At 37.4% G+C, this 226,167-nt stretch overlaps 9 protein-coding genes across 14 annotated transcripts; 5 read left to right on the top strand and 4 right to left on the bottom strand.

Moving 5' to 3' along the window:
- Positions 1-43,769: 43,769 nt before the first annotated feature.
- Positions 43,770-56,062, top strand: LOC114240665 (very long chain fatty acid elongase 7). Its single transcript, XM_028171298.2, has 4 exons — positions 43,770-43,920; positions 46,251-46,319; positions 46,943-47,245; positions 55,708-56,062. Exons 1-4 carry the CDS (start codon positions 43,774-43,776, stop codon positions 55,903-55,905), a joined length of 717 nt encoding a protein of 238 aa, XP_028027099.2. The 5' UTR covers positions 43,770-43,773; the 3' UTR covers positions 55,906-56,062.
- A 17,454-nt stretch (positions 56,063-73,516) lies between these two features.
- On the bottom strand, positions 73,517-79,545 carry WDR79 (Telomerase Cajal body protein 1 homolog). Its single transcript, XM_028184790.2, has 5 exons — positions 78,982-79,545; positions 78,166-78,354; positions 77,659-77,819; positions 75,223-75,512; positions 73,517-75,001 (listed from the first exon to the last, which is right to left on the bottom strand). The coding sequence occupies exons 1-5, from the start codon at positions 79,416-79,418 to the stop codon at positions 74,738-74,740; spliced, it is 1,341 nt and encodes a 446-aa protein (XP_028040591.1). The 5' UTR covers positions 79,419-79,545; the 3' UTR covers positions 73,517-74,737.
- Positions 79,546-81,612: 2,067 nt separating this feature from the next.
- Positions 81,613-110,817, top strand: Hsl (hormone-sensitive lipase). 2 transcript variants are annotated; one of them, XM_089734580.1, is made up of 16 exons: positions 81,613-81,678; positions 81,940-82,224; positions 83,232-83,389; positions 87,276-87,462; positions 90,751-90,964; positions 92,933-93,123; positions 93,207-93,456; positions 94,842-95,051; positions 95,909-96,043; positions 98,095-98,244; positions 100,609-100,738; positions 101,788-101,889; positions 102,191-102,286; positions 104,923-105,067; positions 105,583-105,708; positions 106,492-110,817. In XM_089734580.1, the coding sequence occupies exons 1-16, from the start codon at positions 81,613-81,615 to the stop codon at positions 106,591-106,593; spliced, it is 2,547 nt and encodes an 848-aa protein (XP_089590706.1). In that variant the 3' UTR covers positions 106,594-110,817. The 2 variants fall into 2 exon arrangements, with proteins under 2 accessions (XP_089590706.1, XP_089590705.1); XM_089734579.1 differs by having other exon boundaries at positions 81,619-81,853.
- Positions 110,818-114,320: 3,503 nt separating this feature from the next.
- Positions 114,321-117,972, bottom strand: san (Probable N-acetyltransferase san). Its single transcript, XM_028186099.2, has 3 exons — positions 117,818-117,972; positions 117,374-117,697; positions 114,321-117,172 (listed from the first exon to the last, which is right to left on the bottom strand). Exons 1-3 carry the CDS (start codon positions 117,823-117,825, stop codon positions 116,941-116,943), a joined length of 564 nt encoding a protein of 187 aa, XP_028041900.1. The 5' UTR covers positions 117,826-117,972; the 3' UTR covers positions 114,321-116,940.
- A 462-nt stretch (positions 117,973-118,434) lies between these two features.
- Cyp339a1 (cytochrome P450 CYP339A1) lies at positions 118,435-126,965 on the top strand. The gene is made up of 10 exons (XM_089734578.1): positions 118,435-119,623; positions 120,245-120,482; positions 121,673-121,878; positions 122,829-123,027; positions 123,298-123,371; positions 124,175-124,281; positions 124,826-124,995; positions 125,290-125,355; positions 125,427-125,640; positions 125,960-126,965. The coding sequence occupies exons 1-10, from the start codon at positions 119,263-119,265 to the stop codon at positions 126,068-126,070; spliced, it is 1,746 nt and encodes a 581-aa protein (XP_089590704.1). The 5' UTR covers positions 118,435-119,262; the 3' UTR covers positions 126,071-126,965.
- lin-52 (DREAM core complex component lin-52) lies at positions 126,142-128,920 on the bottom strand. The gene is made up of 4 exons (XM_028183000.2): positions 128,842-128,920; positions 128,596-128,697; positions 128,254-128,346; positions 126,142-127,137 (listed from the first exon to the last, which is right to left on the bottom strand). The coding sequence occupies exons 1-4, from the start codon at positions 128,879-128,881 to the stop codon at positions 126,995-126,997; spliced, it is 378 nt and encodes a 125-aa protein (XP_028038801.1). The 5' UTR covers positions 128,882-128,920; the 3' UTR covers positions 126,142-126,994.
- A 3,290-nt stretch (positions 128,921-132,210) lies between these two features.
- On the top strand, positions 132,211-136,411 carry RpS19a (Ribosomal protein S19a). Of its 3 annotated transcripts, none has more exons than XM_089734575.1 (4): positions 132,211-132,296; positions 132,804-132,874; positions 133,901-134,110; positions 136,199-136,411. In XM_089734575.1, exons 2-4 carry the CDS (start codon positions 132,804-132,806, stop codon positions 136,377-136,379), a joined length of 462 nt encoding a protein of 153 aa, XP_089590701.1. In that variant the 5' UTR covers positions 132,211-132,296; the 3' UTR covers positions 136,380-136,411. The 3 variants fall into 3 exon arrangements, with proteins under 3 accessions (XP_089590701.1, XP_089590702.1, XP_089590703.1); XM_089734576.1 differs by having other exon boundaries at positions 132,250-132,398; XM_089734577.1 differs by having other exon boundaries at positions 132,293-132,411.
- A 4,080-nt stretch (positions 136,412-140,491) lies between these two features.
- LOC114239651 (sortilin-related receptor-like) lies at positions 140,492-191,289 on the top strand. 2 transcript variants are annotated; one of them, XM_089734572.1, is made up of 28 exons: positions 140,492-140,815; positions 141,365-141,619; positions 143,955-144,116; positions 145,288-145,536; positions 157,279-157,541; positions 158,698-158,885; positions 166,446-166,527; positions 167,904-167,936; positions 168,379-168,642; positions 168,721-170,245; positions 171,367-171,568; positions 172,281-172,405; positions 173,590-173,802; positions 175,265-175,583; positions 175,751-175,983; positions 176,816-176,968; positions 178,520-178,686; positions 179,816-179,931; positions 180,764-180,987; positions 182,529-182,766; positions 183,380-183,652; positions 184,316-184,451; positions 185,644-185,749; positions 186,121-186,246; positions 186,679-186,827; positions 187,304-187,512; positions 188,711-188,929; positions 189,950-191,289. In XM_089734572.1, the coding sequence occupies exons 1-28, from the start codon at positions 140,576-140,578 to the stop codon at positions 190,009-190,011; spliced, it is 6,531 nt and encodes a 2,176-aa protein (XP_089590698.1). In that variant the 5' UTR covers positions 140,492-140,575; the 3' UTR covers positions 190,012-191,289. The 2 variants fall into 2 exon arrangements, with proteins under 2 accessions (XP_089590698.1, XP_089590699.1); XM_089734573.1 differs by lacking the exon at positions 167,904-167,936.
- On the bottom strand, positions 190,368-203,362 carry LOC114240547 (uncharacterized). Of its 2 annotated transcripts, XM_089734574.1 has the most exons (15): positions 202,511-203,362; positions 202,000-202,380; positions 201,092-201,469; positions 199,637-200,182; positions 198,005-198,559; positions 197,595-197,918; positions 197,275-197,519; positions 195,916-196,473; positions 195,702-195,778; positions 195,449-195,599; positions 194,715-194,859; positions 194,297-194,435; positions 193,678-193,786; positions 193,020-193,144; positions 190,368-191,671 (listed from the first exon to the last, which is right to left on the bottom strand). In XM_089734574.1, exons 1-15 carry the CDS (start codon positions 203,185-203,187, stop codon positions 191,528-191,530), a joined length of 4,554 nt encoding a protein of 1,517 aa, XP_089590700.1. In that variant the 5' UTR covers positions 203,188-203,362; the 3' UTR covers positions 190,368-191,527. The 2 variants fall into 2 exon arrangements, with proteins under 2 accessions (XP_089590700.1, XP_028026938.2); XM_028171137.2 differs by having other exon boundaries at positions 195,449-195,778.
- Between the last annotated feature and the right edge of the window lie 22,805 nt (positions 203,363-226,167).

The following is a 226,167-nucleotide window of genomic DNA, read 5'->3' as shown; positions in this document are numbered from 1 at the left end:
CGAATGGCGTCGCCCAAAGCGTTAACGCGCTCAAAGTTGATCGACTGAAAGAAGTCGATCGCTAAAGCGAGATTGTCGGACGCGGTCGGAGGGCAAGTCGCGGGAGAGGGACGAGTTGCGGGGGCGGGACGAATCGCGGAGTTGGGAGTTGTAACCGTGTTCGTGTACGGCAGCGGTTTCGCCCAAGCCGAGACACTGGGCACCGGCGCCGGAACGAACGCTGGCTTAGCCTGCGACACAGAGGGCGCCGAGGCTTTGATGTCTGGGCCGGAAGCTCGGAGGCGGTTTTGGCGGGCGACGCGGCGATTTATTTTCGGGGCTCGGGGGCATCCGCGGTAATTTGCGGGGTGACCCTGTGTTTGACACAGGACGCAGCTAGGCGGTTCCGTCGCGGTTTTTTGATCGCGAGTGCATAAGGCCGTGGCGTGATCGCCTAAACACTTGACGCATCGGGGGCGCGCGTGACAGTTACGGGAAGAATGCCCGTATAATTGGCAGTTATGGCACTGGCTAGGTGTGCCTTTCTTGTGTGGGGTTTCGACGGCGATTCCGGAAAGGCTACATACCGCTCGGATGTTGAATATTTGCTTACCCTCGGGGGTAGGCTGGAGGGCGACGAGAACCATGTTATATGGCTCCCTTCCGCGACCTGTGTGCATGCGGTGTACGGAGTTAACCGGTAGGCCTTGTTCGAGAAGGTCGGCCTTGACGAGCTCGGCATCCAACTCTTTAGGGATGCCACGTATGACGGCAAGGAGTTCGCGCTCCTCCTGGAGCGTATACGTGTGAAAACTTATACGCTCCTTACGGAGGTAAGAAGAGAGGGCCCTATGGTCGTCGGGTGTTCGAACCTTAATTTGAATGCCGTTCGCGAGGTTACGGGCATTCGTGAAGTTGATATTTTTGGCCTTAAGGGCCAGGGAAACTCGATCCCAAGCTGCCTTCTCTTGGAGGATTACCGGGGGAGGGGTCTGGGTTTTATTTTGTGCCACCGGACGCGGCGACGGAGTGGCACGGGCTGGGGGCGCAACGGGAGTCTGAGGGCGGGGGCGCGACGCGTTCGCGGCTTTGCTAATTTTAGCGGCCGCGGGAGCTCGAGTCTCCGCGTCACGCTTCTTACCCTTTTGTACCAGGGTGAATCCATCCGTCGATGAGGCGGGAGCGAGGTCTACCTCCATCTCCGAGTCAGAGTCGGAGGACGAGGAGGCGGGCGCAGGTGACCTACGAGCAGGTGTTTTGGAGGGCACGACGGAGGCTGCGGATGATCGCGCTGCTGGAACGGTGGCCATGGCGGACGACGCAGCAGTTTTACTCGTCAGTATAGGCGACGCGGGAACGGCAGGCACGACGGAGGCTGCGGTGCTCGATGCAGAAGCTTTGCACGCAGGTACAGGCGACGCAGGAGCAGCGAGCTCGGCGGAGTCCACGAGAGGGCTCGCGATGTGATCGGCCTTGAAGGCCAGAAACTCTGAGGCGAGCTGTGGGTGGCGAAGTCGGAGGAATTCCGCGAATACAGCGTCCATGATCGCTGAGTGCCCAGGTGGGGCGGCCCCGGGTCTTCAAAACACTCGCCTTGCGGCGAGGTCCCAACTTCTCGGACCTGAGCGGTTCTATTGAACACAGGTGGCGATGCGGCACGATTACTACAGGACAAAGAAAAAACACAACAAAACGGAAATAACAAAAAGAAACAGAACAATTAACCACTTCCAGGAAAACAGTTTGTCGGCAGATGTACCACGAACACAGAAACAACAAAAGGAAACAAAACAAATAAAAACTTCCAGGAAGAGCACTTAGTCGGCAGATGTACCACGAACACAGGCCGCGCGAACAATGGCCGGGCTAACAAAAGCCGGGCGAACAAAGACCGGGCGATCGAGTGGTCGATGAGCACGTCCGCACGTGACGGGTGCCTCTATCGGAAAGGTACCTACTCGCGCGGACTCACAAGAGGTCCTACCACCAGTAATGCATGTAGAAGCAGCAGTGACGAGCTATTAATCAAGGCTGGCCGGAGAATCGCGAGCTTCTCCATCATGTGTGCTGTGTCCGGTTCCTCATAGTACACATCAATAGTAATGCTCATGGCACTTGATAAGAAGCCGTGATGAATTATACCGACACTAGACCACCGTCACGATCACGTCAATAATAATATGACCTATTTGCGGGTCATTGCTGCCGCTAGAGAATGCGTATTCCATAATTACTCGTATTTTCATTGTATCGATATTAAGGAAAAATATATGAATATAGTGAGAATAAAACAATTTTTAAAATATAATTTATTTAAATGCATTATTTATTGCCAGCCACAAACAAATTACGTTTGAAATGACAAGTATTGTATTGTAACGGAAACTTCATGGTTAAAAACGTATTATTAAGAATCATTCGGTAGCATCAAATCGTTACCGGCAAACACGTTACGATTATCTAAAGTTTTTTTTAATTTAGATTCAGGTACCTATTCAAACTTTGAAACATCCTTTCGACGCTATTTGAGCTACACATACGATAATATCACAAAATAGATTAGACAACAATCCCGACTGTATAAAAAAGACTAGCTTAAAATCGAAAAACAAAATTTTGTTGTTGAACAAAGCGACAAGTAAAGAAATAAAAAACACATTTATATCTTGCTTATTTCGCCAGTGGCGTAGCACTCGAAGCATCTTGTACACCAGCGAGCGCTACGGATCGCGATCTTAACATAAATGTAAATTGCGGGAATAATTAAAACTTGTTCAGTTTAGATCCGGTCTTTCAAAAACAGCAATGGCAACCCTGTCATTTAATTCTGAAATTCAAATTAGTAAAATATCTGGAAATAATTTTCCTAATTTGAACAGGGTTATTGAAAAGCGTTACGTCGAGAGATGCACGACAAAAGTTAATCTGTACGTTTTAATCTAAATAAATAATTTAAATTGAAATATATAATCTATTTCGAATTCACCCAGCCTGTTACTGTCGTGAAGCGGTAATGCGTTTCTGTTTGAAGAATGGGACAGCCGTTCGATTACAAAAAACGGAGACTTAGAATATATACATTTTATCGTCACAAGAAATATTCTATGGAGAGCTACAACTATAACGGATACCCAATTACAAATTTTATGAAGATAACATGCTGTACACAAAATGTTTAATATCTTCCAGTAAATAATGCAACCTTCTACCCAAGTTGTCTGTGTATGAAATTTGTATTTTTTTTTCTTTTTTCGAGTAGGGGACCTGACCTTATACGGAGTGTCCGCCCTTAGGGGACACATGGCGTATGTGGGACTTCACGGTCCGCAGATGTTGAGTGCAGACCGCGGACCTAAGCTTGTTTTACGGCTCTACCCACTAAGCAACTTGGACCCTTGGACTCCAGACAACAACCAGACTCATGGCGCCACCCCTAAGATACCCGACTGACGGTTCGTCGAGGTGACAGTCAACGATTTTACATCAACGGTCTCGGTGCGGCAATCAGGCAACCCCAGGTGGTTCCATTATTGTCCTGGAATATACATACAGCGCGATAGAGTGCAGGTAGCACACCGAACAGCCTTGCCCCCTTAGGTCGCCCCGTAAGCTTCACCGGAAGGAGGTCGGAGTCATACGAAAGCCCTTGTCCGGCCCCCAACTTGGCAGTGACGGATCAGAGGCATCACCATCCTGCCCAATACTGCCACGAAACAAACTTTCTAGTTAGCAAAAGCGAAACATCCACAATACAATGGAGGTTTCCACCTCATGTCACTAGATAGTTGTAGTAACGTTGCCACGTCAACGGGCTTCGGTGTCCGCTTTAAATCAGTAAGTAGGGCAGCTCGTTCAGCCATCTATGCAATAATATACTGTTCAATCACCAGGACAGAGACAATGAAGCAGGGTCTGCTAAATGTCAGGCAAAGTGACTTCATGGTACGAATTGAAAACCTGTCAGGTTCGACAAAAAGTTGAACTGCCCGGAACTTGGCGGGTTTATATAAAGGTAATGGTTGGACCCCAGGTATTTCGCTCGCTTCCTCTATCACGTGAGCATCCGGCAACGACCTCGTGCCCGTAAATGAAAACAATGAAAACCTGATTTTTACATCTATCTAACTGCCGTGATTCCTAATTTAAGGACTAGGTGTTGATTGATTGATGCGAGGATGCCCATTAAGATGTTACCATGCGGGGATGCCCTGTTTATTTATGCCACAAGTCCTATCCACGATTGAAATACAATTGAGACCTGTCATGTCTCAATACCTGTCACTACATGCACGTTACCGTAAATTGTACGTAAGCAGGAAAACACCAAAAATTGTGTAACCCCAAAAATTTAATTGATAACCTAATTAATTTTTCAAAAGTTGTTTGTTTGTTTCAAGTCAAATTTTATGATTTAGGAAGATTCCGACCGACATTTTTGTACAAAATATTTACATTCGAAAGTCTGAATTGGAATACCATCGTCTATGAATAATTTGAAGTTTTGGATAACAAGATGAACTGCGGTCTGTTTTTCTGGAACTTTACCTGGAAATCAGAAACTTATCTTTGAATATGTTAATGCGTTCTTAAATTTTATATAAATATACTCGTAACGTTTTTATTATATACTCCGTTTTAATTTTTTTATAGCATACGTTATTTTCATATGCATATATTGACGACTGGTAGGGCGTTTTAGATTAATAGACTGGTGGACGAGCTAACGGGTCATCTCCTCGGCCCACCACCATCGCCAGTTCACTGGAGTCCATAGACATCAACAATGTAAATGCCCCCTTCTATTTTGAGATATGAATTAGAAGTCTCAGTCATATAGTATAACGTCTGCCCCACCCTTCAAATCAAATCGCATCAAATGCCTCACGGCAGAAATAACCAAGTTCGTAGTTCTTTCCCGTTCTTTCTACTCATAAGGCGCCCTGCCATCGCAAATTATAATTTCTACCGGTTCGATTTTCATTACACAATGCTATTACTTCATCGTGCAAGTCATTCGTGAACAAGCTCTAAGCACGAATTTCCCCAAACAAAATTTGGTGCCTGTCTGCGAACTTAAACATCAGCATAGTCGCATGGCTTGATAAGATACACCACGCATCCTTTAGCCAACGATGAGTTCTGCTTCTATATCGTTTCCTCAATGCTGAGGATCGTGACCACATGTGACGTCCCTCCACTGTGTTCGATCATGGGTGGCATGGGCCGCATGGTACAGACTACCACCAAGTGCTTCTCTTACTACTTACTTAGCCTTGAGAGGCTATTTCAGCTTCTCTTTGACGTTTAGGTGAGGTGACTCAAACCGGGTGTGTTACTAGCACTGGCCTTAACAAGAGCAGTGCTTCTACCACCGAATCGGAAACGCGACCAACTGAGAAGATCCGGCGAGAAACTCAGTGGGCTGTGTCTATGGGTTAATTTACACGTCGAGCCCTTAGTCGCAAGCGACGGGTTCGGCGAGGACGATGACCGGTACTTGAGGTACCTAAAACCACCGTTAATGGATCGAGAGGATCCGTAATGACGGAATTTGCTAACAGGCGTGCGAGTTTTTGATGGAGATCTAACAGCACGAGAGTAGCTGCTTCGTGAATGCATCTACTACCGCGTCAGAATCTGGAGCCGCTGAGAAGATCTGATATTTCACTTTGAGCTCTGTGTCGATTCCGACGAATTCGGCAACCAGGGTCCCTATACAAGCTTTTAGTGCTTGAGCTGCAGACGTCTAATGACAGTGATAGTCGATCGGGTGGACGTGAAGCAAGTCATATAGAAGGCCTCCACATATTAAATTAAGCAGTACGTAACAATGAATGATAAAATGGACTGCTCACCGCACTAATGTATCCATCCTCAAAGAGCTCCAAATCAAACAAAGCCTTTCGACGATTGTGCAATTGCGAATCCTTAATATGTTTGGACATATCATTCGTAATGAAAGCTCATTGGAACGTTTAGTGGTTCAAGGAAGAGTAGACGGTCAACGTTCTCGCGGACGATCATCCACAAGGTGGACAGACTTGATTAAGTCATCGACGAAGTGTTCCCTTACTGAATGTACACGTACCGCCACAAATAGAGAGAGATGGAGAAGTCTCTCAAAAACCGCAACCCAGCAATAAGACATACGTAACCACGACGAAGAAGAAGAAGAAACAATGAACGTAATACAAACATAGAATTCACTATAGTCGGATTTTTAATTAGACGAAGCCAGCTGACAGTAGCTAATGTCACTTTGTGAAATAATGTTGCTATATTTAAAGTAATAGTGATGCGTTCAGTTCTCGTTCAATCACATAAATGAACAATGAGTGTGAAGAGTTAATCATTAATTTCAAACTATAAAAGAATATTATTTATATTTTACAATAAAATTGTATTAAAGTGATCCAATATAATAATATGTTACTAGTAGTATGTAACTACAATCAGTTTTTTTTATTTTCATTACCTATGTACCTATAATTGTTATATTTTATACATCTATAGTTTCAACTATATGATGCATTGGAAATAGGACAGTCTTACAAGCTTCCTCGCAATGTTTTTCTTAATGTTTAAAACACTCGGTATTCAGTACAGGTAGATACCATAGGAACATAATGTTTCGTCGAAAACTCGTTGGTATGTACAAAGCACGGCTAAAATTCGAACCCCGTGCCCGATATCGGCAGTTCGGCACAGTAACTATTCACTAGACAATCGAGGCAATTTCATTAATTCAGGAGTTTTTTCAATCGTTCACTTTGTCACAACACTATTTTTATTTCATCAAAAACTGACAACACAGTAAACGTCAGTTTACTTCGTCTAATAAAAAATCCGACTATAGATCATTCCAACCGTAGTAATTGATTAGACGAGGATGAAACAACATTCCGGAAAAAATGCCTTCTATATTACTTAAAGATGGTTACGTATAATTATATACAAAAATCTATAAACGACAACGTTAATGAATATATCATTCATCGAAATCCGTAAACATGAGCTCATTTTTCACAAAAAATTATTACCAGAGATGTAATCTGTGTGGATCACGCGAACTCTGAGCTATCGTTCAACATCGTGGATACCATGTGAATCAATTTTCCGAAACCCATTTTTCATTTAATTTAATTAGGTTATAATCGAATTAATTTTTCGAAGACATAAAATCTCCTGTTTCATTTTCAAATTTATAAGTGTGCTTGTAATTATTAATTGTATTTTTTTTTGTTAGGATTCCTTTGTTTCATTTCGCAGTAAGCTCTGGCTGTAAATACTTTGTACCATTTAACAAATCTTATTCTCGTGTGTCTTAAAAACCCTAGTACACAGTAGAATTGTCTAATGTCATTTATAATGGTACAACTTAGTCAAATTTTAATCAACAAACTATTTCGAAAGGCCCACAACTATAAAGCAGTTCCTAACTCTGGTAGCCCCATACAGGAAAGGATGCCTATCAAAACCCGCACGTCATGTTGGATTCATCGGGTCAGTGGAACTATAATTTATCAACGTCTCATGTACCAGACTTACAGCTTAATTACCCAAATAGCGAGATAGATATAAATGGGCAATCGGGATGCTGTACGCGAGATGAATTTCGACGTGTTAAACATTAATATTAAGTGGCGCAGCTCAATTTCACTCTGGCTAAAACTAATTAGAGGAGGTCTGGTTTCGACATTTTGTGGGTGAGCTTTTAACATCGACCTTGTAATGCGCGTATAAATTTGACATCGTCTTCTTCATGGAAATATAGACGTAAAACTGTGGTAATTAGATAAACAGCCTTCATTAATGTTAGCGCTACGCAAAATAAAATAAAAATATTTGTATTCAGCGGAAAAGCGGATATTCGAGTACATATTTGTCTATAGTGTAGTCTTGGCGAAATCTGTAACAATAGGACCATAATAATGTTGAAACTTATAATTTCAATTAATTATAGTCGAATTTCGACTACTGCGGGACCACTACTATATTATTAATACGTGAGGCAAAAACTTCGTACCCCGTTTTACGAAAATTGCGCGGACGGAGGAGTACGAAATTTCCCACACTTAAAAAGAATATAGAGAAGGAGTGCAGAATGACAATATTTTTTTAAATTATGCTTATAAAATACATTAAATCAACAAAAAACAATTACACACCCTTAATGTATTTGACACACACACACGCATGCATGCTGTTTGTATACTACTTTTTGTATAATACTTTTCTTATTGCTTATAGTCTGTGGTCAAATTGAGAATAGATTAAATGTTGTTTGTCTTTATTAATATTTGTCTAAAGTGTAGTCTTGGCGAAATCTGTGATTATAGAAGTATAATAGAATAGCGTGCAAAGTTATAACATTAATTAATTATAATCGAATTTCGACTACCGGGGGACCACGAGTTTAAATAAAATGTCATCCATCTCTCTTTTGCTCCATTTGTCTCTCACTCTCTCTCTCTCTCTTGCTTTCTTCGTTTCTAAAGCTGAAAAGTGAATAATTTAATATTCCAATAACAGAAAAATCTTAACAAACCATTCTTAAAATTACCAAAATTTCATTATCCCTTCATATTTTATACGTTTTTTTATGCAATAACTTTTTGCAACATATTTATAGATGAGTATCATTATTCAAATGAAAATATTAAAAATTCCAGACAAGTAAAACATTAGATTTTTCAAAAAAATCCCTCTATTTTTTTAAATATCCCATTACTTACTCTTAAATTACCCACCCTCATTTCGCTTTTATTAGATATTTCATTTTGTATGTATGAAAAGTAATCCTTCGAATGTCTTGAGAATAGAAACTGTAATACAATTTTTAGATGGAAAGTAAAGTACCTATAATTAGAACGTAATTATTTATGTCATATGATTTTTTTCTTCACCTTCATAAAATATGGCCCCTGAATTTCTTGTCAGGATAATGTTTTTTTTTAATTAACATTTTTAATTAAAATACCTCTAATGTCACATAACTATTACGACATGCGTTATAGAACCTGTTACCTAGAAAGAATGAAGCCTGCTCCCATTTCAAGGAGGTTGGCGGCATTTATGTTGTAGACGTCTATGGGCTCCGGTAACCACTGAACAAAGGATGGGCCGGGCCGTAAAGGCACATATCTAACCAAGATAAAAAAAAATAAACAATAACCGTAGCGGACAGTACAATTATAATACGATATAACAAATAAAACTTTGAGTGCAACTGACATTTTTTTTTGTGAAAAATGTATAATAATACATTTATAATGTACTATTTCATGGACGACAATAGAAATATTCTTAAATAGTAACATGATAATTGCGAACATAGTTTATCCTTTTTCAGTGAGCAACGAATCGTTTGATAGTTCAGTTATTCAGAGAGTTATTTTTTAAAGAATTATATTTCAAAGTGCAAAATTTGTGTTTGCTTTTGTAGCAAAGTCGTATTTTTTTTTTAGGTATGTGAATGAGCTCGTGGCGTTCAGTGGCTAGCCAAACCCACAGACATCACAACATGAATTCTATTACCCATCTCGAGACAAGAAATCAAAACTCATTAGGATAATAACTCTTCAGAGACTCTCACTTTCTTATAAAACATTCAGATGTTCTTGTAATTAATCTAGGATAGACGAATAGATCTTCGAATCCCTAAATTATAATCGGATTCCTAAGCACGACGGGCTCCTTTCGTAATAAAAACAAGATTGATTTCAGTGCTTCCAAGAATTCAACCAGATTTGATTCGTTGTGTTTTGGCTTGATCTCATTTATATCTTAATTAGGTCATGATTATCATACAGACTATGTAGACATTATCAATTTCAGAATCAAGTAAATTGCTGCCACAAAAATAACGTGAATTACTTTGTTTAGGATAGGCACCACCACCCTTCTTGTTTCTGTCGCGATGCAGTAATGCGTTTCGGTTTGAGGGGAATAGCCGAATACTAACCAATTGAGATTTAGGTCTTATGGCTCAGGTGGGCGACGCTCACCTAGTGATCCAGTAACCGCTTAATACCAGGTGGGACGTAAGCTCATTCACCAATTTAAGTACTAAAAAAAATACATTTAATTACTATTTTCTAATTTTTACAATGGTTTTAACACACTTCAAATGTAAATGAGAGTGAAAGCTAAACTAAAACTTCAGGTTAAATTTTCAAACCGTTTCCCGTGACATGTACTTTAGCTCTCTTTTGTGATATAAAACGGAATTATTTCTACTACATGATTACTGTATTAAGTGGTAATTAAATAAAAATAAAGAGTCAATAAAATCATTAAGCGAAATATAACATGTTAATAAATACGCGATAAATTACTGAAATAATAAAAAAAATTATCACTATATCATCATATTCTTATAATTGACGACACGCTGAATAGACAGAAAAAGGTTTCAGGTTCCTAGGTGATTGCGAAGAGCCTCAAAAATCACTGCAAAAATATGTCGGTTTTTGGTGGCGTTTTTAACATTATACTTTTTTCGACCTAGTTTCTGAGCCAAACAAAACGTGCGATAAGTTTCAAAAATCGAAGCGTAGGCAGTGGCTCAGCTGCACTGATTGATCTACATAAGAATCGATCACCACTCATCATTACATGGATCGTTTCAGAACCCGCCGTCTTTTCGACGTCGCAATAACAGTACATAAATCCGCCCTGTCATCCTGGAAGCCTTAATAATGCTGGGAATACACAAATGAGTAATGACTATCATCTACGTTTGCACCACACAAAGAGGACACAAGACGACCATTAGTGAAAATGATTGTATCACTTACTCTAAGAATTTCAAAGCCAGTAAAGTCTACTTTTAATTTTAAATCGTCTACTAAATAAAAGTTTACTTTTACTGGTGGTAGGACCTTTTGTGAGTCCGCACGGGTAGATACCACCACCCTGCCTATTTCTCCTGTGAAGCAGTAATGCGTTTCGGTTTGAAAGGTGGGGCAGCTGTTGTAACTATACTGAGACCTTAGATCTTTATATCAAGGTGGGCGACGCATTTACATCGTAGATGTCTATGGGCTCCAGTAACCACTTAACACCAGGTCGGCTGTGCGCTCGTCCATTGATGTAAGCAATAAAAAAAACCCTAATATCGATCAGCATTAGTTGGTTTTTAAGTAAGTTGAACGACTTTATTATTGGTATGGATAAGTAGATGAGCTCACGACGCAGCGAAGCAGTAGCGGAAACAATGGATAACACAAAGTCAATGCTGTCTTCTTCTTCGATTTCCTTTCTAGTAGTGTAAATCAGCCGTCAACAACGCAAACTCATCTTGACTTCTTCCCGTGGGAACACAAGGAACGTCTGGTCTACGTTCGCGAATCCCATCCACTCTCTTCTATTTCTCGGATAATTTTTGCGTATCATGTTGCGGCTACTATCTCCAACATCCATGATGATCGCTCGTCATTATTAGTAGAAGTAGTTGGGGCTTGTTGCTTCGAAGCAAGTGCCCGAGATATTCAACTTTTCGCTTTTTGGGTGATCTTCGTCAGTTCTCACGACATATTAACTCGGTGTTGATTGAATGCTCCCATTAGATTGAAATCCAATACATCCAGGCAACATCGCGATATATTTGAAAACCTGTTGTGCTTGGAAAAAATATAACGATGTAGCATGTATATAAAATGAGCGTAACGAACACATTATTTTCACAATAAAAATGCTCTAAAATATTGTTACATTAAGTTACGTAACTCGCTTTTGACTTCCGTAATAATTTTCATTAAATTGTCCCCCAACATTTCCGGCAGCAATTTGAGGAGAAAGTCGGTCAGTGAGGGCTTTCATGGCTATAATAACTGATGAAATTAAATACGCGAACCATTACAAAGGGAGTGCGACCTTTCACAGATACTTCGTGCATTTTATAACACGTTTTTACTGGTTATCAACGCGCGTTCTTAACGCACACGGGTAGGTATCATTTACACGTATCACCTATAACTTTGAAGAGCGGGCAAATTATTGTACAATGTAATTCAGATTTCGACCTCATGTCTCCGGTTGGATTACGGTAATCATGTCTATAGACTCCAGTAACCTCTTAACACCAGGAGGCGTGAGCAACGCTTTATAATCCAACCTAATCTGAAAGTTAGCACTCTAGACAACTATGACAAAGACTCCTGTGTAGCAACTAAAACGGCTTCACTAATATGCATTTACCAGACTTTACAAGTAATGAAAATATCTTCGTCGCGATCGTCAAGTACGTAGGTCATCTCCGTAAATAGCAATTATTGATTATTTACGAACGGCCCGTAGTACCAATAATGGTCCACCAGTGCTAATTAAACTTCTGAAACGTAGCAAATTATTCAGCCATTTTAGATCGAATAAATTTTCGGTAAAAACAGTTCGGTTCATTAGTCACACCAACGCCTGGGGCCTTTAAGTTTAGCGATTATACGGCTTGAGAAATTGCTCATTTTTTTGGTGCCTCGACAAGATAGCATTATTTATAGGTACTTTAAGATCGTTCGAGAGCACATTATGGATGCAATTCATCTCCTGAAGATTTTTTAAAGTCGTTTTTATAATAAACACCCTCTTCGTGTTGATTAAAAAATAACTATGATTTAGTATTATAACTCTAGTAATAAAGAAAACTAAATCCACAAAGTATGCATCATAAATTTATATCATTTTCAATAATGTATTTAAACCAAGGACTACGAAGTCGTAACAAACAGTTTAGATTTACCAGGAACCATATAAATTGAAATGCTAAGTGAATCAAATGGAAATTTCGCTCAAAAGTAAGTCCCTCTTTGTGTCGCTTGTTTGAATTCCTTTGTTGGCGCGATTTCGTTCGCCAAGTTTTTTTTTGCTCAAATTAGGCGCGAAAACGCTTACAATTTTTAGGTTAGATTAAAAAATGTTATACAAATTAAATATCAAAAACTTTAAAGGATTGATACCTGATAATTTATAAATGGGGTTAAAGTTAGGTATTAGTATAAAAAGGCCGATTTGTACTGAAAAATTGAAATTGTTTTTTTTTTCTCATTTAACATATTTATTTATCAAAATATCTACCATTATTATCTGTACATTGCTGCCATCTAATAGGAAGGTCATTTATGCATTTGCCATAGAACTCTGGTGATCTAGATTCTACAAACTCTGTGAAAGCATTTTGTACTGCCTCTTGGGAAGAAAACTTTTTATCTCGTAGAAAATTGTCCAATTCACGAAAAAATGGTAGTCCGTTGGAGCAAGGTTTGGCGAATACGGAGGGTGACGAATGGTTTCTAATTGCAGTTCCTGAAGTGTTTAAACGGTTTCTCATACTGTATGAGGTCTCGCGTTATCATTAAGCAATAACTCGTTTTTGTAATTAATTTTTATTTATTATTTATTTATTTATGTACACACAAAGAAGACATAGTACAGAGTAATAGGAAAATTATATACAAAGGCACTGCTATAATAATATATATATTTGTACAATAATTGTTCGGAGTTTGGCACAGTAGATGTCTGCCATTATTGCTTGACCAGATCGGAGAAAGCTATAGTGAATAACACCATGCTGAGACCACCAAACAGTTACCATTACCTTTTTATTGGTAATTAATTGTTTTAAGACACTGTTGCGGCGTTTGACCTGGGGTCAGCCATTGCATTTTTCGCTTACAGCTATCATAAAGAATCCATTTTTCATCACGTCACAATTCGATCCAATATTCCTTCATTTCTGTATCGATTCAACAAGGCAACACAAGGTTCAACATGCGTTTCTTTCTGCAGATCAGTCAAATCATAATGCACCCATTTTTCATAAAAAAAAATTATTTTACTTATTTATCGCAAATGAGTCAATATTGTTGGTAAGGTAACGTTAAGCCATGCCGCCAATTCCTGCCCGGAGGGAGCCGACGCCGAAGTGCCACCACTGCAGTGGCTACAACGAGGACACGGCGGAGCACACGCTCGCGTACTGCCCCGCTTTCGCGGAGCAGCGCCGCGTCCTCGTTGCAAAAATAGGACCGGACTTGACGCCTCCGACCATCGTGGCTACGATGCTCGGCAGCGACGAGTCCTGGCAGGCGATGCTCGACTTCTGCGAGTCCACCATCTCGCAGAAGGAGGCGACGGAACGGGAGATGGGGAACTCTTCCTTTCGGCGCCGTGCCGCCGCCGTCGAGCCGGGGGTTGGAGGAGGGCGTTTATTCAGCTACGGCCCCTATGAGGAGGCAGTCTCCTCCCGATGATGGTCACCGGGTGACCTAAGGGGGTTGAGACTGCGCTGCACGCTACCGTCACTCTAGCGCGCTGGCACCAGGAGGACTGGACGACGCGTCGGCGGCTGCGGACTGTGATGCGGTCCGCATTTTCGTCGTCGCTGTCGTCGCCGAACATACCACACATACGCCGCGTGCCCCCTAGGTGCGGAGACCTCGTAGGGGGTTCGGCATCCAGCCCGAAAAAAAAAAAATGCCGCTAATTCCTGGGTAGTTTGACTCGTATCGACTCTTTCAATTCATTGTTAGTCACATGTGTGGGCGGTCTTCCACTTGGTTCGTTCTTCAAATCAAAATTTCCATCACAAAAGGGTTTAAACCAATATCGCACAGTGCATTCATTAGCAGTCACCTCTCCAAATGCAACATTGAAACTGCGAGCAGTTTCTGTAGCGTTAGTTCCGCGTCGGAAGTAGTCGGAACTAGTATTCAACAATCACTCGAATTTTCGAAGTATCCATCTTTCTTGGCTAAGCTGAACAAAAAAAAAACAACTGAAAGTCGATAGTCGAATGTTGCACATTTAAAAAAAAAATTCACTCAAAAATATCAAACCATGAAGTTTAGTACAATAGAACGGCAATTTCATACTTTAACCTCTATTAATTTAATAGCCTCGCTCCTTTTGCAGTAGTACAATCGTCTGCTCATAAGGTTACAAATAATATTCGATACTTTTATAAACAATTAGCTCTCCGGTAACCGAAAACTTAACTACAATAAATAAATGATTAAGACTAACAACAAATAAAAAACGTGAGATTATATCGTAAAAGCCGTTTTATTTTTATCTTTTTATTGCTTAGATGGTTGGATGAGTTCACAGCCCACCCGGTGTTAAGTGGTTACCGGAGCCCATAGACATCTACAACGTAAATGCGCCACCCACTTTGAGATATAAGTTCTAAGGTCTCAGTATAGTTACAACGGCTGCCCCACCCTTAAAACCGAAACGCATTACTGCTTCACGGTAGAAATAGACAGAGTGGTGTTACCTACCCGCGCGGACTTCTAAGAGGTCCTACCACCAGTAAAAAAAAAAACGTGTTTCAACAAAACGATATTCTATTTATTACTATATCAGGCATGTCATAAGACAGTGATCGGCAACCTTGTTAACGAAAAGAGGCAAATATGTATATGTAAATAAAATTTGCATTTATTCAAAGATTAAATATATTTTAAATATATTTTTATAGCCATGTGTTTCAAAAATGTTTACTTCGTCTCTTAAAAAACACTACAATAAGCTATTAAAAAAAACTATAAATTTACAATGCGGTTAAAGTTATTTAATTATATAAAACATCGCTGTCATCCGCAACAAATCAACAGAGCTTTGAAATGAAACAACGCTACCTTCATTTTGAACACACAAAACATTTGAACAAACATCAAAGTTTTCATGTTTGTTCCTTTTTATTGATCCAACACTCCCGTGTCAAGCTCAAATCTATAATAATTCAAGACCGACTTGAAGTCAGATACAAAACAAATTTCTCCTCATTATAAACAAGTATTAAGTGTGATTATGAACGGCCCTCGAAAATATTCACGTTCAAATTAAATTATTGTCACGTCCGCAATGGAAATTACATTTTGAGATTTAATTTATTCAGTTTCGATACGAACAGATTCGTTCCGAGAAATAAAAATACGACAATATAAAAATTACGATTTCATAAATAAAAAAAACTAATTCTTGTCTGATTTTGAAAGTAAATTTAATATAAGAACTCCTTGAAAGAGAACATTGGTAATATTTAATATTGATAACTAAACTGCTATATTATATTTTAAACTAGTTGACCCGGTAGACTTCGTAGTGCCTCAATCGATCATTAAAAGACACATCAAGGGGACACATCAAAGGAAAAACAAAATTGTTTGCTTTTATATAATTCCGAGCTTTTTTATATTTTCTCACCTTTTAAATCTTCCCTGGACTTCCACAAATAATTCAAGACCAAAATTAGCCAAATCGGTCCAGCCGTTCTCGTGTTCTAGAGAGACTAACGAACAGCAATTCATTTTTATATATAGAGATTTATGATTCGATAAGGAACGAATTTAACATAGATTTAATTAGAACTACTTTTACGATTTAATCTTACTTTTACTATTGTCACATTGCTTCCGACGTTTTGAATCCTTTATAAATTTTGTGGTCGCGTTGTGACTAAAGTGTTATTCATCGATATTTGAATATTGTGCTAACTGGTGCGAGATTAAGTCGTAGAAGTAGTTTCTGTTTAGAGCAATTCTAAACATGAAGTTTTTATTACTATTTTTTGAATTTTGAAATAGAATAATAATTTTGACAACACAGTCATTGTATTATTCTAAGTCAATCAACAATTCAGGTCGTACGTGCACGTGTTGTAACTACATTAAAATAAAATAAAAATAACCTTATCTCTGAATATATCAAATTATTGAAGCGACCAGCACAAATTACAGTCCACGCTCTACACAGTTTCAGTTATGTCTACGAATTCCGAAAACTGAAAAATATAGAAAAAAAATCGGTTGTCTATAAAGTCGGTTTACTGACGATAGTTGAACGTGACAACGTCATAAGAAAATACTGACGGAATGGTTTCATTTTTCAAAAGAAAATTTTAATTTTATTTGTTTGATAGATATTTTGTATAGACAATTGACACCACATTCACTTTTCACTGAACTTCATACTTGACGAAAACATGTAAATGTATTATTGTATAGCAGCTGTCCACGCGGATGCATCGCTCACTCAAGTAGGAGAGAGAGTCGAACGCTTCCGAACGCGGAGCCCGATTGTGCCTCTTTGTCGCTCGTTGCGCGCTCTCGCTTGCACTTCAAGCCTTAAATGGAACGCCTCAATGAGTCATGTTTTTTTGTGCGTGCAGCCGGTTCCATCGAATTATAAGACGTTGTCACGTCAAAAAATAAATTGTTATTTTTATGTATGACTAATGCAACACTACCACACTACTGTCGTTAAAAGTATGAGGAAAACTCATTTGCTGCGACTGTATTTATGGTACTTACAAAAACCTTCCCTGAAATGCCTATAATAACCACAATGTTTCAACGTAATCGCTTTAATGACCCGAACAAAACATTAAAAAACAGAGCCACGAATGCTCATTTTATACTTTACATAAACGAATTGTGTTTACAAATATCTGCGACTTGACAAAGGAAGCGACACAAACAATCTCATCAATTTTACCTTTGTTACTAAAGAAACCCTTTGAATAAATAAATTAGTTGCTGCTCCTAGTGTTAGAGCTGAAGGCGTCTAATGCAAAGGTTATTTATTGGATCTGATGGATCCGTAAGGACGTGTTTAGGGCGTCGACGGCGACTGCCTCCTGCGTGATCAGGATTCGGGGAGTAGTCAGCGGCGGCAACGATAAGGTGATTGTTGTGACGCATTGTACACGCTTGTCTGGCGTTATCATCGGCCTTTATTTCTTCGAAGATGCGCAAGGAGCCGTGCTCACTGTCAATGGCGATCGATATCGACGGTGACAACAAACTTTTTGCGGCCTAGGATTCTCTAGTCTATGCAGACAAACCAGTCTATTGCCGCCCTGAAAGCCAACATAACTCGCGCTCTTCGTGAAATTAAGCCCCATTTTTTTTAATGCATAGATGGGTGGACCAGCTCACATTCCACCTGGTGTTAAGTGGTTACTGAAGCCCATAGACAGATAGAGCCCATAGATAAATAAAAATTGTGGCAATATCACTTAAACAGGTTTTTTATTTTATTTTTAAGTTCGAGCGCTCTTAATGAAAAACCGTTTAGTAATTAATCGATACAGCATTTACCTTAGAAAATTACCTTTTAAATATATGGGAGTACCAACGCGCGTACTTATAAGAGATTTTAGCCATATATAATGCCGACATGAAAATTTTACGAATGCCCGAAGTCTCAAGAACTGGGCTAAAAATAAAATATACTTCTTTCGAAACGAAATCTGAGTTGATGTTCATGATGAAAAATTCTTCCCACTAAGGTGGTATGGCGCCCGATAAAATCATATTCAAATATTACCGACGTATGAAACCACATCAATTTCACATTGAGAACGATAGCGAAATGGTTCGACAGCTTTTTAGAAAACGAGACTTGTGGAGTTCGTCAAATAAATCGGAAGTGCTTTTAATGTAAACTTAAACTTTGGTTTCAGGTTTGAACTTTCGCTGCCAAAGTTTATTTCTATGTAGTCTTTAATTTGTAATTAAAATACTTAAATTTCTTTCTTTGGCAAAAAATAAATCGTAAACTTTCCGAAAATCTAAGGGAAAACAAGTCCTAATGTGTTTACATTAAAACTAATCTATACAAAAGAACTGCTTAGTTGCGTTTAATAAAGTTGTAACATTTGCTTTACAACAGAACCAATACGATTATCTGTGCAGATCAAACTTTTCGGATTCTATTCGTTTTCACGTCACGTAAAGGTCGCAGGATCAAATTTCCCGGTAATAAATGCGGGTATTCATTCATACTAAATACGAGGGTGGACCAATTGCGGCCAAAGGACTATTTGTTTTTCTTACATGCAGTAAACCGAAAGTATAAAATGAAAATATCTTATGAAGACGAAGGTTTAAGTTATTTAGACAAAAATTTAAAAGTTGTTTTTTTGGAACCCTAACATCCGGTAAAAATCTCCTCTCAACGGACCCCAAAATTATTACTTCTATAAGAAACATTCACAATAATAATGAAATTCTAATCGCATACGTTCGGCCCCTTTAGGATTTTACCCTGCTAGAGCATGCTATAGATATATCACAATGTGAATTCAGCTTTAAACTAATCTCAGAAACCCTCCCGTGACCGCTTATCAACAGCTTGTTAGTCCACCTGCCCATTAATCCTTATGAAAAACACATTTATAATTAATGACCTAAGATTAGTGCAGAAATTGTAGAGAACAGAACTCGACTATTTTTTTCTTTTTATCGCTTGGTTTTTGTAGTCGCCGATTTGGTTTTAGTTCATAATACACAATAAAAAATAACGACAATCCCTAAAACCTTCGAAATGTTTCTACTTAAAGCTATCAAAATAATCATTAAGTTTATCTACAATCTCTTTGTTATTATGACATAAATTGAACGAATTATCAAGACACAAATCTTGCTAAAGTTCTCCTATTCATTCTTTTTAAATTCCAGCATTTAAATTCTTATCTTTCTGTGCATTATGCCAAACGAATGGTTTAAAGTTTTCTATTTAAATAGAGCACTTTATTTCGAAATAAATGTACCTACTAAATGCACATGGGATTCCAAAATGACTAATTTATATACCTTTATTCTTTTCAATTTATTTTAAGTTCATTTGAGAACCGAAATAAATCGTTGTATTCGTATTTTTTTTTGTTGAGCTTCTGTCTGTAAGCACATCGTTTATACGATTAATAGTCTAAGTTTGAGAATTTTTAATATTGCAATAGTCTATTGGAATATTAATCAAAATACATTAACGGTTTCCAACATTCGTTCTTGTAGCCAACGGTAAGAAATAATGATACGAATACTCCATTTTTTCGTGCAGCATTACACAGACTCACATTCCCATGGGTGGTAAACAGTTGCCGAAGGAACAGGCGAGAAATCAAAAAGTCTTCCAGTAGGCTTTCATAGGTTTTTATAAATCGTAATTACTTTACCACAGATTTGGAATCATCAGTTACACTACTGAAAAGAATCAGCAAGAAGATCGAGGCTTGTTCTCCTATAAATGTATGTATATCATACACAAATTTATTCAGGACATATAATGAGAATGACTTGAACTAGAAGAAACAGGTTTACGTTATCGAGAACCGATTAAAGATGCGTCTGTATTGCAGTGAGAAGCACAAATTCAAACACACGCGCCTTTGTCAGACGCATAACCGCAGATTGTATAACATAATATTTCTCCCACAAACCTTGAGAGATAAAGTCATAGTTCCAACAAAAGAATCCCATCCTAAAACCGGAACGTTTGTGAAATTATGAGCAGCAGAACCAATCAAATAATATGTAGATAGCTCAAACTATTTCCTGTACAATCGTTGAACTGTTTCCAAATAGAATAGAATGAATAACTTTAGTTCAATGACTATTTGTAGGGTTGGCAGTGGCGAGTTAACTGTATAGAAGAAGAGCATTAAATCAGTTCAAGTTGGCGGAATAATCCCCGGGAGGCCGTTTAGTGGGTTACTCGTTGATTTAGCTCGGGCAACTGCCCAAATAAGTTGCCATTGGCGTTTATGGCCCTCGATGTAAGTTTTAACGTCGTTTAGTCTGACCGAAGCAGTTCTGATCTCATTTAGGACCTTTGTATTTTGAAAAATCATTTTTATATATACTTTTGTTTGATTTTATTCACCGAAACAAATTTTCATCCAATTTTATTTAAGCTAATAATATTCTGGTACAGTATGGACGACATCATGATTCCCTTGTCACGCCACGCCGTTCCGACCGGCCTATAGACATGATAACATTAATGCTACCATGCTCCTTGAAACTGGAGGTCCAAGTCTGTATTGCATCTGGTTTCCCATCATTTAAATTGTAACGCATGGCAACAGTGAGCCTGATAGACGTACTTTGCTGGCTCGTGGTACGTCCTGCCACGAATATATTTATTTATTCAGTCTTATACACAAAGAGTGGTGGTGTAGAGAGTCCTGTGGTAGGTGCATTCCTTTTTGCATAATAAGAAAAATAATAATAATATTATATACAAATACACAAACACACTCAATATATGTACATACATAGACATAACGTACATCACCGTACATATTATAAATAATATTATACTAATAAAATTTACACACGTATCTATATTTATCTATATGTCCTTTTTTTTAAACTCAACAGGAGTTGTTCGATAAAAATATAATTTTATATTGTTGAGAAACCAAAGTAAAGTTAAAGATCTTTCTTTTACTCGAAAATAAATAATTAATAAAAACACATTCAATCAATATCTATCTACTTCTTGCGAAAGGGATTCAACTTTTCTTCTCAATGCTCATCAAAAATGATTATTTTATTAAAACTGTAGGTAGACGACCCATCGGCTGGAGGTGGCCGTCACTCATCTACGTCAGCAATGTCACAGAGATAACCAACTCTATGTTTTTTTTAATTTTTTTTTATTGCTTAGATGTGTGGACGAGCTCACAGCCCACCTGGTGTTAAGTAGTTACCTACTGTAGCCCATAGACATCTACAACGTAAATGCGCCACACACCTTGAGATATAAGTTCTAAGGTCTCATATAGTTACAACGGCTGCCCCACCCTTCAAACCGAAACGCATTACTGCTTCACGGCAGAAACAGGAGGGGCGGTGCTACCTACCCGTGCGGACTCACAAGAGGTCCTACCACCAGTAATTACGCAAATTATAATTTTGCGGGTTTGATTTTTATTACACGATGTTATTCCTTCACCGTGGAAGTCAATCGTGAACATTTATTAAGTACGTATTTCATTAGAAAAATTGGTACCGGCCTGCGGGATTCGAACACCGGTGCATCGCTAGATACGAATGCACCGGACGTCTAATCCTTTAGGCCACGAAGACTTCAAATGTCTACCGCTGAAGACTCTGCTGAGACAGCATTTGAAGTAGTACATATCAAAGACCTCGGGAAACAGCTCATTTTAGAACTACAAATTTATATTTTTTACTAGCTGACCCGGCAGACTTCGTAGTGCCGCAATCGATAAATAAAACAAACAAAAGGAATCCGTCCGACGGGGGACACATCAAAGGAAAAACAAAATTGTTATTTTTATTTAATTCCTAACAATTTTTAAATTAAAACGTTTTCTAGACTTCGACAAATAATTCAAGACCAAAATTAGCCAAATCGGTCCAGCCGCTCTCGAGTTTTAGCGAGACTAACGAACAGCAATTCATTATTAAATATATAGATTCAATACAAATAAAATAGCTTTGAGTACATTCCTCTCTATCCCTAATAAACATGACATCAATAATACGCACGGCTAACAGAAAACCTGACTGGCCAACCTCTCAATGAAATTTAATAATCAATTTATGCTCCGACGGATAATATAATTAGGCAAATACGATAATAGGCTTCCAAAACTTGGGACTTATACAATCTGAACGATTTGCAAACAAATATTTAAGTAGCCAACCAGTCTTTGTAAGAAGATTGCCATAATTGATGTTTCATATCATAATGAGGCCTATCCCTGATTAACGAAGCTTGGACTAATAAATATACTTTTATAGAAATGTTTTTTTCTAATATACGCTCACAAATTTCAGTATACTTATATTATGATACGAAAATGCCTTAATGAATAAAATATAATAGTACAATTTTGAATTTTTGTAAGGAAAATGTGTTCTCGTTTAGAATTCGTTCACTGGCGTTTTTTCTGAGATTTTTCCAAATCTACAGACATGATTAAGCGCTATTAAGTTGCCTTATTCTCGCAATTTATATTACTCGTTCATTTTCTTGTAATCATCCCATTCATACACATAAATAAGTATTCAATTTATATGACTTCAAATATAACCGTCAATTATATTATGTAATAATCAGATACAAGTAATATGTTATTATGATTTCTAGAGCGATAATTACAGACACCCACAACGTTCACTTAATAATCGTCATCGTCATCGTCAACAATAAGTCATAATACCTGTATTTACGATACATTAAAAAATTACGAAATGCGACTGACCCTTTGGGCAATAAGAATTTATACTTAAATTAGTAAATGAATAATGTTTTCCGTTTTCTTAAGCATTGGTTTATTCTACCAGCTTTTTTATTTTATTGGTTGGATGGGTGGACGAGCTCACAGCCCGCCTGATGTTAAGTGGTTACTGGAGCCCATAGACATCTACAACGTAAATGCGCCACCCCCCTTGAGATATAAGTTCTAAGATCTCAGTATAGTTACAACGGCTGCCCCGCCCTTCAAACCGAAACGCATTACCGATTTACGGCAGAAATAGGCAGGGTGGTGGCACCTACCCGTGCGGACTCACAAGAGGTCCTACCACCAGTAATAGCCTTCGAAAAGGGTCTTATCACAGCCTGTATACATTTTCCATTTTTTTTCATTCTGATTAAAATAATTCACTACAGGCTTTTCTTATAGGAACAAAACGCTATCACAAAATATACGAAATGGTCTCCCCATTATCACAGAATTCGTATCTTGGACGGTTAAATCAAATAAAAGTTTATTTCTAAGCAATAACAATACTTCATCATTACGTATAATGGTATCTTTTGAGGGACATTGTTAAGTTTTGCTAGAGTATAATAATATATTTTTTTACACCAAGGCGTTGAGGTGTCGGTCAACGGACCTTAAATTCCCTGATGAAAAGATACCACTGAAAAATGATATTTTTTTGTATTATTCGCATGCAAATAATCGTACTGAAGACAGAATTAAAGTCTTCAATTATTATTTTTCATTTAAATAATAGTATGCAAATTTAAGAAATAAAGACAGTAATACCAACTTAATTAACTTGCATTTTCGAAGGAGGTTGAAATAAATGAAAATCTTTGTATAATTCAGATCAACGGGTTTATTTGTTCATTAAAGGTAGTCGCGACTGGCTTATTCCATTCTTATCTTAATTAAAATAATATTCATTTACGAAATTAAGTCATTTTAATGGAATAAATGTCATATTAATAGACTCGGTAACGGGTCACAGAGCTTTAAAGCTAAGATAACTGACAGACACCTACCGTGCTCCGTTGATTCGTCACCTCATTATAGTTGTATTTTACTTTGTGTGATGTAAAAACACTTTCAATAATTGTATTTTACTTTATGTGATGTGAGAAGACTTTTGTAAAGTATATTTTTTGTAAAAATACTTTTTGGGTTGTAGATTTTGGATTATTGCGTAAAGGGGTAAACGAGTCTGTGGCGAACCTGGTGTTGAGTAGCTACCGAAGCCCATAGATCAGAACGTGAATGCTACAAACCTACATTCCAATAGGAGGTCGAAGTCACGAATGTATTGTATCAGGACGATCTTACTCGTCAAACCGAAACACATGAAGCACTTCGCGGCAGAAATTAACCGGGTGATTATGCTTATGCTTATTATGCTTAGTACTCACGGGAAACTGTTTTATTATCTTTGGAAAAATTACGTGATAATTTAGAGAAATGAATTAACACATTTCCTTACTGGCGAAGCCGTGGACAGCCGCCAGTATAATATTAACATTTGCTTTGTGATGTCTATCAAAACCTATAGCCACCTTATACCAGATGGACCACGAGCTCATTCTCACCCATTTGTCAACAACTATGTTGTTGTAAGTGACTGGATACAAAAGTTTTCCAAATAAAACTACATATAAACAAAAATCAAATATAATAAACATGCCAATATTTACCTAGCCCTATAATTCAGGCATACATTGTGAGGTTAGCTGTTTTCGTAAGAAATTATCTAATTTACCAAACCTTAAGTGCCTCCTTGTAATGTATAAGAAAATATATATGTCGTTCGAGTCGACTTTCAAAGGAATGATAGATGCTGTTTAGTCGCCAGTCCCCTAGGACCTTCCCTCTAGATAAGTAGTTTTCTATTTTCTTTTGAATAAAGAATAACTTGGAAAAGTTCATCAGCCTTCTATAACATAAAAAGAAATGTGGCTTTTTCAACTTAAATGTGAAAAAAAAACTAGTCAGAGTTTCATAGCCCTTGACGATTTGAAATTGATACAAGTTCGTAGAATTTGCTAGGTGAATAGATGATGTGTATGATATTACGTTTCTAAAAATATATACATAAAAAGGAAATCTCTCATCAGGGGAATCACGACTCTCGCTAATAAAGAAGATAAGACGAAAAAGTGAAGATGTAAATACACGTACATATGTATTTGTAGACATAAATGCAAATTTCATCAATATGAAAACAAATTATTACCATTATTAATGTCTGTGGTCTTTAGTTCGAGAAACTCGTTTCGCTCCTAAAGTTCGGAACAATCACAAATCACCCACCCTCAATTTGCTTATAGAATTTCACCGCATAAATAATCGAAATTCGAAAAAAGAAACAACAAAACGAATCTGTAACGTTACGAGTAATCATAAAATGAATTTGCGTTAAGTTTTTTAATAAAAACAACGGCGCGAGCTTTACTCAACGGCGACAATAAAAAAAGAAAAACTTAACAAATTTACTAAATAAAACCTCGAAATCTAAACAACATGAAATAAGGTCACTTGGGCTTAAGTAGTCCCCGTATACAATTTATTATACAATTCGCAGATGTCATTCCGCTGAGAAAATATCAACTTCACTGCGGTAAATAAATTTAAGACGATTTTCATTGTCTTATAGGTCGCGAATTTTGGAATTCATTCTTGAAATACATATTAAATTTAATATTTTCTTCGGTGCTCGTGAGTTGTGAATTTAATTAAAATGTATGTTTCTTGTTTACAAACGTCGGAATTTCTGATGATTTTTCGTGTTCACGCACAAGTAAATTATTATTAGTAAGCATTGTAATTTTTTAATAACGAATGTCTAAATATTATAGAGGTAAGTATTGATATTATGTAGTTTATTTGCAAAAAAAAACCAACAGCATCTTCAGATCTACAGTTGGTTTGACAGCGACCAATCTAACGAATGTCCAAATTTTAGATTTGGTTAATTTGGTTATTGGCAACGCTACAGCAATACGAAAGCACTTTCATAAATGTATATTCTATCTACTAATATTTTTGTCTCATAACGCATTATATTAATACAATAAAAAAATCAAAGCAAGCATGAGGTCAATAACCACGACCCGCGGCCGACTTTGCGTTACATTAAAAGCTTAAAATTATCCACCACACCAAAACGAAGAGATCTTTGTCTCAATGACGTTTGTCAGCTATATATCCGACGTGGTAACAGCACTGTTTCTCCCCTGGGATAATTCTCGTGCCCATACTTCGCATTTACTCGTCACCACAGTCTCGCGGGGACCTGTTCAAACTATTTTAATTGTTTTACGATTGCTTACCACAGCATTACGCAACAATCTAAGCGGAATGAAAGCGTGTTTTTGTACAACAGAAATAGGTTGCACCACCCTCGCGTTACCCTTCCGTTACGCTCTGAATCTCCCGGTATTTATGTGGATCTTTCGGCAAACCGATAATCAATTAATCCTGCAGAGAGAATTAACGTCACAGTGATAGATTGCTGAGAATGAGGGCGGAAAATACGCCTACACTTCATTTTATGTACCTTAATAGCTTTAGTAATTTCGCGGACCAAAATGGATTTGACAATCAAAAGTTTATTAACGGTTTTTACATTCACACTTTAATTACCTTGTTGGAGAGTTTTGGAACTATAATGTTTAATTTGTGTTGAAACTTATTTAAAGACGACGTATAAAGCTACCACTGACAAGACTGCCGAGTCTTTTTCCGCTCTTAACGCATTATTCATTTTATTCTTAAAAAATAAATTCATACTTATTTTTGTTGAGTTCTATTGTCCTAGAAATATAGGTAAAATTTCGACCGATATAGTGTTGAGTGGTTATTGAAGCACATTGATTTAAAGACATAGCCATCCACTTCAATACATGAGATCGAAATCCCAATTGCATTTTGAACAGTCATAAACGGTATTACTCTTCAAACCGTAACGCATAAACATTTCGTGGCAGATACAAATTTGGCAGGTTTCCCATAACTACTCAACCTGAATGACAAAACTATTGTATTTTTTTTTGGATTTGATTCTTATTACACGATTTTAATCCTTCATCGTGTAAGTCGTTCGTGATTAAGTGTGTTTCTTTATGAAGATTAGTCCGTGTCTGCAGCATTCGAAATTAACCTAAACTGGCTTAAGTGGGTGCTAGAAAGATTCGTTAACACCTTAATGATAATAGCGACGACTATTAGTATGACAATGCATTTACGCGACTCGTCCGTAAAATAACGGTGTCCTCACATATTCCTTATTTCTTAACCTAGTTCCTTTTTTCAATAGTAGTTGTTTCACATGTCGAATGCTTGAGAACATACTCTTACTATGTGTTCTAATTCGAAAAGTCGAGCAAACGTCATCATGTTGTGCTGGTAGCCGCGTGTTCAGTCTGACGACAATTGAAACTTCGATCGTAGTTCTCAAGGTAAGTTACTGCATGAATTTTGTAATTTGCTTTGTATACAATTAAAATACAAAGTAAAATATCAGCTCGTATGCTTCCATCATGTAGAATATTGCCATTTTATTTTGAATCATGGAATCGGTAAATATAGGCGTCCGTAATCTCTGGTGTAAACACGCGTGATGCTCTAACAACCTGAAAAAAATATGCAGAGAAAAATCTCAGCGTAAAATGTTATTTTAATAAAAAACGAAGTGATCCCTCAACACGTTACCGACGGCAACGTCGCCACTCTTGCATGAAAGTAATCCAATTCGTTATGTACATTTCAGACACCCACACATATATACATCAGCTTTCAAAGCGTGTGTTAAACCTTAAAATATCCAAAGAGAAAGTCAAGTGAATTAAGGGATTATATTACTCAAATATAAAATGTCTAATGGTTTAAAACAGTTTATAGATGAATGAAATGAAAAAATACATGTCAATCTCTACATTACCATCTATTGAAATATTATTTCTCCCAAATAACAGTTCAATGTGGAGCCTAAGTTTGAAATTTTGGTAATTGATGATTTTGATATTGTAAGCACCAAATAAGGTAAAACTTTTGGAAAAATCACCCAAACAATGGGTGACGTAAAATGGCTGCGTAAAATAAGGGGTGACTATGAAGTTCGTTATTTTAAAAGTAAAAAGCATGAAACTCATTGCCTACATCTTGTTAGAAATAAAAGCACCCGCAAATGGCCATTTTTCATAATATAGGTAACATTTAAGAAACCCTGAGAGGGTGAATAAGGGGTCGAAATTTTATATGGGTAAAGTTCGTCATTTATTGAGGGAAGAAATATGAAATTCAGAATTAAAGTTTTGAAAGAAGAATGTGACTAATAGATTTACTAATAGAAGTACTAATAGATAGATGGACTTTCTGCACAAGATCATGGTCTAGCTGTCAGTAGTCAGTCTAGTCAGCTGTAGGTATTTAGTTTATTTGAGTGAATTCACCCAAGTAACAAGTACTGGTGGTAGGACCTTTTATGAGTCCGCACGGGTAGGCACCACCACCCTTCCAATTTCAGCCGTGAAGCAGTAATGCGTTTCGCTTTGAAGGGTAGGGCAGCCGTTGTAACTATACTGAGACATTAGAAATCATTTCTCAAGGTGGGTGGCGCATTTACGTTGTAGATGTCTATGGGCTCCAATAACCACTTAAGACCAGGTGGGCTGTGAGCTCGTCCACCGATCTATGAAATAAATAAAAAATTAAAAAATAATAAGAATATATAAGGCATTTTACACTTAACAATATGTACACGTTAACGCTAAATAAATTATTTCTTTAACGAAACAGAAACCCTGTTGCATTAAAAATATCAACTGAAAAGCGATTTTTGTTTAGAAACACAAATAAAAATATGATATAAAAGTATTATCGTCGGGAGCATTTATCTTACTCTCAAACTTAGTTATTTATTTGCCGCGACCTGCAACCCCTGACTAACATTCAAGCTATGCTACGATTGTACTATTTTAGTTCGCATATTTATGCAGTGGTTTTTTTTTCGGTTTCTTTTAATAATCATTTCACTGTTTTTGGATATTTTTTTCTTTTTATTTACTACTTTTGGGCCATCACCATGTTGAAATAAAGTAGCACACATCACTCCCACAGCTGTGGGGAAACTAATGACATCATTTGTTGATCAATGCTTAGCAGTAGAAGTGCCTCAAAAAAAATCATCAAATAATAAGCAGATAATGACACTCACGCACACATGGATTAATGGCGAATGACAAAAGCTAAACGCTGACGTCATATACTCGTATCTATATATTAATACGTGAAGCAAAAACTTTGTATCCCTTTTTACGAAAATTGCGCGGACGGAGGAGTATGAAATTTTCCACACTTATAGAGAATTTAAAGAAGAAGTGTACAATGCTAATATTTTTTTTAAATAATGTATAAAAGATACATTAAATCAATAAAGAAAACATTACACACACTACATACCATGTATTTGACGCACACACGCATGCATACTATTTATTGTCAAACTTTTGTTCTTGACGTCTGTTGTCAAATTGAGAATAGATTAAATATTGTTTGTCTTTGTTAATATTTTTTATAGTGTAGTCTTTTTTCTGTATTCTGAGGTGTTGTAGTCATGGCGAAATTTGTGATTATAGAAGTATAAAATACAATCATATTAGTGTATAAACTTACAATTCCAATTAATTATAGTCGAATTTCGACTACTGGGGGACCACTAGTTTTTTATAAATCGCTGAACAGATGAGGATCGCTAAATACCTCTAACCCAAAAAGTAACGTTACTTAACAAAATTGAAGTAGGATTGACGGAACCGCAGAGTCGTGTGATTGAAGAGCATTAAGAGACTTTTCTAATTAGATGAAACAGAGATAAAATACCATTTACGAGTGTATATATCCCGGAGCGAAACAGTTTCCTGTTTTTGTTTTATTTGTCAACAGAAACCTTTACGAAGAACGCTTATATTGATTGTGGTGGTCCGTGTAGCAGGAGATACGGGGTTGTCCCGGCGTGTTCCAGAATATATCCCAAATTAAACACTCCACCAACAGTTTAATAGTTTGTATTTGGTAAGAAGCACAAGCACAGGAAAAGCAGAAAGAAGAAGTGGATAATTAATTATAAGTTCAAAATGATAAAATATATTTTACTGGCGGTAGAACGATTGTTTACAATATTATAGCAGTGTCACATGCGTCGCAAGCGAAAGCGTGGTGCGGACTGGCGGGCGGGAGGTGACGTGACCGGCCGTCGTACGAGTCGAGCTTTTTACGTTTTGTTTATGCACATTACACCGTACGATTTTTTTGCATGTCTGCCACTGTGTGGAGGACGCCACATTGATAAACAATAGTAGAAGTAAACGAAGAAATAGAGAGCAATTACTTTCTTTTTTTTAATTTTTACAAAGTTAAAAGTCTCAACCTCATACCTTAAGCCGTGTTCGTGTAGTACATCACATTAACCAAGATCATTTCTTCCTAATTTTATGCTTATTGTACACACGGGTAAACGAACTCGCGGCCCAGCTGGTGTTAAGTGGTTACTGGAGCCCATATACATCCCAACGTTATTACCGCCAACTATCTTGAGATATGAATGCGTAATATTAATTTGCAGTGTTACGGCAGTTCCATCCTTCAAGCATGAGGCATGAAAATGCTTCGTGGCAGAAATATGGTACTAATGGTACTAAAAGGATTGAGACTTCGACAAGACGTCTCAAGATGGGCGGCGGCATTCACGGCCTTACGTCTATGGACTTACGGCTTAAAACTGCTCGGTCTCTGCATTTGTTCACCTGTCCAAAAAAATGCACATCCAGTATCCTACATATTTCTGCCTTCACCTACGAGCAAGAGACAAGAATTTCGTAACTATAGTCAAAAAAATCATTTTTACTGGTACTGTGATGACATCGTACAGAAAGAAGGAACTGTATGTGATTGGATGAAATAACTTTTTATTTAAGTCGGATAACTCTTCGGCGATAAAAATAAAGAACATTTTATCTTTCGATTCACTCGCTTTCCCTTTCCTGTTCTCTTCCTTTATTCGAGAAACTTTAATAAAATAGATAAATACCAGTAATTTGAGATGACGCATTGTGCCGTTTCCGTATAATAGAAAGCAAATAGCTTTGTGAGCGTTGAAAAATGATCTTTTCGTGACGTTGATTCCGGGTTTCATAGAAATATCCGTGAAAGGACTATGGAGTAAAAAAGCGAGAAAAAAATTCTGAAGCCTTGCTCTAAAAACGTGTTATAACCTATTCTTGCCGTCTGAAAAACAAGGAAAAGAAAAACACTACGGATAAAACCCCTTGTTATTATGAAACAAAGTGAAAGAAATCTTTATTTCGTTCCTTTCTATCGCATTTATACATATTATAGATTACCAAAAAAGACAAAACATTCCGTGTTGATTCAGTTAAGTAAGTAAGTTTAAATCTGTGGCTTAAAAGAAAATGGCACAAAAATATTTATTGTTTCTCTAAAATGCATTTTTATGTATAGGCAATTTGAGATTCTGTGAAACATGCTTACTTATCTAATAGTAACGATAAGTACTATGAAGCTATCATCCGTAAGTATTTAGGTATGTTACCGAGGATTACAATGCACTGTTACTGGTGGTAAGACCTCTTGTGAGTCCGCACGGGTAGGTACCACCACCCTGCCCATTTCTGCCGTGAAGCAGTAATGAGTTTCAGTTTGAAGGGTGGGACAGCCGTCGTAACTATACTTGAGACCTTAGAAGTTATATCTCAAGGTGGGTGGCGCATTACGTTATAGATGTCTATGGGCTCCAGTAACCACTTAACACCAGATGGTCTGTGAGCTCGTCCATCTATGTAAGCAACAAAATCCTACTGAGCCACGAAAGATTTTTAGAAAGAAAAACAAAAAAAATCAAATACAATATGAAGATACCATAGCAGACAAACTGTAATTAATAGCTTCGAGAGACGACACCGACACTGCGAGTAAACAATAGCTCCTTCGAGTAAATACGCATGTACATCTAGATTATACTCATCGCTCACTCATATTGGTTTTAGTCTTCACAGGTCAATTATCGATGACCTTTAAGGCCAGCTATGACATGTTATTACGAGGTAATGAAAATTGGAAAACAAAAAACACATGGCCACATATAGCCTTTAGACAATGACTCTTTCAGAGTATTTATCATTCAAAGACCCCGATTCATATGTAAATTTGATGGCTATTAAAATGAAGTTGAACAAACAGCATTGTTTTTATTCAAATAGAATATTTGACATGATCACATGTCACTTGATCATCAAAATGTATTCCGTTAAAATAGTATACATATTTGGCAATATACTATTGAATATTTGGCAATAGAGCATGGCAGTACTTTTGAAGAGTAAACTCCAGTCGCATGTACATGGGAGCTGTACAGGCAAAGTTTTAGTGCCGTATGTAAGGGCGACCATCAGATTCAGCGCAGAATGATTAGCAGCGAGCAGTTTCTGACGATAGCTGGAGCAGACCGGTTCTCGAGTGAAGACCGCGGAGCGGAAGACGTAACGTGGGACGCCCCCTGGCTAGGTGATGCGATGACCTCCGAACGGAGGCCGGCCAGAACTGGATGAGGAGAGTCGTAGACCGGGCTCAGTGGTGTGGATTGGGAGAGGCCTATGTCCAGTAGTGGACGACTGTGGGCTGTTGATGATGATGATAATGATGATGATGACGATGATGATGAATTTCTATGTACTATACCAGAATACTAGGTTTTTGTTAATAGTTTAGATGGGTGGAGGAGATCACGGCCCGCCTGGTGTTAAGTGGTAACTGGAGCCCATAGACATCTACAACGTAAATGCCGCCGTCCCCCTCGAGATATGCGGTGCAAGGTCTCAATTTTTACAGTACAACGACTGCTCCACCTTTCAAACCAAAACGCATTACTGTTTCACGGCAAAAATAGGCAGGGTAGTGGTACCTACCGCACTCACAAGACGTCATACCATCAGTAATTACGCAAATTATAATTGCGTTTATAAGTTTGATTTTTATTACACGATGTTATTCCTTCGTGAAAGTCAATCGTGAATAATTGTTAAATACGTATTTTATTGGGAATATTGGTACCCGCCTGCGGGATTTGAACACCGTTACATCGCTCGACACGAATGTACCGGGCGTCTTATTGTTTAGGCCACGACGAACTTCAAACGTCCTGGTATATCTTGATGGTGGAGTGTGTCGTGAGCGTACCAGTATGCTATCTACGTCTGACGCGAAGCAATGGGGCGTTCCGCTTTGAATGGTGGAAGAGTCATTATACAATGTAATTCAACCCTTCTCTAACACATGATGGACCACGAGCTCGTCTACTCATTCAATAAATTATAACAGTACAATTTTATGAAATTATCGCGGTAGCCATAACAGAACACAAGACAAATAAATTTAATTACAAGATAATCGCATATCGCATATCGACGCTTGAAAGGCAAATGTGACTAAACGACAATGCGTGAACTTTACAGTAGACTAATTTAAAGTTGAAATACCTGAAAAAAAAAATATTTTAACGAATCTAGCTGTAGGATTGAAATGATTTTAATAGACCTAGAAATATTTTTTTTTTGCGCATCGAATATGGTTATTGCCTATAATTTACATATAAAGCAGTTATTGTCGCTTAGTCACGTTTGCCTTTCAAGCGTCGATATGTATATTATTATACAATTTTCGAACAAGGACATTCGGACCGTCGGTCTACAAAGAAATTTCACGTGCTCGGTGAAAGATCTTCCTTTAATTCTTACTCCCCCAAAAAAAATTTATAACTTTAAATAGAATAACATTGCGTCTTATCCAAATAGCCGAATTCCTTGCTGAGAATGAACGTTTCCCGGTAGTTTGGATTTTACTGAGAAACCTTCGTGAATGTTTCCGGAGACCCATCCGTCCTGGAACAAGCTAGGAAACTGACAAACTACAGATCCCGACAGCGGTAAACAAGCTGATAGTCGATATTTATTAAGTCGGAAATGAAATATACGCCTTCATACTTCAGTTGAAACATAGCTCAGACACATACACTATTAAATAAACTAGTGGTCCCGCAGTAGTCGAAATTCGACTATAATTAATTGAAATTATAAGTTTCAACATTATTATGGTCCTATTGTTACAGATTTCGCCAAGACTACACTATAGACTCGTAATATTATAATAAAGATAAACAATACTAACCTATTCTCAATTTGACTACAGACTTTAAGCAATAACAAAAGTGTAACAATAAACAAAGAGTATATGTGTGTGTGTGCCAAACACATGGTGGTGTGTGTAATGTTTTCTTTATTGATTTAATGTGCACTTCTTCTCTATATTCTCTATAAGTGTGGCAAATTTTATACTCCTCCGTCCGCGCAATAGTCGTAAAAAGGGGATACAAAGTTTTTGCTTCACTTATTAATATACATATAGATTACGATACAAATCTTAACTAACTAATTACATATTTTATGTAAAATTGTTATTTTAAACCGAAACAGGGGGTTCAATAAAATACTTCCGCGGCTAATGACGTTAACGATGTCAGAGCACTACTTACATAATATAATACAGAAGTTTTAACGCATCTATGGTCTAAAATTACTGGTGGTAGTACCTCTCTCAGTCCGCACGGGTAGGTACCACCTTCCTGCCTATTTCTGCCGTGAAGCAGTAATGCGCTTCGGTTTGAAGGGTGGAGTAGTAGCCATTGTAACTATACTGAGATCTTAGAACTCATATCTCAAGGTGGGTGGCGGCATTTACGTTGTAGATGTCTATGGGCTCCGGTAACCACTTAACATCGGGTGGACCGTGAGCTCGTCCATCCATCTATGCAATAAAAAATAAAAATTTTAAAAAATATAAGTCGCTCTCGTGGTTATCGGATAGTATAAAGATGAAGCACCAATTTTGTTGTTTATAACCATCTGCTTGACATGTATTCACCAATGGCTTGTACGACGAACGAACAATACAATATCGGTTAAACAAACCTATAATCTGCTGGTATAATTATTGTTTCGTGTGTAATTGAGATGTCTGAAACACTACAGACGAGGCTAGAATAGTCGTTAATACAAAGCAATTAAGAAGATTAACGCATCTAGTTCAAATCTTAAGATGGACGTTTACCAATATTTGTATTAATTGTTGCAAATGATGCGACAAAAAAACCAGCAGCGTAACAACAAGTTATTATATTTGTGCGAAAAAGCAGAAAGCAGGTAGAAATGGCTAGCATGGCTTGTTTTATTAACACTATCCCCCCTTCGTTGGCTTTGGCTAGTGGCATTGGAGAAGGGGGGGCGTGTTAGCATGGTTTGGCGGCATGGCTGGCGGTAGGGCATGGCAGCTGACGTCACGTCCGTTACATAATACAATTTCTTCGTAAATTAATTTACTTGCTGTGAGTTAAGAACAAATATTGCCATCATTAAAAACTTCATTCGTATTAATAACAAATTAACGGAAAGCCCCTGCATTTCATGAGTCGTAAAACTTAGCGGACTTCATTTTATTAACCAAGTTGTCTGGGTCCAAAACTGCTTTTTGAACTTAATTGTTTCACGCTGAATCTGAAACCGTATTGCCGAAAAAACGAATATTGTCACACGATATTTATATGTCGTGGATAACGACTTTTAGTTGTCGTGGATAACGACTTTTAGTAATATTAAGACGGTGGTTTTGATTATTATTTTAAATGATGAAATGTTGTTTTGATAAATATCACAAAATGAAGGGTAGACTACGTAACGCCACAGTATAAAATGGCGGTACGTGGACAGAGTCGTGGCATTCGTGTCAGACAGTGATTCCGTCCGTCTCAGCAGTGAGTCTCTGACAGTCAGTCAGTCAATCAGTCGGTCTGTCGGTATGTGCAACGAAACTGTCGGTTTATCCTGTCATTGTGAAAGTTGTGTGTGTTGAGTTTCAATAATTATTATTGAAAAGTTTTATTGACTAAACTGAGTTCAATCGAATACGAGTGATGACGAAACTACCGCTCAGCCATCCCTGACTTGTGCCAACATATATATTATTATTATATATTATATAAATAAGAGAGTGCAAGTTTGTTGATACGCGATACGGTAGGCACCGGCTTGGCTCTGCCCCTGGCATTGCTGACGTCCATGGGCGACGGTAACCACTCACCATCAGTTAGGCCGCATGCTCGTCTGCCTACGAGGGCAATAAAAATTAAAAACGATCATAGTAAAATCGTAAGGTAAAAGTGATAATTTAATTGAGATGTAAATTAGATACAGAGAAAAGGGAATTAATTATATGTAACAAATTTGAAACTTCATGTCAAACATGTCATTGTCTCAAAGTTGTTGGTAGCATTCACATTGTGACATTGGTCCGGATAAAATCTCCTACCACAGGTAGTAAGGTCGTTCACCCCTCCTTATTAAAAATATAGGGCAAGAAAAATATAGCTCCTTTTGATAAAATATAAGTTGGAAGAAGGGGTTTTTGGTGTTTAGCTAAAAGTCACTCATATTTTGACTCAAAGCTCAAAACTAATAATACGTTTTAGTTTGAAACTATTCTTTATTGCGCTTAATACTTCATTTACTGGTGGTAGGACCTCTTGTGAGTCCGCGCGGGTAGGTTTCACCGCCCTGCCTATTTCTGCCGTGAAGCAGTAATGCGTTTTTAACGCTTTGAAGGGTGGTACAGCCGTTGTAACTATATCAGTATAGATCTCAGGATCTTAGAACTTATATCTCAAGGTGGGTGGCGCATTTACGTTGTAGATGTCTATGGGCTCGTCCACCCGTCCAAGAAAAGAAAAAAAAACATTGTAATATGGTCATACCGTGGTATTATCAAAGCGAAGAGCAGGAAACAAATTGCGAGACAAGTCTTCAGAGATTTGAATATTCTAGAGGAACACTTATGAAGAACGGACAAGTACGAACAGCACTCGCGAACAGACTATTCTTTACAAATTTGATTATGTATGATGTGGATGTCATACATCCCAAGAATCGAGAGTCTCGCCAATTTTTTTGCCTGAACACAAAAGCAGTCCGTTTGAAGTAAGAATCCGAATATAAAAAAGTTTCCAATAGAAAAAAGTTTCTCTCATACTTCGATCCACAACAAGTTCGAACCAACTTCAAATGAAATTTTGGAATTCAGCATATCACTGTTTAAATCTATATATATAAAATAGAATTGATGTTCGTTAGTCTCGCTAAAACTCGAGAACGGCTGGACCGATTTGGCTAATTTTGGTCTTGAATTATTTGTGGAAGTCCAGAGAAGGTTTAAAAGGTATATAAACATGAAAGTGCTCGGAATTAAATAAAAATAACATTTTGTCTTTTCTTTGACTATCCCGCGTCGGATGGATTCCTTTTGTTTGTTTTAAGTTTATTTTATACAAAAGTTTAGGTATTTTATTTAACGATTGAGGCACTACGAAGTCTGCCGGGTCAGCTAGCAATTTCTAAAAATAACGAAGTCAAATTATGACTGAAATCTTTTCAGAATTACTTAGGCTGCAAAACTTACTGGTTACTAAATTCTACGAGGTGTCGAAGAGTGACTGTTTGTAAAGCCAATTCCCCATGAAGCGGTTCATAGGTATAGATGGGTGGAACTGCTATTCATAGTAATACTTTCTAGAAAAATAAAAATAAAACACGTGTGGCACTCGGGGACTGCCGCGGTAAGGCTATTGCATAGCATTTTTTATCAACTTATGCAGTTATAATTATACAATAATAATTTAATATTAAAACAATAACAAAATAAGACCACGCTATATTTATAAACATTAACAAAAGCAAAACATTAACTGTCCTCTTCACACTCATAAGCTAGAGCGCACGAGAGAGAGATGAGCAGACTTTTCATGAGTGTGACGTCACGCCGCGCGCTTATTCACAAACACTACACAACCTCAACGTGTGAATGTGTTGAACGCGAGCTACATGGTAGGCGGCGTGTTAGGTTTTATTTTCGTTACGGAATTTCTTGATTTGGTCGTTGCACTCAAAGCCCGATAAAGGTAATGCTATAGCTTAAAAACACAATAAAATGTATTTTTTTATCCTGTATACTCAAACTGTCAATAATATTTCTAGTACCACAATTTTCCGTAGTATGTTCGCAATAATAAAAACAAAAAAATACACTAATAACCATATTAAACTGAAACATATATTTCAATAATTGAGTTAAAATGCGCGCTATGACATGACGGTGCCCCTGCATGCCATAAAATCGTCATAATATCCTTATTTCAATATTTCTATGACAGAAATTAGAAAAAAGTTACATACGACAAATGGTATTCACAATAGCTTATAACATTTCTTAACTAGCAATGACGTTCACAAATTACATTGTAAAATATGTTACAGAACTCTCTAAGCCTTACCTCGCATTCTTATATAATATATTTTATAGACTGAAACTCCACAAATCGCTTTGACAGGCCTTTGATTCGGTTTACTTCCGTTTGCAAAGGAGTGTTTCCTGTTTACCTACCCATTTAATGTTCCTACAATCTTTACGCAGAGGCTATAAATTTACCTCATCCAAGCCCAGCGTACCATTAAATTGGACACTCACAACGAGACGATAAAAATCGAAAAGTAGAAACTGGTACATATTGAACCGTATTGATTTTCACCCTTCGCTAATTGTTAAGAAAGAAGAAATTTATTCGTAGGCGTTTTTTTTTTAATTATACAATTCACAAATTCAATACACAGAACATAGGTTTAAATTACTCATAATTGACTTTTCTGTGGCAGTCGCCATACCTATAATATGTGGACAAGTAAATTTAACATAAAAAAAATAATTGTACACTGGATGTTTTGAACTGTTCTCGAAGCAGTAATTTTGATTATTTATTACTTTGACATTCATAGAAAACTGAAACTGGTGGTCGAATTGATAAGTAAATATATACTTAGTACCTGTTTACGATAAAGGATGTTTGACGATAAAGGAATGACATCAATAAAATGAGACCTGCAATTTTTGGAGCATATAGGTAGTACGCATGGGTGGGTTCTAAAATTCTGGTTATTTCTGCAACATAGCAGTCATCCGTTCACTGTAAAGAGTGAAACAGTCGTTGAACAATTCACTTGACACTTCATTTTGAAGTCTCAAGGTGTTGGAAGCAATTATTATTCGATGCCTATGGACTCCGCTAACTATAAAAACATGTAGGTCGTGAGCTAATTTTTCAATCTTTAAAACGGTGTTTCCCAACGTGGGGCCCATACTCCACAAGGGGGCAATTTGATAATTAAGATAGGCAATCGCACTAAATTAATATAGAAAATATGTATTAAAATTATTTTGAATTTGAATTTTAGTTTTTTATTATATGTTTTGAAATGTTTCTTACTGTGTTTTGATAATAATTTCATAGTAATTTCTTCCTAAAACGTATCATTTATGTTTATGTATGGGGAGCTTAAAAAATTTAGAAATGTTACAGTGGGGATGGCACACAAAAAGGTTGAGAAACATTGCTCTAAAACAATTGAAACAAATTCAGTTATTCACAAGTATCAAAATTTTAGGAACTTCAAATCTGTAGCGCGGAATGTAAAATAAAGATGAATTGACCCGTTAAATCGTTGAACCCGCGTGTCAATGATAGGTTTCTACTAAAAACACTGCTATACACCTGTGTGTTTTTAAGCACAGAACTGATCTACCTGGTATTTTTATTGAATTTAAATATCAATTTGGCCTTTTCGTAATATTTGCAGAACCTATCTAGGCGTTTTGTAAGCCAGAAATAAATTATTCAACAATACAGTCTGGCACAATGCCAATATTGCGATATGATATTTTACTCTAACTAACATCATAATTCACTGTTCCTTGCTACTGTTATTTCACACAAAACATACAACACACTTTACCATTTCATTGTCATGTAGAATAGAAAATAGCTGAATCATTGGATTTTTGGTAATGATTACAGAGGGTAAATTTTAATTGCCATAATAAATAAATATATATATATATATATATATATATAAAATCATAGATTACGCCATAATAATAATAATAACAATAATATTTAAGAGATTACACTCAATATTTAAGATCATACATGCGGCCAAAATCCTTCCAGCCTGTTCAGAGTGCGTGTTTACCACGAAGATCATACACGTCACAAATATACCTAGTCTTGCCATAAATACTGAAACAAAGGAAAAAAAATCTATTGCAAATAACATTTATTACTTTTACAGTGTGTTAGTTTAATACATAAATATAAAACAATTTAAAGTATAAAAAGCTTATTCGAAGTGGTCCGCATTGGCTGCATTACAGTAACGTTGAGGCCAGTTATCAATAGAAGCACGCACTCTTTCCATGGGAAAATTTTTCACTGCCAATCGTACGGATTGTTTTAAGGACTCCAAATTATCATGGCGTTTAGAGCAAGCCGAACTCTCTAAAACTGACCATAAATCATAATCCAGCGGATTAAGATCGGGACTAGACGACGGCCAGTCTTCAGCTCTGATGAAGTCCGAAACGTTCGTTTCCAACCAAGACGTAGACCGAGCTTTATGACCTGGTGCCGAGTCTTGCTGGAAGGACCATTCTTGATTATTGAAAATGTTGTTGTTAAGGGGCTTCACTAGCTTCTCAAGAATGGTATCTTGATACACTTGTGCCGATGTTTTGATACCTTTTTCACAAAAATATGGCTCAGTCACTCTTTCATAGCTAATACCATACCAAACCATCACTGAAGTCGGATAGTGCCCGTTGCACTCTGTCGACTAATTGGGAAGCTTCCTTAGAGCTTTGAGCATAAATACGGTCATTTTGTTTGTTAAAATGTTGATCAATTGTAAAAATTTTCTCATCCGTAAGCAAAATTTTTCTATGATCTCCCTTTGCGTACCGCTTCAGTAGTTGTTTCGATTTTACCACCTTATTCTCTTTTAAATTATCAGTTAAGAAATGACAAGTACGTCTCTTATAGGTTGCAAGTCCTAAGTCATCTTTTAAAATATGGACATGGTTCTATCTTGATAGGTGCTAGGTGCAGTTGCTTGCTAGTTGCAAGGTGCTATCTTCATCTCCCGAGATAAAATCTTTTGCTTTCGGACAGGATTTCTTCGAATTCTTTCCCTTACTGCTTTGACCACCTTTTTCGTACGAACACTACGTGGACGGCTAGATCTTTTTCTGTCACAAACAGAGGAGGTCTCATTGCACCTATTAATAGCCCGGTACACAAATATTTTACTAATACCAAGCGTATGGAGAGTTTTAAAAATTGCATTTGGCTCCATACCTACTTTGTGTAATGCAATCACAGCGATTCGGTTCTCTTTATCACCCCACTCCATTTTAATATCTCAAAATATTGTACAATGTATTGGCGCCAAAATGAGAAAACTCAATGAGCAATCATATAAAAATGACAGATTCCAAATTCAAATGTAATATTTTGTTTATTTTTAATTGTAACAGTATTTATGGCCAGATTAAGTATAAATCGAAACAAATTATATAAACAACATCGTAAGTATTCGTGAAATCAATTTACCTTACTCAAAAGAAAGAGGAAATTTGAACGTAATGATTTGCGTTTAATAGTATTAAGTTTTTATAATAAAGGGTTTGAAAATATATTGGAAAATTTTACATAAAATTTCTGAATTGATTGCATGAAATATTGCGGAATCTTCTACATAGTCTCTGACATTAAGAAGCTTTAACTAGCGTAACATCAACAAAGATTCATCAAAAACCTAAATGACGCAAACGATATTTACACATACAATTTTTTTTTAAAGAAATACATATTCGAATACGTGCTCACAAACGACTTCATGAGAAAGGGAAAATATCGCCCAATAAATATTTTGTAGATTTTCGCGAATAGTAGGCATATAATCATTTTCTTGTTATTAAATCGTGTAATAAAACCCTTCAGAAAGGCCTCCGAGCAACCAGTGATCCTTTAATCATAAAAAAAATTAAGGTGAGATGCGTCTTTCACGTTTTATTTTTATGAGCTCCAGGTAGGCCGTGAAATAAATGATAATTAATTAAATGCTGTACAAATACTTCATACCAAACAATAGCCACAATTCGAGGTCATGATATAATTCTGTCACTTAAGAGTCGTGTTGAATACGCACACACGCCCTTATCTGTAAGCCCCTTAGAAATAATGTAGATATTCGGAACTATGTTAAAACAGAATTACTAGATATATCCTTGCCTTTGGATAAAGGAAGAAAAGGATATTATTTGGGTTATTTGAAATAAATTGAAACATTGAACGGGCCCGAGATGGGCTGATAAAAAGGCATAAAAAAGGACGAACACACCCAAACACCAAATATCTTAAACAAAGATAATGACTTCGAAATCGAGAGTGGTTCAAATTCTAGGCTAATAATTGCTAGAATAGGTAGAGAGAAAATAAATCTGATATAAAACCTCATTTGAATAAAGAACAAAAGAACTACACAATAAATGTCACTCTCTGAAGTCGACTAAAATAAATTTAAAACGTTTAAAAGGACTCGAAGAATTTTTTGTTGCGAAATATATATTGGCAATTCAAGTCAATAGCAGTATATTTCCATTTTGCAGTATAGATATTTGTAAGCAAAAGTTTTTACGTATACAAAATATAATGACTTGGTGTTTTCAAATACAGTTCAGTTTACCAAAAGGACAATGTAAGACATGAATCTTAACAGTAGCTTATTATACTTACGAGCTTTTATTAGCACTTAAATTTTCAAAACTTTATTATTATATACCAATGTATTGAAGTTTACTATAACAACCCCAAAACAGTGATAAAACCTCGCAGACAGTGGCGTAGATATATCATACGAGACCCTTCGCAAATTTATTACATAGGGCCCCACTAAAAAGCACCGCATTGTACCTCATTTAATTTCAATAGAGTATTGAAGTAATTACCCGACAGTATTATTAATATTGTGTGCATATTAGTTAAATAGATGCGTTCTAAAATGGTATCTGTTGTTATAAATTTTACTGCTTTTAAATCGTAATAATTAAATTTAATTTGTATATGATCTTCAGTTACATCTAATTTTAAGCTATATTAGGTACTTATCGTTTAAAGATGCTTATACTGCCACGCTATATTTACGTCAATATGACTGTTTGTTTCAAGCGATGCAAATCTGTCTTTATAGCCCTTTAGACTACGACGGCTTCAACGACAATTGTATTGTATTACGCTTAGCTAACTCTAAAAATTCGATCACATTGCTTTACGGCAGTAATAGACAGGACCGTGGTAGCGTGTGAGCTCACAAAGCGCCCTTCAGTAAAAAAGATCGCAGCCTACGGCTATAATTATCTGAGAAGAATTACGCCCATTTTCCAGTGAATCCCTTTGTCGCGTTTTACGACACCCACTGAATTAGACGGGTTGGTGGTGGCTCTATACCGTTAGCGCTTAGCTAATAATTTGAGCACACATCATGTTTTCAATAATCATTAGATTGATGGTTACCTATTTTTCAATTATTGACTAAAAGTTACTCATGTTATAAATTGTAACATAAACAAAAAGCACATTATTTTTACCCGGTGATTATTTATTTATGTGAATAAAACCATTTTTTTATCTAACAAGATGAAGTATTATTTTTCTATAATTATTTTTAGTGAGCTACGTCGAAAAATGGCCGCTTATGAAATCTAACGAAATGGCGTTCCTTTTGGCAATATATTTGGCGTTTATATTAAAAATAGGTCCAATGGTTATGGAGCACTTCAATGCTATACAAATGAGAACAATCTTGACAGTCTACAATGCAATTAAAGTTGCCAATTCGATAATGTTAACGTTTCAGGTAGGTAATTGGTTTTTCCGAAAAATTTCACAAATATATTCCATGTTTTCCAAGAATTTGCCGATTCAAGGAAAACTTTTAACAAGAGAAATTCAGATGAAGTACAATATTAAAATTGTCATTAAAATACAGATTAATATTTTCGAATAATCAAATTATAATCTTTTTTTTTATTGCTTAGATGGGTAGACGGCCTCACAGCCCACCTGGTGTTAAGTGGTTACTGGAGCCCATAGACATCTACGACGTAAATGCACCACCGACCTTGAGATATACGAGGGCGGCACTGAAAATTTCAGGAATTAACGAAGTGACACAACATTACTATTTAAAAATGTATTTATTGCTTTTCGAAGTATTCTCCGCGAAATTTGACACATTTTTCCATACGATGGAACCAATCATTGAAGCAACCATTCCATTCGGAAGTTGGGGTCTTCAAAATGGCCGTTTTGTAGGCGTCCACAGCTTCTTAAGGTGATGAATATCTCTGTCCACGCAATTTATTCTCTATTTTAGGGAAAGTATAGAAATCATTAGGGCTTAGGTCGGGGCTGTACGGCGGATGGTCTAATAATTCTATGTTTTCTTGCTCTAAAAACTCTTTTGCTCTGTGCGCGGTGTGAGAACTCGCATTGTCGTGATGGAGGATGATGCGGTGGTTGCAGTTCTCTTTACGGAGTTCAGAAACGACCTGTGGCAAACAAATGCTAGCATACCATTCTGCATTAACCGTTCTTTGTCCCTCAAGAGGAATAGTCGTAACATGGCCGGTTTTGGAGACAAACTTGGCCACCATTTTTTTTGCAACACTCCGTGAACGAACAATTTTTGTTGGCTTTAACTCATTTTCGAACACCCAAACTCATGACTGGTTTTTTGTTTCGGGTTCGTACGCGTATATCCAGGATTCGTCACCTGATACAATGTTGTATACAGCATTTGAGGATCCTGCGTGGAATCTTTCGAGAGTTCTAACGCACCAAGTAACGCGAGCCGCTTTTTGCTCTTCACAGAGCGAATGCGGTATCCATCGGGAAAACAACTTTTTTACACCTAATTGTTCATGCAAGATTATTTGTATTTGACTCATGCCAATGTCTAAAGTTGTCTGAATTTCGCGGTATGTCACATGTCGATCTTCCTCAATCAGCTTACGCACAGCATCAACGTTTTCTTGGGTGACTGCAGTTTTTGAACGACCTTGACGGGGATCATCACTGAGTTTGACACGTCCACGTTGAAACTCAGCAAACCAGAGATAAATTGTGGTTTTGGATGGGGCTTCATCACCAAATGCAGAAATCATCTGGTCAACACACTGTTTTTGTGTTAAACCACTTCGAAAGTCATAATAAATCATCGCTCTTGAATTTTCTCGAGTCCAGTCCAGTCCAATTCCATTTTCTCAACGACTAAACAAGTTTGACAAAACCTCGTGACAAGACCGAGAATCTTTTTTTAAATAAATAAATGGTATTCGATTTTTAAAACCAAGGAGTTTCCAATTAAAAAGATTTTAATATGACAGGAACAGTGGAAATATTCCATTCCCGATACTTTTAGTGCAGCCTAGTAAGTTCTAAGGTCTCAAGTATAGTTACAACGGCTGCCCCGCCCTTCAAACCGAAACGCATTACTGCTTCACGGCAGAAATAGGCAGGGCGGTAGTACCTACCCGCGCGGACTCACAAGAGGTCCTACCGCCAGTAATTACGCAAATTATAATTTTGCGGGTTTGATTTTTATTACACGATGTTATTCCTTCACCGTGGAAGTCAATCGTGAACATTTGTTGAGTACATATTTCATTAAAAAAATTGATACCTGCCTGGAATTCGAACACCGGTGCATCGCTCAACACGGACGGCTTATCCCTTAGGCCACGACGACTTCAAATGTCGATGTATTCACTAAACTTCTGATGTAGGACACATCATAAGCTCATTGTCGTCGGATATTTGTTGTGAGAAAGAGGCAACCCATATTGAAGACACAGATTTGCGCGTTCACTGCGAAAAAGGACCCTTTTGTAATGGCGCCGGAATTTCAAGGAGTATCCCTGCAGCTTTCCGCCAGTATCGGGATTCTGGGGGTCGATATTTCGAGCGATGTCCAGTTTCGGAGTCATTTGAAAGGTAAAGCCAAATTGGCCTCCAAAATGTTGGGTGTCCTCAACAGAGCGAAGCGGTATTTCACGCCTGGACGGTGACCACTTACCATCAGGTGGGCCGTATGCTCGTCTGCCTACAAAGGCAATAAAAAAATAAAAAAAGCCGGACCAAACCATTTTTTTTTTCATTAACGTATTCTGCGTTGCTTGGTTTTAGTTTCTCCGATATATTCAAGAACGCGGATTGTTTCCGAGAAATTGTGAATACGATGACGATGTTTTATACGTGAGTAATATATGTAGTTATCTATTTATTATAAAAAATTACATCGTATTTCAGTTTATTATGAATTTTGCTATGACTACCTAAAAATTAGAAGACTGCTTCAAATGTGTTGAATTTTCAATTCAATAGGTTAATAAACGATGCATTAACGCATTGATCATGTACCAAAAAGCCTAGAAATAAACATTTATATACAATATGTAAAAAAAAAGATTCATATTTTCAGTAACTTCTAAAATAAACATACCCAATCAAACGCATAGACTTGATAACCATCGCAGGAACCAACTGATTCTAAGCCATATTTGTCCACCCGTTTTGTCACTTTAGAAATAAAACGGATAATACTAAAATTCAATGTTAAACAAAAGACTAAAAGGATAATTGTTTATGATAAACTAAATACCATAAAGAAAGTAAAACATAGTAGAAGTACCACCAGATGAATCAACTGCCTTGTCATTTTGCTATTTACCAGTCTTCGCGTTGCCTGCACAGTTTTCATAAATAGGTACATAAAAGTGATCCACACAGTCTCGACATCAGTCGCTAAAAGGATCCGAGATTTATTGAAGATCTCACTCAATGTATCTAGCACTAGCATAAAGAATATTACGTTCCAGACAATCGCCGTTCTATACTGGAAGTACATGGTGACGAAAGTTCTAGACCTCTTCGATACGGTTTTCTTCGTACTCCGTAAGAAGTACAGTCAAATAACGTTTCTACACGTGTATCACCACGTGTTCATGGTAATGATTACTTGGTCCAGTTTGAAATACGACCCGTCCGACCACTGGGCGTTTATGGCCGTGTTAAATTGCACTATTCACGTTTTCATGTACGTGTATTATGGGATAGCGTCTTTTGGGCTGAAATACAGAAAGTACTTGTGGTGGAAAAAGTACTTGACTATAATGCAATTGGTAAGTGATTCATGATTGTTTTTTTTTATTGCTTAGATGGATGGACGAGCTCACAGCCCACCTGATGTTAAGTGGTTACTAGAGCCCATAGATATCTACAAAGTAAATGCGCCACCCACCTCGAGACCTAAGTTCTACGGTCTCAGTATAGTTACAACGGCTGCCCCGCCCTTTGAACCGAAATGCATTATTGCTTCACGGCGGAAATAGGCGGTGGTACCTACCCGTGCGGACTCCCAAAAGGTCCTACCACCAGTGATGAAACGTGATTGTAATTGTTCGTGATTTCTGCTAAAACTTTGCCTTCTAATTTAAATGGAAGCTAAGACAAACTACGATTTTCAATATGCATTTTTCAGCTACCCTTTTGTGGATGATTGAGTATTTTAATAGTTCTGCGTAAATCATGTTACGATTTGAAATTGCTATGAAAAAATCCAGTGAAAACATTCTATTATTATTAAATAACCAACACTGCTCAAACTTAATACCACACTACCCTAAGAAAAGCTCATTCAATGTGCTCATTAAAATTTTATGATTCTCCCTCTTTAATACAAAATACATAAGTTATTACGCATACTTGCCTTATACTTATGTATATCACATACACCAGCTATAAAATAATTTCTTAATAAGCTCGAAGATTGCTGAAGAAAGGAAATCATCACACCTCTAATTAGCACGTTTATCTGTATGACCAATAAAACTATGAAACAATCCTAGTTCGCATACAATTGAACATTGTCCAATTTATAAAAGAGCATTAAAGGAACAAATTAGCGTGCATGGCATACAAACGCCGTCATAAAGTGGTCACGTTATTTCGCGTAATGTTAAAAGTAATTTCACGAAATTTTACGATCAGTTAAGCGGTAGAGTTAATTTTAACGGCTACGTAGAACACTTTCATGCTTGATTACGAGTTTGAGTAAAGTAAAAGTATTTGTGAAAAGATACGTGAAAACTACATGCATATATTAATTATAGCACCGTATAATATATTTTTTTTTATTGCTTAGATGAGTGGATGAGCTGACAGCCCACCTGGTGCTAAGTGGTTACTGGAAGCCATAGACATTTACAACGTAAATGCACCACCCACCTTGAGATATAAGTTCAAAGGTCTCAGTATAGTTACAACGGCTGCCCCACCCTTCAAACCGAAACGCATTACTGCTTTACGGCAGAAATAGGCTGGGTGGTGGTACCTACCCGTGCGGACTCACAAGAGGTCCTGTCACCAGTAAAAAAAGATGGCTTTAACTTACGGTCTACTAAATGGCAATTTCATAAGTCAAGACCTAATAACAAGATTGTCTCATCACTGATTTCTATTATAAAAATTAATTTGAAGCCCTAAGGCTCCGTCTGATAGCAATTAGGACCAAATCAGGTCCCGAAAATACTACATCAAATTTGATAGTGCCCCTGACGTGGTCTTAAATTTGAGTTTACATTAAATTACCAGCTTAAATCACAAAATGGTGTCTAAATATTAATTCGTATCAAAATATGATAATATTATATTGTTAAATAGTTATGTACATTTATTATTAATATTATAATAATTTGTTTATTTAAGCCCGTAGATTTTTTAATACGGAATGTTTACTAATTATTTGCATCAAGAACAGAGTCGACTTTTGAAGCGCTCAGTCCAGTTCATATGTAGTAGCCTAAAGGATAAGACGTCCGGTGCATTCGTACATTCTCGCTCACGACTCGGTCGTGCGCGGACGTGCTTTCCGATCCGTGGCCCGCTTGCGAGCTGCGTCTCTGAACTCACAGCTGTGCTCGACAGTGTAGTGACCGTGAATACATCGTGCTTACAATTCGGTAGTGCGGACGTTCCGATCCGTTGGTTGCTTGCGATCTGCGTATCGGAGTCCATTTTTGTGCGCTAAAGTGTTGTAACCGCGAACCCACCCTTTACCAACTGCCTTTTTCAAGGCAAAACCAATCGCTACGATCAGGCTTCCTGTGGCACTCACAGGCTAGCGATTTCCTAACCCTTCCCAAAACAACAGTCTTTTTCAAGACTAGACCCCCGCTCGCGATTCTGCCTGCTGTAGCACTATACAGCCCGAGCGGGTTCCTTTCCTTTTCCCCGCCGATTGCCGTTTTCACGGCATAGGCATTCCCCCCCCCCTGCTCCTTGCTGTCCTGCAGCACAGGGGGGTTACAAATCCTATCCGGGGCCTCGCCTTTCGGCGAGTTCAACAAAAGTCCCGGGGCCGCCCCCCCCGGGCAAGAAGACCGAACGAAGAATGGAGCAAGAAGATGCTAGGGATATTGTCGGGTTCCTCCGGGATAGGTACCCGTCAATTAGGGCCGAGTACCTAGCTTATAGGGCCTCCCGTGGCAATCCCTCCCCCCCCGCGTCCGTCGCAGCGTATTTCAACCGTGCCTCGGAGGCACGCCGCGCACCCCCCGCCGCCGCGTCAAGTTCGAGCGCACGTTCCCACGATGCGACTCACGAAGCGCCTAGCGCTACCCCCACCCCCGCGCCCGCGTCGGTTACGTCATCACGCGCTACGTCCGCCGCGACCTCGATCGTTTCAAGTTCAGGCTCCGATACCGAATCGGAGATGGATTTCGAATCCGCGTCAAGCCCTCAGCCTGGAACTTCGGATGGGTTCCAAACCGTAACGCGCGGTAAAAAGCGTACTCGCGCCGTGGAGTTCCGGAGCTCCACGACGAAGCAGACCAAATCCGCGACCGCCTCCCGCCCGCAGGTAGTCGTGACACCGGAGTCGGACTCCGCTCGCCGCGTAACCCCACCGCCGCGTCCCAAACCCGCGCCCGCTCCTAAAGTAGCTGCCCCGCCCCCGCTGATTCTCCAGGAAAAAACTGCGTGGAACCGCGTTTCCCAGGCCCTTCAGGCAAATAAAATTAATTATACCCATGCGCGTAACGTCGCGCATGGGATTCAGATAAAGGTCGCAACGCCGGGCGACCATAGGGCCCTCTCAGCATACCTCCGAAAGGAGAACATAGGTTTCCACACCTATGCTCTTCAGGAGGACCGCGAGCTCCGCGTAGTAATACGCGGAGTCCCAAAAGAACTCGACATCGACTACATAAAGGAGGATCTGACCGCTCAGGCCCTCCCGATAGTTAGTGTGCACCGGATGCACAGCGGGCGGGGCAAACAGCCCTATAATATGATACTCGTGGCGTTAGAACCCACCCCGGAGGCCAAAAAGAAGATCGCATGTCTCACGACAATTTGCGGCCTATCCGGGATCTCGATCGAAGCCCCCCATAAGCGTGGCACTCCCGGGCAGTGCTACAGGTGCCAACTCTATGGCCACTCGGCGCGTAATTGCCACGCGCGCCCCCGCTGCGTGAAATGCCTCGGCGATCACGCTACGTTAGACTGCGTTAGAGATAGGGAAACCGCGACCGAACCTCCAAGCTGTGTCCTATGCCTTAAGCAAGGGCACCCCGCGAACTACCGTGGATGTCCCAGGGCTCCGCGAAAACGCCCAACCCACCCAGCTCCGCGAACCGTCGGCCCAAAGACTTCGGCACCTTCAGTGCCGAAACCCGCCTTCGTGCCGGCTGCAGTTCCCACGGTCTCGGCGTGGAAAAAGCCGCTGCCGTATACGAAGGCGGGAACGGAAACCGCACCCCCGCCCCCGCTCGTGACACGCCCCGCGCCCCAGCCCCTGCTCGCACCTCGCCCCGCGCCCGCGTTCCGTCCCCCGCAACCCTCTGCCGTCAACGACTTCGCGCTCGTGCGTGACTTCGTCACCGCGGTCAACTTCGACCGTCTGCGATCGTTCGCAGACGCGATACGTAGGTCGGTAACCCCCGAACAGCGGCTCGCGGCCGCTTTCGATCACATGGACGTCTACGAGTCCGTGTCGCGTACGTTATAAAATCTTTACCGGTAATCAATGGCGCAAAAAGGTAGAGAAAAACCGTATTCCCTTACGTTAGCATTCTATAATGCTAACGGACTCGCGCGGCAACGCGATCAAATTTTTGAATTCCTCCGCGATAATCTTGTAGATATTCTATTAGTGCAGGAAACCTGTCTGAAGCCCTCGCGTCGCGACCCGAAAGTCGCGAATTACGTCATGGTTAGGAATGACAGACTCACCGCCTCTAAAGGCGGGACTGCCATTTACTATAGACGGGCCCTGCACGTTGTTCCTCTCGATACTCCCTCGCTCTCACATATCGAGGCGTCAGTGTGCCGTATCTCGCTGACGGGACACCAGCCGATCGTCATCGCATCCGTTTATCTCCCCCCGGACAAGCCCCTTCTGAGCAGTGACATCGAGTCACTGTTCGGCATGGGAGACTCTGTCATCCTGGCAGGCGATCTAAATTGCCACCACACTAGGTGGAACTGCCATCGTACAAACGTCAACGGTAAGCTTCTCGACGCGTTTATAGACGACCTCACCTTTGAAATAGTCGGTCCCCCAACTCCAACATGTTATCCGTATAACATCGCGCTCCGTCCGAGCACTATAGACCTGGCATTGCTTAGGAACGTAACTCTGCGCTTGCGTTCCATCGAAGCAATGTCAGAGCTCGACTCAGACCACCGACCTGTCGTTATGCAGCTCGGTCGCCCTCACAACCCAGTCACTGTTACGAGGACCATGGTGGATTGGAATAAGCTGGGCACGTGCCTAGCCGACGCCGCTCCGCCAATCCTCCCTTGCGGCCCGGATTCGAATCCATCCCCCGAGGACACCGTCGAATCCATAAACATCATTACCGATCACATCTCTTCCGCGATCATTAGATCTTCAAAAGAAGTCGATGTGGAGGACAGCTTCCACCGCATCAGACTGTCCCCCGATCTTAGGAATCTCTTAAGAGTTAGGAACGCGGCAATCCGGGCCCACGATCGTCTTCCCACGCATTCAAACCGGATTCAGATGCGTCGTCTACAACGCGAAGTCCACTCCCGCTTAAGCGACGCGCGTAACGATAATTGGCATAGTTATCTAGAACAACTCGCGCCCTCCCACCAAGCATACTGGCGACTAGCTAGGACTCTCAAATCCGAAACTACCGCTACTATGCCTCCCCTCATACGCCCTTCAGGCCAACCACCGGCATTCGATGACGATGACAAGGCTGAGCTGCTGGCCGATGCACTGCAAGAGCAGTGCACCACCAGCACTCAACACGCGGACCCCGAACACACCGAGTTAGTCGACAGGGAGGTCGAGCGCAGAGCATCCCTGCCGCCCTCGGACGCGTTACCCCCCATTACCACTGACGAAGTTAGAGACGCGATCCACAACCTCCAACCTAGGAAGGCACCCGGCTCCGACGGCATCCACAACCGCGCGCTAAAACTCTTGCCAGTCCAACTGATAGCAATGTTGGCTACAATTTTAAATGCCGCTATGACGCACTGCATCTTCCCCGCGGTGTGGAAAGAAGCGGACGTTATCGGTATACATAAGCCGGGCAAACCGACAAACGAAACTTCTAGTTACCGTCCGATTAGTCTCCTCTCGACGATAGGAAAAATTTACGAACGGCTCCTTAGAAAACGCCTCTGGGATTTTGTTACCGCGAACAAAATTCTCATAGACGAACAGTTCGGATTCCGCTCTAAACACTCGTGCGTACAACAAGTGCACCGCCTCACGGAGCACATTCTGATAGGACTAAATAGGCGTAAACAAATCCCGACCGGCGCCCTCTTCTTCGACATCGCGAAGGCGTTCGACAAAGTCTGGCACAACGGTTTAATTTATAAACTGTACAACATGGGAGTGCCAGACAGACTCGTGCTCATCATACGAGACTTCTTGTCGAACCGTTCGTTTCGATATCGAGTAGAGGGAACTCGTTCTCGTCCCCGTCAACTGACCGCCGGAGTCCCGCAAGGCTCCGCGCTCTTCCCGTTATTATTTAGTTTGTATATCAATGATATACCCCGGTCTCCGGAGACCCATCTAGCGCTCTTCGCCGATGACACGGCTATCTACTACTCGTGTAGGAAGATGTCGCTGCTTCATCGGCGACTCCAGATCGCAGTAGCCACCATGGGACAGTGGTTCCGGAAGTGGCGAATAGACATCAACCCCACGAAAAGCGCAGCGGTGCTCTTCAAAAGGGGTCGCCCTCCGAACATCACTTCGAGCATCCCACTCCGTAGTAGGCGCGCAAACACCTCCGCCGTTAGTCCCATCACTCTCTTTGGCCAGCCCATACCGTGGGTCTCGAAGGTCAAATATCTAGGCGTCACCCTCGACAGAGGGATGACATTCCGTCCCCATATAAAAACGGTACGCGACCGCGCCGCGTTTATTCTAGGACGACTCTATCCAATGCTTTGTAGTCGAAGCAAACTGTCCCTCCGTAATAAGGTAACTCTCTACAAAACTTGTATACGCCCCGTCATGACGTATGCAAGCGTAGTGTTCGCTCACGCAGCCCGCACCCACTTGAAATCCCTTCAGGTTATTCAATCACGATTCTGCAGGATAGCCGTCGGAGCGCGTCGGAGCGGTTCCTTAGGAATGTGGATCTCCACGATGACCTGGAGCTCGACTCTCTTAGTAAGTATCTACAGTCGGCATCGCTGCGCCATTTTGAGAAGGCGGCACGACATGAGAACCCTCTCATCGTAGCCGCTGGAAATTACATACCCGACCCAGTAGACCGAATGGTAAACCGTCGACGTCGCCCAAAGCACGTCATTACGGATCCTCCTGATCCATTAACGGTGCTTTTAGGCACCACAAGCACCGGTCACCGTCCTCGTCGAACCCGTCGCTTGCGACGAAGGGCTCGACGAGCGAACTAACCCATAGACACAGCCCACTGAGTTTCTCGCCGGATCTTCTCAGTGGGTCGCGTTTCCGATCCGGTGGTAGATTCTGCGAAGCACTGCTCTTGCTAGGGTCAGTGTTAGCAACTCTCCGGTTGAGCCCCGCGAGCTCACCTACTAACGTTAGGGCGAAGCTGAAATAGCCTCTCAAGGCTATCAGCATAGGTAGGGAAAAAAAAAAAAAAAAAAAACATTCGTATGTAGCGATGCACCGGTGTTCGAATCCCGCCGGCAGTTACAAATTCCCGTCATAGCTTACGCGAGTGTGGTGTTCGCTCACGCGGCCCGCACACACATAGACACCTAACATAACACAAGTAGCAGGCTTAGGAACCGCGGTAACCGTACTCGTCGAACTCAACAAAGAAGTCAACGTGCAACCTCACCCATGCATCAGCCCGCTAAGTGTCTCGCCGGATCTTCCCAGCGGGTCGCGATTCCGATCCCGTAGTAGATTCATTCGCGAAGCAGTTGCTCTTAAGTTGTTAGGTCTCCTCCGGAGGCGGGCAGCCGTTAGCTAATCCCACCCCTCCTGGCTGAGCCTTTACTCGCCCACTTGTCCTAGTGAAACTGGAAAGGCCACCGGACCACCAGTAATTCTTTAATCATAAAAAAGGTACAAAATTTTCCAATGAAATACCTACTTAGCAAATACTCACGATTGACTTCCACGGTGAAGGAATAACATCGTATCTAAAAAAATCAAACCCTCAAAAAAATTATTTGCGTAATTACTGATGGTAGGACGTCTTATGAGTCCGCATAGGTAGGCACCACCACATTTCCTATTTCTGCCGAGAAGTAGTAACGTTTCGGTTTGAGGGCGGGGCAGCTGTTGTACTGTTAAAAGTGAGACCTTACAACTCATGTCTAAAGGTGGGTGGCGGCATTTACGTTTTAGATATCTATAGGCTCGGGTAACTTAACACCAGGTGGGCCATGAGCTCGTCCATTAAGCAACAAAAAATAAAATTAAAAAATTGTTCATTTTCTTCTCTAACTACCTTTTCACTGAGTTACGTAATTTTATCTAGACACTCTAAGCACTACGTTTTATTGAGCTTAATTTTGTTTAACTGGAGTGAGTAATTTGCTTGAGAAATATTAGATCTAAATTGACGGAATTATTCCTAATGTTATCGTAGAGTAATCATGTTTTAATGGTAGCAAAACGTATATATGATATAGTTTTGGCAACTGAAGAAAAAAAGTTAATGTTTGATATCGATTAATGTTCTTAACCACAAAAAAAAACGATTCATTTTCCGTGCTATCAAATAAGTTTTCAGGATAACACGGGTGTGAGTATTACAGGCCTGCATGGGTAGGTACCACCACCTTGCCTATTTCTGTCGCGAAGCAATCATACGTTCCGTTTTGAAAAGTTGGACAGCCGTACCATACCGGACAAGACTTAGACCTATGGGCTCCGGTACTAATTAACAATAGGTGGGCCGTAAACTCTTTTTTCACCCATAGAGAAAATAAGAAATAGGAAATCAAGCGGTAATAGCTGCAAATACCTTCAAATTATTATGAACCAAAAATAACTGACCTCAAAACTCTTCACAACTGAAATATGACTGAAAACAATAATCTCGAGCTGATACTACGACTATTACTTAACTTGCACAATTATTTTCAGATTCAATTTCTCTTGATAATGATTCACGTAATGATTCAGACGCACATAACGGACTGTCCTATGCACGCTGGTACCTACTGGTTGGGTTTATCTAACATTGTTCTCTTCATATTTCTCTTCATGGATTTCTATAGTAAGAAATATCGAACAGGTACGCCTGTGGACAACTTAAAAATTGTATGCGGTAAGCACCAGTAATCTTCCATCAATGTATGTATGCATAAGTGGAATAAATTAATTGGTATAATGTTTTGGTTTTAATGACATGTTGTTAATTTATATTGCATAAGATAGAAATTGAAACAACATGATACGACATGATACATTGCATATGTAGGTATCATGTCGTATCATGTTGTTTCTACGTAACTGTGCTGCAAAAGATACTACTAACTCTTGACTGAGAATCTAACCTCCACCCTGTATATTAACCACACCACCGACGATATTCAATTTTCGTTTTGTCTTACCGTCAAATTTATCATCTCTGAATAACCGAGTAAAACTTAAGTCGTAATCTGTACACGTTCTATTTACAGTGTGTAAAAATTTCAATAAAATCAAATAATCTTGAAATCTTGAAAATCTTGAAATGCACGTTTCTTCTCTGTATTTCACTATGGTAATTTCAATATCGAAACGATACGGGAAACATCCCTGGGGTTACGTAGTCGTAGAAAATATAAAAGATTCTGGTATTGAGAGGGATATTTCAGTTGTTATTGAATTTATTATAAAGTCTACGTGTTTAAAATTTTTGTCTATAAGATGCGTGAGCCTGTTTTTGAATTATATATATCTATGTATTTCCGCTTCACGCAAAATTTTAATGTTATTTTCAATGCCACCCCGACTATGATTTCCTTCTGATTAGGCCAGGTTCATCGTTATTGACAATTTCTCATTAATTCATTCTTAAGGCTTCGTCAAACAGAACGCGTAATTAGCGCGCGTCAGAGCGCTAAACTGACGGCGCGCTATGACGCCGAGATGTGTTGTACTGCTCGTAAGAGAGAGAGAGAGAGAGAGTATTCTTTATTGTACACCAAAAAACAAATAAACAGTGCGATACATGAAAAACAAAAAAGTACAATTGGCGGTCTTATCGCTAAGAGCGATCTCTTCCAGACATACGGTAACATACGGTCAAACAGAGCGCCAGCGCTATAAGCGCTAATTACGCGTTCTGTTTGACGAAACCTTAAATATCTCACTTTGAACCGTGCAACGTGAAAACACCCTTACGTATGTGTTTGTGCAATGTTTTTGTTAAAATATCAACGACGGCTAAGTCAACCAAAGCATTAAAGAGCTGTTTCTTTAATGATGTGAAAAGGCAGATGAAAGTTTACCCGAGATTGTTTTGCGACTATTGATAGCAGCAGTAAAGACTGCTTGCAACATTAGATGAGTCCCGACTTATGTTTCAAGTAGAAATATTTTTATACATTAGCAATACGAGGTTAAAGCAAACTAGCGGACCGCCCGGCTTCGCTTGAGAAGTAGCGCACGCGATGTAAAGAATTTTAGGTAATTTTGTTACACATTGGGTTACATAATTGGAGTTTCAGTAAGGATCCCTAATTTTTTTGAAAATATAATACATATAGCCTATGTCACCCGGGGATAGCGTAGCTTTCCAACAGTGAAAGATTTTTTAAATCGGTTCAGTAGTTTCAGAGCCTACTCGATACAAACAAACAAACAAACCTTTCCTCTTTATAATATTAGTATAGTTAAAGATAGTTTCGGCAAGGGAACTACAGAGACAATAAATAAACAATGCGAGGTAAGTCGAGCGTGGAACTAGAACAATTACAAACAAAAGTCGACCGTACCAGAATTTACGAGCCTCGATTAGAAACTAATGTTCGAACTTTAGGTATCCTTTGTCACGAGTGTTTCATAACATTTAGAAACGTAGATTATCCTGTCTTTTGAAATAGTAATTTGAAGATACGACTGCGAGGAAAGACTCCTTATGGCGCCAAAATTTCAAGGAGTGTCCCGCAATCTTCTTCAGGATGGATCGATATTTCGAGGGGTGTTCAGTCTTGGAGCCATTTGGAAGGTTGTATTCTGAAACATTAAGAGTCCTTAACAACGAATAGACAAAGACTTGTTGTGCTTTACAAGGCTAACAACAAACAAGAACAACAGTCTGTCGCGTCGAGCCCTGCTGCCATCTCTGGGCCAGGGGGCGACAAGTAGCATCTAATGCCATTTAACTCATTGGAACTTCTGTGCCTTGTTCCATGGGGAGTACTCTGCGAAATGTTCTTGGATAATTTGGTCGTCTCCTTTTTAGCGTGCTAAAGCCCGTCACCAGAATCCATGTTTTTCGAAAACCAACTCTGAAATGAACTCCCTTACCACACGAGCGCTATTACTTATCCTTCGAATGAAGTTTGAAGAGAGTCCTCTTCCAGGAGGACACCCTTCTTCAGGATTCACGTAGATTATAAATGTGAAGCCGCAAAAAATTGCGAAAAATATGAATTTAATCAAAATTACTATAACGGATAGATGAATGTAATCTGTATAGAATAAAATATGATACACATGCATAATATGTATGATATATATGAGACCTGGGTGTATTACAAGATTGCCCGATAGGCAGCGGCTTGGCTCTGCCCCTGGCATTGCTGAAGTCCATGGGCGACGGTAACCACTCACCATCAGGTGGGCCGTATGCTCGTCTGCCTACAAAGGCAATAAAAAAAAAAATCGACCACAAATGATAGTGTATGAGATTCTTAACAAAATTGTACTAAAACAAGTTTAAAAAAAATTAAAAAATTACATTTCACTTTCACGTAACGTAATGGAATTGAAATCATACATCAGTATGGGTTCAACGCTCTCAACTGAACGCGGGTGATTACCAGTTACCTCCACATTACATTTCGGGCATATTATTAAAGTGACAATATTTTTATATGCTTAATTTGTTATATATACTACGTTTTTTGTTTTTAATGGTACAGTGGCTTATTCTCGTTTTCGCTTCAAAAAATGGGTCCAATAATTAATTTTATTTCCTAATTTCCCTCTTGCCTTTAATCCACTAAGTGTAGTCGCCTAAGGATATCAGTATTTTTATATCGATGCTAGTATCCTTCACTCTGATCATCTTGGAATCAGAAGTTGCATCTTTCAAACAAATATCACAAAATTCATCCCAAAATTCACTATTTACATCATGTCGATCATCAAATTGTTCATACATCAAACCAAAAAGCACCTGTTTTTTTTAAAGAACCTAAATAGCTAAATGAGCAGTAAATGTTCTATTTAAAATAATAATTGAATATGTAATATAAGCCAAGCGAGCCTTGCCACCAACACTTATGTACCTATGTACAAATGTATTTACGCATTTTTTTAATGATTAACAAGTTACTAATTACCCAATACTAATACATAATAACAATGTAATGTCTAACACATATGTACGTCACACATAATCTCATCATACGCACATTTATATCAAGCACCACACATGGCATGATGGATCCGACATCAAGTTTGTCCCGACACTGCGAGCGGACGTCGATCATCCAAGAAGGCAGAACCTTCAAAACGGTAATATGTCTCGCAATAAATACGAGCCCGGGAAGAAACTTTTCCTTTATTATTGGAGGGAAACGAAGCGTGATTTCGCGAATCTTCCTTTGACTCATCAAAACTTCACATGTCAAATGGTTTTATTATTGCATTGAACATTACGAGTGCAAATAACGTCGCATAGTTGAGCGCGCAATTGAAGGACTATGAAAGCTTTAGTCGTTAAAATATTTGTTGATCGTACTCAGAAATATTTCGACTTCCTTTTTTTTTTAAATGTTCGCTTATGTATAATTATAGTAATTTGATCAAAAGCACTAACATAATATGAACATTGACGTTATCTTTAACATTTGTTCTATTGCGTTGTAATTAACATTTTGAAGATGAAAAATGACTACCTCAAAATGTATGTATAGGTTGATAGCACTAAATAGCTATTGATATTAAAGAAAGTCGGTTCACAAACAGAAGAGAAATTGCTACTTAACTGTTTTGTCTTTGCCTATTTACAGATAGCTTTGACTATTCAATTTCATGTTCTTATAGAAATACAATTTTATGGACTGCGTTTCCAAAGGCAGAGAATCTCATTTGTAAATAAAGAACCTTAAACCTAGAGACCAAGAACCCTATGATTTTCAATAATTTATTTTCATGTCAAATCTCTCTTAATAAAAATTTCACTTAACACCTGGGTGGGCTGTGAACTCATCCACCCATCAGAGCAATAAATAAAAAATAAAAACAAATGTTTCCAAATTGCTTCGTAACTAATGGATTCGCAGATAGTTATATTATTATAAAACACTGTCACTAGAGTGACGATACCTTTTAATTTTTTTTTGTTTTTGTTTTCTCTTATCTATTTATAATTATATCTTATCTATGCATAATAGTAGAGTGTACGTGTAGGCTAAACAATAAAGGTACACCCATCGTTACTATTTCTACCGCGAAACGGCCATTATAGTTTGAAGGTTAGGACAGCACACAATTGAGACTGCGACCTTATGTTTCAAGGTCATTCATATCGTGATGTCATAGGCTCCGGTAACACATAAATACCTCTTTTTTTTTTTTTTTTTTTTTTTCCCTACCTATGCTGATAGCCTTGAGAGGCTATTTCAGCTTCACCCTAACGTGTGTAGGTGAGCTCACGGGGCTCAAACCGGAGAGTTGCTAACACTGACCCTAGCAAGAGCAGTGCTTCGCAGAATCTACCACCGGATCGGAAACGCGACCCACTGAGAAGATCCGGCGAGAAACTCAGTGGGCTGTGTCTAGGGGTTAATTCGCTCGTCGAGCCCTTCGTCGCAAGCGACGGGTTCGACGAGGACGGTGACCGGTGCTTGTGGTGCCTAAAAGCACCGTTAATGGATCGGGAGGATCCGTAATGACGTGCTTTGGGCGACGTCGACTGTTTACCATTCGGTCTACAGGATCGGGTATGTAGTTTCCAGCGGCCACGACAAGAGGGTTCTCATGTCGTGCCGCCTTCTCGAAATGGCGCAATGATGCCGACTGTAGATACTTACTGACAGAGTCGAGCTCCAGGTCATCGTGGAGATCCACGTTCCTCAGGAACCATGGTGCTCCGACGGCTATCCTGCAGAATCGGGATTGAATAACCTGAAGGGGCTTCAAGTTGGTGCGGGCTGCGTGAGCGAACACTACGCTTGCATACGTCATAACGGGGCGTATGCAAGTTTTGTAGAGAGTTACCTTATTACGGAGAGACAGTTTGCTTCGCTTGCAAAGCATAGGGTAGAGACGTCCTAATATGAAGGCGGCACGGTCGCGTACCGTTTTAATATGGGGACGGAATGTCATCCCTCTGTCGAGGGTGACGCCTAGGTATTTGACCTGCGAGGTCCACGGTATGGGCTGGCCAAAGAGAGTGACGGGGCTAACGGCGGAGGTGTTTGCGCGCCTATTAGGGAGTGGGATGCTCGAAGTGGTATTCGGAGGGCGACCCCTTTTGAAGAGCACCGCTGTGCTTTTCGTGGGGTTGATGTCGATGCGCCACTTCCGGAACCACTGTCCCATGGTGGCTAAATACCTCTTAAACTGTGTGCTCTCGTCCTACAAACAACAATAAAAACTACTAACAACATACACCCTCCAGTAAGTATAGGTGAGCCGTACCGCTCGTCTCCCTAGAAGGGCAATAAATAAAAAACTTACTTGACTCAGTTTATTACTCTTACTTGTTGTGGGCATCTGTTAACTGTGGATACCTTTAAATACAGTTCTGGTTTATGACCTTTTTCACTGATCGTGGCAGACAAAAACGCACCGACAACGGCTGATAATTCATTTTACGATTATAGCGCTTTGTATTTACACCAGACGGCCGCGAAAAAACAACAAAAACCTTGCGCGTGTTGCGAAGAACTTCCTTAATACTTGACCCAAAAAAGAACTGATATTGTTTTTCCAGAATAACAACATTAATTAACAATATTGGGGTACAACACTAAGGATCTGTTACTTGTAACTAAAACTGTTACTTACTTTTTTACTCTTACTGCTTTACTGAAACTGAATCTTGAAACTGTTATTTTAAATAGAAATAAGCTTTCCAGTTTTGAAGACGTAGTTTGTATTTCAAATACTTCTATAACTTTCGAGAGAAGCATTTTCGCAAAGAATACACACGCATTAAGTGTTTTGTTAATCCTATTTACTAGGTCGTCGGTCCTAAAAAGGTCCTAAGACCGACGACCTAGTAAAAAGCGCTGGGTCTCGTTGGATGCAGGTGGCAATGGACCGGTCGCACTGGAAATCTATTGGAGAGGCCTATGTTCAGCAGTGGACGGCGATAGGCTGAAATGATGATGATGATGATGATGATGATAATCCTATTTTATGAACTACCTAAAAGCACAACAATCCTCCTTTTGTAAAACGTAAAATCCGAAAATTTTATTCATTCTAATAAAATGTACATATTTTCAGAACGATTACATAGTTGGACGATTTTGGAAGTTCTTCGAGTTTTAAACATAATTTATTTTACGTAAAATATTTAAGGGAAATGTTGTCACTGACATACTCCGATATACAATTATTATTAGACACTATGGCCCAAATGCTTCAATAGGAAATAACTTGCATAATAAAAAATATTTTAAAATAAAAGCCGGTCAAACATTGTTCGTAGCTACCACTTACATATGTAGGTACATATTAAACTTCCTTATATTTTCTGGTAGTAATTTCTGAACATAAATCGAAAAAAATAGGATCTAAAGGTTTCAATACATATTTATTTGTCATATTCCGTATCTCGCTTACTCTATACGATACGCCGATACATTACCGAAACCGGAAATATTGAAACGATAGGTCTTTTTGATATCAAACATCAATCTGCTTATAAGCAACCTCATCAACATGTTTTCCTTATGATTCTCTTTGAGTTTTACTTTGTTAACATTATATTTCCATTGTTTACCATTTTTATAGCAGACATAAAACAACATTTTTCGGAATATTAAAATAACAAACCTTTTTTGTTCTGGGTTGGATCTTAAGTGGTTCTCGTGGTCTGCCACACATCCACCATAGTCAGTACATCCCAATCAATCAATCAACACTGCTTAAGTGTATATATCTGTGAATAGTACCCCTAATTTTGTGACGGGGCCTCAGTCTTAATTAAATTGCATGACAGTTGTTCCATACTTCAAACCGCAACGCAAAAAGTACATTCCAGTTTGTGGACACCGTGATGGAGAAATACGTGTTTTGCGTATAGAAATGATATTACTTTGATAAGGCTATGCATCATGAAAATCGCTTTATCGTTGCCACCGCTGACTACTGTCCAACTCCTGCTAGCGCAGGAGCCAGTCACCGTCGACGACCTAGACACGTCCTTACGGATCCATCAGTTCCATTAACCTCAGCACTAGACGCCTTCAGCTCTAATACTAGGGGTAGGCTTAGGGATCCCTGTAACCGTACTCTTCGAACTCTGCAAAGAGTTCGACGTGCAATCTAACCATCAGCCCATTAAGTTTCTCGCCGGATCTTCTCAGTGGGTCGCAATTCTAATCCGATGGTAAATAGATTCAGCAAAGCACTGACACCTTGTTAGGGCTAGTGTTAGCAAAATCGCCAAGCTGAGCCCCGTCAACTCGTCTACACGTTCGGTGAACATAGTCACTCATAATCAGATAGTCAGAACATAATCCCTCGAGTCTACTACGATAGGTAGGCATAAAAAAGCTCTTTCCTTAATGACATATCTAAAAAAAGTTGGTATGAAAAAAATCCGAAGCACTTTATAAACCAACCAAGGTTTTATGAAGTACTTCTTCAATAAAATGATAAGAGATTAAGAAAGAAGGGAGATTAATTTCAATTAGACCGTTACACTAGTTATTTACAAAGCAAGTCCTTCCCTTGAAAACACGTATACTATGTATTTAATCAATGCGGTTGTTATGTTAAGGCACAGTTGTACGTTTACGTCATTTCAAAAATATTTTTAAGTTTTTTTGGCTACTACATCTTTTTTTTGCCTTTATCCTACATTATGTGGGGTCGGCACAGCATATCCTCTGATCATGGTGCTTAAAGATTTGGCATGAGTTTTACGATTTAGGCTACCTGCCTGACGTCAACCCTCTTTGGATTATATCTCCAGTAGTTTATCCATTTTTTCCAGACTAGTGAAAACAAAAGAAAATAATACTCTGGTTTTTCATTACAATTAATTATGATATAATAAAATTTAGATGGTACTTCCTCTCGCCCTGGTTTAGCTGCAGCTTCAGCACAAATTTCGAAAAAGCGGAAGTATTCGGGTTTGGGGTCTTGTTATTCTTTTTTGCCTTTCGCGGTTGAGACGATGGGCCCTTGGGGCCCTGAAGCAAAGAAATATTCATCAGAAATCTCCAAACGCTTGAAGGAGATCAAGTGTGATGCTAAGGCTGGCTGGTATTTTGCACAGAGAGTGAGTCTGGCTGCCCCACGAGGTAACGTAGCCAGTATCTTGGGAACTGTGCCTCCTTCAAGCGCATTGGAAGATTTATTCTTCTACTGTGTGAATTGATTTATATAAAATTATTTTGATTTGTTATTTATTAATAAAGGCGTACATTAATAATAATTATATTTTTGTTAATGTTTAGAGATAAATTAACGTTATTTTAAAGACTCACAGATGAGAGATTTTTTTTTTGATCAGATGGAAATCGCCGGACTTCCTCCCTCCACTGGGGATGGGGGGCGGTGCATGTCAGAGTCGAACTGATTAAAACCTCCTGTCGCTCAAAAACCCACGAATCTCGCTTGATACAGAACACATGAGAAGGCAAAGAAGGGAAAGTGCAGTGTTTAGTACGAAGCAGATTTCTCCCATCACCCTTTTTTTTTATTGCCGTATAGGCAGACGAGCATACGGCCCACCTGATGGTGAGTGGTTACCGTCGCTCATGGACGTCAGCAGTGCCAGGGGCAGAGCCAAGCCGCTGCCTACCGTTAGCCAAGCCGCTGTCTACCGTTACTACTACTTAGAACCGCTGCGTTCATAGAGATATTTTTTTGCCAAATCTTATACCATCCGGCTGTGGTTTAGTTTGAGGTATTTAGCGGTAAAAAAGGTAAACTACGTGGGACAAAATGCTTAAATAAGTGAACGTGCTGACAGTCTTCCTTGTGTTAAGTGGTTATTATGACCAATACACATAACAACTTGAATCCCACCACCGGTCTTGAGATTTATAGTCTGTCTCAATTGTTTAAATTGTTATCGGGGGTTTGATTTTTACTTCACGATGTTATTGGTGTTATTCTCTCATCGTGGAAGTCATTCGTGAACATGTTTTAAGGACATATTTCGTTATAAAATTGGTACCTGGGGGTTACGGGATTCGAACACCGATATAGTCGTATTGATCGATACGAGCACAGCGGGCAACTTATCCTTTAGGCCACAGCGACTTCTTAACTAATAATAGCGTATTTTCTTGTCATATAGTTTCTAGGTTTATTAAAAGCCACAGCATAGCTGCTAAGAAAAAGGCATATTTTTTATAGAAATTATCTACAACATGATTTCCAGTAGAAAATATAATTAGTAAGGATTTTTTTCTAATCATAACAAAATATAATGGGCGATTCGAAGTTTATGTGGAGGCAGGCTGCTGTCTAAGTTAACGTCTCTTTAATAACCCATAAAGATGAGAAAATGTTTCACATTCGTAATGCTTAAAAACTCATTTAAAACAAACGTTATACGAAATTGTAAACAGAATACTGGCTAGACCGTTAAAACTAAATTAAATCGAATATAGCCGCTTCATGAGGGGAGAATCATAAAAGTTTATATACACTAAATTCGTAACCACTTTGTTGACTCGCATTAAGGTTTTTTACCGGTCCAAATTTTGAAACGAGTCATAGAAATCTCGTTACAATTAAGATCAACACCATAATAGGTTAGATATCAATCTTCCTGCCCTCCAATTGCGATTTGTATCCTTGGTTTAAATATACCATCCTCCACATGATACTATTACAAATTTTCTATTCATCCATCCGTTATCTAGTACCTATCGCACAGCTTGGTACAACCATTCTGCCCAATCGATACAAGTGCAGGCGTCATTTTCTTTAAGCCACGACCATTTGTACAACGGTAGGAATAGGCAGGATCGCATTGTGCATAGTTGGCGACATTGACTGTGTAGTCTAGTCAACAAGTTCAAAAACGTGTTAAATAGACATAAAGCTCCTAAAAATATGTACGATAGCTCAATGGATGCGGAATGATGTCTACAAAAATGTTTTTTAAGGGCTTATTAGCACATAAAAAATTGCGATTGTTATAAACAAAATAAGATTAAAAAAAAAGGAATTTGGTTTTTCCTTAATAATTTCTAAAATAATGATATTTAAGGAATTTTGAAACAAGATCCTGAAAGAGGAGGAAATTTCCAATAAAAAAGTCCCAACTCCCGGAATTGTATCTCTATTATTTATAAAAAAAATTTAACGGTGAAAATAGCGCTCCGCGAGGTCGTTACGGCATAGGCGCGCCGTCTAAAAAGCCGGTATATCACCTAAAATAATTTTTTTATAGTATTAAATAACAATTTAAAAATTTGAATAAATTATGGTGTAATCTAAACACTTGAACGAAAAAAAACATCGGTGGAAAAAAATTTTTATATCGATTTTTCAAAAATTTACACCATTGTTAATTAACTAACTTTTTTCCAATCTCTGTTTTTATAAATTACAGTATAAAAGTTTCAATAATTCATCTATAAATTTTTCCCTTCGTGGAGCTCTTATCATTTAAGTACTTAATAAAGTAATGCAAAAAAAATATTTTAATCTTTATTATTTTGATAATTATAATTTTTTTTAATTAACAAAAAATTAAATTTCTAAAAAATGTTATGAAAAATAGTTTTTTTCCGTAATATCTTAATATTGCTGTTTTTGCATCTACCATAGGTATTAATTAACATTTAAAAAAAAATTTACGCTATTTGTTAAGAAATTGTTTATAAACAAATAGATTATTTTGGGATTTTTTTTAAAAAAATTTTTACCCTCTTTTTGTATAGGTGAAATAAGGATTTAAAAAAAAATTCTTAAATAAATGTTTTAATTGTTTAAAATCGTTTTTTTCATATTTCAATTGTTTAAATAATTAGTTAAGAAATTATTTTTTTCTTAAAAATCATCATTGACTCTTTTCAGCGGATTAACAAAGAAATACATTTTTTTATAAATAATTTCATTGTTTATTAACTTAACAATTTGTTATAAAAAATTAATATTAATCGTTATATTTTTTTTCGAAAACTACAAAAAATTACAAAAACAACCATACATAACAAAATATAGAAAAAAAAAATTTGTATTTTTTACAGCATTTTTAGATATTATATGATAATGAAATTACAGCCGTTACATAATTTGTCAAGTTATAAATTGTTATAACTTTTAAACTATAAGAGATACGGTAAAGGACACTCAGGTCATTTTTATAAAGGATTTATTTATCTTTAAACTAAATTCAAAATCGATCCTGTAGCTATTGTTTATCAGTTGTTATGATAAACAATAGTTATCAATATAACTTTTTTTTTTTTTAAATCCCAAAATAGTCTATTTGTTTATAAACAATTTCTTAACAAATAGCGTAAAAATTTTTTTTTAAATATTAATTAATACCTATGGTAGATGCAAAAACAGCAATATTAAGATATTACGGAAAAAAACTATTTTTCATAACATTTTTTAGAAATTTAATTTTTTGTTAATTAAAAAAAATTATAATTATCAAAATAATAAAGATTAAAAATTTTTTTTTGCATTACTTTATTAAGTACTTAAATGATAAGAGCTCCACGAAGGGAAAAATTTATAGATGAATTATTGAAACTTTTATACCGTAATTTATAAAAGCAGAGATTGGAAAAAAGTTAGTTAATTAACAATGGTGTAAATTTTTGAAAAATCGATATAAAATTTTTTTTCACCGAGGTTTTTTTCGTTCAAGTGTTTAGATTACACCATAATTTATTCAAATTTTTAAATTTTTATTTAATATTAAAAAAAAAATATTTTAGGTGATATACCGGCTTTTTAGACGGCGCGCCTATGCCGTAACGACCTCGCGGAGAGCTATTTTCAGCGTTAAAAAAAATTTATAAATAATAGAGATACAATTCCGGGAGTTGGGACTTTTTTATTGGAAATTTCCTACTCTTTCAGGATCTTGTTTCAAAATTCCTTAAATATCATTATTTTAGAAATTATTAAGGAAAAACCAAATTCCCTTTTTTTTTAAATCTTATTTTGTTTATAACAATCGCAATTTTTTATGTGCTAATAAGCCCTTAAAAAACATTTTTGTAGACATCATTCCGCATCCAATGAGCTATCGTACATATTTTTAGGAGCTTTATGTCTATTTAACACGTTTTTGAACTTGTTGACTAGACTAGTGGGCTTTCAAGCCTTTTTACTGGTGGTAGGACCTCTTGTGAGTCCGCGCGGTAGGTACCATCACCCTGCCTATTTCTCCCATGAAGCAGTAATGCGTTTCGGTTTGAAGGGTAGGACAGCCGCTGTAACTATACTTGAGACCTTAGAACTTATACCTCAAGGCGGGCAGCGCAATTACCTCGTAGATGTCTATGGGTTCCAGTAACCACTTAACACCAGGTGGGCTGCGAATTCGTCCACCCAACTAAGCAATAAATAAAATTAAAAGCCGCATACATTTGCAACATAATCAAGTTGGTTGTAAATAAAATTTGATTATTTATGTATAGTTCGTCAAACCTTTTTTGCAAACTGAAGTTGAAAAATACATGTTTCAAAGGGTAAACACAAAGGGAAAACCTTCCACCCAGTGGGTGTTATTTCTCGATAGACCGATGATCCGAATGTTATTGCTCACAACATGTATAAAGGGTGCCTCACAAGTGGCATATCAATCCGATAACTGTAGATAGTGTTATATATATAATCAATTCAATTTCCCTGTGATATCGCTTTCATTCAGCCCTCGAGGTTACGTAATTACTTGAAAGACTTATCTCACCAAGATTTATGTTCGTAAATTAATTCAAGGTATAAAAGAGTAAAAATTAATGTAAAAATACCAATACTGCTACAGGTCTAAACGGTTTCTCTGAACTCAAAAATCACGTTATGTCAGCTGATTAAAATACACACACAAACACTTCACCGGCTTTTTTTTATTCGCTGGCAACGGTAGCCTATGAGTATTCCAGCTATGCCCAGAAGGGGCTTCGCCTGTGCTTCTAACCGCTCCGACTGTTTCGCCACATCAAATATATTATTTTGTCTTTGCAATGAAAATGAAATTTAGTAATATAGGCCGTAATGCGTTTGGAATTTTGGTTTGCGATTTTGAACCTTAAGCGTCTAGTCATATGGTAGAATTTTTTGTCGTTTTCATTGATTATAATCAATTGAACGAATCTGCTGTTATCTATCTATTCCTAACGCGTTTAACCAAATTAACGGATTAATGGCATTTTTGTTGTATAATTCCAGGGTTAACATCAACCAGTTGAAACAATTGAAATATTCGTTTTTGTATGAAACTAATTACGGCTTACACGTTTTTAACGTGATCTGCATTTTTGAAGCTATAGTCCGATTTCGGCTTGACATACCCATTATACATCCTCGACACCCTGAGGTACCTAAAAGCACCGACAGTGGATCGGGAGGATCCGAAATGACGTGTTTTGGGCGACTGCGACTTTTTACCATTCGGTCCACAGGACCAGGTAGGTATTCGGAAATTGAATCATTGTTGAAAGGAAAATCTCACGTTCACAATATCAAATATTTATTGAGAGATCACATTAATACAACTACAATGACTAGAATTACACTTCGCATTAACATACATACGTAGTTTCTAAGGATATTTATATAAAAGAACTAGGTATATTATTAAATTGGTAAACTTAAAATACAGTAACTATTTTAAAATCACTTAAATATGACTTCTATGTAAATATAATATTATAGAATTCGTAGTTTAATTAGAAACCATAATCGAACCTTACCCAAAACAGGGTAAAAGATTTGCCAAAATTACGTGGATTGCTTTGAATTTACGATTTAAAATCATGAATTAAGTATATCCGCCCTACTACCGCCGTGTACTAATTATATCAACTTCGAAAAAACATTACATTTTGCGTTAAATTATATTTAATAGATACGATGCGATCAAATTTTCACGCACGAAATATAAATCAAACGTTTTACCTGAACGTACCTATACTATGACTATCGTGTGCTATTTGCAGTTGTTACTGTCTATTATTTCCACATTACACTCCCCAGAGTCCTCAGCGGAGAGCAGCGGCTTAGCTGTAACCCTGGCATTGCTGGTGAGTGACGCCGACCACTCCCTATCAAGTAATTGTCCCTCTTTCGTTCTAAGGCAATGAAAACTCCAAACTTATGGCCCTCGTGGCAGGCACTCATGATCCTTCTAGGCAACGCGCCAATTATGTTAACAGAATAAATGATCCGTCGCAGTCCACAAACAATAATCCACAAAGAAGTGACGTTTGTCGGTCGGCTAGATAATAAAGGGCAGGAAACAAAATTGCAAATTTCTCTCGTGTAAGCCAGATTAATGCCGACTGGGATTACCCTCGCAGCCGCTGACTTGTAAAAAGTGCCATTCGTTTTTTTGTCACTTTCGGATCCTAGTCAGTCCTACTTTCTTCTTAGATTTTTTGGTATTTCAATGCTAGTGAATTTTTCGTACTTCTTCAGTCTCAGTTCTATTTCTGTCAGTCCATTATACAACTATTATACCTATGTTCGAATATAACATGAACTTATTCACAATAGACATCCGTGAAAATATTTTAAGATCGACGTAGATTATTTGTATGTGTCATGTGTTAAGCAAATATCTACCAAATCCCGCAGTAACTGCAGTACAAATTCCATCACCCACCTTAAATTCAAAGTTTCAAAACTTAATATATGCCAACGGTCAAACAGTATCTACTCGAGGTAGATATTTTTGGGACACTTAAATAGAAGAAAAATATAAGTTTGCGAGATCCCATACCCGTATTTTTAACCATATCCGGGAAAAGGTTTAAGAGAACCTTTATTGTAGAAATTTTTAAATCAAAAGACAAAAAGTCACCTTTCTATATTCATTGAAATTCATGAACGCATATCAATCACATACGTGGCCTTGTTTTATTGCACATTAGGTTCTTAATTGTTAAGCACCGTCTGGAATAATTGTAAATAGACATGCTAATTAATTGTAAATAGACATAACAAAACCCAACATCAAATAGAAAAAAAAAATATTCCAAAAAAATATATACACTAAAAACCAATAATCATCGAAATCGGTTGACGTGATATTGAGTTATGCATCTACCACCATTATCAGAACTGGACTAAATTGAAATGTGACCACACGGGAAGCGTCAGCTTTCTAATAATAAAAGAGTGACCAAAATCGATTCACCCAGTCAAAGGTTATGAGGTAATTAACAAAAAAAACATACAGTCGCATTGAGAACCTCCTCCTTTTTTGAAGTCGGTTAAAAATACATCATTTTACTATACGCGATAAAAATAAAAAGCTACCAGAAAAATTTAGTAGGCATATCATACCTACAGTTAAATAAATAGTTTTTAATTAAAAGCTTTTAATTTACCATAATTAACCCTTTTGTAAATGCTTGAATTTTCCTATAAAATTGTCACTTTTTCGGTTCCGAATTCAAACCAATTTCAATTAAAATATAGTCAAGTAACGCAGTTGTACGAGATCTTCAATTAACGTGCGAATAATTAGTAGTTCATTCGGTATTCGTAGTCACAAAACCGGAATGGCAATAATAAGGTTTCGTTAACATTCAATATTTGTTTTTCATTTAAACACGCTAGCTTATATATACCGGATACAACCAGAGACCCGGAGCGGGACCAGTTTGCCGTGAAGGACTAAATCCCTTCGAAATACTGATGTGGAAGGACGTGGGAACCCACCACAATTACATCCCAAGAGAGTCATGGACAGAGAAACATTTAAACTGTTTCAAGGCCATGACCACGACCCTCAGTAATGAGGAAACCGACGCAAGGAGGAGGAGCTTATATCAATACGTAAACACATAGTTATAATTTAATTCTCAGAGCGTTTTTTTTTGGTTCGTTAGGAAATCTTTAGGCTTCTGACTAGACGATAGGTTGGCAGTCTCGGAGTTGAACCAACTAAAAGCCCCTATCGCTCAACGAGCCTTGTCCAAACCTCGACTGAGACAGAACTCAATCGAAACAGACGAGGGAGAAGGTTTCGCGCATTTTTCCTCTCTCCCTAGCTTTGGTAGAATCTCAACAAACAAACAAAAATCGTAGTCACCCAGGATGCCGTGATCTGAAGTTTAAATGATTTTTTGTAAACCATCAACTTCATGTTCTTTTTTCTCCACCTTATCCCACTAGGTGGGGTTGGCACAGCGAATTTTCCTATTCCATTCTCTTCTATCAGCCGTCATCTCAATACTCACTCCTCTCTCTCTCTCATATCGTCATTCACACACTCCATTCCATGTCTTCTTGGGTCGACCTCTTCCCCCTCTACCTTGCACGGCTATTCCCATACATCTCCTAGTCACAAGCATCTTCTCTCTACTAGCTTCTATTCTTCTATCTTTGTAAACAATCAACGGCTTCCGGATATCGTCCTCTCCTGTATTATACAGTAAAAAAAAGTGCAAAAAATGCCTAATAAATTTTTCAAAGATAGATTCCGATCGGGATTCAAACCTGAATTCTGTAGTACAGTCGCCTGGGTCACTAACCACTACGCCTACCGGGCCATCAAATTTTATCAAGCATGTCGACGAGGATCTTGTAATCGTCGACGTACTATTTACACTTTCATGTAATATTTAATATCACGTGAAAAATACATATTTAATACTATCCTATATAATATCATTATTACATATATATATAGACGAAGACCTAAAAAAGAGGTTGCAAATAGATAAGCTTTCAAACAAACAAAGCGTTTAAATATTTGAGTAATATATCGTATTAGTTACGTTTCGATTGAACCCAACAATCCGAAACTGATTGAACGCGTATAAGGCAATCGTCATAAAACATTTTAATAAAGATTTACGGACGCCAAAGGTCTCGGCGTGGCAATAAAACTGAGCCGCTTTACAAGGATCTGAGGACTAGTCAGCAAATCGATCGAGTTATCATATTCCATGGATGACGTCGACAAAACTTTACAAAGAGAACTGATATGTTATTTATGTCTACGTATTATTAAATAAAATCATAAAGAGAATTTTTATTTTTAGTCTATGCACCTTTTTGTTGGACGACTTAGTCGTTTCCCCAATGAGTGAACGAATTGGCATTAGATAATTTTGATAAGCATTTATACTATCTTTGAAGTGTTTTGTTACGATCAGTTGGCAAATAAAAAGAATAAACTTTTAAAGCTTTTAAATTCATTACACGTTTTTTGAACTCCCCTCTCTTTTCCTTAACATTAGTGATAACAGTACTTATATGTATAGAAAAGTACAATAGATTAAAATTGGCACTCAATTTTCACGAACATTCCGTTCCTAAGTCCTTTTTTTTTTTAATTTTTTTAAAAATTTAAAAATAATAATTCAGTCAGTCGAACATTTATCAATACAAAATTCTATTTTTGAAGGAATGTTTAAGTATTTTTGCCCGAAAACGGAATACCGTGGGCTTAAATAAAATTTAAACAATTCGCGATTGTGACTCAAAAGTCAAAATATTAAATTCAGTCCGATCATTTCACTCTCAACATATTTTTCCATATATCAATGGAAGCGAATCATTTCCGAAATCAATTTCGTCTCCCGATTTTCGCTCATGATTTGCATAGCACCTTTGTTGCAGCTTCGAAGGTGGTTACATTTTACACCGCGTATAACTTACCAAACATTTTTATCAAAATCTGCTCGAACATTTATCATTAAAAGATCTAAAAGTTATTAAATTTTACCCTTTAATCCAAAACGTGTTTTGCGGTATAGTTTATAAGTATTTACATACATATATCCTAACTAAACAAAATTTTGGTAGCTTTGATTTAAAAAATTAACGTTTACGCAAATTGTTATAATCGTCTTTACTTTTCATTGACATGTTATCGATCTACATGTTACTGCCGCAAACCGAATTAGCCTTGGGAAAAGTCCACTATTCGATTGTTTGATACTGTTAAGTAACGAACTAACGTGTTTATCAACATCAAATTAATGTATGTAGGTCATAAACGGAATGTTTATTTTTATTTTTATTGCTCAGATGGGTGGAAGAGCTCACAGCACACCTTGTGTTAAGTGGTTACTGGAGCCCATAGACATCTACAACGTAAATGCGCCACCCACCTTGAGATATAAGTTCTAAGGTCTCAGTATAGTTACGGCTGCCCCACCCTTCAAACCGAAACGGATTATATCTTCACGGCGGAAATAGGCAGGGTGGTGGTACCTACCCGCGCGGACTCACAAGAGGTCCTATCACTAGTAAAATGTTAAATGATAATAAGTAGACCGGGAACCCCAAACTTATTTTCAACTTTATAGTTGAAAAGCTTTCACTTTAACTATACTTGTAAATAGGGTGTATTTAAATAGGGTAGACAATATAAAAAATATTCTTCATATCTACATATCAGGCTACTCGATAAATACTATTGAACCAAAAAAAATCACAAATATTTTTGACACTTTCAGTTTGATTACCAACATAAGAATAGAGAAGGCATGAAGGTCAGAGTCAACATAAGTCATGTAAATTTTTTTAAAGTGGAAACTCATCTATCACATTCATTTTTTCACACAACATCAACTACAAATGTATAAATTGAAATACATAAAGATTCATCTGCTTAAACACAACGACGTAGGTTTTTATTTAATTCTATAACATCCCCAGTCCACCAGAACGTCAAACAATTTTCACTGTGACTAGAGTATCGTATATCATACTGGTTAATGGAATCATCAGAACTAGAATCTACGGCTTCATTATTCGTTTTCTCACTCAAAGATTTTATCGGGTCTGTGAAATGATATTGACCAGATCCGGTAGCCAATATGGGTCTATATGGATGAATTGATATGCTATTGCAGCAATCTTTGTATAAAGGAAACTGAAAATGAAAAAGTCAAGTCAAAAATAGAGTTTAAGCCGTCAAATTAATTACCATGTAAGCAATATATTCATTAAATAGTAAAATAGAATCTCATCCAGTAGCTGTACAATTGTGATGTCATGCAGGCTTCAAAATTAAACTATTTATTCAATTACTCATTTTCAATAAAAGCTTTTAAAATAAAGCACACAAGCTATTAATATAATTAAAAATAATACCTTATAAGTAACATCATCAGTTGTATTATTAACTGGATCTAAACTAGAATGCCAATCTATATGATCAAGTGACCAAACTTTTACCACTCCATCTGTACCACCCGATACCAAATATTTTCCACAAGGAGATATATCAAAATAAATTCGTTGGTTCGTATTTACAACTCTACTCAGAATGTTTAGTGGTTTCCTATAATACCGTATGTCCCAAACAAACAGTCTGTGATCTTTTCTTGCACCAGAGACCAGTTTCAAAGTACCAGGAATGAATTTCATGTGCGTTACTCCACCTGAAGCAATAGAAAAAATCAAAGCATTTCATTGCATCAAAGCATGAATATGGTAAATGATTATAAATGTACTTAAAGGATTTAAGGTTTCTGGTAAAAATATATACTTGTTGTGCTATATATATTATTATACAATTTAGTCTGGCCATAAATACTCTCTTCTATATCGTTCCCTCACCACTGAGGATCGCGACCACATGCGATGTACTTCCAATGCGCCCGATCATGGGTGGCATGGACTGCATGGTACAGACTACCACCGAGTGCTTCTCTTGCTATATCTGACCATCTGGCTGGTGTTCTGCCCACGGCGCGCTTGCCTTCTATTCGACCCGTAATTATGAGCTTCTCTAATTCATGTCTGGGAGACCGCATGATGTGTCCGAAGAAGCTCATAACACGTTCCCGGCAGATGGAAGAGAGCCTTTTTCGGATGTCTAGCTGCCTTAGAATGGACTCGTTTGTTCGCATGGCAGTCCACGGTATTCGCAGCATCCTCCGCCACACCCACATTTCAAAGGCATCGATCTTTTTGATATCCCGGCTTTTTATGCACCATGTCTCCGCCCCGTAGAGGAATATGGGAAAGATCAGTGCCCGCACCAAGCGCACTTTGGTTTTACATCGGATGCTACGATTTTTCCATATCTTCCTGAGATTGGCCATCGCACTTTTAGCCATTCCGGATCTTCGGCGTATCTCCCCCATGCAGCCACCCTCGGATGTTATTTGCGACCCAAGATATATGAATTCTGCTACTTTCTCGTAGCCACTGATGATAGCTCTCGGAGCCATAAATACTGCTACATAAAAACTTATCTTTTTTTCAACTTTTTAATTATTTTGTATTTGGAACATGTATATTATTTTAAAAACTTCTTTCGATTTTGCATCATTTCACATATTTTTTTGTGTTCATTATCAAATTACAAAGGAATGTGGTGTTAAAGAAAATAGGATTGCAGTGATCGCCTTGCACAAAGTGGGTATTGAGCCGTCGCTCATATTCCAGGCACTTCAAGTGCTAGGTATCAGCCATATGTTGGTATATCGAACTATCAACAGATACAACAACACTTTGTCTATCGAAGACCAGAAAAGATCGGTGCAGCCGTGTGCTGTTAGAACTACAAAAGCTATTAATGCTGTTAAAAACAGAATTCGTCGAAACCCCATTAGGAAGCAAAATATCTTATCGCGAGAAATGAAGACTCCCGTTAGAACTCTGTCGCGTATTATTAAACAAGACCTGAAGTTCGGTGCTTATTGCCGATATACAGGATATGTCCTAAATCAATCTTTATAATTAAAGAGATAGGATCAATGAAAACGCCTTTTGACGCGATGCGCAGGTGAAAGGCAAGCAAATATTCTCTTTACTGATGAAAAAAATTTCACTATTGAAGAACACTGCAATAAGCAAAATGATAAAGTGTACGCTCACAGTTCGAAAGCTGCTGAAGTGGTCGGAAAGTCGGAAAGAAGAAAAAAATCGGAAAGTCGAAAAGTACAAAGTGGTCATCATCCTGCATTGGTGATGGTTTGGTGGGGCGTATCTTATCAAGGAATCACAAACTATATTTTTGTGAAAAGCAAAGTGAAAATTTCAGTCAATGTGTATCATTGTCCATGTATCCATGTCTTGGATTATGCTGTGAAGCCTCTCAGCAATACACTTTATAAAAATATACTGTGGACTGGCCCGCACACCCTGGTCACAAGGCACGAACTACCCAAGCCTGGCTTGAAACCAATGTTCCAGACATTGTAAGAGCTGAAGTCTGGCCCTCACCGAGCCCAGACCTCAACCATTAGACTTCAAATTATGGTCAGTTTTAGAGAACATGGCCTGCTCTAAGCGATACAGCGACATTGAGTCTTAAAAAATCTTTGGAGCAAGCAGTGAAATTTCTCTTGGAAACAGTGCACAAATCCATAGTTTCATGGCCAAACAGATTAAAGGCCTGCATAAAAGCCAAAGGTGGCCATTTCAAATAGAATATTTTTCTTTATTTTTTGCTGACTTCATTTCTTTTTACTTCATTAAAAAAAAAACATTTTGGCTGGATTAGGTATATATAGGTATTGGGTATATATATATAACAATATGTAACAAACGTTACACCAATTATTCAGTGCTATTTACCTCCATGTCCATACATGTCCCCAATTTTCTTAGTACCAATTTCGGATTCATTATACAAAGTTATTGTTGTATTCCAAGAACCAACAGCAACTAAGTTATTTTGTGTTGAAATGCTAGATGCTGAACTAGAAATCTTTTGCTCAGTAAATTCTCTGCCAGGCCTAAAAAATTTACTGATTAATATACAAGGACATAAAATAGACCTAGAACTCAGGCAGGATTGCAACAATTATGTTGTGGAAGTCTATGAGCTCTAGTAATCACTTAAAACCTAGTTGTATACCAATCAAAGTAATAAAAAAATTGTCTATCTTGAGCACATTTAACTTAATGAGTATATTAAAAGAGTTTACTTCAATACAACAAATTCTCTTTATATTAGTATAGATACGATAAAAGCTTCCTGCCTTGATATAAAGTCGTTATTAGCAAGTCTAAGCTTTGCTTAAATACCCACCCTGAGCATGAAATTAAAGTTTTAAGAAAAATTTGATAATGAAGAATTACCGCTCAACATCAAAAATTCTTAAATGCTTCTTATAACCAGCAATGATTTTTCTACCATCTGAGGTAAAGCTAACTGATAAAGCTGGTTCCATTTCATCTACTGCATTGAATCCTCTGTATGAACATCTGAGTGATCCATCAAATGCATCCCACATTTGTATGGGAGAATTTTGTTTTGTTGTTAACCAGCTGTCAATAAAATTATTGAGTTACATGAAAGTTAGGCATTTCTTAAAAAATCTATTTTAGCTCCTTATTTTAATGGAAGAGAAATTATGTTTACTGACAAACTAAAATTGATATTTTATCATAATCTCAGCCTGTCCACTGCTGAACATAGACCTCTCCAACTGATGTCCACTAGGTCATCAGCCCATCTGGTACACGGCACACTGCACTTGACAGTACGTGGTCTCCACTTAAGGATTTTTCTGCCCCATCGGTTGTCAATCTTCGTACTATATGGCATTCCCACTGCCGCTTCAGCTTGCTAATCCTAGGGCTATGTCAACAAGTTTGGCTCTTCTATGGATCTCCTCATTTCTGATTCGATCTCATAAAGAAATACCAAACAAATACAACAAATACCTCTCTATAGGTCGCTGTGTGACACTAAGCTTCTTAAAAAGTTCCCTTGTGAAACACCATATCTCAGAACCGTACGTCATCACTGGTAAAACACATTGGTTGTACACCTTTGTCATAAGGCACTGAGCAATTTTTTTATTTTTAGATTGGTTGATATTTAAGTAACGATATTTTATATTTACATCAATTCCATTGTAGACCAAATATTGAGTTTTAAATCTCACTCACCAACAGGAAGGGGGATTTGTGCTGTTCATGAATGGGTACCAACAGAAGTCGTAAACTGAACCTGTTTCTTTTAAATGTATCACTGATTCTAAGACATCGATTATACGATCGCCACAAACAACGCCCTGGTACAATTCACTGGGAAGCTCGGTAACATGAACACCATCGTTATTGACAACACTTAAGCAACAGGTTCCATCTGGGGACCACTTACAGCCACGTAAATAAGGCTGTATATTCTCATTAGCATTACGACCCCTTGACCACGAGCAAGTGGACAATTCAAGAAAGCTTTTGCTTGTAAATAATGCTGGATATTGAAAAGCGTTTTCTGTACACGCCGAACCCAATGTAAGTTCACTCGGATTTTGAGTTATGGTTTGAGGTATATTTTCAGCGTTTATTCTTGATGGTGTCTCCATTGACCAATTTTCCATAATAAAGGTAGATCACAACACAATTTGTGATTGTGTATAACAAATTGACAATTATTCCGCTCACGGTTTCAAAATAAAAACAGAATCGTCGTTCGTCAATCGACCTTACCGCTTTACTTTTTTTTAAGGGATTTTATGACCTGGTAACTAAGATGTTTAGGTAATGTCTTTTATTAATTTATAATATTCTTATTTTTATGAAAAATGAGAATTATATGGAGTGAAATGAAATGAAATGAGATGATGTGGGATGAAATATAATCTCGGGATCGGGAATGATTAATCACAGGAACGGTCGTGCATACACAACAATATAATTTTTTTTGGGGCCGGGGGCTGTACCACCTATGAGGTTCCCCCGCCTGGGGCACGCAGGGTATGTGGGACTTGACGATCTGCAGATGTTGGGAGCAGACCGTAGGTCCAAAATTATTTAAGGACTCTACCGCACTAAACGACTCCCCTGCCCCTTATACGGTTGCTCTTCCACAGTATGTTCGACGACGACAGCGACGACGGCAATGCGGACCGCTTCCGAAGATGCGTCGTCACATGCCAGCACGCTACAGTGACAATAGCGTGTGGCGCAGCCTCGACTACCTCAAATCGCCCCGTGAACATCACCGGGAGGAGACTGCCTCCTCACAGGGGTTGGAGCTGGACGAACGCCCTCCTCCGATCTCTGGCTCGGCGGCGGTGGCACGGCGCCGAGAAGAAAGAAGAGCTCTCTCTCTCCCCGTTCCGCCGCCTCCTTCTGCATGATGGTGGACTCACAGAAGTCGAGCATCGCCTGCCAGGACTCGTCGCTGCCGCGCATAGTCCGGTCCTATTTTTGCAACGAGGGTGCGGCGCCGCGGCGCTGCTTCGCGAAAGCGGGGCAGTACGCGAACGTGTGCTCCGCCGTGACACCAAAACTATACATTAACCCACAGACACAACCCTTGAGTTTCTCGCCAGATCTTCTCAGTAGGTCGCGATTCTGATCCGGTAATAAATTCAATAAAGCACTACTCTTGCTACAGTAGATGTTAGCAAAGTCTCTCAGGCAGGTTGAGCCTTGTGAGCTCACCTACCAGTTAGGATCAAGCCCCTGGAGGCTACGGATAATCAGGTAGACAGTAAAAACTACAATATTAAATGTTCAATTTCTCTTACACTAAATTCATGATATTTGTGATATGGTTGTATTACGGTTAGCACGGAGATTTTATTATATGTTTTATGTATTTAAATTCAGAGCTCATACAACTAAAGGCGCTGTGGCGTGGCTTGTTTTATTTTAAAATATCATCAAAATTCACTCAATGGTTTTACATGACGCTTTAATTAATTCAAAATAAATTAACTGAAATGCAGTCAAAAAAGTTACTTTGGAAAGTATATTTGCTCGCAATTTTTATTACCTTCGTTCACGGACGGTAGGTATAGCCTTTATTCATTATTGATCAAATTAGTACATTGATGAAAGTGAAATATATTTATAAAAAGTATTTTCAGTGATTACTCGTACAGTAAACATATGGAAAATAGTTCTAATCTTTTGATAATATAAGTTTAAAAAATTTAAGAACATTTTTAAGTAATTAAAACTACTGTTAAGGTTTAATCTCGCGGTTTTTATTGTCATCATCAAGATCGTAATCAAGAAATCATCATCATTAAAATATCGTCAGTGACCATGAAAACTGTAAAGTATTCAAAAATTAAATGTCGTATATTTAATGTCAGTAAAAAACGTGAGATTATACCGTAAAAGTAATTTTAATTGTGTCTATAAATCGCGGAAACCAACAAAAATACTTACTTTTATGTGATAAAGTTCGCAATAAAATAAAACCTAAATATCGCAGGGATTCTCTTCTGTTTCAGTATATTTAAACATTTGTGAAAACCGGTTGTGTATTTTGCTATAAGTTGGTCGTAAGACGTTATTACAAATTGTAATTTATTATAAACGACATAATTAATTAACAGTTGCCACTGCCTGCTAGATCATTGATCAAACATAATAAAAAAGAAATCAATGCATTCATTGCGTTAAGAGATATTTATTGAAAATGGAAAATATTTTCAAGGTTTGTATTACTTTGTATCTTACAAGAAGAATGTTCAGCAATTTTATTTTATTTTAGTACATAGATAAGAAGACTTTTTGCTGTCAATTCTCAAAACTCAAAACAGCTGTCGCTGTCAGATGTCTAACCTTTCGTCCATCAAATATGACAAAAAATCAGGGCTATTACCTACATACGATATAAACGTATAAAGAATACGATTATTGTTGTCATATATCCGTGCAATAAAGTCCCGAAAAAATTAAGCTGAAATATTAATATAATTAAAATGTTGAAATTTTACTATATTACCATTCAATTAAAAATATAAAGATCACGTTATAAATACAATGCTAACAAATTCAGCTCACGAAAGATTTTGTAACTATGTTTTAATATAGTATTAATAAATTTATTTTATGCCTTAACAAAATGTGGTCCAGATATTTATATTAAACTCTTTGCAGATGAGACTTAAATTCATTACTCGCGGAGTCCGGTTTGCTTCCAGTACGCTTAAAATAATGGAATTTTCCGATCCGCCTGCAAGTGCTTCATACTGCTGTGCAGAAAGCAACGATGGTATTCCACCAACTTTCGCTATGTATGAAGCGCTAAAAGACTCTTGTCAGAACAACGCGACATTCTTCAAACCGGACGATACAGAAAACGGACAACGTTTATATCAAGGATTCATGACATTAAGTGACCATATAGAAACGGTGTGGCCCCTGGTGGACCATGTACGAAAAGTAAGTACATTCCACTGAAACTTACCAACCTTGAACCAGTGTAAGGGACTATATTCAATTACTACCAAAACCATGCAATAGGAGCAAAATTAAATGGTTTCTAATCAGCCTAATAAAACATTTCATTTGTGTCATGACCTTGACAGAGCAAGAAACTGAATGCACATGCAAATAGAATTTACAACAATTCAATAGAATTATTTAAAAATCAAATTGTCATCATAAATTTTATTCAACATGTTTTCTCAAGCTCATTTAAATTACAATTCAATTGAATATGTGGTTTTTTATATGTGAAAATCAATTAAATAGCTTTATAAATAAACTACTCAGTAATTCTATAATATTATTCTAAGACTCCCTAATTATTTATATTGTAGTGATTTTTTATGAGAACTTTGAAACAGAGTTGTTGTATAAAACTATTGTATGAAATTAGCATGCAGCTATTACATACAAAGTCTGACACAATTTATCATGATTATCAATTTATCAATTTATCATTAACAAAAATGAATGTTAGTTAATGTCCATAGTCATATATTATTCAAGGGAACAGTAAACTGTTTGAATTTTAAAATAATGTGGTAGATTACAATAAATAAAATTGTTACTATTTATATACCTAATGCAAAGATTTTTCTCTATGATGGATAATTTATCGATGTGATTCACTGGTGGTAGGACCTTTTGTGAGTCCTGTGATATGATTTACTGTTGACTCTGAGGAATCATAGACATAATGAAAACTGCTTTAATAATTTAATCTCACCTTAATTATTTCTGATGTTTCAAATATAATTTGGTTTCATGGTTGGTAGGTTATTCGTTGACAGAATAAAAATCAATATGCAAGGGATAAAATAATACTTCTAATTTATTATGCAACTAAGCTTTAAAATATCATTATGAGTTTAAAATATTTCATGTTGTAATAAAAATTTACATTATTACCATTAAATTAACATTAATAACAAATAACTATTTATGTTTTCCATTTGTTTTAGGTAGCACCACAATATGATTTTGATACAAAATCTCCCGGAAATGGATACCGAAGTTTTGTTTCAGTTGTAGACTCGTGTGTGTTATACAGTCTCAAACTAAGTCGGCAAGTCAGTACAGGACGTGAAGCACTTCTATTCCGAAAAAGCCACTTTGTGAAGTAAGTTCAAAATCATTCTCATAGTGCTTAGAAACTGGGTCGCAAACAGATTATGTAATGGACTTTTCACACTTAAATCCGGAATGCAACATTGCTTTACAGGAGTACGGAGAGTGGCAGTTTCAACCTATGTGAAGACACAACTCGCCCTGCTAGTAGTTAATGCTGGTTCACAACCTCAGTATATTGATAGATATATATCTCATTGCTCTTGTAGGCAGATAAGCCAATCTGATGTTGAACAGTTACCGTCATGGATATCAACAATGGTGGGGTCAAAGCCAAGCCCCTTCCTTTTTTCTTTTTTTTATTGCCCTTGTAGGCAGACAAGCATATGGCCCACCTGATGGTGAGAGGTTACCGTCGCCCATGGACTTCAGCAATGCCAGGGGCAGAGCCAAGCCGCTGCCTACAGCTTAATACTCTCCAGAAGCCTCGATTGAAGAAGAACATGTCATAGCGCTCGGGAAACACCTTGGAGGGGAGCTCATTCCATAGCCGTGGCAAAAAAGACCTCTGGAAACGCACTGTGGATGACCGCAGTGGCTCCAGGTAGTATGGATGAACTCTACTCCGGTGGCGGGCGGTGCGATGGTAAGAACGACATGCCGGTATCATCTCGAGCAATTCCTCAGAGCACTCCCCATGGAACATACGAAACAAAATACAGAGGGAACCGAAGTCCCTCCGCAGACCCAGAGGTTCCAAACGATGCGTGAGAATAGGATTATTGACAATCCGAACGGCCCTCCTCTGTATGGAGTCAAATGGAAGAAGCTGGTATTTGAGAGCCCCGGCCCAGAAATGGGAGCAGTACTCCACGCGAGGCCGGACTTGTACTTTATAAAGCAAAAGCCTTTGTCCAGGCGTGAAGTACCGCTTCGCTCTGTTGAGGACTCCCAACATTTTGGACGCCAACTTGGCTTTGCCTTCCAAATAACTCCGAAACTGGACATCGCTCGAAATGTCGACCTCAAGGATCCTGATACTCTCGGAAGGTTGCAGGGATACTCCTTGGAATTGCGGCGCCATGACAAAGGGGTCCTTCTTCGCAGTGAACGCGCAAACTTGTGTCTTTAACGGGTTTGGAGCTCCATTTGGAGACTCGCCCCAGAGAGTTCTCCACTTCAGACACAAGTTTTGATCGTCTCTCTTGCACCACGCTCCGAGAGAGACTCTGATGGCCGATATATCGCGCATCCCCCGTGCTGTCATCCGTATAGCAATGCATGCCATCAATAGACAGCATGTCATTGATATACAGGATGAAAAGCGTGGGGGAGAGCACCGAATCTTGTGGAACGCCAGCGTTAATGGTCATGGTATCAGAACAGTCACCGTCTACAACGACCGTGATGCTCCGCCTATCCAAAAAGCTAGCGATCCACTTGCAGAGACCCTCGGGGATTCCGTAAGATGGTAGCTTCGACAGAAGTGCCCTATGACAGAACCTGTCGAAGGCCTTCGCGATATCAAGGCTCACAGCAAGAGCCTCGCCCCTGCTCTCCGAGGTTTCAGCCCACCTGTGAGTAAGGTATACAAGAAGATCGCCAGCTGAGCGACCGTGACGGAAACCGTACTGTTGGTCACTGATCAGCTGGCGATCTTCAACATACTTCAGGAGTTGTATATTTATTATTCGCTCCATCACATTGGAAAGCAAGGAAGTTATCGCGATAGGCCTATAGCTCGATGGGTCCGATCAGTCCACTTTCTTGGAAATAGGGTGGACGTGGGTGGTCTTCCATGAAGACGGAATCCTGTTAGCGCAATAAGAGAGACGATACAAACGCGTTAGCGCAGGCATCAGCTCAGGGGCGCACGTTTTCAGAGCCACAGAATGCCGTCTGGCCCACTCGACTTATGGACATCCAGGAGTGGGAGTTCCCGCCTGACTGCACACTGTGTAAAGCAGATCTCCGGCAGGGAACTATCACACCGGGGGATGTTCGATGGTGTGGCACCCCCGTCGTCCACAGTCGAGTTTCAGGCGAAGAGTTTGACCAGAAGGTCAGCCTTCTCTTTCGCACTATGGGCCAGACTGTCATCGGACTTGCGTAGTGCTAAGTAGCTATAAAATACCTGTTTACGGCTTGCTGAGCACAGAAACAAAATATTTAAATTACATTATGTTACATTGTGTATGTTTATCATTTATAGAAAACATGAATTGCAATATATTAAAGAATAAAGTTTATGTAAATTTTATATGTATCTTGGCCCTAATTTGCTACGGCAATATGCTAAAGCTATTATCAAATTAATGTCATTCGAATCAAAGCTCAAAATCAATCAAAAAAACGACTCGCTCAATGTCTTGTCCTCCACATGATTTTAGTTGTTACCTGAGCCCATGGACATCTCAAATAAATGCTGCCTTCAGATTATTTAATCTTGCCTATTCCTTCTGCGAAGCAGTCATGCGTTTTTATTAAAATGCTGCGACAGGCATTTTACAATAAAATTGATACTTCGGCCTCATGTCTCATTGACGGCATTAACGTTGTGATTTCTACGAGGAACGATAATTTTACACTAGGTGGGTCGAGAGCTTGTTAACCCATCAGCCCAATAAATAAACAAAAAAACATCAGCTACCCTTGAAATTAGAACATGTGACTGCTTCGGACCTAAAATATGCATCTCTCTCTCTCTCTTTCTTTCTCTGGGGCCCCACACGTACGCATCACTCAATACGAACACACCAAGTATTTTACGTACCAAACCAAGATTCGTTCTGTGACTCCATATTTTAAATATTAAATCACATAAAAGCGATTTGCGACTCACGTCTCAATGGAATACTGGCTATATTATTTTGTTTATGTGTTATTAGTTATTACATACCATCATTACAACATGCGTATCAAGGGTCACTATTTTAAAATGAACGTCCTCAAGAGGGCTTCCGCTTGGCAGTCTATCAACAGCAATAATACAATTATTGGCACTATGAATAAAATCTATATTATTTTATACTCTTCTTATAAATAAATAAAAATAACTGTAAACTGTTGGTTTGGTTTATAACATTCTTTCATTAAGTTTCACCTGTATCTATTTATCTACGTTACTTAATCTTTCAAGGTAATTTTCACCAACTTCAAGAGTTCAGATTTACTTAAAATTTGCAGGACCCATCAATGTCCGATAGCAATACAATATTTCCGTTACTTTAGGCCAATTACCCTAACTAGGATATCCACTAAAAAGGCTAATTTAAATTTTGAGTTCGATTTGCTATTACAGTCGCTATAATAATATATTTTAAAAGAAATTGTCAGCGAAATGATTAGTGTATTTTAAAAAATAAATAGCTTTGCCCGTGAATTTGCTTCCGTAAAAAACAACTTTCCCGAGATGACATCTTATCAAAATCCGTTTAACGGCTTACGCTCAATATCTCAATTAATCAAGCCATTACTTCATTTTGCCGAAAAAAAAAGAAGAAATCAACAATTTTTGTTATGATAATGAAAAGTTATTTCCGGTTGAAATATGATGGTTTTGTTTGGGATAAAAAGTAGCCCATATCACTCTCCAGACCTAACACTATCACTATGAATAAGGGAATCAATGCAAATCAATATGAAAGTAGGACAAACAGACATTTTCATATTTATATTATTAGTATGGATAATAAGAACAACTTGCGAAACTTCTTTCACTACGGGCCTACGAGCTGGGGGACTTTCTAGTGTTGTATTAGTACCTTAAAACGAAGTCCAATATTGAGAAATGATAATCCCACCGCCTAAACCGAAATGCACGACTGCTTCGCAACAGAAACCGGATTGCAGTACCCAACTTAGGGTTCTTAATACGTCTCATCGTATATATCAATCTAGGACTTAGCAGAGTTTTATTTTATCATTTCCGTTTTCAGGGAAATAGAGTCGTGCGGCCAACTTTTAGCATCGCTCGGAACCTGTTTACATCACCTTCAGACTTTACTTGGTTGGGCACCCCCGGGGGACCTGTTTCCCACCGAACATCATACACCCGAAGAACTGTTCTCTCAAGCTGACACAATAAATCAGTATTGCTTCTACGGAAGATGTCTTGGGTTTCAAGTAAGGATCTATATGTATATAAAAAAAAAACTTACATAGTCTTTGGGGTAAACGATAAATGGAAAATCTTCTACCCAGCGGGTGAAATGGCTTGGTGTACCGGCACTTCGAAAATATATAAAATTGTGTTGAAAATTTCGTTAGGCGTATTCTGTTTTTTGTCGATATCTTTAATTCTATGACAGCTACAAACGAATGCGGTAATTATGACAAAGAGCAGTCTACAATCTTAAGCTTGGAAAGTATTATTTAACAACCACATCTGGTATTTTTAGCGATGTAAGAATAAACCGAAAAAAAAAAACAATCAATGCTTAAATTAAGATATAAGAGATCTGGCCTAGTGCCTCACGGTCACTTCTCATGCTAAATGTCAATTCGAGATTTTGGCAATGGGCAATCAGAGCGGAATAGTTCACAGTTAAGGAAGGAAGAAAAAAGCCTGTCTTTTAACGCGGTAAGATCCTAACGAGGTTCCACTTCGCGCTGTACGTAACCTCGATACAAACTAGGCAGCGGCTTGGCTCTGCTCCTGGCATTGCTGAAGTCCATGGGCGACGGTAACCACTTACCATCAGGTGGGCCGTAAGCTCGTCTGCCTACAAAGGCAATAAAAAAAAAAAAAAAAAAAAAATAGCCCCGTGGACGATGACGACGGTATTAAAAACTACCTTCAATATGTGACGGGCAAGATTGTTTTGTTTGCAACTACCGCGGCTGTCGATCGTTGTCACCGCCGCAACGGGGTCGTTTAGGTGGTAGCCAAGACTAGGTTTTTCGACCCGAGATTCTACTAGCCATCACGTCCAAACGCTATTATGTAACGTCAGGGTTAACACGTACGCTTTACGACCCACCGGTGGGCCCAGCGTGCTATACCATTCGGACCTAGCCAAATTCAGGGATTCAGTAATACCAATACCATTTCTATACATGAATCTCCTCTCTACGCATCACATGTCCCTCGCATTGACATTTTCATTCTAAAATTTATAAAATGCAATAATTTGGACGGAAGATAAAATTAGCGACTTTTACCGTCTAGTGTAGATATTTCAAGAGACTCACAGGTGACCATCATGGCCTGAATAGTTCAGTAAAATAAGGCTCACCTGTGAGCACCGCGACCCGAATGACAATACTCGATTTTTCATATGTCGTACAACTTGTTAAAATCCCCAAGAGGGCTTTTACACATACCCGTCGAATTTCACCCAAACGCTACAAATTTGTTGGCGTATGTTTTAGTCTATCCGAAAAACCAATGGTTATGTTCAAGAAGACCAAACTTGATTACGCCTTAATGATTACGTACATCAACAACTAGTTTTCGTTAGATAACTAAAGATGTATGCTTGCACGTATGATAAAGTAATGTAAGCACATTAAACAAAAGATTAATTGACAAAATAATAACATTATAAGATTTGTGTTTTTAGATCGGATATTGTTTTCATTGAAAAAAAAAACGAACAAACTATTAGTTGCCTTACAGTTTTAGTTATAATTATTAATTGAAATAGAGACAAACTAGTCAGTTAAATTCAAGATGAGAATGTCATAAATATCAATGCGTAAATAATTTAATATTCAAGGTCGAACCAGTTTGCACATATTTAGTTGCTATTGCTTCATTATAAAGTATCTATCTTATAATTATATACATATACTAGCTGACCCGGCAAACGTTGTGTTGCCTTAAATAAGATTTCTAGGGAAATTCTACTGTAGAAAAAAAACCTCATTTAACCACATAACCTAATAAACAAAAAAAATCCAACAAATTAAAATAAAAAATAAATGTTTGGGGTGGACAACCCTTTTCACTTAGGGGTATGAAAAATAGATAGTAGCCGATTCTCAGACTTACTGAACATACTATTGATACACAAACAAAACCAAAAAAACATGGCTGAAAAATGTATAGTATTGTATAGCTCTCAAATATATTAAGTGTATAATCTATGATGTAGTGAGTAAGTAAGACAGGAGACCTGCTTCGTCCTCATCCCTACTACGTGATGTTTGCTGGATGAGTGGTGACACCTGGCGGGGATAGCTGATCGATTGATAGTTGATCAGTAGTCGACCGGCGAGGGCGGGAGATCAAATTCAATTTAAAAAAAATCATAATTATTATAAACTCTGAATAAGAATTTATCGTACTACAATTCAATTATAATATTTGATTGCCATCTTGCAACCTTATTGCGGATCTGTGCATAGAATAAAAAAAATATTAATCGGGATGAAAAAATAGGGCTTGATCGTATAAGAGTGAAAATTGAGAGTAATATGATTTTTTTTTATTTTAAGTCATGACAAAACAAAATATAAAACTTGCCAAAAAAATTAAAGTTTATAATTAACAAATAAAAAATAGGGGTTGATCATAGAGGGATGAAAAATTGAGAGTAACATCAGATTTTTTATTTTAATTCATGACAAAATAAAAATAAAAATGAAAATCTTGCCAAAAAAATTTAACTTTATAATTAACAAATAAAAAATAGGGGTTGATCGTAGAGGGGTGAAAATTTCAGAGTAATATAAATTTTTTTATTCTACGTCATGACAAAATAAAAACGAAATTCTCGCAAAAAAATTAAAGTTTTTAATTATCAATTAAAAAATAAGGGTTGATCGTAGAGGGGTGAAAATTGAGGATTGTATGTATTTTTGTATGTTGGATCATAAAAAAATTTAAATTAAATTTTTTGTCTAAAAAATAAATAAAAAAATTTAGGGGTGGACTACCCCTAACATTTAGGGGGATGAAAAATAGATGTTGGCCGATTCTCATAGATACCGGATAAGCACAAAAAATTTCATCAAAATCGGTCAAGCCGTTTCGGAGGAGTATGGCAACGAAAACTGTGACAAGAGAATTTTATATATTAGATATACAAGAATTTATTGTAAAAACAACCTTTGGCCCCCAAGCTTCCTCTTCATTAGATATTTAATAAGATAAAACACATCGTTAAAATTCAAAACATCTATTTTTATTCAATAGCGAAGTAACTTATTTCGTATTCTAAACGATTTGAATTGTTAGTTCCTTAAAAATTAGACACTTATTCTTAATTGTAAGATTTTTGTTCATTGTGTTCTCTATTACAACAAATTTCACCGTACCTTAATTCAAAAATGCCTTCCCATAATTTCGTCGAATAGGATTTTCAAATGCTCGAATACATTTTTGTCGATATTTTGTAAAAATTCGTGTATTGCAAACGTTTCGTTGCAATGGAAGATTTGTCATTTAAATAAATTCAAACATTGCAGTTCATACCATCGATGCGCGGAATACTAAAAGGCATATCCATATGTATGGCGGGTTTCTCTGAAGCGTACTACTGTCACGGAAACGTGATTAGCTCTGTTTGGACCGGAGGGCAGTACCTTATCAACCCTGAGTTGAGGGCTAGGCGTATCGTGAATATATCGCAGTCGGCGAGTATAGAATTCTGCAAGGCGTTTTGGTTTTTAGCCGAAAGCGGTGAGTTTGTTGTGAGGTGTCTTAATTTATTTATTTAGTCTACTTACAAATTAACAGTATAAACCAAAACATTTGTAAGGTATTAATAATTAGCTTAATTCCTAACAACAACAATAAATCGCTGCAAACCATCATGGAATATATCCATTTCCGGAGCATAGGCTAGCAAGCCATTGAGTAGCGAGACAGCACGATGCGTCGGAGACTTAGCGGTATGCTGCGTACGCGCGTGCGTAGTACTAATGTTTTGTGTTATTTAATTTTTTTATTTAAAAAGGTTTGTGTCTTTTTGTTTGGGTGTAATTTTTAAAGTAGGGGCTATCGAACATTACTGGTGGTAAGATCTTTTGTGAGTCCGCACGGATAGGTACCACCACCCCGCTTATTTCTGCCGTGAAGCAGTAATGCGTTTCGGTTTGAAGGGTAAAACAGCCATTTAACCATACTGAGACCTTAGAAATTATATATCAAGGTGGGTGGCGCATTTACGTTGTAGATCTCAACTAGTACAAATTCTCATCAAAATGGCTTTTGGCTAAGTACTGACAAAGTATATTCCAGAAAAAGAATTGAAGTTATATAAATTTGACCCGTCCTTTCAGCTTACTAGATTTTTACAATTATAGAGTAGGACAAAATTAATACTATATATAGGAAAGATGTCAATTCATTGATAGCATAAAGCCTTCAATAATTAGTTCAGAATTAGTACGCAGCGCATTGTCCAATTCTTCGAGTTACATGGCAGCGTCTAGATTAATCATTCATGACCTAGATTGTCGAAGGCGTACTTACAGGACATAATTATGTTGATTGGTACAAAGTTTTATCGATTAAAGTCTTACGTAAATTTCGTTTTGTATTTAAGCCTTTAACGAATTCAAAGTTTACAGCACTAAATCGGAACTCGTTTTTACTAATATCACGTTTATTAATAGATCAAATAGATAAATGTCGTCCTAAATCTATACTAATATATAAATTTAAAGTGGTTTTTACGGATGTTCCGTTATAACGACTGAACCATGCATCCGATTGACTTGAAATTTGGTATCCATGTAGAAAATACATGTACCTAATGGATAGGCTAATATATGAGTGTTGGACTCCCTACACCAGTTGCGGGGGCGTTAATGATGAGAATATTTGTTGGGGGTGAGAAATAATAATGTTAAATTTAAATGCCCAGCGAAGCGGACGGGTACAGCTAGTTTTCTCATAATTATCTACAACAAATTAAAAAAAAATATTACAGAACAAGGTCATTCAGCCCCAATTCAAGATTGTGTAGAATTAGGATTTGTTATCGGTACCAGAGACTGACAAATACACTTACACACGGTTAAATATATACATATTATATAGATAATAAACACCTAGACAAAAGGCAAACAAACATGTTTATCACATGAATGTTTGCCCGACATGGGAATTGAACCTACGATCCTCGGCGCATTAAAACAAATTACTAGATTAGATGATCAATTTAAAAAATGTAAAAATTTAACAACCCTCGATATCTAATATTGTAAATGCAAGAAGTGGTACTTAAAAGTAACAAGGTCGTACTCCTAGCACAAAAGTCTCGTGTAAGTACGCTTTCATTGAATTGTCTACAATGAAGGATTGTGGGGCTTTGAATAGCACCACCATATCTCTTCTCATATATGGCTTAAAAGGCGTCTAAGCTATTCAATGAAGAATGGGCAGTAACGTTTTCTAAGTATCATATCAGTCTACTGCAATCACCAACTAGCATTTACTGGAATTAGCGCGTATTGTAAATAGGCACGGGTAGGTACCAATCTTCCTACCTACCTACCATACCTATGTACTCCTTCGCTCGCGTGCGCAATAAAAAGAACCCATTAGTAAGGTCTACGTTTTCTACGTTGCTAATAAATAATTTAAAACAGATCTCCAGTGACGAGTTACACAACCATCAGCGTAAATTGTTTTCACTTTCAGAAATAATGAAGCGTGTCCCCAGTTTGATGTCTTCGACGGTGGCCGTTAATAAAATCATAACGATACCACCTGAACCGTTGACGGTGACCACCCTCGAAGATAAGGAGATCACTGTCCTACCACCCACCGTACATATAGGGCTTCAGGGACTGAACATCAGACTTATTAGTGTAAACAAGAGGGTCGGTATGGTAAGTATAAAAAATAACGTACATTTATATAACAATTTAAAATAATTAATTTTAATTTAATTACAACAGTTTTGTTCGTACAGGCCGGCGAGAGTTCCTCATCGCTGCCGCCGTCGGATGGCGTCCTTTTCCACTGCCACGGAGGAGGCTTCGTGGCCCAAAGTTCCAAGTCGCACGAGACTTACCTCCGGGACTGGGCGGCCAAACTGAACGTGCCAATTATGTCGATCGATTACAGTCTTGCACCGCAGGCGCCCTTTCCTAGAGCTTTAGAAGAGGTCTACTACGCTTATTGTTGGCTGTTGAATAATTTTAAAACAGTTGGAACTACGGGTTAGTTTTCCTTTTACTGCTAGCTATCTTTAGGTATCTAAAATTGCTTTAATTGATTTTTTTTAAATTGACGGTAGTCAGTATAATATACAAATATTGACGAATAACACTTTGAAAATAATATAATGATAATAATGCAAGATTAAACAGTAATAATAGTTTTAATTTTTAATTTAACTGCTACAATATTCGAGTAGGTATTAAAAAAAAAAAAACAATGAAATGCGTTATACAATTTAAGCTCATAAAATTTCACATATATTTAATTAATATTTAAATCAAAATAAAATAATATTTAAATTACAATTTATCAGAATTATTAAAACATAAAAATGAAATCCAACCAATGAAATTGAATTAAAATTATTAAAATAAAAATCGTCAAATACTAATATAAAATTAAAATTAAATAAAGGAACAAGAGGTCCTACCACTTTACTGGTGGTAGGACCTCTTGTGAGTCCGCACGAGTAGGTACCACCACCCCACCTATTTCTGCCGTGAAGCAGCAATGCGTTTCGGTTTGAAGGGTGGGGCAGCCGTTGTAACTATACTGAGACCTTAGAACTTATATCTCAAGGGGGGTGGCGCGTTTACGTTGTAGATGTCTATGGGCTCCAGTAACCACTTAACACCAGGTGGGCTGTGAGCTCATCTACCCATCTAAGCAATAAAAAACAAATAAAAAACTAATAGAATAAATAATTAAATCATGTTAACTGAATAACCACCACTATATCAGTCTTTGTGTTAAATTAGCGAGAGATAGATGCTTATTACAACATTGTCTGATATAGGGGCAGTCCATTGTTATACCAATCCAACTTAAACATTTAATATGTCCTGATATGTGAGCTCATTCTGAATATCGCTTATTAATAAATTTGAATTAAAAATAGTGTAAGAAAAAATGATTTTATTGTAAAAAAGCGTGGGGTGCTTTTCAGGATATTATCAAAATAACCCTTCTAAACATATCTGTTCATAAAATATTAATATTTTAATTATTTTTAATTTAATATTTTTATTTACTGATACCATGCACCCCACGCTTTTTTTACAATAAAATCATTTTTTCTTACACTAGTTTTAATTCAAATTTATTAAAATATTATTTTATATTTTTTAGTTGGATTTTCTATAAAACCATATTTTTTTAAACTATCATTCATTTTTAATTTTTTAGTTGAATTTCAATTTTTTCAATTTTTTTTTAAGTGTCGACGTTTTAATGTGGGTCAAAATCATGTTTAAAGATTCAGTTACATACTAACTTACATATACGTCTGAAGCTAATAATCGTCTGAAGCGAATTTAAAAAAAAAGAATTTTCATATCGCCAAGATGGCACGTCGTTACACCAATAAACAATAAGCTGGTTTCAGGTAAAAGAATAGTGTTCGCCGGAGATTCGGCTGGTGCCAATCTGGTCGCGGCTTGCACTGTGAAGATATTGTCGACCGGCCTGCGTAAGCCTGACGGCATGTTCCTGGCGTATGCTCCTCTCAACGTGAACTTCGTGCCAAGCCCGGCGCGGCTGCTGTGCCTAATGGACCCTATACTCCCCTTTGGGTTCATGATGAGGTGTCTGAAAGGTAAGGTCTTAATATTTTGATATCTTTGACAGTTTTCAATGTGCACTCAGCTCAAGCTCTATAAGGAATAATTACATTGATCATCTAAGAGTGAAAAGCAAAAGTTAAACATGAACAAGATGTAGGCGCGTAAAATTATAACTATAACCTACAACTGACTTGTATAAATATGGTCGATATCTTTAGGCCACCAGGTATCTTACTTCTTTTCATTTTAGTATTGAGCTATTTTAATTGCAACGCAGGAAAAAAACGAACCAAAACTGGCGCCAAGGCACTGTTTAAATACTCAATGAATTTCCGAGAGAATCATCTATCGTCACAAAACGTAACTATTTAAAGCGCCATCTAGTGGAACGTCACGGCAGAAATTAAAAATTTTCAAAGTCCTTCCATTATAGAAAGATCACGTCAAGCTCTAAGGAAATGTTTAGATATATTCTACTATTTACGGACAACTCTATATAGAAACGTAAATAAAAGTGAGCAGTCTTAAAGTGTAGATAACAATGTGCTTAGTGCGAGTTTTGTAACGTTCTCGATAGCGTAAAAGTTAGCTCATATTTGTATGGGGTGGAATCGTTTGCCTACGTTTGTCGCTAGAGGCGCTGTTCCAACTGCCTACAAAATTGGATTAACTTTTACGCTATCGAGAACGTTAAAAAACTCACACTAAGCACACAGATCCCCAGTTACTAAACGATTATTAATTGATACTTGAAAGAGTCGTTCAGAACAGTCGTTGTATCAAATCGCTTCAACCTCACGTCGCAAGGTCAACAGCACTTGATTTCGGGATTATGATGAACTTCTACCTACCCTCAACAAATAGTATTTACGAGATTCTATTAATTTAGCCTACGCCAGTCCAAACATGAGCGGGAACAGCAAGGACAGCAAGGACGACAAAGAGAACAACCAAAGCGTTTTGCCGAACACAACAAGCACTCCGAGCGACACAAACGGCTTCCTGAAAGTTAGCCAGTCTCAAGGTATCTATCTTCACTACATAGTATCTCTGTCCCTATAAAGCTATGTATGTTTAAATCTTTAAAACTACGCAACGGATTTTGTTGCGGTTGAAGAGGAAGGTTTATATGTATAACATCCATTAAATAGTGGAGAAATCAATAATAAATTACAGTTTCCGAAGCGAAGCGAGGGCGGGTCGCTAGTCTATATATATATATATATAAATTAATTGCTGTTCGTTAGTCTCTCTAAAACTCGAAAACGGCTCGACCGATTTGGCTAATTTTGGTCTTGAATTATTTGTGGAAGTCCAGAGAAAGTTTAAAAGGTAGATAAATATGAAAATGTTCGGAATTAAATAAAAATAACAATCTTGTTTTTCCTTTGATGTGTCCCCCGTCGGACAGATTCCTTTTGTTTGTTTTAAGTTTATTTTATACAAAAGTTTAGGTCTTTTATTTATCGATTGAGGCACTACGAAGTCTGCCGGGTCAGCTAGTTTGAAATAAATATTTAACTATAAAATAATTACGTAGGACGTACAGAAACAGTTCGAAGGTTAAATAAAAAAATTTAAAGTGGTTTTTTTTTTAACTCGCTCCTGGACTATTAGATTGACTATTAGCTATTTATATACACATAACGGAATCTTTGAACGTAATTATCATCGATTTCAAGATGTCCGATTAACCTGAGAATCTGTATGATGACGATACAATAATCTTACTCGTTTTAGCCTTAATGTCCTGACCAGACATACATAAAAAAGCAAACCCGACAACAGTTCCAAAGAGCGTCCTAGAGAGATCGCCCAATTGGAGTGACCTTATTTATGACTTTTCTATTAACGTTTAACTGCATGCATGTTCGGGTGTGATCAAAAAAACTGTATTTTAAGCTTTAATCCTTGACTTGCATGCTTCTGCTGTAGAGCACTAATGATTTGTAGGGTTTGGTTACAGGATGGGGCAGCCGTTATAATATACAATTCAGTCTTAGACCTCGTGTCTCAAGGTGGGGAGGCCTCATTTATACACAACAGTATTGCGTACGGGCTCCGGTAAACACTTAATACCTGTTGGGCCGAGAGCTCACTTACCCTATTATAATATGGCATATTTTTTAAAGGTTACATACGAATGCAATATAATAAATAAATAAAAAAACCAAATGTGTGCAATTCACACGTGGTAGAAGTGAAACCTTCCAAAATTAAAATACAATTATCCTAAACGTCTTAAGTATATGTAAAATTTTGTCATTAGTAAATAATTGTAAGGTAGCGCCCTCTGTGAATTGATATTTTAATTTCACGTATAATCCTAAATTAAAATTCACTACAAGAGCTTTCATACACACGTTAGTATTAAAAAATCTCACAGATGGCTCTGTATTAAATAGTATGTATATTTCTGTCTCATTCTTTGCTGGCTTCATCCTACACATTTTTGTATGTGTGTCTCTTACTTGTCGTTTTTTCCGTTGCATCCGGTTTGAAATCACAACGATTCTAAAGAAGTTTTCACTTCAATAGAATAAAAATCTTTTATTTCGAGACATCATAGTCTCATAGTGTGTTAATATTATTACAAATAACTTAAGAACTATGTCGGTGTTACTTTTTTTATTAAAGTAAATCTAAGTATATCAAATCCGTCTCCGGCAGCCTCATCATGTAGAACATGCAGCTTGATGAACTTACCCAGGGTCGGTCCATCTAACCTTTCTGCTAATACCCTCACCATACATAGTTAACATATCGACGCTTGAAAGGCAAACGTGACTAAGCGACAATGCGTGAACTTTACAGTAGACTAATTTAAAGTTAAAATACCTGAAAAAAAATCTATTTTAACGAATCTAGCTGTAGGATTGTAATGATTTTAATAGACCTAGAAATATATTTTTTTTGCGCATCGAATGCCTATCATTAATGTATAAAGCAGTTATTATCGCTTAGTCACGTTTGCCTTTCAAGCGTCGATATGTTTTGAGACCGTTATTTCTTTACAATTTTCTTGTATATGTTAATTTTATGAATACAGTTACATGGTACTGGTTTAAATCGCAGAAGGTATCAGCGAAGGTCCGTCGTCGTTCGAAGAGGTTTCACCGTCGGACCTCGCCGAGCTTCAGGCGCACAAGTCCGGCAGCGAACGAAGGAAGTCCTCCGACACCACGATCAGTGCGGCCTCGTTGCAGAGCGAACACACCGTCACCGGTTAGTGAACAAGACCGGCCACTGTTACCACTTTCAGGGACTGAAGTGGATTGGTGAAGTGGTGAATTGAGTTCGTTCGAGTCAAAGCACTTGAAGTATATACCTAGTCAGGTCATAAATTCTGTCACATGTTTAATGTAAAATAATTGAAACAAGTTTATTCATTATGTAACCATTCATATACCAAAATGAACTTAACAAAACATAGATTCTTATGACACTAAAGTTTATTCAAAATGACCTCCGTGATTTTGAATACAGGCCTTCAATCTGCGCGGCCAGTCGTCTATCGCAGCACGAACGAGGTCCATCTCAATATCGGCGGCTGCCTTAATCAAAGATGTATTGAGTGACTCCAACTTGGGATGAGGCTTTGAGCACGCCTTTTCCTCCAAATGTTGCCATATCTTGTAATCTAACGGATTCAAATCTGGACTGGAGGAGAGCCAGTCTTCGTGCCGGATGAAGTCGATTTCACGCGCCGCCAGCCAGTCTTGTGTGCTCTTTGCTCTATGAGCTGGCGCCGAATCTTGTTGGAATACCCAGTGCCTGTTATTGAACATGGTATGAGAAACAGGTTCCACAAGGTTCGTCAGGATTGTATTTTGATACACAACTGCATTCGTTTTTACACCTTTCTCACAAAAATGTACCTATGTTAAGCCCCAATAAGAAACTCCCAACCATACCATGAGCGAGGATGGAAAATGACCTCGTCGGACACGCGGAATACGGTTGCTCGCTTCTTCACTACTGTGTGCGTACACCTTATCATTTTGTTTGTTGTAGCTCTCTTCTACGGTAAAAATTTTTTCATCCGAAAAAAGAATTTCCCGATATTTTTTTCCCGCGTACCGCTTCAACAAAGCGCGGCATCTCTTCAGTCTCAGGTCCATTAGACGAGCATTCAAACGATGTCCTGTTTTTCTTCGAGCATTCTTCTTCGGGCATACCCGAAGCCCTAAGTCTTCATTTAACACGCTTTTCACCGTGGTTCTGCTTAACCCCATCTGAAGGGCCAACAGTTTCTGCTTACGTCTGGGATTTATTTGAATTCGCGCCTTCACAGCTTTTATCACTGCTGGAGTCCTAACAGACCGAGGGCGACCACTTCTTGACCTGTCATCTACACTAGAGTCTTCATTGTATCGTTTGATGGTACGATAAACGAATCTTTTGGTTATATTCAAATTTTTCAGTATGTTAAAAATTTGAATTGGCGCGTAACCGCAACGATGCAACGCAATAACTGCAACACGGTTTTCTTTAAGCGTCCACTCCATATTTAAAAATGAGTAAAATTCTAAAAGTATACATTTTTATTTTCATGAACAATTCGAAATTCGAATTCAATAAACTTTTTTGTGGCCAGCATTCTAAAAGAAAAGTTTTTACTGTGTGACAATACTTATGACCTGACTAGTTATTATGTGTGAGAATTTATTTAAAATGTATCCGCATATTGCTTTCCGGTGCACACTAGAAAACTCTCTTTACTATACTATATTACTTTGTTAACAATGAACTGAGTATGAGAAAATACATTTTTTAATTGTTTTTTTATTAGTGAGACGAGAAAGATGTTTGCTTTTACTTCATTTTATTTCTATAGCCTAGCAGAATTTTGTAAGAATTATATATAATAAGATGTTGAATTTTCCAACGTTTCTCCTGAAGAATTGCATAATTTGCATAGATGACGCTATCGCACCGTATGTGCGATATGCGATCAATGAAACCGCTATACATTGATTACTTCTATGGATCTTCGATGATGTAGTTCATATTACTGATCTAATGATGAAGTCTGATGCTGGCGACTCATTGACGAAACAAAACGACGCCATCACTTAGTTAGTTTTAATAATAATAATTGAGAGCAAATCAAATCACGCAAGAGTTATCCGGCCCCAAATTAGGATTCCCTGTGTTATGGGTACCAGAGACGGACATAAATTTTTATGTATGTTTAAATATATAGATAATAAACACCCAGGCAAAGAGCAAACAAATCTGCTCATAACACGAATTTTTGCCCGATGAGGGAATCGAACCCACGACCCTCGGCGCAATAGTCAGCGCTACTAACTACTGCACCACTGAGTCACTTAGTTTAACTGTAGTTTGTACCACGGGTACGTACCACTACCCTGCCTAGCTCTGCCGTGAAGCAGTAATGCGTTTCGGTTTGAAGGGTGAGGCAGCCGTTGTAACTATACTGAGACCTTAGAACTTATATCTCAAGGTGTGTGGCGGCATTTACGTTGTCTATGGGCTCTAGTAACCGCTTAACACCAGGTGGGATGTGAGGTCGTCCACCCATCTAAGCAATAAAAAAAAACAAAGGCGCTTTGTTGGTTCAAGGCACAACTCCTCCCGAGGACAAGTCGCAACAGTACGTCACGGATTTCTTAGAGCGCTACGTGCTGGACAGCGATACTGACTCCGAGGGGCGGAAACTGAATAAAGCAGCCAACAACGATGTTTCGCAGAGGTACTGGATTTGGGTTTGTATAATAACAACTCTCGTCATTTTCGATCCTCCCGATCCACTAACGGTGCTTTTAGGTACCTCAAGCACCGGTCACCGTCCTCATCGAACCCCGTCGCTTGCGACGAAGGGCTCGGCGAGTAAATTAACCCATAGACACAGCCCACTGAGTTTGTCGCCGGATCGTCTCAGCGGGTCGCGTTTCCGATCCGGTGGTAAATTCTGCGAAGCACTGCTCTTAGTGTTAGCAACGTCGTCAGGTTAGAGACCCGTGAGCTCACCTACTAATTCGGCGAATCTAGTATAACCCCTTGAGGTTACTAGAATAGGTAGGAAAGAAAATATCGACAGCAGCGACGTAAGGTGCATTTCAGAATGAGGTCCACTTAATTTAAAGTGATTTTTATTTTAAAAAATATGTTAAAAATCAAAATGATGCTCGTGGAACGTGGTGCACGTGAAAGAAGTTAAACTTCTTTTGCGGTGTGTATTTACCATTCATATTCATTTTAAATTATATATAGGAAAAAAATTTTTTTAAGTCCTTCATGAAAAATAAAATGTAAAATATTACTTCCATCTATAGGAGCAATAAGTGATTAATAACAAGCCATCTAGTGGCTGAGGCCCGTAAACAGAATGTGTATAAGAGAAACGAGTTAGATCGCTTTGTCCTTTCCCTCTCACCACGGTCAAGTGGTTCGCGAGACGCTCTCTATTTTCTCACTCTCGCTCTTCCTAAATTGTATATTTTCTCTCTACCTGTAACAAATCTGACGCGAGTTAAATTTTACTCTCAACGCGCCTAAAGAAGTTTCACTTAATAAAATGTCTTAAACTAACGTAGACCGAGGGTAATTTGTACCAAAACAAACAATGACATTCTTTTCTTTTATTTAAGTAAAAGAATAGAAAGAATATTCATTAGAAAAATTAGTACCTGTCTGCTAGATTCGAACACGGGCACAGTCGCTTCGCTTGATGCGAATGCACCGGCCGTCTTATCCTTTAGGCCGCGACGACCTCAAATGTGTTTGTCATGTTTGTAATAGGGAGATCGAATCGGAAAACTCCAGTACGCTGGTCGCCGAAAAACCGTTGACAGTCCCAACTGAAGAGGAGGGCCCTGACAACAGGATGAAGATTAAAACCAGGTAAATACAAATAAATGCAGTCATGTCTTATTGGCATTTGATTTGGAGTTGCTGAAACTAGTGGGTGTATTTCATAGAGTTAACTATACGAAACATGGTTCTTGTCCGGCTATAAAATAGCGAGGCGTGAAAAGCGAATTTTCTTTAAGCGTGTTTTCGCTATCTGACAATAGATGGCAGTGTACTTCGCGCGCTTTCCCGACATGACGGTTTCCTTTGATATTCGTTTCGGCTATTCGGCGATAGATAGCGTTACTCTTAACAGTACTATTGATTTCCCTAATAAATAAATATGTCACAGAATAAGTGAAGCGGCCACCGGCTTCATGGGTGCGATGCAGACCAGGCTGGCCTACATCACCGGGTCGAGTGCCATTGTCAGGCCCACACAAGAAGAGTGAGTAACGAGCTGGTTTCGCGGACATTATACTGGTGGTAGGACCTCTTGTGAGTCCGCACGGGTAGGTACCACCACCCTGCCTGTTTCTGCCGTGAAGCAGTAATGAGTTTCGGTTTGAAGGGTGGGGCAACCATTGTAACTATACTTGAGACCTTAGAACTTATATCTCAAGGTGGGTGGCGCATTTACGTTGTGGATGTCTATGGGCTCCAGTGACCTCTTAATACCAGGTGGGCTGTGAGCTCGTCCACCCATCTAAGCAATAAAAAAAAGCTAATAATACAGTGCAACCTCGATAAGAAATGGGAAGAGAACAACTAAATATTCGTTACAGTAGATTGGGGGGAAATAGAGACTAGAGTTATAGTAATAGGGACAAATCTTCTTTCAACTTCTGTTGAGTTGATAGAGATTTAACTTTGTTGAACTGAAAATGAGTTTTATTTGGTGTTTAAGAATATTAAATAGTTTATTTTAGTCATCAAAGTTTTGTAACTCATTAAAAATATTAAAAAGTTAATTACCTAAAGTTAGGTACCTTACTAACAACTAAATAGTGCCAGCCCTATCAAAAAACTATTGTCCCCATAAGTAACCTGATTCACCCCAAAGCCAAGGTGAATCGGCTCAAGCTAGTTTTTTCATATTTTTTTTTAAATTTTGTAATGAACTATGTATAATAACGCATCGGATATAAAAAATTAAGCCTCCGGAACCATTTTAATCTCAATTTTATTGATATTACCCTAAGAAAATTCATTGATTTGTATCGGATTTGGAAAGGGTCCTGATTCTCCCCAATCTACGGTATATCAAGTAATTCGGTAAACTGAAGTTTGTTATATTAAGTTTAGGTTGGTCTACCATTTTTTATAACGTGGTAAAAAAAATAGTTTTATTCACCTCAACATTACATACTTATCTTGTTATAGCAAGCAACTTCTTCTACTAATAAAATATGATAATACATTTTTATGAAATCAATGTATGTATTTTCTATTTAAAAAAATTAAGTAGGTAACAATTTTTTTCAAACCTGTCGAGACTGGTTCACATACTATGGGATTACGGTATTTATAAGGTATAAGGTATAAGGATTGGTAAACCCATGAAGCGCCTTCTATTTTTACGAAACTTCATGTTTCAATATATAATCTTATTACACAACGCTACAAAAAAAAATTTCGTTCTTTGTCCTAACGTTTATATACTAGGTTTTTCCATTCACAAAAACGAAAATAAAATACCTTTTTTTGGTATAAAGTTGTGTTTTTGTGATATTTATAGTAATAATATTCATTTTTCAATTCTTTTATAAATTTTAATTAATTTTAATACTTTCAAAAAAACCGCGCTATGAGAGTGGCGTGTTTACGTTTACACAGTGCCACTAATGGTACCTACTCGAGTCATAAACAATGATCAGGTGTTTTGTACAAGCCCAGAAATACTTAAATTGTCACGAAAGTGTAAATACGATGCTGATGCATTTTGTTTCATATGTGCTCAATTTATTAAAGTTCAAAAGCAAACTGTTTCATGCCATGTATTTTTTTTTTTCATCTATTTACAATCTAAAATATCGAAATTTTATGCTTTTCAATCAAAGTCAAATTTGACTGTTGACCCGTGTTATTTGTTAATTTTTGTGTTATTGTTTGGACGTAAATCTTGGGAGACTTGAATATACTATAAATTAGGCATTAAACGTTTTGTTATTTACAATGCATAATATGTTGCGCCTGTTGTACCTACTTGCTTATCCATGCTTGACTACAAAGAATTTGTTGTTGTATAAGTGTAACATAAATAATTTCTATGGCGGCGTCCTTATTGTCTTGGCGCCTGTGTAGACCGCACACTTCGCATACAGGGGCGGCGCGGTCCTGGTTTCGGGTTGACTAAATTCGTTAATTAGTAGGATTTTCACTTTTTTTGATAGTTGAAAATTCCTTATAAAGAAGTTGTTCGCAATGTAAAGGTATGTTTTACATTGACTCTTATGGACAATTCAAGGGTATAACGAAGAATTTGTTTCGGGGACGTCGCTATGTTGAGGTTGCACTGTACATTTGTACGTCTTTACAGCGACCGGAACTAATTGCTCTTGTTACGTACACGTTGACTGCCGTGTAGGTCACCGGTGCCCTACGCGGCGCACTGAAGTAATTATTTCGATTTCTGTTACTAAGCGCCTGAACTGCCTAACTTTGCCTTCTTTTGTTTATTAATGTATGTGTTAGTCTTTTAGGTCTCTTAGAAATAGATTCATTCTCAGTATCTTCGGATTCGTCATTTCCAGAATCTACTAGATATTCCGACGTCTTAGTAATATAAATCGGCAGAATTACTTCAGTGCGCCACGTAGGTCACCGGTGACTTATATGACAGTCAACGTCTTAACATAAGACATTTTTGGATCCACTTTAACGTATCTTTTCGGATGAGATTCTATTAATCGATTTTAAACTTTGTTCCTGATGGTTTGGAGACGAATTTTCAAGAGCCACACCCTAGAGTCCACAGTTCGTATTTCAAAGTGGAACTTGAAAGTTACTGTTTAGCGGGATTGTCCGAATTTTTCATAACTCATCATTAAACCTTTTGTAAATAATATCTCTTGAAACTTTCAGCTTAGCGGTACGCACGAATTTGGATGCTCTGATAGCTCGCAGTCCGTCCGAAGAGTTCATATTCTCGGTTCCTCGGGACCCTTATCTGTCTCCGTACTGGGCCGATGATGAACTGCTCAAGATGTTCCCGCCCGTCAGGATATTGGTAAGTGTCCTTCGACAACGATGACTCCGACCGGTCATAAGTACCGAACGCTGATACATATTGATTTAGGGCCATTAAATCAAGAAACCAAAGATAACTGATGCTACATATTATCGATCGATTATTCAGAATCATAAATAAGGTTAATACCAGAAATTGTCAACCAAACAATCGACCGTATTTAAAGGCAGATAAGAATCAAAATCGTCTCCAATGAAACGAACACCAAAATAAAGATGGAAATTTTAATCTAGTCTTCTATCAGTTGTCCATCACGGACCTATGGAAATAAAAACTTTTTTTTAATTTAACGTCAGTACTAAACCTTTCGTAGTACCGGTGAAATAGACTGTCGACTAAATTTTGTAAACTTTACACATTTACATATTATAATATTGTTATCAAACTATAAATAAATTATTTGAATGTGCACGTAATATTTTCTTCACTCTTTACTTGTAGTTTCTTTCTTTTTCTTTTTCCATAAAAAGAAGCAATTATCAATTTGATTTCAGACCGTACATTTGGACCCGTGCCTGGACGATTGCGTGATGTTCGCCAAAAAATTGAAAACACTCGGAAACGTTGTCGGCATCGAAGTATTAGAGGGCCTGCCTCACGGATTCCTCAATTTCTCTCTCGTGAGTGACTTATATATTATTATGCTTATTATTGTCTCTGGAAGCAGGCGACCCTATACTGCCTTTTGGGCCTTATCTCCTCAGGTTAGAGCCCCGTGAGCTCACCTACTCATTCTGCGAATCTGGTATAACCCCTCGAGGTTACTAGAATAGGAAGAAAAATGCCCGTATACTGGTGGTAGGACCTCTTGTGAGCTCGCACGGGTAGGTACCACTACCCTGCCTATTTCTGCCATGAAGCAGTAATGCGTTTCGGTTTGAAGGGTGGGGCAGCCGCTGTAGCTATACTGACCTTACAACTTATATCTCAAGGTAGATGGCGGCATTTACATTTTAGATGTCCATGGGCTCCGGTAACCGCTTAACGCCAGGTGGACTGTGAGCTCGTCCAACCGTCTAAGCAAAAAAATATTTATAGACCGCACTTACTCTAGACTTTGTCGATGGATTTCACTGTCATAAACAATGTCAAATTAAAATTTATCGATTATTGAAAGAGAGAGAAATTTATCTCAATAATATGAGACTGCCTCGTGACAGATCTAGGTAGGGTAGGTTAAACCTTGCGACTAAAAGACCTTAACTGAAATACTTCATAGTAAAATCGTGTCGTGTCTTTTGTTTTAATTTCTTGACGCGAATTGAATGATTCGCTCGCACTAGTTTTGCACATTAATAAAAACTGTTCCCTGTTAACAAATCCCTCCTGGCTGAGTCTTTCTCGTCAACCTGTCCTGATGAAGATTAAAAAAAAAATACCTGAAACTAAATCGGTGTCAACAGATGGTCAAGGAAGCGAACGAGGGTTCGAAACTTTGCGTCGAGAGAATGAAGCAGTTATTCGATTTGGACGCGGCGCCCGCGGCCGCCGATAACCAATTATGAATGTGTGGCCTCTGCTGCCTTAAAACGTAGTCGTTACGAGGCGAGGCTGCACGCGGTGCCTGTAATCAATCGAATCGGAACTTATTGACAAAAAAAAAAAACAATCGAATTTTAAAAATCGATTGTCTATTCGTAAATAATTCGGTATTATGCGAACAATATATGTGTGTATATATATTCGGACTATTGTGAGTTTAAAAAATAAATACTATTTTGTGGGCTTATTACAATTACTATTATTCGTACATGTGATTGATCATACTTTTGCGGTTTAATCTTAAAATATCCGTTATATTTCGTTGAATTGTTTGGTTTTACTACACTCAAGGCAACCCCATATTAATGCTGGCAATTCCGTAATTAGCACGCTATATGTTTAATCCAGAAAATGAATTTGTTATAATTTGTTTATAATATTTGGTAGATTATTCTATTTTATAAGTGGAAACATCGACCGAGCTTTGTATAAGAATCTCGGTTATTTCACGTTTCCTGTGAAATTTGTTTAGGGATATACAAATAAATAGAGAAATGAAATATGCCTATAGTGTATTAATACATGTTATTGTACACAATGTACACTGTTCACAATGAGGATTCATTGCCAATTACTATCAGAACGTTAGTTTCATTGTTACGTTTAGTTTATTTTAATTTTAATGCAGAATTAAAGTAAAGTAAAAGAATAGATTTGAAAATCCTTATAAATAATGTATAGATGAATTATTAATCGCGTGTGTTCCGAATAAAAACATGAAACGGATTTTGCATGTGTAATGTGGTTCTCGGCACGGCAAATTTTGGGCCTGGACACACCAATCGATACTCAGTCGAGGATCGATATGGAACTTGTCCAGCAAGGTATCCAAGGTCCACGATGTACGTCTAGGATTCAACGCACCTGAGACTGCCGATGCCACTGTTTTCTGGACTCGCCAGCCCTCGATTATATTTCTAAACGAAGTGTGCGTGCGCTGTTGCTACGCTTGGTCATTCGATGAATCCAAACATATAGAGGGATTGGCGTGTCGAATGTCAATTTTGAAATTTACCACAAAGACTGTACAGATTTTTTTGTCAAACGTTACCTTAGAACTTACTTCAAGCCAAATTAACTGATTAGTACAGTTTAAACGGATAGCTCTACATAAAAATCATGTAGCGTTCCTTTGCATTAAAATATCACTGGTATTTATTACTGAAGTATTCTTGTACAGCAATTTACAATAAGATGCTTACGTAATATTAATATATATTCCAAATAAATAATGTCAACGTCCTTAAAACAATATGCTCACTAGAACTTGCTATACGGGAGTATAAATAAAGTCCCAATTCTAGTTAGATCTCTCAATAAGATCTGTCCGCATGTTTCGACCAAATGAAAGTTACTTAGATTAAATTAAAATAGTATATTTAGTGTTATTAAATTTTACCTTAGATTTATCATTGTTCAGTTATGTTTGATAGAAGTTATTTAAACGCAAAAATAAAAACGTGTACTGTCATGGTGTTGCAAGAAAAATAAATGCTTCCAAAGTGAAACAAAAAATGGCAATTGAATTGATCGCAATATTTTAAAAGCATTTTAGCTGTACGTACCTGATTGAACAAACACACTGCATTGCTTTAATACTTGATATTTGTAGTGATTGTAACCTTAAATTTATATTTATATATATATTTAAATATATTGTTACTAGTACTATGTAGTTAGTTTATATTTATAAACAAAGATAAAAAATTAAACTAATTGTTTATGAACAAGATGTGTCGTATATTATTTTTTAATATAATTAATGTGATATATTTAGTAAATGTAGATTACAAATACGTTAATAATTCTGAATATAAAAAATATCTTAATTTCAATATTATATATTGTAACAAATTAAATAGTCCTAATTAAACACTTTTATTATACAAACTAACCCTATTAAATAACATTAAAGACCCTGTTAAATAATAGTGTTTACAATGTATATAACCTCAAAAGTTTAAAACAATTCATAATCCAAAGTAAATTAATGAACCATGTTTTTAGTTACTTCAAAAACTTATCACAACCAAATTAACGTAAAATTGTACAATTGTATGTAATCTGTTCAAATAAACTGTAATTCTATTTTTGCCTTGGTTTTTTAAGTAAAATACAATAATTTTTTTAAAACAAAAAGTTCGTTAAAATGTTGCATTAATTAACATATTTGCTATATTATCTTTGTTTGGTAAAATAAAACAATTAAAATTAATTTAATAACATTTTTATAAATCGTATATTTTTCTTAGAAAACGAACAGCCCTTTTTTATTATTGTCTGACACATAAAGGGGATTGCCCACTCTCCATAATGTGCTAGGCCCAAGATGGACATCAAATATTACTATAAAAATGTACTGATTCAAATTCTTAAATGTATTGGATATCTAAAAAATATATTGAAATTGACGCCACTATTATAAAAAATATAATAAAAATAAAAACTCGTTTTGAGGTTACTTTTCTATATAAATAAGTGTCGGATTGTGAGATACTTCAAGAACATTTCTTTTCTTAATGTTTAAGATGTTCCTAATGTATTTTTATCCAATAGGGTATAAAAACACACTTAATTCTTTAAATATCTATATTTTCTTCATCTTCATACACAATTAGTATCATCTAAAAATAGCAAAGGAGAGCATATACACGGTTTTAAATCTCGGTCAGGGTAAAACCACAATTCACACAATGTTTTTTAGTCGTAGTATGAAACGTTATTGATAAAAGTAAAATAAATCGAAGAAAAATCAAAACACATCCATTTTGTACGCAAGCACAACACCACAAGCAGCAAGCGAAGTATTAGTCAGTCAGATTAAATTCAGTGTTGTCAGTATAAAGAAAAATAATTACATGAAATTCATATATCGATAATTTTTTTAAATAACCGATAATTGATTTATATCTTAATCTTTTTTTTACGAGTACACATTATTTTTTATGTTTTTGTTTTAGTTGTACATATTTAAATAACAATACTAGTAAAGTTTTTTTTATTGCTTAGATGGGTGGACGAGCTGACAGCCACCCTGGTGTTGCTAAGTGGTTACTCGAGCCCACATACATCTACAACGTAAATGCGCCACCCACCTTGAGATATAAGTTCTAAGGTCTCAAGTATAGTTACAAGTTAAAGTCCAATGGGTATGTCTTCGATGTTATTTTATGTGCATAAAATCCATTAAAATCGTTTGATTAATGATAATACTTAAAATTATTTATTTATATGTTTTATTTATATACTCAAAATATTTACTTCATACGTAAATGGATTTGAAGCTGGCAATATTTTTCCCGCAAAAATAAAAATCCTTGTTTTTTCAATAGAGTTACTTTTTTTAAACTACTTATTGTAAACTATAGTGGCGCTTATTTGCAAGAAAGTAATTGCATATTTATTTATGACAAAATTAATGCACTAAGTATTTTTTCTATAATCTATTGTCCGCTTTGGGCCTAAAATGGGCCATCCCCTTTATGTTATTGAACATGTACTATGTGTACCAAAGTTGCCTTTATCAGTATTTCAACTTATTTACTGATAATATTATTGGTATTATAATTCCTGATTTAGCTTCAAATTTCAATTTAGAATGATTTTAAGCCTACCAAGCTAATCAATGCAGCAGCCTGAACCAATTCATTCTTGTTTTATACAATAATGAATTTCAATAATTAATTCAATTAATATTTAAATAGCATATTAAATATTAACATCTGTGATAATGAATTGATGTTTGGAAAAATGTTAAGAACAGCATTTAAACGAAACACGTACTTACTAATTATATTGTATCTTCTAATAAATGAATTCTTAAAGAGATTGTAAAATATATATATATATAATAAATATTTTTATAGTGCATCGCATTTGGTTTTGTGAAAGATTTAATTTACACAACTTTAATGTGGTATGTAGTTATTTGATCGAAATGTCTTGATGTTAACTAAGTATGTTTACTTAAAATCAATAAATACAATATCAAACTAGCATGCACCAAGTTTTGCATATTTATTTCCCGTGTAAGAATGACTCAGCGTTAAGCTCTGTAGTGTTGTGGTTAACCGAGATATTGTATATCAATAATGTAAAATTTTGAAAAGGATGACTAGTCACAACATATTATATATAATATACTAAATGTTATTATGTTACTTATTTAAATAAATTATTGAATTAGACTGCTGGGTTTCATTGCTGTAAAAAAACATTTTCTATCTTGATCAGGATATTAAGTCTATTATAAAATTATTGTAACCTCATCGGTGTTTGGTCTGAATACAAGTTATAAAGTTCGTCCGATGTCTTGAAGTTAGTGAAAACTTGTCCAGTCATCGTTCTCGTCGAACCCGTTGCTTGCGACGAAGGGCCTGGCGAGTAAGTTAACCCACAGACACAGCCCACTGAGTTTCTCGCCGGATCTTCTCAGTGGGTCGCGTTTCCGATCCGGTAGTAGATTCTGCGAAGCACTGCTCTTGCTAGGGTTAGTGTTAGCAACGTACCCAGGTTTGAGCCCCGTGAGCTCACCTACTTGTTACGGGTTACGCTGAAATATTGTGGTCGTCGTGGCCTAACGGATAAGACGTCCGGTGCATTCGTGTTGAAGCGATGCACCGGTGTTCGAATCCCGCAGGCGGGTACCAATTTTTCTAATGAAATACGTACTCAACAAATGTTCACGATTGACTTCCACGGTGAAGGAATAACATCGTGTAATAAAAATGAAACCCGCAAAATTATAATTTGCGTAATTACTGGTGGTAGGACCTCTTGTGAGTCCGCACGGGTAGGTACCACCGCCCCGCCTATTTCTGCCGTGAAGCAGTAATGCGTTTCGGTTTGAAGGGTCGGGCAGCCGTTGTGACTATACTGAGACCTTAGAACTATATCTCAAGGTGTGTGGCGCATTTATGTTGTAGATGTCTATGGGCTCCAGTAACCTCTTAACATCAGGTGGGCTGTGAGCTCGTCCACACAGCTAAGTAGTAAAAAAAAAAAATTGCCTATCAAGGCCATCAGCTTGGCTGTAGGATAAAAAAAGTGAATATTATTTTGAAAGTTTAAGATACAATACAATAGATAAAAAGGAGCATTAAAAAAAACGTGTGCGTCTCAGGACGCCCGACAAGTGTTATTTTAAACTAATCTAAATTAGACTATTTAATATTGAAATCGTTTAACTTGAGAAAAGCTTAGATTATTCCTTAAATTTTAAGTAGGTATGTTATTATGATAATGTATTGAAAATTGTAATATAAATTGAAAAAGATATGCAAACAGTTAGGAGTTACATGCATTCTTAGTACCGCTGCCGTATGCATGAGAGAAACAGAAATTAGACAAACTGGCGCCGTAACGCGTTATGTAACGACGCGGCTTACCCTCTCATAAGTTATCACTTCAAAAATGAATGAAATACTATGTTTACGTTAATAATGGTACCTACCCGAGCGGCCTAGCAACATGCCCCACCGCCAGATATACCTAAGCACAATACCTTCTTTACCATAAGGGCACACGGGGCCCGTGCCCAGGGCCCCCATTCTCAGGGGGCCCCGAAAGACCGACAATTTCTCTCACACGTTTATTCTCAAAACATTTTTGTTGGGCACATTACACTTTTTTCACAAATCAGTAATCAGAAGGTGTTTACAAGGCATATACTATGACTATGATAGAAGATTTTGCTCAACAGAAATCCCGAAAGAAACCGTTATCGAAATCGTAACCAAAAAACCAGCAGCATTCTAATATCATTAATGACATATTATATCATACTGTATTTGATTACCTATAATAAATGGTCTCAAACTCCGTAAAAAATGTTATTATAATTCGCTTTTTTTACTTTCCAAAAGGGCCTCAAATTCTTGTGTGCCCAAGGGCCCCATCCTAGTTTAAGACGTCCCTGCCTAAACAGATGACCAATTTATTTTGCCATGTCTGCTGCTTAAATTTATAGCAGAATTAGCTAAATCATTACTTGATTGTCACAAACGCTTTTCATTGAAATTAAATCTACCATTGCATTTTTCATGCAATCAATATATTAATACAAGTACATATTAGGTACCTACTATTTTTTTCGCTTTCCCCCCAATCTAACTGATCTGTTTGAGTTCCCTTATCTCTATGATATCAGGTGCTGTCACAGTGCTAGGTTGTTGCACAATTTGCACATATCACAGGAGAAAATGGTTCATGACGTCGCTGGCACCATTCATTCTCACTAATTTCTATGCAGATTTAAAAAAAAAATTGGTACTGTTTTTGTTTGTTTTCTCTACCCAAAAACAGGATAATGCTATTGCATTGGAATAAGTCTACTCGAGCCGGATGTCAGAATTGCTTCGCATTAACGAAATGTGCAGAACTATTCGTATCACACGTCCTTACTTAAAATTAGGAAAGTGATCAATAACTGAACTAAATACTACTAAGGACGCATTATGAAAAAGACTATTAACAAAGACTAAGAACTTAGCAGCTTAAAGAATAATATTTTTGTGTTAGCGATAATAATTATTTCAACAGAGTACCTCGCAAAATTATTACAGGACACTTTGTATAGCACATTTCACTAGATTAAACAATTCTTATTGTGCACACGTTAAGTAGATGCTGGTGCAATAAAAATTAATGCTGCCGTTCACCTTTATACCGATAAGTGAGCAGGAAAAAGTCTTACTTTGTTTCGTAGTTACCTAAGCCCACAACACAACGTCAATGTCGATCGATGCTCTCTTACCTTGAGGTCGAAGCCACATTTGTATTTCAATATCGGGTAACTCATTAATCGCTTTGCAGCAGTAATAAGTAACGGTAACTCAAGGTTAACGTTCAATGAATAATGATCAATCCTATTTATCATCCTATGATGGCTAAATTAGACGGCGTTTTATCACAAAATTAGAACATAACACCTCCAGTATGATAACGAAATATTTAATACTACTGGAATCAAATTATTTACATATTTTATTTATCCGCAATCCATCACACTGATTCGATGAAAACTTAAAAGCGCTCTAGAAATATTAACCCCACTGTATTAAACCTAATAGAAAAAAATTTACATATTATATGACTCAGCAACATTTTGACCCCAATGGTCTAATGTCACAATTTTTTCGCCGCTGGCGTAAATAGATCCTATTTTTATCTCGAAATTGCTTCATTTCGCTTACGTCGTCGTGGCCTCAAGGATAAGACGTCCTTAACGAATACGTACTTAACAAATGTTCACGATTGACTTTCACGGTGAAGGAATAACATCGTGTAGTAAAAATCAAACCCGCAAAATTATAATTTGCGTAATTATTGGTGGTAAGACTTTTTGTGAGTCCGAACGGGTAAGTGCCACCACCCCGCCTATTCCTGCCGTGAAGCAGTAATGCGTTTCGGTTTGAAGAGTGGGGCAGCCGTTGTAACTATACTGAGACCTTAGAACTTATATCTCAAGGTAGGTGGTATTTACGTTGTAGATGTCTATGGGATCCGGTAACCGCTTAACACCAGGTGGGCCGTGAGCTCGTTCACAAACCTAAACAATAAAAAGAATATAATAATATATAAAAAAGTCGTCTACTCTGTTCTGCCAATCATTTCTATTAATGACCCTTGGGAATATTCTTTTAAACAAACATAAAAACAATGAAGGTAAATCAAACATTTCAAAAAACAGTTTATTTAAAATTGTTTATTAATCTAGTAGTTATGTACTGCTAGTCTGAATTCAAATGTGTTATGGGTAATAATACAAAGTTTACATTACAAATTTTGGTAACAGGTATAAGAATAGCTTCAGGCGAGGTACTAGACGGTTCTCTGCCTATTATATTCAATTTTTATGAATGAATCTAAAGAATTAGCGGTAACAAGCCCTCTTAACATTTTAATTTCATAGTTTTTTGTCCATATATTTAAAACTGGCAATTATTATCCAATTTGTGTAATACGCATCCGATAGCATAATTGAAAATTCGTTAATTTGAAAGAAGAAAGCGAGAAATTTCATTCGTCTGATTCTGATTTTCCAAAATTGTATACCTATGCGGATAAATTAGGGGTTGAAAGTATATTTCGGAAATTCGTCAGTTTTTAAGGAAAAATCATGAAAATTGCTATTAAAACTTTTTTCTTTACGCCAGATATTCAATACGAAGACAAGATTCGTTATTTGACGTATGTTTGTGAAACCCAGTTATTTTCATGATCTTATCATAATAATATCCATCGGAAATGAAACGCCTAGACCGCTTGATCCTGTCGTTTCATAGCAGAACTGCACCATTACAATCCTAAGACACTATTCTGTAGACTTGAAAATCTCCATTAAAATTTCACATCAATACGAAATTTTACTGCAGAGATGAAAAACTAAGCATCGTTGCAGTTAACTTCTTGCAGTTGGAAAATTTAAGTTACCTACATTGTGACGAGCGAACAAGAACAATTAAATCATTAACATTTCCTGACCTTTCAATAGACTTACCTGCAATCAAAGATGCTCCATCCGCGCCTGAATCTTTATCGAATTATTAACACACGCGTATTAATGATTGTCCCAAATTATCAATTTTACCTTGCTCGTGAATATTTTATTATACATCATCACTTGTTGTCTCACTAGAAATGTTCTTTAGATGAACCATCTAGTACCCCCTTTACATTTGCTGGAGCTACGCACGCAAATTAAATCAAATACATTGTTAAAATGCGCGTGTAGTTAATAACCGTAACAATAAAAAATACGTTATATTTTCAACATAATTTACACAAAACAAGCAAACAAAATCCTGTAGTAGCTGTTTAAAAGTCATATTTTTCACGTTCATTACTTCAATTTTCAATTCATTGCGAGGCGTACAAACGTTCGTTTTGGAAATCGAGCTTAATGTAAATATATTATTATTATCTTACAAGTAAATACTACAAATTTATTATGTGAAGAAAACTGGACACTACTTTTATGTTTTATGAAAATGTTACTAGAACTACAACTATTAGATTATATATTATGAATTTTTTTATTTATAGAATGTATAAATCAGATGATGAATGCTTAAAACGTAGGTTCAAATAAAAATTATATGATACCAGATTGTTATTTGTTTTAAAACTAAAATTTGTTTTTTCAAATGATCATGCTGACCATATCACCCCAAACGAAATAAATTTCTGTGGTAGTGAAATGTGTATCACTTGCCATATTAGAGATGCAGAAAACCACAATGTTTTAGGAAATGTAATATTTTCATATATTGATAAACCTTATCATTTAAAAAAATAAAGAATGGTGAATTATTTTTTTTCTCTCTTTTGCCATATATTTTTATATGCTGTAGTTGAACTTCTAAAATTATAAGTGACCTTTGCCTTATGACACTGTTTACTTAATTCTTTATAACTAATTTTGCTTTGTGGATAACATTTTTGTTCCGATTTTAGATTCAGAAAAATTTTCAAATGTATTATAATTAGGGTCGTTTTTGCATGACATTCTCTATCTCCAACTATTTTTATTAAAATTAAGAATCCATACAAAAGTAGATTCTAAGTGTTGTTTCTTTACTACAATATCTTACTGTCTAATGTAAATATTTTTTGATTACAGTTCATAAACCAATAAAACGATTCTTATCAACAACTGATATCAATGCCTTGGATGAATATGGTCAGTCAGAAGTACTATTTCTTAATATAAAATTTTGCCTTTACATTGTGAAATTTGTTACTTATTTTTGGATTACAGGCGACTTTTTAACCATTCGGTGAAAATTATTCATAGGATAAAATACAAGATAAATTAACAACTACAGTTCTGTACAGAAAATAATTTCAATTCAATCAGTTTCGATATAAATTCTAATTTACTTGATGGATATTTCATATTGATTGAAAAATCAACCCTTAATCATATTCATATTCCTTCAAGGATAGTGCCTGCTTGTTTTTTCAAGTATCACATTATGTGAATGAAGTAGATACAAAAACTCATGAGGAAAAACAGATTTTAAAACATATAGTTAAACATATAGTGAAAATTTATACAAATTTACTTTTAGGCCTCAATATTATGTAATATTAAATGTAAGGTGGTGGTAGCATTTAATTTGTTTATCAAAGAAATTTCTGAGATGTAGAATTTGGCACCCTAATTTTTGGTTTAATCTTACTGAACATTGGGTATGGATTCAACTTAAAGTTAGTAATTACTTATTAACTGCTATAATTACATTTAGCTCTAATCATGACTGTTATTTAACATAATTATCACTTGCTCATTTGACATAGTCCAGAATTTACAAATAAAACATTATGTTGTTTTGTTGTGAGCCTGCATCATAGCCGTTTGTCTTTGTGTGTGATACTGACCCGTTGACCAAAGGTGTGCTCGGTAGTCTTATGGTCTTTTGTAAGACATGAGCGTCTGCTGGTTCTATTCTCTTATAGTAACGTTCTTTTGTTTCAACAATTTCAAAGCCGAATTTCTTGTAAAAGTCTATTGCACCTTCATTATTCACTTGTACGTGTCTAAAATAAAGATTGTATCTTTTATTTACTGTATTAATTGTGATTAATATTTACTTGAATCGCTTCACACACTCCAAAGGACCAATTAAGATATTTAACCTTCAATCTCAATATATATATAGACATTGATTCAATAAATAAACAAATCTGAAGCTAAACAACTGATGATAAACCTGACCTAATGATAAAGTATATACTCACAAAAAAATACTGTCAAAATTGCCATCCTGTTTCACATAATTGAGCACATGCTTAACCATCATTGAACCAATACCAAGTCTTCTATATGGATACAAGCATCCCAGTGTCATAATGTAAAGGCGCCGAGAGTTCTCCGATGTGTCTATCCTGCAGCACACGGCTCCCACCACTATGTCATTATAATAAGCTAATTTTGCGAGTTCACCAGCCTCCAGAACATCTTTGTAAAACTTATCATTATATGACACTGGAAATACAACTGTGTTCAATTTTTTCAACTGCTTTATATTATGCGGCGTCACGTCGCCGAGTTCTATTTTAGCTCTGTAAAGGGAATGTGCTGGTTGAAAGAAACTCAAATGATATTGATGATACTTTTTTGATACAAGCCTTATGATAAATGAACATTCATGTTTATGTTATGTAAGTTTAATGGAGACTTACCTAGTCATTATAACAACTAGATTCAACTAAGCTAAGTATATAAACACTAAAATTTAACTTTACCTAATCTACTCAATTCTACAACACAAGACAAGTCCACTCCCGCCATCTACGTACGGAATCTAAATCTGACTGCACAGACTACTTAATGTAATTCACTCCTTTATTTTAGTCTGTGGGCTTTTACCTCGAGTTTTTGGGCTTTTTAGCGAAAACGTACGGAGCCAAGCTTTGTGAATTCAATTTCGTGTTTCTTTAGGTTTAAATGTGTGGGAAAATGATACAAAGCTGCTGAAAAAGTACATCTCATTCGATTTAATTTCATACCGATTGGTTAAAGTTGAAATTAACCGCTTCATATCATTGTTCGTAAAGTACTTACGTACCTAAAGGCAAGTTACTAGGCCATAAAATCTATTAAAAAATAAATAAACAAATATTTTTTTTTTTAATTAATTATTTAAATTTTAATTAATTAATAATTTAAAATTTTTTTCCATAATTTTTTCTAAATTATTATTGTTCTGCTTGTGTACTGCAGGAAACCCAATCGTAAAAAGGTACAAAATGAAATTTTGTTGAATTGTTGACTGTTGGCCACTTTTTTTAATGCAAGATGGCTGGACGAACTCACGGCCCACTTGGTTATAAGTGGTCACCAGAGCCCAAAGACACCAAAAACGTAAATGTGGCCACCCACGTTGAGACATTAATTCTGAGTTTTAGTTTATCAGTACAACGGCTGCTCCACCCTTTAAACCGAAACGTGTCACTGCCTCCCGACAGAAATAAGGTAGTAATAAGTAAGGGTTTAAATTCAATTCCTTGAAATAGTAGCAGTGAAGCAGCCGGTTTGAATAATGAGACAGCCATTTTGTGCCAGTGCTTAGTACGTGTTCTTTAACGTTCTCACATTTGACTTCGTTTGCCGCTAGGCGCGTTGTTCCAACTGCTTTCTTCACGGGTCGTTACTCCTTACGAGGGCACTTGGTTTTACGGGGACATGGAGTGTTCCAGCTCCATACAAATTTGAGTCAACTTATACGCTATCGAGAACTTTAAAAAATCTCGCACTAAGTAAACAAGGCAAGTTTGGCAAATAGCACGTTGTGATTTTTATGGGCTCCGGAAACCATATCACAACAAATGGATCGTGAGCTCATCATTGAAGTAAAGGTCTATGGAGCTCATTCACATTTAACTACCGCTACCCACATAGCCCTATGACTAGAATTTGGCTATACCCTCTACCGCACAAATAAATAAATTCCATAGACAAAGCTGGACTACAATCCTTTGCCTATTCATATGAGAAATAAAAAAGGAAAAGAAGCGCAAAAATTCAAATTACCTACTCAAGATCTTCCATTGTTTTATTGGCATTTCGATATCTTGAAATTTCAGATTTCTGATAAAAACCCTCATAATTTCTAATAAAAATAAAAATGTTAATGTGTCAAGTTCGCCACCTTCAGTTACACGGAAGGTTGCATTTACTATCGAGATTTTTAAGTAGAAGTCCAAATTCAAGTCAAAGTGCGATTCCTCAACAACTATCAAAAGATGATCTGAAACAAGAACATTCACCGATCGGTGCTTTGCCTGTTGAAAACAAAAATACCAACGAAATATTTCCAACAGCAAGAGTTATTCCAATGATGTTGACCAACAAGGAATCTGTCGTGTTACCTTTTGACGATGTACCAGGTCCGAAATCATTGAAATATTTGTCGACAGTGCGTCAGTATTTATCGGATATCGGCACTCAACTGACTGCTGGTATACTGACATTTGGAGTCAACATAGGTTAGTATCAATTTATTTAGAATTTATCATTCATCATCATCTTAGGCCTTACAGCCCAGGGTGGGCCTCAGCCTGGTCCAGTATGTCTCTCCAGACTGCTCTGTTCAGGGCTTTCTCCTTCCAGTTCCTGACACCGATAACTTTGAGGTCGTGCTCTACGCCATCTAACCATCGGAGTTTGGATCTGCCACGACTTCTGCGGCCCTCTGGTTTGCCATAGAGTAGTTGTCTTGGCATTCCGCTCTCCTCCATTTGAACTACATGTCCTGCCTATCGTAGGCGTCCAATTTTTTTTTTTTTTTTTGAATTTATCATTGCATCTAGTTTAAACAACCTACATAGAATGCCTGGGCAAGTCGCTTAATGAACCCAATACCCAGTCTACGGACGGAGGCAGTTATCCCGGTCTCAAGAAGAGGGCGAGCTGACCGAGAGCGTCTTAATTTCCTGCCCGCGCAGTTGCTGCAGACGTAACCTCTGCTGCTTGGAGAGAGCCAACAGCCGAATGCCACCAATGTGGTTGCAACGAGGATCCGGCACAGCACTACTACTGTGTACTTGTGGCTTAAAATACATTTAAAAAAAAAACTGCATTCAACATCAAATACATTAAAATTCTAGGAACCTTCATAAATAGTAGAAAGCCTTTGAAAAAGTTTTCCGCTCTATTCGATGAGTACGGTCCTGTGGTACGCTTTATAAGCCCAGTGGGTAATGACATTGTACTGATCAACCACCCGGATCATATTCAAAAAGTGTACACGATAGAAGGTGATTGCCCTGTCAGGTCAACATTGGATTCCCTGGAAAAATACCGTATTGAACATAGAAATCATATCTATGGAGGACTTTACACACTGTAATTTATTTTCTTTATTATTCTTACTATCTCTTTCTCTCTCATAAATAAAAGACAATCTAAGTATGACAAAAAGGTACTGTAATTGTGTAGATTGGGTAGATTGTGGCGATGTGCATAGATCTGATAATGTGGTCGTCGTTAATGTTACATACTACGTATGAAGCAGAGATCACCAGCTTTATCTAGATAGAAGTGGTCCTAGGATCACTATCCACTGGTGTAGTGCATTATTGCGAAACTTCTGTTCAAGTATGTTGTGCTCCAGGATAAGCGATATTTTCAGAGCGCTACATGTCTTCAATCAAAGAGGCTTAAGGAGAGTATTTTAGGAAGAGAGTAATTAAAAGGCGGAGATCTCCTTAGCGCTGCCGATTTACAGGGGCAGCCGTTACCACTTTCCATTAGGTGGACCGCTGGGTCATTTGCTTATTAAATCAATAAGAAATAAATGTATCCTTGATTTGATTTTAATGGTTTTGAGGAGTGACTCTGTTCTCGTGGCGAGTGGTGCGATGGTTAAAAAAGGAGATGGATTTTGAAATTTTTAAATATTTTTTTGGATACATGAATGAACGAGCTCACAGCCCACCTGGTGTTAAGCGGTTACCGGATCCCATAGACATTACAACGTAAATGCCGCCACCTACCTTGAGATATAAGTTCTAAGGTCTCAGTATAGTTACAACGGCTGCCCCACCCTTCAAACTGAAACTCATCACTGCTTCACGGCAGAAACAGGCAGGGCGTTGGCACCTACCCGTGCGGACTTAAAAAAGTCCTACCACCAGTAATTATACTTATTAGTTTATTTTTCAACATCATATAATATTTTTTTATTAATTACTATTGTAACCCGGTCGTGCTCTTTTGTAACCATAGCGAATTGTGTAAAAAACATCGATTCCTGGTTATAACCAATCGTATGGCTCCTATCGTTCGTTGGTGCTACTATAATAGAAGTCTTCCCTGGAGTGCCAGTAACTGCGCCAAGCTTAATCACAATCGTATGAATGGTTTAAGAACGCTTACAGAATAATTACAGATACTTTCTATTCTATGAACCTACATTGATTTTTATTTACATAAATAGGTTAGCTTTATTAGCCTATATATTTAGTAACTGTGTTTTTATTTGACTAAACTTGGCGTCAAGTATTTTATCTAAAAATTATAGCTGTTAAATTTTATGTTTCATGGAGTAACGGAGAGGAATGGAGTCGTCAACGATCTATTATATACACTCCATTGCACAATGCGGTCACTTATCATATTCAAGGAATCGATGATATTTGTGAATACTTTTCTCAAAAAATTTATAACATGAGGAATCACCAAGACGAGATCCCAAAAGATTTGTATAAAGATCTACATAAATGGGCTTTTGATTGCTTGGGTAAGTGTGCTGCCCAAGTTTGGATACCAAGAAATAATTGATTTAGCAATGCCACCAAGTCCTCTAATTAGTTTGTGGGTTTTATTTGATACGCTAACAAATTTTAACTTACAAACAGAAAAAAGTAAAATTCGAGTGTTTTGGAATCGTTAATAGAGTATTCAATATAAACCTTTTAATTATTTAAGAGCTATAATTTACCAATGCTAGACTTCACACAATAGCCCTCTTATCGTGACCACCGCTAATTAGATATCCGCCCAAGCGACGAGGTAACGCAAAGCCGCCGTCTTCCGAAGCATGTCTTATCGTATCCGCCATAATCCACTCTCGGTTTAAGCTCTTCAAGCATCGGTCGACGAACGAATTAGCCTCTAGACATAGCCCTCTGAGTTTCTCGCCGGATCTTCTCAGTAGGTCGCGATTTCATCCTATGGTAGATTCAGCGGAGCTTTTTTTTTTGCTGCCTAAGCTGATAGTCTAGAGAGACCATATCAGCGTCACCGAGCTAGTAGGTGAGCTCACGGGGCTCAAATCTGACGTCGTTGCTAACACGATCCCTAGCAAGAGCTGTGCTTCGCAGAATCTACCACCGGATCGGAAACGCGACCCACTGAGAAGATCAGGTGAGAAACTCAGTGTGCTATGTCTGTGGGTTAATTTATTCGCTGAGCCCTTCGTCGCAAGCGACGGGTTCGACGAGAGCGATGACCGACTGCGGAGCACTGCTCTTACTAGGCTAGGCTATTTAGGCTAGGCTAGCAAATTCTCTCAGGTTGATTCCGAGAGGTCAAATACCCGTCCTCATGCTCCTGGAATAGCCTCTTAGCCTACCAGCGAATGGATAGGGGGGGAAAAGCTAGACTGTAAATAATTTTATAGACAGCCAATATGCATTTTGTTAGTATTGCCAGATATCTCGTTTCACAACAAAGGTTTTCCGTTTTCAGGTCTGATACTGTTTTCGAAGAAGTTCTCAATGTTAGACACTGATCTCGTATACAGTCAATGCGACATGTCTTGGATGTATCATAGTTTGGAGAAGGCTACCGAAGCAGTCATCAAATGCGAGTCCGGTTTACAGTGGTGGAAAATATTATCTACTCCAGCTTGGTATTCTTTGGTCAAATACTGTGATAGTTTGGATAGGTAAGCATATTTTTATTACATTTTGTACCCACAAAACGAATTACTCTTAATATTTTTGAATGTGTTCTTGTGTTGAATTGCCCCAAATTGTAACATTTTTGATACAACGGTAAAAAATTGCTATAATTTTTCTATACATGCTTGCTTAAAAATATCGTTCTAAACCGTAAAGTCTACCATTGTTGCTTATATTTGTTTACTGATGATAATGTATTTGTGGTGTCCAATTAAAAAAAACGCGTTTTCTTCAAAATTCACTTTTCTTTTCAGTTTGATTGGCAAATACGTCCTGGAGGCAGAACAGGCCATTTCATACAAAGCTAAAGAAATCGAAGAGCAATACCGTAAGTTTTTTTTGCTTTAGCTAGAGTCTAGATGAATAACCTCCTTCCCCCCATGTTTAGTATTATCCGAGCCTAGAGGTATCATAAAGTGAATACCGACACTTATAATTAGATATGAAGTAGAAGTCATTATAACGGCTGTCTCATGCTTTATAACGGCTGTCTCATGCTTTATAACGGCTGTCTCATGCTTTATAACGGCTGTCTCATGCTTTATAACGGCTGTCTCATGCTTTAAACCCGGGGTTCCCAAACTTATATTGTCTACTGCCCACTTTGAGAATAAATTATTTTTTAGCGCCCCCATGTTTTCACCTTCTAAGAGTCCTCCTAGATGAAATTACAAATCGCCTCTTAAGCCTCTACACAACGCCCCCATTTGTTTTCTGGGTCTTTTACCGTCTTCCATTAGGCCTGCAGCGCCCACAAAGGGGCGTTATCGCCCACTTTGGGAAAGGCTGCAGTTTAAACCGAAATGCACGACTGCTTCACAGCAGCAATAAGTAAGGTAATGGTTGAATCACACAGTGCTATTCCAAATATTTTTGCCACATTCCATTAAACTGTAAATAACGTCCATAAGATGATTCCTTCCTCGGCTGTGACGTGTTTTCTAAAAAGATTTAAAACGTATATCGGATAGACTCTTGTCCTCATTGCTTAGCAGCTTGACTAACCATTAACATAGACATAGCCGTATAGGATGTGCGACGGCAATCACAATTAGCTGAGCGGAATCTTCGTACGATTGGAAAAAATAATTTGGTCTATGTAGCAACTGTTAATACCCGTTTCTTGTACAGCCAACAGCCATATTTTGATCAACGCAATGCTGCTCGGTCAAGAAAAGATGAATCCTGAAGATATAGCAACCGTCATTATGGACATGTTGCTGATTGGAGTCAATACGGTAATTGCTTAGCGCTTAACTGTACATGATACTACACATGACACGTCCCTTCTTTTTCTTCGCGATAAGTATAAAATTTAAACTAGCTGACCCGGCAGACTTTGTAGTGCCTCATCGATAAATCAAAGACCTAAACCTTTGTATAAACTTAAAACAAACAAAAGGAATCCGAATCCGTCCGACGGGGGACACGTCAAAGGAAAAACAAAATTGTTGTTTTTATTTAATTCCGAACATTCTCATATTTATTTACTTTTTAAGCCTTTTCTAGACTTCCACAAATAATTCAAGACCAAAATTAGCAAAATCGGTCCAGCCGTTCTGGAGTTTTAGCGAGACTAACCTTTAACGAACAGCAATTCATTTTTATATATATAGATTACATTTTCCCAGGATAAAGAATTGCTTCTTTCACTCTTTGTTCCATGAAGCACCAAAATCACGAACAAGAAAATATAATGTCATAATTTTTGTGACGTGACTTTTTAAAGTAAGACAATAAATCTTTTCAAATTCTTGGTGACACTTTCCAATAACATTTCAGATTACTTCTTCAACATCATTTCTTTTATACTATTTAGCGAAATACCAAAAAGCTCAGAAAATACTTTATAAAGAGATCCAAGAAAATTTTCCTGAGCAGAAAATTATGGATTTAACAAAAATAAGAGAGCAAACACCATACCTTCAGGCGTGTATCAAAGAAACATTAAGGTAAAAATAACATTATTATGTTAATGATACAAAAAGCCTAAGCAGCAGAATAAAATATGTTTAATAATTACACCCTGCTGAGCAGCCATGCATTTCACTTTTCAAGCTATTGAGGCCTGATTGATGACCTTTTATTTCATTATTTCATTTCCTTTTATTTCAAGATAGGTATTGACGTTGTGGTGAATGTGGGCTGCGGCAACCACTTAACACCAGGTGGACTGTGAGCTAATTCACCAGTATATGTGATAAAAATAGTAATAATTATAGTGTACATATTATGGTTTGTTTCAGATTGGCGCCTCCAATTCCAGTGCTTACAAGAATATTACCGAAAAATATAACTCTGGATAAATATAAGTTAGTGCATGAAGTGACCTCATATTATTAATCTATTTGAAGTTTCCTTGATCTCACCATTGCCTTTACAGCATTCCACGTGGAACTTTAATTATCATGTCTACCCAAGATGCATCATTAAAAGAAAGTAATTATGATGATGCAAACACATTCTGTCCAGAACGATGGCTGAAGTCAGACTCTAATGAATATCACTTGTTTGCTTCAATTCCTTTTGGATATGGTGCTAGAAAATGTCTAGGCCAAAACATAGCTGAAACTATGATGTCTCTCTTGACTGTCAAGGTAATGTATATTTAAATTGTAATTTTTTTTTATTGCCCTGGTAGGCAGACGAGCGCACGACCCACCTGATGATGAGTGGTTACCGTCGCCCATGGACTTCAGCAATGCCAGGGGCAAAGCCAAGCTACCGCTTAATACTCTCCACAAGCCTCGTTTGAAGAAGGACATGTCATAGCTCTTGGGAAACCATGTTCATGTCATGTCATAATAATATGATGTCTAGTAAAAAAACTAGTACAAAAAGACAATAAATTTACATCTATGACAGAAATAAGGTCAAGCATGTATAAATTATCCAATAACAGATATTATCTTTCAGCTTTTACAAAAATATAAACTGGAATATCACTATGGTGATTTGGAACCAACACGAAGCTTTATTGCAAGACCTAAGAGAGCATTGAAATTAAGGTTTATTGATAGAATTTAATATTTCTGTAGTTTTAACTTATTGTCTTGAAGGAAAATAGAAAAGTTGGGTTGTTAAAATAAAATATTGAGTTTAAATAAGTTATTTTTAATTTAATCTTCTAAACAAATATTTGCATATTATCTAAGTTAATTTATCCAATTAAAATATTATGCATATTTTCTAAAGTCTAAAAAATATAGAATTTACAATGAATCATTAATACAATAATTTAACTCAAAAGCATAATTATATACGTTTTAAGCTGTCTGAGTTGTTCAAAAAGTTTCTCCAATAAGATAACAACAAAACAAGGTTTTCTTATTTTAATCATATAAAGACTAATATTGCACCAGACACAATTTATGGTCATGTCTATAGTAGCAGGCATCTGTGCAGTACTAGCATGCAAATCCTATAGGTTGTAGTATTTTATTTTCAAAGTAATTATTTAGTACCACAAATTCAATACATTCATTATATTAATTCACAATTCTAATATATTCAAATATATCATTTACACTAATAAATATCCATCAAATTTTCACATCTGAACCAAAGTAGTTGTGCATTCCAAAGATAGAAAATACAAAATATAATTTAAACTAATCTCATGTTTCAAAAAGGGAACCTTCATTGTATATCACAATTTAGCTGCTGTCATTAAAGTTGCTTTGTAGTAATGCAAAGTTTAAATGAAACTGAAATTTACACAAATGTGATTGATCTGAGAAGTGGTCACAGGTAAATAATATTGCTTGTTACCACAATGCTAAGGGTTGATTGATAAGAGTTACTCTCATGACCACTACAATTATTTGAAGTTAGAAATTTTAGATTGAAAGGTAAGATTATACATAGCTTTAGTAATATCTGCAAATTTCAAAAACAAAAAAAAAACATTTTAATGCTAGGACTACACTTACTCCTCTTGAAATTAAGTATCTACCGTTGCCTTTTTGATGCAAATATATTCAAGTATTTTCCACGGGTCATCTCTTTAGCTTCTTCCAGGCCCAGTTGATAAGCTAAGTCATGAAGTTTTTTTACTTCCATGATGAGACCACTCGCTGTAAGTGTTCCAAGTTCTATAAAAAAAAAAAAACTATTGTTAAATAACAAGTATTGAATTTTTTAATGTTTCATCACATATTAATTGGTTTCATTTTTATCCATAAACATGTTGCTTGTAATTACTTTGTAAGACACTATTGCTTCCAATGAAAGCAGTCGCTCCTCTGTAATAAGAAAGTTGTGGTATCGAATGCAGCACTTTTTATCATTTAATCATTAAATATATTTTGGAGTAAAACTTTTTTGATGGTCTTGGAGTATTAAGATCCTTTTATTACTGGTCCTGATCTTTATAACATAGATTTATAAAATTTAACAATTTATTCTTAATGAATAGGTTACTGTTTCATCTAATACTGGGGATTGTACCAGAAGTTAATTTTTTCTTTTTTTACTTTCACATTAAGTGAAAATATTTTTTATAAAACAATAAACTATTGATTATTTTACTTGACAGTAGCAAATGTAAGTGCAATTAAGGTTCTAATGTTTGATTATCATAAAATAAAACTAAAATTAATTGTGATACTATTTACGATAATAAGTTGCTCCAATTATTTTTTGGAATGTATTCAATTCAATCCTTTGAAAGCAAAAATTTATGGTTTAATTTCCTCTCCCTTGTCTCTGAAATGCTCTACTTGTGAAATGTTCGAAATACTATTAAACTCCTAAGTGTTAACTGTTGGATAAAAAACATTTGGGTCACATATTGTCAATATAATCCCTTGTTTCCGTGATAATTTAATACTTTGTCTTGTTTAAATGACAGTTTTATTTATTTGTAATGAATAAGAGATCAAATTGTAGTTTTAGTTATTGCTAGGTTTAATGGTGATTGAAAATATATTTTACTTATATGAAAATTATAATGAATATATTTATTTTAAATATACATTAATTTTTGGTTCACCTGGAAGTAAAAAATAATATCTATTCCATTAATTTAGTAATTGTAAATAGCTCCTTTCCCATGCTGTAGCTCATTAAGATACCAAAGGCGGTGAATGGCAACAATAATTGTGCGCCGCGGACCATTTCATGTTACAAGATTAAAGCAATAGTTATTAAACTTTTACTTCATTTAATAACTAACCACTATTGGAATATATTTAAAGAAATGTACTTACGTTGCATATAAGTGTAGTCCTGTTTTGTGAGACCTTCATTCCAGGAAGGCTCCTGCGTGCCTGGCATCGGTGCAAACTCCGATACTCCCGGAACTGTCAAAGAATCGTTGGAACACTGAGATTCTTCTTCAGAAGTGAGATTAACGTTATTCTTCTCCATTGTATAAGTTTAATGTTCAAAAGAGTTCGTTTCTAACCGAAACATGTTACGTTCGCAACATAAAGAAAGGAGTGACAACATCACGATCCAAAACATTATCGCGCCATAATTTGAAAAACGAAACACATTTGTTTACAAGTCAAGTGAATACTGTGAGTGTGAAAGCTAATTGAAAAACTTACTTTGTTCAGGCCATAGTTCTGGTGAAGCTCTATCAAGCTTCTCCGAACTGAAAAGACTTTCCTCTAAGGATGTCAACGGAATATCATCGGATGATGCTTGGTCTGAAAAAAAACCACAAATCAAGTAACACCCTCGACCTGATACTAATTTGCACTAATATATTGATTAGGACTTATGTATCAAAATTAAAAGACGAACTGGTTAAAGTTTTTGGGGAAAATAGGCTCAAAATAAATTAAAAATACCATCAACGATTGAATTTTGTTTCGCGGCCATGTTCACCATAGATTAGGTTCTCAAAACCACAGAGCACTCTGAACCAATAAAAATCTCTAATTAGTTCGAGTTCCAGCTACTTAATCTTACAACACCGTACAAATACAGTCTTTGTTAAGCGTCCACTTTGTATACTTATATTTCGTAGTTTTACTAATCCAAATACCATTTCTGTAATTCTGAGAATTATGGCGATTTGACCGCTCATGGTCAACCTTGTTTAACGATTATCCATAGGCAGAATTCATTACTAGAATCAACACTATTGCTATGATGGTCCAAACGTATAGAGAGACTTACAAATCACCCTTCGATAGTAGTGCCATTACTTGTATTACATTATTTTTAGAAAAGGAAATTAGCATTTGTTTCTGCCTACGTTAGCGTAGTTTAGCTTTGGGTACTTGCTAGATGCCCTTAACATCACCAATCGACTTTTTCGTTGGAACGCGAGGAGCAAAGTGGTGTAAATTTTCTTGTTTGGTTATTGTTTCTGGAAATGATGTTGATATCTCTGAAATAGTTATGAATTGGGACGAAATCAAACTAAATGAATCGAGATGAGATTTTTTATTTATTGCTTAGATGGGTGGACGAGCTCACAGCCCACCTGGTGTTAAGCGGTTACTGGAGTTACTAGACATCTACAACGTAAATGCGCCACCCACCTTGAGATATAAGTTCTAAGGTCTCACGTATAGTTATAACGGCTGCCCCACCCTTCAAACCGAAACGCATTACTGCTTCACGGCAGAGATAGGCAGGGTGGTGGTACCCACCCGCGCGGATTCACAAGATGTCCTACCACCAGTAATTACGCAAATTATAATTTTGTGGGTCTCATTTTTATTACACGATGTTATTCCTTCACCGTGGAAATCAATCGTGAACATTTGTTGAGTACGTATTTCATTAGAAAAATTGGTACCCGCCTGAGATTCGAACACCGGTGCATCGCTCAACACGAATGCACCGGACGTCTTATCCATTAGGCCACGACGACTTAAAATGTCGAATTCGATGAGATCAAATTATGTCACAGTTACATAAATGATGGAAATTATTTACACTTTGGGATTTTAGTAGACTTCTTGGAAAGATCCGAGCAGCAACGTACTTATATATCCATACTTTCATAGGTATCAAACAGTTAATAAGCAATCATTCTTATGCGAAACATCTGAAGGGACAGTAATTAAAGATGTAAAACAAATCAGAAAACTTTCGGCCTTGCGTTGCTGCTAAAATATCTATACTTTGTCAATTCCTATAAGTACAAGCAATATATCTGCCTTCATGAATTAAACTCTAGCATAGTTTATTGTAATTATTTATTGTAATTTTAATTTTATTGTATTTTGATTTAAATATTATGTAATTGTATGTGAAATTTTATGGGCTTAAGTTGCCTGAAATAAACGCATTTCATTTCATTTCATAGCTCAATTATTTGTACGAGTACCCTGGACTCGGTTCGTACTAGGCCACGAACATTTTAAAACTGTTCAGTGTGTGGTGTATGTAGCTGTAGATGTATAATACAAAAAGCTGTTTCTGTTTTTCTGTGACAGAAAACAAATTTGAAATTTTACGCGTCCTTGACAGCTCCATTATTCATTCGAAAGTTTTTAACACATGCTGACTCAAATATATTAAGTTTATAATCTATGACATCCTGGTTCGTCGGAAGCCTGGGTACGTTTCTATGGAGGATAGAGGTAAGGAACACCACCTTGTATAGGGGACAAGTTGAAAAAGTGTCCACCTGTAAACAGCAAATCATAGTTCGAAAACTCATCGAATTAGCGCTAGTGTAGCAAGAGGAAATAGTATGAATATAGAAGTTTTAAACTGAGTGAAGTGTGTTGGATTGCAGTGAAGGCTATTGAAATAAGAGAAAACCTTTACTGAATATAAGGTTTTAATAAGCTGAAATTAACAGTAAAATTTGCTTTGATTACATTAGATACATTGACAAATAACGAATAAAACAGATTGACAATGACGTCAACTTATGGCTGATAATTTCAACTAAGAAGTTTACATCAGCTATGTTCCGATTTACACTGCGAGCACTGTTCAGTGCTCTCACTGCTATTCGTTACCTACGTTAAGGACTAACAGTATACAGTCGCAGTACCTTAAGAAATGATTGATGATACATGATAATGAATGGAATGGAGGAATGATACATGATTTCATAAATCTTCACTTCAGCACTTTTACCCTGCATAACCTCATTTCAATAATACGGTTATTAAGTCATTATAGATTAAATTGCTTGAAAAACAATATTTTCTTTTACTAAATAATATACTTACTTTTGGCGATTAATTCAACTTACAATAACTTGAATATTTTATTTTCAAATATAACTAAATTTAAACAAGATTTTTTTGCTGAAGCGAAAACACCGCCATGACAACGTCGATGACAGTATACTGTACTGTAAAGGAACGGCTTCGCAGTATACTAATTTGACGTCACACCTTACAGTGCTCGCAGTGCAAATCGGAATATACCAAAAGTTTGGTAGCTTAGGGCGCTGTTTTTAAATTCTTTCCACTTGCTACTATGGGGCCATCTTAATTTGCTGCCCTTCAGTGGACACTCTTTCATATACTGAGATGGTTCTACTTACCTATACCCTCCATAGTACGTTTCGGACTTGTGGCAGCGGCCATACAATAATGCTTGAATTAACTTAATACATACATTTTATAGTATGTGTGTGTCGGTCACCCTCCTAGCGATCATGTTTGATTAAAACTGAAGTTAAAAATAATTGTCCAACCATTAAAGCTAATTCGTTTATTAGTTTTTATATTCTATTGATACTTGATTCCTATTATACTATGATTGGAAATGAATTAAGCAAGGTAATTAATTAATTCCTGATCTCAAGATCGAGAAATTATTCGATTGGGAAATTCTGTTATTACTTCTGATTTATTTTAACCCAATTTTCCATACATTAAAACAAAAGCATAAAAATAGTAATTTTAGTATAATCCGTTTTAGTTGTAGTGAAGAAGCAATCGAGGTACCCGGGTGGCTATAGACACAAATTCTATATAGGTCCTAGATATATATGTCATTTTCACTGTTGCAGTGGCAATGAAAAGCTCGTAATCAGTGTTTCCACAATGAGGGGAAATACCCCATTTGAGGGGAAATTAGGATCCATAGTGGAAGAAAAAGGGGAAGATATTAAAAAGGGAAATTGTGGGAAAACATGAGTAAAACCTTTCCACACTAGGGCCAAAAGTAAAAACTACAGCAGAAAAATTTTTGACGGGAAAAATCTCTGAGAAAGGGAAATTTGAATTGAGGAGTGGGGAAAGGAAATCATTAAAGTGGAAACACTGTTCGTAATTCTAGCAACACTTGACGTTCTTTCTTCCGGTTGCCAACACAAGGCAAGGTGTGTAATTTTGCTTGTCCACATGGTTATTCATTAAATATACGGAATATACCGCTACAATAAAACTTTCTTAACAGTAAAATAACAATTTACTTCTGCAAGGTGAAGTGAAAATGTAATCTAATTTAAAATCTATGTCTTGATCAATATTTTCCCGTTCGTCCTAAGCGACCTAGAGAGAACCTGAATTTCGTGAAAAAACTATAAACTTAAATTGATTGATTGGATAAATATTTAAAAAAATTAAGACATTTTTTTACGAAATCATATCTCTGTATAAGTGAAACAGCCAGTGAAGTTCTTATAAAAAATCAAAGCTAACCTCACTTTTTGGACATGTTAGTCGGATCAATGCAAGATTCCAACACTTTTTTTTTTACAATATGATTATTAATTTTGTGAAATTGATGTCTTCCGTAATCTTATTCAGCATGTAACTTAAAATTAGAACAAACCAGGAGTAATACTTGGAGTATCCATAAAAGAGTATCCACTTGCTATTTTCAGATGCGTTCCGTCACAGTAAAGGATGTTGAACAAGACAAGATTGTTAAAACTGTCGCTGCTCACTTAAAAAAGTAAGTGCCTTCTAAATTTTTTAATATAAAATTTAATATGCGCATAATGGCAGATGAAACATTTAAGTATTTTTCCTAATCATGTATTCATTGGGTGCCAACATGTTAAAGATTAGTATAACAAACAACACACACTTTTAAACATAGGTCAGATCATAGTACAATAGGCAACTGGAGGCAATAATGATAAAATCTTTAAAAAGTAAACAACCATCAGATCATTATTTACATTAAGTAATGAAGGATTGGTCATTGATCTAATAAAATTATCATTTCTAAACAAGACCTCAGTATAATATTAATGTTTTAAATTTGATAATGATAAAGCCTGACATAAGTAAACACCAATCACAATTCATTTGTTCTAAATTGTTGTTTAACAGTTTTAATCTTATGGTTGCTTGTCATTTTTTGTAATAAAGAATGATTTTGGTGATTATAATTAGGTTCAAGATCTGTGCAACAATAAAAATTGTGAAAAATAAAAACTGCTGAGTTATACATCTTTACCATAAGCAGGCCTGAAACAAGCACATTTACTTAATATTATAGGTACAAGTTAGTATGTTTTATCAGTATTCTATTCCATGATACTCAATACTTTTAAGAAGTGAGAATAAAAGAGTTCTCTGGCTGAAATGTAATTGACCAACTCAATGTTGGAAAGCAATTCAGAAATTTATCACATCCTTAAATATCAGATTGTTTGTTTAGGTTTAAAAGGTAAACAGTCAGTTATTTTCAACATAAACAACCATTGATTTTTAATTTAAATAGAAAATATACAGCTATTGTGTACATTCTGAGGTACGATAAAAGGCCTAAGTGATTAGGTGTCCTTTTTGAAAATTGAAATTCTAATTTCTTTAGACATTTGCATGAGGAAACACTTGCCCTTGCTTTGAAGTATTTTTTATGTGCTTGTCTATATTTGTGTATTAAGTGTTCACAATAACAATTTTCTTAATTAATGTTCTCTAAATTACAATACTTATAATAATAAATAATCTTATCTTTCCAATTCAGAACGGGCAAAGTCAAGGTACCTGAGCACATGGATCTTGTAAAGACAGCTCGCTTCAAAGAGCTGGCTCCGTATGACCCTGATTGGTTCTATGTGCGTTGTGCTGCCATCCTTCGTCATATTTACATTCGCTCACCTGTTGGAGTCAAGACTGTTACCAAGATCTTCGGTGGGCGCAAACGTAATGGAGTTACACCTTCACATTTCTGCAGGTATGATTTAGCATCTTGAGCACAGAAAATGAAGTAGCTTATGATAATTTACAGTGTATTTGTGGAAGCATACATGAAAACAAAGATGTGGTAGAATTTATTATTTTGAAGATGATACCACTACACACATTTGTATATTTTTTAACTAATATTTTTTTTGTACTAAAAGCTCTAATGCCATTTCCAAAATACACACCTGAGGAACCTAGTCACTCTAAGAGTGCAGTTTTGGCTCTCACTAGCTTTATACAGAATAGTGGACAATGTAAATGAATATGTGGCTTTTACAACTCTACAAATGCTTTCAGTACAATACAAATATTAAATTTTAGCAAAAACAAAAATGAATGTGTAAACAAAAAGTGATTGTGTGAATTTACATTGTGAATTTAAATTTAATGTAATATTTAAAATGATCTATTAATTATACAGGTATTTATTGTTTATAATAATTTAAAATAAATACAAAAAAATTGTTAAACTGAACGAATTCACATTATGCATTCCATTTCCTTCAATGTAACAATATCTGTAATTATTTTGAAGCAGTGAAATGGGAACGAACATAATTTTACAAAATGTGTACATGAGGCCTATAAAATCAAAGGCAGCTAAACACCATAGTGTAGTAAAATGGATTAACTATGGCGCCATCTTGTTTAGTTGGACACGCTTTAGTATTTTCATGTTATAACAAATGCAGCTAAGTCTCTAGCAAATTCAGTTCAAAAATTAAATTTTTACTCTGTACTCAAATATAAAAGAAGTTTTATCATTTAAAATTCAGATTATTAGTAATATTCTCCATTCTTTATAAATCTGCTTTAAAATAAAGAATATCATACTTACCCCAACCAAGTTATTTCAGTTTCTCAAACCGGGAGTGTTGCTAACATTGGCCCTAGCAAGAGCAGTACTTCAATGGATCAGGAGGATCCATAATGAAGTGTTTAGGGCCGATTTTTGTAGTTTACCTCAATATTTGACAGAACTGGATTTAGCTGCCTTTGATTTTATAGGCCTCACATGATCTATTTGAAAATTGATTTTTTTGCGTTTTTTACTGGGTGGGTAGATCATCTGAGCTCAAATTTAGTAGCCTAGTTTTTTAAGTGGTATGATCTTAATTTGTAAGATTGTAATTAATTGTAATCCATTGTAAATAATAGCTTGGTACAAAGAGTGCTCTCTCTCTCACAACTAGTTCTATAAGACCGTGCACCTTTTAACCCGGAATGCCTGACAGTTTTTTGGTAGAAATAAGCAGGAATGGAATTATATAAATTAGCCACTTTTATTACATTTACATGCTGTTTTTGTGAAGTGATATATTCCTATGCTATGTTCCTATTTCATCAGGAAGATTGGCAATGAAATGTCAAACCAGACATAGTGTCAGCCCTTGATATGATTACACTCTGTGCATTCTCCTTTTAATTCCCCTTCGTAACAGTGCCTATCATTTTTGCTCTCGGAAGAGTTACCCGTACAATAAAGCTTAATCTCATGTCCTTAAAAACAATGACATATTTAAAAAAAATATTAATAGTACAACAAATTTACATTGCTTATATTTTTACACAAATTACAATTATTATTTTTCTTAGCTTTACCAGATATTCATTAATTATTAAAACGGATTCTCTGAAATACAAAATACACACAAATTTGTCTTTTCGTTGTTATTTATTATTTTAAAATTTATTTTCTTTTAAAACGTAGAAATATAATCAAACTTTGATATGGCATATCAAGGTCCCAGCACAAGTATAATTTTTTACTTAAAAAAACCTCAAAAACATAACAAGATTATTACTAAAATATTTTGCACTTTATTTATTTATTTTAACTTTTCAGATATCATGCCTGGTTTCTGATGATACAGTGGTTTATTCGTTCCATACATTCGAAATTGTAATAAATGATAAATTAACTCCTAAAATATTATGTCCTAACCAATTTAATGATAATCAGTTCAACTACTTTATTTGCGCTTCACGCTAAATTGTTGTACATAATGTGCCTTTTCTTTCAAGACCTAAATGAATGTTTTATGTCACTTTTTTTAATAAATAAATTCTTTGTTAGGTCATCAGGCAGTATTGCACGCAAGGCTTTGCAATCGTTGGAGGCACTGAAGCTTGTTGAGAAAGTTCAGGACGGTGGTCGCATTCTCACCACACAAGGTAGACGAGACCTTGACAGAATCGCTGCCCAGGTTCGTCTAAAGGCCAAGCAGCAGGCTAAGCAACAAGTCATTGTACTTTAATTTTATGCTAATAAAAATATAAAATTTAAAAATTGACTTTTATTTGTGAAGTAGTACTAGTGTAATTTATTGTAGAGATGAAACGGATAGGGGTTTGGCCGGCTACCGGATACCGAATACTCGGTAAGCTGCGAGGCCGGAGCGCCGGATTTAGGCTACCGGATGTTCGGCCCTTTCGGAAATATTCATGCGCGTTCAGGTGTTGTCGCACATGAGCGGAGATCGCGACTATTTGGTATTCATTGACCACAATTTGCCATTTCATAATTCTGAGTATTAAGTACTCAGTATTATTTGCCTTTTGTATAACCATGAGATTTTCTTAAATTTTACTATCCGAAATCCGGCCGGATACTGATTTACTATTCGGTATCCGACCGGATAGGCCGAATACCGGATAGTTACCGGATATCCGTTTCATCTGTAAGTTATTGTTCGAAAATTAAGTATCGAAATCACAAGTCATTGATAAAGTTAAGTGTATAATCTATGGATAAAGACATTTCAGCTTTATATGCGTAAAAGTTGTCTGGCCTTAAGGATAACACTGGTATTCGAGCCTTGCGGCAAGTCTACCAATTTTTATAGTTAAATACGTATGTAACAAGTATAATAATATGGTTTCCATGGTGATTGAATACCATTGTGGAATAAAGCCAGCAAAATTTATAAATTTGATGTCTTTCTCTAGGGCGTATGATAGGCCTAGTGAGAACTGTAAGCACTACAAAATCACAAAAACTATTTTATTTAAAGTTGCTAAGAAAATGAAATCGATGTCTCCACGTTTTACCACAGCAATAATTTTAGGTTATATTGACGAAATTAGTTTGGACTACGCAAGCATGTGAGGTCTTGTATATTACACTGTCACTAGGTAACTACTCTAGTCATGAAATATATGTATTAAATTTCCTAACTCAGCATACTTCAATCAGTTAATAACTGCTCAATTCATATCATACCCTGTGCCTATGCTAGCGCCATTCTGGAGGATATGGCCGTTTTCTAATTACAGCACAAGACTGCATTATGCGGCATAATGCTCAACTAAATCGCTGAGGCGCATTATGCTCTGTAATTAGAAAACTACCATTAAGTAATGGTTCATTACAGAGCATAATGCGACTCAGTGACGCACAATGCCGAATTATGCTGAAGCTTAGTTGAACATTATGCCGCATAATGCGCTCTTGTGCTGTAATTGGAAAACGGCCTATTTAACTGTTATTTAGTGCTGAAAGTGGGACACTTTTTTAAGCTTCTCCCATGTGAGACGGTTCTCCTTACCTCTACGCTCCATATTAATAACCTTATCGTACGAGTGCGGCACTGAAAATTTCGGGAATTAACGAAGTGACACAACATTACTATTTAAAAATGTATTTATTGCTTTTCAAAGTATTCTCCGCGAAATTTGACACATTTTTCCATACGATGGAACCAATCATTGAAGCAACCATTCCATTCGGAAGTTGGGGTCTCCAAAATGGCCGTTTTGTAGGCGTCCACAGCTTCTTCAGGTGATGAAAATCTCTGTCCACGCAATTTATTCTTTATTTTAGGGAAAGTATAGAAATCATTAGGGCTTAGGTCGGGGCTGTACGGCGGATGGTCTAATAATTCTATGTTTTCTTGCTCTAAGAACTCTTTTGTTCTGTGCGCGGTGTGAGAACTCGCATTGTCGTGATGGAGGATGATGCGGCGGTTGCAGTTCTCTTTACGGAGTTCAGAAACGACCTGTGGCAAACAAATGCTAGCATACCATACTGCATTAACCGTTCTTTGTCCCTCAAGAGGAATAGTCGTAACATGGCCGGTTTTGGAGACAAACGTGGCCACCATTTTTTTTGCAACACTCCGTGAACGAACAATTTTTGTTGGCTTTAACTCATTTTCGAACACCCAAACTCGTGACTGGTTTTTTGTTTCGGGTTCGTACGCGTATATCCAGGATTCGTCACCTGATACAATGTTGTATACAGCATTTGAGGATCCTGCGTGGAATCTTTCGAGAGTTCTGACGCACCAAGTAACGCGAGCCGCTTTTAGCTCTTCACAGAGCGAATGCGATATCCATCGGGAAAACAACTTTTTTACATCTAATTGTTCATGCAAGATTATTTGTATTTGACTCATGCCAATGTCTAAAGTTGCCTGAATTTCGCGGTATGTCACATGTCGATCTTCCTCAATCAGCTTACGCACAGCATCAACGTTTTCTTGGGTGACTGCAGTTTTTGGACGACCTTGACGGGGATCATCACTGAGCTTGACACGTCCACGTTGAAACTCAGCAAACCAGCGATAAATTGTGGTTTTGGATGGGGCTTCATCACCAAATGCAGAAATCATCCGGTCAACTCATTGTTTTTGTGTTAAACCACTTCGAAAGTCATAATAAATCATCGCTCTTGAATTTTCTCGAGTCAATTCCATTTTCTCAACGACAAGTTTGACAAAACCTCGTGACAAGACCGAGAATCTTTTTCTAAATAAATAAATGGTATTCGATTTTTAAAACCAAGGAGTTTTCAATTAAAAAGATTTTAATATGACAGGAACAGTGGAAATATTCCATTCCCGATACTTTTAGTGCAGCCTAGTATTATTCTGAATGAACGATATAAACGGGTAATAATGAAACGTCGCCAAATTAGAGTAACATAATCGTGTTAATACTCGTTTATGTGGTACAATTAAAATCTATCTTTTTGTGAGAGTGTGACTAAATGCTTATTTATTACTTTATAGATAATTCCTAGCGTATGGTTTATATATTTTATTTTTCAGATACTGCTAAAATAAGATTATTCAAAGTTAGAAAATTTTATTCTCGAAATTCTAACGCGGTATGTGAAAAAATAAATAAAAAAGGGAATAGATTAATCACAAATACCATCAAAGGTAACATATTAGCGCGCCAGTCCATTTTACGAAATTCTGCTAATTGTTTATGGCCGTTTTCCAATTACAGCACAAGAGCGCATTATGCGGCATAATGCTCAATTAAGCTTCAGCATAATTCGGCATTGTGCGTCACTGAGTCGCATTATGCTCTGTAATTAACCATTACTTAATGGTAGTTTTCCAATTACAGAGCATAATGCGACTCAATGACGCACAATGCCGAATTATGCTGAAGCTTATGCCGCATAATGCGCTCTTGTGCTGTAATTGGAAAACGGCCTATATTATAACCCAAATGAAAAAATGATGAAGACTTTTACGGACAAACTGTATAAAAATGAACCCTTAAGTGACAGTGACACAGATATTGATTTACAAATTATATATAATTTATAATAGTGATTATTAAATACATTGATAATTCCAATAAAATTATGGTTTTCTTTTCACTGTAAAAGCACTGTAATGAGTTTTTTTTTTGTCTATCAATAGTTTTAATTGTGATGAGTTTTATGATTTACTGTATTTTCCTAGTGTGTGCTTAGTGCGAGTTTTTTAACGTTCTCGATAGCGTAAAAGCTAACCCAATTTTGTATGCAGTTGGAACAGCGCCGGCAAACGATCGCATTCCATACAAATATGAGCTAACTTTTACGCTATTGAGAACGTTAAAAAACTCACAATAAGCACACTGATCTACTGTAATTTTACATGCGGAACACAGTATTTTTTTCAATCCAACCTGGCAGCACTGGTTCCAGTCTAGAGATGGGTCGGATTTATTAGAACAGACCTGAGTATTAGGTCTTTTACGAGATTAGGCTGCACCTAATCCCATTTTGTCAATATGTATAATCCACCTGTTCCACCTAATCTTTGTATTCTTAAAACATAAAATCGAATGTTCCGCATACGCTCCCACCTGTTCCTGCCCTATCTCACTTACTTACCTACACGTATCTCACAATCTCTAAATGCCTAATCCTAATCATTCAAATAACGATCCAACGATCACATTAATCAAATTCTAATAACAAAATCAGAACTTGAGATTAGAAATAGGCAGATTGAGATTGCTTGCTAAGTAAAGTATTGGTTGTGAATGAGAATAGGAACATTATGTGGAATAGGTATTTCTTAAGATTAGGAATAGGTGGACCTAGTATCTGATTATGACCCCTATTATGACCCATCTCTATTTCAGTCTATGAAGTATGAATTCATTCCAATCAGTTTTGTCAAAACTGTACGCTTGTTTAGATGTACACTTGAAATGAATTAGCAAAATGTTGTTGGCTTTCAATCGTGTCTTTTTCATTTTAATTTTATATTTAATATCGTGCGTATCTTATTGTGAACAATATGGTGAATTTGAAAATACTTTGTATGTATCCGAAGATGTTTCGAAGTCTGATAGAAGGATGACTGTGATCAATAGATTTACTGAAAATGAAAGTAGCGGATCTTACCGAAGAAAACGTGAAGCTACCACAGTGCAGCCCGTACAAGGAAACGTTAGTACACAGGTAAGTGATTACTTCCTTTTTACATCTCATTCGTCCCCTTGTTTTTAATATACCCATCTAAATATATTGTTATGTTTTCTATATTTTTATCGTTGTGACGTATTGTTTTCAGTACTCAACCGGTACCTGAAGGTCATTTCCCTTCTTATTGTTGTATTTTGTTGTCATAATAGCTTGCGGGTACTAATTACTGTATTTCATGACTTGCAAATTTACAGCTGAAGATGTAAAACTATATATAGCGACGAAATACTTTTTTGAATTGACGTTTATATAAATTCAATACATACTGTTTAGAATTTGGCTTTTCTACTAATTAAGGTGTTCTGTTCGGTTTTCGCGAGTTCTAGACACACTTATAACTATTTTTATAGTTACAAAATTGTAAATTATTTGAAAAGTCGAAAATAATATAATGATATTAAAAGCGACATATAAACGTAAAAGTAGTTATGGTTATTAAAGCTGTAAATTCCTTTGTGTTCAAAATTTAAAAAATAGCTTTAAATAAGTTTTGCATTGTTAATTTAAGTTCAATGCTCCCCACAGATTACTCATCTGAATGACAGTCATCAACAGCTTATGGTCCACTGGGTTGGAGAAGGCTCTAATGTAATAATTTGCCTTGCCAGAGATTCTATTCCTAGGAACAAAGGAGTGATTTCACCATCAGCACTTTTTATATCATATGATTATGGCAAAACCTTTATGAATAAAACAGAAAGTTTTAAACTTGGTGATACATCCAATAATGGTTATGCTCAGCTTGATAAATTCTTCAATCACCCTAAATATCCAGAATTTGTAAGTATATATATTTTGTAGTATATTTCAATAATTACCTTAAAAACTTTTCATTTAAGTGCAATTCTTTCATTAGTTCGGTTTCATTATTTACATCTGAAGGTATAAAAACAAGATTTTTTTATCTTTAAATCAGGTTGATTAAAATAATGATAGGAACAAATAAAAGACGTGGGTATTAAAAAAAAAGTCTAGCTTGGACTATTATTAACTAGCATAGATAGTCTGAAGTTATAATCCAACTTAGATGAAATTAATAAAAATATGTTTTATTTACATTTACTAGTTATGAGCAATCAAAACTGCTTGAATAATGTAACAAACAACTGACCAACTATGTAAATTTTTGTATTCAAAAGATTGAAATAATCTTGTATTCTGTATTCTTGTATAAATAAAATTTATTTTGGGTTTCATTCACATGTCGTACCTTTAGAATTATAGAGACTCAACCCAAAAAAATGTTTTTTTTAGGAAAACATGAAATAGTTTTCAAACCAAAAAAATGTAGAGGAAAGGGAGAGAGTGAAAGAGACCGATGGATAATTTTCTCCCTGCATAAGCAACTTATGGTCTTTTAATTATTAAGAGTCACTGAAAAGGGTTGTTTAAGGTCCATTTTTGAAAGAATGTTAAAATTCCCGCCTATTTCTGCCGTGAAGCAGTAATGCGTTTCGGTTTGAAGGATGGGGCAGCCGTTGTAACTATACTTGAGACCTAAGAACTTATCTCAAGGTGGGTGGCGCATTTACGTTATAGATGTCTATAGGGCTCCAGTAACCACTTAACACAAGGTGGGCTGTGAGCTCGTCCACCCATGTAAGGAATAAAAAAAAATGCATAACAATAGATTAGTTTGTTCTATTCACAATTTAAACCTGTACAGGTTTGTTTAAGGTCAGCGACATTTTACATCGAAATTACATAGTTGTTTAGTTTTTGCATATTCAAGTATGCGTCCAAGCATCATATTCAGCATCATATTTAGATTATGGCGCATTTTCGTAGATGTCTATGGGCTCCAGTACCACTTAACACTAGGTGGGCTGTGAGCTCGTCCACCCATCTAAGCAATAAAAAAAATATTCAAATATTTCGAAATGGGCCTATAATTCTAAAGGTGCAATGTGATAAATTATATATTTAACAGCTTACATGGTCATGGATACACATAAGATTAAGTAGAACCTTTGTCTCTATTTCATGACTTCAATCTGTGAAATTCAATAAAAAATCAATTTAATACACCAGAAAGTGATAACAAAGTTAATTAATGCCCAGTTAATGCTTAATGAACTATATGAAATTTTGTGATAAAACTAGTTATCTATTAACAACAAATTTGTTTTTGATAAGAACTAATTTTGATACTCAACTCAATTGCTCTGTTGATATTACTCAATTCTCCATTAAATTGTAAATAAAAACTGTTAGTCAATCATTGTTGAACTATTTTGGTTGACAGAACTACCTTGGTTATTTAATTATATAATTACCAACAATATTCATCTTAAAAAAAAATATTTTAAACAGTTACGAACCCATGAATTTGATAGAAGTATTTAAATAACTGCATACCTAATCAGATTAGTAATTGTCACAAGACAGAATAAACATAATCTATAAATAAGAAAAAAATTCAGACAGGAACTTGCTAATTGATGATTTTGGCTGTTGGTCACAGAATCACATTATTATCTCTTGGCATCTGTATCATAGAAGACTGTAGACATACGACTAAGGGATTCTTTGGAGGATGGGATTTAGCATTATCTAAGTATTGTACAGCATACTGTGATTGTCAACCAGACTTACTTGTTATCCTACATAACTCTGCTGTTTTAGTTTGACAAACCTACATTATGATTTTGCTATCGATCTTATCTCTAAGTATTGGTGACTGCATTAACTTTTTTTTTTTATGGCTTAGATGGGTGTTCGAGCTCGCAGCCCACCTGGTGTTAAGGGGTTACTGGAGCCCATAGACATCTACAGCGTAAATGCGCCACCCACCTTGAGACATAAGTTCTAAGGTCTCAGGTATAGTTACAACGGCTGCCCCACCCTTCAAACCGAAACGCATTACTGCTTCTATTGGTTGGGTAACCATCATAGAGTACATTATTTACCAAGTATTCATGAGTAAATACAAAATCACTAAGAATCATAGAAGTAGAATAAATGTGGATACATATATAATGGATAATAATATTTTAAAGATCATTAGATACAAAAAATCTTCCTCCGTTCACTAACAAACTGCAAAACAATTTAAATACTTATTGGAATTGTATGTAATATAAAATTAATATACTGCACATTTTCTCCATAATAGTGTGTATTTGTGGATTCCACAAATAAGAAGTTATATTATACCAGCGATAACGGGCGAAATATACATCGATCCGACTTGACCTTCTCTCCCAGCGAGCTTGCTTTTGATGAAGAGTTCCCTGATAAGTATGTCATTTTGGACAAAGTCGACATTAACAGAAAGGTGGGTACATACGTAATTCTGTTTAATTTGTGTATTCGATAATCACGACGTGAAATCCGTTTTAGCATCTTTTGAATAGAGATAAATAAAAAAATTGACATTGACAGTACTATCGAAAAACAAGGTGTGTTTGAACCGATTTGTTCGTTATAATCTTCCCAAAATAAGTTTGTAGGACGTAATGACGATTATTCACTGTTCTACTGTACTTTGCTACCTCAGTAAAATCATAAGTGTTAAAAGATAATAGCATTTTAAAAACACACCTTTCACTAAAGAATTTAATTTTCTCCTTAGTCTACGAGTAAATAGCCATTAATGCAATTTCTTTCGTTTGCCTACAAAGATAGGTATAGTCGATAGAACTCAGCCGTTATTGTGTCAAAGTGGAATAAGTAATATACATATTGTTTTAAAAACATTCATTCTTCATAATGGTTAAACTATTGAATAGGCTAACGACCCAACTCGTGTTAAGCTAAACTCACCATGGATGTAGTTGAAATATTTACCTTTCAGACCAGAGAGCATTTATTTATTTTTATGCAGATACAGACAGAGAGAGTGCTATAATAGAATCGCAATATGCCTTATCTACAATTATGAGAATTTATAAAATTTGCGGAACACAAAAACTAAAAACTACGATACTAAAAAAATCTTGTCCTTCTTCAAACGAGGCTTGTGGAGAGTGTTAACCGGTAAACAGCGGCTTGGTTCTGCCCCTGGCATTGCTGAAGTCCATGGTAAACACTAACCATCAGGTGGGCCGTAAGCTCGTCTGCCTACAAAAAAAAGGGGTCCATAAATAAAAATGAGATCTAACCTCACGATAATCTCATAAACTGTACGTTGCTCTGTCATGGTAGACTTAAAAATGTCTCGAAATAAATAATAAAATACTTACATAATATTATTATCATCCATAATAAAAAACAAGTTCGCACAATGGACGGTGTTATCGCTAACAGCGACTTACCCTAAATCTTGACTGGTATTGGCAAAATGTTTCATGTAACACAATAATCAAATAAAAATAAAGTAAACGTTCTGAGGAAAAAAATTTTTTTTTTGTGGCTTTGTTATATTCTATACTTTCTCGAATTGAGTTTCTTAATAGGTACAGCAAGGCGTTCTCGGGTTTTATTTTTAACGATCTCTTTATTTTCAGCTGTATCTAACACTAGATGGGGGGAAAACATTTAAAATGATCCAAAGTTTTGTGAAGACCTTCGTCTGGTCGTCTGGCCCTGGATTCTCCAAAGTATTCTATGTAGAGCGATGGAAGCCAGATGGAACGAGTGCTGTTTTGAGTGCAAGCGATCCCACCGATCTTATCAATGCTGAGGTGTTGTTTGAAGAGACGAAGGATTTCCAGGTGAAAGGCGATTACATGTTCGCGACGAAACAGTCGAAAGAGGTAAGCGTTTACGAATCATTCGTCATTTAATTTTTAAATGATTCGAGGGATGAAGGACTATTTGACTTAAGCGACATTTTTGGAATATTACAGGAGAACTGTAAAGTAAAAAATTGGTTAAAATTACTGGTGGTAGGACCTCTTGTGAGTCCGCGCGGGTGGGTACCTCCACCCTGCCTATTTCTGCCGTGAAGCAGTAATGCGTTTCGGTTTGAAGGGTGGGGCAGCCGTTGTAACTATACTTGAGACCTTAGAACTTATATCTCAAAGTGGGTGGCGCATTTACGTTGTAGATGTCTATGGGCTCCAGTAACCACTTATCATCAGGTGGGCTGTGAGCTCGTCCATCCAACTAAGTAATAAAAAAAATATGGAAAAATATAATAAAAAAAATTTTCAGCTATTCGAATGGAGTAAACTTAATTGAAGTTCAATTAAAAACATCGTACTGTTGATGCTAATACCAAGTAACCGCACCTTAAATAACAAAGATAAATGTCGCGTATTAAGCAAAATGTTGCTTAAACCAAATACCCCTCGATATATTATTTACATACATTCGAATGTACATAATGATTCCACATAATGTTTCCAATTAGTACCTATACAAAGGACCTATAGGCACGTGTCTCAGATAATCAGTTCAAATGTCAATATCAACGAAAAAGGTTTTTTTAGTTGTTTGCAAAATAATAAATGCGCATTGTCTCTGTATTTTCACACAATAATACGTTCATAGTCTTTGTTGACTGTTATCAGTCAATACACTGTCGTCTGAAAGTGATATTATTGTATACAAGCGTTATCGATCTGGCCTTGTTACGTTCCTGTCCCACGTAAAATTTATACGTACTTTGATAATGATTGTTTAATTATTCATTTTCTGACATGCGTTCTATAGTCAATTCCGAATGCTCTTTGTTGTATTACTTCCTTTAAACATTTAGCACAAAAAAGATTTTTTTAACGTGTTAACACGTGTTAAAGTGTTAACACTTAAACAAGCAATTCTTGTATATAAATATAATATACTAGCGACCCGCCCTCGCTTCGCTTCGGAAACATTAAAACACACATGAAATAAAAAAAAAAAAAAAAAAAAAAAAAAAAGTAGCCTATGTTCATCAGGGACAATGTCGGCTTCTAATGGAAAAAGAATTTTTCAAATCGGTCCAGTAGTTTCGGAGCCTATTCGAAACAAACAAACAAACAAATCTTTCCTCTTTTTTTTTTTTTTTTTTTATTGCTTATCTGTGTGGACGAGCTCACAGCCCACCTGATGTTAAGTGGTTACTGGAGCCCATAGACATCTACAACGTAAATGCGCCACACACCTTGAGATATAGTTCTAAGGTCTCAGTATAGTCACAACGGCTGCCCCACCCTTCAAACCGAAACGCATTACTGCTTCACGGCAGAAATAGGCGGGGCGGTGGTACCTACCCGTGCGGACTCACAAGAGGTCCTACCACCAGTAATTACGCAAATTATAATTTTGCGGGTTTCATTTTTATTACACGATGTTATTCCTTCACCGTGGAAGTCAACCGTGAACATTTGTTGAGTACGTATTTCATTAGAAAAATTGGTACCCGCCTGCGGGATTCGAACACCGGTGCATCGCTTCAACACGAATGCACCGGACGTCTTATCCGTTAGGCCACGACGACCAAAATCTTTATAATATTAGTAATATATATGATCTGAATCTCGGAAACGGCTCCAACGATTTTCATAAAATTTATACAGGGGATTTCGGGGGCGATAAATCGATCTAGCTACGATTTATTTTCAGAAAATGTTGTTTTATTCGTTTTTTCAATAATCAACTTTATCGATAATTTTGATTCTTTCTTTAAATAACCAGTTCTTTTTTTTTATTATTCTGTCGGGAAGATCGAAAAATATTATTCATATTTCATCATTTTATCAATATGTAATTCGCATTTAAATATAATTTCTAAAAAACCCAATTTATCAATAAAAAATACCGAGCAAAGCTCAGTCATTATCTAGTAATGAAAAATCGAGTATTCTTCAAGCCACGGTGCTCACCGGTGAGCCTTATCTTACTGATCCATTCGGGCCATGAGAGTCGACTGCAGGGCTGTCAGATGTAAAATTAAGATAATAGTATACCACCTTTAAAAAAGTAGTACATTTCGTAGTTTTGAATAAAAACAATAGTACACATCAAAAATATTTTTTACTATAGGTACATAATTACATATGCTTTTTATACAATACATTGCTTGTCATTTTAGCCATCATTTCTTTACTTGGTTTAAAATTAGCACATTTACCTGCTTCATTTAAAACATGTTGTTTGGCCAGCAAGGTACCATTGATACTTTCATTGGATAAACTATTTCAAATTTTAGTGAAAATTGGGATATCGACTTATACTTTTCAAAATGTCTATTATCACATCGCCCCAAAAGTTATCAGGGCTTGTTGTCAAATTAATCTTTTTATTTATTGTATTTGGCAGATTTCGCCATTCTTTATCAATTTTTTGCATCTCATTTTCATTGCCTACAATTCGAGGGACCAATATCATCAAAGGCTGTAGGGATGGGATCTTATTTCTGTATGAGTTAGATAGGTACTGCATTTGTGGGCAGTAAGCATTGCAATTTTGATAAAATAGGGTCATTTAAATCATATCGCAAAAAGTCTCCAACCAAATATAAAATATCATCCTTCCACAGACTACCAAGTGAACATAAGCATTTATGTAGACCATAGACTTAGATGTTGACGAAGCGAGTTCGTTCGTTCTCTAACTGTATGTTGTTAACTATATACTGTTACTGTAAATGTTTCCAAATATAGTATAAACTAGAATTTTTATACATTTAAATAAAAGACGGCTAGGTTTTAAAAAGTAGTATTTTAGCCGTACGACTTTCGTATTGCGATTGTACAAGGAAAAAATTTTGAAATAGTCGTACAAATACTATTTAAATGGTACATCTGACAGCGCTGGTCGACTGTGAGGCTTTTAAAATATTTAAAATAGATGTAAAAGTCGCTAATTTTTATCATGCTTTGATATTAGCATTTTATTCATTTTAGAATGAAAATCTGAAGTTGATAAAAATTACTGATACCCTGATTTGGGCTTGGCCCGATTGGTATCGCACGCTAGGCCCACCGGTGGGTAAAGCGTACAACGTGTTAATTTAAAATATTATTAAAAAACCACGATTGGAGTATACCTTAGAAAACACTAACGGTTTCGTTGGATGAATATTACTAAATTACAGCCCACTGAGTTTCTTGACGGATCTTCTCAGTGGGTTGCGTTTCCGATCCGGTGGTAGATTCTGCGAAGCACTGCTCTTGCTAGGGTTGTCAGTGCTAGCAACACCGGCTTGAGCCCCAAGAGCTCACATATACGCTAGGGTAACGCTGATATAGCCTCTCAAGGCTATCGGCATAGGTAGGGAAAAAAAGAAAAAAAAAACTAAATTATGCGTAGTCTCATTGTTTTATTGGGTCGAAATTGATGCTCTGGTAGGTCATGGCTCCCCGCCCCCTCGCACAACGTAGAATCGACGCAAAGACACTGATAGCAACTTAGTTTTGCAACAGAGCTGCCTTGTTTGGATATTTAATACTGTCTTTGCAAAATGTTAAAACAAAATTAGTTCATTAAATTCGGTATAATAATATATTTCCACATAAATTTGGGTTTTGACCACGACCATATATGTATATCATTTTAACAAATTAATATTTAGTAGTATTTCGTAAGATGTACGTCTTTTAGCGATCATCATTCAATTAATTGATGTCTGTTTTGTTTCACCTTGCAAAAAATATCGTTTTTTTTCCTCGTAAAGGCGGATTGACCTCAATATTTTAATGTAATTTTATAGTTACTGGCCTCGGAGTTTTAACATTTTTTTTTGTTTGCTGATAGACAACAGATCTGTTGGATCGAGCAACAATTAAATAGGAATACAAAGTTTTATAATATCTGAATAAAATTTTATTTACTTCAACTTTACAGACCTCGAGTTTTTTTTAGAGCCACGGTTGTGACATATTTTTGAATATCCTAAAATAATTTGAACGATTAATGCTTAAATAGGCGCGAGAAAAATCAAGACGAAATAATTAATTAAACATAATAATTATTTTTCGAAATGTGAAGGTCTGTGTTGCAACTTATTTTCTGAGTAATAAAAGCTTTTTAAAAGATTAAACACTCTGCTAATTGTGCATATGAGCCTCGGTGAGCACCATCAGTCGGGCCGATAGACAGCGATGACTAAAATCATATAATTAATTTATTTATTTTGATAGGCACGCACGTGCTCACGGCCCATCTTGTGTTAAGTGCTTACCGCAACTCATAGCTACAACGTAAACACTAACCACCTCGAGACGAGATCAAATTCTTAATTGGATTTTATATTTTTTAATTAAATAAATTAAATGTTGATTCATTTCTGGTTTGCAACAGTTGATGACGTGTTTGTGGTGGCGTCTTCTTTTAGTTAGCAGAAAATTACGGAGTTCATAAATGATTATCTTTTTGAGAATTCCGTAGAATCTAAATCTAAGTCATAGCACATTTATAAACAGGTAAACAACAAGTTAGCGCCGCGTGTTTTACGATGAATTTATCACGTCTTTCCTTGTTATTTGTATGTAGCGTGAGGTGTAGTTATAATAAATATTAGATTCCAAACCAAAAGGTAGGCAGGTGCTTGGCTTTGCTTCTGGCATTGCTAAAGCAGTCCATGAGCGACGGTAACCACTCACTATCAGATGTGCCGTATGCTCGTCTGTCTATAAGGACAATAAAATAAAGATAGATGATAACTTTTTCGAATTTTGCGTTTATTCATTTTTCTTTGCATTACATTAAGTTTCTTTTCAATTTAAATACGTTCTGTATAAAAATTATATTTCTTTATGAGCAACTACACCACAATACAGAATTTACGGATAGTTTTAATAGTAGCATTGATCTCCATACCTACTTTATGTGATGATATCATAGCGTTTCGGTTCTCTTTATCATCACATTCCATATTAATATTTTAAAAAGATGAACGCGAAAATGAGGAAACACAATTAATGTTTAAGTGAGAATGCCAAGGTGCGATGTAATATTTTACATTTTTTTTAATGTAAGAATATTGATAGTCTGACTATATTTATTTAAAGGTTTACAGACCTACCTACCGCCTTAAGTAGCTTTTAGTTAAATTTTGCTAATTTGTTGCCTAAAGATCGATTTAAAATTAACAAGAGGTTACAAGGTCTTTGCTACTGAATAACTAATTATTAATTAAGGACCTGCTATAATCAAAAATTATAAATATATTTTCGAATACTTTGAAGTCTGTTGGGACCTCTTTGAAATTTCTTTTTTTTTTCTACCTATGCTGATAGCTTTCAGAGGCTATTTCAGCTTCACCCTAACATGTGCACCCTAAGAAATGCTATCGCTGGCCCTAGCAAGAGCAGTGCTTCGCAGAATCTACCACCGGATCGAAATCGCGACCCACTGAGAAGATCCGGCGAGAAACTCAGTGGGCTGTGTCTGTGGGTTTGAAATCTACGTTAATTAATATAGTAATGATAAAGATAAAACATTGGATGATAGAAAGAGATAGCTGTTTATTCGTATGATTAATGTGGTATTCTCGGTTTGGTTTGTTCAAAAGTATGTTTATCAATCACTGAGTAATGGAAGCCCGGCTGAGGGTGCGGAAGTTGCTTGTTGAGTGTGAACGAGATAATTTGCCGTGCTTGCCCTCCGTCTCGGACATTGCTCAATTGCCTAAATCAATTTGACGCTCGCTTAATTTAATAAGCGTATCATTTATATTGTATTTGTATAAAGTGTACGAGATTGATGTTTTTTTTTTTTTAATTGCTTAGATGGGTGGACGAGCTCACAGCCCACCTGATGTTAAGTGGTTACTGGAGCCCATGGACATTTAAAACGTAAATGCGCCACCTACCTTGAGATATAAGTTCCAAGATCTCAGTATAGTTACAACGGCTACCCCACCCTTCAAACCGAAACGCATTACTGCTTCACGGCAGAAATAAGCAGGGCGGTGGTACCTACCCGCGCGGACTCACAAGAAGTCCTACCACCAGTCGTATCTTTATGCGCGAGTATAGCAAGAGTAACCGACTATGTTGATGATAGCCCGTGTCTGTGGCGCCATTGAACATTGTCTTGCAGCTGTTCCTCCGCGTAATTTGTGTTCTCTGTGTGGTGGGAGTGGCGGATGAAAGGCGATTGCGTGCAGCCAAGATGCGAATTTTGCAATGGATCTGTGGAGTAACGAGAATGGATAGAATAAGGAATGAATATGTTAGAGGAAGTCTGAAAGTGGCATCTGTGACAGAGAAGTTGAGAAGTGCGCCTTTGGGATGGTATGGACATGTGATGAGACGAAATTAAAATGATGTTGTTAAGAGAGTTTTAACTATGAATGTGGAAGGCTTTAGAGGAAGAGGTAGATTTCAGAAAAAATGGATGGATTGCGTGAAAGACGATATGTGTAAGAGGGAAGTGAGTGAAGAAACGGTATATGATAGAGGAGCATGGAAGGAGAAAACATGTTGCGCTGACCCCAGGTAACTGGGAGAAGGGCAGCAGAATGATCATGGCTGGTGTGTGTGGGGGGTGGTGGATCGTGTAATGCGTGGCAGTTTCGTCTTGGTCATTTGTTTTAAGAATTAATAACAAATTTTTTGAAGAGTACTTAACGGTAGGCAGCGGCTTGGCTGTGCCCCTGGCATTGCTGATAGCCAGGTGGGTCGTATGCTCGTCTGCCTACAAGGGCAATAAAAAAACTACCACACTGTACGGCAATCGCGTTGAGGCGTTCTTGATTTTCGATAATCGCTCGACACGAGGATGAAATCACCTCTATCCGTCTAAACGTCTACGCTAAGAAGTATGAGCGTCACGGACGTATGTAATTTCGTTTTTGGACCGCGCAATTGTGAAAGTTGTTACGTTATGTTCGGTACCTACGTTAAACGAGACATATATTACATATCGACGCTTGAAAGGCAAACGTGACTAAGCGACAATAACTGCTTTGTACATAAATGATAGGCAATAACCATATTCGATGCGCAAAAAATATATATTTCTAGGTCTATTAAAATCATTTCAATCCTACAGCTAGATTCGATAAAATAGATTTTTTTTTCAGGTATTTCAACTTTAAATAATAATTAGTCTACTGTAAAGTTCGCGCATTGTAGCTTAGTCACGTTTGCCTTTCAAGCGTCGATATGTAGGTATAATGCAAGATAATACTGTGTAGCTAATCGACTCGTGTATTATAGAAAAATATCCTTTAAATTAAATTTAGCGTCATTAATGTTTTTGCGAGAGTTCTTTATTTACAATGTACTATTATTTTAGTTTAGAGCAAAAAAAATAGTCTTAAACTATTCACATTGATGGCTGTTTAGACGGTTTATTATTCGAAAAGTGTTTCATCGAATTGAGAATGCTATTTAAATTAAGTGCAAATGTTAGTATTTCGTTGTTAGCGTTACAACGAAACATATTTGAATTAAACTAAAGCGGCTTGTTATTTGACTATTGAACAAGCAGCCAGTCAATATTTGTTTGTGGTATGTACTTAAATGGGTAATCATTCACATTATGACTATATTTTAACAAAGCATTTATATTCGTTATTTAAAACATATTAAATTATTTGACCTGATTGATTGATTCATCAATACACGAGCTGAACAATTAAAAAAAAAAAGTGTAATAAAAATTTTACTGATGGTAGGACCTCTTGTGAGTCCGCGCGGGTAGGTACCACCGCCCTGCCTATTTCTGCCGTGAAGCAGTAGGTAATGCGTTTCGGTTTGAAGGGCGGGGCAGCCGTTGTAACTATACTGAGATCTTAAAACTTATATTTCAAGGTGGGTGGCGCATTTACGTTGTAAATGTCCATGGGCTCCAGTAACCACTTAACACCAGGTGGGCTGTGAGCTCGTCCACCCATCTAAGCAATAAAAAAAAAACAATTGTAGATCGAATTTGTTCAAATGTAAAATACAAAATTTGCCAGTAACACATGAATAAGCATAATAAAGAGATACATATCCGGTGTGGAAGTAGCTGGAGGAAGCGGCTCGGCTCTGACCCTGGCATTGCTCATGTGCTTGAGCGATAGTGCCACTACACTGGAAAACGCGTTAATATCACTAAAGGGTACGCACGTATTGAAGCATGGTAACTGTTTAATATTATAAACAGTCATATTAACGGGATTTAATTAAAACAGTACATACATACTGTATATTTGAAGTATATTAGCTCGACTGTCAACTAAGCTAATAAAATTCTTCGAATTGAGCAGTAATGCGTTTCGGTTTGAAGGGTGGGGCAGCCGTTGTAACTATACTTGAGAACGTAGAACTTATATCTCAAGGTGGGTGGCGCATTTACGTTATAGATGTCTATGGGCTCCAGTAACCACTTAACAACAGGTGGGCTGTGAGCTCGTCCACCCATCTAAGGAATAAAAAAAAAAATAACGCATAACAGTAGATTAATTTGTTCTATTCACAATTTAAACCTGTACAGGTTTTTTTAAGGTCTTTTTTTTTATTGCTTAGATGTGTGGACGAGCTCACAGCCCACCTGGTGTTAAGTGGTTACTGGAGCCCATAGACATCTACAGCGTAAATGCGCCACACACCTTGAGATATAAGTTCTAAGATCTCAGTATAGTTACAACGGCTGCCCCACCCTTCAAACCGAAACGCATTATTGCTTCACGGCAGAAATAGGCGGGGCGGTGGTACCTACCCGTGCGGACTCACAAGAGGTCCTACCACCACTAATCCTACCACCAGTAAGGTCAGCGCCATTTTACATCGAAATTACATAGTTGTTTAGTTTTTGCATATTCAAGTGTGCGTCCAAGCATCATATTCAGCTAAAAAGATATTATTTACGTTCAAGCGACTAGTGTCGTTTACATTTTGTGTTAATTTACACGATGATTCAGAAAATATTAAATCTGTTGTTGTGTGAATCATACGAAATGTCGTCGCTTAGCCGACAACGCCGAGCAAGTCATGTGTTTTATTGAACTCCAGAGACAAAGTACTTAATTTTTTTCTATGGTTTTTTTAAGAGGCACTTTTTTTTTATTGCCTTAGTAGGCAGACGGGCATACGGCCCACCTGTTGGTGAGTGGTTACCATCACCCATAGATTTCAGCAATGCCAGGGGCAGAGCCAAGCCGCTGCCTACCGCTTAATACTCTCTTGCGATGCAGTAGTTTTCTAGGTTTTCTAAATCTCCATACAACGTTGAATCGTGGTTTGTAAGATTAGCTTGATTGTTCATTCAATGTTTGGTTTAATAAAAACTATAAATGTGGTGTCGTGGGACACCAGGTAGGAACGAAGTTCCTTCGGCTAATGTAGAATCGACACAATTTGCAAAAAAAAAATCGTGCTCAATTTTATGTTAGTTTTCTTGATTTTTCTCTTAAAATTTGCTGATTAGTTTTTATTTAAGTACAGGAAAGTATTTAGGAAATTCAGTATTTTAGGAAATAATAAATTACGTAAAATAAAAATAAAATCGTAATTCAAATTATCAATTAAAATAACAAAATATGTCTCTTTATTTTTGTTTGACAACATAAAATTACATAGAAATAGAAATAATTACAAAATAGAGAGAGAAGGGATGAGAGAACGAAAAGAAAGAGGGAGAAAGAGAAAGGTATTATACACTACTCGCTTGTGTATACGACTGTCGCGCCTGCGGACGTCTCATTTAACGGTTTTATGCCACGCACTTTTTTCCACGGATTTTTTCCATGGATTTTTTCTTACGGTTTTACTATCACATTTTTTTCAGTTCGGTCGCGCAGCAAAATCCCTATCCCCTCCAAGCCTGCCGTAAGGGACATTGTTCCAATAACTGAAGTGGAAATGCAGTCATAAATCTGCTTTTTAAGTTTTTAAACACTTGGGTCATACAAAGAACCCTTTCTTTGGTTTCGAGAGGCTTAATAGTCTACCCGTGTAGAGTTGTTTATAAATAAATTTGTGGTCAATTTAAACATCCGAAATTACATGTTTGGTAAAAGAGGTACAGGCATCACTATAAAATAAATATTTTTTTTTCTTTAAGAATATTAGTAAGCAACGACTTTCTCAAGCATAAGGACGTTTCTGAAAACGTAATACTTTTAAATAAAGATTGCATATCCTATAGGTATGCTAAACTGATCCTATTTTTCTTTTTCTTCTAACTTCCTACAAAAACTTTATACTATTGTGGGTTATTATCGCGTTTATTATTTTGATTTTTATTATATCCGACGGTATGAATACTTTAACAGTTTTCGTGGTCACGGACGTCTGTAATAATAAAATGACGTAGTAATTTAATTTTTTTTTTATTGCTTAAAATAATGAATGTCAGATTAAGTTGTAAAATTGGTTTTTGTTTCTTATGCTATCCATCCATAGGTAGTTAATAAAGAGTATCGTTTACCTGTTTGTTAAATTTTCACAAAAATATTTGAAATAGTCCTCCGTAGATGTTGAGTTTTGGGTCTGCTAAAAACTAAGCAAATTTGATTTTCGCGGTATTGTTAGCTAACTTACATCTGTTGTACACTGTTTATATTTACGTAATAGTGATCAAAATTGTAATATAGTCGAATCGACATAGTTTAGAGTCAACACTTTTATCATAAATATCATAATGTTTCGAGGTAAAGGAAAGTCATTGTCAAGACGATACTTTCGACAAAAATATTAAACATATTATTATTTTTTTGTTATATTAATTAATTTGAAAGGTTTATACGTAATAAGGGTAAACGTTCCAAATAATAACAATCGTGCTCAATTGAATATACATACATACATAATATATGTAACTAGTGGAATACGGTCACGCATTGCTCTGGTATCGTTAATTGTTTTTCAATTTCGATATTCGGAAACTACTATGTCGAACTTTTCGTTCGTTGTAAGAAGCACTATGACATAACCTTGTCATACCACCACCTCAACAACGATTAGAACAGTACTAAAGTCGCAATGAGATTAATGTTTCAGCAATACACACACATACTCAGACTTTGATTTATACAGTAATAGGTTTTTATTTGCGGGGTTATATGTTTCGTACCTAGGCCGCGAATACACAAAACCGTGAATATGGTACAGCGTGCTTACAAAGAATATTCGGTTTGATATCTACATATTTGAATCCTTTTTATCAATGTGTATGTATGTATGGAATGAAGTTGTGTGATTGATTTTATTTTGTATAGTGTTTCCTCAGATTTAAATGTGTAATAACTTCACTCCTATAATTTTTCATAAAAATAAGAGTATACATTATAATAAGACATGACCTAAAGGTCTTAGTTACCAGGTCATAAAATCCCTTAAAAAACATATACACAATGGTGCGTCGAAAAAACGTTTCTCTGAAAAAAAAAAGCCTTATTCATTGATTTTACATTATTACGTCACATGATCGAATATAATGATACGATCATACGTAATACGGGTACGTCGAAAAATTATATTTTTTTAAAATAAGAATATAGATGGCGTTGTAGGTACTACTGAAAGAAAACGATAACCCTAAAAATGAACTGGGTAACTTTATAGCCAACGTAATGATTTCGTAATCTTGTTCGTATATAATAAAAATAAATCTTTATTCTACTTCGTTCACAGAAAAACACGCTTCATCTGTACATTTCGCATCAACGAGGACCGTTCTACAAAGCCGAATTCGAAACCGAATTGAATCTCAGGAAGTTCCATATTGCGGACGTAACCGATTCGCGTATATTCGTCTCTGTCATGCACACGGATACGTTAGCGAACCTGTACGTGTCGGAGATCGGCAGAAATTTCACCCAGTATAATTTCGTTTTGAGCATGGAACAGATTTTATGCTATTTCCCGGAAGGAAACTGGAAGGACAGTTGGCTTGAGTAAGTAATGATAATATGTCAATAATATGTAATACGTACATACATCTACGGCAGTGATTCTCAACTTTTTTTTGTTGCGGCACATATTTAACGATTTCAAAATTTGGCGGCACACAAAAAAAAAGATAAACATTATTTACTTACTACAACACACTGCATAAATAGTTTATCAAAAAAATGTAATATACGAAATAAACTAAAATATACAATTTTTTTTTTTGTGGATTTAAATATATATTCATGTTTAAAGTATTTTTCTTTTGAAATGATATAATTTAATAATATTAACATTATTATATATTCGCAAAATTTGGCGGCACACTTTTGAAATTTGGCGGCACACAAAAGTGCCGCGGAACAGTGGTTGAGAATCACTGATCTACGGCCTTTTATGTACATTAAAAACTTTTATAAGTAAATACCATATACCTTAACATACATGTTGTGTAGATACATATTTCTGTTAACTAAATGGTTTTAGTAGTTTTTTATTTATTGCTATGTGGGTGGATGCTCACAGCCCACCTGGTGTTAAGTGGTACTGGAGCCCATAGACATTTACGATGTAAAATGCGCCAAACCGAAACGCATTACTGCTTCACGGCAGAAATAGGCAGGGTGGTGGTACCCACCCGCGAAGACTCACAAGAGGTCCTACCACCAGTAATTACGCAAATTATAATTTTGCGGGTTTCATTTTTATTACACGATGTTATTCCTTCATGGAAGTCAATCGTGAACATTTGTTGAGTATGTATTTCATTAGAAAAATTGGTACCCGCCTGAGATTCGAACACCGGTGCATCGCTCAACACGAATGCATCGGACGTCTTATCCGTTAGGCCACGACGACTTCCGGTTTTAGTAGTTCTAAAATGTCCGTTAAGTAAATTTAGCCATTATTTTGATGACTTATTGAAAATTTGTTTTATATTTTAATGGTTTTGAATATTAAATTAATGAATAATTAATGTTAACAAGGGCAAAAATTTAATTTAATAACGAAATTACTATTCATTTGTTGTTACTTTAGAACAAAAGGCACGTAGTACATTAAAATTTATCAACGCCCTCCGACTAAAAGCCAAGCCTAATTCTACATATAAATAACTAAACAGTACACGAGTGTTGATTCGTAAAATCGATTTTATTGTAGGGACGTCACAGAGGATCCGTTCACGGATTTGTATCGAGTCGAAGGCTTAAAAGGAATCTACATAGCGTCGAGGGTCGATTCTAAAGCGCCCGTTGCTAACGTGGGCCCCGAACATTTGATATCGCTGATCACTTTCGATCACGGTGTCACTTGGTCACCGATCAAACCGCCAACTGAAGATGAAAATGGTGAGTTCTTTTTTTGGAGTTCAAATTCATGATCCTTAAATAGGGTTTTTGGGGGAAACGACAAAGGGAAGATCTTCCACCGAGCGGGTGATGACACTGCCGACCGACGGCCCAAATGTTGTTCGGAATTTGATGAACCTTGAGATATAAGTTCTAAGGTCTCAAGTATAGCCTCATATATATATCATATCATATACGCCTCGTGGCCACCTAAGAATACGCATGCTTGTCTCGCTTCGTCTCTTAATCAGTTTCTCAAACTTTTATAAATATTTTAACTTTTTGTTATTATCACTATCATTTCTTAAAATGCATACCTGTGCGAATTGTGGTACTCAACACACCGACGGAACAATATGCAGCGTTTGCAAGAATCATTATGATTTTCCATGTTCTGGAGTGACGGAATCCGGCTATCGCAGATTAGGTGAACGGAAAAATACCTGGCGGTGCCTGAAGTGTAAAGGGCCCCAGGACGCAATACAGGAACAACTTAGTCAAATCCTATCTCGACTGGCTCCGCTAGCAACAGTGGTGGAAGACATCAAGAGCATCAAGGCTGAAATAGGCGATCTCAAGAATTCCCTCGAGCTGGCATATCAACTCACTGGTGATCTCTCGAACACGGTGAAGGACTTGGGCACTAGGATATGTACAGTTGAAAAGATCGGCAGTGAGGTTCCTGCTCTTCGTGACGAAATTACCAGGTTGAACAATGAGCTACAGGACCGGGACCAGTGGGCCCGTGCGAATAACGTGGAGATCCGTGGTATACCGGAAAAGAAGGGTGAAAATCTATATGATGTCGTCAGCTGTATCGGCCAACTTTATAATATTTCCATTACAAAAGAGGAGATTAATTACATTGCACGTATCCCAACTCGTGTGCTGAAGGCTGAAAAATCTATTATTGTTGCGTTCAACAATAGGTATCGCAAGGAGGAACTTATCGCTTTAGCTCGTAAAATTAAGAAGAACAGTCTCTCGGACTTGGGTATACGAGGAGAGGGAAAATTTTATCTGAACGACCATTTGACGCAGCGTAATAAAACATTATTAAACAAAGCAAAGTCGCTCGCGAAGGATAATAATTTCCAATATATTTGGGTAAAACATTGTAAAATAATGGCCCGCAAATCAGATACATCCCCGATATTTTTTATAAAAGAGGAAAGGGATTTGAAGAAGATAAACTGAATAATAATCAATATTTCTTTTTATTAAGTATTTTTTATCACACAAAATTTATTTTCTTTTCATTATTCTTTAAAGTTTGCTCTAATAAGAAGTCAACTGTTAAAAGTTTGAGAGCCGCATGCAACCTCGCGCATTATTATTACCTATATTTTTATTATTACGAAGTGTGCGTCCAGTTCAGGTACGTAAGTTCAGCTATATTCATACGTTTATCGTTATGCATTACGTCGCTTAGCCATGTCATAGTGCACATTATCGCTTGCGTTTTGCTACTTCGGTTCCGCTCATTATCGCTTGATAAGTGTGAACCGATCGTGCTCGAGCGATCGTGTGCGATGCCATGTAAGTTTTTTTTACTACCCTATTCTTACAATATTAAAATTAAATTTTATTTGTTAAATGTATTACTTTTAGGATTTGAGTATTTACTATTTCTACAATATCGTTTTGTTTTGCTGAATTACTTTGTACGTGAAAATGATTGTCTTGGTACGTTTATTAAAATCAATTTTTTTTTTTTTTTTTTTTTTTTTTTTTTTTTTTTTTTTTTTTTTTTTTTTTTTTTTTTTTTTTTTTTTTTTTTTTTTTTTATTGCCTTTGTAGGCAGACGGGCATACGGCCCACCTGATGGTGAGTGGTTACCGTTGCCCATGGACTTCAGCAATGCCAGGAGCAGAGCCAAGCCGCTGCCTACTGCAAATTATTATTTATATTATATTATTTATTTATATTATATTATTTATTTATATTATATTATTCTTTATTATTGTTTGTAATATTACATTTAAAATTGCTTATTTCGATTTATTTCAGCTATTGTATCAAAATTCTTATCAAATGGCTAATGTAAAGCTTAGTATTTATTATCAAAACACTAGAGGGTTACGTACCAAAACAATTGATTTTAAAAGAAATGTCCTACTTAATAACTATGATGTTATCTTAATCACGGAAACTTGGTTAATGGATAGTATTGGTGACTGTGAGCTGTTCGATGATAGGTACATTGTGTTTAGACGGGATAGAAATTATATAGCTACAAATGAATTGTATGGTGGAGGCGTACTGATAGCGATACGACGCGATCTTACGGCGTCGCGTCGCCCGGAATGGTCGTCTTCTGCCGAGGATATATGGGTTACGGTGACATTCAATACTAAAAGTCGTGGTGTTGTAAATATACACTTTTGTTCCCTCTATTTATGTGATGAAAACCTTGGCTACAACTTCAATTCTCAGCTAACCGACTTTACAGACAAACTCTCTCTAGCAATGGACTCATGCCCTAATGATACATTTATAGTTACCGGTGATTTTAATATGAGAGATATCAAATGGTCTTTTGACACTGACGAAGATCTTACACAGCCACAGGGCATTAGTGGGAATGCGCAAATCTACTTTTTTGATGTCTTGGCAGAATGTAATTTCTATCAATTTAATTACTTTTATAATATTAATTATAGGGTACTTGATTGGGTTTTATCGAACTCAAAGCTTGAAATCAGTGCTTGTGACGACCCTTTAGTGAAGGAGGATGTCCATCATAAATCGTTGAATATATTTCTGTCTTTAACTGATATAAAACAGTTAATAGTTCAACCTAGGTTAAAGTATTGCTTCCACTCTGGAAATTTTGAGTCTATTAACTCGTCACTTGCGGAGATAGACTGGGACAGCTTTTTACTAAATTTTTCCATTGACGAGGCCCTCGATAATTTTTATAAGATCTTATATGACGTAATCGATAAGCACGTTCCTCGAAAGTATTATGCTCCTAGTTTGTTCCCACCCTGGTACACATCCCCGTTAAAAAAAGTTTTGAAGGAAAAATACAAGTTTTTGAAAAAATACCAGAAATACAGCAATACTGACGATTATGAAACCTTTTCTCTCCACCGTAAGAGAGCTAAAATATTGGAAGATGATTGTTATAGAGCTTATATCGCGTCGGTCGAAAGTTCTATCTTAAAGGATCCTAAGTTTTTCTGGAGATTTGTTAAAACTAACAAAGGTAGCGCAAATAACCTTCCTTCTACTCTCACATACGAAGGACAAACAACTGACTCTGGGGACGTTATCTGTAATCTTTTTTGTGAATACTTCCAATCAAATTTCCTTAATACTGCTACGGCTGATCACAGTACTGCTGACCAGCTCCTGGGTGTTAATACAAACATTGCACACTCTGACTGCATATCCAGCATTGAAATTAATCCGGCTGAGATTTTGAAACTGCTAAAGGCTTTAGATCTGTCAAAAGCAGCAGGTCCTGATAGGATTCCACCCCTATTCATAGTTAGGTGTTCTGAGAACTTGCTTGCTCCTTTGGTCATACTTTACCGTAGGTCAATTCATGAAGGAATCGTACCTGTGATCTGGAAATCTGCGTTCATAACACCTGTTCACAAAAAAGGCAATAAAGAAAATATAAAAAATTATAGGCCTATATCAAAATTGTGCTTATTTGCTAAACTGTTTGAACGAGTTGTGTATTCACAGTTGTACGCTTTTTTAAAACCTACCTTCATAGCGCAACAACATGGTTTCTTGAAGAATAGATCGACTACCACTAACTTAGTTACCTTCACGGAATATCTCACACGTAATATGGATTCTGGTGGTCAAGTTGATGCTGTCTTTACTGATTTCAGTAAGGCATTCGACCGCATCGATCACACGATTCTGCTACAAAAGCTCTTTAATGCTGGAATTCATGGTAGTCTCTTCAGGTGGTTTTCTTCTTATGTTGAAAATAGATCTCAAAAGGTTGTGGTCAACGGACATGCTTCTTCCTGGGGAGGGATCCCTTCTGGTGTTCCTCAAGGGTCTCTGCTCGGTCCGTTGTTGTTTAATATCTTTATGAATGATATAGGTACATGTTTTCGGTCTTCGGACTTCCTCTTGTATGCGGATGACATGAAAGTTTATAGAAAAGTTAACTCTTCCAATGATTGTCAGATGATACAGGAGGATCTTTTAAGGCTCGAGGAATATTGTCATCTTAATAAATTAGACCTCAACGTTTCGAAGTGTTTTGCCATGACCTTCACACATAAGACTACACCTGTCAAGTTCACATATCAGCTTATAGGGACCAATCTGGCAAATGTAGATGAATTTTGCGATTTGGGGGTAACACATGATAGGAAACTGTCTTATGAGAAGCATATAGACAATATAGTGAAAAGAGCCTATATATCATTAGGTTTTATCAAGCGGCTTGGTGCGCAATTTGCTAGTGCTAAAATTTTTAAGGTGCTGTACTGTGCATATGTGCGCAGTATCCTAGAGTATTGTTCGCAGGTATGGAATCCGCGATATAAAATTTATATAAATAGATTGGAGACCATACAGACCAAATTCATGAGGTTTCTTCAATTTAAAACTAAAGTGTATGATCCCGACTACGAGACGAGATGTAGAAGGCATCACATACTTCCACTGGAGGAAAGACGTAGGATAGCTGATATTGTTCTGTATAGCAAAATAGCTCAGTCTGAGGTGGACTCGTCTTATCTTCTATCGTTGTTATGTTTAAGGGTGCCCCCGAGATCCATAATGCGCGAGAGCCGTCAATCATCTCGTCTCGGAGTACCTCGTGGTGGTACAAATTACAGACGTAATGCATTCTTTATAAGAGCTGCTAACAGTTTCAATGCTCTAGCTGACTTCCCTGAACTGGACATTTTCAACACTTCTACTAAGAGTATTAGGAGAACATTAGTCAGTCGATGGTTGAATGCAAATATTTAATTAATTATTTTCTATTTACTACGTTTTTCTGTTTTTTTTATTTTCTCAAACTGTTTTATTTTTGTTTTTGTTTTACGTTTTACTTTAATTATTTAATTCTAGGCGATGCGACGCCCCAATCGTTTGTAGTTATTTAAATGCGGAGACATTTAAATGGTGTTTAGTTGTAAGGTTAGAGTTTATATAGTTTAAGTTCACTGTTTGTCTTCCTAATAAAATAAAATAAAATAAAATAGTTAAAACGGCTGCCCCACCCCTCAAACCGAAACGCATTACTGCTTCACGGCAGAAATAGGCAGAGTGGTGGTACCCACCCGCGCGGACTCACAAGAGGTCCTACCACCAATAAGTGGTGGTTGGCGTATTTACGTTGTAGATGTCTATGGGCTCCAGTAACCACTTAACATTAGGGCTGTGAGATCGTCCACCCATCTAAGCAATGAAAAAAAAATCTTGAAAATGTCGTTAGCGAGATTCAGGCATCTGTCAAATATCTCTTGTTTCATGATTGATACCGGCACAGGGTGTATTGAAACTGTTTCCGAAAAAGAACACAGCTATTATTGAGTCAAAAATACTTATTGTACGCCAACTTTATATACAGAAAAATCATAACTTTATTGATCGAAAATTAAATCGATTTTCTGGTTATGCTTGTTATAATAACTTGACCGTATTATGCGTATTCACGTTATCTATCGGTCGAACGTTCAACTCTCCAGGAAAATTATTAAATAATTAACTAGGGCTGATTCCTTCGAGAATTCGACATTAAGCAGTGCCGTACATAGGCGCCTACTATAATTTTTTTGGAAATGTCTCCCGGCGAGAAAATTACTCTATAGAGTGCGTTGTCATTCAAGGAAAAGTAGAAAGCACCAGATAACGCGGAAGGTTGCCTATACGATGGACCGACCAAGACAAGTAGGCAGTTGACGGGAGAAGTGGAGATTACTCGTGAGGCGCATAACATCTACCCATAGAAATGATACTGGTTTCGTGACTGATGATCACATCCGCTGTGACAAGAGTTATTTTGACACAAAAGCATTGATTTGTATTGATTGGCTGAGAAGTTGTCACCGCCTTGCCTTTTTACGATAGCGTTCCGGTTCGAAATATGGGACGCGTCTTCTGGTAGATGAAGCCCGATGGTGATGTCTATAGGCATCGTTTAACACCAGATGGGTCATTGACTCGCCCATCCAGAGTAGTTGAAATATGTGTGTTTGAAATTCACCGAGAATGTAATGGTAATATCGAAGAGCGACTTTTACGGACGGTCCCGTGATTAATTACCGTAATCTGTGAAACACTCCGCAAATAGAAAAAATGTCCTGACTAATATAATAAAATAAAAACTATACTGACATCCCTAGTTGTAATAATAAAATTTACACAGTTAACATTCGATATCGGGGTAAAGTTCAATTGTTTTACAATGTTTCCTGATAGTAGAAAATGCGCCACAATGTATGAATCAAGAAAATAAATCAAAAGTGCATTGATAACGTTGTTTCGCAGTAAAATAAACACAATTGTACTCTCGAGGGTTATTTATAATCTTAAAGGCTTTATAAATCATTAATTAGCAATGTTATTTTTTTTTATCTGAGACTTCACTGAATCGTTTCTGAATTGTAATGTTGTGAGCAAACTATGTACCTAATTCTATTTCTACTAAAACAAGAATCTAATCTCGAAATTATTTAACACACTGAATTTAAAAAAAATTAAGGTATACCTGATAGCGAGTAAATGGGTATTATTCAAGCACTTGACTGAATTGACTAAATAAGTTACAGTTGATGATAAAAACAACTTTGAGAATTACAGTAAAGATAAAGGCACTTGTTCCAAGGTTAAGGAATTAACGAATATCACTAGTACATGATTGAACCAGTCTCATTACAAATTGTGCGAAGTAAATTTTATATTTAAGTTATTTTATAAAAATATCTCTGAACCAAACGATCAAGTGGGTAGGCAGATAAGCTTATGGCCCACTCGCTTTCGTGGCAGCCATTGTACAAATCGAGAAATGGTAAAGAACAACCTACTTTCTTCTTCTTTTTCACCACCTTATCACACTAGGTGGGGTCGGCACAGCGAATTTTTCTATTACATTGACGTCTATCAGCCGTCATTTCAACACTCGCTCCTCTCTCTCTTATATCGTCATTCACACACTCCATTTATGTCTTCTTCGGTCGACCTCTTCCACCTCTACCTAGCACTACCATTTCCATACATCTCCTAGTCGCATGTATCTTCTCTTTACGCATCACATGTCCATATCACGCTAACCGTCCGCTCTTTAATTGATTATTTACTGGGGGCTACTTTCACACTTCCTAAAGAAAAATCTATCCCATCCTTATTTTTCCTTTACCTATTCGGTGGTAGTTTATAGGGCTATACTAGCTTCGCGCAGACGCTGGCTCATCCTTCAGTTTGTATGGTTGACTTATACGAAATATTTAGGCAGAGCTATGTCATGTTTTGCAATCCCTACATCGTTCACTGGTATTAGGCGCATTCATCGTTCGAAACAATTTCAGAACCAGCCTTTCTATAAGAAAGTTATCTTTAAAATTGTTACCACAGGGAAGCCACTGAACTGCCACATCGAGAACTCGTGCAGTCTACATTTATGCCAGAAATTCAGTCAACTGTATCCAGTTACAAGGTAAGAATTAATGAAATTATTCGTCATAAGTTGGAAAATCTGACGTCCAGTTTTTAGGCAGTTCGGGTCGAAACAGCATGGATTTCGACTCGTGCGATGTATTTTTATAATTGTAATAAAATTAATAGAATTGAAGGGACTAAAATGTAGTAGTAATGAATTAACAATAACGATTGTCGAGTCGCTGAGTTGGAGATTAACATAATACGTAATAATATTTAATCATAAATCTTAATTTGGGCTAATTTTGAAAGTAATTTTGGGCTAGTTCTGATACTTGAACACTAATTCTTTGTAAAAAAACCTTGAATGTGCAAATTCTAATGCTATTGTTTTTGAATAATAAGTTAAATTAAATTGGGGAATATAACTGTTTCTACTAAGTTATTTTAAGCGGGTCGTCTAGTGTGAGGGCCGTTTTTAATGCTTTTTTGGGATTTTTTTACCAACCATTGAAATAACATAATTTGTAAATTGTCTATTTCTGTAACACAAGTTCTTTACGAACTTATCACGGGACCAGTTAACGTGGCGTGATTGTTAGTAAATATTTATTTAAATGTTAGTCTATATCATCGTCATAAACATTGAAATAATCTTTGAGTTTTTTGGAAGTAAATATAGAATATAGTCAGAGATGCAGCGTCCAACAGAAACGTATTGTATATAAAACTGCCATGGTTCCGATCGTACTGAGCAAAAAATAATAATAATAATTCCAAAGGCTTTAGAAAAAGCCAAATTGTTTTTCGTATTTTTTTTGTTCTCTAAAGCCGATACAAAAATAACTAACTTACTGAGCAATATTAGTTGTTCTACTTCAACTTGTAGTTATATATCTACCCAAGATACAGTATAAATTCGACCACAACAGTATCGTAATAATCGAATTGTCTCGGAGATATCATGAAAGCAGTTTAAAAAAGTCGTATTTCCTGTAAACCGTAGGTATATTTACTTCGGCTTACGACGAAGTTTTGAAAAGCTTAAAATTTCGAAAAATCCTTTCAATCACGTCTTCTATGCATGTTTTAGATGTGAATTATGAAGAAGAATAAAAAAAAACGATTTTTTTTATCAGACACACTGGATGACCCTCTTAAATCATACAACGAATTGAGCTTGACTTGACATTTGATTACGTAAGCCGTATCGATTTAAGTCGACTGTCGAATTCAAAGTATTACTTAAAACAAAAATGCAGTGTAAGTAATATAATAAAAATTATAGAAAACAAAATTTTGTACACTAAAAATGTAATTAAGTGTTACGTAGCGTCATACGGAGCATATAAACACGTTAAATGAGTTATGCTATTTTTATATTTCCAAACAGTGTACATGTGATATCATGATAAATAAATCAATTATTTGCAGCCCACCCGGAAACGTTACACACAACAACATGAGGTAAAAGTTGTACACCGATGTAGTTAGTAATGGAACATGGAACTTTTGTAATTAACTGAGATTTTCAGTACATGATTATTTGTGTATATTTTTATATTTACAAATGCACATAATATATACACACATACATACATAAATCACACACGATGAGAGTTTGTTTGAAATAATTGTCAGCTACTAACACTCTAAGATAATGTTTGAACAGCTTCATGTAGTAGTAGTGTAGTAATCATTAATGAGTTGTGTTCATAGATATTTCAGGAAATGGTCTCATTATTTACTTTCATACCAATTTTATTGAATTATACCATTCATAAACATATTTGTAAATCGAGTATTTTTTTTATGTATTTTGAAGATCATTTAAATTGTGTTTTGGTTTATTTACTTACACGTAAAGCATAAATTTAGTTTTTATCAAATTATTCTAACCACATTTCAGATCTGCGAGTATAATGAGTTCGAAGTCTGCACCCGGCATCATAATGGCGACTGGTGTTATGGGAAAATCTTTAAAGGGCATCCCAGGCGTATATCTCAGCAGAGATGCTGGGTTAACATGGAAGAGGATCTTGAAAGACTACTACTTCTTTAACTACGGAGACCACGGTGGTGTTTTAGTTGTCGTCAAATATTTCAAATCACGAGGGGAAACACGACGTATACTTTATTCGACAAACGAAGGCATCGAGTGGAATTCTTATCAGTGAGTCATATTGACTATTGTATGCAACTGGTATTTTTATTGAGAATCGGTTACGATAAATATTTGTTCTATTTGTAGGTTCAATGCCGATGACCTTCGGATCTACGGGCTGATGACAGAACCCGGCGAAAATACCACGACGTTTACAATGTTCGGTTCAGCGAACGATCAACATCAGTGGATCATTATCACTTTAGACTTGAGAAACACTTTTGCCCGCAACTGTACGAACGAGGACTACAAGTTCTGGTCGCCTTCGCCGCCGAATTCGTCCGTGTCGTGTGTGCTCGGCTCGAGGAATATCTTTCAGCGACGCCTCCCCCACACGAACTGTTACAACGGAATCGATTACCAAAGACCTGTCAGGAGGGAAGTGTGCGAATGCAGCCGTCGAGACTTCGAATGCGATTTCGGTTTTATGTTATCCGGCGAGGAGTGCATTCAGAACAAGTCGGTGAAGTTCGATCCTTACGCCGTACCCGTGTACTGTCGCCCGGGCCAGCACTACAAGCGGACCAAGGGCTACAGGAAAATAGACGGTGACGTGTGCACTATCAGTGGATACACGCCCTACGCCTCAGATATCATTCCGTGTCCCCTTGAAGAACCAGTAGAGTTCATGTTAGTAGCACTTAGAGACAAAATTGCCCGCATCGATTTATCTGACAATACAACCATCTACCCCGTCGAAGGACAAAATAACATAGTCGCCATAGAATTCGATTTGAAGAACAATTGTATTTACTGGGGCGACATAGAACTAGATAAGATCAGCAGGCAGTGTTTCAATAACGGCACAACGCAAGAGGTCGTCGTCGACACGGACTTAGCGAGCATCGAAGGCATGGCCCTCGATTGGATCTCAAACGTTCTGTTCTTCGTGGATGGATCAAGAAAGAAAATTGAGGCAGTGCGCACCGATTTGACGAACGAAGGCAGAATGAGAGTCACGATCCTGGACAATAATGTGCTGACGAAGCCTAGAGGTATTGCGGTGCATCCCAGAGCGGGATATTTGTTCTGGACCGACTGGGATAGGCACGCTCCGTCGGTTTCTAGGTCGCATCTCGACGGCACGCACGTGAAGAAGCTTTTCGGGAAGCCCATAGTTCAATGGCCGAACGGCTTAACGATCGATCAAATGTCGGAAAGGATTTATTGGGTTGACGCCATGGAGGATTACATCGCGAGCTCGGACTTGAACGGGAGATATTTCAAGAGGATCTTATGGGACGACACTAAGGTCATACATCCGTTTGCCGTGGCCGTTTTAAAGGACAAGGTGTATTGGGACGATTGGAAAGCGAAATCTATATTCATAGCGGACAAAGATACCGGAGCGAACGTGATCACGATCAATAACTCGTTCTCCGGTTTGATGGACTTGAAGGTGTTTGCGCACTTCGTCCAACACGGCAGCAACGCTTGCTCGTACAAGAACACGAGCTGCGACGCGCTGTGCCTGGGAGCGCCGGGCAACAGTTACAGCTGCCTTTGTCCGGACGGCTTCAAGAACGTGAACGGCACGTGCGTGTGTCCGGATAACTCGAAGCCGTCGGTCAACATGACATGCCCAATTGCGCCAGGCGCTACTTGCGGCCCAGTAAGTTTGAGAGCACCTTCTCTTTATACTGTTTCGATTGGTTGGCGTAGACAGAGACATGATCCAGGACGCTCAAATAGTGTAGCTATACGAAAGTCATAGACATCGCAAAGTTTTCAAGAAAATGAAAGTTGTCATAAAGTGAATGATACAGGGGAGATCTTTCATTGTGTTGTTGTTCTGTGTGATTAATGTTTTTCTGAATTTCCTTTTTCTACCATGCTCGCTATTGCCACAATGAGCTGACCTCATGTTGTACCCATTAGTATCAGAATGCCGCTCGACTTTTTGATCACACACAGTGCATACAGGGTGATAACGTACCATTCCGAATTGTTATTAGGCTATTACTCGTAAAAGGAAATCAATATCTATTGATTACCGGATTGATTAGTTGATGCTTCGTGACTACTGTAGCTCAACGTCTCCAGTTTTAAAATTTTTTTTTGAATATAATAAAAAAAAACTTTTTAACATGTTGCATTGATGGCAATAAAAAAAATGGTAAATTGAGAAGTCCCCAGCAGTAGGCAACCGCTCCGCTGTGCTCCAGGCACTTATGTCCAACTTTGAGGAAGATGTTAGAAATGTCTGGAATTATCAGCACAAAATCTCTTGGGAAAGTTTTAAACACACCCTGTATAATAAAGGACTGGACTTTGAATGGATATCGTTTTTTGGACTTTTTGGCGGGAACGCGAGGAGTGAAGTTGTGTGATTTGTTTTATTTTGTCTATTTAGTGTTTCTTCCGGCTTAAATGTGTAATAACGGTGGTTTATTAACTGTTTAATATCTGTGAAAGTGCACAAATATGGGAAAATGAAACAAAGCTCCTGGACGTATTCTCGGGATCCTCCAAAAAGTCCACTGAAAAAATCTCAGTAAATGACCACCATTTTACTGAGATTATATTTCATCCCATATCATCTCATTTCATTTAATGTCGTCCCAGTTGATTAATGTCCCAAATTAATCATTTTCATTTCATTTCATTTCACTCCATATTTATTATTTTTCATAAAATTAAGAATATCAATTAAAATAAGACATGACTTAAAGGTCTTAGTTACCAGGTCATAAAATCCCTTAACCTAACGATACCTTTTTTTAAATTTTCAAGGAACAATTCACATGTAAGAACGCGAACAAGTGCATACCTATATCGTGGCGGTGCGACGCGAACAACGACTGCGGAGACCTCTCGGACGAGATGGGCTGTCTGTGCGCGCCCCCGATGATCCCCTGCGACACCAGCAAGTGCTACATGCCGCACTGGAAATGCGACGGAGAGATCGACTGTCCCGACATGAGCGACGAGAAAGGTGAAAACATTAAAAAAATTAAACTGTTTACGAACGCACCATCGAACCGGTGGTAGGACGTCTTGTGAGTCCGCACGGGTAGGTACCACCGCCCTGCCTATTTCTGCCGTGAAGCAGTAATGCGTTTCGGTTTGAAGGGCGGGGCAGCCGTTGTACTGTAAAAAGTGAGACCTTAAACTAATATTCCAAGGTAGGTGGCGGCATTTACGTTGTGGATGCCTATGGGCTCCGGTGGCCACTTAACACCAGTTGGGCCGTGAGCTCGTCCACCCACTTATAGAAAAAATATTAATAAGAGCAAGCAATAAGAAAAAAGATCTATAAATTACAGCTAATAGCAAAATGTGCCTAGTGAGAATGTTTTCCTCTCACACACTCCCCCAGTATAATGTCACGCACAATTATAAATTTTTTGGTATTAAAACATGACCTCTATCTCTTTGTCTCATCATCTTCTTTTACCAACCTAGCATCCAATCCAGAAAAAATGGTAAATCTTGGATAGGAAATTTGATGATATTTTGGATTAATTATCGTTCGACATGTAAACTGTTTCTTTTATACTTCGATTTAACTTTAGCGAACTTAGACGGTAGGCATATAGTTCTAAGCGTTCCATCGTAATAACGTAAAACTAAGACTTTTTTTTTTCATTAATTAAAAATGATTTTGGAGTTACTAGTTTTTTCCTCATAGCATGGTTTTCTTTTAGATTGCGCCGTTCTCCATTGCAACGAAAGTCAGTTCCAATGCGGCAATGGTCATTGTATCGAGAAACGATGGGTCTGCGACGGCGATAACGATTGTCAAGACGGCTCGGACGAGCGTAATTGCATGGTAATAATGTCTTTATTACATATTGGTATTATTTTGTAATTTTAGTTGTATAATATATTGTTGCGTTGTAATTGTTGAGTTAAGCTCGCCATTTTTTATATCTTATCGCAATTACTGTAATATTAACTGTGTGTACAATAAAGAATAAAGAGAATATAATGCACGAACTGTTCCATGACGAATAGTCGACTTAGTTATCGATATTGTGGAGTGTGTGTGTGTGTGTCATTACTACACTACAAATTATTTAAAGTTTATATAATCTGGTAACAAGTTTAATCGGATTCGCCGTGGGCACACACTTATGCTTCGCGTACAGAAAAAGTACATTATCGCAGTTCTACTCGGATCGATGCAATTAAATTTAATTTGTAATGATTTTTATTTTAATTTAAATGAAATTTGAGAACCTATAAAATATTTTTACGCCAGTAAGAGTAACGCCATCTATCGCCGAATATTCGAACGATTATCGAAGGATCTAGTAGTACCCAGAAAGCTCGAGACGAACAACGCCATCTATTGTCAGATAGCGGAAACAATACTAGAGATGTGTGGAATATTCTCGATAATTCTAGGGATGTGGCATTGTCTATAAAAGCGTTGCAGGGAGGGCACGCAGTCAGTTAGTAATCGGAACTACTCAAAACGAAACAAGCGAACGGATCACCTGAAGCGAAACGGAAGAAACGAATTGAGACTTTTGAAGTGCTTGTGAAGTGTTTTAAGTGTTTTAAGTGTTGAATACAATTTTTAGTTGTACTTTGGTGAAATTTTATTTATCCCGAACCGCAGCGCGTAAAAGATCGATGCCTTTGAAAAGTGGGTGTGGCGGAGGATGCTACGAATACCGTGGACTGCCATGAGAACAAATGACTCCATTTTAAGGTAGCTAAACATCCGAAAAAGGCTCTCTTCCATCTGCCGGAAACGTCTCCCAGACATGAATAAGAGAAGCTCATAATTACGGGTCGCATAGAGGACAAGCGCGACGTGGGCAGAACACTAGCCAGATTGTCAGATCTAGCAAGAGAAGCACTCAGCAGTAGTTTGTACCATGCAGTCCATGCCACCCATGATCAAGCACATTGGAAGTACGTCGCATGTGGTCGCGATCCTCAGTAGTGAGGAAACGATACAGAAGAAGCACCGCGTAACAATAATTTTTCTTGTTTTCACCACAGGTACACATAAAGCATTCGGAAATAACGCCGTGCTCGAACAACGACTTCGCGTGCGGCAACGAGTCCGGCACGTGCCTGCCCAACTCGTGGGTGTGCGACGGCGAGCGCGACTGCCCCGAGGGGACCGACGAGGAGCCGGAGCGCTGCAAGGACTCCACGTGCGCGCCCAACATGTTCCGGTGCCCCAGCGGGAAGTGCATCTTCAGATCCTGGGTGAGAGCCCGGTTAAACGGCTGAATGTACTATCTATTACTAGGTTTTGCCGGCGACTCCGGCCGCGTAGAATAGCTACTTTGGCATAATGCAAAATTTTACCCACTTTTTTTTTTCCTACTGTATTGGAGTCATGTAGGCAAAATAAAAGAAAACTGTTCAAGTCGACAATTCGTGTAATTCGTGTAAAATGTATTGACGACGCTTGCAGCTGAAAGTAAGTATTGTACTTTTTGACGAAGCATGTTGCTGATAACTTTATTTCTGTAATCTGACGAAGCATGCTGCGGATAATAACATGTACTTTTAGGTTAGGAATATTGTGTTCTTTTTTTTTATAATAAATAAATTAATTATATTCGTGTAATACTGTCATAATTTAATTTGTGCAGTTACGAATATAAGGTTAGGCGAGCTGCACACTACACTACCTATGCTGATAGCCTTGAAAGGCTATTTTAGCTTCGCCCTAACGTTTGTAGGTGAGCTCACGGGGCTCAAACTGGAGTATTGCTAACACTGACCCTAGCAAGAGCAGTGCTTCGCAGAATCTACCACCGGATCGGAATCGCGACCCACTGAGAAGATCCGGCGAGAAACTCAGTGGGCTGTGTCTATGGGTTAATTCGCTCGTCGAGCCGTTTGTTTGTACGCACTAATCTCAGGAACTACTGGTCCGATTTGAAAAATTCTTTCAGTGTCAGATAACCCATTTAATGAGGAAGGCTATACAATCTATATTAATATTATGAAGCTGAAGAGTTTGTTTGTTTGTTTGAACGCGCTAATATCAGGAACTACTGACTACTACTATTATTTAAAAATATTTTCATTTTTTACGTAAATGAAGAGATGAGTAAAATTTTGCGTTATACCAATGTAACTATTCCACGCAGATGAAGTCGCGGGCAAAAGCTAGTAATTAAAAGGAGCGGATGGTTAGCGTGGTATGCACATGTACGAAGCTCAATGAAAAATATCGAATTGTTGATTTTATTACCAAATGAAATGGACCTTTAATTACAAAGATAAAAGCAAAATTTCGCTTAAACCAAATAGCCTTTCACCCTATATACATATATAAATGTTAAAATAACACGAACATAATTAAAATAAATAACGACCTTAATTATGCAGTGTAATATTATTATAATGAACATAAATTGAATTGATTGTGAAATAGTGTGGCGGGTAGCCATCATACAACGCAAGATAATTGACAGATGCCTGAATCTCACTTACGACATTTTCAAGATAAGCTTGCATATATACAAGTTCCGAACAACAACATTCGGACCGTCGGTCTACCGAGCAAATATCACCCGCTCGGTGGAAGATCTTCCCTTTGTCGTTTAAGCCCCCCAAAAATAGTAAACTAATTTCACTCTCAAAACTTTTCTGTTGGTAATAATAAAAAAATATATTTTTTTAGACTATTAAAGCTAATTCTAAATTCAATCAGGTTTGCGACGGAGAAAACGATTGCACGGATATTGAAAAATCAGACGAACAGAATTGCACGAACACCGGACGTTCCAAGTTCCTGCCGGACCCCGCCGCGGACAGACCGATATTCCCCGCGAACAAGACCTGCCTCAACTGGATGTATAAGTGCGAGAACGGCAACTGCATCCCGGACTGGTGGAGGTGCGATAAGATCAACGACTGCGGAGACAACTCGGACGAGAGCGGATGCGGCATGGTCGTGCCTGAGAGGAAGCCCGTCATATCCGTTAAAGTTCTGCCAAAGTGTGCCAAGACCTATTTCACGTGTCCGAACGGTGAGTGTTCAATGAATATTTAGCCGAATTTCAACGGTAGGCAGCGGCTTGGCTCTGCTTCTGGCATTCCTGAAGTCCATGTGCGACGGTAACCACTCACCATCAGGTGGGCCGTATGCTCGTCTGGCTACAAGGGCAATAAAAAAAATAAAAAAATGTTCATTCAGACGTGTGCATTCCGTTGTCGTGGGTGTGCGACGGCATGGAGGACTGCGCGGGCGGCAGCGACGAGCTCGGCTGCGAGCGTCACGCCGCCGTCACGCCGCGCCCCGCCCCGCGCTGCCCCGCCGACCTCACGCCGTGCGCCGACGGCCGCGCCTGCATCAGCGACCTGCTGCTCTGCGACGGCACGCCGCACTGCGCCGACGGAAGCGACGAGGCGCACTGCCCCGGACGGACTGTTAGTGACAACCCTTGACCGATATCATTATTGAATATAACGAACATATAAATCACGTAATTCTACGAAATATAAATCATTCCATGTTTTGGATGAGAATTGATAGTCGATGCCAGTTTATATCGGAGGCAGAGCGTTAGCATTCACATATGAAATTGAAATTTTATCATTAAACATTAGTTACCTAATTATGAGACTGTAAAATGTACTGTGGGCTTTTCTAGTGTAATGATTCGATTGCATTGATATAATGTAGAATAATCAGCCCGTGATCCTCACCAGTTTTGATAGTGAATAGACAACAGAGACTAATGTAAAAAATACTGTTTTTTGTTGTTGTTTTATATCATGAAAAATCGACATTCTATCGCTTTCGACAACATTTTTAATACACTCTGTATGTAACCTCTTAAAATAATCAATAAACTAGTTGATTCCAATAATAAAAATGTTCCCAACGAAACACTTTTGAAAATTGTTTAAAATATCCTATCTGCTCGTATTAATTTTGTATAGTTCCTTTTGATTTCCTACAACAAGCTTGTGTTCAATCTATACTTCTATACTAATATATAAATCTACAGTGGTTTTTACGGATGTTCCGTTATAACTACTGAACCATTCATCCGATTGACTTGAAACTTGGTATCCATTTAGAAAATACATGTACTTAATGGATAGGCTAATATTTATATGAGTGTTGGACTCCCTACACCAGTTGCGGGAGGCGTTAATGATGAGAATCTTTGTGGGAGTGAGAAATAATAATGTTAATTTTAAATGACCAGCGAAGCAGACTGGTACAGCTAGTATTTAATATTGTTATCGACAGGAACAAAACGCACCGATGGAATGTCCGCCGGGCTACATACAGTGCGACTACAGCCGCTGCGTCGCTCAGGCAGCGGTGTGCAACGGCCGAGAAGATTGTTACGACGGAACCGACGAACAGAACTGTTTCAGTAAAGACAACCGCGCTTATCAGGTAATATTTATGTACCCCCTTTGCACACGTTTTTTTTTTATTATATATTCTTGCTCGGCGTCAGATTACGTCATTGGACAGAAATATTTGTTGCTCGTGATGTCGCATCAGATGATACACTGAAAACCATTAAATTTGGCAATAATGCTTTACAATCTATTTTCCTGATAGTCAAATCTTTGTCAATAAATTAGGTACATGCTTTTCAACAATTTTCAATTAAAAAATTTAAGTGAAATTAATAATGTTACATTATTCGTTTGCGTTGGCTGATTCATGGTTCTCCCAATATTATTAACAACTAGTCGTCAATAGTTACCGTTTCAAAGCAACGCGGTTGTCCACCGCTGGAGACTTTTCAAACTTCGTCTGTAAATAGACCAATAACAGCCTGGCCACGGGACATTCGCCGATACGAATATTCGCGCGGTGCGAACGGCGAAGCGTCTAGCGACTAAAATAAGAGCATAGAAATGTACCTAACAAGCCACGCGCACCGGCGACCGGCGAAGCGACCGGCGAAATGTACCGAGCGAATCGCGCGGGCGACTTACGATGCGGCGGGCGAGCAAAACAAATGCATGAATAAGGACGGCGCAAGCCACGGAGTCGAGCGGTAGTCGCGGCGAATAGTGCAGTGATTAAATGAGTTTAGTTGTTTTCGCCGCGAAAAATGAAATTTTTATATTTTATATTTTTTAATATTTTTTTTTTTTATATTTTTAAACTCTTCGTGGCCGAACGGATAAGGCGTCCGGTGTTGAGCGACGCACCGGTAGTCGAATATCAGGCGGGTACCAATTTTTGTAATGAAATACGTACTCAACAAATTTTAATGTTCACGATTGATTTCCACAGTGAAGGAATAACATCGTGTAATAAAAATGAAACCCTCAAAATTATAATTTGCGTAATTACTGGGGGTAGGACCTCTTGTGAGTCCGCGCGGGTGGGTACCACCACCCTGCCTGTTTCTGCCGTGAAGTAGTAATGCGTTTCGGTTTGAAGGGTGGGGCAGCCATTGTAACTATACTTGAGACCTTAGAACTTATATCTCAAGGTGGGTGGCGCATTTACGGAGTGGATGTCTATGGGCTTCAGTAACCACTTAACACAAGGTGGACTGTGAGCTCATCCACCCATCTAAGCAATAAAAAAAAATTAGCTGAAATACTAGCTAGACCAGCTATTTGGAAGTCTAGCCACTCAAAGTATTTCTCGTACTTCTTGTGGAATTCTCCATCTATAGGTATACTCCGATTCTTTTTCAAATCATGTACTTCACAATCTTTTCCAAATAATAGGTCCTGAACCAAAAAACTATTAATTTGTAAGCAATATCGAAATAATTTCGATATAGACATTTCGCTGTCGGACTTCCTTACTAGTCGCGGCGGCGAATGTGAGTACCCGTGGCCTGCAAACGGTGCTGCGCGAATGGTCGCCTCGTCCACCGCTTCGCTGTTCGCACCGCCGATCCCCGTGGCCAGGCCGTAAGATAACAAGAGAGAATTACTAATCAATCTACGAACTCTTAATTTTGTCTTTAAGTTTCTCAGTATCGGAGTCGATCAGTCTTCAATAAATTCATCGAGTTTCCTCGTGTCGTGCTGGATGCCACAACAGAAGACCGTCGTCTACAATTTCCTGCCGTCTATATCTGAAGTTAGCGACGGTAAATGGATGAACATGTCTTGGACAAATGACAGTGTTTATAGGTAAGGATTGTGTGTGAGCTTGTAAATGTAAGTGTTTAGAGAATGAAAGCTACGTCCATTCAGTTCAGTCGCATTTTTACTGGTGGTAGGACCTGTTGTGAGTCCGTGCGGGTAGGTACCACCGCCCTGCGTATTTCTGCCGTGAAGCAGTAATGCGTTTCGGTTTCAAGGGTGGGGCAGCCGTTGTAACTATACTGAGATCTAAAAACTTATATCTCAGGGTGGGTGGCGCATTTACGTTGTAGATGTCTATGGGCTCCAGTAACCACTTAACACCAGGTGGGCTGTGAGCTCGTCCACACACCTAAGCAATAAAAAATATGTATGAGCTTGTAAATGTAAGTGTTCAGAGCATGAAAGCTACGTCATTCAATTCAGTCGCATACGATGTAACATTCATCATCTCAATTGGCACTTCATACAATACCTTTTCTTACTTCGGCGTCGATTCGAATAGATCGTCTCAAAGCTTTATCGGTGATGTTGGTAAAGGTAAGCGTGGGGAGGACATTGTTGTGAAGTAGTACATTCAATAACTCGATCTCATATCTCAGGATGAGTGAGGACTCTGGTCACTTTATACCCTAAAAATACATTTTTTTATTTGAATATCACTTGTTTGCTTCAATTCCTTTTGGATATGGTGCTAGAAAATGTCTAGGCCAAAACATAGCTGAAACTATGATGTCTCTCTTGACTGTCAAGGTAATGTATATTTAAATTGTAATTTTTTTTTATTGCCCTGGTAGGCAGACTAGCGTACGGCCCACCTGATGGTGAGTGGTTACCGTCGCCCATGGACTTTAGCAATGCCAGGGACATAGCCAAACCGCTGCCTACCGTATATTTGGATATGCGGAAGGATATGCGTTACAAATTATTCTAAGAATTTTGGCTCTAGTTCATTTATAACGCGTTTAACGATTATTAGTTTTGAGTTGTTTCCGTGATATGCATCGCTGCAATCGAGAAATCAATTTTATGTCAGGCGAACAACTTATCTGTAAATAAAATCAGAAAATTTCTTCCTATTCGTTTTATTGCGTATAACAAGAAATATTTATACGTATATATAATAAAATATATGTTTAATTAAATGAAATTAATAAAGATACGTTTTTGTCAACAGATTCACAAATCTGAAGCCATTCACGAACTATAACATAACATTTTACATATGGGACAGCAGATTGAATAAGACATATGCGTCAAGTAAATACGTGAACACGACTACTGGCGAAGGAAGTACGTACATATTCGATCTCAATAGTAATGTGTATGTTACAACAAACATATATAAATTATTATATAATATATGTCAAGGGGTGAAGAGGCTATGTGATTTAGCGACATTTATCTTTGTAATTAAAGATGCGTTTTATTTTGTATTAGCATCAACTTAATGGAATCTTAATTACATTTACTTCATCCAGATAGCTGAAGAAGTTTTTTAGTTGAGTTTTTTAGTTTTTTGAAACGGTCTTTCCGTAAAGTTGCAAAAATGTCGCCTTTCACCCCCGATACATATTTTAATTTCCTTTTGATTTTAACAGTATTTGCATTCTCTAAAATCTATTGAATTATACGTTACGTAACAGACTCTGTCACTTCACACCCAAGATTCTTTTTCGAGTTTCGAGTATGATGTCATAGATAAATACACGTAAATTAGTTATAGATAAGCAATTCAAGGGCTCAACAAAAATGTTTACGGGCGTCGTCCACTAGTTGACTTCACTGCGATTAGTTTCTCATTGCCTCTGTAGATGGCAGTAACATTAACAATCCTATATTTTATTTTTAATATAGGATTTTGTAAATTTTCAGAAACGACAAATTGATAAAATTTTATGAATTTGTGTATAACAAATAAAGCCTTGTATGATTTATTATTTTTTTATTTTCTCTGTTTACAGTTATACAATAATAACAACATATAAGTTTAGGGGCATCCGCTACAAGATGTCGATAGTTTTCATACAATTTTTTTTTTCTTTTAAAGTATCGAAGTTTCAGGACTTTCAGGGTCCTGTATGATGTGTTTAAAGAGATTAATTGCAAACTAAATTTTTTCTAGTACCTTCGCCGCCTCTGAGAGTGACGGTACGTCAGAACATCGGGAGCCGCGTGGAGGTGCTGTGGGACCGGCCCGAAGTACCCAACGGGGTCATACGCTACTACAAGCTGTACTACTCGCCGCCCGACCCGCCCATCGTGAAAATCATTCACGCCAACGACACGAAAACACAATCGGTCATATTCAAAGGATATTTCATGCCTAAGACGAACTATTCGTTTTGGGTGAGTATTTTCATTGTGTTATTTTTTGGAACGAAGTTCCTTACGGCAGGATTGGAGGAGATAGGGATTTTGCTGCGCGACCGAACGGAAGAAAATGAGAGACTTAAAAAAACAAATCACTACATAGTATAACACAAAGTCGCTTTCTCTGTCCCTATATCCCTATGTATGCTTAAATCTTTAAAAGTACGCAACGGATTTTAATGAGGTTTTTTTAATAGATAGAGTGATTAAAGAGGAAGGTTTATATGTATAATAACATCCATTAAAAAGTAGAGAAATCAATAATAAATTACAGTTTCCGAAGCGAAGCGAGGGCGGGTCGCTAGTATATACATAAAGATAAGCAATAATTATTTTTTAAATTTTGTTGCATCTATATTATTCGAAGGACATTCGTTCCTTGATGGTGTCCCATGACACCACTTTATTTATTTAATTATAACGTGGATGGGTGAGGGGGCTGAAGGACCACCTGCTGTAAAGTGTTTACTAGAATATTATCACTGACATTCGGACCGGTCGAAGTCGTCATTGTATTGTATTGCGACTGTCTCACTCTTTAAACCAAATAAAGTCCCCCTTCTTCTTCTTTGTCTTCATCTTATCTCACACTAGGTGGGGTCGGCACCGCGAATTTTTCTATTCCATTCTTTTCTATTAGCCGTCGTCTCAACACTCCTCTCTCTCATATCGTCATTCACACACTCCATCCATGTTTTCTTCGGTCGACCTCTTCCCCCTCTACCTTGCACTACTATTTCCATACATCTCCTAGTCACATACATCTTCTGTCTACGCATCACATATCCATTCCACGCTAAACCAAATAAATTCCCCCATACTGCTTATTTCTGTTGCGAAGCAATCCTGACATCATATCTCTAGGTGGGGGCAAGCGATCATTTATCTTTTTTTTTGTTCTTCTGCTCAGAGCAAATAATAATAACAATAATCCCGGTAGTTGTATCGGTGAATGGTTTGGTCGGTCCCTAAAAGCCTCTCAAAACATCTCGAGAGGCTTGGCGTCAACAAAAAGTTGGTGGCGGCCCAGATGCAACAAGCAGTCCTGCTGGACAATGTCCGTATAGTTCGCCGGTTTCTCTCCCAATAGTCCCAACGCTCGGGCCGATTGTTGCCCACCTCGCCGGAGTGTGTCCTGTCGTCTACCCAGGCGAGGCAGTGTTCGATACAGATAATATATATATATATATATATATATATAAATGAATTGCTGTTCGTTAGTCTCACTAAAACTCGAGAACGGCTGGACCGATTTGGCTAATTTTGGTCTTGAATTTGTGGAGGTCCAGGGAAGGTTTAAAAGGTTACATAAATATGACAATGTTCGGAATTAAATTTAATAAAAAACTATTTTGTTTTCCTTTGATGTGCCCCCCGTCGGACGGATTCCTTTTGTTTGTTTTAAGTTTATTTTATACAAAAGTCTTTTATTTATCGATTGAGGCACCACGAAGTCTGCCGGGTCAGCTAGTAATAATAATAAAAAGCTGTACGGTTTATATTAATTCGTGTTGCAGGTAAAATCTCTGAACAGCCTATACACATCGAATTCGTCCGAAGTGATGTACCTGACGTTCGACGACGGCGGCGACGTGGACGACCTGGCCAACGTCAGCATGGCGCGCCTCAACGCCAGCGCCGTGTACCTCGAGTGGCACAAGATCCGCGGGGTCGAGGGCTACCTCGTGCAGGTCCGGCTGCCCATGGACTACGCGAAACGTGACCCGGTCAAGATACAAACGAATAACATTACGAGTTAGTAGCACCGACAATTCTATCGCTTCTCGATAACATGTCGCACCTTTAGAATAGAAGCGGCTTTAACTAAGAAATTTAAGAAAATGAGTTTTATACTTCGAACGACTTAAAAACATGTATTATCTTAGCTTAAAAAAAATTGGTCTGGAAAAGGGCAAAGTACACTTTCCGTATCTTTCAAGATTTAGAGTATTGAAATCGAAATTGAAAAAAATACAATACTTCATTTATCTTTTGGGCATTTACCAAAAAACAAGTATTTTGAATTTACTGGTGGTAGGACCTCTTGGGAGTCTGCACTGGTAGGTATCTCCACCCTACCTATTTCTGCCGTGAAGCAGTAATACATTTCGGTTTGAAGAGTGGGGCAGCCGTTGTAACTATACTGAGACCTTAGAATTTATATCTCCAGGTGGGTGGCGCATTTACGTTGTAGATGTCTATGGGCTCTAATAACCACTTAACACCAGGTGGGCTGTGGGCTCGTCCACCTATCTAAGCAATTAAAAAAAGCCACTTCAATTCTGAAGGTGCGATGTATTTGAGTACGCAGAGACGTGTCGATGGGCTCCGATTCAACTCTGTGTTATAAGCTAATATTATCTTCCAGTAACGGATCTACCACCGGGCGTCGTTCTGAACATCGATATACAAGCTTACAAAGCGTCGATATACGGCGAACCATTCACGCTGCCGTTAAAAACCGAAGGCGAACCAGACGAGACGCTGAACCTGACCGCAATGCTGCTAAAGGAAAAACGCACCTCCGTACATCTGGCCTGGGACCCACCCAAAGGCGAGCGATACAAAAATAAGGAACTCTTATACGAGGTGCATTATAGTAATGTCATAAGAAGATTAAACCCAGGAGATATGTCGAACGGTAAGTTTCTGTCATTGACTACACCGGTAAGTCCCTTACGGCGTGGGGTACATGGCCTATACCGGTCCAGCATATTTCCACCTGATCGACATTCCGTGAACATAACTGTATTGCAATATATACTTTATTAACCTCACGCCTCAATGCTGGCAACGGTGTTCGCGTTGTCAAGTTTACCAATGACTTATCTCTGATGTGTTGTAATAACGTGATACATGGTATTTTGGTGTAGCTGAAAATAATGATGATGTAAAACTACTACAGTTGAGTTAATCACAGACTAACGATTTTAGGACGCGAATCTGATAATTGCTACTGGGACTCCATACATGCTAATATGATGCTCTATAAGATAAACTTAGCTAAGAACGTAATAATGTAATAAGGTTTTTTCTTTTAATTAATGGTTACTCTTTAATGCTTTTAATTATCTACCATGTTTGTTAGTGGTAGGGCGTGACGGGTACCATCGTTCTTCCTGTTTATGCTGCGATGCTGTCTTGCCTTCAACTCTTATCTGTCTACTTATATAAGTCCTTATACTAATGAAATTCGAAAATGAGTCTTCAGCCTTATGTCTCTGTTTTATCTGTTAACTCTAATAAACTAAAATAAAGATGAGTTCTACTGCACTAAATAAATAATAATAATAAAACTTTTCAGATACAAAGATTATCACGAAGAACACTAGTGCCCAAATAGATAATTTACACGAATGCGAGAGCTATTCCTTCACTGTTGGCCTCCTCGGGGGACCTTTGGCTAGAATTATCGAAATCGTAACAAGAGAGAATGCCAAGTGAGTATTATTTTCGTATCGGGCGTATTGGGATGCTATACCTCGAAAATGAATACAGCACAGTACAAATATTTGGGACGAAAATTATTTGTATAATGGTAAATCGTACCTTTGTATCATATGTGAAATACACGTGCTATGTATCATATGCACGTGTAATCGCTCAGCTATCGATAACTAATCGGTCGGATGACTCACGTGCAAACTAAATAGTCCTTATTCGTTTATATCTGGCAACGTCTAATATGTATTTATTACATACTTGAATATATATAGCGATGCAGGTTTTGCGAACATTATTAAGTTGTTTACCCTTTTAGTGCAGTAAATGCACTTCGCTATCGATACGCCTGCTGTACATTATTACACGTTGCCATAAGTGCGAGGTAGCGCGCTCGCTCTGAGAATGTATCGATAGTTTAATGCTGCTAAATTGACATACTATAAAAAAAACGATAGAAATCGTCAGTCACACAGAAGGAAACTGTTTTTGCTTTCGGTCAATATTTTAATATTTGAAAAGCTTTTATCGCGCTTAGTTATTCAATTCAATAATTAACTCGCATATCAGTTTCGGTAACCAAGCTATTTGCTCCTAGTAAAATATTGATAGCTTTGAGGTGTGATCTGTCTAGTGTTCGCTATTACCCAATAGACATCCCGATGTGAACCACATCACCCATATTTGAACTTGAGGTCGAGGTTTACGTTGGAATAATAGCAATCTAATCTTCCAAATCGAATCGCTTTACTACTTTATGACAGAAATATCTAAATATCATGCATGCTCAGAATTTCCCTCACCACCTAACAATTATTATATTGAGATATGAAAACAATAATTTTAAATCTATACTAATATTATAAAGAGGAAAGATTTGTTTGTTTGTTTGTTTCGAATAGGCTCCGAAACTACTGGACCGAATTGAAAAATTCTTTTTCCATTAGAAGCCGACATTGTCCCTGATGAACATAGGCTACTTTTTTTTAATTTTTTTTTATTTTATTTTTTTGGTTTCATGTGTGTTTTAAGATTTCCGAAGCGAAGCGAGGGCGGGTCGCTAGTTATATATAAATAGCCAAGGCTAACGGAATATACTATACACTAGATAATAAAGGTCCGGAATGACATAATAATTGTTAATAATTTATCGGATTCTGTTTTTACAATGTTCTATCTTTTGTACATCAGAGCACCAGTGAAGAACTTAATCGCTGTTTATGATGATAAAAACGCCGAAATGAAGATCACTTGGGATGCCAACTGCGATGCCCTACGAAACCCAGTTACATATTTGGTAAGAGATTTCATTTCTGAACACACTTTTATTATTTTTATTCTTTATATATATAACGGAACCTTTCAAAATAATTTAAATTTAAAATAAAATTTGCGCATGCAACACTCTAATGATAAAATATTCATTTTACTACTTTCACAATGCCTTAAAATCCTGATCAGGAAAAGAAGATTGCCTGATTTTTAGTTTGGCTTGCGATTTTTGTTGTTGTTTTTAAGCTATATTTATTAATGTAGATAAAATAAAGTTTAGATTTGTTGGTCTTCCAGTGAAAATTGATAATTATTGCTTTAGAAATGCCATGAATTTATTTAATAAGTACAATTTTTTTTATGTATTTGTTTTAATTTTTTGATTGCACCTTTTAGCTGAAAATAACAGAAGAAACAAGGGATAGGGTTAGTCGATATGAATTAACTCCTTCCACGGTACCGATCTTCAAACATGTAATACGCAACGTACCCGTCGGCGGACGATACAACATTTGTGTCAAGGTAAGCTGCATTATTATGATGTTTAATTTGAGAAAGTCAGTGTATCTCAAAGATAAGAAACACTGTGATTATTAATCAGAGAGACTGGTGGTTTTAAGGTATTGTTATCACTAGTTCCTAACCGTACTTCTTTAGTAGGCCATGATGCAAGCGATTATGTTTTTAAGGGTATGGATTATTACTAGTGGTAGGGTGTCTTGTGATCCCGTACGGGTAGATACCACCACTCTGCCTATTTCTGCCGTGAAGCAGTGATGCGTTTTGCTTTGAAGAGTTGTAGCCGTTGTACTGAAACCTGAGACTTAGAACTCATGTCTCAAGGTGGCTATTGGCATTTACGTTGTTGATGTCTATGAGCTTCGATGACCACTTAACACTAGTTGATGTATCGAATATTATAAAGTCAGAGAATAAATAGTGTTATGTCGTTAGGCGGATGTGGAGGGCGCCGTGGAGACGTGCACGCGCGCCCGCAGCCGCCCCGTGCCGCCGCCGGTGGGCGTGGCCGCCTTCCTGGCCCCCACCGGACACCTGCTCGTCTCCTGGGACGATCGACCTCAGCACGAGCATCCGGAACATAAGTGAGCCACCTTAATGATGTGACGAAATACCATCAGATTAGAATAGTCAATTACTTTCAGACTATTATAGCGTAAACAATGATTGAGCCTAGAATCGATAGATTATGTTTGAAAGTTTTCATAGCGACCTATACTTCTGACGTCATCTTACTAATTTAAACGCATCTGTCATTGGAATGATTCAGCTTTGATAAAGTTTTCGTTTAGTGTAACTACATGGTTTAATTTATTTAACTAATAATCTAATTATGGTGAGATCTAAATATTGGAATTAATAAACTATTTGCCGTAATAGTAAACTTAAATTACATTTGAGGATTGAAACGTAAACTAATCTGTTTTCTCTTAGTAGAGATAGTTCACTAGCTAGCATTTTTAATACATTTCTATTCATAGATGTCGGAGTTTGATTTCACATCGACGTTCTCCGATAAGCTTTGGATGTCCGGCTAATAAAACCTATAATTAATTTTCAGACACAAATACGAGATCATTGTATCGAAGAAGGAAATACCCGAGGATCTAATTAACCCGTCCCCCGACATGACGACGATGACCGCTGAGTTCTCTCCGCTGCTGATGTCGGCGCCGCGGGGCAGTGGCACGCTGTACGTGGGCGTGCGGGCCCTAACTGAAGATGGGTACTGCAGTGACCTCAGCGAGATGCCGACCTTGAAAATGGAAGGTCGGTCTCATTAGATTGATATACCATCCGGCTATGGAATGAGCTCCCCTCCACGGTGTTTCCCGAGCGCTATGACATGTCCTTCTTCAAACGAGGCTTGTGGAGAGTATTAAGCGGTAGGCAGCGGCTTTGCTCCTGGCATTGCTGAAGTCCATGGGCGACGGTAACCACTCACCACCAGGTGGGCCGTGCGCTCGTCTGCCTACAAGGGCAATAAAAAAAAGAAAAGATATGTCTATTTATTAAAACAGCCTATCAAAACTGAAACATGCGGATTATAATAGTACACGCAAATATATTGAATACAGAATTTTACAATAACAGTCGTATAATAACATATCGTCGCTGTTAAACCAAAATCTGCCTTGTGCAAAAACTCTATTTTGAATTAACGAGTAAAAATATTTTCGTATAAAATTTTATATGAAGGTGAATTTTTAAGAACTATATCAAATAAAATCTATAGATAAATATTAGAGCTATAGACATATAAGTTTTTTTATAGGGTAGATAGGGCTGTGAACTATACGAAAAGTTCAAAACGTAAAAATCTCAAAAATTGCACATAGCGGATTTTGGTTTGACAACGACGATATACTGAGCTTTTTTATTGGAAAAAACTTAAACCGAATGCATGTCTTTCAATGGTTATATAGTCATAAAAGTTCATCGGTTCGAGCAATATGCAGTTTATGTTTAGGACTCTTCTTCAGATATAAGTAGTGTTTATTTCATAGAATGACGTCTGTATTGTCATTTATATCGGACAAACTCGTGCTGATTCATTGCGCGCTCTCTTAGATGAGGATACTGCAGAAATATATTCACCATTGAAACCATTCTAGAAAATTCAAGTCTGGTGTTGTTAGTAATTATAGGCACGACATCATCAAAATATGTCTTATTCTTTACTATAGGAATTATCGAAACAGTTACTAATTTACAGCAGTAATTGTCTGCTTTCACACAAAACGGTCATATAATTTGAGACAAATAAAATAAAATCTAAGTTTGCAAGTACAACCAAAATGTTTTTAAGTTTAAAAAAAAAACATACAACAGCTTCTGATTGAGTTAGGAGTAAAAAACAAAATGTTCAAAACTAACTGTTTTGAACATTTTTGCTTGTTTCGTCTGAGCTGCATAATATGCATATTATATTGTAGCGTTAACTGATATGCGTAATGTACTCGGTCAGGCGAGGCGGAGGAGCCTGCGTCGGCGCTGTCGGCGGTGTGGTGGGGGGCGGGCGCGGCGCTGGCGGTGGGCGCGGTGCTGGGCGGCGCGCTGCTGCACCTGCTCGTGCGGAACCGCCGTCTGGCGCGCTCCTTCCTGCGCTTCACGGCGCAGTCGCCGCACTCGCCGCACACGCCGCGCTACGACAGCCGCCGCGGACACGCCACCATCACCGACCAAGGTAAAAGCGAGACAGTATTATTGCCACGTATTTGACCCCGGTACTGGAGAGTGGAGGGTATTAAACGGTAGGCAGCGGCTCGGCTCTGCCCCTGGCATTGCTGAAGTCCATGGGCGACGGTAACCACTCACCATCAGGTGGGCCGTATGCTCGTCTGCCTATAAGGGCAATAAAAAAAAAAAAGTTAATTCATTCATTTAAGTCTGTGAATTTGTATTTTGAAATTTCGTATCGATTTTTTTTTCCTACCTAAACTGAGAACCTTGAGAGGTTATTTCAGCGTAACGTTAACTAGTAGGTGAGCTCACGGGGCTCAAACCTGACGACGTTGCTAACACGAGCAAGCGCCGTGCTTCGCAGAATCTACCACCGGATCGGAAACGCGACCCACTAAGAAGATCGGGCGAGAAACTCAGTGGGCTGTGTCTGAGGGTTAATTTACGATGACCGGTGCTTGAGGTACCTAAAAGCACCGTTAGTGGATCGGGAGGATCCGAAATAACGTGAACGTTAACGCCGCCCACCTTGAAACACGAGTTCCAGATCTCGGTTACAACTGCCGGTACAACGGCTACCCCACCCTTAAAACCGAAACAAATTACTGCAACACGGTATAAAATTAAATATGCAAGATCATAGTAGCCTACCCCTGCCAGCTATGGGGAGGGCGATGGGAGAGATGTGCTCCGCACTAAACGCTTCACTTCCCCCCTTTGCCTTTTCATGAGTTCTGTCTCATGCGAGGCTTGGACGTTGGTTGTTGAGCGACAGGAAACTTTAGTCGGTTCGACTCCGACATGCTCCGCCCGCCATCCCCAGTGGAGGGCGGAAGTCCGGCGATTTCCTCCTGACCAAAAAAACACTGACAGTTCATAAGGTGCGTGTCGATTTGACAGGTGGGGCAGTCATTGTTTTTTGAAACAACAAAACACATCATTTCGTCAAACACGAATAAAGAAGGCATTCAATTATAGTCTTTATTATAGAGGAATATAGAATACAAAGTATTTTTTTTTTCAGATGATGACGACGTTCCTCCGATCCAAGGCTTCTCGGACGACGAGCCGCTGGTGATCGCTTGACGCGCCTGCGACAGAACGAGCATCATCATTCAATCGTGATCTTGTTACAAAAATTATATTAGTGTTTTATCGACGCATTAAAACAATGTGATCCAGTCTTCACATACTGCCCGTAATTAATTCGTTAAGTTTGATTGCGTACTTTTGCTCTGTAAAGTAAGTGTCTTTTTCACATTCAGACAATGAATAGTCGTTGAAATTTCAAACTTATCGATATGGCGGACTAAATACTGGGTTAATAATTTGTATTGAAAATGTTCTGTAATTAAAACGAACAGGCACAGTTACACATTTGTAAAAGATAGATAATGGAGAAAAATACTAATAAAGATTTCATTCAGATTATTTGTTAGAAAAAGAAAAAAAAACTAGAAATCGACTCCATGCTTTTTTTAGTTTATTAGAAAACTTATTTTGGAAATGGTCACTATAGTTTTTGTTGTTTTGAGTATTTTAGATGAGTTGACGTGTGCGTATAGTTGATTCATAAAAAAAAATATTTTGTGTGATATTAAAAGTAAAGTTTTTAAATATTCGTTTTTAGATTCATCGATTTAATTTTTTACTAAAGAAGTTTATGTCATATTTTAAGAAAATAAAAAAACGAACGAAAATAAAATAGCATTAAATATTATGTATCGCAAATATTATTTATAATACGAAGCTAGTAGGCAACGGGTTTATTGACGACAAATATTTCGTTGAAGGAAATCTGTAAGTATTACTAAGTTACGACAAATTATTGTTTAGTTGGACGAGAGGTCGCGGTTATGATGTCTTCGCGCGTCTCTCGACCGTTGTGGGCTGAAACTAAGACTTATAATTATTATATTAGCTCAATCCTCATTATAGGAGTAAGAGAAGCAACCGACCGATTTTATTTTCAATAATGATCACTGTTCTCTTTACGCTCACAAAGGTCTGCTTCACAGTTTTAATGTTTTAAGAATCGCGTTTAACAATATTCATTAAATTAGTTATTGTGCATGCTGTATACTTTAGGATGTGACGCCAAAGAACGTAATAAGTATATAAATAAATAGTTTTTTTGTTTGCGTTCTAAATGGTTGTATTAGTTTCATATAAGAGATCTCGACATTCCCAATTGTAATGTAGGTTTTTTTGTTGTTGTTAGTTCCTTATGACATTGCCGCGTCGTCTTATTTGCCCAGAGCGGAAGGAGATTCGTTTTTCTTTTGTTAAATTTATAGTAAAATTGTTATGGGTTAAGTCATATGATTATCTAAATGTAAAATAAATAAAATAAAAAACGATCAACATTATTGTTTTATTGAAGAAAAAAACGCAAGTTTGAAACATCGGCGTTGTCTCGATTCTATAGTTTTAGTTTCAGAATTAAAACTTCTTTTACTGTTTAACCTGGAGTGTACAATTATTATTAAAAAAAGTCACTATATTACTTTAGATGTTTCCAATACTTCACAGTTTTCGTGGTCATGTACGACGTGTTAACGGTCGTGTTTAATTTAATTTCAAATCAAGAAGACTGACCTGTTTAAATTCCGTCTATAAAATTGCCAGCCTTCAAACCCCAAGGTCGAGCTGGTAGTAACACCAACGAAATGTGACGAGACACGGCAACGCCGACTAAAGACCAGCGACCGTCCACTTTACAAATCAAGGAGCCTCCTATACCGTTCTGAAATCAAATACTTATTGTGCAAGTCGTCCAATGTTCGAAGTTAAAGAAGCATTTTGACACTGAGCTTAGTGCGAGTTTCTTAACATTCTCGATAGCGTATAAGTTAAGCCTATTGGAACGAAGTTCCTTATCGCGCGTTGTGAAAGGGGGCTAGACGGAAAAAATTCTTACGAAAAGTTGTCACGACACTTTTTAGATCCGTCATTCTGACCAATCAACGTGTAGGCGCTTATCGCGTGACATTGCTCGTATCCGATTGGTCCGCGTAATGAGTACAGTTTCTCGAGATAGCGTTTCAACAATTGTAATTTAGTTCATAGTATTGTTTTTTTCTTCTTCATAATGCCGTAATTTATTATTATAACTTAAAAAAAAAATTACAATTCCATCACTAATTAATCGAAAGGAACTTCGTTCCATCCGGGTGTCCCTTGACACCTCTGAAGTTTTTTTGTATGCATTTGGAACAGCGCCCCTGGCGGCAAACGTACGCAAACGATCCCATTCCATACAAATATGAGCTAACTTTTACGATATCGAGAACGTTAAAAAGTTCGCACTAAGCACACAGGTGTCGAGCTACATATATCGAAGGCTATTCAGCTTAAGTGACATTTCGCTTAATACACGACATTTATCTTTGTATTTAAAGGTGCGTTTTATTTGGTATTAAAATCAACAGTTCTATGTTGTTAATTAAATTTCAATAAAGCTTCTTTCATTCAAATAGCTTTAGAATTTGTTTTGTTATGATATTTTTTTCTCTTAATTATTAAACTTTAAATGTAAAGCTCTCCTAATGCTCTCTCCTGTAAAGTTGAAAAAATGTCGCTTAAACCAAATAGGCTTTCACCCCTCGAATTATGATTACTGGAGTACAGAGATGTCAAAACTTTAATACCGAAACCCTCCCTAAGACATGATATTGAAGTCGCAATGTTTGTCGACTCTTAGCATAGGTCAGGTTGTTAGGAGGCAGCGGGGAGCGTGTGCGTGTCGCACGGCACATGTATGGAGCGACAGAGGTCTACTTCAACTACATTACTGTTTTAATTTAATGTCAATTTTCATTTAAGAATTTAACTAGTATCCAGAAGGATACTAGTTTTGTTCTTCGCTCTGCCACACCTAGACTGTTGTGGAATAGAATGCGGACTCATGGACCAGCTGACGTTGAGCCTAATGGCTCATAGACACGACGTGAGTTTAACCTTTAAAAACAATCATACAAGTTCACAATAACCTCCAGTACTTTTATAAGAATTTAGAAATTTCGCTGGTCGAATATTATTAGTCCATAGAGAGACAGTACAATAAAAGTAGTTTAAATGAATGTAAAAATTACCACGGTGCGACGAGAATGGATTTTAGCACAGAATGCTGTTCCTGGAATCTCTTGCTCGGAGGAGGCTACGATATCGTCGCAATCGCCGGTCGTTACCCTTTGCCATTTGGACCTTGACTTCATTGCTATAAGATAATTATAATTACAAAGTCTGTACTAAATAATATGTATGGAAAGTAAATTAAGCAGGGTGATTGAGCTGAACACCTGTGGAAAACAGTGTTTCCAATTATAATACTTTTTCAATCATTATTTTCCAATGTATCATTCACTTTTGTGCTTTAATATTATTGTTTTTTGAAGTAAGGCTTACTGGTGGCTCGAAAGCCTCTCCAGTGTCACCACGACAGACAAGTAAGCACAAGCTCAGTCCGGAGGGAATGTTCACTTAATTAGGTATCATTTTAAAACTACCTGCTGGGTATCGTTGTAATTTACTGAGCTTTTAAACGATATCAGTGCTATCGACATTTCAAAAACAATATTAAAGCAATACCAAAACCAACTTCATTTATTTCAAATCAAACCTCCAATCAAACAAGTAAAAATAATTATTGGATTAATTTTGGATCGGATTACTGGATTAACTATTACCTACCTACATTTAAAATTATGGATAGACGAAATATAATATAAATATTGTATAAGTTCATCAAACCTTGATCAAAACCACTCCATCCGAAGATCATGCAATCTTCTCCTAAATTTACGTCACCGAGGCAAGCTGGTTGGATGTTTGGGCCCAGTTTTAATGGTAGTCGCCAAGTCTGCGATATCAAAAAGAATTCCTCATGTCTGCATTGATGTACTGATTATAGATATCCCAAAAAGATACGATGTAAAAATACTATCTTACACATAAAATGGATTTAAATCTTGAAGCATTAGTCGGCGACCATTACTATAAATTATTGATTATATCCATAACGTTAGTAAAAAAAATGTATATTTCGATATTAAATTAATATGATTTAAGGAAACATAATTTTGTTTGGTTGCCGTAGGTGGGTAAAATTTACGATCTCAAAGCGCAAATACTGACAGCTTGAAAAGTGTTTTTTGTATCTATTTGAAATGAGTCTTATTTTATGATATTATTATAAGTTTTATTGCCATACATCTGACTCCCGTACTCAACAATAAATAAATATATATAGTAGTTAATTCATTGTTTAAGTCTGAGAATTCGTATTTGGAATTTCGTTTCGTGTTGAATTGACCTTCATTAAAGGTAGTTTGAAACAGTTTTCGGTTTTTAAGGTAAAATTAATACTTACAAGAATAGCAAGATCATGGTCCAAATACTCATTCGTGTATTCTTTGTGTATATGTATAGCAGGTACACGAGTTTTAGGGCGTGACCTCTGGTTCAGATCCCATACGCCTGCGATAAGCGTTACTCCACCTGGTGGTTTCCTTACACAAGAATAATTTACACACTGAAATAATATCTGTTTGAATTTTCAAATTTTTTTTTCATTGCATATATAAAGTGCTCATAGGAGCGCATAGAGATGACAACGCCTATACCGCCGACCACTTTGAGACATCAGATCTGTCTTAATTTTAATTACATCGAATAAGGATTCATGCTTTGTGGTAGTGGTACCTAACAGCGTCGCCTCACAAAAAAACTACCATCATCAGTAAATATAAAAATCATGATCGTATAAATACGTCATAAATTATACATACTCATAAACACAGTCCGCTGTTGTTATTGCAGCCTTGGGATGAATGAGTGTGGCATAGCATAGTATTTTCTGTTGTTGATTGGTAGGCACTACCAGAGCAAGCCACGGATGTGACCCATATTTAGCGTCACCACTACGCTTTGTAGCTGAAAAGTTATGTGAAAAGTAATCAGTTTTTAAGCAAAAACTGCAAAACCCAGCGATTAGGTAAAATCAGGATAAGGTGCCGTATCTTAAACGAGGTGTCCGCCCCGGGGGAGCGCGTCGGTAGGTGACTCTCACGGGCTCAACGTATTTATTTGGATAGGGATTAATATTATCTTCATAAAAACACCTTCACAAATAATGCTTTATTTTAGAACAAATTTGGTTAGCATAAAAAACGTTATAGTGAGCCAGCCTTAACATATAGATGCTGTCGCCGACTTTTTTTGATCTTTCAAAGGGGAACAATTCTGTTATTCTGTTATTTTAGCGAAACTTTAACCGTTTTCGCAGCGCACGCAGCGGAAGCTCTCAAAAAGGAAAAAGAAACCCGATTTTGAAACATTCTTATTGGTGCTCCGTTTGTATTGGTCTTAGCGTGATGTTATATACCCTATAGCCTTCCTCAATAAATGGGCTATCTAACACTGGAAGAATTTTTCAAATCGGACCAGTACTTCCTGAGATTAGCGGGTTCAAATAAATTAACAAACTCTTCAGCTTTATAATATTAGTATAGATTAAAATTACCATCGAAGTTTGTTCTAACTATTGTTCTTCCACAGTCTTCAAATAATTGATCGTCAACAGCGTCTTCAGTAGAGTCTGAATTTATTACAGGTTCCGTGTCTGACGAATCTTCGCTTTCATCGCTATCATCAGTATTTTTTTGTTCATTTATCTTCAATGAAAATTTGGATTTACCGTTTGCTATGTTTAACAATTTAAAATTTTCAAAAACGTGAAAATCTGGATTTGACTGAAAATTAACTGTTAGCTTTACCGGGTCGTCTGTTTCCGGTGCAATTGTTCTGCGCCTTGACGGCCCAACTTGTAGATAAGTTTTACTTTTGGTTGTACCTAAAATTATAGCGTTTTATTTGGTTAATTTGATAATTATTTTCTTAAATTATAAGTAAAAAAAATAAAATACTAGATTAAGGTGTAGTTTCTAAACTAGTTTAATTAAAAATGTTTTTGCGTTAACCAAACCTCACCTATTCTAGGGTCGACTGTCGAGTATCCAAAAGAGGCACCAATATCTTCATAATCACTATCCGATGATATGATATCGTCGTCATTATAGTCTACGTAGTAAGATGGTTTCTGTCCATGATCAGAGTATAAGCCACTTAAACCAGGCTTAGGGAGTTCATCGATATAATAATCACACGTTTGGTAGTCGCATTCCTTTTTATTGGTTGCCTTTGGGCTATGAAATTTTGTGTTTTTGACATTCCAGTAAGGATCTTCATCATAATCTGCAGTTACTATTTTAACCCGCGTGATTTCCTTACTTGGTTTCGGTGGCTGGGTCGTGAATCTTCTTTGTAGTAACACCATTCTTTGGTTTAATGCTGTGTTACCGTTTTCATCAGTGGATCGCTTGTATCTGTTATTAATTGGATTTATATTCGACGTCATAACAAGTTTTTCTGTTTCCTTATAATTCTTGTCATGTTTTGAAGTTGCAGTGTTTTTCAAAGGGTGATTTTCGATTTTGTTTGTATACTCCATGTTGTGCTCAACGTTACTCAGTTTGTTATTTTTGTATTCTATAAATTAGGTGTTTTAGGATCATATCTTTTTTTGCTCATTGCCCACCTGATGTTAAGTGGTTACTGGAGCCATTTTGAACCGTGAGCTATAAGTTTCAGTTTTACAGCACAACCGCTGTCCCACACCTCATAACGGAACGTATGAATGCTTCGCGGCAGAAATAGTCAGAATGGTGTACGTAACCTTACAGGTTTACAAGACGCCACCAGCAGTATATTTCTTATGTTACTAAATTATATCGTTTGGAACCGCTGGGTCTGCGGAGGGACTTCGGTTCCCTCTGTATTTTGTACCGTATATTCCATGGGGAGTGCTCTGAGGAATTGTTTGAGATGATCCCCTCATCTCCTTTTTATCATCGCACCTCCCGCCATCGGAGCAGAGTTCATCCATATTATCTGGAACCGCTGCGTTCATCGACAGTGCGTTCCCAGAGGTCTTTTTTGCCACGTACCATCCGGCTATGGAATGAGCTCCCCTCCACGGTGTTTCCCGAGCGCTATGACATGTCCTTCTTTAAAAGAGGCTTGTGGAGAGTATTAAGCGGTAGGCAGCGGCTTGGCTCTGCCCCTGGCATTGCTGAAGTCCATGGGGACGGTAACCACTCACCATCAGGTGGACCGTATGCTCGTCTGCCTCCAAGGGCAATAAAAAAAATATGATGATTATAAATAATGATATAATGTTTAAATTATATTTTATTATAATTAGACCATTAATATATGTATGTATATATTAAATATTTTAGCAATTAGTAATTAGCACCAGCATTTTTTATTAATTCCAACATTAGGTACCATATTTTTCAGTAGGAAAGACGAATGACGAGGCTTCTTTTGGTTTATGTATAAATACATTTCTCGTTGGGTCTATCTGGGGACTAATATCATTGTTCGGACCAGTTGTTTGTAAATTCTCAGTTTCTTCATTAAATACTCCAATGTTTGTGTGAGCCACTACGTTAACTTGATGATTGTTTTTGTTGCTTTCAGGCAATATACAGCAAACCAACTCTGGATCGCTAGGACCTTTTTTGGTACTCCTGAAATCGAATTATTAAATTATTTTAAATTTACGTGTGGTATCATAACTAAACGTAAGGATCATAACTACTTACTTGCCAAATTCGATTCCATAAACGAAGCCATATCGTTGTTTACATTCGAATTCCTTGATATATGTACAAATATTTGAAGACTTGTCACCTTCATTTTTATTTGTTTTTTCATTGACTTTGTCGAAGAAAACCAAAGTTTTTTCTGTTGGCTTTTTGAGCAGATTATTTTTAGGAAAGAAAACTAAATTCGCGTTAGTTTCAGTTTCTTTAGAGAAGTTGTTTTTTATTTCTATGCTTTCTTTTATGCTTTTCTCAGTGCTATGCTTTGTATTTGATGGCATTATGCAACAAACTAAATTTTGATTATTGGCTATTTTATTAATTCTGAAAGAAAAAAAATATAAAAGTCACGAATGACAAGAAATATTTAAAACTCCGAATAGTAAATATAAACACATATACACACTTACATTTCACTGGGTAAATTAGATACTGTTCCATTAACGTTAAAACATTTATATTTATTTATGAATGTACAATTCTTAATTTTTTTGTATAGCATTGCGCTGCTATTATTCTTTTCGATAATTTCATTATTTTCATTTTTATTTTCGTTTACTTTATTCATTGCTATGTTTTCAGATTTACTTTCGTTCACGCCATACTTTGAGATAAGGTCATCTATATTAGGTTTTAAGAGTGAGCCGGTTTGTGTGTTTTTGTTATCATTCAAAGTATAATTTTCATTTTTCACTGGTGGCTTATTGATATTGAGCTGATTATTGTAACTAAATATGTAGTTTTCTTTGTCTGGAAATATGAATGGGGTTGCAGTTGTCCGTACTTCTTGTATTCCATTTTTATTTATTGTAGGCGATGTCGAACTTGTAGTTGTTTCTTGAGAATTATATGTCTTTGTGCTTGAGTAGGAGGGGATTTCATTTCCAGTGTCATGACTGTTTGCTAAATTATCATCCAGAATACAACATACTAATTGCGGATCATTGGGACCTCTTTTAATGCTTCTGTAAATTAATTTTATATAATTTAAATACCATAACAATTTTTTAGCTATTTTCAGTAATATGACTTATTCACTGTTGGTAGTGTTTCCTATAAGAGCGATCGAGCCCCATTTATTATATATATTTATTTTACACCAAAAGATAGAGTATGTATTCAGTTATAGAAATCCACTCAAATTATAATATTATTTGGATATGCATGCCAATTAAAGATATAAACATAAAATTCAATATTTACTAACATAAAATTACATTATGCATATATTACAATTTAACTAACAGGTTAATAAAAAGTCAGGATCCGAGTTAATGTTTTACAATTAAGAATTTGAAATAATTTTCAGAAAATAATAAAAGATAAAATAAAAATGTGCCTCCTAGAACCTATTGGGGTTTGCGGTGATATTTTGGAAGTCATATTATAATCTCGGTTGTACTCTAGTGCTGTAGCGAAGTAGTAATGCGTTCCGATGTGTAGAATAGGCAGCTGTTAGACACTTTAATTTAATTGAGAGTATTGTCGTTGTGGTCTATGAATTCCGGTAAACACTAGCCGGGCCGTGACTACGGCTGCCCATTTACGATAGCAAAAACAATTAAGGAATTATTATTATTCGAAAAACTCAAGTCCTGTTGACGGTTTTAGTATTAGACATTTGATTTTATTAACAAGATATGTTGCTTTCAGTGTTAAATTGTAATGTTAGACTGAAAAAAGAAAACTTTAAAAATTATACCATTCATAGCTTTTGATATTCTTGTTAATGAGTTTTAGTTAAAATTAAAGGGGCTCAGTTATTTGAGATCACTTTAGCAAATACCTAGCAAGCGATTGTCAAATTCATCTCGCGAACGTCTAATGTGTAATAATAGAAATTACTATTTGTGCCATATTAGTAAAGGTCACACAGGTCCGCGTTAGATTCACGTTAGGACTATTATAATGGTGTTTATTAAAATTGTATCATCTGTGAGCAGATTATGAAAAATTGTCTGTACAGAGTAAACTGTTCTATTTAGATTCTTCATATATGTTTTGGAGGAGTTTAATATTATTGTTAAAGTTTCTAAGCTTACTTTCCAAAGTCAGTGCTGTAAATAAATCCTTTCCGATTCATACACTCTTGCTTCATGATGTATTTGCAAATACCTGTAGATTCCTGTTTTTCTTCGTTATAAATATTATTTGTTCCAACAATTCGGTCAACTGATTCTGTATAATAATTTGTTTCAACTGTTTTCGTGTTGCCTGCATGAATTGATTTGTTTGGATCTATTTTGTCAACGAAATTTGGTTTGGAGTTAAAATGTAATTCTTCGTTGATGGTTTTTTTTGTTTCGAAAATGTCAATATACGAGATCGTCGTGCTAATACTCGTACTACTTTCAGTCTGAGTATTAGGTTGGTATTGCTTATTTTCATGTTGTGTTTTAGAATCATTGGTATTAACGCCAAATTTAGCAATAAAATCTTCAATGTATTGGAATTTATTTTTTGAATTATGAGATGGCTGTATGGTTTGACTAACATATTTTTCTTCTAGTGATGGCGTTTTTATCGCGATTTGTAACGACTTCTCCAATGGTAAAATGCAACATACTGAACGAGAGTTTTCTTGGCTTCTGAAAAAAAAAATTACGACCCTGTCTTAATATGACTTACAATAATCTAAATTTCAATAAATATTACCAAACCAGACAATATCAACTGATATTTATTTTATACGAAGTAACTTTGTTACATCATCAATTTTAAATATTTATTGGTTTTAAAAACCAAGTAACTATCACAAAAACTAACAAAAACGTCTTCCCCTAGGGCAGTAAGCAAATCTTCTTGGCTAATTACAGATACGAGTATGTAGAATACGAAATGCTTCATCTTCATCTTTTTTTAATAGTGACAATCTTATTTTTCCATGTAAATATTTTTATTAAAGTTTATAATTACACTGACTCTTGGAAGCGTGAGGAAGATCGGAGCGCGGAAGCTTCAGACTAGGGCTGCGCTGGGCTGGGCATCTATTATCGCCATCTGGGGCACCTTACTGTGAATCTAGGAACCGTCGAAGTGGTTTGCTGCAGTAGGTGGCCAGCGTTAAATCGTTTTGTTGTCGATGACGGCATCGGTCAAATGTCTGATTACAGTACTTACCGAGACCACCCTTGCTACAAATTCTACAAGTTCTGTTCCGAAAGGGCCAAGAACGTTCGGACGAAGAGCGTGGTTCTTTTTTTTTCTACCTTTTCTATTGACCTCGAGCTGTCATACTAGATTCATCGGGCGAGTAGGTGAGCTCACGGGGCTCTAACCTGGTGACTGTTAACACTAGCCCTAGCTAGAGCAATGCTTCGCACAATCTACCAACGGATTGGAAACGCGACCCACTGAGAGTGAAGAGTATAGTGGAGATGTTTAGTAGGTTCCTTAATTGAAAAGCTACGTAACTAGCACACTAATTATTTCTACCGCATACAATCAGGTTTTTCCGGGTTTCTTTAAAAATATTTCAATATTCATTAGAATCTTACCTCTTTGGCGTTTCTTTGTAAATAATTCCATTATTAATAAGACAGTCCCTTTCGGTTGTATAGGTACATTTAATGTCTGCACTTTTATTTTTGGTTACTTTAATGTCGGAAACTATTTCATTTTGTGTATTGCCATTATTTAGTTGTAAATCGGAAATGTTAGAGTTTTTTATAACACCGTACTTTGAAATATAGTTATCAATATTTGATAAATTAGGTACAGGCTTCCTCAATACATTTGTAGCTTCAGTTGAAGGTTTTGGTGGGACAGTAATGCTTTCTTGTGCGAGCACAGTAGCAGTAGTTTGAGCCGTGTCCGTCATTTTTAGTAGAATACAACAAATTAAATGCGGATTACTCGGAACTGTTGTAGGATATCTGAGAAATAAATTGTTTAATATAAAAAGTTATTATATTTGCAATAGTACTTTTCTCAGATGTTTCGAAATTATATAGAAATACAAAATGATATTGAAATAAATGAAATACTATGAAGAATGTAAAAGTGCTGATAATATAAATGTTAGTTAAATGGTACCGGAATAGAAATGAGAATAAAAAGCTACCCTAAAGATAGTGTATTCCCAAGACCTTAATCATTGCGTGCGAAGTAAAAACACTGTATCCCCAGATGTATTACCAATCTTTGTTTTTGGGAATGGTTACAATATACCGTATATATGCTTAAATATGAAAATACATATAAATCACATTTCTTCATTGGTTTGATGAACTGAGAAATTGGATGTTATATTTTCTGATTACTTACATACACTGTACAGTACATTAATTAATAACGACTCTATATCTGAACTGTTTTTTATGTTTCGTTTGACGACAACCATTATAGTTTCTTGTAAATATGTAAAAGAAAGAAAAGAAAAACGTTTATTGAGAGATTTTCTTACCCTTTTGGTGAAAAATTGTAAACAAATCCATGATTCATAAGACATTGTTGTTCAGTGATGTATGTACACATACTTTGTGACGGTTTGTTCAAATTTAATGTCTGCTTAGTGGGTATAATTACATTTTTCTCAATATTTGTGCCTTGTACCCCAGAACTATTATTCCTTACGACAGCATACTTTGAAATGTAGTCATCAATGTTTGTTAAATTTAATACTACTTTATTAAATTCATTTGGAGTTTTGGTTGAAGTCTTTGGTGGGTTGGTGTTGTGTTCTTGGGCCAATGCAATAGTTTCACTAGTACTTTGAACCCCGTCAGTCTTTGGAAGTAAAATACAACAAATTAGTTGCGGATCATTTGGGATTTTCTTTGGATCTCTGAAAACAAGTGTTTTAATTAAGTATTAATATTTTTGAAGTATTTTTGAATTTCCCGTTAGACTTTTATATTTTTAATGAATTAAGATTTAAAGTCATTCATGATAGTCGGGCGTTTCATGAAACTCACCTGCCCACTTCTAAATTATAAACCAAGCCCATTCGTCCCTGACATTCCATTCGTCTAATGTATGTGCAAATATCTGAAGGTGTAGTTTCTGGCTTTTGATCGACATTTATAAAATTCATATAGTCGTTGAAGGAGGCGAATGGAGGATGTGTTTCAAATGTACTCCTGGTTAACGGCATCGTTTGCTCTGTCGTTTTTAATTCTACGTCAGCATAGTTTTTTAATACGTCTTTCGTCTTTTTTGGTAGCTCAAACACAATGTTATTATCAGGCTTGAATACAGTTACTTGTTTATCAGCAATAAGTTTCTTATTAAGTTTACCGGATTCACTAGCCATCATAAAATTGTTTGCGTTTTCCGAATGTTCGTGTTTTGTATGAGCAATATTCGCATTGGGGTATTGAATATAATCGCGTTTGGGTAAGTTGTGATTTTTTAATTTTCCATGTTCGTGTCTTCCATGAAATATGCTATTGTGTTTTTCGAATTCGCTATCCCTGAATACAATCTTAACACTTTCGTCTGTTTCGTATTCTGGTAGATCCTCGTATACGGGCGGCGGTATCAACGTATTGTGATATTTAGCGATTTTATCGTTCATCCACCAGAATTCTCCGTTAACTTGTCCGCGTGCGAATTTCGTAATAAACAACACGATCACTATTTTCACTAGCATTGTGCCTGCTTTGTGCGTGTCCACTTTATTGAAAATGCAGGATGCACCGCTCTCGATTAACGTGTTATTTGCAACGAGCCGTCACTATTATTTCGCGCTGATTATTTCAATTCTCTCTATCCATAAAGTGCGCGCACGTCCTTTGACCGCCGTTTGAAAATGGACACTGAATAGGAGATCTGTAACGTTTGTTTATCAGAGAAAAATACTGACATAATACGGTTCGTTGTAAAATGATACTGTAGGTCAGAAATTATCGCAAAAAACAATGTTATAAAGGAGGAAATTATTGATCAAGTATTATTTAGTATCTATCTATGACATAGTTAGATTTTATAATAATAGGTAAAGTAGTTTTGCAGTTCTAGTTTGATGTTTTGAGATCAATGTAACTTCACAGCTTACATCACAATAATTTAAAGAAAACAATGACGACAGTTGATAATGACCTTGACATCAATTAGTATCGGCAAATACAAACGTATTTAATAAGTGCAATTATCCTCGTTCTAAATAATTTAAAAATTTATTTACATATAATATGATTAACGTTTGTTTTGTATGGTTATTATTGGCAGCGTAGCCTATAGACATCATATCAGATCGAATTCTCAATTGTATTCTCCAGGTCATCCAATAGCCTTTCTGCAGGATAGTCGTCGGAGCACCGTGGTATGTGAGGAATTTCAACCTTAACGATGATCTAAATTTAGAACCAATATGTAAGTATCTTAACGTAGCGCCAGAATGCTACTTCGACGAAGCGGCGAAATAAGATAACCATTTTACTGTGGCCGCCGTTAATTATACATATATCCGACCCAGACGACGGAGCAACGCAAAGACGCTTTCGCCCAGAACATTTCTTGTCGGTCCGCCGGATCTCTCGGTGCTTTTAGGCTCTTCAAGTACTAGTCACCGTCGTTATTCGACGAGCTAACAAGCCCATAGAAACAGACCATTGAGTTTCTAGCCGGATCTTCTCGGCGGGTCACGATTCCGATCCGGTAGATCCGTTGATGTTACCTATCTGTGCATGGCCATAAAATACTCTAGCACCCGTATATCTACGAGTATAACATTCCGTATTCGGCGATTTGGATCTATTCGTAAATACGGAATCGGAATTCGTAATTAGGTAGCTTTTAAAATAAAACATGCAATTATATAAAAATTAATTGCTCTATGACTAAGCTTTTATTAATTCTCAGATTATCACAACCAATAGCTGTAAAATTATCTTAGGATAAGTTGATTTCGATTTGTCGATAAAAATCAAGTCGTAAAAAACTTCGTGCAGTGCCCAAATTGATTTCGATTGAAACTCACAAGTTTGTTCGGATCTGATAACCTAGTTTGTACTTCGTCGAAGAGCTTTGGAGTTTCCGTTCCGTGATTATTGTGTCTTTCCAGAGGGTTTTTTTTTTCTTAGATAAACAGACGATGCTCACGGTGCATCTGATGATAAGTAGTCACCGAAGCCCATGGACATCAACAACGTAAATGCCGTCACTCACTCTGAGATATATACAACGGTACAACAGCTGCTCAACCCTTCAAACCGAAAAGCATCATTGCTTCACGGCAGAAATTGGCAGGGTGGTGGTATCTACCCGTATGGGCTCATAAGTTACCCTACCACTCATATATTTTAATACTCTCGACGATAAACGTGTAGTTTAAGTGATGATTAATGTTTTATGTTGTTTATCTATAAAACCAGTCTACTGTGTATCGTAAGGTTACCTATAAATATAATATAAGATAAAGAACGTAGAAAAGTTATTAAAGGCTGATATGGGGCGATATCATATTCCGAAATTGAGATATAGCTTTAGGCAAATATTCCAGAAAAGTGAAAGTGTCGTTTCGCCCACTATTTTAACCTTTTTAGCTCTCTTTGTTGTGGATGAAATTACACAATAATTTCTAAATCACTGTATTAAAATAATGTGCATGTAATATATAACTAGTCAGGTCATAAGTATTGTCACACAGTAAAAACTTTTCTTTTAGAATGCTGGCCACAAAAAAGTTTATTGAATTCGAATTTCGAAATGTTTATGAAAATAAAAATGTATACTTTTAGAATTTTACTCATTTTTAAATATGGAGTGGACGCTTAAAGAAGACCGTGTTGCAGTTATTGCGTTGCATCGTTGCGATTACGCGCCAATTCAAATTTTTAACATACTGAAAAATTTGAATATAACCAAAAGATTCGTTTATCGTATCGTATCGTAGAGACTGAAGAGATGCCGCGCTTTGTTGAAGCGGTACGCGGGAAAAAAATATCGGGAAATTCTTTTTTCGGATGAAAAAAATTTTACCGTAGAAGAGAGCTACAACAAACAAAATGATAAGGTGTACGCACACAGTAGTGAAGAAGCGAGCAACCGTATTCCGCGTGTCCAACGAGGTCATTTTCCATCCTCGCTCATGGTATGGTTGGGAGTTTCCTATTGGGGCTTAACAGAGGTACATCTTTGTGAGAAAGGTGTAAAAACGAATGCAGTTGTGTATCAAAATACAGTCCTGACGAACCTTGTGGAACCTGTTTCTCATACCATGTTCAATAACAGGCACTGGGTATTCCAACAAGATTCGGCGCCAGCTCATAGAGCGAAGAGCACACAAGACTGGCTGGCGGCGCGTGAAATCAACTTCATCGGGCACGAAGACTGGCCCTCCTCCAGTCCAGATTTGAATCCGTTAGATTACAAGATATGGCAACACTTGGAGGAAAAGGCGTGCTCAAAGCCTCATCCCAATTTGGAGTCACTCAAGACATCCTTGATTAAGGCAGCTGCCGATATTGACATGGACTTCGTCCGTGCAGCGATCGACGACTGGCCGCGCAGATTGAAGGCCTGTATTCAAAATCGCGGAGGTCATTTGAATAAACTTTAAAATCATAAGAATCTATGTTTTGTTAAGTTCATTTTGGTATATGAATGGTTACATAATGAATAAACTTGTTTCAATTATTTTACATTCAACATGTGACAGAATTTATGACCTGACTAGGTATATGTTACTGTAAAAGCCCGAACGGTAAATCCTAAGATTTTCCAGGAAATCTTAAAATTTACCAACTCTTAATGGTAAAAGTCCAAACCGTTCTATGATCATCGTTTATTTCGGACTTTTACCACCATTCACTTGGTAAATACACGGTAAATGTTGAGATAAACATACGTGTTCATACAACAACATACAACACATGTTCGGCGTTTGGCCTTGAAGGAAGAAAATGTTGTTGAAAATGAGTCAGAAGAGGACAGAAACAGTATTAATTTGAGGAATAAAACACAAGAAGATGTAACTGAAATTATTATGGAGAAGCAAATAGCCATGGAACCGATTCAGAGACAGAAAACTCAACTCAAACAGCTCAAGAAGACCCAATATCGAAAAGGATAGAATCAGTCCAGACAATAAGAAAAAAAGCAAAAGTCAATTTGGAAAACCAAGCTGAAAAAATGAAAACCATATCGTCTGATAAATATCCAAATGTGAAAGTTGGCCAAAATTTTACACTGAAAGTACCTGACATTGACAGAGCTAAAACTGGCCCAAAAAGCATTATTGCAGTGTGATAGATGTAACGGACAATGAGTTTTAACAACTGGGTGGGTAACAAAATTGGAGTACTAAAGCAGTTTTACACAAAGAATCAATTTAAGTTATGCTCTGAAGAGTTTGTTAAGATAAATGAAGCTGTTAAAGATCTCTTCGTTAAAGAAGTCTTCGAGTTGTCGGAAAATTATCATTGACTGGAGGACAAGGTTACAAGAAATGTAACTGCCTTAAAAAATGCTTGTCGAATGATTAATTATAATAAATTGTCGTTTCGCTTATCTTCGACTTGTTTATAAATCTAAAATATTAAAAAAATAAATGATTCAGTTAGATTAGTCATAATAGTAAGCATTATGTACTTTGTCAAGATAATTTTATTTGTGTTGTTTTTTTACTACAAGTGTTTAAAAAATTATTATTACTAGTTATTAAAACTCAATCAATAAAAATACCAAAAGATATTATAGGCAGCGATTTAACTGATTAGTAGTACAAATGATTAATAATTACTCATAGGTAAGGATTTGAAATAAATGATTGAGAAGTATGCATTGTTTTATTTCCAAAACCAACATTTACCAACCGTCACTGGTAAAACCTAGCATGTATATTCTAATGGTAAAAGCCCGATAAAATCATTTATTTTTTACATATTCTTATATTTACTCGTGTTGGTAAACCCTTTTTTTTTTTTTTTTGGTCAGGAGGAAATCACCGGACTCCCACCCTCCACTGGGGATGGAGGGTGGGGCATGTCGGAGTCGAACCGACTAAAACCTCCTGTCGCTCAACAACCAACGTCCAAACCTCGCATGAGACAGAACTCATTTTTTTAAATTAAATAATAATCACCTTCCCCCTCGGGACGCCGGGCCAGCGATCGTCGGCGCCACGACCACCAGCCCTCTCGGTCGGCAGGCTGTCCGAAGCCTGCCTAGATGGCGCCGGTTTGAATAGGTTATCCTACGAAATACCCCGCTGGGTCAGACGCAGCGTGGGTCGAGGATAGCCGGCTTTCCATCACCCGGATGCTCTTGCGTAAAACGCGTGCAGAGCAGCTTGCACGTCGTCTTCTTAGGCCCCCTTCACCGGGCCCCAGACCGACATATGAGGCGGACCCGAAACACTTAGAGGGCCAGGGCTTGGGCGAGATCCGCCTCCCTGGCCCCCGCTCGACGGCGGCGGGCTTGTGCGTCTCTCACGCGCCCCGCCGCCTCCTTCTGCGAGATGGTGCACTCGCAGAAGTCGAGCATCGCCTTCCACGACTCGTCGTCGCCGAGCATCGATGCCACAACACTCGGCAACGACAAGGCGTTTCCTATTTTTGCGACGAGGACACGGCGCCACCCCTCCATGCGGGGCAGGCAACGAGCGTGTGCTCCGCCGTGTCCAAGTCGCAACCACAATGGTAACACTCTGCCGTCGGCTCGACTCCGATCCGGTGCAGGAACTCACCGAAGCAACCATGCCCAGTGAGCACCTGCGTGAGCCGGAAAGTGAGGCGTCCTCTATCACGATTCACCCAATCCACAAGAATCGGGCGAATCGCCTCGACGGTCCTACGATCAGCCGAAGGATCGGCCAGCCACCTGGACCATGACTCCAGCACGGACCGCCGAGATTGGGCCCTCCGCGCTCTGACCACACTGGGGCTGGGACGCGCCACGCCCCGGGCACGAAGGTTAGCCCGCCACTGATAGTCAGCGGCGAGCGCCTCCGCCTCCAGGACCCAAGGCGGCGTCCCAGCCAGTACACACGCCGCCTCAAAAGAGATGGTGCGATAACCAAGGATGACCCTGACCGCGATGGTGCGTTGCGGCCGTTGCAGCAACTTCGCTACCCCCACGGCCAGGGACTGGCCCCACACGGGTGCCCCGTATAAGGCCATTGACCGCACCACCCCCGTATAGAGACGGCGCGTCACCTGGTCAGGCCCCCCGATGTTGGGAAGAAGCCGGCTTAACGCGCCGGCCACCCCCAACAAACGAGGGACCAGGTGCTGAAAGTGAGCACGGAAGGTCTAACGGTTGGTAAACCCTAAGATTTACTGATAAAACCTAAGATTTACCAATATTCGGGCTTTTACAGTAACATATAGATATATTTTTTCGTCATTAAACTATGTTTGAAGCTGAAAATAAAACATATTTGTATAAAAACTTAGAAAAAAATGTTTCATGTCTTTTTTGGTGCACGTTTTTCTGTACTTTGTCTTTCGGATCAACTGAAGTTTATTTTATGTCATTATCGTACATAAATAATTAAATAGAAACGGGGTATTGGACGTAAAATCGTTCGCTCGAGAGAGATTTGTGTCCGACTCGTGAAGATATTCCGCGCAGATGATAGTATTCTAAGAACGCGGCTTATCTTTAAGAGATATAGTTTCGACTATTTCGGCTATTTTCTAATGTAAGTAAAATAAAAATTTCAGCCCTGACTACCATTATGGAACCAGACAATTTTCTTTACTAAAAAAGTTTTTTACCGATAGAATTCCTATTACATTAATCTTAAAGATAGTGTTCACATACATAGTTACATAGTGTCCACATGTAGATTTAACCATAAATAGTTTGATGTAATTCCATCAACAGTGACAAACAGTCAACAAACAAGAACCGGTCGTTTTTATCTGTGCGACTAATGTCAAGCTCTAACCGTTCATTCCTTAAAATATTTCTTGAAACTTGAAGTTTATGCCAGACCTAAAAGCTATTTTCTCTTTAACAAGACTGTACTTATCACTACCAATTGAACTAATCTAGGGTGACTTTAGTTTTAAATATATAAAATCTTTCCGTTTAGATTATGTATTTGATTAACTAAAATAAAAATGAATTCATATTCACGGATATGTAAATAAAAGTGACCACAAAACACTTCAATTTTCCATAAACTGTCATTTAAATTCACTGCAAGCGCTACGGGGTTACAGAAAAATGACTCTCCATAGTCTGAGTGTCCACGTCGAATGTTTTCAAATGGATGTTTTATAGTAACTTGAAACGAATTGTATTTTTAAACACGTTAATGTAGGGAAGTATGGCTATACAGATTTAATAAGCTCTGCGGAAGCTTAAATTATTCTTCGTACGTGGTTAAGTCGTAATGAAAATCTACAAACTTTCGTCTTTTTTTTTTTCGTATTGTGTGTTTGGGATCCAGTAAAATTATTTAAAAATGTACGGTGCTTCGTGTTTATATATATTATATAAACACGAAGTGTTTATGTATATTTTTTATGTTAATGCACTGTCGATTGCACCTATAATTGAGGTGACATCTGCCATGAACTTTTATCAATTTGTCAATGTTTTGTATTGATGATCACTTTGTTGGTGCAACTTAATAAATAAATAAATAAATAAATAAATAAATAAATAAATAAATATCGTATTCTACAGAAATAATTATAGATTTCACTTGCGGTTTCTCCAATGGGAAGAATTGACAAGAAACTCAAAGTTCTTGTTATTTTCTACATTTATGCATGTGGACCGGACCACACTTAATTTTTTCTAAGCATTATTAAGTCAGTACTAATAATTATAATTATAGAATGTGTAGCGGTAACTATAATAGAACCGAAGATATTTGAAAGATTCCTTAATCGCGCAAATGTCATTTTCAAGATAAAATGAATTTATAAAAGTTTTTAATCCCAACATTCGAACCGTGGCGGACTACCGAGCAATTTCGCCCGCACGTTGGAAGATCATCTTTTTGAATTTATTATCAATTAATGAAAAATGGAGAAAATGTGATATTTTCATATTTGGGATTTGAAAATAAATTTTTTTTCTTCTAAATGTTAATAATGCAATTCATAGAACAAAAAATGGGTGAGGTAAAAGAAACACAAGAAAAAGGAAAGTTACTTTCAATAGCACCTTGTAATGGATATGCTACTGAAGATATAACTCGAGGATGGTCGACGACAAGTAGGCAGCTGGTCTTAAGACTCATGGCAAATCACTATGCAAGAAGATAGAAGGACACACTGCGCCGACTCCACATAATAAGAGATAAAAGCAAGAAGAAAAAGAAATTGGAATATTTTCCTTTATCGGTGACTTCCAAAAATGCATCACAATATGTATACCACTAACCTTGAGTGACGACTTTGAAGTCTCAATTTTACAGCCATTTCACGACCGAGAAATTTATTACAAATTTTAATAAATAGCTAATAAAAGTTCTTTCAACAGTAAACATGTACAATTTGGATTAATTTAGAATGCAATCCTATTCTACATATGTAGTTAGCATGGGTTCACCTCAAATCAATTAAAAGGCAATGTTATGTTATGTTTCAGGGACTACGTTCCTTTCTGCATTGTAGTACCCTCGGGAGTTTGCGAGTTATTGTAGGTTACCGGATAGTGGAGCGGAACTTTGCCTAATTAAACTAAGTAAATGATATTTACTGTTGTTAATCTCTCTTCTATTGAGTTTTATGTGGTGATTACACGGTAATATCCATGTGGCCAATTGGAGATTTATGTGTATTATGTATTAGTTTGTATTTATGTATAACAATACGAGCATTTTTTATTATAAGCAGTCTTTATTGGTTTTTATATGATGGTCATGGTAATGGTCTTTATATGTTGTTGAGTGGTTAACGTCGCTCATCAACGCCAAAATGCCACGGACACAACCAAGCTGCTACATACATTTATGTATGTATACAACTATTATCTGTTTTAGAATATATTCAGTTGAGACGATTTTCTAAAGGTGCATTTAGAAGGAATATTACATGTCGATTTAATGTTTAAGGTGTCACTTTGTTAATTTAGCTAAGGATATACTCGTACTTCAATAATTTCAAAACTAATGTTTATTAATTTTGTAAGTGACAACGACAAATGACTGACGTCTTGCCCGCGCGCCGTGACCCTAAAATCGCGAACTATAACATGGTCAGGAACGACAGGCTCTCTGCTCGTGGTGGTGGTACCGTCATTTACTATAGAAGAGCCCTGCATTGCGTCCCGCTCGATCCTCCCGCGCTCGCTAATATCGAAGCATCAGTGTGCCGAATCTCACTGACGGGACACGCGCCGATCGTTATCGCGTCCGTTTATCTTCCACCGGATAAGATCGTTCTAAGCAGTGATATCGAGGCGCTGCTCAGCATGGGGAGCTCTGTCATTCTGGCGGGCGACCTAAATTGTAAACACATCAGGTGGAACTCACACACCACAACCCCGAATGGCAGGCGGCTTGACGCGTTAGTCGATGATCACGCCTTCGATATCATCGCTCCGCTAACCCCGACTCACTACCCGCTAAATATCGCGCATCGCCCGGATATACTCGACATAGCGTTATTAAAAAACGTAACTCTGCGCTTACACTCGATCGAAGTAGTTTCAGAGTTAGACTCAGACCACCGTCCCGTCGTTATGAAACTCGGTCGCGCTCCCGATTCCGTTCCCGTCACGAGGACTGTGGTGGATTGGCACACGCTGGGCATCAGCCTGGCTGAATCTGATCCACCATCGCTCCCGTTTAACCCGGACTCTACCCCGTCTCCTCAGGATACCGCTGAAGCCATAGACATCTTAACGTCACACATCACCTCGACATTGGATAGATCATCGAAACAAGTTGTAGCGGAGGACTTCCTTCACCGCTTCAAATTGTCCGACGATATTAGGGAACTCCTTAGAGCTAAGAACGCCTCGATACGCGCCTACGACAGGTATCCTACCGCGGAAAATCGAATTCGAATGCGTGCCCTACAACGCGACGTAAAGTCTCGCATCGCCGAAGTCCGAGATGCCAGATGGTCTGATTTCTTAGAAGGACTCGCGCCCTCCCAAAGGTCTTACTACCGCTTAGCTCGTACTCTCAAATCGGATACGGTAGTAACTATGCCCCCCCCCCCTGTAGGCCCCTCAGGCCGACTCGCGGCGTTTGATGATGACGAAAAAGCAGAGCTGCTGGCCGATACATTGCAAACGCAGTGCACGCCCAGCACTCAATCCGTGGACCCTGTTCATGTAGAATTAGTAGACAGTGAAGTAGAACGCAGAGTCTCCTTGCCACCCTCGGATGCGTTACCTCCCGTCACCTCGATGGAAGTTAAAGACTTGATCAAAGGCCTACGTCCTCGCAAGGCTCCCGGTTCCGACGGTATATCCAACCGCGTTATTAAACTTCTACCCGTCCAACTCATCGTGATGTTGGCATCTATTTTCAATGCCGCTATGGCGAACTGTATCTTTCCCGCGGTGTGGAAAGAAGCGGACGTTATCGGCATACATAAACCCGGTAAACCAAAAAAACATCCGACGAGCTACCGCCCGATTAGCCTCCTCATGTCTCTAGGCAAACTGTATGAGCGTCTGCTCTACAAACGCCTCAGAGACTTCGTCTCATCCAAGGGCATTCTCATCGATGAACAATTCGGATTCCGTACAAATCACTCATGCGTTCAACAGGTGCACCACCTCACGGAGCACATTCTTGTGGGGCTTAATCGACCAAAACCGTTATACACGGGAGCTCTCTTTGTCGACGTCGCAAAAGCGTTCGACAAAGTCTGGCACAACGGTTTGATTTTCAAACTATTCAACATGGGCGTGCCGGATAGTCTCGTGCTCATCATACGGGACTTCTTGTCGAACCGCTCTTTTCGATATCGAGTCGAGGGAACCCGCTCCTCCCCACGACCTCTCACAGCTGGAGTCCCGCAAGGCTCTGTCCTCTCACCCCTCCTATTTAGCTTATTTGTTAACGATATTCCCCGGTCGCCGCCGACCCACTTAGCTTTATTCGCCGACGACACGACTGTCTACTATTCCAGTAGAAACAAGTCCCTAATCGCGAAGAAGCTTCAGAGCGCAGCCCTAGCCCTAGGACAGTGGTTCCGAAAATGGCGCATAGACATCAACCCAGCGAAAAGTACTGCGGTGCTATTTCAGAGGGGAAACTCCACACGGATTTCCTCCCAGATTAGGAGGAGGAATCTCACACCCCCGATTACTCTCTTTAGACAACCCATACCCTGGGCCAGGAAGGTCAAGTACCTGGGCGTTACCCTGGACGCATCGATGACATTCCGCCCGCATATAAAATCAGTCCGTGACCGTGCCGCGTTTATTCTCGGTAGACTTTACCCCATGATCTGTAAGCGGAGTAAAATGTCCCTTCGGAACAAGGTGACACTTTACAAAACTTGCATAAGGCCCGTCATGACTTACGCGAGTGTGGTGTTCGCTCACGCGGCCCGCACACACATAGACACCCTCCAATCTCTACAATCCCGCTTTTGCAGGTTAGCCGTCGGAGCTCCGTGGTTCGTGAGGAACGTTGACCTACACGACGACCTGGGCCTCGAATCTATCCAGAAATACATGAAGTCAGCGTCGGAACGGTACTTCGATAAGGCTATGCGTCATGATAATCGCCTTATCGTAGCCGCCGCTGACTACTCCCCGAATCCTGATCATGCAGGAGCCAGTCACCGTCGACGCCCTAGACACGTCCTTACGGATCCATCAGATCCAATAACCTTCTCATTAGAAGCCTTCAGCTCTAACACTAGGAGCAGGCTTAGGGACCCCGGTAACCGTACTCGTCGAACTCGACAAAGAGTTCGCCGTGCAACCTAACCCATGAATCAGCTCGCTGAGTTTCTCGCCGGATCTTCTCAGTGGGTCGCGATTCCGATCCGGTAATAGATTCATTCGCGAAGCAGCTACTCTTGAGTTGTTAGGTCTCCTTCGGAGGCGCTCGGGTAGCTGTTAGCAAATCCCACCCATCCTGGCTGAGCCTTTGCTCGCCCACCTGTCCTGGTGAAACTGGAAAGGCCTCCGGGCCACCAGTAACCCTTCAATCATAAAAAAAAAAAAAAAACTGATTTCTTCTTCTTTCTTTCAGTATAGGGCTCGAATCAAATCCTTCCATTTACATCGGTCTTGGGCAGTATGTTCTAGATCCTCTCACGTCATACCCAAGACACCTAGCTCCTGCTCCACCGAGCGATGCCAAGTTGTTTGGGACGGCCTTTCTTCCTTTTGCCAGACACTTTCCAGCTCAGTGCTCCGTTGAATAGTTGGGTTTCTTAAATTTTTTTTTATTGCTTAGATGGGTGGTCGAGCTCAGAGCCCACCTGGTGTTAAGTGGTTACTGGAGCTCATATACCTAATCAGGTCATAAATTCTGTCACATGTTTAATGTAAAATAATTGAAACAAGTTTATTCATTATGTAACCATTCATATACCAAAATGAACTTAACAAAACATAGATTCTTATGACACTAAAGTTTATTCAAAATGACCTCCGTGATTTTGAATACAGGCCTTCAATCTGCGCGGCCAGTCGTCTATCCCAGCACGAACGACGTCCATGTCAATATCGGCGGCTGCCTTAATCAAGGATGTCTTGAGTGACTTCAAATTGGGATGAGGCTTTGAGCACGCCTTTTCCTCCAAGTGTTGCCATATCTTGTAATCTAACGGATTCAAATCTGGACTGGAGGAGGGCCAGTCTTCGTGCCGGATTAAGTCGATTTCACGCGCCGCCAGCCAGTCTTGTGTGCTCTTCGCTCTATGAGCTGGCGCCGAATCTTGTTGGAATACCCAGTGCCTGTTATTGAACATGGTATGAGAAACAGGTTCCACAAGGTTCGTCAGGACTGTATTTTGATACACTACTGCATTCGTTTTTACACCTTTCTCACAAAAATGTACCTCTGTTAAGCCCCAATAAGAAACTCCCAACCATACCATGAGCGAGGATGGAAAATGACCTCGTTGGACACGCGGAATACGGTTGCTCGCTTCTTCACTACTGTGGGCGTACACCTTATCATTTTGTTTGTTGTAGCTCTCTTCTACGGTAAAAATTTTTTCATCCGAAAAAAGAATTTCCCGATATTTTTTTCCCGCGTACCGCTTCAACAAAGCGCGGCATCTCTTCAGTCTCAGGTCCATTAGACGAGCATTAAACCGATGTCCTGTTTTTCTTCGATATGCCCGAAGCCCTAAGTCTTCATTTAACACCCTTTTCACCGTGGTTCTGCTTAGCCCCATCTGAAGGGCCAACAGTTTCTGCTTACGTTTGGGATTTCTTTGAATTCGCGCCTTCACAGCTTTTATCACTGCTGGAGTCCTAACAGACCGAGGGCGACCACTTCTTGACCTGTCATCTACACTAGAGTCTTCATTGTATCGTTTGATGGTACGATAAACGAATCTTTTGGTTATATTCAAATTTTTCAGTATGTTAAAAATTTGAATTGGCGCGTAACCGCAACGATGCAACGCAATAACTGCAACACGGTCTTCTTTAAGCGTCCACTCCATATTAAAAATGAGTAAAATTCTAAAAGTATACATTTTTATATTCATGAACAATTCGAAATTCGAATTCAATAAACTTTTTTGTGGCCAGCATTCTAAAAGAAAAGTTTTTACTGTGTGACAATACTTATGACCTGACTAGTTACATCTACGACGTAAATGCGCCACCCATCTTGAGATATAAGTTCCAAGGTCTCAAGTATAGTTACAACGGCTGCCCCACCCTTCAAACCGAAACGCATTACTGCTTCACGGCAGAAAGAGGCAGGGTGGTGGTACCTACCCGTGCGGACTCACTAGAGGTCCTACCACCAGTAAAATTACATCGGTCTTGGGCATGTCATGCCCAAGACGCCTAGTTCCTGCTCCACCGAGCGACGCCAATTTGTTTTGGGACGACCTCTTTTCCTTTTGCCAGACGCTTTCCAGGTTAGTGCTCTATTGGATAGGTGGATATCGGGCTTTCTCAATATGTAACCAATTCAATGCAGCTTCCGCGTAAGGATCTCCTTCTTCATTGGTGTCTGTTTGGTGATCCTCCACAGCTCTTCGTTAGTGATCGTCTCAGACCAAACTAACGCAAAACGACGAACGACTAACGTAAAAATTAAAGAATTCAGCCGTACTCTACATTCTTTTTTTATGTTTGAGAATTTACTAGTGACCCGGAGGCCTTTCCAGTTTTACCAGGGTAGGTGGGCGAGCAAAGGCTCAGCCAGGAGGGATGGGATTTGCTAATAGTTACCTGAGCGCCTCCAAAGGAGACCTAAACAACTCAAGAACAATTGCTTCGCGAATGAATCTACTAATGGATCGGAATCGCGACCCGCTGAGAAGATCCGACGAGAAACTCAGCGGGCTGATGCTTAGGTTAGGTTGCACGTCGAACTCGACGAGTACGTTTACCGGAGTCCCTACTGCTAGTGTTAGAGCTAAAGGTATTATCGTCAACTCCGTTTCTTAAATTTATTTCGAAAAATATAGTAGTTTATTTGAAGGAACACGTTTATTTAAACACGTTGTATTGTAGTGAAGATCTAATATTTCAATCCCTATGCCCCTTAGCATGATGTAAAGACGTTTTGCATATCCACAATACTAGTACTGCATGTTTCTGTAGCATAGCAATAACGCTTTTCTATTTGAGTCTCAAAATTTTGTCTCGTGTCTCTGGGAGGCTAATTCACGCTGTAGTTTCTATAGGTCACAGAATCCTGTAGCACAGAATCCTCTATAGTGAACTGATCATCCAAAGTAGTAAATTTTCGTGCATTAGACTCATTTTCGGAGTTTGAAAGCCAGTAGAAAATTATAACACACTAATACTTTCGTGTTTCAAATTATTTCACGTAACAAGTTAGGTTTTTTGACGCCGGTCACGCATCAGGAAAACAGGATTGAAGACAAGCGAAGGCTTATCTCGCCAACTTTTATCCGAGTTATTTTCCTCGGGGACTTTCCGATCTAACTTTACAGGATTCCGGACAAAAATTTTGTACATATTGTACGTGTTTTACTTTTTTAATATTATGTGTATTAACGAAATTTTGCTACGACGGTACTGGTACAAACGAGAAAATATGGATGGGTGTTTATTAATTGAATTCAAGTGTAGTATCGACATAATAATAGCAGAACACCAGCCAGATGGTCAGATCTAATAAGAGAAGCACTTGGTGGTAGTCTGTACCATGCGGTTCATGCCACCCAAGATCGAATACAATGGAAGAACGTCACATGTGGTCGCGATCCTCAGTAGTGAGGGAACGATATAGAAGAAACGACCCAAAATACCTAATTACTCTCATAGACTCTCATACTCATAGTGGGTTGCGATTCCGATCGGGTGGTAGATTCTGCGAAGCACTGCTCTTGCTAGAGCTAGTATTAGTAAATTCTCTCAGGTTGAGCCCGTGAGCTTACCTACTCGTCTGTGCGTAGCTGGAATAGCCCCTTGGCTACCAACGAATTGGTAGGAACATTTTTTAATTACTAAGTCTAATTTAATGATATTCGTAGTTAATTCGTTGACGTATTTCGAAATAAAGCTCTGGAATTCCTCTAAAACATTTCTTTAGAACTATGATATGTCCGATTTCAAAGGAGTTTGGAAAGTTGAGCGGTAGTGACCGTACCTAAGGCGCTGCCGATGTCCTCGAGCGACATTGACTTGATGGAGCCACAAGAACGTCTGTCTTCGGTGGTAAAGATTAGATAAACAGCTTACTGGGACATTGAAGAAAATTGTTTAACCCACAATACAAGCAAGAAAACAAAGAAAAACTCACAACGCCCAACCGAGCTCAACGAGTATTAAACATGAATATAAAATATATTTTAGAGAGATAAAGACAACATCATTTTGTCATTGCGAAAAAGAACAACAGTTTCATTATTTTAAATAGAAAGTGCTAACGAGATAGAAAGAGAGAGAGAGATAAATAGGTTATAGCATACTCTACCAGAATGTACGGGATGAAGCCATTAGTAGAATCGCTAATGCTTTTATGGAACATAGTCGTTGATAGATTCGTGCAGGAACAAAAAGGGAACAAAGTGAGGCTCGGTCCATTCGGATGTGCTCAACCGGCGCGGATTACTCTGCTAGTTGGCGGAGCAGTTTCGTTACGGACCTTTCATTTACAGCTAAAAGTTTTTAGTTGTAGACATGAACAACAGTAAAGTGTAGTTTACCTTACCACTGAAGTGGATCTTATCTTTACTACTGTTGATTGCTTTAGGTTTTTCCTTACAAATACTTTTATTCGTCGTCCGAATCATTCTTAGAGGTCCTGATAGTCCTACTAGTTGTCTATAGTTTGAAAAGTAGGGAGAAGACAGAGTGATTTTTATAAAAACAGCAAAGCCATATCAATTTTGTTTCATTACACAGATATTGTGTAAACATATTTAAAATTTGGTTTTATTTTTTTATTGCTTAAATGGGTGGACGAACTCACAGCCTACCTGGTGTGAAGCGGTTACTGGAGCCCATAGACATCTACGACGTAAATGCGCCACCCACCTTGAGATATAAGTTCTAAGGTCTCAAGTATAGTCACAACAGCTGCTCCACCGTTCAAAACGAAACGCATTACTGCTTCACGGCAGAAATAGGCAGGGCGGTGGTACCTACCCGCGCGCACTCACAAGAGGTGAAATCACTACGTTCACTATCGTACTGAATACAGATTCGCGACATCTTTACCATATACTATTTGCCTATGTACAATTTTTGATAGTTGTAATGAAGGCATAGGTACATTACTTATCATTAATTGTTATACGTAGTTATAAAGCTAGCATTTAGCGAACAGTTGTACATATACTTACTTCATATGTACCCGAGAGATGCGATTCTCCCCAGTCATCTTAGATAGAAATATCGTATTTTTGGTCTGTACCACTGTGGTATATACTCCCCCCTTAGATAGAAATATCGTATTTTTGGTCTGTACCACTGTGGTATATACTCCCCCCTTAGATAGAAATATCGTATTTTTGGTCTATACCACTGTGGTATAGATTCCCCCCTTAGATAGAAATATCGTATTTTTTAGTCGGTACCACTGTGGTAAGCCGCAGGTCTATTTCGCCTGAGGCACTGAAATCTACAAAATCATAAGGAGAACACCTTAACGTGAGTGCTATTCATAGTGCATATCCACGGAATCCTGACATTGTATGTTCATACATATGTAGGTGGTCTGGAGATTATGTAAACGGCGAGCTAGCAACGAGTCGGTTAGTGGCTGCTTGTAGCGCCGCGATAGTCTGTTATAACTAAACATTATTTACCTGTATAATTGAACAGGCAGAATCAACCATGGATGGATTACACAAAATAAATAATATGCTTGAAGCATGTATTTTGTATGTTTTTTTTTTTGTTGCTTAGATGGGTGGACGAGCTAACAGCCTACCTGGTGTTAAGTGGTTACTGGAGCCCATAGACATCTACAATGTAAATGCGCCACCCACCTTGAGATATAAGTTCTAAAGTCTTAGTATAGTTACAACGGCTGCCCCGCCTTTCAAACCGAAACGCGTTACTGCTTCACTGCAGAAATAGATAAGGTGGTGTGGGTGGTGCGGACTCACAAGAGAGGTATGTATGTATCTATGCATTTGTTTTGGCAATGTATTTATAACCTAGTGTTCATTTTACTCGTGTCTACTATAATTCTTTAAATTATCGCCATATATTAACTTTATCACAGCTACGCACTTCTTGAATCTTTCAATTCACCAACGAGGGTTAACTGGAAGAGAATACCTGCATGGCGTAAAGTTCGCCTTTGTACAATTTTTTATTTTTGTGCAATAAAGAATTTTCGTTCATTCATTCAAGCATTTTTTTACTGTAAAGTACTGATGAGTGTTAAAATACTGATTCATACGAAATTTCTAGTTATAATAATCTACAGGTTTGTAAGCTAGAACAGCTCTATAGGACTGAACTTCGAGGTCATGTGTTAATTACATTACTGTAATGCCAGGTACGATGAGAACCTAACAACTTTACTGGTGTAGGGGAATGATACCCCGCCTCGCTTAGCTTACTATGCATTTATAGTAATGAGCAACATAAGTTAGTCAGTCAGTGGTCAACGTGCAGCGATCCACCGCGGTCGCTGACGCGAATAAACATGTAATTAGACGTAGTGTTTTATTGACCGCTCAGTTTTTTTTTTATTGCCCTTGTAGGCAGACGAGCATACGGCCCACCTGATGGTGAGTGGTTACCGTCGCCCATGGACTTCAGCAATACCAGGCGGAGGAGAGGACATCCTCCTCCGTCTTCTCCCTAAAAACCACACTGGCAAACCTTTTCATGCAATAATTTAGGAGAGGGCAGGTCTGAGTTTCAGCAAAATTCATTGGGAGTAGGAGTCTGCATAAACACACCCGATCCTATGGACCGAATGGTGAACAGTCGACGTCGCCCCAAACATATTACGGATCCTCCCGATTCATGAACGGTGCTTTTAGGTACCTCAAGCACCGGTCACCGTCCTCCTCGGAACCGTTGCTTGTGACGATGGATTCAGCGAGTAGATTAACCCATAGACACAGCCCATTGAGTTTCTCGCCGGATCTTCTCAGTGGGTCGCGTTTCTAGTCCGGTGGTAGATTCTGCGAAGCACGGCTCTTGCTAGGGCCAGTGCTAACAACAATCCGGCTTGAGTCCCGTGAGCTCACCTACACGCTAGGGTGAAGCTGAAATACCCTCTCAAGGCTATCAGCGTAGATAGGATAAAAAAAAGTGAAAAAGATCATGCTTAAATATATTTTTGTATTTTATATACGTATATGTATATGCACGTTTGTATTCTTTTTTTTAGACGGAGGAGCTTCTTTTGTGACTTGGAGGAAAAAACTTATCAATCACCACAAAAAAAAAAAGAAGATCTGTGTACAACAACGATGATAAAAATTAATTAAAGAATCCGTATATATTTTTTCTGAAGGCTCTATTAAAACAAACCTCTATAATGAAAGTAATTCAAATTGAAGGAGCGAAATAAATTAATACCCATTATAGCGCTTTCCCGGAACCTCCTGTTTGTTTGAAAATAGGAAGATTATTTCCGGCCTCGCGAAATAAATTCAATTAATAAAGCAATTTGTGAAGGTATTGTTCTTAAAATAAAGTCAGGGTATTACGAACATCAAATTAAATTTGTTCGATCCTTAAAATGCTTCATAAAGAGATAACGGTCACTTAATTAATTAAATTAACGATAAATATCGTTATTATCAAGATGAATTGAAACCGTTCAATGTATTTTGAAGTTCTACATTTTTTTCGTATAATAATAATATGTTTTTTTTTCATACTTTAAATTTTATATTCTGTGGATAGGCAACAAAAAAACGCAACTACAAACAAAATGAAAATATATACCGAAAATGACATCATATTTTTAAATAAAAGTGAGGAAAGATGATTCATATGTGGAATCATCGGCATTGTGATCACTAATGACATCGAAGGAATAATGTTTTATTTTTTATTGCTTAGATGGTTGGACGAGCTCACAGCCCACCTGGTGTTAAGTGGTTACTGGAGCACATAGACATCCACAGCGTAAATACGCCAGCCACCTTGAGATATAAGTTCTAATGTCTCAGTATAGTTACAACGGCTGCCCCACCCTTCAAACCGAAACGCATTACTGCTTCACGGCAGAAATAAGCAGGGCGGTGGTATCCACTCGCGCGGACAACTGTCACCTTTTTGTTGTAAATATGAGTAAGTGAGGTCACAGCCTAGTGCTAAGTGGTTATTGGAGCCAAGTGGATGCGATCATGTACCTTTAGATATGAGATCCAAGTCTCAATAAAATTGTGTATTGGCTGGCCCACTCTTAAATTGGAACGAACAAGTACTTCGCAGTAGAAATAAGCGGACGTTTTTTGTTTTTTTTTCTCCACCTAAGCTGATAGCCTTAAGAGGCTATGTCAGCGTAACCTAACAAGTAGGTGAACTCACGGGGCTCAAACCTGACGAGGTTGCTAACTCTAACCCTACCAAGAGCAGTGCTTCGTGGAATCTACCACCGGATCGGAAACTTGACCCACTGAGAAAATCCGGCGAGAAACTCAATGGGCTGTGTCTATGGGTTAATTTATTCACCGAGCCCTTCGTCGCAAGCTGGTTCTATGAGAACGATTACCGGATAAGCGGACTGTGTTACCTACCTGTGCGAGTTTCTAATACGCCTTATTATATATAAAACTTTGCTATTGTGTAGTCTAATGAGCATGTACCAACCACTATCCCACCTATTTAAGCGGCAGTTCATTCTTTCGTACTTTATAATTAAACAAATTTTAAGCCTAATCTCTCTTTAATTTTTACTGTAGTTATATTATTTTGGACATTGAATAGTTTCGTGGCTCAAGCGACTGAGCTGCACGTGTTACCGTTTTTGTCAATCACGTCGAAGATTTTCTTGGCAGAACACAACATTGTTGAGTTTCTAGGCGGATATTCTCAATGGATTGCGATTCGGATCCGACGGTATATTCAGTGCAGCAGTGCCCCTGAAGGGGTAGGAAGATGTTATTCTAAATTCTTTCAGACTGAACCCCGTGAGTTCACCCACCAGTCAAGGTAAAGCCAAGGCGATTTTACTGGTGGTAGGACCTCTTGTGAGTCCGCGCGGGTAGGTACCACCGCCCTGCCTATTTCTGCCGTAAAGCAGTAAAGCGTTTCGGTTTGTCGGTTTGAAGGGTGAGGCAGCCCTTGTAAACTATACTGAGACATTAGAACTTATATCTCAGGGTGGGTGGCGCATTTACGTTGTAGATGTCTATGGGCTCCAGTAACCACTTAACACCAGGTGGGCTGTGAGCTCATCCACTCATCTACGCAATAAAAAAAAAAGATTTATTGGCCGGTAAAAATGATGACGTACGAAGAAAACCCACATGTTCGTGAGCGCTTGTAAGAAAAAAAGTTCGCCCAAAAAGAAAACTCGGACTAACTTAAATATCGATGAAGCTCCGGGTTTTCTTATACCGGTATCGTTGACAATTTATAGAGTGTGAAAATCGAGTCTGGGTGGATCGCCGCCGTGAAATGACAAATGACAAACGTGACCAGCCTGCGAAGGTATCACTAGAATTTAAATTTGCTTGTGCAAAATCAAATTTGAAATAATGGTGATTGAACTATAGATGAACTACTATTCTGAATTGAAGCTTGTTTCTGTTATAAGGTGTATTCAATTGAAGGTTGGGTACTTAGTAGCTACGGTAAGGCAGGAAAACAGATGAGGAAGGACTGGTTAATGATAGGCATGTATAGGTACTATAATACTGGTATATCGTGTACTATACTGGTAATAATGGAGATCTTTTACTGGTGGTAGGACCTTTTGTGAGTCCGTGCGAGTAGGTACCACCACCCTGCCTATTTCTGCCGTGAAGCAGTAATGCGTTTCTGTTTGAAGGATGGGGCAGCCGTTGTAACTATACTTGAGACCTTAGAACTTATATCTCAAGGTGGGTGGCGCATTTACGTTGTAGATGTCTATGGGCTCCAGTAACCACTTAACACCGGGTGGGCTGTGAGATCGTCCACCCATCTAAGCAATAAAAAAAAAGGTGGTATGAAAAATATTCTGATTAATTGGTGTAATATGTTTTTTAAACACAAAACAAAATTTTTTTACATAAAAGTTACAACTATATTATTTTCAGGCTTTTCTCTTTCCTTTTGTGTGAAAGGTATTTATTTCTCTTATGCAAAGTTTCATGATTCTGGGTCAACACAAAGTGCCTTATAGGTTTCTTTTGATTGCATTGTCTAAGGAGCTTGAAATTTTTAGACATTCATCTGCCGTAGATCTTGAGATACAGAGACGGGGTAAACTATTGCCTGACTCTTCAAACCTTGGGATCTTTTGTGTACATTTCCGTTTTTATCATTTCAATACTGGGAACCTTAAAAATGGAATAGTGCCACAGGATTCTTATAGTTAAGCGATTGACAGCTAAGTGAGTCAAGTAAGTATGCTTGAAGTTTTAAGTCATCGTGGCCTAAAGGGTAAGATGCTCGATGCTATCGTATCAAGCGATGCAACGGTGTTCGAATCCCGCAGGCAGGTACCAATTTTTCTAATGAAATAAATGTTTACAATCGTCTTCCACGCTGAAGAAATAACATCGTGCAATAAAAATCAAACTCGCAAAATTATAATTTGTGTAATTACTGGTGGTACGACGTCTTGTGAGTCTGCACGGGTAGGTATCATCACCCTGCCTATTTCTGCCGTAAAGCATGCGTTTCAGTTTGTAGGGCGGGGCAGCCGTTGTACGGTTAAAAGTGAGAACTTACAACTCATGTCTTAAGGTGGGTGGCGGCATTTACGTTGTAGATGTCTATGGGCTCCCGTAACCACTTGAAATTAGGTGGGCCGTGAGCTCTTCCAACCATATAAGCAATATATAAAGAAATGCTTCTTACACTTCTCAAAGCAGTTCACTATCTCTCTCATACGTGTGAGAACCACAGGCCTCCTACACACTTGGAAACTATTTCACTCATAAATTCTATTACGGTCAAAACTCGTAGCAGCGGAGTAACCTACAGTCCGTATAACGAGTGAGCATCATTGAGAGCTATAAAAGGGTCTAAGGGTATCCCGCTTCTAACGTCCCGCGGGATCATTATTTATGGGCACCGAACATAGGAGGTACTTTGTCCCAAGATGTCCCGTCTAAAATATGGACTCCGCCCTCGTCGACGGAAGAATAATGAGTGACCCGAATGTGTGTTTTTGACAAACGTAATAAACCGCCTTTTGATATTTTGTGTAAATGTGCGGTTATGTAGGCTATGTTGGAATTGGGATGTTAGTGAAGTCGTGTGATGTGAAATAGTTTTGTTTCGAGTTAGAAGTTAGATGATTTAAAATAAGCAGTTGATATAAAAATACATTTCTAGGATAACTTATGGATGCCAGAAACCGTCTTCAAAAACTGCAACTATTAAAAAGATAGTTATAGTTACTAATGGTCCCACGGTAGTCGAAATTCGACTGTAATGGATTAATGGAAATTAAAAGTTTGTACACTATTATGATTTTAATGTCCAAGAATTATCATACTTCTATAATCACAGATTTCGCCAAGACTTATGGTAAATATTAATAAAGACAAACAATATTTAATCTATTCTCAATTTGGCCACAGACGTCAAGAACAAAAGTTTGACAATAAATAAATAGTATGCATGCGTGTGTGCGTCAAATACATGGTCGTGTGTTTAATGTTTTTTTTATTGATTTAATGTATTTTTTAGGCATAATTAAAAAAAATTATTAACATTCTGCACTCCTTCTCTATATTCTCTACAAGTGTGGGAAATTTCATACTCCTCCGTCCGAGCAATTTTCGTAAAAAGGGATACAAAGTTTTTCCTTCACCTATTAATATATAGATGATAATGGTTGGAAAAAAATTAACAGATATTTCGGATTGTAAATAATTTCATGAATGAGATCGAACTACAGCATTAAATTCTGAATTAACGTGTTATTGTTATATTGCTTAATTGTGTCGGT

The sequence above is a fragment of the Bombyx mandarina genome, chromosome 18 (genome assembly GCF_030267445.1).
Source record: "Bombyx mandarina strain Sakado chromosome 18, ASM3026744v2".
Classification (NCBI taxonomy): domain Eukaryota; kingdom Metazoa; phylum Arthropoda; class Insecta; order Lepidoptera; family Bombycidae; genus Bombyx; species Bombyx mandarina.
This window is presented reverse-complemented; position numbering and strand designations above follow the sequence as displayed.

What these genes read in the sequence shown, in the direction of transcription:
- LOC114240665 (XM_028171298.2), top strand. Translation starts at nt 43,774, where the DNA reads ATGGCGTTCCTTTTGGCAATATATTTGGCGTTTATATTAAAAATAGGT. An exon ending in CGATAATGTTAACGTTTCAG is followed by an intron (nt 43,921 to 46,250) that starts GTAGGTAATTGG and finishes GCTTGGTTTTAG; the next exon opens with TTTCTCCGATATATTCAAGA. An exon ending in ACTTGACTATAATGCAATTG is followed by an intron (nt 47,246 to 55,707) that starts GTAAGTGATTCA and finishes AATTATTTTCAG; the next exon opens with ATTCAATTTCTCTTGATAAT.
- WDR79 (XM_028184790.2), bottom strand. Translation starts at nt 79,418, where the DNA reads ATGGAAAATTGGTCAATGGAGACACCATCAAGAATAAACGCTGAAAAT. An exon ending in AGAATTTTTGATGTTGAGCG is followed by an intron (nt 77,820 to 78,165) that starts GTAATTCTTCAT and finishes TAAATTTTTTAG; the next exon opens with GCCTGGCAGAGAATTTACTG. An exon ending in CTGATGATGTTACTTATAAG is followed by an intron (nt 75,002 to 75,222) that starts GTATTATTTTTA and finishes TTTCATTTTCAG; the next exon opens with TTTCCTTTATACAAAGATTG.
- Hsl (XM_089734580.1), top strand. Translation starts at nt 81,613, where the DNA reads ATGTCTAACCTTTCGTCCATCAAATATGACAAAAAATCAGGGCTATTA. An exon ending in TAAACAAGAGGGTCGGTATG is followed by an intron (nt 93,124 to 93,206) that starts GTAAGTATAAAA and finishes TTGTTCGTACAG; the next exon opens with GCCGGCGAGAGTTCCTCATC. An exon ending in GAGCGAACACACCGTCACCG is followed by an intron (nt 98,245 to 100,608) that starts GTTAGTGAACAA and finishes TGTTGGTTCAAG; the next exon opens with GCACAACTCCTCCCGAGGAC.
- san (XM_028186099.2), bottom strand. An exon ending in AATTTTGACAGTATTTTTTT is followed by an intron (nt 117,173 to 117,373) that starts GTGAGTATATAC and finishes TCTTTATTTTAG; the next exon opens with ACACGTACAAGTGAATAATG.
- Cyp339a1 (XM_089734578.1), top strand. Translation starts at nt 119,263, where the DNA reads ATGTTAATGTGTCAAGTTCGCCACCTTCAGTTACACGGAAGGTTGCAT. An exon ending in TGTATCAAAGAAACATTAAG is followed by an intron (nt 124,996 to 125,289) that starts GTAAAAATAACA and finishes GGTTTGTTTCAG; the next exon opens with ATTGGCGCCTCCAATTCCAG. An exon ending in ATAACTCTGGATAAATATAA is followed by an intron (nt 125,356 to 125,426) that starts GTTAGTGCATGA and finishes TTGCCTTTACAG; the next exon opens with CATTCCACGTGGAACTTTAA.
- lin-52 (XM_028183000.2), bottom strand. Translation starts at nt 128,881, where the DNA reads ATGGTGAACATGGCCGCGAAACAAAATTCAATCGTTGATG. An exon ending in ACAAAATTCAATCGTTGATG is followed by an intron (nt 128,698 to 128,841) that starts GTATTTTTAATT and finishes GTTTTTTTTCAG; the next exon opens with ACCAAGCATCATCCGATGAT. An exon ending in GGACTACACTTATATGCAAC is followed by an intron (nt 127,138 to 128,253) that starts GTAAGTACATTT and finishes TTTTTTTTATAG; the next exon opens with AACTTGGAACACTTACAGCG.
- RpS19a (XM_089734575.1), top strand. Translation starts at nt 132,804, where the DNA reads ATGCGTTCCGTCACAGTAAAGGATGTTGAACAAGACAAGATTGTTAAA. An exon ending in GTCGCTGCTCACTTAAAAAA is followed by an intron (nt 132,875 to 133,900) that starts GTAAGTGCCTTC and finishes TTTCCAATTCAG; the next exon opens with AACGGGCAAAGTCAAGGTAC. An exon ending in ACACCTTCACATTTCTGCAG is followed by an intron (nt 134,111 to 136,198) that starts GTATGATTTAGC and finishes ATTCTTTGTTAG; the next exon opens with GTCATCAGGCAGTATTGCAC.
- LOC114239651 (XM_089734572.1), top strand. Translation starts at nt 140,576, where the DNA reads ATGTTGTTGGCTTTCAATCGTGTCTTTTTCATTTTAATTTTATATTTA. An exon ending in ACCCTAAATATCCAGAATTT is followed by an intron (nt 141,620 to 143,954) that starts GTAAGTATATAT and finishes TCTCCATAATAG; the next exon opens with TGTGTATTTGTGGATTCCAC. An exon ending in CGACGAAACAGTCGAAAGAG is followed by an intron (nt 145,537 to 157,278) that starts GTAAGCGTTTAC and finishes CTTCGTTCACAG; the next exon opens with AAAAACACGCTTCATCTGTA.
- LOC114240547 (XM_028171137.2), bottom strand. Translation starts at nt 203,187, where the DNA reads ATGCTAGTGAAAATAGTGATCGTGTTGTTTATTACGAAATTCGCACGC. An exon ending in TACAATTTTTCACCAAAAGG is followed by an intron (nt 201,470 to 201,999) that starts GTAAGAAAATCT and finishes TTTATTTCTCAG; the next exon opens with ATATCCTACAACAGTTCCGA. An exon ending in ATGGAGTGGTTTTGATCAAG is followed by an intron (nt 193,145 to 193,677) that starts GTTTGATGAACT and finishes ATTATCTTATAG; the next exon opens with CAATGAAGTCAAGGTCCAAA.